At 38.5% G+C, this 239,773-nt stretch overlaps 6 protein-coding genes and 16 non-coding genes across 24 annotated transcripts; 9 read left to right on the top strand and 13 right to left on the bottom strand.

Annotated features, from left to right (window-relative positions):
- The first annotated feature begins 5,867 nt into the window (after positions 1 to 5,867).
- On the top strand, positions 5,868 to 34,170 carry LOC117291594. The gene is made up of 12 exons (XM_033773409.1): positions 5,868 to 6,211; positions 8,357 to 8,602; positions 14,063 to 14,117; positions 25,481 to 25,563; positions 26,201 to 26,341; positions 27,028 to 27,125; positions 27,848 to 27,989; positions 30,235 to 30,302; positions 30,757 to 30,788; positions 31,688 to 31,732; positions 32,820 to 32,930; positions 33,791 to 34,170. The coding sequence occupies exons 2-12, from the start codon at positions 8,460 to 8,462 to the stop codon at positions 33,971 to 33,973; spliced, it is 1,101 nt and encodes a 366-aa protein (XP_033629300.1). The 5' UTR covers positions 5,868 to 6,211; positions 8,357 to 8,459; the 3' UTR covers positions 33,974 to 34,170.
- A 5,427-nt stretch (positions 34,171 to 39,597) lies between these two features.
- On the top strand, positions 39,598 to 79,991 carry LOC117291203 (cilia- and flagella-associated protein 65-like). The gene is made up of 34 exons (XM_033772801.1): positions 39,598 to 39,709; positions 43,667 to 43,934; positions 44,393 to 44,531; positions 45,448 to 45,578; positions 46,689 to 46,888; positions 47,908 to 48,053; positions 48,675 to 48,788; positions 49,758 to 49,866; positions 50,915 to 51,030; positions 52,563 to 52,712; positions 53,542 to 53,670; positions 54,891 to 55,049; positions 56,334 to 56,552; positions 57,851 to 57,904; positions 58,457 to 58,594; positions 59,650 to 59,753; positions 60,668 to 60,863; positions 63,465 to 63,635; positions 64,970 to 65,055; positions 65,905 to 65,971; positions 66,845 to 67,010; positions 67,836 to 68,124; positions 69,510 to 69,707; positions 70,214 to 70,298; positions 70,658 to 70,816; positions 71,220 to 71,408; positions 72,177 to 72,290; positions 73,300 to 73,556; positions 74,141 to 74,300; positions 74,897 to 75,010; positions 76,489 to 76,778; positions 77,708 to 77,836; positions 78,425 to 78,793; positions 79,329 to 79,991. The coding sequence occupies exons 2-34, from the start codon at positions 43,717 to 43,719 to the stop codon at positions 79,594 to 79,596; spliced, it is 5,433 nt and encodes a 1,810-aa protein (XP_033628692.1). The 5' UTR covers positions 39,598 to 39,709; positions 43,667 to 43,716; the 3' UTR covers positions 79,597 to 79,991.
- A 2,949-nt stretch (positions 79,992 to 82,940) lies between these two features.
- Positions 82,941 to 83,060, top strand: LOC117291977. Its single transcript, XR_004519243.1, has one exon. It is a non-coding gene; the product is annotated as a U5 spliceosomal RNA (small nuclear RNA).
- A 974-nt stretch (positions 83,061 to 84,034) lies between these two features.
- On the top strand, positions 84,035 to 84,154 carry LOC117291965. The gene has a single exon (XR_004519232.1). It is a non-coding gene; the product is annotated as a U5 spliceosomal RNA (small nuclear RNA).
- A 976-nt stretch (positions 84,155 to 85,130) lies between these two features.
- Positions 85,131 to 85,250, top strand: LOC117291972. Its single transcript, XR_004519238.1, has one exon. It is a non-coding gene; the product is annotated as a U5 spliceosomal RNA (small nuclear RNA).
- Positions 85,251 to 86,352: 1,102 nt separating this feature from the next.
- Positions 86,353 to 86,472, top strand: LOC117291976. Its single transcript, XR_004519242.1, has one exon. It is a non-coding gene; the product is annotated as a U5 spliceosomal RNA (small nuclear RNA).
- A 973-nt stretch (positions 86,473 to 87,445) lies between these two features.
- Positions 87,446 to 87,565, top strand: LOC117291978. The gene has a single exon (XR_004519244.1). It is a non-coding gene; the product is annotated as a U5 spliceosomal RNA (small nuclear RNA).
- Positions 87,566 to 88,535: 970 nt separating this feature from the next.
- Positions 88,536 to 88,654, top strand: LOC117291981. Its single transcript, XR_004519247.1, has one exon. It is a non-coding gene; the product is annotated as a U5 spliceosomal RNA (small nuclear RNA).
- A 6,032-nt stretch (positions 88,655 to 94,686) lies between these two features.
- On the bottom strand, positions 94,687 to 113,242 carry LOC117291678. The gene is made up of 6 exons (XM_033773526.1): positions 113,067 to 113,242; positions 112,818 to 112,981; positions 99,602 to 99,721; positions 97,959 to 98,228; positions 95,411 to 95,664; positions 94,687 to 94,935 (listed from the first exon to the last, which is right to left on the bottom strand). Exons 2-5 carry the CDS (start codon positions 112,876 to 112,878, stop codon positions 95,417 to 95,419), a joined length of 699 nt encoding a protein of 232 aa, XP_033629417.1. The 5' UTR covers positions 112,879 to 112,981; positions 113,067 to 113,242; the 3' UTR covers positions 94,687 to 94,935; positions 95,411 to 95,416.
- Positions 113,243 to 114,182: 940 nt separating this feature from the next.
- On the bottom strand, positions 114,183 to 114,302 carry LOC117291982. Its single transcript, XR_004519248.1, has one exon. It is a non-coding gene; the product is annotated as a U5 spliceosomal RNA (small nuclear RNA).
- A 3,952-nt stretch (positions 114,303 to 118,254) lies between these two features.
- LOC117291975 lies at positions 118,255 to 118,374 on the bottom strand. Its single transcript, XR_004519241.1, has one exon. It is a non-coding gene; the product is annotated as a U5 spliceosomal RNA (small nuclear RNA).
- Positions 118,375 to 119,738: 1,364 nt separating this feature from the next.
- On the bottom strand, positions 119,739 to 119,856 carry LOC117291979. The gene has a single exon (XR_004519245.1). It is a non-coding gene; the product is annotated as a U5 spliceosomal RNA (small nuclear RNA).
- A 1,067-nt stretch (positions 119,857 to 120,923) lies between these two features.
- On the bottom strand, positions 120,924 to 121,043 carry LOC117291967. Its single transcript, XR_004519234.1, has one exon. It is a non-coding gene; the product is annotated as a U5 spliceosomal RNA (small nuclear RNA).
- A 1,110-nt stretch (positions 121,044 to 122,153) lies between these two features.
- Positions 122,154 to 122,273, bottom strand: LOC117291971. Its single transcript, XR_004519237.1, has one exon. It is a non-coding gene; the product is annotated as a U5 spliceosomal RNA (small nuclear RNA).
- A 1,065-nt stretch (positions 122,274 to 123,338) lies between these two features.
- Positions 123,339 to 123,458, bottom strand: LOC117291970. Its single transcript, XR_004519236.1, has one exon. It is a non-coding gene; the product is annotated as a U5 spliceosomal RNA (small nuclear RNA).
- Positions 123,459 to 124,526: 1,068 nt separating this feature from the next.
- On the bottom strand, positions 124,527 to 124,646 carry LOC117291966. Its single transcript, XR_004519233.1, has one exon. It is a non-coding gene; the product is annotated as a U5 spliceosomal RNA (small nuclear RNA).
- A 1,066-nt stretch (positions 124,647 to 125,712) lies between these two features.
- On the bottom strand, positions 125,713 to 125,832 carry LOC117291968. The gene has a single exon (XR_004519235.1). It is a non-coding gene; the product is annotated as a U5 spliceosomal RNA (small nuclear RNA).
- A 1,066-nt stretch (positions 125,833 to 126,898) lies between these two features.
- LOC117291974 lies at positions 126,899 to 127,018 on the bottom strand. The gene has a single exon (XR_004519240.1). It is a non-coding gene; the product is annotated as a U5 spliceosomal RNA (small nuclear RNA).
- Positions 127,019 to 128,087: 1,069 nt separating this feature from the next.
- Positions 128,088 to 128,204, bottom strand: LOC117291980. The gene has a single exon (XR_004519246.1). It is a non-coding gene; the product is annotated as a U5 spliceosomal RNA (small nuclear RNA).
- Positions 128,205 to 129,344: 1,140 nt separating this feature from the next.
- LOC117291767 (cell division control protein 6 homolog) lies at positions 129,345 to 150,947 on the top strand. The gene is made up of 12 exons (XM_033773669.1): positions 129,345 to 129,477; positions 131,106 to 131,435; positions 132,904 to 133,194; positions 133,695 to 133,894; positions 134,856 to 135,028; positions 135,556 to 135,662; positions 136,143 to 136,282; positions 138,615 to 138,718; positions 140,189 to 140,253; positions 145,255 to 145,463; positions 146,879 to 147,019; positions 148,927 to 150,947. The coding sequence occupies exons 2-12, from the start codon at positions 131,117 to 131,119 to the stop codon at positions 149,023 to 149,025; spliced, it is 1,848 nt and encodes a 615-aa protein (XP_033629560.1). The 5' UTR covers positions 129,345 to 129,477; positions 131,106 to 131,116; the 3' UTR covers positions 149,026 to 150,947.
- Positions 150,948 to 154,439: 3,492 nt separating this feature from the next.
- Positions 154,440 to 192,251, bottom strand: LOC117291553 (nucleolar pre-ribosomal-associated protein 1-like). Of its 2 annotated transcripts, none has more exons than XM_033773352.1 (29): positions 192,116 to 192,251; positions 187,661 to 187,864; positions 185,675 to 185,962; positions 184,420 to 184,516; positions 183,788 to 183,981; positions 182,840 to 182,979; positions 181,675 to 181,870; positions 181,166 to 181,303; positions 180,215 to 180,376; positions 179,032 to 179,176; positions 178,652 to 178,884; positions 173,609 to 173,695; positions 172,021 to 172,234; positions 171,064 to 171,255; positions 170,271 to 170,476; positions 169,911 to 170,105; positions 168,686 to 169,540; positions 165,271 to 165,439; positions 163,697 to 163,910; positions 162,728 to 162,932; positions 161,922 to 162,216; positions 161,141 to 161,315; positions 159,629 to 159,791; positions 159,200 to 159,290; positions 158,271 to 158,431; positions 157,712 to 157,930; positions 156,091 to 156,234; positions 155,311 to 155,417; positions 154,440 to 154,690 (listed from the first exon to the last, which is right to left on the bottom strand). In XM_033773352.1, exons 1-29 carry the CDS (start codon positions 192,122 to 192,124, stop codon positions 154,564 to 154,566), a joined length of 5,625 nt encoding a protein of 1,874 aa, XP_033629243.1. In that variant the 5' UTR covers positions 192,125 to 192,251; the 3' UTR covers positions 154,440 to 154,563. The 2 variants fall into 2 exon arrangements, with proteins under 2 accessions (XP_033629243.1, XP_033629244.1); XM_033773353.1 differs by having other exon boundaries at positions 169,911 to 170,102.
- Positions 192,252 to 215,737: 23,486 nt separating this feature from the next.
- Positions 215,738 to 235,248, bottom strand: LOC117291428. 2 transcript variants are annotated; one of them, XM_033773096.1, is made up of 6 exons: positions 235,069 to 235,248; positions 233,044 to 233,099; positions 222,034 to 222,219; positions 220,893 to 221,033; positions 220,213 to 220,307; positions 215,738 to 217,787 (listed from the first exon to the last, which is right to left on the bottom strand). In XM_033773096.1, exons 3-6 carry the CDS (start codon positions 222,197 to 222,199, stop codon positions 217,455 to 217,457), a joined length of 735 nt encoding a protein of 244 aa, XP_033628987.1. In that variant the 5' UTR covers positions 222,200 to 222,219; positions 233,044 to 233,099; positions 235,069 to 235,248; the 3' UTR covers positions 215,738 to 217,454. The 2 variants fall into 2 exon arrangements, with proteins under 2 accessions (XP_033628987.1, XP_033628986.1); XM_033773095.1 differs by lacking the exon at positions 233,044 to 233,099.
- Between the last annotated feature and the right edge of the window lie 4,525 nt (positions 235,249 to 239,773).

Here is a 239,773-nt window from a genome sequence, read left to right as displayed (position 1 = left end):
CGCTATTCCTATTGGTGGAGAACGCGTCACGTGGGGTGTTTAAACCGTTGATAATGACCAGTGTTAAACCACTAGTTGAAAACCTCTTCGCCACACATTGATTCCCTTATTATAATCGTGGAGGGATAATATAACCCTCCATGTTATAATAGGCCTATTTCAAGTGGAATAACAATACACAAACATTTCATCATAAATAATAACGTCCGTCAGCAGTTATGTTCTTTAAATTATACTATAAACCTACTTTGAAAATGATGTGCTAAGCATTGTTCTAATAAAGGCATTTAAATCGTGTCCCGTGTTCGGATTTAGTATTCTTGTGTTCATGTCACCATAGCACAAAGTATTCGGAAAAGTTACGATTCAGTGGGCTGAACCATCCAAACCATGGTCAAATTCTCTTAATTTATACGGTACCGCACCTAATACGGGTTGCAAACCCCTATTGAACACGTTGCCATGATGAAATGAATATCTTGTTGCCACGGGGATAAAGAATAAAACATACGTCAGAAAGTTTATGGCTTATGCCTACCACTGAGATGGGACTCCGTTTGAATTTACCTTGATCAGACCAAAGGGGATTATTAAAGGTAGTGGACACTATTGGTAATTACTCAAAATAATTATTATCATAAAACCTCACTTGGTAACGAGTATGGGGAGATGTTGATAGTATAAAACATTGTGATAAACGGTTCCCTCTGAAGTGACGTAGTTTTCTAGAAAGAAGTAATTTTCCACGAGTTGATTTCGAGACCTCAGACTTAGAATTTGAGGTCTCGAAATCAAGCTTCTGAAAGCGGACAACTTCGTGTGACATGGGTGTTTTTTTCTTTCATAATTATCTCGCACCTTTTCGACGACCAATTTTCACAGGTTTGTTATTATTTTATGCATAAAAGTTGAGATACACCAAGTGAGAAGACTGGTCTTTGACAGTTACCAATAGTGTCCAGTCTCTTTAAACAAAGATTTCTTTCGAGAAGAAGTAAACGGAAAAAGCACAATCCCTTGTAAGCCTTGTGAGTATGCTGAGTGTGGTTTATGCTGTAGTGATAAACAAACTTCAAAAGGCAAGGAGTTTCTGTTTAGTCTTTTGAAATATTGATTGTCATGTTTGTCATCGATTAACAAGGGTCTTCGCTGACTAGCCGTCTGAACGGCAAATGCCGTAGTTAAGCAGGGTGTCCTTGGTCTTAGGAACACAACGTTGTTTAATCCACATCGTGTGAAAGGTACCTCTGCTTAAATAGGCACGGGTCCCTGGTCTTTTTAAGACCAAGGTCCAGACCTCCGTCTTGAAAACACAACGTTGTGAAAATTATACCACGATCGCCCGTGTGTGCTGTGTGAATGAACATTGCTTGCGTAACGAAGGACCCTGGTGTGGCTGGAGCTACCACGCATGCGCGCAAGAAGAAACACATAGTGCAAGAAAATCGAGATGTTCGACCCCGTTGTGCGATAAAACCTTTGAGCATGTTTATGAGAACGTGTGTGCACGACTCCTTCAAGAGAGCAAGTTTTCAATGTTTAGCATGAGATCGTTGAGACATGTTTTAAAAAGTTCACTCTCGAAAATCAATTTGATTTTCCCTGAAATTTCATCATAGTTCTAGGAGTAGGCCTACGTAGCATTCGTTCGATAAGTTTCATGATCGAGCATAGAACGACATATTTATATAAAAAAACTTCAGTGTGCAACAAAATGCGTGCCAGATTTATGACAACATTCATCGGTAAGAATCTGCACTCCCCAGTTTATAATCGATTGTTTACCTTTTCTGTTTGGAATTGGTGGTCGGAGCATGAGTGAATGGTTCGAGCAACTCAACTACACGTTCATTCTTCGTCCAAAACAAAAATCTTTTTTAGGGGCCGCCGATTCACGACAGTGCAGAAAAATGATTGGTACATACGTTGGCGATGCGGATATCAGTGAAATGGACAATGAACAATGTTGACCTTTAGCACCACAAAAGACGAATGTTCTGAAACACGGGACGTTGGTTTCTGCGCCGTGTGAAAGGTCCTGTTTGAGTTTGACCAACGTCCTTGGTCATGACAACTGGCACCGGGGACCAAGGACCCTAGTTTGACTTTGTCGTGTGAAAAGGGCTTCCATGGAGGTTTTACCATCCTGGTCAGTAATGGCATCAATCGGGCAACGTCATTAGTCTTGATTGGCGGCTCTGTTTTATAATATTATTTTTATCAGTCATGCCTCGAAATTGCGTGGTTTTTCCTTTTATTTTGCTAACTATAACACGAAGGGCCATTCAAAAATTTGACTCCACAGAATGGCGTGCCGTGTTAGTTCACGACGTAAGGAAAACCACTTAATGTCGAGGCATTATTAGAGAGGTTTGCAAGCGTGCGGATACAAATAGAGATACAGATACGGATATTATTTTCTTCCATCATGATAACCGTAACCGTTCACGTCAGCCGCGTGTTGGATTGTTTCGCAAAATATAGGTATGTGTCGCGCTCGCATTCATCAGTGTTTTTTCTCGACAAGCATGACCTAATAGATCATTGCATTTTCTCACCGTTTTGCTTGCAAATGACTAACAATTTTCTATCCATATCAAGAACGATAGTGAAAGCCAGGTGAAAGCGATTCCGTGGGAAATGTTTTTGATCTGGGACAAAAAGACAGCTAAAAGGCTGCAAATAGTGAACAATATTTGTATAGCGCATTCATCACAATCACAGATGCGCTTTGAGATAAAAACAAAAGAGAAGTAACAGTTAATAGAGATGTGAAGTAATTACAAAAGCAAAATTTAGTTGATACAGAAAGAAGTACTGAAGGGTAATGCAAAAATAAATGTGTTTTAGACTTTTATTGCAAAACAGTATCCGTTTTTCTACGACGTATTTATGTGCTCCTGTATCCGTAGCTAATGTGTGTGCAAAATACGGTAGTCGCGGATACGCGTCACGTGAACACACAAAGTGTCGACGTAGGGCCTACTGTATGTGTATCCGTAGACTTCTTGCGAAACCTCTCTAAATGTGATTGATCATTGTACTCTACTTTTAAAACACCTTTCCAACCAAATGAATTTTATAACAAACGGTTTTCAAACGCTTTTCATAGACCAACTCGCCCGATCCAAGGCAACGTGTCCCTACACATAAAGTACCCAAGCACATGTCCAATAGAGCATAGGACCCTGCTGTCAACAAGCGGTTCAACTTTACTTCGTGCCCAACTCCAAAAAAATGATTCCCTAAATGATTTCATGTCGACGAACCCATGCACGAACTATGTACTAACTTCGCCCTTTTTGTAATCATCATTCATCGGGGGACATTCTCCTGCGGACAGATTCCCCGGGACACCTGCTCTGAGCGGGCGGACTGTATGTGCTGGGCTGTCCTGCTGGAAATCTGTCCCGAAGATGTGGGATGCATGATTCAAAAGAGGGCGCCATCAGAAGAAGTTTGAACACAATTCGCCGGGGAGGGGGGGGGGGGGCAGAATCTCAGGGGGGACCTTAGAATATCACGTTTATAGGCGATGTGACATCACATGTTTACAAAAGAGCCACAGAGCCTGGACTTCCTGCAGGCACGATTTGTACACAGCTCAATGGAAGAAAACATCAAATCTTATATTTTATGGAGATTGCACTGTCTAATTCTTATCAACTTTTGATATGATGAAAGGGGGCTCATCTCAAAACTTGTCCAGCTTTTACTTTCATATCTTTTGGTTTTGTGTGGAAATTATGACACAAAATGTCAACTTTCCCATAGGACCAGTGTAATATCTTGCCTGCCAGAATACTCAAAGAATGTACAAGGTCTCACTTATTGTAAACAAAGTTCACATGGTATATACAAAGATAATATTCATAGCAAACTGTATGGATAGTGTTACAGTACATAAAGTTGGGTCATTACCGGCCCCGACAGAAATTTTTCAGGCGGCCACTCAGGGCGCTATTGCAAAAGTTTGTCTGGCATTGATGGCATCAAGTTTACGGTTTGAACAGTGTATAGATACTACGGTACTTTAAAAGTATATTATTTTTGAGTTCGGCTCCTCATCTTAATGTGGGAGTCTGTCTAAGCACTCGAGTGGCATCCGTCCGTTTTTAAAATTAGTTTATATAAAAACAAAACAATTTCCACTGTCATCAAATATCAGTTTGTCAAGGTCCTTTATATTTGCAAATAATTGAATTCTTTTAACTTCAGCATTTGTCCTTCTTCTTTCTAGATAGATAAAATGTGACTGACGTTACGACAGGACCTTACACCATCCCAGCTCGACTAAATTACTCGACTTTATGAGATACGTACATTTCTCCCCAACAGTGCTTTAAACCGGCCTGGTTATCCGAAGACAAATTTCGGGTTATTTTCTGTGCAAAAAGAATGTTACGTCTGTCACATGAGCTCATACTTTGGTGCGCACGGAGATTGGCACACTTGCACGACAGCCCATAAAATGCACACAAAGTCCATGGAACCGTGGGGCAGAAAATTACTCAGACCGAGGTACTGATTTTAGTTGTGAAGCTGGAGAAATGGACCCTCACAATAAAATGATTACACTGTCAGACGTCACTTTAACCCTGCTCTATGCTTTAGTGCATAGCACGACAACATGGTCTAAACATTGGTAAAACCATGGAGGTATAAACAAACCAAGGGGGGCCATCCATCATAGTCAATTTTAAACAATTTCGATCCTTTTCGATTTTTTGTGGGTGGGTGGATCAATAGAAATAACTGAAAATCGAAATGCTTTTTGTTTATAGACCGATTCAGGCACGCAAGTGCTTGGCGCCGCCATGCGCTGCGCGCCACTGCTGGGGTGTCTTTGTGCCTCGTTTTGTGCACAAAGACATGAGGAAATCATGTTTCTTTTCACTCTTTATGGAAATTAAATGTTTTCCTGAACTACTTACACAATTTCCTTGCCAGGACATCATGATATACTAATGAAGATCACTGTCCACAAATATTTGCAACAAAATATAAGTCGAATCATCTCAAAAAAGGTGCTTGTCTTAGGCGAGTAAGGGGTCAAAGACGCGGAAACTGCATAATAGTCGCTAAAATCCAAGGTATTTTGTTCGAATTTCAGTATTTTACTTTCTGCTTAATTTAAAAAATTGATCAAGAATGTAGTACGTGGTTATATCAAGCAGCCATATCAAGGAAATTTCATAGATTGTCAAGGAACACATTCAATTACAAAGTTTAATGTGCTTGCCAATTCCATTTCCGATACTAAGCTAGGAACATCTATTGAGACTACTGATTTAACCCTTGACCTAAAATATCGCATCATTATTGAGGTATTAATTTGTTCTTCATGTGTAACCTACACCACTGTGTAGGATACGTATGCCAACTGTGTAGGCCTATCGAACTTTGGGGGTGATTCTGTGTGCATGGGGTCAAAACAATTTTGAATTGTTTTTACTACGAATTGGCCGCTATTATTATGTTTTTCCCCTCAATCTCCTTTCCTAGAAGTTTTGAGTTGAACAAAATGAAACCTGGAATATGAGGGGGTTTCCACCCGGCATTACAACGCATGCTATTTCCCAGTTCTAATTTCCTGCAAAACAATGTTATTGACACGTGACTGAATGTTTTCCTCCTATCCTAGCCTGAAGACGACGCAAAACGTTATGTTCCAGCTATAGAATCTGTCCAACTACAGTCAGACTAGACCAACTGTGGTTGCCCTACGATAAAACCACCGATTGGGCTTATTGGAGTATAGTTGGGCATAAAACTACAGTTGGGCTAATGAAATGAAACGCCTACATTTTTTTGCACACGTCGTACAACAACACACGACGACATGTACAAATAGGGGGGATATACACATACACGATCAAAACATGCGTGACGATGTTTTTCCAAACCTACATGTAGCTCAATTACATATTTATATAGGGCAAATAACAACAAAACAGAGCATAACAACCTAGCTACACGAAGGTAGCCTACATTGGTTTCTGCACCTCCGTGGTTTAGACGACTTTCTCTGTTCAATCTGGTTCAAGAAACGTCGTTGCCAGAAGAATTCGATGATTTCACTCATCGCGCGCAGTGCAGTGGAAAGGCCCTCCTGCAACCCCATCTTGCTACTGCTGCTCGAGCTGAATGCTGACTGTGTTTTGTGCACCATTGTCTGATTGTGAGAGTGGGTCTGTGTGCTGATTTTTAGGTAGGAACTATACTTCTGTTATAAAAACTATTAATATTATAATAAACCTCATAGTTTCTAGAGAGTAGGAACTGTTCCTACTCTACATGAGGTAATATTGACTATTGTTACCGTCTCGTTTTTGTTTGTTTTTTTGTTGACATTTTACATTCATCTGTTCATATTGTTGATTGGGTGCACTCTACTCTACTCTATCCCTACTCCTAGAACTATGAGGTTCGTTCAGCTATCGTCTCCGCGAACCTCATAGGTTGACATGTCTCACAACACAAACGGGGTGGTTTTGGCATTTCGAAATTAGGTCAAATCTCTCTTCTTTTTTTCCAAATTTGGCCAAAATTAGGCTCTACGTGTTCATTGAACTCTCATTGACCTAGGAGTTGGTCCAGAAAATCCACTCCGCAATTTCAAAAATTGTTAAAAATTAAATTCTTACCGTAATTCAGTCCCCATTTATTCCGTTTTACCACAACCAGAATACTGATTGTCCCCAAACTGCCGAACGCGTCGCGAAGTCAGGACACGTGACGATCGTGCGCATAATTATTATTTTTTCCCAGGACGAACGTGGAAAATTATCTGTACACGTTCGTCCTGGAAAGAAAAAATACCCGATCCGTGCTACAAAACATGTCCACGCGTCGGGGAACCACTTAGATCTAGAGTGTACACATACTGGTACCCTGTGCGAGCTGCCTCTTGGTTCCCAGGACGAACGTGTGCAGGTAATTTTCCAAGTTCGTCCTGGGGAAACAAAAATATGCGCACAATCGTCCGGCAGTTCGGGGACAATACAGTGTAGTGTGGTAAAACGGAATAGATGGGGACTGAATTACTGTAAGAGCTTAATTTTTAGATTGCGGAGTGGATTTTCTGGACCAACTCCTAGGTCAATGAGAGTTGAAAGAACACGTAGAGCCTAATTATGGTGAAATTTGATTAAAAAAAAGAGTTACTAGGAGTACTCTAGCCCTAGCCTAGTTAGCTGCGATGATCGTAACCCGGCCTCCATCCTTGAGAGGATAGCGGTTTACGATTATTCATGTAGTTCGAGGTCTTGGACTAGAGTAGGAGTACAGCCCACATTCTTGTTGTCTACAAAACACATGATGTTTTTGTTTGTTTGTCTGTCTTGACTTGCTCTTGGTAGGTATGGACACTGCGTACTTCTAGAAATAGTTTCCCCCTGTGAGCCTTTTATATAATCTTTGAGTCAAACATTCTGATCCTCCGAAACGCTATTTCTAAATTTCATTTTCTGGTCATTGTTAACTTTGGTTTCCTTTTTCAATGCATAACAAACCATTCCATAAAAGGGACTTTGTTACAAAATACCTCATCACAAATCACAGCCCTCAAAAGGATCCAGTCTGGTTAAAATATTATTACAACCAGGGTTCCACACACGATTTCTGACATGTATCACGTGTCCTTTTAATTTTCTTGAATTTACATTTACTAAGTGTAATTGTTTCATCCATTGTAAAAGTTGCCATTTGCAACCGTTGAAACCTAAAAGTTGCTGGAAATTATCACTTTTCATGAACCGATTGTTGTTGTATTATGCATTTTTATTTTATTTATTTTTATTTAGGCCTAAAGGATTCGGGTACTTTTTCAAAATGTTCACAGATTTACATTAAACTTGTTCAAAATGTCCACAGATTTACATTAAACTTACAGGGTTTGAAGATAATGATAGTGGAAAGCTTCCCTTCAAATATTACTAGCTGAGGTTGTGTAGTTTTTGAGAAATGAGTAAAACAAGTCACAAAACAATTTTCGTCTCATGAGACGAAAATTATTTTAGCATGTAAAATCCCATTAACCAGTTATGATACTATACCAAAACCATAGCATAGGCCTAACTGGTTACTACGTTTTTACATGCTAAAACTGAGACGAAAATTGTTTGTTTTACTCATTTCGTAAAAACTACAGCACCTCAGTTAGTAAAGTTTCAAGGGAAGCTTTCTACTATCATAATCTTCGAACTGTGTAAGTTTAATGTAAATCTGTGGACTTTGTGTTTTTTGTTAGGAAAAAGTACATAGACCCTTTAAACACTGTTTTTGCTTCATTTTCACTCGCCTGCAAGCTTCTATTTTATTTCTGTTTCTTTATTTAAACATTCTTGTTTTACAGATCACATCTAAACCAACCCTTGTACATCTATCATTGCCCAAGAGAAGGTATAAAGTGCCCAATATTGCATGTCTTCAACAATGTGAAGACATCTATCTAAATTATGGCCTGGTCCACCATAGTGCCTGTTGAGGTAGTGCCTGATGTACTGGTGCCTGCCCAACCAGGTAACTCCACCAGCATGCCAGACATCGACATTGTCCGCCAGGGTTGTTTCTGTGACTTTGATGTTGTTGCGTGTACCAGGTAATGCTTATCCCCTTAAAAGGGGCTGTGTCTCACATCATCCAAAGCAGGACTGTAATACATTGAATTGTAAACTCTCACCCAGTTACTGCTTGCACACACTCTCCATTGATTTTCATACGCTCACATGCATTTACTGCTCACATGCATTCATTAGTAAGAGTTCATAATTCCATGTACAGACAGGCTGCTTTGATAATGACAACACAGCCCCTGTAATCACAACATTTTGTTTAAAATGTTAATTTAAATGTACACCTTACACAGTTATTTTACATAAAGGCCTACACTATACAATGTGTACTGTAAGTCCATAAATGGACTGCATTTAATTTACTTGGTGTAAACATTATACTTTGTCCATATCTGCCAATTACAGGATTTCCCGTACTATACTTAAAATGCTTTTAAAGGCACTGGACACCTGGTAATTGTCAAAGACCCGTCTTCCCACTCGGTGTATCTCAACATATAATATGTATAAAATAGTAAACCTGTGGAAAATGGTACTCAATTGTACGTCGAAGTTGGAGAGGATAAAGAAAGAAAAAGTTGTGTGCTTTCAGATGCCTAGAATTCGTGACCTCAGCTGAGGTCTCTTATTCAATTCAAATATTTTTGTTAGAAACTACTTCTTTCTCAAAAACTATGTTAATTCAGTTCACAACAATCAGGCCCTGTACACGACAAGTTCAAACAAATTGTGGCCCTTGCACTACATACATGTTCTGATGACCTAACCTGCGATCTATTTCTTGAAGATTCGGGACATTTAAGAAAATTGCTGTAAAAAACCTTTGAAAGCAGGACTTAATTTCTTAAGAACAGCCATCCAGGAATTCAACTCTTGGGTCAACCATTGATTGACAGTAGTTTGGGTTTTGTTTGTAGCAGGCATGGCGATCCTAGGGTCCAGAGTCCGAAGACGAAAGTCATGCATTTGTAATGTGTGCAGGCAGGATCAGCATTTTTTCCCTGCAACACATGTTGTATCGCACAGAATAGCAGCGAGTTGGTTCGGATGGGACAGCTAATTTGGTTGCATGGAGATCTTTTGAGCAATCATAATCACCCATCTGGACATTCTAGAATAATGGAACAATCCTGTACAATGAAGCTTTGCATGCTCAACTCACTATCTCCATGTTGCCTTGATGCTCTTGCTGCTGTATTTGCTTTGTCTTAATAGTTTGTTTAGTCTCACCAGAAAGCATTTAAAAGCGAGGTTAACGGTGGTTGCCATTTTGTTAACAAATACTTGTTTACATAAATTTGAAATTATAGAAATTTCTTTATCTTCTTTGGTATATCATTGCATCAAAAGAGTTGCTTAATGCAATGACATAAATGTCAAGTCTACATGTATGTCCCAGGTTAGATAGAATTTTTGGCAGTGGGCATTCATATACTCCACTCTACAAGGCATTCTTTGTTTATAGCACTATGCACAGAAACTCTGCTGTTACAGACACTTAATATTGGTATGCATGTTTATTTTTACAAATTGTTACAACAGTTAGCGGGGAATTGTGATAGTAATTTTTAAAGCAGAGCCATCAAACTGGGCCACGAATTGTTGATTGTATAATGTAGTTAAGAAAAAAAGCACAATGCATTCCACTATATACAGTTAAGAACAGGACCAGCTGGTTGACAGTGTTGATAATCAGTGAGGCATAGTGGATTCACCTTCAACTTGCCAACTCTTCTGTGTTGTTACAATTTCATTATTACACTGAATAGAGAAGGTCAATCTGATGAACTGGGTATGGCTTCTTTTTGGATACGAATGAGTGATTTTAAGTTACACAGAAGTGTAAGTTACAAGTGCAGAATGATTAATGACAAAATGCACTGTCATAAGAGAAACTTGCATAAATTTAAAGTCAAAAAGCCCTTGAGAACTGAACTTTAGTGCAAAGTTAGTCTTGCTGAAGGGAGTGAATTTACGTTTCAAAAATGTTGGTACTTGTTGCATGTTTTATATCTACATGTAAGCAGATTTATGGATTGAGTTGTTTACAAAACAGCTTTCTTGATTAGGTGAGAATTTACTTATTTTTAACATGGTTTATCCTTGAGACCAGATATTGGTTCAGATAAACCATGTGATCTTCGTATGTACAAATGTAGTTAGTTTTAACTATTTGTACATATTTTGTACAATTAATCAGGAATATTTGACAAAAAAGACTTTATTCAAATTATGGACAAAAGTTGTAAATAATTATGAAAAGTCAAATGTAAGATTTTATTTCAGAGAGTTTGAGAAACCATATTGAGGTGCGTAGAGTGGAACAGAGTAAATAAGTCTATTTTATTCCCTCGTAATACTTTTTTCCTACTTGTTTCCTATTAGATCATTTTGTTTCCCAAATTACAGTTTTGTTACCTTGAAATACACCTTTGTTTCCTTGAAATACACCTTTGTTCTTCCGAAGTCTTCCATTTTCTCTTCTTTTTGTCACTTCACACCAAAAAAGCAATGGTAGCCTACCAGCTTAAACCCTTCACTTAGGCAATTGAATACATAAAGAATTGGGCCTGTAATTATTGTTAATACCCGGTTCACTCATAGACGCCGCTTCTACTACGATGGAAAAATGCCCAAGAGCGTGGCCAATCGCGGACCAATCATGGGCCAAACGTGGGAGGATCTCCATGAGCGTTGGAAGCTGCAAGCTCTCCCCACGCTCATTTTGAACACGTTCAAAATAAGCGTAGTCAGGTCGTAGCCAACAATGAGTGGGGCAAAGTCATAGTGGGAACGCCATTATCGTACTCTTATTGTCTCGCTCTGTCACATTTGGTTTAACATACTGGATAACACTGTTAAAGCAGTGTTCATAAAGCCCTGCAAAAATGCAATCCTTGATTGTACTAAGGTTGGTGATTGCATGGATTTAAAGGGTTGTTTGGGGTTAATTGTATTGTATTTTATTCCGAAACTGCAACAAACCCCATAACCCAGGGGAGGGTACATGTAACAACAGTATAACAATATAAACAACAATGAGTGAATAAGTTGTACGGAAAGCTGTGAGTGGTAAATTAGAACAAAAGCATAAATTGTAACATGTGTAAAGGGTAACATGTTTGCCTGGCTTAGTGATTTATGCATATTTGGGCCCATAAGTCAAGACAGTCCTAATTCTACCAAAATCAGGCAATTTCCAAGAACAGGACTTAGCAAGATTTGGGAGTTTTAAGAGACATTTTGATTTAAGGATGTTATTTTATGATTGATACAATACACACGTGTCAACAGCCAATTACAGGATTTCAAAGAGATGATGAAAACATTTTCAGTTTTGGATGTGGGAGGGAAACTCCAATGGGGGAAACCCCAAAATAATGGAGTTACCCCTGGAATCTAGTAGGGACTCACTGAAACCTCAATCCACAATGTAAGGCTACAGTCGGAGGTGGGATTTAAAGTAGGGTCCAAAGAATTGAAAACCAACCTGATCCCACCTTATTCAGTTTCTAAAGCAACTTATTTTCTTGCTCTTAATGGGTACAGTGAGCGAAAATGTTGAATCTTTATTTTCTATCGTGTTACCTTTGATCTATTGATCAATAGCTCTGTTCATGTTGTTTCAGTTTCGGAGTGCTTCTTGAAACTACATGTACAAGGACTGAAAAAACACTGAACAAAATATCTGATGGCATATTTTAGGAAAATGTTGAATCTTTATTTTCCATCGCGTTACCTTTGATCTATTGTTCAATAGCTCTGTTCATCTTGTTTCAGTTTCGGAGTGCTTCTTGAAAACTACATGTACAGGGACTGAAAAAACACTGAACAAAATATCTGATGGCATATTTTAGCTTTTGAAAGGAAACATTGGAATGTCATTAATGTTTTGGTGTCTCATAACAATACGTTAGTGTTACTCGATCACATTAGTTAGGCCTATATAATGGCTGGAGATGAAATTAATCAGGGTTTTCCTTTGGGCATTGGGAATTACCATTTGTGATCTTGGGTAAATCTAAATGATTGGACAAGTTTAAATCTGAAGTAAGAGTCACCTGAAGTTTGAGAGAATTAACAAAAAGGAAACCTTTTAAAGGCAGTGGACACTATTGGTAATTACTCAAAATAATTATTAGCATAAAACCTTACTTGATAACAAGTAATGGGGAGAGATTGATAGTATAAAACATTGTGAGAAACGGCTCCCTCTGAAGTGACAAAGTTTTCGAGAAGGAAGTAATTTTCCACGGATTTGATTTCGACACCTCAGATTTAGAACGTGAGGTCTCGAAATCAAGCATCTAAAAGCACACAACTACATGTACATGTGACTAGGGTGTTTTTTCTTTCATTCTCACAACTTCGACAACCAATCGAGCTCAAACTTTCACAGGTTTGTTATTTTATGCATATGTTGAGATGTACACCAAGTGAGAAGACTGGTCTTTGACAATTACCAATAGTGTCCACTGTCTTTAATGCTGAGAGAAAACAAAACATTAATAAAGAATATCTGATGATCAAATTCCACTGCCAAAAATGTATGGAGCCATGGGCAGCCATGGATTGGAATTTTAACCTGGTGAGATTAGTAGCTTTAATTATAGATCTCTAAAACCTTTCTGGAGAAACAAACCCTCATACCTCAAATATGAAAGTGAAAGGCCTCCAGAGCTATCTTCAAACTGTATTTGAACTGTTCTTGCTTCCTGTTTAACAGTCATGTTAGCCACCAAGACAAAGGGGAAGTCAACTTTGAATATTTATTGCTTTAGTGTCACTTTTACTCGTGTTCATTTGTTTTAAAGGCAGTGGACCCTATTGGTAATTACTCAAAATAATTATTAGCATAAAACTATACTTGGTAACGAGTAATGGAGAGCTTTTGATAGTAAACAACATTGTGAGAAACAGCTCCATCTGAAGTAACATAGTTTTTGAGAAAGAAGTAATTTTCCACAAATTTGATTTCAAGACCTGAGATTCACACAACTTCATGTGATAAGGGTGTTTTTACTTTCATTATTATCTCGCAACTTCAACGACCAATTGAGCTAAATTTTTCACAGGTCTGTTATTTTAAGCATACGAATTTGATTTTGAGACCTCAGATTTAGAATTTGAGGTCTCGAAATCAAGCATCTGAAAGCACACACCTTCGAGTGACAAAAGTGTTTTTTCTTTTATTATTATCTCGCAACTTCGACGACCAATTGAACTCAAATTTTCACAGGTTTGTTATTTTATGCATATGTTGAGATACACCAAACGAGAAGACTGATCTCTGACAACTACCAATAGTGTCCAGTGTCTTTAAGGTATAGTTTTCAGGGTTTTACATCTACACAATTACATGTGAGCTAAATATTCTAGAAAACTTACTTGTTTCTTTTAAGTTGAACAAACAACCTGTGGAACTAACTGCATGATTGATTTTAAAAGCAAAAGCCCAATTTCACTTGTTGTCTTTTTTGTTGCAGAAATGGCATCCTATCTGTGTTTGCTGGGATGCTGACCATTATGTGTATATACAGGGTAAAGTATTATTCTTAACTACAACTCTTAAGATCATGATCCTGGTGGACAGAGCTTGGGCTGGATTGGGGAAAACTGCCATAATTTGGCATCTTGCATTTAAGGTTATGAGCAGTTTGCCAAACAGTGAAATCAGACAGGCTTTTGGGTGATGGTAGGTGCCAGCAGACATATTAGGTAATTCTCTAATTTTTGCAAGTTTCTGAGAAAGTGGCTACTTATGAGAAAAATGGATGTACCTGGTAATTCTGCTGCCACTATTTGTAGAGTCCCCAAAAGTCTCCCATTTGTAAGATTTATCAAGTATTATAAAGCTCATTTTAGACGTTTATCAGTTTGAGTTTGAAATTTAGGGGAAGGGGTACAAAAAGAAAATGTATCCAACATATAATGGAATAATATGTGTTTTCCCAGCTACAATGTATACACATAAATAAAGGCCATTCATTCACTGGTTTATTCAATGTAATGACAATGAATAAGTTGCAGCAGAAATGGATTTGGGCATAATTTATGTAGTAACACACCTCTTGCTTGTTCTGTATTCTGGTTGGCTGAAACACCGTCCCTCTTCTGGTCACTCAAAGTCCCTTGGGGGAATAGACGTACACTAGTTACCTCATTGCCAGTCAATATGTGTATAATAGCCCATAATAGTCTTGCATGTCAAACCAGGCAACTTGCAAGCACAAGTTCTGAGAAAACATCAAGAAGAAAAGTTTGTCTCTTTTCATTGTTGATGTGCATGTCTTTGAGTTACCTATAAAGGTAGTATACAATTAGATTGTCAACGACATGGAATTTCATACTGCGTAATTCTTATTTGGAAAAGCCAGCTTTCCGCGTCTTCTCTCCATTAAGGTTCTTCGCTCGTACGGTGATTACATGTTAGTTCACTCCATTAAGGTTCTTCACTCGTACAGTGATTACATGTTAGTTCACTCCATTAAGGTTCTTGGCTCGTACGGTGATTACATGTTAGTTCACTCCATTAAGGTTCTTCACTCGTACGGTGATTACATGTTAGTTCACTCCATTAAGGTTCTTCGCTCGTACGGTGATTACATGTTAGTTCACTCCATTAAGGTTCTTCGCTCGTATGGTGATTACATGTTAGTTCACTCCATTAAGGTTCTTCACTCGTACGGTGATTACATGTTAGTTCACTCCATTAAGGTTCTTGGCTCGTACGGTGATTACATGTTAGTTCACTCCATTAAGGTTCTTCGCTCGTACGGTGATTACATGTTAGTTCACTCCATTAAGGTTCTTCACTCGTACGGTGATTACATGTTAGTTCACTCCATTAAGGTTCTTCGCTCATACGGTGATTACATGTTAGTTCTCTCCATTAAGGTTCTTCGCTCGTATGGTGATTACATGTTAGTTCACTCCATTAAGGTTCTTCGCTCGTACGGTGATTACATGTTAGTTCACTCCATTAAGGTTCTTGGCTCGTACGGTGATTACATGTTAGTTCACTCCATTAAGGTTCTTCGCTCATACGGTGATTACATGTTAGTTCACTCCATTAAGGTTCTTCGTACGGTGATTAAATGTTAGTTCTCTCCATTAAGGTTCTTCGCTCGTACGGTGATTACATGTTAGTTCACTCCATTAAGGTTCTTCGCTCATACGGTGATTACATGTTAGTTCACTCCATTAAGGTTCTTGGCTCGTACGGTGATTACATGTTAGTTCACTCCATTAAGGTTCTTCGCTCATACGGTGATTACATGTTAGTTCACTCCATTAAGGTTCTTCGTACGGTGATTAAATGTTAGTTCTCTCCATTAAGGTTCTTCGCTCGTACGGTGATTACATGTTAGTTCACTCCATTAAGGTTCTTCGCTCATACGGTGATTACATGTTAGTTCACTCCATTAAGGTTCTTGGCTCGTACGGTGATTACATGTTAGTTCACTCCATTAAGGTTCTTCGCTCGTACGGTGATTACATGTTAGTTCTCTCCATTAAGGTTCTTCGCTCGTACGGTGATTACATGTTAGTTCACTCCATTAAGGTTCTTCGCTCATACGGTGATTACATGTTAGTTCACTCCATTAAGGTTCTTCACTCGTACGGTGATTACATGTTAGTTCACTCCATTAAGGTTCTTGGCTCGTACGGTGATTACATGTTAGTTCTCTCCATTAAGGTTCTTCACTCGTACGGTGATTACATGTTAGTTCACTCCATTAAGGTTCTTCGCTCATACGGTGATTACATGTTAGTTCACTCCATTAAGGTTCTTCGCTCGTACGGTGATTACATGTTAGTTCACTCCATTAAGGTTCTTCGTACGGTGATTAAATGTTAGTTCTCTCCATTAAGGTTCTTCGCTCGTACGGTGATTACATGTTAGTTCACTCCATTAAGGTTCTTCACTCGTACGGTGATTACATGTTAGTTCACTCCATTAAGGTTCTTCGTACGGTGATTACATGTTAGTTCACTCCATTAAGGTTCTTCGCTCGTACGGTGATTACATGTTAGTTCACTCCATTAAGGTTCTTCGTACGGTGATTACATGTTAGTTCACTCCATTAAGGTTCTTCGCTCGTACGGTGATTACATGTTAGTTCTTTCCATTAAGGTTCTTCAGTCGTACGGTGATTACATGTTAGTTCTTTCCATTAAGGTTCTTCACTCGTACGGTGATTACATGTTAGTTCACTCCATTAAGGTTCTTCACTCGTACGGTGATTACATGTTAGTTCACTCCATTAAGGTTCTTCGCTCATACGGTGATTACATGTTAGTTCACTCCATTAAGGTTCTTCACTCGTACGGTGATTACATGTTAGTTCACTCCATTAAGGTTCTTGGCTCGTACGGTGATTACATGTTAGTTCACTCCATTAAGGTTCTTCGCTCGTACGGTGATTACATGTTAGTTCACTCCATTAAGGTTCTTCACTCGTACGGTGATTACATGTTAGTTCACTCCATTAAGGTTCTTCGCTCATACGGTGATTACATGTTAGTTCTCTCCATTAAGGTTCTTCGCTCGTATGGTGATTACATGTTAGTTCACTCCATTAAGGTTCTTCGCTCGTACGGTGATTACATGTTAGTTCACTCCATTAAGGTTCTTGGCTCGTACGGTGATTACATGTTAGTTCACTCCATTAAGGTTCTTCGCTCATACGGTGATTACATGTTAGTTCACTCCATTAAGGTTCTTCGTACGGTGATTAAATGTTAGTTCTCTCCATTAAGGTTCTTCGCTCGTACGGTGATTACATGTTAGTTCACTCCATTAAGGTTCTTCGCTCATACGGTGATTACATGTTAGTTCACTCCATTAAGGTTCTTGGCTCGTACGGTGATTACATGTTAGTTCACTCCATTAAGGTTCTTCGCTCATACGGTGATTACATGTTAGTTCACTCCATTAAGGTTCTTCGTACGGTGATTAAATGTTAGTTCTCTCCATTAAGGTTCTTCGCTCGTACGGTGATTACATGTTAGTTCACTCCATTAAGGTTCTTCGCTCATACGGTGATTACATGTTAGTTCACTCCATTAAGGTTCTTGGCTCGTACGGTGATTACATGTTAGTTCACTCCATTAAGGTTCTTCGCTCGTACGGTGATTACATGTTAGTTCTCTCCATTAAGGTTCTTCGCTCGTACGGTGATTACATGTTAGTTCACTCCATTAAGGTTCTTCGCTCATACGGTGATTACATGTTAGTTCACTCCATTAAGGTTCTTCACTCGTACGGTGATTACATGTTAGTTCACTCCATTAAGGTTCTTGACTCGTACGGTGATTACATGTTAGTTCTCTCCATTAAGGTTCTTCACTCGTACGGTGATTACATGTTAGTTCACTCCATTAAGGTTCTTCGCTCATACGGTGATTACATGTTAGTTCACTCCATTAAGGTTCTTCGCTCGTACGGTGATTACATGTTAGTTCACTCCATTAAGGTTCTTCGTACGGTGATTAAATGTTAGTTCTCTCCATTAAGGTTCTTCGCTCGTACGGTGATTACATGTTAGTTCACTCCATTAAGGTTCTTCACTCGTACGGTGATTACATGTTAGTTCACTCCATTAAGGTTCTTCGTACGGTGATTACATGTTAGTTCACTCCATTAAGGTTCTTCGCTCGTACGGTGATTACATGTTAGTTCACTCCATTAAGGTTCTTCGTACGGTGATTACATGTTAGTTCACTCCATTAAGGTTCTTCGCTCGTACGGTGATTACATGTTAGTTCTTTCCATTAAGGTTCTTCAGTCGTACGGTGATTACATGTTAGTTCTTTCCATTAAGGTTCTTCACTCGTACGGTGATTACATGTTAGTTCACTCCATTAAGGTTCTTCACTCGTACGGTGATTACATGTTAGTTCACTCCATTAAGGTTCTTCGCTCGTACGGTGATTACATGTTAGTTCACTCCATTAAGGTTCTTCACTCGTACGGTGATTACATGTTAGTTCTCTCCATTAAGGTTCTTCGCTCGTACGGTGATTACATGTTAGTTCACTCCATTAAGGTTCTTCGCTCGTACGGTGATTACATGTTAGTTCACTCCATTAAGGTTCTTCGCTCATACGGTGATTACATGTTAGTTCACTCCATTAAGGTTCTTCGTACGGTGATTACATGTTAGTTCTCTCCATTAAGGTTCTTCGCTCGTACGGTGATTACATGTTAGTTCACTCCATTAAGGTTCTTCGCTCATACGGTGATTACATGTTAGTTCACTCCATTAAGGTTCTTCACTCGTACGGTGATTACATGTTAGTTCACTCCATTAAGGTTCTTGGCTCGTACGGTGATTACATGTTAGTTCTCTCCATTAAGGTTCTTCACTCGTACGGTGATTACATGTTAGTTCACTCCATTAAGGTTCTTCGCTCATACGGTGATTACATGTTAGTTCACTCCATTAAGGTTCTTCGCTCGTACGGTGATTACATGTTAGTTCTTTCCATTAAGGTTCTTCGCTCGTACGGTGATTACATGTTAGTTTTTTCCATTAAGGTTCTTCACTCGTACGGTGATTACATGTTAGTTCACTCCATTAAGGTTCTTCACTCGTACGGTGATTACATGTTAGTTCACTCCATTAAGGTTCTTCACTCGTACAGTGATTACATGTTAGTTCTCTCCATTAAGGTTCTTCGCTCGTACGGTGATTACATGTTAGTTCACTCCATTAAGGTTCTTCGCTCATACGGTGATTACATGTTAGTTCACTCCATTAAGGTTCTTCACTCGTACGGTGATTACATGTTAGTTCACTCCATTAAGGTTCTTGGCTCGTACGGTGATTACATGTTAGTTCTCTCCATTAAGGTTCTTCACTCGTACGGTGATTACATGTTAGTTCACTCCATTAAGGTTCTTCGCTCATACGGTGATTACATGTTAGTTCACTCCATTAAGGTTCTTCGCTCGTACGGTGATTACATGTTAGTTCACTCCATTAAGGTTCTTCGTACGGTGATTAAATGTTAGTTCTCTCCATTAAGGTTCTTCGCTCGTACGGTGATTACATGTTAGTTCACTCCATTAAGGTTCTTCACTCGTACGGTGATTACATGTTAGTTCACTCCATTAAGGTTCTTCGTACGGTGATTACATGTTAGTTCACTCCATTAAGGTTCTTCGCTCGTACGGTGATTACATGTTAGTTCTTTCCATTAAGGTTCTTCAGTCGTACGGTGATTACATGTTAGTTCTTTCCATTAAGGTTCTTCACTTGACGGTGATTACATGTTAGTTCACTCCATTAAGGTTCTTCGCTCGTACGGTGATTACATGTTAGTTCACTCCATTAAGGTTCTTCGTACGGTGATTACATGTTAGTTCTCTCCATTAAGGTTCTTCGCTCATACGGTGATTACATGTTAGTTCACTCCATTAAGGTTCTTCGCTCGTACGGTGATTACATGTTAGTTCACTCCATTAAGGTTCTTCACTCGTACGGTGATTACATGTTAGTTCACTCCATTAAGGTTCTTCGTACGGTGATTACATGTTAGTTCACTCCATTAAGGTTCTTCGTACGGTGATTACATGTTAGTTCACTCCATTAAGGTTCTTCGCTCGTACGGTGATTACATGTTAGTTCACTCCATTAAGGTTCTTCGTACGGTGATTACATGTTAGTTCACTCCATTAAGGTTCTTCACTCGTACGGTGATTACATGTTAGTTCACTCCATTAAGGTTCTTCGTACGGTGATTACATGTTAGTTCACTCCATTAAGGTTCTTCGCTCGTACGGTGATTACATGTTAGTTCACTCCATTAAGGTTCTTCGTATGGTGATTACATGTTAGTTCACTCCATTAAGGTTCTTCGCTCGTATGGTGATTACATGTTAGTTCACTCCATTAAGGTTCTTGGCTCGTATGGTGATTACATGTTAGTTCTCTCTATTAAGGTTCTTCGTACGGTGATTACATGTTAGTTCACTCCATTAAGGTTCTTCGCTCGTACGGTGATTACATGTTAGTTCACTCCATTAAGGTTCTTCGCTCGTACGGTGATTACATGTTAGTTCTCTCCATTAAGGTTCTTCGTACGGTGATTACATGTTAGTTCACTCCATTAAGGTTCTTGGCTCGTACGGTGATTACATGTTAGTTCTCTCCATTAAGGTTCTTCGTACGTGATTACATGTTAGTTCACTCCATTAAGGTTCTTCGCTCGTACGGTGATTACATGTTAGTTCTCTCCATTAAGGTTCTTCGTACGGTGATTACATGTTAGTTCACTCCATTAAGGTTCTTAACTCGTACGGTGATTACATGTTAGTTCACTCCATTAAGGTTCTTCGCTCGTACGGTGATTACATGTTAGTTCACTCCATTAAGGTTCTTCACTCGTACGGTGATTACATGTTAGTTCACTCCATTAAGGTTCTTCGCTCATACGGTGATTACATGTTAGTTCTCTCCATTAAGGTTCTTCGCTCGTATGGTGATTACATGTTAGTTCACTCCATTAAGGTTCTTCGCTCGTACGGTGATTACATGTTAGTTCACTCCATTAAGGTTCTTGGCTCGTACGGTGATTACATGTTAGTTCACTCCATTAAGGTTCTTCGCTCATACGGTGATTACATGTTAGTTCACTCCATTAAGGTTCTTCGTACGGTGATTAAATGTTAGTTCTCTCCATTAAGGTTCTTGGCTCGTACGGTGATTACATGTTAGTTCACTCCATTAAGGTTCTTCGCTCGTACGGTGATTACATGTTAGTTCTCTCCATTAAGGTTCTTCGCTCGTACGGTGATTACATGTTAGTTCACTCCATTAAGGTTCTTCGCTCATACGGTGATTACATGTTAGTTCACTCCATTAAGGTTCTTCACTCGTACGGTGATTACATGTTAGTTCACTCCATTAAGGTTCTTCGCTCATACGGTGATTACATGTTAGTTCACTCCATTAAGGTTCTTCGCTCGTACGGTGATTACATGTTAGTTCACTCCATTAAGGTTCTTCGTACGGTGATTAAATGTTAGTTCTCTCCATTAAGGTTCTTCGCTCGTACGGTGATTACATGTTAGTTCACTCCATTAAGGTTCTTCACTCGTACGGTGATTACATGTTAGTTCACTCCATTAAGGTTCTTCGTACGGTGATTACATGTTAGTTCACTCCATTAAGGTTCTTCGCTCGTACGGTGATTACATGTTAGTTCACTCCATTAAGGTTCTTCGTACGGTGATTACATGTTAGTTCACTCCCTTAAGGTTCTTCGCTCGTACGGTGATTACATGTTAGTTCTTTCCATTAAGGTTCTTCAGTCGTACGGTGATTACATGTTAGTTCTTTCCATTAAGGTTCTTCACTCGTACGGTGATTACATGTTAGTTCACTCCATTAAGGTTCTTCACTCGTACGGTGATTACATGTTAGTTCACTCCATTAAGGTTCTTCGCTCATACGGTGATTACATGTTAGTTCACTCCATTAAGGTTCTTCACTCGTACGGTGATTACATGTTAGTTCTCTCCATTAAGGTTCTTCGCTCGTACGGTGATTACATGTTAGTTCACTCCATTAAGGTTCTTCGCTCGTACGGTGATTACATGTTAGTTCACTCCATTAAGGTTCTTCGCTCATACGGTGATTACATGTTAGTTCACTCCATTAAGGTTCTTCGTACGGTGATTACATGTTAGTTCTCTCCATTAAGGTTCTTCGCTCGTACGGTGATTACATGTTAGTTCACTCCATTAAGGTTCTTCGCTCATACGGTGATTACATGTTAGTTCACTCCATTAAGGTTCTTCACTCGTACGGTGATTACATGTTAGTTCACTCCATTAAGGTTCTTGGCTCGTACGGTGATTACATGTTAGTTCTCTCCATTAAGGTTCTTCACTCGTACGGTGATTACATGTTAGTTCACTCCATTAAGGTTCTTCGCTCATACGGTGATTACATGTTAGTTCACTCCATTAAGGTTCTTCGCTCGTACGGTGATTACATGTTAGTTCTTTCCATTAAGGTTCTTCGCTCGTACGGTGATTACATGTTAGTTTTTTCCATTAAGGTTCTTCACTCGTACGGTGATTACATGTTAGTTCACTCCATTAAGGTTCTTCACTCGTACGGTGATTACATGTTAGTTCACTCCATTAAGGTTCTTCACTCGTACAGTGATTACATGTTAGTTCTCTCCATTAAGGTTCTTCGCTCGTACGGTGATTACATGTTAGTTCACTCCATTAAGGTTCTTCGCTCATACGGTGATTACATGTTAGTTCACTCCATTAAGGTTCTTCACTCGTACGGTGATTACATGTTAGTTCACTCCATTAAGGTTCTTGGCTCGTACGGTGATTACATGTTAGTTCTCTCCATTAAGGTTCTTCACTCGTACGGTGATTACATGTTAGTTCACTCCATTAAGGTTCTTCGCTCATACGGTGATTACATGTTAGTTCACTCCATTAAGGTTCTTCGCTCGTACGGTGATTACATGTTAGTTCACTCCATTAAGGTTCTTCGTACGGTGATTAAATGTTAGTTCTCTCCATTAAGGTTCTTCGCTCGTACGGTGATTACATGTTAGTTCACTCCATTAAGGTTCTTCACTCGTACGGTGATTACATGTTAGTTCACTCCATTAAGGTTCTTCGTACGGTGATTACATGTTAGTTCACTCCATTAAGGTTCTTCGCTCGTACGGTGATTACATGTTAGTTCTTTCCATTAAGGTTCTTCAGTCGTACGGTGATTACATGTTAGTTCTTTCCATTAAGGTTCTTCACTTGACGGTGATTACATGTTAGTTCACTCCATTAAGGTTCTTCGCTCGTACGGTGATTACATGTTAGTTCACTCCATTAAGGTTCTTCGTACGGTGATTACATGTTAGTTCTCTCCATTAAGGTTCTTCGCTCATACGGTGATTACATGTTAGTTCACTCCATTAAGGTTCTTCGCTCGTACGGTGATTACATGTTAGTTCACTCCATTAAGGTTCTTCACTCGTACGGTGATTACATGTTAGTTCACTCCATTAAGGTTCTTCGTACGGTGATTACATGTTAGTTCACTCCATTAAGGTTCTTCGTACGGTGATTACATGTTTGTTCACTCCATTAAGGTTCTTCGCTCGTACGGTGATTACATGTTAGTTCACTCCATTAAGGTTCTTCGTACGGTGATTACATGTTAGTTCACTCCATTAAGGTTCTTCGCTCGTACGGTGATTACATGTTAGTTCACTCCATTAAGGTTCTTCGTACGGTGATTACATGTTAGTTCACTCCATTAAGGTTCTTCGCTCGTACGGTGATTACATGTTAGTTCACTCCATTAAGGTTCTTCGTATGGTGATTACATGTTAGTTCACTCCATTAAGGTTCTTCGCTCGTATGGTGATTACATGTTAGTTCACTCCATTAAGGTTCTTGGCTCGTATGGTGATTACATGTTAGTTCTCTCTATTAAGGTTCTTCGTACGGTGATTACATGTTAGTTCACTCCATTAAGGTTCTTCGCTCGTACGGTGATTACATGTTAGTTCACTCCATTAAGGTTCTTCGCTCGTACGGTGATTACATGTTAGTTCTCTCCATTAAGGTTCTTCGTACGGTGATTACATGTTAGTTCACTCCATTAAGGTTCTTGGCTCGTACGGTGATTACATGTTAGTTCTCTCCATTAAGGTTCTTCGTACGTGATTACATGTTAGTTCACTCCATTAAGGTTCTTCGCTCGTACGGTGATTACATGTTAGTTCTCTCCATTAAGGTTCTTCGTACGGTGATTACATGTTAGTTCACTCCATTAAGGTTCTTAACTCGTACGGTGATTACATGTTAGTTCACTCCATTAAGGTTCTTGGCTCGTACGGTGATTACATGTTAGTTCTTTCCATTAAGGTTCTTCAGTCGTATGGTGATTACATGTTAGTTCACTCCATTAAGGTTCTTCGCTCGTATGGTGATTACATGTTAGTTCTCTCCATTAAGGTTCTTCGTACGGTGATTACATGTTAGTTCACTCCATTAAGGTTCTTGGCTCGTACGGTGATTACATGTTAGTTCTCTCCATTAAGGTTCTTCGTACGTGATTACATGTTAGTTCACTCCATTAAGGTTCTTCGCTCGTACGGTGATTACATGTTAGTTCTCTCCATTAAGGTTCTTCGTACGGTGATTACATGTTAGTTCACTCCATTAAGGTTCTTAACTCGTACGGTGATTACATGTTAGTTCACTCCATTAAGGTTCTTGGCTCGTACGGTGATTACATGTTAGTTCTTTCCATTAAGGTTCTTCAGTCGTACGGTGATTACATGTTAGTTCACTCCATTAAGGTTCTTCACTCGTACGGTGATTACATGTTAGTTCACTCCATTAAGGTTCTTCGCTCGTACGGTGATTACATGTTAGTTCACTCCATTAAGGTTCTTCACTCGTACGGTGATTACATGTTAGTTCACTCCATTAAGGTTCTTCGCTCGTACGGTGATTACATGTTAGTTCACTCCATTAAGGTTCTTCGCTCGTACGATGATTACATGTTAGTTCTCTCCATTAAGGTTCTTCGTACGGTGATTACATGTTAGTTCACTCCATTAAGGTTCTTCGTACGGTGATTACATGTTAGTTCACTCCATTAAGGTTCTTCGTACGTGATTACATGTTAGTTCACTCCATTAAGGTTCTTCGCTTGTACGGTGATTACATGTTAGTTCACTCCATTAAGGTTCTTCGTACGGTGATTACATGTTAGTTCACTCCATTAAGGTTCTTCGTACGGTGATTACATGTTAGTTCACTTTCTGAGAGTCTTTGGCTTCACTACTAGAATTAAAAATAATCAAAATCACTTCACTTATTTCATTTCTTGTTTCTAATTTGACAACAGATTGTGCGACTTCATCAAGCACAGCAGCCAATGTACCATCAACTAATGGTGTTTTACTTTGCTACAGCAGAATGCCTTATTGTGTAAGCACACAACATTTCCCTTTATCTATAATTTAATTTGCAAATTCTAAAGTTAAACTGTTAAATGTTTGGGGGGGGGTAATGGTATTGTTTGGTGGTCCTCTCCAATCTATTTGTAAGTGGGTGTCTAGGAGGTTCTAATGTCTAAATGAAGTGTGACACATTTTTTAAACACAGAGAAGCTTCATGGGACTTTGTCATGAAGGGGAATCTTATTGAACTTTACCCTCTATACAGAGTGGAAGACCAAGGCACTCTGCCCCTAGTTTTAATGGACTACCCTGGCGGTTCAAATGGCTTCTCCCAGTGGGAGTCAAGGCAGTCTGGCCGTGTCACTGTTCAGCCGGCTTTTTCACTTCAAATAAGTTCAAAAGGAAAGGAACAAAAAAATGATTTTCAACTCTGAGCTAAGTAGGATTTGAAACTTTGCATGGTGGGAATACATACACCATGTATGATTATCTCTCAATAACTGGGGTGGTTCTAAAAAGAAAACTCTGGAGTTCTGAGCTAGCCAGTCTGACCACTTGGGTCAAACTTTTACTGTTCCTCACATTTATTGGCATTTTGCCAGTAGACCACTGTTATGGGAGAAAACTGAAATTGACATTTTTGTTTTCCCCCTATGACTTAACAGGATTGTTCATTGGGTTTATATACATGACCCACGACTAGAATTGGCAGCGGAGTACCTTAAAATGCTGCAGCTTCTTACTGTTTGTCACTTCTACCTGTCTCGATCCGTTAGACTACTCCGAAGAGATCATCTTAGTATGCAGTGAGTATGAGCAGTAGTTGACCAAGAGCCTCTTGTGAATCCTAACCCGCACTCCCGTGGTATTATAAAAATGTACCATGATTTGTCATAAAATGCGAGGCGACGTTATTTTCACTTTGTGATTTTACAAGTACACTATGTATAAATAAGGGAATAAAAGGGTAGCGACGAGTTCTTTAACGGCCGTTTAAAAACCGGCAACGATCCTGCAAGGTTGTAAACGGACGTTTAAGAACGAGTCACTAACTCTTTTATTCCCATTCATAAATGCCCTTTTGTTAAAAACATTTAAAAAAAAAAAAAAATTATAGACACTTTGACAATTGAAAACTCGAGGTTTGAAGTATTTTTTTCAAAAACTTTGTGAAGAATCTGTTTGATGCGCATGGGTTGTGTGTACCTGCGCGCCCTTAGAAATAGATTACAGGCGCGTGCTTAGAAATAGATTACGCACTGTTACTTATAGCTATGAATTGCGCGTTCCGCGTGATAATATTTGTGTACGCGCGTGCCCATAACGTTGAATCACTGCTAGAGCAGATGGCTTACCACTAGCACACTGAACTAGCCCGATGGCTAGAGACAGTATTCATGCCAGGCCTCATGCAAAGTATGCTTGTTACTGCCACTTTGCTGACTAATTCATGTAATTCTTTTTTTGGTGTTTTATTCTTGTACCTTAACAGATTAGTCTTGCCAGCCTTGATTCTGTTCCTGTCATACTTCAGTGTAGTAGCTACTATTGCTATTGTGTTAGTTAAAGACACTTTAATAGAATGCTTTGGTGAGTATAGAAATAGGGAAACAGAAGCTGTGTTTTATTGAAGATGTGACATTTGATTCCTTATCAATTACCCAATGCACCTGCTCTCCGTTTCTGGCAGTGGCTGCTGAATGCGCAGCAGCATCTTGTTAATCTTTATAAGTTGGTCTCAAACTTCAACTTTAATGTTTCTCTTTGGTCCAGTGCCTTGAGTACCTTATTGGTAGATATATGCGTTAGATAACACTCTGGTATTTTTGTTATTATGTAAATTGATATAAATTTGGTTTGCGGTAACACCATGTGTGGTAACACCATGTGTGTATCTACCTGCCAGGTAGAGTTCTTCAGAGAACTGTCTTGCTTTATTCTACTACCGCAGAGTAGATTTATCGGATTGTTCGGGAGACTTCTCAGTTCTGAAAAGAACTGTCCTGCTTTTACCTTAACGGAAGGTATAGAAAATTGGCTGGGACTACCACTTTAGCTTAAAGGATTGTTAGTAACTGCACTACTGTGGATTTAGTTCTTAAATTGGTCTTAACGTTTGGACTAGCTTGCTCTAGTCATTTTAGCGGTAGTAGAATATAGCAAGATAGTTCTCAAAAGAACAAACTACCTGGCAAGTAGATAGACACAAGGTGTTACTGCAAACCAAATATACATTAATATGTACCTCACCATGCAATGCCTCAAAACTTATATATGTAAATTGATGTTAGCCTTTACCTGTTGATCTACAGATCCATACTGGATAATGATGTCAGCTGCTGAATGCTTCTTGACGCAGCTATTCCTATTGGCTGGAATACTCATAACAAAGAAGATGAATGAGGTCACAACTATGGAGAGTGCAAGACGTCAACAAAAGCGAAACCTGTGGAGGTATGATATGATGGGCACCTGGGATGCCTGGTTGTTGGTGGAGTGACGGCGAGCCCTAGATTTCACCAAACTCTTCCTAACTTAGGATTAATCCTATTGTTTGTCAAAACGGCTGCAGGTTCACACAGCCTTTTAAAATAAACCAATCAAATTCTCAAGAGTAAAGAGTAATCTTGCTTGTCAATAAGCAGAATGCGAGCCAAAATGGGACGTAATGTCTTTTTCAGTCTGTGCCAAAATGTTGTATCGCAAAGAAAAACATAATTTACGTGAAATCAGCTATAATAATAAATATAATAATAATAAAAACAATGGAAACTATTAAAGCGCAGGTCTCCGCTGCACGCCGCACTCATGGCACTGCTTTACAGAAATTAACCAACAAGCAATGAAAGTAGCATTACATAGTTTAAAAACAGAGTTGTCAAAACATTTTTTTATGCAAAGAAAGTTTTTAAACTGTTCTTAAATTGGCCAAGTAAGCTTGAAAGTTTCACAGTTTTAGATAGAGAGGTCTGAAGCCTTGGTGGTGCGCAAAATGTAATTGTTATCCTGTTAAAGGCAGTGGACACTATTGGTAATCACTCAAAATAATTATTAGCATAAAACCTTTCTTGGTGACCCGTAATGGGGAGAGGTTGATGGTATAAAACATTGTGAGAAATGGCTCTCTCTGAAGTGCCATAGTTTTCGAGAGAAAAGTAATTTTCCACGAATTTGATTTCGAGACCTCAAGTTTAGAACTTGAGGTCTCGAAATCAACTATCTAAATGCACACAACTTCGTGTGACAAGGGTATTTGTTATTTCATTATTATCTCGGAAGTTCGATGACCGATTGAGCTCAAATTTTCACAGGTTTGTTATTTTATGTATAATGTTGAGATACACCAAGTGAGAAGACTGATCTTTGACAATTACCAATAGTGTCCACTGCCTTTATTAAACATTGCTTACTTGAAAAATTTTCCGCTTTTGATCCTGGTTTGAAAGTGTACACACAAAACCTTGTGCACCAATATTTAACATTGGTTTAAGGAGTGTCCCTTGTGCAATATGGCTGAATTGCTGTAAAGGCCTATTCTTTATGACTGTCACTGCAGCCAATAGCCATAACCATAGCCGAAGTCGCTTGATTTTGACATGGCATATTATGAAAATCACTGACACAAGTAGGTATTAGGGAGTGTTGATAATTCTGTTGTTGTCAGCATTTTTATTTAGTGCAAAAAATAAAGCAATCCAGTAGCGACAGCCAGCCCATAAGACGGACATAAATCTGTCACAGTAGACACAGTTCCCATACAAGGATTGACAAACAGAAGGAACCCATTTAATAATAATATTAAGACTTGTAATGCGCACATATCCACCCTGCTGGGTGTTCAAGGCTCAGTAACCATCCTAACCAATCCTAACTGGGAAGTTATGTTAGTTTGTGGCAGTCTATGATACCCGTGTATTGGGTTAAGCTTGAAACAATACAGTGAATGCGAGGCTGTGTATGAAGTGGTTGCTAAGGCTTTGGCTATGGGTGGACATGTCGTTATCATACATAGCGTTGAAGCATGTATACAAATATCCTGAGCAAGCCTTTATACCCCGTTCACTCAGCTCTGCGACCTTACGAAGTCCATGCCGATCACCCCGATCTAAAAAAGCTATCAAGCCGCCAAAATCAAGCATTTTGGCAAATTAACACAACTGTACTGCTTCTATGTCAAAAGGGTTGCTGACTCCCTCCCACTCTGATAACACCTATATCAAGCGATTGTTTCTACTTAACAATGGTTGCAGACGGTACTACGTTTTTATTACGACCACAGAATTCTCACCGCGATGCTACCATGTTGCTTGTACGACATTGTTGTTCCCTCTACGACTTTGCCCCGCTTATAGTTGCTACGGCCCGCTACGATTATTTTGAACGTGCTCAAAATACTCTTGGGGAGAGAATGCTGCTTCCTGGCCTAGGAGATCCCATCCCGACCAATCCACGCCCATGGAGATCCTCCCACGTTTGGCGCACGATTGGCTCTGTTCTTGGCCACTTTTCCATCGCAGTAGAAGTGGCGTCTATTTGTGAACAGGGTATTCTGTCAATTCAGATATGATATAAAGTTCATTTCTTGTGACTAGTCATGCTGAATTCCAGGTACATTTTGGAATTTGTATTGAGACGTCACTTTTTATTTGTTGTTATTATCCATATGTAAATTAATTGTCTCTTTTCTTTGTTCTCGTAGTATCATCGTAGCGTTTGAATTATCGTCCCTGACAACAATGCTGTTTGATAGCGTCATGTTGGGGCTGAGTAAGTCTTCTTTAAATTTAATCTGTAAGCATTAATTTCAACACTGAGCTGAGAAATTCAAAAGCAAAAACTCACAGGGATCACCCAAGGTTTTTTTGTCAAAACTGGAGCATTCTGGGCCCAAAGTTTGCAAGTTTATCCGAGGCACACTGAATGCCTCTTAACGGGTTTTTTCCTGCCTTCTTTTTTGTTTTACATTTCGGCACATAATATTGTTCTACAATATGTGCATATTTACCCCTTACACTAGCTTGTGCATTGGTTGAATACTAAGTCAATTTAAATAGCTCTGTTACTAAACATGCAGGGAAAACAACACTGAAATTCAGGCAAATGGAGCGTGGTTAATGCTTCAAATTGTTTCCAGTAATTTTAGGGCCATGATTCTAAAATCATAAGATGATTATACATGTTATAGTGAAAACATTATATTTCTTGTTTTCTCTTACACTAGATGCAGTAAACGACAGCTGTGGAGATATATATGTAAGCTTTAAATTGATGTTCTGTTCTTGTTTGTGGGTGTTGGACTTACATGTACCTCAAGCAGTTTCATCCCTTCTTTTTTTTTTTTTTCTTTTTACTTGGCATGGTACAGATGAAATCTAGTATGGTCTGCGGTAACACCATTGGAACATTGCATGGTACAATGAGAAAAAAACTATTATGTGCCTATGGCTCAATGTCTTTGTGATGTGGCATAGTAGCTGTAATTCCAATTAACCCTGGCCCAATTTCATGACTGCTTATTATGAAATGTTGTGCCTATGATGCCATGTAAAGCACAAATTCTATGGGCTGTAAACAAAGAATTCAATGGTTAGCAGAGCCATGAAATTGGGCCCATGTGGTTGTGGGATGTTTCATTCTAACGCTTTAATAAACACATACTTTATTTATTTAATTTTTAATGTCTGGTTTTTATCAGCAACATGATCTCACTGTTGTTGCCTGTTGATCCGTTCAGCTGTACCTTTGTTCACACCTTGTGTTTGAATCCCTTTGTTCACAGCCATATCAGCAATTGTACAGTCATTCATGTTACCTTGAACACAGACAACCACAATCTCATCTCCTATTTAAATTTTTGATGACTTTACATTTCAAGATATTTACTTTTGTATCAACTAAGAGCCACCAACCTAGTTTCATTTTGGAATTTCCTGCTATCTCATTTCATAGTCTGTCAATTTTCAATTAAAAAGAAATTTCTAGAGTCACCCTTCTGGGTTGTGAATATCTCAGCTCTCTTTTCCTCTAAGCTTTGCTTAGTCATGTCCTTCAGTTGTGTCTTTCCTTTAATGTAGAGAGTGATATTTAGGCTGTAAGATTGCCCAAGATTGCCAATTTGTTTTCACATTTCCTTTCTGTTTTGCTTTCAACAGAACCGAAATCAAGTTGTGTACAGCTGTATCTACTTTCTGTTGATGGTATGTACAAGTGATCCACTATGTGCCTAAATAACTTTGACTTGTTGATGGTTACATGTATTTTGGAACGGTGACCTCTCTTAATAGTGGTCTGCTGGCATGATGCAAGTTAGAACCCCTTTAAAACGGTTTTCCAAGTGATCTCTAACATGGTCTTTGATGAGATCAGCTTTGTAACAAGCCGGCTGACAGTTCAGCAAACCAAGATTAGTCGTAGATTCGTTGTTAGGGGCCTGGTGAGGCTGATAGCACACGGCAGTAGAAGATCTTACTTTCTGCTTACCAGTATGCATCCCCTGTGAACATTACTCCACTTGCCGATTCCATTGCATTTATAGGATTTAAATGCATCCATTGCCAGTGTCAATTGATGGGGAGACATTTTAACTCTGATTTCTTTTAGTTTGCGGCTGATGCTGCAGTGGGTAATGCATGGTTGGCCTAGGAGAACAGTGTACACATGTTCTATGAGCAATGGAATGTTCCCAAAGGCATATTCCTGCAATCCAGTGGACCACCAGAATGTACTGCTGAACCCTAGAGTTGTGACAAACAAGGGGAATATTTCTACACTAGAGAACATGTGCATTATCATTTTGAACATTCTAATGGAATGTTCTGGTGGTCTAACGGACCGGTCCATGTCTCATCATCATCATTTAGTGGTCGCAACTGAGGTTCCATGCACAACGTCACGCCAGAGGTGTTTATCCCTCATCATGTTTGAAAGGTCCACGATTTCAGCCTCCTTATCTCTACCGATCACGTCAATATAGTTGAGTGGTCTACGTCCTCTATTAGGGCACAACAGTCTCCATTATAACGATGCCAGCTGGAATACTTCACTTAGCTATTTTTAACTTTCCAAGAAGCTCCCTAAAGCACATATCTTACCATTAGACCATTGAGCATTGTCAAGAAGCCAGTTTGAATCAGGTTATTGGCAGAGCTGGTACAGCAACAATTTAATAGCTGTAATCATTGCATCAGGGGATAAAGAGAATTTCGTTTTTACCCTTTGAATGTTCTATGATAAGAACCGTATACTGAGTGATTAATAATCCTACCAATTCTTTTCATTGCTTAGATATTCAAGATAGTAGTACCCATCGTCACCCTCCTCGCTGTCTTTGATCCGGTCTCAAGACTCAACGATACTGGCCAGGAAGATTTCTTTCACAGTGACACACATTATGGGGTGAGTTAATGTCAAACTGTAGGCCTACCCCACAAACTCAGAGTAATGTGCTATTAAAGACAGTCAAGAAATTTAAGATGTTTTAGAGGAGAGTAAATAAAATGAAGTTGTACCCAAGCCCACGAACAAATTTCCAGAAGTCAACAGAGAATTTAGTCTTTGCCCTAACAGGCTCAAATAAGGCCATGTCCAAATTGGTTGCTACAGCTACAGCTACTGCTACATGTAGGGCTGGATCACCATGTCATCATGCATTGATGTATATGCTGGACATCCTTAACAACAGTCGTAGCCAGAGCTGTAGCCATCAAATCGGATACAGCCTAACTTTTCTCGCATCTTGCTGGTCTTCAAAGCACCGCACTGGCTTCTTGTTCAGCAGTGTATTTTTTATTTTACTTTCAATCCTAACAAAAGCCGACCAGTCTATCAACAAAACCTCACCTCAATACATACACCAACTCGTATCACCCTTAAAGCCATTGACAATGTGTCAACTTCATTATAGTGATACCCCATTGCCTGTTTCATCTGCAAGGCATACAGTGATAGAAGCTTGTCAATAACTGCCCCAGCATGTAACTGCTGCCTTACAAGCACTTATCCAATATTACGTGTTCCATCGAGCTCATCAATACTGTCCCTATGCTCCAGTGAAGTGAATAGTAGTTTTTTTCTTGACACTTTGCCTTGTCGTTATTGTTCAAGACACTGGACAGCTTTGGTAATTGTCAAAGACCAGTCTTCTCACTTGGTGTGTCTCATCATATGAACAAAATAACAAAGCTGTGAAAATTTGAACTCAATTGGTCGTTGAAGTTGCGAGAAAATAATGGAAGAAATTATTGTGTCCCACATAGGCATTTCAAGACAGATCAAATAGCTATCGCCGCCTGTACCCACCCGGCTCAGAGGACCATGGTGTATGGATACCCCCCTCAGAGTATGCCAGCCCTACACGACGGACACAGTCTTTCCCTAAGATGCCCATCATAACAGAGGAGCATGAGCCCATCAGTGCATCTCTACCAGTCACTGCATAAAGATGAGAAGTGGTCAAATGGCCAATCCAATGACTACGTTAATGGGGTGTTGTGGGCTGGGGTGTTTTACAGACAGAAATGCTACAAATGCACCAGATTATAAAAAAGTGTTTGGGTTCAATCCACATAATAATAATATAATAATATCAAAGTCTTATATAGCGCATGTATCTACCAACAAGGTACTCAAGGTGCTTAGTATATATTATTTATACAGAAAGAGAGGTTATTGAAGTTATGAATTGTGAGACCCAATTATGTAGCACCTTATAAGGGTTGACAAGGTGCTACGGCACATTTAGCAGCCACATCCAGGAACACCGGGGCGAACCCCTTCTCTTTTCGATTAGTGCACTGGGTTCTTTTTACATGCGTTACACAACACATGGGACCAACGGCTTTACGTCCGACGAAGCAATGGTTAAGTGTCTTGCTTAAGATCACAATTGTCATGGCTGGGGATTCGAACCCACACTGTACAGAAACACCAGAGTTTGAATTTGGTGCTCTTAACTGCTCTGTCCTGACACTTCCATAACATTACTGGAGACCCATTACAGAGAGCTTCCCATATCGTACATATATGAACCACAAGGCGCGTTAATCCGGAGGTTGTTGGTTCGAATCTCAACCCCAAAAATCATTTTATTGTTTAAATATTTGTTTTTAAGCATTTAACCCAACTGTACCAGTACAAGCAAACGCCCTTTGGATTTGTCCCTATACATTGTACTCATGTCAGCTTCTAAGTATGAGCACAATACTTATCATGTGTTATTTATAGCGTTGTATCTCACCTTCAGGCTTGTTCAGTACAGGAAAGTCAAGATCGGAGGAAGGTTCTATGATTATTTTAATTATGCCACTGTGTAATAGTAATAAGTCTTGTACATACATCTACAAAATACTTATTTAACAATAGTTTTTGTTTTAGGAGAAATTATGAGTTTTATAGGACAAGTCTTTTCAGTGTTTTAATTAAATGTGGCAGCTTGTGATGTGGATAAAGGTACTTCTTGAACGCCTTAAGATATGATATAAATATTTGTAAATTTGGGATTAATTTTATTGGAGAAATGCCTTGATAAGTTTAGAGGATACGCCTTTAAAAACACAATCAATTATTTTAGGAAAAAATAGTAGTGTGTAGAAGTTAAATAACCGGATACGTTTTTAGCAACACAGGGTTTGAAGTCAGTATTGACAGGGTGTGGAAAGCCTCAGGATGTAACAACGCAGGGTTTGAAGTCAGTATTGACAGGGTGTGGAAAGCCTCGGGTGTGGAAAGCCTCGGGTGTGGAAAGCCTCGGGTGTGGAAAGCCTCGGGTGTGGAAAGCCTCAGGTGTGGAAAGCCTCAGGTGTGGAAAGCCTCAGGTGTGGAAAGCCTCAGGTGTGGAAAGCCTCAGGATGTAACAACGCTTTCAGGTCTTGTGGAAAGTCGCTCCGTTTTCAGAAAATTGAACTTTGACCCTGATGGTTGGTATCTTGTACCGAATCACTTGTGACAGCATAATCTGACCAATAATATCCATTTAAGAGGATGGCCCGATGCTGTCTCTATGTACGTTCTGTTTGTTTCTGGATTAGGGATATCTTGATCGGGAGAAGATCATTACAATTGCTGTAACGATCCAAATGTAGAAATAGATATAGAAATTGATTGTATGTATCTCTGGTATGAACCATGTCACATTGTTTACTAAAAGAGTGTCTCTTGGAGTTTTTCCAGGTCATTTCCTGGCAGGCAAGTGGTTACGTTGTACAATAATCTCTGCATATAATATCAAATGTGGTTGAAATAGCAGCTGACAGCCGAGTGAGTTTGGAGTTTTGGACCCTTTCTTCATATCAATAGCTGATGACAAAATAACACCCTACAGTCTTCATTAAAGGTATGATGGGTTTTTTGCGCACTGAGCAAGAATGTACAATTTGTGACTGCAGGAAGTCCTGACTTCGTTGCGCTTAGATAAACATGTGATGATATTTTCAATTGTCAATTTGTATCATAGTGTACTATCAAAATGCAAAGTGTCTTCCAAATCGGTGTCAATTATTGTAAATACAACATAGTTAGTGTCATCTTGTTGCCACGGCAGCATAGCAGACAGTTACCCTGGGAGGATGCGCTGTCATTTACCAGTCTACTCAAGTACCAGTTGCATAATTTTCATGGATGATAGAGGAACATAATGGTAAGCTGTGTCAAAGAATGAGTCCCCAATTGGGCATGACAACAAGTGATGTGAAGTAAAGATGTAATTCTCATGGTGTTACCTATGGAACGGTGTTCTATTCGTTGTATAATTTCAGCAAAAAAAATGCTGTTCCTTTTATTTGTTTTATCCTTACATGTATAGTTTTTAAAAGTTTATATAGTTTTTTTTATACCAATTGTTTCCAACATAATGTAAAGTTTACTAAGTAATCAAAGTACTTTATTATATTAAAAACTCTTCGTACTGTTCGTTAAAAAAAATGATGCATATTTTTATTTAAAAAAAAAATCTGAAAAAAATCCTTTTTATTATGTATGTTTGAAAATCTTATTAGTTCGTAAAAATGAAAAGTTATAATTACTTGGTAAACTGTTGCTGTATGATCTTGTAAATTGATGTGCTGGGTGTCTTAAAAGGCTGTGTTCGAAGGCGTTGAGGATTTGGCAATGACTTGAGTATTACCGTTGCTTTTGCAGTCAGAGGCCATAGCCAAAGTTATTCCGTTCCAACACTTCGTGAACACAAAAATATAAATTGAATTCTCTCAATTTCTTGTTGACACAAAGATAATTGCGGATTCCAGTTACACAGAGAAAACTAGATAAGCTTTTTATAATGCATGTAAAAAGCCAAAGTTATTATAATTATATACAAATACAGGTATCTTAATTAAGTTGGGATGGTAGACTTGGTTTTCAATCCAAACTAAGGCCATATCTGAGTTGACACCTACAGCTATGGCTAGAATTGACTGTTGCTAATGGTATTTCTAAGGATGCCCTACTTCAAGGCATGATGACACAATAATAATAATACAATATTGAAGTCTAATACAGTGCACGTATCTACCAAACGAGGTACTCAAGACGCTGGGTTTATACAAACTTTCAGAAAGCTAGGTTATTGCAGTGATGAATTCTGAGACCCAATTATGTAGCACCTTATAATGTAATAGAAGGTGCTACGCCACAGCCAAGAACACCGGGGCGAACCCCTTCTCTTTTCGATAAATCTTTTACATGGGTTACACAACACATAGGACCAACAGCTTTATGTCCCATCAGAAGGACGAAGCAATGGTTAAGTGTCTTGCTTAAGGACACAAGTGTCAAGGCTGGGGATGATCGATCCAGCCATTATGATAGCTATAGCTGTTGCTACCAATTCCGAATTGGCTTTAACCATCATCAGAGGCGCCTCAATAGTATCTCCTTCATCCAATGGATTCAAAGACAAAGAAAGTTACAGATAACTGTTTAGTTGTAATAACGACTGTCTTGTACCGATTGTAAATTTGCCAGTACAAGATTCATAAATTTAAAGATTTTAAAGTTGAAACTGCATAATATATGTAAAAAGTGTGATCAACATAAAAAATCTGGAAAGCATAAAGCAATGAATTACATCGGAGAGCCATAGTGGTTTTACATAATCATACATCACACCATGAGGATATATAGAAATAGTTTGAGAATATTCTGAGCTGAGCTGAAGAATATTTCTAGGGAATCCGTGCTTTTTCAACCTGTGTCCATAAAAAGAAAAAACAAAGTGGTATTTTTGTGAAAAAAACTATATACCATTATAATTGTTCTGTTCTAGATTTTAAAAGAGTAGATGTTGGATAGGATTTTGCCAGTGTTATTTTGTAATAATATTACAATCCACGCCATTAGCAATTTTTTTTGCCAAAATGTCCAAAGCTGTACCAGTCTTGATTCTAAGAGAATAAGGATACTGGAAGAAGTAATTTTGAAAACATTAGCATTATTGTACCTCATCTTGACTCTTGAGAGCCAATGAACTATTAGCAGCTGTATTGCTTAATTAAATAACCAGTGCTGTACCTTATCTTGATTCAAGGGAGGTAGCATGGTTTTACCAACAATGTACCAGTGCTTTGCCTTAACTTTGATTGCTGTACCTTATCTTGATTCAAGGGAGGTAGCATGGTTTTACCAACAATGTACCAGTGCTTTGCCTTAACTTTGATTGCTGTACCTTATCTTGATTCAAGGGAGGTAGCATGGTTTTTTACCAACAATGTACCAGTGCTTTGCCTTTAATCCTGTTAAGTGTGTATAATTTTATGTGTGGCACTTTTGATACAATTCATTCTCACACAGCTGGCTTCGGGTGTTTTACTGCTTTCGTTTGTTTGGGTTTCTAAGGATAGACGAGATATATTATTTATAACAACTTAGCTTTTATCAGAATTTACAAAATTGTATAGGTCTGTTTATTTGGTCAGACTAATTTTGTATCTCTCTAAAAATGTTTATGTTATTGCTTCAATTTTATTTCTCATGTTTATGAAGTTGGGTTGGTACTATGTCACAATTTAAGCATTTTCAGTATTCTTAACAAGTAGTGTATAACAAGTAGGACCAAACTCCACTGGAGGGATGTACTGAATGGAAGATGGATAGATAGATCACAATGAGTTGATATAATATAATTACATTGTCCCTGCTGGTCCAGAAGCTTTGCCCCAAACATCTTTAAGGCATATGTCTGGTCATGTTCATCTGCAAATTCTTTTGTTTCTGATTTGGGATGTAATTATTATTTATAGTTTGTAAATAGAGAGAGAGAAAGGTTTGTCACACATGTCATCAGCAACTCCAAAATAAAACCTGTTTGGATGTCCATCACCACTGTAGTAGTGTGTCTCCACGTTGTTTCATTTGGGCTGTTATAAAGACTTTTAAATTGGAATAATTGTTGTGCATAACCTAAAATAAAAGCAGTAACTTTCTCAATATTGTCAAAAAACTGCGCGGGCAAAACCTAGCAAGCTTCAGTTTAAAAAACATCTGATTCTAGTAATCCTACCTCGGCCAGGTGTGCAGCCAGCTTATTTAGTATTGTTGTTTTGTTTGTTTTTTTTTGGGGGGGGTGGTTTCCATCATCGGCGCTTATAGCGCTGCCTGGGGTAATTAGCAAAAATTCCGAACGGATGATGATCACCTGCCAGAAATTTACAAGAAATGAGATAAGAATTAAGAGAGGGATATACAATTATTTTCCGATTGCATGTTTTTCAAGAGGCTCATAGACTTAGTTTTTTTTTATAGAATGTTTGAATATAAGCATTTAGCATGAATTTATAAGCATTTAGCAAGGTGGTAACTTTCGGAATTTATTTAGTGTCGGACGAGAACGGGACTTGAATCAAGTCTAGCTGAACCGTGGCCGCCGCACGGGTAGACTTGATTCAAGTTCCATTCTCGTGTGAGAGGTCCCTAAGCTATCACTCAAACTACTATGAAACAGTAGTTTCCTGGGGATGGCACGGGATTGGGACTTGAGTCAAGTCTACCGCGCGGGGGGGGGGGGGGGGGGGGGGCGCAGCGCCATTTCAGCGCATGCTCATTATGCGCATGCCGCCTAGCAACACTGACGGACAGCAAGTTGAACAACAAGATGGCGGTGACTGAACTTTAGCTTTTGAGACGAACACAACACAGATATCAAAACAGAATTTCCAGTTGAAACATCAAATCGTTAGAAAAATGTAAGTTTAAATATAAATAATGTATCTATTTTACTCGTGAGAACACTACCACCGTCCCACGAACGAACACATTTTCTAAAAAGGCCTAGGCTAGCTGACACATCAATTAATCTTTCTAAGTTTCTGACTTGTTGAAAATGAACACTACACTGTTGTGTTAAATTGATGGATAAGTTTCCGTGGGACACTCGGCGGCCGAATCGGCCACCACAAACCCAGCACCTAGTCAATAAGCCAACATCCAAAGCCTGAATTAAGACTGTTGTTGTGATGCACCAAATTCAATAAATAAAGTATCATAGCGTCATACGTTATCGACCCTCATCATATCATACATAGTCAGCTGGTCAGTCATATGTTTTCGAACCCCAACTTTGATTCCCGTTTACCGCGAGATTGTGCAAGCTGCACCGGTGACAGAAGGGAAGCTATGCAGTTTACTCACAGTCTGTATTTTGGAAAAGTTTCCGTATGGCGCCACCACTTTTTCATTCGATATGAACTAATATAGTATCTTATTTACCTCAATTAGATAACCCTTTTTGTAAAAATTTGTGAAAAAGTGGTGGCGTCATACGGAAAGTTATCCTGTATTTTCATCAGGCTTAATCATGCAGAGAATAAAGTTTCCTGTCATTGGTTATGCCCAAACATTTATAAAATGATTGATTTTTGGTACAAATTACTAGTGTAGTGCATTATTATGCCAAAATTCAAAAGAGTCAAAGAAACATCACCAAACCTCGAAAGTTCAAAACAAAATTACTATCTGCTAGATTGAGTTTCATTCTGCTTTAGTCACTTGATGGATCACGTGAGGTGGTTACTATTTGGGATGCTATGGTGTGCCAAATATGGGGAAAAATTAAAATATTTTAAAGACAGTGGACACTATTGGTAATTGGGTCTGTCCGAAAGATAACTTTTTGGACTGTGACTGGGAGGGTACACAAAATCCAACATTTTTCCCTGTATTTTGTTTTGTACAATTCTCTGCTGATAGTGAGTGTGCTTACCAAACAGTATAACAAATGTCTTATTATTTAAGAAGTTACGCAGTTTTCTTTAAGACACAATTGTTTGTAACGAGGACAGACATTTTGTATTGGAATTGACTAGAAATGGATGACACAAATATTTAATTAATTGATTTACTCAAAGGTTAATTAAGTTAGACCCGTTGCCCAAATTTTTATGGTTATCTGTAAAAACCAAGAGTACCTTGATGTTTTTCAGCTGGTATGAATGTTTGTTTTTAACATGGACAGACATACTGTGACAAATATCTGTCCATGTTACAAACCTAATATCTTCAAGATAATTCTCTGTAGTTTCTTGAGTACCCACGCAGATGTCTTGGTTTTGCCTGGAAACATTCTTTGCAGGGACAGCATTGTAGGGGACAACATTTTTGGCAATCTTTTTATATTATTATGCCTTTCTCACCATTTATGTACGAAATGTCTGTCCAACATTCCCCTGTTACAAACACAATCATCTTGAAGATGATCCCCAGTTATTGCTAAGATACAGATAAATGTGTCTTGCTCTTTGCAAACAAAAACCTTGAAGTGATTTGGAATGTGCATGGGAAACAAGCTTGACAAAATTCTTCTTGTTTATTTTTGTCACCCATTTATAAAAAAAAAGTCACATCAAATGGTCCCATTAGTGTGGACAGACCCAATTGTCAAAGACTAGTCTTCACAGTTGGTGTATCTCAACATATGCATAAAATAACAAACCTGTGAAAATTTGAGCTCAATCGGTTGTCGAATTTGCGAGATAATAATGAAAGAAAAATAACCCTTGTCACACAAAGTGGTGTGCTTTCTGATGCTTGATTTCGAGACCTCAAATTCTAAACTTGAGGTCTCAAAATCATATTCGTGGAAAATTACTTCTTTCTCGAAAACTACGTCACTTCAGAGGTAGCTGTTTCTCACAATGTTTTATACCATCAACCTCTCCCCATTACTTGTCAAGAAAGGTTTTATGATGATAATTATTTTGAGTAATTACCAATAGTGTCCACTGCCTTTAAGTAAAAATGACAACAACAACAAATTTTTGATTAACTGCATACTGTAGTAAATTCTAATAAATATTAAGTCTACATTTAAGAGAAAATATCATAGATTGGTTTCTTATCTCCTGAAACCAAACCTTACTGGTCTGAATTGGGGGAAAACGAATTGTTATGAAGTGTGTGTGTTTCAAGGGGGGTGGGGTGTTTTACTTTCATGCCTTAAAATTATATTTCTGGATTATAATATAGTAGCCAACATGCCTTAGGACAAAAATGTAATTAAATTTGTTTAATTAATTGAATAATATTTTTGATTTATTTTGCACGCCATACTAGCTTCTGAATATTCAATAAAATACCAACCAATGAAAGGTGTGAAAACATATGACGTTGCTCCAATGTCGTGCATGCATAAGCACTGTTAATGGTCGACTGTCTCTCGCAACGTAAAACCAAAACTTTAAAAATGTCAACACACCATGAAGTGTAAGTGTTTTTGTTAAAAAATTGGATAGATGATTTGAAAAAAAAACATGTATTTCAGTTTTTGATTGTAAACAATTTTCCTGTTGTCCTACTGAAAACACATGACACCAGGATAGATTGTTAGGCAGTTTCACGCTTCTCAATCAAGCACAACAAATCCCGACGAGTGATTTTTTGACTGAGTTTCAAGACACAGAATCAAATGTTGAGTTCAGAAACTTCTGACAATATTCATTATTACTCTCTAATTATTGAATAAAAAACCCATAGCAGTGTTAAAAATTTACCACGCAGTGTTTTCATTTTTTTTACATTTCGTATTTATAATTTTGTGCATAGGCCCTAGGTGCCTATTTCATGTTTTTTTTAGTTTACAGTTGCCTGCATCATTTGGAATTTGATAGACCCTTGCTCTATTAAATGACTGTCAAATTATGTAAAATGGTGTTGTGTAACACTCTTTTCTATGAGTGTATCATGGCAAATTTGCTATGATTATGAATTGTCAGTAGGCCTACTACAAAAAGTTTATAAACTGAATATTTCTTTTTCAAAAATAATGTCACTCAACAAGGTTCAAGGAATCAAGTTAACAATTCTTAATAATTTTAATAGTAATACGTAGGATAGCAGTCTGGGAATTCTGGACACAAGGAACATTGTGAACGAATTTTCAGCTTCCTTTATTTAGTATATAAATATAATGGCAGACCTTAATACCCGTACTCTGTTGCATTGTATGCAACAGAGGAGTCCAACCTGAGCTAGTTCTGCATGTAGTCCTACCGAAGTAGACCTTAGGTCGATTTCACATGAAGCATTAGGACTAGTCCTGGAGATATGAAAAACGCATGGCTAGTCCTAAGTTAGGTAGTCCTAAGTTAGGACTAGTAACTCGTCCTAACTCGAGATAAGACTAGTCTTAACTCTTTGTGAAATCAACCCAAGTCACTTAAGTTCGTTCTGCCATCGTTTCAACAAACCTCATTATAGGTTATATGTATGTTTAAATTTAGAACTTTTTGCTTTTCATATATACACATTTACAATTCTTTTTGAAACAGGATCTTGCCAAAATTAGGCTTGCTCTGTTCTGGTTCTAGTGAATTACTGCACAATCTCCACATATCGGGACTTTATGCTTTGTATTCCCAGTGAGCTTGTGGTTGTTCAAGAAAATTCACTGTGCGAAAACAAATGTTTTGCCAAAATTGATGAACTCTCACTCGACACCGCATTCAGAATCCTCAATTGGCATTGCATGTTGACATAGGTGCAAGCCTGTACATGTATACTGGTAACTGTTTTGAAGCATTTGCTCTCAATTGTTTTTGTCATCCAATAGCCATCATGTGCATTCTTACTTTTCATCTGGTAACTTCTGCTGTTGCCTGAAAAAATGTGAACCTTAGTATCAAATGTTCTTTCTTTTTATTTAATAGGTTGTATTCTTAGATCTCCAAAGACATTAGTTGGAAGTGTAGTTGTCACCATGCCAGTCGCTGTTTGCAACCACTCCAGTCATGGACTGGCTTCAGGCCATCGTAGTGCGGCTGTTCATCAACAAAAATTGAACAAACACAAAATGAAACATTGTGGAATTGAGGTAGTCAAAGGACTAACATGGAAAGGTTGGGAACCTGGTGGGGAGTACACAAAAAATGTTGTGCTGAAAAATGTCAATGTCAAGACACAGAAGCTGAAATTTAGGTAACTATAAAGTATTAACCAGTTAATTCGCTTTAAGTTAAACAATAAAACAAACAAATCTAGCTATTAATTTTGTTGATGTCTATGAAACTCAAAGACATGCTGTCATTGACCTTTGCTAGTGCCTTCTCATATTATTTTCTCAAAAATCATAAAATCCTGGGGAAAAGATTGTGTTGGCAAGTGTTTTAAAAGGAAGCTCTGAACAATAATACTGCCGATGGGCACGGAAAATCTCTCAGAATACCAACCCAAAATGGTTAATAGGAAGTTTACAGGGTGCTGTGGCGCAATTTTCTGCCAATCCAGCCACGAAGACCGGGGCGAACCACTTCTCTTTTTGATAAGTGCACTGGGTTCTTTTACCTGCGTACACAATACAAAGAACTATCCCCAGCTATTTTCACATTCTGTTATTGTAGTATTGAATGTATGTCATTGTTTTATTTCTTTGCCAGTTCTCCTTGCACACGATTCTTCTCCACCTTGTATCCTGAACCTATTGTTCTAAGTGCTGGAACCAGCTACAGTCTACCAATCACTTTCCGTCCATTGGAAAAGAGTCTCTACGAAGACAAAATTGAGTTCCAGACAAAAGTAAGATACATATTTAGATTTTTAGTCACAAAGAGAGAAATTTGCTGAGTTTGCAAATTTATCAGTAATAACAGTTTTGTGACGTATGGGTATACAGTGGGGTGGGAGGCATAGGCTTTGTTTGCCCAATTATCATTTTTGTCCGTAACTTTTTATTGTTACATAATTTATGATCTTCTCCAAATATTCAAAACGATTATCTCATGCCAAGTCACTACTTATTCCAGCTTCAAATCCCATTTGAAAATTTATTTTTTAGCTTAACCAGCTCATTGAAATCTTGATTCTGCATCTCTCCTGCGCCAGGAGTGTCTTTTAGACAGATATGGCGCATTATAAATTGCCACTATTATAATTGTATTGTAAACAAGCCGGTTGTTATTAGGGTTCAGCTGTTACCATGACAACTGTTTGACCGTTTTAACAGATGCTTGATTTCGGGACCTCAAAATCTAATTATGAGGTTTTGAAATCAAATTCAAATAGTTTAGTGGAAAATTACTTCTTTCTCAAAAACTACACTACTTCAAAGGGAGCCGTTTCTCAAAATGTTTTTATACTATCAACAGTTCTCCATTGCTTGCTACCAAGTAAGTTTTATGCTAATAATTATTTTGAGTAATAACCAATAGTGTCCAGTGCCTTTAAAGCAATTTAAGCATTCTTGAGCCTGGCCCATGGTGACCATATTTTTTTACCCGGCACTTTTAAAGTAATAGCTTTGCGTCATATAGGCCTAGTTATAATAGTAATAATAATATATTTGATTTATATAGCGCCTAACATCAGATTTTTAAGTTTATATTTTGTCTCTGATTGGAGACCAGTGGTTGCCATTGGGCCACCCCGTTCACAAAAGAAAGGAAAAAGTGAAATAAATAAATAAATAAAAACAAGTATTATTGTTATGTTTTAGGATGGTGTGTTTGACATCCCAATACGTGCTGTATTGCCTCAACATGATCTCTCATTGCCACAACACCTTGATTTTGGGATGTGTACATCAATGTTCAATGTCCAAATGACATTTGAACTTATTAACACAAGGTAAGTTTTATCCACACAGAATAATTAATGCTTAACAAATAAAAAATGAATGGCCCCCATAGGCATACTTTAAAATTTATTTCTCACACATTTTCGTTCATAATTTCCCCCTGAAATTGTGTTCAATTTGGGCAGCATTATTCCAATTTAATCTTTAACTGTTAGTTTTATTTTAATGATTTATATAGAAATTGCTTAGATTTAAACTTTTACCCTTCCATTTAAATTGTTTTTTTTCTCTGTCAAAATGTGTTTTAGGTTTTTGTGCTTAATTTGTTTTGACAACAGTTTATGTCTTGGTAGTATGTTCAACAGCTCTTCCACAACAAATATTTGTCATTTAGCCTTCGAGAAAGACTCTGCTAGGGTCGAAACGTCAGGCCACTATTACTATTTTTTGCACAAATGTTTCTTCTTAAAGGCAGTGGACACTGTTGGTAATTACTCAAAATAATTATTAGCATAAAACTTTACTTGGTAATGAGTAATGGGGAGAGGTTGATGGTATAAAACATTGTGAGAAAAGGCTCTCTCTGAAGTGCCATAGTTTTCGAGAAAGAAGTATTTTTCCACGAATTTGATTTCGAGACCTCAAGTTTTAGAATTTGAGGTTTCGAAATCAACCATCTAAAAGCAAACAACTTCGTGTGACAAGGGTGTTTTTTCTTTCATTATTATCTCGCAACTGCGACGATCGATTGAGCTCCAATTTTCACAGGTTTGTTATTTTATGCATGTTGAGCTACACCAAGTGATAAGACTGGTCTTTGATAATTACCAATAGTGTCCACTGTCTTTAAGTACTTTTTTCCCAACTGTATACAGACTAATCCTGGTAAAAAATATTCAAATTCTCCTTGATAATTCTCACTTACCGCTTGGTCTATTAACTCAATTCACCGGCTGACATTATCGCTCATGGAATCTTGGTTTGGCCATTTTGCTACCAGATTTTGGTAATCAGATTTCCTGCGTGTTTTTGTGATGTGTGTATCTTAGGCAAGGCATGGTGGTGAGATGTGCACCAAATCTGTACACATGCAATGTTACTCTCAGAGAACATGGACAGACTGTGACATTAATACATTTTAATTTGTTTTCTTTATTCAGTGAATTGGAAACTCGCTTTATGTGGTTAGTGTCCCATCCGTTTGTACTTGAACCACCAGCAGGAACTCTGTCTCCAAAATCTAAGTGCAGTATCTTAGCTACTTTTAAACCAACTGCTGCTAGGGTATATGAAATGGTGGGAGAGTGTCACTTTGGTGAGGATTTAACACACAAGAAATCACTGCGATTGGAGGGTATTGGTAAGTGCATGTGCTTTACTATTAAAGGCACTAGACAATATTGGTTGTTACTCAAAACAATTATTAGCATAAAAACTTACTTGGTAACAAGCAATGGAGAGCTGTTGATAGTATAAAACTATAGGAAGTACCGTAGTTTTCGGGAAAGAAGTAATTTTCCACAAATTTGGTTTCGAGACCTCAGAATTAGATTTTGAGGTCACGAAATCAAGCATCTGAAAGCACACAACTTTGTGCAACAAGGGTGTTTTTTCTTCCATTGTTATCTCGCAACTTTAATAATAATAATAATAATAATAATTGTGGCTTCTTATAAAGCGCACTTTAACAACCAATTGAGTTCAAATTTTCATGTTTTTTTTTGTGTGTGCATATGTTGAGATACACCAAGTGAGAAGACTGGTCTTTGACAATTACCAATAGTGTCCATTGTCTTTAAGCACTTTAAAATAACTTGACCATCAACAACTTTGGATATTTAAAATGGAAGTACAGCTTCTTTCAAACTATCCTTGCTCCCAAATAGATGTCATGGTTATTTATTGGAAACATTGCCAAGCCTTCCAGCAAGATGTGGCTTGGTCATTGAGCCATTGACTACAATGCTACCTACAGAAAAATACGAGAACAATCCGCTTTAATGTGATTTATTGAAAAAACATGTTTAAAAATCAATATTTTATTCACCTTTGCGACCTTCGACCCCTCGCATTGGCTTTTATTTGTTTTTTTAAAGTAATTTCATTAGACATCCAGCAACGCATTTATCACAAATAATAGATGAATAGGAGATGACTAAGAAATGTTCAGTTTTAGATGTGGTAGGAAAACCCAAATTGGAAGAAACCATGCAATCAGGTAGGGAATGAAAACCCAATCCGGGCTTCGGTCTGAGTTGGGATTCGAGCCGGGGTCTTATTTGCAAATTTTGGGCCCTCTTATGTAAGCAGCTAAACAATGAGAATTCAATGTAATTTCAAGCTGATTAAATTGCAAGCCTTTGAATGATCTATTTGTAGGTAAATATCCTCATTTGTTGGTGAGTGCAGCAGGTTCTATTCCTCAAGCCAGTGATAGTCTTTCTATGGAGAGTGTCATATCATTTGGTGCTACTCCAATTGGTTCAACTGTGCAGAGAGTGCTACAACTCTATAATCTATCACCTGTAAGTATGTCAACATTGCATGCATGCAATGTTTTCTTCAATGGTGCACTTTAAAGGCACTGGACACTGTTAAATACTCAAAAATAATTGTTTAAAAAAACTTACTTGTTTACGATCAATGGAGAGATGTTGATGGTATGAAACGTTGTGAGAAACAGCTCTTTCTGAAGTAATGTAGTTTCTGGGAAAGAAGTAATTTTCCACTAGCTATTTGAATTTGATTTCAAGACCTCAGAATAAGATTTTGTGGTCTCGAAATCAAGCATCTGAAAGCACTCAACTTCATGTGACAAGGGTGTTTTTCTCTCCCAGTTTTATCTTGCAACTTCAACGACCAATTGAGCTCAAATTTTCAGAGGTTTGTTATTTTATGCATATGTTGAGATACAACAAGTGAGAAGACTGGTCTTTGACAATTACCAAAGGTGTCCAGTGTCTTTCACAGTTTTGGTTTTAAAGTCTTCATAATTTCTGCTTTACAATAAAGTCTGGTTTGTAAATGGCTTTGCTGTTGTAGGCGCTGATCTGTATGCAAGTTGTGTTAGATATTATACAACTGTTTGAACAAAAAATTGTTTTACTGTCTCCACCAAATTACCTAAAATTGTGATATATTTTCAGGTGATAACACCCTTCACAATTGAGCATCCTACATCGGAAACACGCATTGATACTGTTTTCAGTTGCAGTGAGATGAGTGGAAGTGCTGGACCAGAAAGTCTTCTACAGATTCCAGTAAGTTGTGGTTTGTACCGTCTGTGACATAATGTAGTGTCTACACTTGTGCGTGCAATATTTTTCTTTGTTTATTTGTTTTTTTCATTACCAACCGTTAGAGATGCAACTGTTTCAAAATCCATCAGTGACATAAATTGTTTCATATGAACATCAAAATAAATCAACCAATCTATAGTCCAACAACCCTCAAACTAATCAGACCAATAGTTCCGTATCTAGGTTACAAAATAACCCAGTTGGATGTCAACAATCCCAGGGCACATTTTTTGCTCCATGATGATCTTTCACTTAAAACAATCTAGTGTACTGTACATTTGCTCATTGTCATTGCCATCCTGTTACATGGTTCACACACAGAGCGTTGTTTTCGATTAGCAAAACACCAATAAAAAAATTTAAAAAACGCATAAAAAACATCTCCTTTCACAGTCTGAATGATAGAGGGCGTTATAAGTAGAAATGCTCCATGATGATCTTACACTTATTTAATTTATCCTCATAGAGGCTTTCTTTGTAAATTCTGAAAAGTGGATTGGAGAGAGTAGAACATGTTGGGTTTATACTTCACTATTTCATCTAATACATTCTTCATCAGACTGGATTGATAGATAAGTTGCAGTAGACGCCATCTTTGCGAGCAAATTGCATTTTGGCTTGCAAGCGCTTCAAGCGCTCAGTTTATAAACGCAACCACGCTGTTTACTAACCAATCAGGCAACGAGTCTTGTGGAATTTGCACGTGCTGCATGCCGTTCTCGCGCAAAACGCATGGCTACAGTATGTGTTCCAAATTGCCCGTAAAATTGGCCGATTTACATCATGTGGGAATTTTCTATTCAAATTGCAACGAAGTTAAACAATAACGCAATCTCTATTCGTCACTTCTTCAAATCTTCTTCATTCTTATCTAAGTACAACTTATCCACTCTTCCTGAAAATAACTGTTTCTTTGTTTTGATTATTCAGGTAACTTTTCAACCACAAACTGTTAATGAAGAAAGTGTTGATTACCTTCATGTGCATCCTGTGGGAAAGGTCAGCAAAATGGTGGTTAAGCTTGTAGGCAAGTGTACAGGTAAGTACGCGTTTTTATTGTTGATTGTCACAATAATTATTACCTTTCTTTAAGAGTGGCTTTTGGGTTTAAAAACTTTTTTTTATGAACTATGCTTAAAAGTTTAAATAAGATGGCGATTAGCTTTTGACAACACATGCCTAACCGAACACTCAACCATCAGAACACTCTCATCTGCCGACAACCGGACTTTCTCCTGTGTTGCTCCCCGAATTTGGAACAACCTCCCTGTACGCATCAGAAATTGTAACTCTCAAAACTCATCCAAACTTATTTGTATCTGATGTAATAAGTTGTAGTTTTGTTCCTTTGGGTTTGCTCTTTTCAGCGCTTTGATCTTGATGTAAAGGCGCTTTACAAATATTGTATTGTATTGTACAATACATGTAAATGGCAGAAACAATTTTGGAGAAAAAAGGGATACAAATTGTTTAAAATCTAAGACTTTTGTCTCTAAACTTGACAGTCATTGTTTTTGAGGGGACTTGTTGTAATGTTTAGTTGCAGCTAAAGAAAACCTCTCAAATTATGTATATATATACATGTACAGACAGCGCAGTATAGCTCAAGTGTTTTAAAATGCCGTATAGATTGATTTTAAACTGGCGGTGTAGTTAGTGAAAGTAGACAAATGCTAATTAAAATATTGTTCAAGGTTATTAATTAGCGATTCATAGCTTTTCTAGACTCCTCCCTGGGGTTGGTTATAGTGCAGATATAATGTCAAACTCTGGATACTTTATGATATTACACATGATTGAACTTTCCATACATTTTTTCGAACAACCCTGAACAAAGATATTGACAAAATAGGGACACCGCCAATATAGGGCTAGATAGCTCAGTTGGTGAACGCCGGCATGTTAATCCGAAGGTCATTTCGAATCCCACTCTAGTCAATTCTTTGTAAAAGCCCCCAAATAATTTTTTAATTCAATATGTTTATCGTCCCTTTCTTTTGATGTTGGTTGTTAGTTTAAAAATTACTAGCTCAAATATTTCAACAAACCATACATTGTTGTTTGACTGGTGAATGTTGATATTACAGGTCCTGAGGTGACCCTTGGTAGCAAAGTTTTAAATTATGGCTTGATTACTGCCGGCCAATCAGCCACAAGGACTGTAGAGATCATAAACAAGTCCAATGTAGCAGCAGTGTTTAAGGTAAGCAGGGTCACTCTTCATCAGTGTCCAATTATTATGGTATTAATAACTCCCTCCAGGGCAGTGAAGTTAACAACAAGAAGTCCCCTTAAAGGTAGTGGACACTATTAGTAATTACTCAAAATAATTATTATCATAAAACCTTTTTTGAATACGAGTAATGGGGAGAAGTTGATAGTATAACACATTGTGAGAAACAGCTCCCTCTGAAGTGACGTAGTTTTTCAAGAAAGAAGTAATTTTGCACAAATTTAATTTCAAGACCTCAGATTTAGAATTTGAGGTCTCGAAATCAAGCATCTGAAAGCACACAACATCCTGTGACCATGGTGCGACAAGGGTGTTTTTTTCTTTCATTAATATCTCGCAACTTCGACGGCCGATTGGCTCAAATTTTCTTAGGTTTGTAATTTTATGCATATGTTGAGCTACACAAACTGTGAAGAGTAGTCTTTGACAATTACCAATAGTGTCCAGTGTCTTAATCCATTAAAGACCTGCTTGAACGAATGTGTTAAGTCGTAAACTTTGCTGAAATTCACTTAAAATGCTTTCAAAGAATAGGGAAATCGAGTCATATGACTATAAAAAGATTTCAATTGTGTAAAAAAAACAATCATTTTGAATGCCCTTATATAGGGCTTTTTTGAGAGATTTGCGAAAAGCCCTGTTACGTAATCACTCTCAAAACGTCATCTCTGGGAGCTCCAATTTGTAAAGCCGCTTTGTTGCAGCGTAGAGGCATAACAAAGCAAGCTCCCAGAGATGACGTCAGCGGCATTGTCCTTTGACGCGCGCTCTCAACGGCAGTGTTTTTAGTTTTTCAAAACCATTCGGTTGGGGCCTGATTTTTTAATAGATAATTACGAAAAATTCAGAAGTGTACACATATCAAAATTACATTAAAATGGTGAACAAGGGCATTATAAACAAGTTAAAATACCATTTTTGTTGAAAACATTCCGCTCAGGTAGCTGTTTAAGTAAAAAATAGTAGTCCTGGCTGGTTTGATACTCCCCCCCCCCAGGTAGTACAAAATAAGCAGCATTTTTTAGAACTAAGAAGTCTCCCAATTTCCAAAATCTAGTCTATGACAGTGAAATCAATAGTAAGTCAAGAAGAAATCTACATAGCAAAGTAGATATATGTATGTAACCACAAACTAAATATATATTCATAGTACTGTTTGGAGAAAGGAGACAAATACCTTGTTAGAATTTTAAACCTTCCTATTTCCACAGCAAAGTAGATATATGTATGTAACCACAAACTAAATATATATTCATAGTACTGTTTGGAGAAAGGAGACAAATACCTTGTATGTACCTTATATATGTATGTAACCGCAAACTAAATATATATTCATAGTACTGTTTGGAGAAAGGAGACAAATACCTTGTTAGAATTTTAAACCTTCCTATTTCCACCATTTTGTGTGTTTTCTCCTTCCATTGTAGAACTGTATAAACTGACAGTTTAACTGCAAGTGTTGCAGCCGAGTTATTACTTGTCAATTGTTGTTTGTTTCTTAGTTTATGACTGATAGCAGTGAGAGTATATTTAAGTTTGGAGTTGAGAGCTGCAAGTTGGAACCCAATACCACCCAGACCATCATTGTACTCTTCACGCCAACCGTTCCCATAAACTACTACCGCAGAGTCACATGTGTTGTTCAAAACCAGGTCAGTTCATTGTTTTTTACCCTGTTTCCAATTAAAATTCATTTTACGTAGACAGCAAGCTACAATGACCTACAGAATTTAAATCAAATAATTGTTTTCAGGGATGGCTTATTTTAACCTCAAAGCAAAAGGTCTTAAATTTGTAATCATACACATGTAATAAAGTATCAAAATCAAACAGACGGCCAAGTTGCTTGTAAACATGTGAGTTATCTTTAAAGGGACACGTTGCCTTGTGTCGGGGGAGTTGGTAAATGAAAAGAGTAAATCTTAATTAAAGTCAAACAGTGTTGGAGTGTCACTGAATGGGACAGCGCCGTCACTTTTCAATCATTTTAATCAGCTCAGTTGGTAGGACACCGACACGTTAATTGGTTTTTGGTCCCACTCTAGTCACGTTTTCTTTGTTCAACCCCAAAAATCATTCTTATTGTTGGTTACTTTTACCTGTCATCTTCAATTTGATGTTAACCAACTTCACATAATTTACATAGGTCTGTTATGTGAAACTTCTGCCACTTTTCATTGAGTGTGACTGATTGATGTATATGTTATTATTGTATCAGGGATTTCAGCTTGTCCCTTTAAGTCCACTGTACAGTGATTTTCACCAACTATTTTGTCTTGCCTCATTTCTTCAACGCCTCATCTCTTCAAACAGATATCTTAAAAGAAAGCTAAAAGCAACAAGTTTTGATAGTAGTATGACTGATGCAGACACTTTCGAATGTTTATGCGGCTGTTTTTTGAGGAGTCGGTAGTAAACTAAAAAGATGTCGTCTGTAAAAATGATGTTGTGAAATTGTTTGCATTATTACTGTTTATGCAGGATCCCCTGTTTGTAGACCTGATTGGAACCTGTCATACAGAACTCATCAAGCCAGCTGTTTTACAACCCAAGCATTTAGAGAAGTACAATGAACATGAGGCTAGAGGGTTCTCAGTATTCCCACCTGAGGTTAGTACTCACTTTATCCAAGTCATACATGTTGGGTGCGTTCCATTAGCTTCCCGGGGTCATTCCTGATCTACCCCCGGTACAATCAAATAGCTTTGACGTCATTCCAGGGGCTCACCCGGTCAGCCCTCAGTGCCCTGCTTGTGGAACAGGTCACTTTGGGGCTGGTCCCAGGTGCACAGAGGAGACGTCACCACGAGAGGGGGCGAGTGATCTATTGATTAGCTCTTGTCAGGGCATCACCCGAATGAGCACCGCGGGGTTGACACATGGAAGCTAATCGAATCTAAAGTGTGCATGTGTAACATTCCAATTTTTTGTGCGTTATCACAGTGAGTTTTCCAACGGCATGTGAAGTAATTTCCTCAACAGTAATGGATTTAAACCTTATAAAAAGATGGAAAGTATTGAACCTCATGCAATGTCTGATGTTAAGTTTCAGCAGATTGAACGATTCTGATCTTCAAGCATTTATTGAGACACACCTGGCCCAATTTCATTGAGCTGCTAAGCACAAAAATTTGCTTAGCATGAAATTTTTGCCTTCATAAAAACGGGATTACCAACCAAATTTCCACGTGATTTTCAGGATAAGCAAACGACAGCTGAATACCAGTAACAAGCAATATGCAACAAATGGAAATTTGGTTGGTAGTCCTGTTTTTTTCAAGGAAGAAATTTCATGCTAAGCAAATTTTTGTGCTAAGCACCTCTATGAAATTGGGCCCTGTACTCCATTGTTGACCGGTCCAATTATAATGGAGAATTCATCATACTGAGTGCGCACTTTACAAAATTCCCCAATAATATTTTATTGGGTTTTGTTGTCCTTATTTAGACGGCATACATTATTTATTTTTTAAGTGAAAAAAACTGTTCTTCCAAGGTCAATTTTTGTTAGAAAGAGAAAAAGGTATTTTTTAGGACAGAACAATAATTAAGGTAAAAATAACAAAATGATAAGATGGTACTTTTGACAGACTACAAAAATGGCCATGCAGGAAAAGAGCTTTATTATTATAAATATTAAAATTTTAAAAGCATCCGAATTTGTTCTTTCCCTGACTCACTGTGTAAAAGTCGTTGATTGAGCCCTGTTCTGGGGCTACAACTATTCTTTACCTCAATCATTGGTTGAGTTCTACTCATACCCTGATGATTTCGTTTTGATGATGGTTTTAATAGAATTGTTCATGTTTATAACTTTGCTTGTTTCTTAGCAACTGAACGAGATGTTAAAGGAAGGCAAACTACAGTTAGATGAGGCAGGATACTTGGTTCACAAACAGGCTGAGTCCATGGAGAGATATCTAAAGCCACAGTCTTCACAACTACCAATGGCTCAATATTTCAATGATGGATATTATGGTCTCACTGATGTAAGTTGGTTCCAATCCCACTCTAGTCAATTTTTCTTTGTTCTACACCCAAAATCATTTACCCAGTCAGTTTCCCTTGTGGTTTATATTGATATCTGAAACAAAAAGTTGCATCCCCTTAAGGTGATCCCCTGGCTGCCGCTTCCCAGGTTGTATCTTAATTTGGGTGTGATTTCTGGCTACACGGCAGTTAGCGGTTGTATGGCTTCTGACTGGCACCCCCGAACAAAGATATTGACAAAATAGGCACACCGCCAACATAGGGCTAGATAGCTCAGTTGGTAGAGCACCGGGACGTTAATCCGGAGGTCGTTGGTTCTTGTCAATTTTCTTTGTTCAACCCCAAAAATGAAGTAAGTTTAATAACACTCTTACTAATCACAGAATAATCTCTCTGTCAAGTCTCTTTAATTTTAAAAAGGAACATACTGTTTTGTCAAAGGAAAACATTAAAGTCAGGAAAAGACAATTGAAACAACATGATTTAGGAATGATTGATAAAGGTTGTTTAGTAATCTTTGACAAAAAGACCTACATTTCTTGATGAACTCATTACAGATTATCTGAAAAGGTTAATATGTATTGTTATAACTGCCAATGCTAAATCATGTCCAGAAATCTGTTATGAAACTGTACTGTTTGCCACAATGCATACTATTGTTTCTTTGTGATAGGCAATTGTGGATGATGGGTCTCATAGGTGCTGACACATTTGTATGTTTGTTTATCTACAAAAATATGACACAACAAAAGCATTTGGATTGGAAAGTAATTTTATGGGTAATGACAAGTTTTTGTTTCAACCCAAAGGGTCTGGGTACTTTTTTTCTAACACAAAACACAAGGTCCTTATGTTTACATTAAACTTATGTAGTTTGAAGATAATGATAGTAGAAAGCTTCCCTTGAAATATTACTTGCTGAGGTGCTGTAGTTTTTGAGAATTGAGTAAAACAATGTCACGCAAATAATTTTCGTCTCAGTTTTAGCATGTAAAAACGTATTTCAGTTATGGTATGTTATGGTATAAAAACCATAACTGGTTAATACAGTTTTACATGGTAAAATAATTTTTGTCTCACTGACACGAAAATTATTTTGTGACTTGTTTTACTCATTTTTTAAAAACTACAGCAGCTCAGTAAGTATCATTTTTAAGAGAAGCTTTCTACTATCATTATCTTCAAACCGTTAAGTTTAATGTAAATCTGTGGACATTTTGTTTTGTGTTCCAAAAAGTACCCAAATCCTTTAAGCAGCTTGTATTTCTCTTCCCCTTTTCCAGAAAACCCAGCATGTCAGTATTGATACTATCGAGGTTGACTTTGGTTGTTGTGTCAATTTGAAGCACATTGAGACTAAGACAGTCAATGTAACCAACCATACCAAGGGTAAAATAACAGTCACATGGATGACTGATGAAAGTCATGTGTACTCTATCACACCAGTGACATGTGACATCCCACCTCTTAAGATGACATCATTCAGAGTCACATTCAAACCGGTAAGGAATGTTGTTAAGATTGACTTCAAGACACTGGACACCTTTGGTAACTGTCAAAGACCAGTCTTCTCACTTGGTCATGTTGGTATACCTCAACATATGCATCAAATAACAAACCTGTGAACATTTGAACTCAATTCGTCGTCCAAGTTGCGAGATAATAGTGGAAGAAAAAACACCCTTGTCACTCGAAGTTGTGTGCTTTCAGATGCTTGATTTTGGGACCTCAAAATCTAATTCTGAGGTCTCTAAATCAAATTCAAATGTTTTAGTGGAAAATTACTTCTTTCTCGAATACTACATGTAAGTTACTTCAGATGGAGCTGTTTCTCGCAATATTTTATACTATCAACACCTCTCCATTGCTTGTTACCAACTAAGTTTACCAATTATGTTGAGTAATTACCAATATAATAGTGTTACAGTCTTTGTATTTAAGTTTTACTCATAAGGTATATGTAAACTCAATTAGATAAGTATGCAAGTTATGTAGTTAGAAATTTAGTTCATCAATTCAAAGACTACTACGAGAGTTGAACATGTTTATGACTAGAGTTGCCATCAAGTATAGATTTCCTGTTTTATTGGCTATTCTTATGAAATAAATAGTTGTTTCCAGTACAATCTTGACAATCAGCAAGCCATATTGAAAGACACGCCATGAGCCTTTTTGAGGTATGGCGGACGTGATAGGAGTGTACTGTTTGGTTTGGGTGTATACACACAGCTTTACCCAAACCTTATAGTGTTGTAGCATTGTGTCTGCCATATCTCAAAAACGCTTATGAGCATTATAGTTCGTGATTTGCATCAATCTAAAATGAAAAGCTAGTTGAATGACTTTCCTATGAGATCAGATACCTGTAGGAGCCATTGTTTAGGATGGAATAGGTTGTGCAAGTTTCATGCATGTTCAAACCTCTGGGACCAAGTTATTCCCAATCGTGTTGAGTTTTACGTGGTCACAATTTTGTTTCTAAAAATACTTGAGTTTGACGTAGGTCATGGCTAGAAAACTTATATCATATTAATGGCTAAGACAAATTTAGCCATGAAATATATGAAAGTAAAAAGTTGTAACAAATCAACAAAGAAAACCTGGGAGTAGGAATTGACATCTGGTTTCGAGTTACTTGTAAAAAACAATTGTGTACAAAACCAACGGACGCTGTTTCCAAGAGTCCAAATCAATAGGGACAACATGAGGTACCTGATTACAGGTGTTTACACACTGTGACCCTGCATTTTCTATACTTGACTTCAGTTGTGTATTGTTAACTATGTCTTGTTCTTTGCAGGGAGTTCCAAATCAGTTTTTTGCTGCTGAACTTGAAGGATTTGCATTCTACAAGGTAATCCTTAGCATGGTCTTGTTTTTAAAGATTTTAAACATCTAATGTTTGGATGGTAGGATGTTGATATTTTGTATTTATTTGAACAGCTAAAATTCAATTCAAAAGATAAAAATTTAAAAATTTACATGTCTAAACATTGAAGAAAGCTCTAAAACGGAACACTAACCTAGATTTACTAATACAATTTTCAGATATTGGGATACCCAATCTGTCTCAGATTCAAACTTGGGAGAATAAAAACATATGTCTTTTTACATAATCACTTTTAATTTAAAGTGAAATGTTTCTCCAAACGGTTAATATTATTAAAAGCTGCTGTAGGCTTCTTTTCAAAGGTTTTTATTGCCTGTTATTTTAAGAGTGAACGCTATACCTTCCCTTTTAGTGAAAGATATTTGACATAGTACTATTAACTTGTCCTATTATTGCCTTATAACAGTATGGTTTTTAATAAAACTTTTTTTTTAAAGACCACTTTGTTTTCCTAGCAGAGTTTATTGCCTGTGTTGCTTATTAATCTACTGAATTGTTGTGTATGTTTTTGAATAGAGTATGCGTGATTATAGATTAGTACAAGATGAGACCTTTAGCCCACCATGGTGCTTGACTGTATCTACTGTTGGACATACCTTCCAGCCAGGAAATCAAACCTTCCTACCTAAGATGTCCTTTGATACCAACAGAGTGGTAAGACATCATTTCTTATTGACACCTTCAACATGGTCAAAGACATACCATGTAATGTTTAGAATTTTAAAGGATAGCTGTAGGTAATACTATAAGTTATCACTCAAGCGAAGTGGAATACATAAAGATATAGTGCTTCTGCGTCCCATATCCAACGAGGCCGAAGGCTATATTTTTCCATATTCCATGAGCGGGCGTGTTATAACGAATGTATCTTCCAGTCTCACGTGCAACGCGCAAAGTTTAAAATTTCAGAATCTTATTTCGCGATAAACAGCATGCACGTACAAAAATTAAAATGTACTTTTTGTATTACTGCGTACTGGCAGATAAAAACAAAAGTTTGTCAAACAGGAGAACATTTTCATTACCATTAACAGCATTTAATAGGTTGCTAAAGCTTTTTTTAATGCACTTTGTTGGACAACTTTCATGGATCAATTGTGAGTTACATGTATATATGGATCAAAGGTTGAGCTTTGAGATCAATCCTGTCCTGGGTAACACCAGACCTGATATAAGTTACTGATCATCATGTCTTCATTACCCACTCAACAAAATTAACATTCTCAGTATGTTTTGTCAAAATAAAAGATGTTACACAAACATTGAAAAAAAGGACATTTTACTCAAGTATAAACACCCAGATTTGATCCAATCCCATTGTCAGAAAAGTCACAAAAATAAATGGTAGAACTCAGTATAACATGTTGTTTCTGGATTGGCTATAGTGAGTTGAAACCAACAGTTCTGTTCAGAACCACCCCAACTCATTTAGAGATTATCATTACATGGTGTTACCGCAAACCTTTGTATAGCGTATTTCCACCATGCAAAGTTTCAGATCCTACTTATAAATATAACGTCTTGTCATGTAATCCAAACTGAAGATATGATGTACCCATCTGCAAAATGGTAAAACTTGTTTGTAAATAATTATATGTAATACGCATTGTTTATGTTCATATATTAATATCCTGTGGATGCATAGAGTCATTTGTGTTCAACTGTATACTGAAGTAAACATTGATATGGATTTGTCTTTTCATGACTAGATTTTGCCAGCTGTTGATACAGGTGACTCCATTTACAAGACCATAGTGTTGACCAATGAAGGGTCTACACCAATCCACTATGCATTACAAGATGACCCATCTGGGTAAGTTTTCATTCATTTCTGTTCACAAAAAAAACAGTCTAAGCCATCCATCATAAACTAACTGTGAAAGTCTTCATTTAGCCACAAGTTAAACCCATATTGATGAGCTGTTTTCACCTGGGTCAGCGAGGAGTATCACAGTATCGCAAATGTCCCCAATGGTCTCTTTGTAATGTGAGTTGTATTCAATCATCAATACAATAATGTCCCCAATGGTCTCTTTGTAATGCAAGTTGTATTCAATCATCAATACAATAATGTCCCCAATGGTCTCTTTGTAATGCAAGTTGTATTCAATCATCAATACAATAATGTCCCCAATGGTCTCTTTGTAATGCAAGTTGTATTCAATCATCAATACAATAATATGCTTTAACAATTTCGAAAAAGAAACCAAGACTTATGATATTGCTAACCCGTCAGTGACCAAAGACTATCTTAAACCTAGTCTCCTCCAAATAGATCGATCCATTAAGCTCCGCCCCATTGCGTATTGACCAATCACAACCCATTGCGCCACCAAAAGTCCAACAAAATAAACATAACATGCATGCGCGTATGCTTGGCGCGCATGGCAGTGTTGTGCAGAATGGCATTGGAGAGGCTCACATGTTCTTGCTTACACGTGCACAGTGGGCAGAGCCTAATGTATCGGTCTATTGCTATCCGTCTACTGTATGGTTTAAGACTTGTTATCGCAATATCTCCTTGAGAACCCAAAATAAGTTTTACTAACAAAGTAATGTTAAATGTTTTACTTCTAACCTGTCTTTTTTAACTGCTTTTGTTTGTGACCAATAACTTCATGAGCTGACAAACTCCTTGTTAGTGTAAATCAATTGGATGCTAATCAAAATTCTATTAAGTATTCAGACATTGTTTAAGCAACTCAATGTGTTTGTTTTTCTTGGCAGCACATTTCAAGTGAAACCACATAAAGGCCTTGTTGGAGATAAGTATGAACTGTTTGTAGTCAGGCTGACTCCAAAGACTGACAATATCCGGTTAAGACATGAACTTCGCTGTAGGTTTAACGATGACAGCAAACATGATAAAAACATTGAGCTTCTTGGGTCATCAGAACAACCTAATATACTTCTGGATTCAGAGGTTAGTATCAACTCATAACTGTTGTATTCACATAACAAGTTGGAGTCATTTAACTAGTTCAAAAATTGAAAAAGGGGGCCTTGTTTTTTTGATCAAATTTAAGCCAAATTGCATCGCAGAAAATTTCAAACTTACGACCAACAAATAACCCCCAAAATCATTTCAAAATTTACCCAGTTAGTTTCCTTTGTGGTTTATATGGACAACAAATAACTAAACGCATAATAAACAAAATAATATGAATGATCAAATTAGTGATTTTGTTGAGTTGAAAGTAGTACCTTTTGCTTAATTTCGACTCATTGTCTCTGCTTGTCTGTTTTTAAGGCGGGGCCAGATGCGACGGCGCGAGCAGGCACCCATTAGAAATTGACGTAGACTGTGCGTGTATACAACGTATACAAAGACACGGCGCAGTCAGGATTCCAACCAACAATAAAGGGGTCATTCAAAAAAATGGCCCAGACAATTAAAAACTTTCAGCAACGCTCTGGAATAACTCTGGAACAAAAAATGCTAGGGAGATGCAGTTTGTACCTTAGTCATCCTGGCATGTTCCTGCATCCATATTTTAAAGGTTTAGGGCGACTTGCACACTTCTTGATAGAAAAAAGCTCAAGTAGGCGGGGTTGCTCAGAAACGATTTCAACAACCTCCAATATGGGAGTTTTGTGCACAGAGCTGTCGGAGAGAAAAACAAAATGTACAACGGGTAGTTTCGATTCCAGTATCATGCTGAATCTTCAAAATTTTACCACCACAGGATTGCCATGTTCAAGGGCTTTCCTCTCGTACAAAACTTAATGCTCTGACGATTTTTAAGGCGGGGCCAGATGCGACGGCGCGAGCAGGCACCCATTAGAAATTGACGTAGACTGTGCGTGTATACAACGTATACAAAGACACAGCGCAGTCAGGATTCCAACCAACAATAAAGGGGTCATTCAAAAATAGGCCCGGACAATTAAAAACTTTTGTTTTCTTTTTTTTCTTTCGATTGGAGTTATTCTACTCCGTTTATTCTACAAACGACAACATACATCACTTAATCCACATTAATAAAGAAGCATACTAAATACTGCTATTAAATAGCAAAAACGAACATTAAATAAATATTCTAGTATATACACCGAAACAAATATATAAAAAGCACTTTAGCGTGACATTTTCACGAAATAAGGAAAACAAGGGAATTAATTAAATTAAAAACAAAACAAAACAAAACAAAACAATCTCAAAAGGAAATCCCCAAAATGATAGCCATTAGGTAAAGCGAAAATTTAAACTTAAAGATAAGTCTGTCATCTTGAAAAAAACACAGAAATTTGTAAAGTTGATTAAATCTAGATGTTTTTAGTCGGTCACTTTCCATTACCAAGAAGTTTTTCAGCGCTTGTTTAAAACTTTGAACAATATTAGCTTTGGTGTACGTTTTGTCTTCATTAAAAACAAGATCGCATCTACATCTCCAAATTACCCTAATCATCATTGCAACAATAATCATCGACACAAACGACAGATTGGTGCTACAAATTATAGAACAATCAGTTAAACAAAAGAAACTACAACCAACTTGTTTTCTAATTAAATGTTCAACGTATAACCAGGGTTCAATCGCTGTTTTGCAGTATAAAAACAAGTGCTCAGTAGTTTCAGTAGCAGATTTACAGAGAGGACACTCAACTTTATCAGTTATTCCCATATGAACAAGTTTGTCCCGGGTTGGAAGTATCCTGTGACAAAGTCTAAAAATCACATCTTTATCTTTAAGAAATAATCTATTGTATGAAAGTATAAGGTTCTTAGAAGAACCAAAGACTTTTTAAATAGTAATAATTTGAACAGAGTAAACATAAGTTGCTCAATTCCAACTAGTTTTTCTCTGAACCAGAATCTTGTTATTTGGCTGGCCAACTGTGTATATCTTCGCAATTTGTAAAAGCAAGTCAAGGCTGCCTTAAAGGTAGTGGACACTTTTGGTAATTACTCAAAATAATTGTTGCCATAAAAACTTACTTAGTAACAAGCAATGGGGAGCTGTTGATAGTATAAAACATTGTGAGAAACGGCTCCCTCTGAAGTAAGGTAGTTTTCGAGAAAGAAGTAATTTTTCACGAATTTGATATCGAGACCTCAGAATTAGATTTTGAGCTCCCGAAATCAAGCATCTGAAAGCACACAACTTCGTGTGACAAGGGTGTTTTTTCTTCCATTATTATCTCGCAACTTCGACCAATTGAGCTCAAATTTTTCACAGGTTTGTTATTTGGTGCATATGTTGAGATTCACCAATTGAGGAGACTGGTCTTTGACAATTACCAATGGTGTCCAGCCGTCGATTTCACCAAACTCTTCCTAACTTAGGATTAATCTTAGGACTTGGGATGGGTTCAGTTCCGTATCCAAATACGTAGGACGCATTGAAGTCATCCTAAGTTAGGACGGGTTACTCGTCCTAACTCGAGATAGGATGATCCTAGCGTTTCGTGAAATCGGCTGCAGTGTCTTTAAGAGAAAAATTCATAAGGAGGTTTATGTTTTTGTGTTGATTTAGAAAATGTTATCTTAGTAACATCAAACTGCAAATGACTTTGTTTATAGGGAGTACTGTACTTCAAACCTACCTGCATCGGGACTTCATCTCAACATAGCTACAAGATCAGGAATATTTCACGTATTCCACTCAAATATACCTGGAAAATACCTGGGGATGGGAAGTCGGTCATCAATGTTGAACCAGCAAGTGGTGTAATACTACCTAATGAACAACAGGTAAGGTATACTAGACTAGACATAAGGGTTATGGAATAAGAGTCAAAGGGGCTTTTATTAACAAATATTAAACAAATAATGAATGTTTATGAGTGCAGTGGTGTGAGTATTTTCATGAGTTGTAAGATGGAATGTTCTTTTCAATAAAGTGGAGTCGAGTTGAATGGCACATTGCATCTTTCAACAAATGAAAAAGTACACACTGTTGCACAAATGAGAAACATTCATTATTTGTTGTTTATAACATCCAAGTAGATCTTTGTCATTGTCAATTAAATGGCAAGAAACTGCTTGGGTGTTTTATAAGTAACATATCTTTGTTTGGAAAGTCAGTTAAAGTTTTTGCTGTAAGCGATCTCACATTTTCTCTTTAAAACTGTTGGTTTACGCTGACATATAACAAATAATGAATGTTTATGAGTGCAGTGGTGCGAATATTTTCATGAGTTGAAAGATGTTGGTTTACGCTGACATAAAACGCTGACATAAAACGATGCCGTGTAAAGCATACTGGTGATATTATATTACTTTTTCTGTGAATACTTCGCTTGTTCAAAGAATTCATTGCAATGTGAAACTAATTTAAAGAGGGAATCAATTATTGCTTTTTGTTACATTTTAATGGCATATCAGATTTCATGGATCCCAAAAAATAGCTTTATGTTGCTGTACACCCCACTTACTAGAAGATTACCTATCCAAATTGCGACATTCTGTGAAGCGTTTTCAATAAGAGCCTAACTCAATAAGAGCAATAGCTGTTTATGCAAACGATGCACATGACCCCAAAATGTGCACAACCAATGCCGGACTCTCTGCACCACAAAGATGTCCACTTTGCCACCCCCCCCCCTCCACAAACACTTCATCTGGTCCTGAACAATCACCTGTCCAACTTGAAGAGTCCAACGAATTTCTAGAAAAAAAGTTGAATCTTCCGACATGACACTATTTTCTTTCAAATTTTATCCTCAAATTCCATCACATCAAAGTTTACATGCAACATGTTATACATTGGATGTTAACACATACTAGAAACCTGTGCAAGTTTAAAACTTGCATGTCCAATTTTTTAAAACAAGCACAGGCAGGATTTTAACTTCAGCAGATGTCAAAGTACTCCATGGCATGCAGTGATGTACATGTATTTACAGTGAGCTACGACTGTTTTATGACGTCACAGGTTCATTGGACAAAACATAAACCACTGTTCAGTGTTTTACAGAAAATGTGAGCACCTTATTTGATGACATTTAGAAGGTTTATAGTATAACTCAATTTAGAGAATTTGAACAGCAAATAAGATGTTTCACCTTTATATTTTGTTTTTAAAGGCTCATGTATGGACATTTTCACCGCAAGAGGACAAAAAGTTTGTTCTGAAACCCTATGTGTATGTGGAAGACATCAAACATGAAGGGTAAGTTACATTGACTCATCACATGTCAAATCAGTTCCTAGGCAGGAACTTACATCGTTTGGTCAGCATTGACTATTAATTTATGAATAACGCCAGAATTTGTTTGTACTATTCTATTTGTTCTACTTAATTTCCATCTGGTTTCTTGAGATATTTTACATAAGTTCATGGCTGCTGCAAACATACAATTTAATTTGATATGTCTGAATGTTTATCATACTTTCCATTTTAAATTTGTTAACTTGCTTAATTGAAAAGAAACATACAACATGTTTTATTTGTTATTCAATTAAATCTTATTTTTCAGTTTGTTTTAGCCACTCAAATAACAGAATGTAGAGAGAAAAACAACTTTGCAAGATTTTCAACTCTGAGTGAGGTCCTTTCCTTAAAGGCAGTGGACACTATTGGTAGTTACTCAAAACAATTATTAGCATAAAACATTACTTGGTGACGAGTAATGGGGAGAGGTTGCTAGTATAAAACATTGTGAGAAACGGCTCCCTCTGAAGTGCCATAGTTTTCGAGAAAGAAGTAATTTTCCACGAATTTGATTTCAAGACTTAGAATTTGAGGTCTCGAAATCAACCATCTAAAAGCACACAACTTCGTGTGACAAGGGTGTTTTTTCTTTCATTATTATCTCGCAACTTCGACGACCAATTGAGCTCAAATTTTCACAGGTTTGTTATTTTATGCATATGTTGAGATACAGCAAGTGAGAAGACTGGTCTTTGGCAATTACCAATTGTGTCCAGTGTCTTTAATTAGCGCAAAAATGTTGTTATAAGAAAAGCTCATCACGACAAATCAATTATGAAGTTAATTGTGCTCCTTTTGTTTAAATAGTGATTTGAAGCGAAGACAGCACTTTAACCTGAGAGTTATTGGAGAAGGAGCAACTGGAGAAATTAAGGTTTGTGTTTCTGAACAGGAATTTTTCTCTTCCAGGGGCGGGAAGGAAAGTGAAGGAAGGGACTGGAAAACAAAGAAAGGGTCAAACTTTTGAAGGTTTATGGAATGTTTGCAAACCTAAATGCTTTTGTTCACCTTGGCCTGTTTGAATCATACATGCATTAAGCTTTGAATGTGTTAGTATTATTTAGTTCATAGCAAATGAGTTTGTTATACCTCGGTAACAAATTGTGAAGTTTGATTGGATGTGAAACAAATACGCATGTACCATGGCTGCCCAGTGTCAAGTTTTGTTAACCGGTGTACATTACCTTGATCATTCCCACCGTTGGTCCATTTCCAATGCTTAGTACAAAACAGGCGCGGGTTTGAGGGAACAGAGAAGAACTATTTCTTAATTGAGCAACTGTTCGTCTGCTTAATAAATTATGCATACTCCGTCATAATTAACATTTTAAGATGACAACATAACTTTGAGTAGAGGAATAATCATGTTACCAAGGTATAAAAAAAATTGTTGCACGCTGCGATTGGGGTCCATGGTTTTTTGTACACCCTTGGGGGAAAATGACACCCGAGGTGATGATGTACAAAACGCCATGGATTCCGTCACAGCGTGCAACAATTGTATAATAGTCAATTAGAATTGATTATGCTGGGTCCACAGGGAGTTTTTATGAAGTGTCAATTAAGTTACTTATTCACCTTTCCTATATAAAAACTAAAGGATACATGTAGCATTATCAGCTTTGTATGAACATCCTTTTCTGTAATAAATTGACTTTCGGTTGTCCTGTATTTTTCATCAGTTTTATGGGGAGAAAACAAATCAAAAAGTTAATACAAATTTGATTTATTTGTTTATGGTTGTTAGGCTGAAGTTCCCTCCTTTGACCTGTCAGATGTTGTTGTTGGTACAGCAGTCAGTCATGATATTGTTATCTACAATAACAGTAACTGTAGTCTCCACTACAAGCTGCTTATAGATCAACAATTACAGGGGAGTTATGCAGAGGAGGCTAGCAAGGAAGACAAACTGGGTAATTTCAACTCTCTTATTTGTAAACTATCTTGAGGATTTATCATGAAACTATTAAAGCCATTGGACACTTTCGGTAAACAGTATTGTCCAAAGGCCCACACTTCGTGTATCACAACTTATATATAAAATAACAAACCTGGGAAAATTTAGGTCGTCAGAGTCGGGAGAAAATAACGGGGAAAACCCTACCTTGTTTTTGCACGTTTCGCCGTGTCATGACATGTGTTTACTATAAATCCGTAATTCTCGTAGTCGAGAATTGATAATTGTTTTAATGTTTTCTCAAAAAGTAAAGCATTTCATGAAATAACATTTCAAGAGAAGTCTTTTACCATTACCTTCTGTAAACCCTGTAAGTTATTTGTAAATCTGTTTCCTGTTCCGAAAGTGTATAATGGGTTTAAGTAGTAACTTTGGCATGTAAAGCTTTTCTCTGAAGCTTATAACAACATCTTTGCATACTCCTACCAATGGCAAACTCATACTCATTTTTGCAATGATACAATTGAACTTGCCTATTAATACCAACTGGGCCCAGTTTCATACCACTGCTTAACGGTAAGCAAATTTTTGTGCTTATTGTTGCAGAGAAAAAAATGCTAAGATGCAAGCGTACTTCTCAGGTCACCACCACTTTACACAAATTTTTCAGCGTAGATTCCAATTTTAAATATTCTTAACTAATTGTTAATATCTGTTTTTGTTTTTAATATTGTAATGCGCATCTGTACATATGTTTTATGAAACTTGTGCATAATAAACGAATTAATAATTATTATCATTAAATTGTAATCAAAAGTTTTTCTCCGATTGAAACTTGCAGCACTTGAGTTAGATATGTGTGATGATACTGTGCCAGCTTTTTCCCGTCGGATCATTCATGCTACTGTCCGTCCATCGCGTCGTCTTTCCTACACGTTTGACATTTCCTATCAGCTGTGGACTCCAACAACTGAAGACATTGGTCATCCTCTTTCTGAAGAGAAACACAAGTTGACTACTCTGACTGCAGTGGGTGTATATCCTACGCTGAAGGTGACTGATGCTAGATGTTATGGCAGTGCTAGTGGCATCAGTAAGGCTAGTTTGTGGAACTTGTTTTCATTGGACAAGTGAGTCATGACTACTTTTTGTTGTTTTATTTTTTTAAATTTTTTTTAAAGGGTTAATTTCATAAAAACATTACAAAGGAATGAACAGAATGACAACCGATATGGATGAATTGCACTAGAACATGTACAATTTTTTTTATGAACAACAGCAATATCTACAGTGTACATGAACTTATAGAATTTTACCAAAATGCAAAATAAAATGCAAAATGCAAAATATTATGACAGAAGTTGAGATTAGTCCACTGGTTAAGTTGTTGCCTGTTTCAGCCCCCAAGATATCATTTGGAAAACAATCTTACATAACAAGTACCCTATTGCATCAATAGTAAATTAAAATTGATCATTCTACTTCCCCTAAACATAGAAACCCAACAGAATCTGGTAGAAAAAGAGGGGAATAAGTGCAGATAAATAGCATTAAACAAGTTTAGCATTGATTGGGATAATCTTGTTAATTTATCGTAACAGGTTATCGTGGCATGTTTAGTATATGGCAGTGTTCATTTTATTCATATTTTTCTGAGTTTGAGGTTTATTTAAAGATGCTATACCACCACAATAGACCGATTGCAGGACCAATGTTTACATGTGACCTGAGATGGGTATAGAAAAACACGGCTACACTCGTACCGATGGAGTATAATCGGCTGTATTTCCAATCAATGGCATTTTAAACTCAAAACGAAGCCCTTGTAATAAAGTTGAAAGTTTTGACATTGATTTAATTCTCATTTGCTGTTTGATAAATCCAGTATTCTACTACAAAAGAAATTTCTTTTGAGAGTATGGTGGACTAGGTAAATTACCGACGTTTGAGCGAGCTCACACGCCTTGAGTTTTGTGTTGCGCTTGGCGTGAAGTTGGGCTGTACCAAGGGAGGCTGGAATGGAAGTTGTTTGACTCTAGCTGACAGCTACCCCTTTTAATCAAATAATTTTAGGGTGAAAAAAGGAATTTGCAGCTTCTTCAGTAAATATTTATTGAAAATACTGGCAGCCAAATCATTACAATGAGGGCAATGAAAAACCACACTCTCCGTGCGCGTAACACATGACATCGTGTGAACATTCTCGTAGAATTTCCTAGTTGGTGGAACTGTGTTTACCCATTACTGGCATTGTTCAGCCATCGGTAAGGTTTCTGATACAAATTCCAGAATATTCTTTAGTGATTGGGAGAAAGAAAAGTCTTGATTAAACAAACAAATGCAACAATAATCATATCTTTTTAACGCACGTTGGTATGCAGTATGTTGTGTTTGTTGGTGTTTAATACCCATCTCAGGTCAAGTGACTTGGTCGTGCAATCAGTCTATTGTGATGTAATTTGCCTCTGACACTATTGCATGTGCTGATAATTAATTCCTGTTGTTGGTTTTGCAGTCTGAATGTATGTTTGGAGTCAAACCCATCCCCAGAAGAGCTCACATATACAACACCAACACGCCATAGTACAACACGTAAAGCAGATGTCCACACTCGTGCTATAATGGACTTCAACTTCAGTGGGGCTCCTCAGGGCAGTGCCCCATGTGTTGTTCATCTTATGCTGGAAAATACAGGAACTGTACCGACAGAATGGTAAACATAGATAATAACATGTATAAATAAAAACAATTAAAGACATTGGACACCTTTGGTAATTGTCAAAGACCAGTTTTCTCACTTGGTGTATCTCAACATATGCATGAAATAACAAACATGTGAAAATTTGAACTCAATTGGTCGTCGAAGTTGCAAGATAAGTTGTGTGCTTTCAGATACTTGTTTTCGGGACCTCAAAATGTAATTCTGAGGTCTTTAAATCGAATTCAAATGTTTTAGTGGAAAATTACCTCTTTCTCGAAAACTACGTTACTTCAGAGGGAGTCGTTTCTCACAATGTTTTATACTATCAACAGTTTTCCATTGCTTGTTACCAAGTCAGTGTTTATGCTTACAATTATTTTGAGCAACTACCAATAGTATCCAGTGCCTTTAAAGGGTCATAACTACTGTAATTGGTAGCAATAATTGTACATAAGCCTACGCTTTGAAACTCTTTTTTGTAATGACATCCAATGATGGTAATACTGCTTTCTTTACAGGTGTTTTTTGTATCCAACTGATCTGCAACTGGAGCTGGAATACTGGGCAGAAACTGGTGATTATGATGTGGATGAATTACACGAGGTATATTCAACACAATGGATTGATCAAATCAAATTTTCCTTTTAAAAATTTCCTTTTTCATTGTGGAAAGTTCCTGTTACCTGTTACCTATCCTGGAGTCGTCTGACCGTGGGGGCACCCCATGAATACTTGTCAATCAGTTTCCTCTATCCCTCTTGATCCTCGGACTTTCTCAGGGAGTCTTTCAGTGTCAGGCCCGTCCACTCCATGATGTTGTCCTCCCACCTTTTTAAATGTCTATTAAATTGGGCTTAAAATGCATGTTCATGAATACTAGAAAGCGTTTACCTAGTTCCTTAAATTTGTTTAAATTGCATAAATGGAAAATAATTATTGTGATTGATCCTTTCTTATTACAGATGAGGATTATGGACAATAAGTTGTTCAATATAGAGCCAAGTCGAGGCAAGCTTAGACCAGGTCAAAGTCAGACCATCACCTTCACCTATAACCATGACTTCGCTGGTACAGATCGTTTGCCTGTTCTGTTTAAACTGACAAGAGGCAGAGAAATACTGGTAAGTAATTTTATTTGTCATTCTGATGTACAATAGATGTTCCTCATCTTACATTGGGTGCGTTCGATTGGCTTCCCCAGGTCGACCCCTTCGAATTGCTTTAAAGTCATTCCAGGGGCTCACCCGGGTCAGCCCCGAGTGCCCTGCTTGTGGAACGGGTCACTTGACATCACCGCGAGAGGGTGAGTGATCGTTCGATTAGCTCTTGTTAGGGGCTTGCCTGAATGAGCACCGCGGGGACGACACAGGGAAGCTAATCGAACACACCTATTACAAAGATAAAAAAGCAAAACATGGTTTAGTATCCTCATTTAAACAAGCACTATTCAGCTGTCAGATTAACAAAATAATTGAAAACAAATTTGTGCATTTAGAGAATGATAACTATGGTTTCTTTTTACAGTTAAACTTTGTAGGTGTGACTGTGGATCCAGAGTGCAAGTATGTGCACTTTCCAAGTAACAATCACATGTTTGCCCCAGTGCCAGTTGGTGTAGCCAGCCACCCTAAGCAGGTGTATGAGTTGTACAACGGTGGCGCTGTTCCTGTTATGTACCAACTAGATCTTACAGCTTTGGAATATATATTGCAGGTACCTGATAATTATAATAATAACAATTTCTTATATAGCACATTTCAGAATAACTGTATCATTGCGCTTTGCATTAGTGCCCCTGCCATAGGGCCAATAACATCCCTTTAATCTTTCTCAGCTCCCTAGGGAGTATACAGCCCAAGCTGCCGTGGCGCTCTGAAGGCTTTTTCATACACAATATTAACCTTTACCCTCGCAGGTACCCATTTATAACCCTGGGTGAAGAGAAGCAATTATAGTAAAGTATCTTGCTCAAGGACACAAGTGTCAGGACTGGGATTCGAACCCACACTCCGGTGATTTAGCACCACAACTTGAATTCGATGCTCTTAACCACTCGGCCATGACACTGTAATGATAATTATGTGATGATCCATCAACTTGTTCATACATCAAAATGTTGCTCTACTCATTCTGGTTTATAAATGTGCATGAAGTTGGCCAATGTTCAACTGTCTACCAGAGTGAAACAAATACCAGGTCTTTTTTTTCCCAAGAATCTTGGTTCTGGACCAGAACACAATTACTTTTAGTTTAAGTCTGATCTGATGTTTTTGTTGACTCGTTTTTCCCTCCGTTTCCTCCCTACCTGTAAATCGTTTTACAACAGTTCTATGACAAATTTTTCTATTTTCTACCAGGCATATAACATATTCTCATCAAAGATGTATAATTTGTATTTAAAAAAGGGAAAAGAGGGTGCCTTTTAGTTGTAGTTTTCATGGCACAATAAGCCTTACAATTTAACAACTACTTTATTTCCAGGAGAACTACAATCATAAGATATTTGAATGCCTGAACCCAAGTGGTGAGATTGCTGCAGGTAGAACTGCCAATGTTGAATGGGTGTTTTCTCCGCTTGAAGCAAAGCAGTACAAGGTAGGCACATTCAATTGCAAACAAACCATCAACAAAAATTGTGACCGTGTTTAAAGAATTTTGTAAATGATTGTAATAAGTTTGCAAATTGTAATTTAATAAACCTTGAGAGAATAGATGACAGGTTAAGAGGTAATTTCACTAATGTCTAAATAGTCTACAACTGGTTCAAATGCTTGAGCCTCCTTTACATATGACTGTTAGCTACTAGCAAAATGCACTCATAACTTAAACTTAATATACATTTGATACAAGTTGAAATTGCAGGTGCAGTGATTGTAAGATTATAAAAAGGAGACGATGTTGTTAGGAAATGGCTATATTTGATGATATTATTAATAATAATCATAATAGATGTTAAATTTGCATCGGGGATAATCATAATAATAGTTAGTTTTATATAGCACTTTTTACGTCTGAAGGGCGCCCAAAGCGCTTCACATTATTATCGCTGGTCACTGGGCCTTAATTCACTCCTTAAACCATATCAGCTCCCTGGTGGGGAGTATACAGCCTGTGCAACAAATATGCGCTACTCTGCTACATCAATCATAAGAACCATCTGTGCCCTAACAGGTACCCATTTACCCCTGGTTGGAGAGAAGCAATTATAGTGAAGTGTGTTGCTCTGGGACACAAGTGTCACGACCCGGTCAAACCCACATCAAGTCTTACTTACAGCATGCACTCTGCAAAATGTAAGCCTGTGGGATTTTGAACTTAAAATAACAGTCAGCATCCAAAGCAGATCAAGCCTGTGTGACTATATACGTAAATTGTTTTTGCTAACACACAGTCTAACTACTGCCAACAAATAGAAAATAGATGAGTATAGATGTGTGTGTGACCAGTCTGTAAGCATGGTAAGGGGACATTTTACACAATTACATCAAACATTTAGGTAACAAAAAAAACATGAACTTTTAGCATCTCTTTTAATCGTTACCAAGTGCTTCATGGTATGACACATTATCTGGTTAACTGTGAAAAGACTCGTTTTTCCAATTAGGTGGACGTGCCGATCCATATAATTGGTGGAGATACTGCCCTAATCACCTTCTCAGGGGTTGGTTATGACAAGAGGATCATGGGACAGACAATGCCAATGACAGACGGTACTGAAGTTAGTCAAGTCCCAACTGTACAAAGCATTCCCGTTCAAGGACAGCTCCTGTATCTGAGTGAAGAGCGTATTGCTTTTGGCAATATGCCACTATTTTGTCAATCACGCCGGGTCATTAAGATGACCAACCAATCTAGTCACAGGTAAGTCATTATTATTTAGAATGTGCTTTGGAATGACACTCAATCACGCCGGGTCATTAAGATGACTAACCAATCTAGTCACAGGTAAGTCATTATTATTTAGAATGTGCTTAGGAATTACACTGTATTGAGAAACAGAAAGTGTGAGCACTTTACCTAGAAATCTTTCCTGCCGATAGTAATATGCCTGTTAAAAAATTTTTTCACAAGAAGACTCTGAAAAGTTATGTACAGTGCCTAACACATATTGGGTTATGAGTAAAAACCAAATAAAAGTTCAGTCTTATGGATAGACAATCCAGTGGATTTCAGTAGCTTTTACTTATAAATAGTTTTTGAGTTGTGTTTTTACTAAAGTTTTCAAACTTAGCGCTGTATACATTTGTGATCTGTGAGTATAAAGTCTGCGTCATAATAGTGGAAACCAAGTCTTTTGCCAATGTGATTCAAGTGGGACTCGAGTGTTATGACTCGTTAAGTCTGACAAGACTGATTCTCTAAATAATAACAATGGTTAACTTGTTAACCCAACAGTGTTTACATGTGTTGTAAATAAATTGCTTTGATAATCATTATTTTTACAGCACATCTTTTGAGTGGTTTGTAACAAGTGATAGTGCCAGCCAAGTCATTGATATTCAACCTGTTACTGGTGTATTACAACCTGGAGAAAGCTGCATGTGTAAAGGCACATTTATTGCAAATGGGGAACCTTCGTTCTATGATCTAGACATTGTTTGTGAGGTAACCATTGATTCTCTATCTTGAATGTCAAACTATGTCCATTCTTAATAACCTCATTACACTATCATTGTTGCAACTACTAGAGGGAAACTAAGCACTGTCGCCAGTCTCATTATGATTTACACAATAAAAACAGTTAAGTCAAGAACATCAATCTTAATCCCCTTCTCGTGCAGCCCTTTTCGTCCGTTGGTCGGTTTTGTTTACAAAACTTGAACTTTGGGATTGCACCTCAACGACTTATAATAATACTGACGCCCCCTTGCCTGCTGATGTCACAGGGTGTAATGAATATTTTACCGACAGGGCAGCGCTTCCAAGCTCCCATTGCTTTTGTACATCTCCCCATTTGGGGAGATTTTCCAATAATAACGTGCAGAGTAAGAAACTACCCCGTCAAGTCCCATTCTCGGGACCACAACAGCTACATTTTGACGGCAGGTATCCTTAGGGACCTCTCGCAATGGAACAGGACCTGAATTAAGTCTCCTGTGCCCGGGGTCCCCAGTGATCCAATGTACCTTGCCCACGCTACCCGACCAGATGGAAAGTAAGAATGACCCTAAGATGTTCGAATCTGTTTTGTTTATTTCTAGGTGACTGATGAGACTGAGATGGCAGAACATAAAGAGAAGCTTTCGGACTGGGAGAAAGAAAAGGAAAGGCAGAAATATGAGTTTACAATCACAGAGAGTGACACTCTTAAAGAGGTATGTTAACTCTAGTTTCTATGGTTTTGCTTACTTTCATGAAGAATATCAGCAGCCGATTTCTCGAAATTTTACGCAACTGCAGAAGTCCACTTGCGCAATGATTATGGCGCATGTAAACGTTGCACAAGTGGACCTAAGCAGTTAGGTAAAGTTTTGTGAAATCGGCTGCTGATCAAAAAAAATATGTACAGTTGACTCTCACTAATAGGAGGTCTGCTGGGTAGCCCATTTTCCTTGTTATATCCGGAGCTTGTAATATTCGATTGCGATAATATGGATGCCCTATGCACAGAGTGCATAACATAATGGCTGCAGGTGTACACAGATAGGCTGCTGCAATACAGTGGAGTGGATAACTGTGTTCATAGTGTGTGCATGTATCGCACAAACAAGCATAGCATTATATAGGCTGAAAAAAACCTGTTTGAATTGAGTTAGTTCATTTAAAAGTCAATTTATAAAACACAGTTTACATTTTACATGCTTGAGAGACAAATACTGAGATTTTAACTTACTTGTTAAGCGAAGTTTTGATTGTAGCCGCAGTCAACAATGAGCATATTGGTTTTCATTGGTAACCACTCCACTGTATTGCAGCAGCCTATCTGTGTGCACCTGTGGCCATTATGCTATGCACTCTGATGCTAGATGGTTCATTGTCAACGCGGGATACCAGGGAAATCTTGCTGTTGCAATAAAGATATTTTAGCCTGTGCAGTTGCAATGGGTTTTTGAGGGCTGAATAGGCACATCATGATAAAAGCACTCATGAAACTCACAGGATCAGTATCTTTTCTGAAGATTTCTGATGAGTTGATAAATGCTGACTCAGAATGGAATCTGTTCCCTTGAACCATGCAAGCCTCCTAATCCCACCATTGTTTGGTGTTTGGAGCTAACAACCTTGCTCACTGACTGGTGACACCAGTTTCCAATTAGTTTTGCTAGCGATAGCATCTAGTTAACACCTCTATTGATTGTCTTACAATTCATAGATAAAGAGTTTCAGGCTGTTCTGGTTTTTTATTTTTCTCATAACAAAAGGCAAAACGGTTGAAAACAATGATTACCTTGTAAGGGTTTGTCCAAATACCTCATTCTTTAGCCATGTTCTTAATTGCTACTATAGTGCTCAGACAACCCATATGTAAATGCATTGAAACATGCATGGGCTGGTAAAAACCTTGTATTAACTAGAACCTCATAATACGCAAGCTGGATTGTAAGACAATCAACAGAGGTGCTAACTGTTAGTTGACTGCATATTAAGTGGACAAATTAACAATCATAGTTGTCTGAACTTGGTTTGATTCTTAAACACAAACTAATTCCACTTTTTTGTTTAATGGATACAAAGTTGGACTAGCAGTCAACACTCTTTTTGACAAAAAGCAAATTGTTGTTATGTGTACTTGTTGTGGAAAGACACTAAGCATATTTCTTCTTTTTCCACCTGATCTATTTAAATTCAATAGCCACCTAAATCAAGCACCAAACTATGCCGCACCGTAAGCTCCAAGCGTACAGAGAGCCCAGACTTTCAGCATTATCAGACTCTGCCACCAATCAAAAATGTCAAATCTAGCAAGGAGATGGAGGAAAGTGAAATACGCAAAGGTCTATCCGAGACAGGGACACCACTTTGGAGTAAGCCTCAACCTCCTCCAAAGTTCCTTTTACACTTGGGGGCTACTGGAAGAACACACACCATCGCAGAATTCCAGACTAACTTCCCAAATGAAGTTCAACGCTTCTTCATTGATAGGTAAGCATTTATTAATCAGTCTTATTCTGGAACAGTACTTGTTTCTGCAGTGGCCAGTACTGCAAACCTGTAATTATTTTTAACTAGAAACTGTCCTCTACTTATAGTAAACGACATGTAAAAGCAGTGAATTCAAACTCTGGTGTTTCTGATCAGCAGAGTGTGGGTTTGAATCCCCAGCTGTGACACTTGTGTCCTTTAAGCAAGACACTTAACCAATGCTTGGTCCTTTCAGATGGGATGTAAAGCCGTTGGTCCAATGTAAAATGTAAAAGAATCCAGTGCATGCATTTATCGAAAAGAGAAGGGGTTCGCCCCGGTGTTCCTGGCTGTGGCTGCTGAATACGCCACAGCACCTGTTAACCATTACATGGTGTGCTAATGATTATGTCTCTTGTATCCTTTGGTAAAGGCGCATTATAAATACTATTATTATCATCCTACATTTAGTTTGTTTGTTGAAACACATGTGTAGTGACTGTTGATGTTCGTGCATACTTTGAAATCTGTGTTTCACACACACCCCCTTTTCTGTTGGAAATTTAATCCGTACTTTGATTTGAAAATTCATGCGGAAATGAAATTAAAATAATGTATATTGACTTTCTTGATCGCTAGCATCTTTGACTGAGATAAAATGTTACAACTTCATTTAAAGGCAGTGGACACTTTGTGTGACAAGGATGTTTTTTCTTTCATAGTTATCTCGCAACTTCGACGACCAATTTAGCTCAAATTTTCACAGGTTTGTTATGTTATGCATATGTTGAAATACACCAAGTGAGAAGACTTGTCTTTGACAGTTACCAATAGTGTCCAGTGTCTTTAACTTTTGTAATCATTAGAAGTTCCCTCTCCCTTGGAAACTGGACTCTAAAAATAGTTGAATAAAGTTAAAACTAACTATGACTGTTAATTTGATTTGACAGGAGCATGAGTGACAGATTAAACCTGCCGGGAAGTAATCAGCAAGTAGACAAGACAAGAAGAGAGATGTCTTTAAGAGCTACTGAAGAAGAACGAGAACTAGTATCTGGTATCACTGCAAATATCATTAGGTAGGTCGTCAGGACATTCTATTGCTAGACTGAATATAACAAGGAATTTTTCTATATTGCAATTTGGGAATTTTTATATATTGCAATTTAAAAATGTATATATATTGCAATTTATAATGACTAGGGTTGATGGCCTTAGTGTTGGTTCCAAACTGGACCTTCTTCAGAGACGCTTTATATATTAACACTCTGCTGGGGTCGAAATATGAGGCCATTAAAAATTGTGTGCATATTTTTATTCCTTCAGAATACAATTCCCATTTTTATTTGGAGCTTTATGAATGTCGTTGTCAGCAACAGTAAGAGCTTCATTACTCATACATGAAAGTATTATGTACTCATATAGATTTGATCGGTCCTGAAGTATTTGTTGAATAACAATGTTTTTTTTTTTAACCCAACGTTGAATATTTGTGTGTGTGATTTTTGTTTTTTGAATGTGTCAAAAATAAATAAATGCTACACTACATTTCTATTTATGCAGGTTTTGCTAAAGTATTTGACAAATGCAATTTATTACTGAGTAATAAGATATATACCCAGTGATTAGAATGGTTTGTTGATTCTATTGTTTCTCTCTCTCTAAAGGGCTCTACTGGATGATCATGATTTCCATGAGGCATTAAAGGATATCTCCAATGAACCAATACCTTACTTCACCCAGTTTGGTGATCGTCCACAGACACTTGGACAGCAATCTCCTGCATTCATCGTCAACTCTAACGATATCCCTAGTGCCATTGTTTCAGACTCTCGTCCTTCTTCTGGCAAGTCAGATACCTTTGCTGCAACAGCCATTGACAATGCTGTGGAGATATCAGCTGATACCCCTTCTGGAGTAGATTTAGTTCTAAATCGATCACAGACACAGTCATCTGGAATCCTTCACACTGAAGCAGATTATCAGCAGAGTTTGAGAGAAGAGCGCAAGAGAATTGAGCAACAGATTCTAAAGAGGTAAGAGGTTTGAGGGAGATGGAGGCTGAATGATAGAAAAGAAGTGAACAAATTGAAGCATATATTTATCTACTTGCCAGGTAGAGTTTGTTTTTAAGAGAAGTGTCTTTCTTTACTCTACTACCACAGAGTAGATTTATCAGATGTTCGAGAGACTTCTGGGAAAAGAACTGTCCTGCTTTTTAACTACTACCCGGGCAGAAGGTATAGAAAATTTGCTGGGACTACTCTATACTTAAGCTTATAGGGTCGTAATTAACTGCACTATCGCGGAGTCAGTTCTTGAATTGGTCTCAACGTTTCGACTAGCTTGCTCGAGTCATTGTCAACACATATGGTGTTACAAAATATATATTGATACCTCACCATGCAATGCCTCAAATCCTTTATAGCATTTATAATGTTTGCAAAACTGCTGCTGTAGTCACTTTGAATATTAGTATTAAGCAATGTAAGCTTTTACAAACCATGTTAAAAATTAAAACATTCCCTATTAAGTTGATGCCTCTTTAATAAGTTGTTGTTTATCTACCAGGTTGCCTGAGTTTGGTACTGTTTTGGAATCCATTCTGGAGAATACGATTTTCAACATTACAACTGAAGCAAGTAGTGGTGGTATCAATCTAACTGCTCGTCCTCGCCTGATAGCTTTACCACCAAGTAGTACGATGCTAGTACAACCTCCACATTCTGTACCTGGTGTTGGAGTTGGTAACAAGAGAAGCAATGGCACAACATCAGGATCATTGAAGAGTGTTGCACATGATATTGAACCTCGTAGTCTCAGTCAGGTATCACGATAGGATCATACAGCTGTAATGGAGGGAGGGAGATGTGGCAATTTAAACTGCAGCATGATCAAACATTTGTCTTGATACTTGAAACAGGTGGATCAAAGTTAGTGTGTAGATATTCGGAGGGTCGTGTAAATGCTCACTAGAGGAATAATTTGGATTAAAATGGTTGGTTGTTTTGAATTGTTACTATTATTTGCACAAGAAAGGTTACCTTTTTCTCCCTGTTTCATACATTTGTGCTGTTTTATCTTCCCTTTAGTACCAATGGTAAAATACATAATCTACACCCAAAACAGCTTCCTCTTGAGTTCCTTTGTTTCATAAAACCTATTATATAACACCCAAGCAGATCCTTGCCATTTGATTTGAGGATTGTCCGTCACGTGTTAGCAAATAAAAGTACTATTGCACGCTACGTCACTCAGCGTGCATTTTTCATTTCATCCGAAAAGTACTATTGCTCGCTGAGCAAAAAACATCACTGCGTGCGCGTGTCTTTGGTAACGCAGCAGTGTTACTACAAGGCACATACTAGCATTCGGCAACTGGGTGTTTCAAAACAGCTGTACAGAACGCACATTGTCAAACAGGCCGATCCAAAAAAAAACGGGTGTAATTTCACAATTAGAAATTGTATGCCTACGCTTTGTTTTATTTTGAAAGTTGTATCCTTCAATCAAAATGACAAAGATCTACCTGGATGTTATATAAAACAAATAATGAATGTTTTTCATTCGTGCAATAGTGCAAATATGTTCATTCATTGAAAGATGAAATGTTCCATTCAACTCGGCTCTGCCTCATCTTTCAACTCATGAACATATTCGCACCATTGCACTCATAAACATTCGTTATTTGTATACTATTCTTCAATCAAATAATTATTTTACATTTTCATGATCGCAAAGTAGACAGAAGTGAAAAGTTTGTGTATCAAATTCTTTTGTTTTGTCAAAGTTGAGGTCTGAGTTCCTTTCAAAGTTTAATGTTTGCATCATATTTAGCAAAATAACCGTAGGCATTCATCTATATTTTGATGTTGTATAGATTGTTATGTAAATAAGATTTGCCTTAAAGAGTGTTTTAATTATTGTATTGGTGTTGTTTTGTACATGTATAACTGGTTTCAAAACAACTTTATGTGGGAAAGTTTATGGAAATTTATCAAATTTGTCAGCATAGGAGCAAAAAGAAGTTTGTAATAACAAAATTAGTGTATACATTTCCATGATTTGATTAAAAGTAACAAATATAGTTGATTGTTAACTGTTGGTATAACACTGACAACCAAATTGTTTGTTGATGGTTGAACGTCAAAATAAAGTGTGTTAGGCTTTTGAGTCTGTGCTTAGCATCAAGAGAAATAAAAGTTAGCAAGCATGAGTAATGTGTGTGTACACACTCAGACAGAGAACATCACTAATGTCATATTGCTGTTGTAATCAGCTGTCTAATGTTTCTACCTGAATCAGTTCTAGTTTGGAAATCGATGACCAGTTTGTTGGCCTGAATTCATACATAAATCATACTGTCTCTTGATGAGTCCACTGGAAAGAGAAAATATATTTTTAAGTAATTTTGTAGTATATACAATTACAATAAATTCTAGTTTGTAAATAAATTCCTTTAAAAGTTTGAGTTGCCTGTGAAAACACAGAAAGTATATCCTTATTTCGTCCATGTTTATGTAAGACATGTAACGGATCTTTTGTAAATTATACTGCCAGCTTGTACATTGTGTTAACATTCCAATTTGAATTGTGTTTTTCTTAATAAATAACGAGGGAGTCGTTTTGCACTGACAGTGTATTCAGATATTTTCATATCTTTAGTTCCTGAGCAATCTGCGGCTATTATTCGTGTGACAAGGGTGTTTTTTTCTTGTATGGTTATCTCGCAACTCGGACGACCAGTCCAGCTCAAATTTTCACACGTTTGTTATTTTATGCATATGTTGAGATACACCAAGTGAGAAGACTGGTCTTTGACATTTACCAATAGTGACCACAGGCTGCAATAATGCTTGCAACTGCCTAGGCACTAGTCATGGAAGCCGCAGAACGGCAATGGCAGACAGAGGCATTGCATCACACAGCAACTACAAGAGAACTATAAACTTATTATAAGTTAGACACACCAGTTAACAACCCCCCCCCCCCCCCCCTCCCCCACTCGACTCCCAGATTGATGCCAATGACGGGTGACATTGTTAGGTCTTCACAGTGCAAAATTTTAGCCGCCTGATGATAAAGGTTAACAAAAACGTGGAGGGACATTTGATATTTTCCCCTCAAAAAGTGGGGGACGTGTCCCCGCCCCTTAATGTATTATATCGATGCCTATACGGGACATAGGGTTTAGTCATACACAATGCAATATTTGTGTTTCATGGTAAAGATGGTCATATCAGACCCAGATGCCCTGTGCTGCAATCTCAGGCCAATTTTCATTGGGGGGGGGGGGGGGGCATTTGATATAGTACCCCTCACCCTTCAAAAGTTGGGGGGCCTGGCCCCTGCTCGCCCCCCCCCCCCGTTTGATGTCCATGTCATGAATAAGTTCAATATTCCCGCTAATATATTCAAACTACTTTAATTATAACTCTTGTGATAGTTTCTTCTAATCTTGGTGATACAATTCCACTTTAAATATAATTTGTGGATTTAGAAAAAAAAACACCTTGCAATAGACAAACAATTATATGCACGTATGAATGCTTGTTCAAGAGTTTTTTAATTCAAATCCGAAGTTTTAGCAGAACCGCACTATTCGATAAACGTTAAATTTGCATCGGGATAAAAAAAAAATGTATAATTTTGTTTTTCCCGTTTACCGATTTGTATTATAAGCACTGTGTACTCAGTACTTTTCCGAGTTCCTTAGGGGGAAAACAAAGACAGGAATATTACACGGTTGGGATTCGAACCAATTACCTTTACAAACTAGACCTTCGAGATTGTCATGTAGAGAGGCAGTTTGAATCTTATGTTTTAGCAGCGGGTACCACGACGATTAAAAAGACGTTAATTTTGCATCGGGGATAAAGAATCTAAAATTTGGTCCAGGCTCCGACTACTTGACCACATTCTCATGAATATTCAATATTCTCGGTAATATATTCACACCTAATTTAATAATAACTCTTTTGATAGTTTCTTCTAATCTACTTGATATAATTCCACTTTAAACAACTTGTTTGATTGAGAGAGAAAAAACAGCCCTTGCAATAGATTGAAATTTATAGACATGTTTGAATAATTTGTTCAAAAGTTTTGTTTACTGATATCAATTAACGCCATGAAGTTTGTTACACATGTAAAGAAAGACTACCATGGTGAAACACTTAATATGCACTCTGGTTTCACTGCATTCGCATAAATCTTTCGCCTTTTACTAAAGATTTCCGTGCCGAGGAACAAATTAATGAGTCTATAGACTAATTTTTCGCTGCCCTGTCGAAAGATTGGGCTAATAAATAAATAAAAGATAGAACATGAACTAAAATAACGTTTCAATATACAGCTATCTTTTGGGAGACAGCCAATGAAGGTCTGTATAGCTCAGTTGGTAGAGCGCCGATACGTTAATCCGGAGGTCGTTGGTTAAAATTCCGGAGGAGTAAATTTCCTCTGTTCAGCCATTTAAAAAACAAATTTCCCAGTCGGTTTCCCTTGTGGTTTGTTATTTGATTTTAAAAAAAAAAAGTCAGGTGTTTTTTGAGCAGTTATAAATACATTTCTATCGGGGGATAAAGAATAAAGAGTTTGGTTAACCGTTACACCGATGTGTGTAAAGCACTGTGTACTTCGTATTTTCCCAAGTGCTGTAAAAACAGCCGGGGTAATATACTCGGGTTAGATTCTAACCCACGACCTTTGTAACTCTTATAAGCAGTGTCTCACCATATAGACCACTGAGATTGACCGGTACAGCTATAGCTAGAGGCAATTCAAATCCGAAGTTTTAGCAGCGGGTACCACACTATTTGATAAACGTTAAATTTGCATCGGGGATAAAAAAATGTATAATTTGGGTTTACCCGTTTATCGATTTGTATTATAAGCACTGTGTACTCATCTTATGTTTTAGCAGCGGGTACCACGACGATTAAAAAGACGTTAATTTTGCATCGGGGATAAAGAATCTAAAATTTGGTCCAGGCTCCGACTACTTGACCATATTCTCATGAATATTCAACATTCTCGGTAATATATTCACACCTACTTTAATAATAACTCTTTTGATAGTTTCTTCTAATCTACTTGATATAATTCCACTTTAAACAACTTGTTTGATTGAGAGAGAAAAACAACCCTTACAATAGATTGAAATTTATATACATGTTTGATTAATTTGTTCACAAGTTTTGTTTACTGATTTCAATTAACGCCATGAAGTTTGTTACACATGTAAAGAAAGACTACCATGGTGAAACACTCAATTAACACTCTGGTTTCACTGCATTCGCATAAATCTTTCGCCTTTTACTAAAGATTTCCGTGCAGAGGAACAAATTAATGAGTCTATAGACTAATTTTTCGCTGCCCTGTCGAAAGATTGGGCTAATAAATAAATAAAAGATAGAACATGAACTAAAATAACGTTTCAATATACAGCTATGTTTTGGGAGACAGCCAATGAAGGTCTGTATAGCTCAGTTGGTAGAGCGCCGATACGTTAATCCGGAGGTCGTTGGTTAAAATCCCGCAGGAGTACATTTCCTCTGTTCAGCCATTTAAAAAACAAATTTCCCAGTTGGTTTCCCTTGTGGTTTGTTATTTGATATTTAAAAAAAAAAGTCAGGTATTTTTTGAGCAGTTATAAATACATTTCTATCGGGGGATAAAGAATAAAGAGTTTGGTTAACCGTTACACCGATGTGTGTAAAGCACTGTGTACTTCGTATTTTCCCAAGTGCTGTAAAAACAGCCGGGGTAATACTCGGGTTAGATTCTAACCCACGACCTTTGTAACTCTTAAGCGTTGTCTCACCATATAGACCACTGAGATTGACCGGTACAGCTATAGCTAGAGGCAATTCAAATCCGAAGTTTTAGCAGCGGGTACCACACTATTTGATAAACGTTAAATTTGCATCGGGGATAAAAAAATGTATAATTTGGGTTTACCCGTTTATCGATTTGTATTATAAGCACTGTGTACTCATCTTATGTTTTAGCAGCGGGTACCATGCACGACGATTAAAAAGACGTTAATTTTGCATCGGGGGATAAAGAATCTAAAATTTGGTCCAGGCTCCGACTACTTGACCACATTCTCATGAATATTCAATATTCTCGGTAATATATTCACACCTAATTTAATAATAACTCTTTTGATAGTTTCTTCTAATCTACTTGATATAATCCCACTTTAAACAACTTGTTTGATTGAGAGAGAAAAAACAACCCTTGCAATAGATTGAAATTTATAGACATGTTTGAATAATTTGTTCAAAAGTTTTGTTTACTGATATCAATTAACGCCATGAAGTTTGTTACACATGTAAAGAAAGACTACCATGGTGAAACACTCAATATGCACTCTGGTTTCACTGCATTCGCATAAATCTTTCGCCTTTTACTAAAGATTTCCGTGCAGAGGAACAAATTAATGAGTCTATAGACTAATTTTTCGCTGCCCTGTCGAAAGATTGGGCTAATAAATAAATAAAGATAGAACATGAATTAAAAAAACGTTTCAATATACAGCTATGTTTTGGGAGACAGCCAATGAAGGTCTGTATAGCTCAGTTGGTAGAGCGCCGATACGTTAATCCGGAGATCGTTGGTTAAAATCCCGCCGTAGTAAATTGTCTCCGTTCAGTCGATTTAAAAACAAATTACCCAGTCAGTTTCCCTTGTGGTTTGTTGTTTGATATTTGAAAAAAGAGTCAGGTATTTTTGGAGCAGTTATTAATAAATTTCTATCGGAGGATAAAGAATAACAAGTTTGGTTTAACCGTTACACCGATGTGTGTTAGCACTGTGTACTTCGTATTTTCCCAAGTGCTGTAAAAACAGCCGGGGTAATACTCGGGTTGGATTCTAACCCACGACCTTTGTAACTCTTAAGCAGTGTCTCACCATATAGACCACTGAGATTGACCGGTACAGCTATAGCTAGAGGCAATTCAAATCCGAAGTTTTAGCAGAACCGCACTATTCGATAAACGTTAAATTTGCATCGGGATAAAAAAAAATTGTATAATTTTGTTTTTCCCGTTTACCGATTTGTATTATAAGCACTGTGTACTCAGTACTTTTCCGAGTTCCTTAGGGGGAAAACAAGACAGGAATATTACATGGTTGGGATTCGAACCAATTACCTTTGCAATTCTAGAGCAGTCTTACAAACTAGACCTTCGAGATTGTCATAGAGAGGCAGTTTGAATCTTATGTTTTAGCAGCGGGTACCACGACGATTAAAAAGACGTTAATTTTGCATCGGGGATAAAGAATCTAAAATTTGGTCCAGGCTCCGACTACTTGACCACATTCTCATGAATATTCAATATTCTCGGTAATATATTCACACCTAATTTAATAATAACTCTTTTGATAGTTTCTTCTAATCTACTTGATATAATTCCACTTTAAACAACTTGTTTGATTGAGAGAGAAAAAACAACCCTTGCAATAGATTGAAATTTATAGACATGTTTGAATAATTTGTTCAAAAGTTTTGTTTACTGATATCAATTAACGCCATGAAGTTTGTTACACATGTAAAGAAAGACTACCATGGTGAAACACTTAATATGCACTCTGGTTTCACTGCATTCGCATAAATCTTTCGCCTTTTACTAAAGATTTCCGTGCCGAGGAACAAATTAATGAGTCTATAGACTAATTTTTCGCTGCCCTGTCGAAAGATTGGGCTAATAAATAAATAAAAGATAGAACATGAACTAAAATAACGTTTCAATATACAGCTATGTTTTGGGAGACAGCCAATGAAGGTCTGTATAGCTCAGTTGGTAGAGCGCCGATACGTTAATCCGGAGGTCGTTGGTTAAAATTCCGGAGGAGTAAATTTCCACTGTTCAGCCATTTAAAAAACAAATTTCCCAGTCGGTTTCCCTTGTGGTTTGTTATTTGATCTTTAAAAAAAAAGTCAGGTATTTTTTGAGCAGTTATAAATACATTTCTATCGGGGGATAAAGAATAAAGAGTTTGGTTAACCGTTACACCGATGTGTGTAAAGCACTGTGTACTTCGTATTTTCCCAAGTGCTGTAAAAACAGCCGGGGTAATATACTCGGGTTAGATTCTAACCCACGACCTTTGTAACTCTTATAAGCAGTGTCTCACCATATAGACCACTGAGATTGACCGGTACAGTTATAGCTAGAGGCAATTCAAATCCGAAGTTTTAGCAGCGGGTAACACACTATTTGATAAACGTTAAATTTGCAACGGGGATAAAAAAATGTATAATTTGGGTTTACCCGTTTATCGATTTGTATTATAAGCACTGTGTACTCATCTTATGTTTTAGCAGCGGGTACCACGACGATTAAAAAGACGTTAATTTTGCATCGGGGATAAAGAATCTAAAATTTGGTCCAGGCTCCGACTACTTGACCACATTCTCATGAATATTCAATATTCTTGGTAATATATTCACACCTAATTTAATAATAACTCTTTTGATAGTTTCTTCTAATCTACTTGATATAATTCCACTTTAAACAACTTGTTTGATTGAGAGAGAAAAACAACCCTTACAATAGATTGAAATTTATATACATGTTTGATTAATTTGTTCACAAGTTTTGTTTACTGATTTCAATTAACGCCATGAAGTTTGTTACACATGTAAAGAAAGACTTCCATGGTGAAACACTCAATAAGCACCCTGGTTTCACTGCATTCGCATAAATCTTTCGCCTTTTACTAAAGATTTCCGTGCAGAGGAACAAATTAATGAGTCTATAGACTAATTTTTCGCTGCCCTGTCGAAAGATTGGGCTAATAAATAAATAAAAGATAGAACATGAACTAAAATAACGTTTCAATATACAGCTATGTTTTGGGAGACAGCCAATGAAGGTCTGTATAGCTCAGTTGGTAGAGCGCCGATACGTTAATCCGGAGGTCGTTGGTTAAAATCCCGCAGGAGTACATTTCCTCTGTTCAGCCATTTAAAAAACAAATTTCCCAGTTGGTTTCCCTTGTGGTTTGTTATTTGATATTTAAAAAAAAAAGTCAGGTATTTTTTGAGCAGTTATAAATACATTTCTATCGGGGGATAAAGAATAAAGAGTTTGGTTAACCGTTACACCGATGTGTGTAAAGCACTGTGTACTTCGTATTTTCCCAAGTGCTGTAAAAACAGCCGGGGTAATACTCGGGTTAGATTCTAACCCACGACCTTTGTAACTCTTAAGCGTTGTCTCACCATATAGACCACTGAGATTGACCGGTACAGCTATAGCTAGAGGCAATTCAAATCCGAAGTTTTAGCAGCGGGTACCGCACTATTTGATAAACGTTAAATTTGCATCGGGGATAAAAAAATGTATAATTTGGGTTTACCCGTTTATCGATTTGTATTATAAGCACTGTGTACTCATCTTATGTTTTAGCAGCGGGTACCACGACGATTAAAAAGACGTTAATTTTGCATCGGGGATAAAGAATCTAAAATTTGGTCCAGGCTCCGACTACTTGACCACATTCTCATGAATATTCAATATTCTTGGTAATATATTCACACCTACTTTAATAATAACTCTTTTGATAGTTTCTTCTAATCTACTTGATATAATTCCACTTTAAACAACTTGTTTGATTGAGAGAGAAAAACAACCCGTACAATAGATTGAAATTTATATACATGTTTGATTAATTTGTTCACAAGTTTTGTTTACTGATTTCAATTAACGCCATGAAGTTTGTTACACATGTAAAGAAAGACTTCCATGGTGAAACACTCAATAAGCACTCTGGTTCACTGCATTCGCATAAATCTTTCGCCTTTTACTAAAGATTTCCGTGCAGAGGAACAAATTAATGAGTCTATAGACTAATTTTTCGCTGCCCTGTCGAAAGATTGGGCTAATAAATAAATAAAAGATACAACATGAACTAAAATAACGTTTCAATATACAGCTATGTTTTGGGAGACAGCCAATGAATGTCTGTATAGCTCAGTTGGTAGAGCGCCGATACGTTAATCCGGAGGTCGTTGGTTAAAATCCCGCAGGAGTACATTTCCTCTGTTCAGCCATTTAAAAAACAAATTTCCCAGTTGGTTTCCCTTGTGGTTTGTTATTTGATATTTAAAAAAAAAAGTCAGGTATTTTTTGAGCAGTTATAAATACATTTCTATCGGGGGATAAAGAATAAAGAGTTTGGTTAACCGTTACACCGATGTGTGTAAAGCACTGTGTACTTCGTATTTTCCCAAGTGCTGTAAAAACAGCCGGGGTAATACTCGGGTTAGATTCTAACCCACGACCTTTGTAACTCTTAAGCGTTGTCTCACCATATAGACCACTGAGATTGACCGGTACAGCTATAGCTAGAGGCAATTCAAATCCGAAGTTTTAGCAGTACCGCACTATTCAATAAACGTTAAATTTGCATCGGGGATAAAAAAATGTATAATTTGGGTTTACCCGTTTATCGATTTGTATTATAAGCACTGTGTACTCATCTTATGTTTTAGCAGCGGGTACCACGACGATTAAAAAGACGTTAACTTTCTCTATGGATGTTGCAGTGGACCTGTATGGAGAACGTTCAACATCTTGAGGATCATGCTTAGGGCTTTAAACCCCTACAACTCGAGTGAGAACCGATAGTGCAAACGAGTTCAAGATGCAGAGAAATCACAGCGTTGAACTTTTGCTAAACGAAAGAGCCACCTATGACAAGATATGCGACTTGGTAGAGACCACCCTGACCGATGATGTGCAGTGTGTACAGCAGGTGGCCGATAAGAAATGGATCGTTACCACAAAGACCGCAGAAGGAACAGAGACACTAATGACAACGGAGCTGAAGATCGGGGAAAACACCGTACACACAGCACCTGCCGGCAAGAACTTGCATTACGTAACAGTAATGTATGCACCTTTTGAGATGAAAGACACCAGCGTCGCTGCCGTCATGTCCTCGTACGGAGAGGTTCACGCCATCCGTCGAGGACACTGGCAGCAACATCGGAATTGGGAAAACGGCAACCGGCACCTACGTATGGAGATAGACAGAAAGATACCATCGTACATCACGGTGAACGGGTTTCAACTGGTTGTCAAGTACACAGGACAGAAAGAAACGTGTAGAAAGTGCTCAGAAGAGGGGCACAAGGCCGCCACCTGCCCCAACATCAGGTGTAATTCATGCCAACAATATGGACACATGAGAAAGAACTGCCGGCAGCCATCCGATTGCACGAACTGCAAATCAACTGAACACACGACGCAACTATGCCCGCACACCTACGCTAACCGAGTCAAGAAGTCACCATTACTTTCTGAACAATCTTCAGGGGAAGACGAAGAAGAAAAACAGACACAACCGGAACCGCCACAACCACCGAGACTCAAGAGAAAGAAACGACGTAACGAAAGGGAGAACAAACTTGACGCACCCTCCAGTACAAAAGAACCACTACAACCTCAGCCTGGACCTTCAAAACAACAAGAACAAACACAAGCAATGGACAGCACATACAGAGAAACCCGGGAACCAGTGAACTCCGACTCAATCAGCGGAGACGAAACGGACAACCCAGAGGAGAGAAAGAGACTGAAGAAATACTTCGAAAGACACATCCCCGCAGAATCGTATCGAGAAGTCTGCACTTGGAGTAACATGGAGATGAAACGACGGATAAGCAGGTTAGGAGTATGGGATAACTACCAGTTATTCTTTGAAATGGGCTGCAAAACCCCATGAACAATGAACTGTTGGTGATGAGATTCGACTGTCGAATTGAGAACTCATAATGGTGAAGGGAATGATTTTGATTAATGTTGTGAACTCACGAACAAAGAACTTTTTGGTGAAGGGTTATTGACTACTGTTTTATAGTGCTTTCGATTAATTTTGTTGAATTGAGTTGTTTTCTGATCAATGTTATGTTTACTGTTCGTTTTGTAGAATGTTAGGGTTACCCTAAGTTTCTCAAAAGTTGTCAGTGTTTATGTTTTTATTTATTTTGTACAAAGTTTCTGTAAATTACTGCATAAAATGTATGTATCATTGCCGTATGGCTTTATTCGGACGAATAAACCATTTTAAAAACACTAAAGATTTCCGTGCAGAGTAACAAATTAAGAGTCTATAGACTAATTTTTCACCGCCCTGTCGAAAGATTGGGCTAATAAATAAATAAAAGATAGAACATGAATGATGACAACGTTTCAATCAATATTCAGCTATGTTTTTGGAGACAGCCAATGAAGGTCTGTATAGCTCAGTTGGTAGAGCGCCGATACGTTAATCCGGAGGTCGTTGGTTAAAATCCCGCTGGAGTAAATTTTCTCTGTTCAGCCGAACAAATTACCCAGTCGGTTTTCCTTGTGGTTTGTAATTTGATATTTGAAAAAAAAGTCGGGTATTTTTGAAGCAGTTATTAATAAATTTCTATCGGAGGATAAAGAATAACAAGTTTGGTTTAACCGTTACACCGATGTGTGTTAGCACTGTGTACTTCGTATTTTCCCAAGTGCTGTAAAAAAAAGCCGAGTAATATACTCGGGTTGGACTCTAACCCACGACCTTTGTATCTCTTAAGCAGTGTCTTACCAACTACACCACCGAGATTGACCGGTACAGCTAGAGGCAATTCAAATCCGAAATTTTAGCAGCGGGTACCGCACTTTTTGATAAACGTTAAATTTGCATCGGGGATAAAAAAAATATGTATAATTTGGTTTTACCCGTTTACCGATTTGTATTATAAGCACTGTGTACTCAGTACTTTTCCGAGTTCCTTAGGGGGAAAACAAAGACAGGAATATTACACGGTTGGGATTCGAACCAATTACCTTTGCAATTCTAGAGCAGTCTTACAAACTAGACCTTCGAGATTGTCATGTAGAGAGGCAGTTTGAATCTTATGTTTTAGCAGCGGGTACCGCAACGATTAAAAAGACGTTAATTTTGCATCGGGGGATAAAGAATCTAAAATTTGGTCCAGGCTCCGACTACTTGACCACATTCTCATGAATATTCAATATTCTCGGTAATGTATTCACACCTACTTTAATAATAACTCTTTTGATAGTTTCTTCTAATCTACTTGATATAATTCCACTTTAAACAACTTGTTTGATTGAGGAAAAAACAACCCTTGTAATAGACTGATATTTATATACATGTTTGAATAATTATTTGTTCAAAGGTTTTGTTTACTGATTTCAATTAACGCCATGAAGTTACCATGCGTAGTTTGACCTTGACTTGGCCCACTGTGCGCCGGTACGTTAATCCGGAGGTCGTTGCTTCAAATCCCGCTGGAGTAATTTTTCTCGATTGTTTTCCTTTAATTTACTCAGTTGGTTTCCCTTGCGGTTCATAACTTGATGTTTGAAATAAAAAATGTCATGAGATAGTTAAACATGGTGTAGAGATAGTTAAACAATTCCCAAAATACATGAAATACCACGCTTGCCTGCAGAGTATTAACAAAGACGTAGATGTAAATTTATTCCAAGGCTTAGTCCCCACACTAAAGGCACTGTCAATGCAAATCCATGGGGAAATCCCCATAGACCTTGGACCAGTGCAAGTTGAATTGGATGTAGCAGATAAACCAAAAAAGCTAGACCACTCAAATTCTCAATTATTTTTCTCAATCGTTTAAGGAGGAAGTCAAGAAAAAAGGCTTTCTACTTTATTCATAAGAGAAGTAATTACCAAAAAATTCTAATTGTGCCATGAAAAGCATGGCTTTCTCACTAAATGCAGAACACCAAAATTGTGCAAGCTGTGTGAACACTATCTATTGTGCCTTCATTAATCACCTCTCAGTCCAATACATCCTTACTGGTGCACAACATGGTTCCGCAAACATCGATCCTGCTGCGATAGTCAACTGCTAGCAACCATCGAAGAACAGCACAGACTCATATGACGTCCGCCATAGCATTTGACTGCGTATCTATGTGAAATGAATGTAGGTCAAAGGTGAACATACACGCCGGCAAGAGGTCTCTGGCGTTATACACGAGCCTGGAAGTGTCAGGCTCGTGTGTTGTGATAGCCTAAACCTCTGACGTCACTCTTCGAGGCTCGTTAATAACGCCTGAGACCTGCCTCCAAACCGGCGTGTATGTTCACCTTTGACCTACATTCATTTCACATAGGGATATATGCATTCAAATTCTATGTCAGACGTGATAGGAGTGTACTGCTTGGGCATCTATGAGCAAGTTCGAGTGAGGCACTATATAGGCGGCCATTGGTTGATTTTTCCTGGTTACCTATGCATTCAATACATCCTAGGTACCAGGCAAAATCAACCAATGGTCGACTATAGTGCCTCACTCGAACTTGCTCTATGGAAAGCTCATGTCACCGTGCCGTTTATCCAATATCATTGTATCCAATTGGATCACTGGATCTAACTAGCAGCCTAGCAGGTACGTCTTAATCCTTGCTGCGGATAAAGACAGGGGCCCTCTCTAGTGTTGTGAGAGCGGTTCGTGGATGATAGCGCCGTCTCATGGGGAAATTGTGAGAAGTCGACAGGAGAAGGTCTTCCACCAAGACTAATGTTGCAACGTAAGCGGAGATAATTATCTTTGGTGATATTATGTTTTACCATGCACCCAAATAATAGTAACGAGAATGGACCAATAAAGAAACACACCAATTTTATTGTACATAAATCATGCGAGTTTTCTCGCAGGTTGCCTTTTAAGGCATATTTATAAGTTAAAAAGAACGGGAACAACATTTTCCTCAGATCGGCCTAATATTAAACACATGAATTAATACACACGTTACCCACTGTAAAAAATATCCGTAATAATGTGGTGCTTTACCTGGCAGCTATGGGTGCCAGGTAAAGTGCCGTAAATCTCACGGTGGAAGTTTTGCAAACGGCCCCTTCATAAAAGGCAAAATTTACAAAACTTCAACCGTGAAATAAATTTCACGGTTGAAGTTTTGCACTAAAGCACCGTATTGCAGATATCTTTTTACAGTTTCGTTGAAACCACACATTGGGCCTAGCCTACAATTCTTCAAAACATACAAAGTAGCAAAATTCCAAACGGGACCATTAAATTATTAATCCGATGAGTACACCATTAATAACGAGCGAAAGTGACATTGGTTGTTTTAAATCTCAGATTGTTTAAAGGCTATGTTAATACATCTATCTGGTTTTCAGATGCAGGTTGCAGTAGCAAGCGTCTGATTCTATACATTTACAACGACAAACTACAGTCCATATTCCAAGTAGTATACATCTTTTGCATTAGTTACTGTGCAGTTAAACCCAATCACGCAGCCATCGCATCACACTTCCATGGCCATCACGTGTACGTGTGAGTCCACTCTTGACATAGCATGGATGCCCCCTATGGGTGTAGTTACATATCCAATCTCGTCTCACACAACCCTTAAATTCACCCCTTCCCACACACACACCCACACCCACACCCTCAGCTTTAGGCATTTTTATTTCCCAAAGGGGGCACAGGGTCATTTCCACACTGTCACTTTTTGCTAACACCCCCTCCAATTAATGCAATACCCGGTGTTGGTGTTCACGTAATATACCCCCCCCCCCCGCAGTTTTTGTTTTCCCGCTTGATTTAAACTTGCGCGCCCCTTTCCCCCATACCTAGGTATAGGTATAGGATGGAAAGTCTGGCACCAGCTCTCACAATCCATCCAACGATGACCCTCCTGACGATAACTCGAGCAAGCTAGCCGAAACATTGAGACCAAATCAAGAACTGACTCCGCGGTAGTGCAGTTATACGATCATTTACAGCTACAGTAGTAATCCCAGCCAATTTTCTATACCTTCCGCCCGAGTAATAGTTATAAAAAGCAGGACAGTTCTTTTCAAAACCGAGAAGTCTCCCGAACATCCGATAAATCTACTCCGCGGTATTACAACAAAGAAAGACAGTTCTCAAAGAACAAACTCTACCTGGCAAGTAGATTCACACATGGTGTTACCGCAAACCAAATAGATTGAGACCTCACCATTTGCCTGAAATCCTGTGGACTCTCTTCTCGTAGTGGAGTTTGTGAGACTCTAAATCATGTATACGTTTGTTTTACAGGGTGCTGGACGGATAAGCGTGTCTTTTAATCTCTACTTTGCGAACGATGTCACACCAAGTCCACTCCAGTTACTACCAATTATCTAAATAGATACAAAGGTGCACAGAATATTAGTTAAATAACAGGTTGGAGCCACTTCGGTCAGGAAGATCAGGAAGCCGTATGTAGTCTACGGTTCGGGTAAGCCCCACCAATGGGAGCTGTTGCCAAAAAAATACAGAACAACCTGCCGTGTTTTTGTAGAGATTATCTCTGTTCCGGAAATTAAAGTCTTCCTCGATTGACGTCACAAAAGGGGTAGGCGGAGTCATCCCCCACACAACTTTATTTATTTTTTTAAACATATAAATCGTTAAAAACAATTACTCAAACAAATATTTTATTGTTCAGAAACATATACTCTACTGTTTGAAGAAGAAAAAATTATATTTCCAGGTGACTTTAAAGTTATTAAACGTTAACTTTGTACGTCCGAAAAAGATATATTATTAGAAGAGATACCTCTATCTTGGATTAAATATTGTCAAGGATTTGCGATATTATTATTAGGTCCTCACCGTCCATCAACAAAGCAATCTAGTAAGGACTGTTGTCAGAAGAAGCAAAGATTGGTGCAGCGATGTAAACACAATAGGCCTTACAGCTGCATCTGTAGTTTCCAACATGCAACTGTTATCCAGACAGCAAGTTACACAGTAACCAGGATCTACAGCTGGAATGTTACACTGAGCAGTGTATTGGAAAATATTACCAACGAGAATGTTGTTCTGTGAAGCACATTGTTTGTTGATTTGAATACGGCGAGATTCGTCTGAAATTAAAGAAAGAGTATATATTTACATTTGAACAATGTTTTTTGAAACATGTATGAACAAAAACGAAAACAGTCTGGAAAAGATCCGTGAAATTGAGGAAGATTTTGAAATTTGCGTTCATCAATGGGGTATCATGGCCATGCTCAGAGAAGCTGGGATTTGTTTTTAAAAGACTACCACAGGAACAAGAAACAGTATACACCGTAAAGGGAAACGCTACCGTGTGAAGGAGAAACACTACCGCGTGAAAGAGAAACACTACCACATGAAAGAAAAACACTACCACGTGAAAAAGAAACACTGCCACGTGAAAGAGAAACACAACCACGTGAAAGAGAAACACAACCACGTGAAAAAGAAACACTACCACGTAAAGGAGAAACACTACCGCGTGAAAGAGAAACACTGCCACGTGAACCAGAAACACTACCACGTGAAAGATAAACACCATGTAAGAGAGAAACACAACCATGTGAAAGAGAAATACAACCACGTGAAAAAGAAACACTACCGCGTGAAAGAGAAACACTACCACGTGAAAGAGAAACAATACCACATGAAAGAGAAACACAACCACGTGAAAGAGAAACACTACGGGAGAAACACTACCACGTGAAAGAGAAACACTACCATCCGAAAGAGAAACACTACAATGTGAAAGAGAAACACTACCACGTGAAAGAGAAACACTACCACGTGAAAGAGAAACACTACCACGTGAAAGAGAAACACTACCACGTGAAAGAGAAACAATACCACGTGAAAGAGAACACACTACCACGTGAAAGATTGTCACTACCACGTGAACAGGAAACACTACCACGTGAACAGGAAACACTACCGTGTGAAAGGGAAACACTTTAGCTACCACGTGAACAAGAAACACTACCATGTGAAAGAGAAACACAACTACGTGAAAGGAAAACACTACCACGTGAACAAGAAACACTACAATGTGAAAGAGAAACACAACCACGTGAAAGGGAAACACTACCCCGTGAACAAGAAACACTACAATGTGAAAGAGAAACACAACCACGTGAAAGGGAAACACTACAACGTGAACAAGAAAATGTGAAAGAGAAACACCACCACGTGAAAGAGAAACACTACCACGTGAAAGAAAACACTATACCAGTTAAAGATAAACACAACCATGTGAACGAGTAACACTACCATGTGACAGGGAAACACAACGACGTGAACAAGAAACACTACCACGTGAAGAAGAAACACTACAATGTGAACCAGAAACACTACCACATGAAAGAGAAACACTACAATGTGAACCAGAAACAGTATACCAGTTAAAGAGAAACACCACCACGTGAAAGAGAAACACTATACAAGTTTAAGAGAAACACAACCACGTGAAGGAGAAACACAACCACGTGAAAGAGAAACACAACCACGTGAAAGAGAAACACCACCACGTGAAAGAGAATCACTATACCAGTTTAAGAGAAACACAACCACGTGAAGGAGAAACACTACCACGTGAAAGAGAAACACCACCACGTGAAAGAGAAACAATATACCAGTTAAAGAGAAACACTACCACGTGAAAGAAAAACACTACCACGTGAAAGAGAAACACTATACCAATTAAAGAGAAACACTACCACGTGAAAGCGAAACACTACACCAATTAAAGAGAAACACTACCACGTGAAAGAAAAACACTACCACGTGAAAGAGAAACACTCCCACGTGAAAGAAAAACACTACCACGTGAAAGAGAAACACTATACCAATTAAAGAGAAACACTACCACGTGAAAGCGAAACACCACACCAATTAAAGAGAAACACTACCACGTGAAAGAAAAACACTACCACGTGAAAGAGAAACACTACCACGTGAAAGAGAAACACCACCACGTGAAAGAGAAATACTACCACGTGAAAGAGAAACACTACACCAGTTAAAGAGAAACACTATACCAGTTAAAGAGAAACACTATACCAGTTAAAGAGAAACACTACCACGTGAAAGAAAAACACTACTACCACGTGAAAGAGAAACAACACCATGTGAAAAAGAAACAACACCATATGAACGAGAAACCTGTCATCAACGTCATTGATGTTTCTGCACACAAAGAAAACCAAAACTAAAAATCAGGAATGTTTTTCCGAACAAAGGTACAGAATTAAAAAAAAAAATACAAAAGAAATTAAGAACCTCTTCTGGGCCTCTGCCTTTACCGTTACCGGGACACTGTTTTAGAAAGTTAATTTGGGGTAAAGAATGCAGGAAAATGTTTAGTACTTGCATCAACTTGACCTACCTGACCAAGTTAAGGTTGTTTGGCAATTATCCTTCGTTGTTCCACAGCCACTGGTTAGTCGCCTTACTAGGGGGTCTGGTATGGGTGGATATGGAGGGGGTCTCGGTACGTTACCGTTGGCACCACTGTTACACAAATTGTCCTTGCAGCATAAAGTACACGACCAGCCTGCCTCATACGGTTGGCACGAAGAAGTTGTGTGGCTGCTACCTGGACATTCGGACGATACACCGCAAGATTTGACCAAGTTCATGTCATTATAAAGATCACCTGTATCAGACAATGACGGTGGGTGAAACGAAATGCGTTAAGTCCTAAAGTGGTTCTCTTACCTATTGGAAAAGAAGTGAGACACTGTAAGAACATAATAAGTTGTTGTTTCTAATGACTGCTGTTCGATACTTTTTGACAGTTAAGCCGGTTTAACTACCTTTAGTTGAAGATGTACATCATTGAAAAGACTTTCTTGCTTATTAGGTTCACCAATAAAATTTTCTTTTTACAATAGGCAAAACACAAACATGTTTAAAATAGTGAGCAAAATAGTTTCTAGTGAAACAAACGGGTTATTTCGAGTCCGCAAATACCATTTTAAACTAATTTATTTTGAGTGATTGAAAGAATTTTGTGATAATGAAATGATTCTGAGTACACGAAATGAATACTTCAAATTAGTTTGTAGGTTTTCCCTCATAGATCCCTGTAGGTCCCTTTTAGCCTCGTTGCTATTTGACAAGATCATTTTCTATATCGAAGCATTGTTTGCTCTAAAAAACATACCATTACCTTCATAAACAGAAATATCAACTTTGATTTATAAAACTACCATTTGAAAATTGAAATGAACAATTAACTGGTGACATCAGTGTTAACAAAAACAAGTGGGTCTCCAAATGGCGTCACATTTGCTGACTAGAGATAATACTGTACTTTGAAATTTGCCCGAGATTCAGCTCATGCTAGACAGGCTCTTTTGGTTGTTTAGACTAACGCTGGCTTGGCGGTCGGGGCACCATTCCCACGATGTCATCGTCAGCCAACCGTGCAAGAAAACCATGCTGTCTAATGGTGTTTTTTCGAAACGGGAGTTTTAGAGTACCGGTTGAAATCGCTGTATCCTGACTGGACTAGCTACGATCCGGTCCCGCTTTTAACATTTCCAGGTAGAATATGAAATTATCTATCCATGTATACTATTTGGGGACTGTTGGTGACATTCATAACGGGACAATCAGCCTTGTTTTTGTGACTTGTTTTTTTCTTCTTTTTGAAGCATCCGTTTACGTAAAAAAAGTCTCTTTCCTAAAAGGCACCGGGTTTTTTTTTTCATACAAAACGACATATATGCTCTTCGTTTTAATTTCTTTTGTACATTACTTTTTTTGAGACTTTTCAGAAAAGGCCGAAAAAGACTAAATTCCAGAAGCCCTTTTGATTAATTAAAAAATTCATACCAAGTTCACACACGAAAACCCATGAATATTTTGCAGATAAAAGAACGGATTTTGTGTGTGCTGCGGATAGTTTGGTTTATTATTTTAGACCTTTAAATTTTGTTGTTGTGGTTGTGTTGTTTTTGTTTTTTGCAGATTTGTTTACAATTAATTTGTTCCTTTATTGCAGATCTCTCATAATTAACCTACCTCTCCATGTTGTTTGTATGGTGCAAACATCTTGACCTGGTTGACACATTTCATCAGATGTTTGAAGACAATCACTTTGACTTTCGTCACTTTGGCAAATATGACATTTAAGGGTAGTCCCTGTAAAAGATTATAAAGTGAATAATGGTAAAGATCAGTATATGTTTGTTTATCATCTCAATATTCTGAAGGACTCGATTTCACACCAAGATTTATGTGAGGATGCGTGTCGTCGATATCACCATTACGTCTCATATATTTGCCGCATATGGGGAACCAATATGGGTCTCATATGGGTTAACCCATATGGGTCTCGTATGGGATAACCAATATGGGCCTCATATGTGGTAACCAATATGGGCCTCATTGGTTATCCCATATGAGGCCCATGTTATCACAATGAGGCCCAATATGGGCCCCATACGGGATAACCAATATGGGCCCCATATGGGGTAACCAAGTGGGCCCACTGGATCCTGCACCCAAGATTCATATGGGCCTCATGGTTTGGCCCAGATAACCCATTATACATCTGGGGTTCATCTGGGGAACAAACACTAGGTTGTCCTCGTTGGCTTCGTATTAGGGACTTTTCGTTTTCGACGACGGATGGTTCTGGGACGGTTGTTCAGCTAAACGTTGTCGTTTTCAGCACAACAAAGATTCATCCCAAGTACTGTCGTAGAAATTGAGGGACGACCGTCCTCAAAGCCGACGCATGCGCAGATGACGCCAAATGTCATCTTTACCGTCGCAGAACCATCCGTCGTCGAAAACGAAAAGTCCCTATTGGCAATCTGGGATAATAATATGAGGGGGCCATGAATGTGGGTGGTGCACATAAGGGGGGCCCATAAGGGCTAGCCCATATAGCGTTATAACTATTATAATTAAATCAAGTAAATATTTCATGCTAATGAGAAGTCTAAATATATGAACAATTACATGTAAACTGATATTTCAAGTCTCGGTTAACAGTTTTGTAATACAAAAAATCAGTACTTAGAAAGCGTCTTATTGTAAAGTTTATATTGTTTTCTTATAGATAACTTGAAAAACTTGAAAGTTATGGAATATCAGAGGCTCCGTCACCGCTCATTTATTTCGAGGTAACGAAATACTATTTCCTTCCCACGTAAAACCAATGCAACCACAGTTTCAAACTCGTGAATCTCATTATTTAACCAATATGACATAACCCTTGTTTATATCAAGTCAGTGTGATCACAAGTTCAGATATGCGTGTGACCATGACGTTTACAGGCAGTACAAGCACAAATTCTTGGCGTTCCACACAGTTCAATGAGTGTCCTGCCAGCTGACAGTCCATTCGTAATGAAGAGTGTTTACATGCGTTATAAATACCACAATGCAAGCCGTCATAATAAAAAGGCAGAAAGCACACACGTTGTGGTAGAAAGAGAAGGTCACATCAGAATGGAGGAATGTTGTCTTAAACCGTGGGCCGATGTGTCCATGTTATCTTTCTTAATGGTGAGAGGATTAAGAAGTATGCAACAAAGATACCATCGTGTCGGATAGCAAAGACGGGACGAGAAGGAATTAAGATGGTTACTTGAAAAAGGCTGTGATGAAAAGGGAAAAATTAACTCTCATGGCAAGAAAGTGAATTGCAGTAATGATTGTAATGAGATGGCAAGAAAGCGAATTGCAGTAATGATTGTAATGAGATGGCAAGAAAGTGACTTGCAGTAATAATTGTAATGAGATGGCAAGAAAGTGAATTGCAGTAATGATTGTAATGAGCTCTGATGGCAAGAAAGTGAATTGCAGTAATGATTGTAATGAGATGGCAAGAAAGTGAATTGCAGGAATGATTGTAATGAGATGGCAAGAAAGTGAATTGCAGTAATGATTGTAATGAGATGGCAAGAAAGTGAATTGCAGTAATGATTGTAATGAGATGGCAAGAAAGTGAATTGCAGTAATGATTGTAATGAGATGGCAAGAAAGTGAATTGCAGTAATGATTGTAATGAGATGGCAAGAAAGTGAATTGCAGTAATGATTGTAATGAGATGGCAAGAAAGTGAATTGCAGTAATGATTGTAATGAGCTCTTATGGCAAGAAAGTGAATTGCAGTAATGATTGTAATGAGATGGCAAGAAAGTAAATTGCAGTAATGATTGTAATGAGATGGCAAGAAAGTAAATTGCAGTAATGATTGTAATGAGATGGCAAGAAAGTGAATTGCAGTAATGATTGTAATGAGATGGCAAGAAAGTGACTTGCAGTAATGATTGTAATGAGATGGCAAGAAAGTGAATTGCAGTAATGATTGTAATGAGATGGCAAGAAAGTGAATTGCAGTAATGATTGTAATGAGATGGCAAGAAAGTGAATTGCAGTAATGATTGTAATGAGATGGCAAGAAAGTGAATTGCAGTAATGATTGTAATGAGATGGCAAGAAAGTGAATTGCAGTAATGATTGTAATGAGATGGCAAGAAAGTAAATTGCAGTAATGATTGTAATGAGCGTTTTTTGTTCTTTTCATGGAATGATACGGATCTGCCCGCCTCATGAAACCGCACTTGTATAGTTTGATGTGCATTGAAGCTTTTCTCATTTCAGCATATAGATTCGCATGAGACATATTATTTGAAAAACATGCATGGGCATTGCAAGTTCAATCGTCCCTTTCGTCAAAACTTCAAATGCCCAAACGAATCAGATCGAATATAAATGTGCCACATAAAATCCTTGATAGGCCTTACTTTACTATGGATGGAAAGATATTTTTAAAAGTAGAATATAATGATCCACATAAACACACATTGGAATTTGGGTCAATACTTTTATTTCGTGAACCAACTCTGTCCTTACCATTGTAAAACCATTTGTTCCACAACTGGTGGACCGTGTTAATAGTTCACAAAGTATATACAGGAAAACCACATATCAAAAACATTCACTGTCAGTTTAAAATCACTTGAGGCACGTGCAGTCGCTACCAGACGTGCCTTATAGTAATTAAAATCAATTAATTTCGTTTAAATAATGCTTTCAACAGTGTAGACAGATAATGGTCTAATATTACCAATGGAGTTAAAAAGAACAAGGGCGCCCGCTAGTTTATCCCAAAAAAATTTGGTTGGTGTTAGTGACAAGTTTTACGAAAATGGGTTTACAATCGGTAGACATTGTAATTGTCATTCGGACGACACATGTGTGAAGTTTCAGATTGATGACATTTTCAGGCGGAGAGTTGATGTAAAGACCTTTTCATTTGAACATTCCCCAAAATCAACCGTTACAGATATAACCTGTTTTTTACTTGAATAATTTAAAAACTGAAATCCGGTCTGAGAATTCACTTTGTCTCATTGCCATCACGAGTTAATACTTGACCTACGCATTACACATTTGTTCTAACCATTCGGTCACTGGAAATGTCGCACTACGTCAAAGCATGACGCGAAAGCGAGAGGGCGCCGTAGATAGTATTATTTATATTGTTCTTACCAAATTCATATTCTTTGTACTATTCTAAGCAGCATTAACTTTATTTCTAGGACTCATGTCCTAATGAAAGTTGTCACTTAAATGGGCGTTACACCAAAGTGTATCCATAACAAACGTAACGTCACGATAATGATTATTATCATATATTTTATATTAACTATACATATGTACACAAAAAGCGGATCATAGTGGCACGCCATAATTATGATCTGCTTTTTCTCTCCTGTGTCCTATGTTGACGTCAGCAATGTTCATTGCACATAGGAAAGAATATTTAAAAACTGTAGTTTTATGTTGGCATCACCGTATACTTAGTGCACTATGAAGTGGTTTAAATGTTTACATGTAACACACTACATCTTTTCGTGCATTTTTCCACTGAGATGTTGATCTTAAGGTACTTATACCAAGTGACTCATGATGATGTTCTGTTGTGTGAGTTAAAAATATTCTACTTATAAGACATTAAAGAAACATGTTGCCTTGGATCGGTCGAGTTGGTCTTTGAAAAGCGTTTGAAACCGTTTTTAATAAAATGCATATGGGTAGAAAGATGTTTTAAAAGTAGAATACAATGATCCACACAAACATGCCTCGAATTGCACGGTTTTCCTTTTACCTCGTCGACTAATACGGTCGGCCATTTATGGGAGTCAAATTTTTGACTCCCATAAATGGCCGACCGTGTTAGTTTGCACAGTAAAAGGAAAACCACGCAATTTCGAAGCAAACTTGTGTGGATCATTGTATTCTACTTTTAAAACATCTTTCCAACCATATGCATTCTATAACAAACGGTTACAAACGCTTTTTATAGACCAACTCGTCCGATCCAAGGCAACGTGTTCCTTTAATAAAGGTTGCAGCTTGATCGCGTATTTGTTTCAGTAGACATGGGTCTTGTAAAACTGCATATAATTTCAGGTGATTTGATGTGACTGTAACCCCTATACAAGCAAGGTGATTTTGAACCTGCATGACCCTGACTCTTACCATTACTCTTACACGGAATCTACCCCCATGTCTAACATTTGCCATCATCTTGACCCTTACCCTTCATTGATCCTAAATAACTGTCCATCTCTAAACCTGTACATAGTGGCCTAACCTCAAGCTTGAAGCCAGACCCTGTTGTTCAAACGGCAAGATACTTATTTATTACAAAGATGCTGATGTCTGGAAAATGGTAAAACTTTCAAAGAGAATCTGTTTTGAAATAGACAAAGAAATAATGTATAACATAGGATCTTGGTCCCGTGTATGTTCTTTGTGTGCACTGTGCTGTGTTACAGAACCCTGGAACTATTCATTTCAAGGCCACAAACTGCTTTGTCGAGGGCACGAAATATTAAGTCAAGGGAATGAAATGTGTTCGTGGACACGACATATTATTTAGAAGACAAGAAATACTTTGAAAAATACTTCTTCTTGAGGGCACGAAATATCAGTTTGAGTGAACAAACATTATTTAGAGGACACAAACCATTATTTTGAGGGAGCGAAATATATTTCACTCAGGAGCAGAGCTCGTCTTTGGGAGTACGAAATATTTTTTTGCGGGCAACACAAACTTTGAACAAATATACCTTTTCTAAAAATGCAAATAGTATTCTAACTTATAATGCATTTTCATTTCTCTGCGATGTTTGAAAATATGATCAGTAATTTGCAATAACGTTTAAACAACATCCCAGAATGTTTTAATATAAATAAGTGTTTGTAGCTTTGTTCACGAATAAAAATAACCAAGTCTTCAAAATACTCTGCACACAGCGTCATGCGATCAGAAAAAACGTCACACAGGGCGCCAGCACATTTCCCATTTCATCATCAGTCGCGGCGCCACTGTCCTAAATCAGGATCTTTATGGTGTATCCTCCCATGTGTAGTTGCAGACAGTGCCCAGCGAGTTGCCGCCGTCCTCCTGCTGGATTGGGGAGATCGCCATCTAAACTGTAATTGGTTACTTTCAGTGTCTAGCTGACATGGGAGGCTAGCTGGAACATCCGAATGTAGCAGCCATCAAGAGACTTGGTTTTAAAGAGGATTGTCTCGATTGATGAATGACGATTCTCTTGTCGGTTCCATTAGGGTAAACGTGTTCTTTACATGAATGGTGTCAGATGCTTGATTGAGCAGACCATCTTGTGTCGTGTGCAAGTGGTACTAGGATAAACCAAACTCTCTTGCAATCGGATTCTATCCTTGAAGTAGGGACGTCTGCTATTTTATCAAAGACACGTCGTCGGCCAAGTCCAAATCGAATGCTTACCGGAGACAGAGTCTAGAACCAACATCTGTATGGTTCAACTCTGTATGATCCCAACATCATTATAGCTCTGGTATGATACCGGTATATGTTGGTGTAGGCCTCGATTGCTGGAATGATTACGATGCAGGATTCCGAAGGCCTTTAAGATCTTGACAAATACTGTCTGAATCAACCATTTCTGTAAGCTCCTCAATGAAGTTCTCCACACCCGCTATAATTTGTGTGACAGTGTCGTGGCCGAGCGGTTAAGGGCACCAAATTCAAGATCTGGTGTTTTTGATCATATCAGCAGAGTGTGGCTTCGCTTCCCAGTCGTGGTCCTTATGCAAGACACGTGACCATTGCTTCGTCCTTCGGATGGGACGCAAATCCGTTGGTCCTGTGTGATGCGCAACGCACGCAAAAGAACCGAGTGCACCTTTCGAATACAGAAGGGGTTCGCCCCGGTATTACTGGTTCTGGCTGCTGAATGCGCTGTAGCACCTTACAAACCCTTATAAGGTGCTAACATAATTGGGTCTCAGAATTCATAACTTCAATAACCTATCTTTCTGTAAAAATGTATATACCAAGCGCCTTGAGTACCTTGTTGGTATAGATACATGCGCTATATAAGACTTTGATATTATTATGATTGTATGACTGGAGTTGTGGAAATAGTACACCATGGCATTGCTGGCCGGGGTTCCGTCAAATTCGGTTATACAAGTACGCAATCACTGTTTTACACTCCACGTTGCCTTTATCGGCTTCGTGTCCAACATCAATCCTCTTTTGCGGAGTTGTGTTGCTTCATCCAGACTAATGACGCAATGATGACGCAATGATGTGGGTTCTCATCATTTCCAAGAACAGACTATACTCTACTTCGGGATAAGCGTGTCGGTGTGGCTGGATTCCCAGCATAGTCTGATGCTACTTAATCTCTACTGATGCCAACTCGGCCATCTCTCAGTGGATCATGGTGATAGTCAAATTGTGTTTTCGTTGATGTTTGGCAGTGTCGTCGTCTTTGAACAAACGCACTACAATGGGGACGCAGTGTGATTCTTAATGACGTCAGACGAGCCTTCGCCGTACGCCTGTCGTTGACGAGACCAAGACTTTGAACGACTGTTGAGTCCATGCGGACACCCACTGCGATGGAAGCATTGTATTTGTGTAATGTTTTCTATCATAATGTCTTTCCAGGCTAATAAACCCCGGCCTGAATTCATAGCCCTGTTTATAGCGGCCGATTTGTGTGCTTACTATGCGAGTCTGCTAACCGTAAGCACACGAAAAGGCGTCCGCATCTTTCAGTGCTTACTGCACGGACATTAACAACGTCACACAATGTAAATCAACGGTGAACGCGCAAGCTGACCGCATAGGTTTCTTGCTCTGTGAAATACGTTAACGCCTAAGCGAACTTTTCTGCTAGAGAAAGCACGGTAATTTGCCTACCGTTGGAAGCAATGCTATCAATTTGACCATGGGATCGACGCTCGTCTCATCAATGCTGTGACCGTTGTTAAAGAAAAACAAGGATCAGTACGTCAAGTGAAATTGCCACCAAACTTGTCAGAAAAAGCGATATCTGATTATTGTCTCAATTATTAAACCCTAACAAATATTCAAAATTTTTGAAGCAATGAAAAGTAAACACAAATGTTTTGGCTTCTTTAAAAGAGTGCGCACATATTCGTTTCAATTGAGGTTCATTGAGACACGAGTAGGCTACTTATTAGCTGTGGTTATTTAACAACTGGTGTCCCCTCAAACCTCATCTTCCTCCTTGCAGTACTTGAAATATAAAAAACACGTCAAATCGAGACAATTTAGACGATCTGTTATTAAATACAGCGGTATTAAAACAGAGCTTAAAATACGACAACAAATCCTGCAAACTCACAGTGATGTTTAGCTACAACCATAGATGAACGTAATGTCACGAATAAGTATCACCATGGTATCACTCTGCTCCATCAAATCACTTCTGCCAGCTTCAATGACACTTTCACATTTCTAAGCTGTCTGATAATTTTAATAACTAACTCTACGGGAGAATAACGAAGCAAATTGCTGCCTGATTAGTGAAGCAAGTCTAGAGGGCATCAGGTAACGGGCAGTCCGGGGAGTCTATGACGTAGTTATAGCAACCCCTGCTGACAAATCGCTTGCAGATTACAGGGGGTGATGTGACAAGGCTAAGTCAGCTCATGTGACGAGTGCTCCTCCAGATATACGAGCCAACATATCTCAAACAGAACCCTTTTCCGTAGAGATAGTTTACATATTCTATATATAATAATGACGATTGGTGTTTGCTTGTGACTTTTGTGTTGTTCTTTTTGAAAATGATATTTATTTATTTATTGGCCCACATGTCTTCTTGCCATAAACATATTTAATTTACTTTCCATAGCAAGCACTTTTCCGAATGCTTACAAAATTGTATTTAATTAAAAGAGCAAGATGTGTTCGTTCTTAAGCAAATAGCTTATATTAAAGTTTGTATTCAAATTAAGGTATTGCACAGTCCAAAATGCTACTAAAATGTTCTCAATGTTTTCGATGAATCATAACATGACTGCAACGCAAATGAACATTATTCGATATTTTATAGAAATTTGAGTATTAAAACAAACTTCTCGCAAACGCTAACAAATAATGTCGGTTAATCGTTTAAAACAGTTCACAGCAGAACAAATATGTAATCGGAATAATTTTTAATTACATTCCATAACGGTAAAAAAACCAATACACTGTAAAATATAGGCATTCGCATAGCTTAGTCCTAGTATACCTTAGTCCTAGTATTGAACCCGACCACGATTGGAATAATGATAAATTGAAGCACTTTCACATGAATATAATCGATGGACATTAATTTTTAATGATGTTGAGTACCTTCCTATTTAACCACATCGAAAGGCCTTACCAGGGGTGTGTCCATGGATGAACTGATTTGTGTTAACAACACAGTGATGGGCGCTTGGGTACGCACATCCGACGGAGTTTATGGCGAGGTTGAGTTCCTCGTTTTGAGCAATGCGTATCAAAGCAATGCTTCAAGTATAGTCAATTAAAGTTTGTGTGTACCGTTCCGAGGAAAGCTCAAAGACCAGTCACTTGCATTGGCCATCGTTTACGTCTACCAATAAAACCATGTACGCCTGTGCACAACTCTCAGCCAATGCGGGGGGTGGGGGGGTGGGGATTTCATTGACCTTAGTAAGGGAGCTGTTTGGGGCGTGACGCCATATGCAAGGGGTTGACATACACCTTTTCTCCTAACGCGCATGGGTAACGCTCGCGTTAAGGCCGGTTCATACTCGCTGCGTATTCACTGCGTACGCAGCGCGCGGACCCGTTTTTTAAAGTCCGCAGTGCGTAAAAGGAAACGCAGTGCGTAATCGTTTTTCGCAAATGCGTATGAATTTTTCAAAATTACAAATTAGGTCGTACACACTAATCGGATGCGTAGTCGGACGTATTGAAATATTTCAACATTTTGTCGGATGCGTAGACGTAATTTCAGTGAATAATGGCAAGAACCTGATACGAAAGATAAAAACTAAAAACACAAGCTTGAAAGAACACCGAGATGTATAAAGGACAGTGATTTCATTCAAAGAAATTGGGGAAATTTGCGATAAAGATTTGGACTGAAGGCATTTTAGTTAATGAAAAACCCTTGAACCGAACGAATGTATGAACACAAGTTGATGCGTTCGTTTCCGCGCGCGAATGCTAACTTAATGCGTATCTATTTATTTGTTTTGATGAAGTATAAACGTTAAATCCAAACTCGAAATGTCGGGTGCGTGAACGCAGTCGCAGCGAGTATGAACCGCCCTTATTAACATTACGTCATGCATACGTATATCGTCGTAAACGTGCTTTTTGGCTGCTCGCATATAACTCCTTTATTACCCAATTTACCTAAAAAGAAAGTCATCAATAATTGGTTGCACCCGGCTGTGGATGTTGCTATGGGTGTTAACTGTAGCCACCATTTCGCACATGGCCGTAATATAGCGTAGTGATCATCTTAGGCGACGGGACCTTTACACGCTGACCGTACTTTGTACACAAGTGTGTAAATTGAGTCCCAAAATGGCGATCGTGGCGGATATGTAATATGGTGCAAGGGGTCAATACGTTCAAATTGATGAATGGGAATAAGAAGGCAATGTTATTTAAAAAGTTTGTATGTGAGGGAATGTTTTACAGTGGTTCTTGTTCATCTGGTCCTCCCTGCCAAAGGCCATTTGTTTGATATGTCAGGAGCGTTTCAAATAACAAGTTAACAAATGTTTCAAAGGAAACAAAAGCTTACACTTATAAGCAGTCGGTCGAAAATTCAAAAACCAATTAATGTTATTCTCGAATGTTTCAATTAGTCTCCTTCTTCACTGCTTTGTACCGACCTCGGGCAGCCATCTTTTTAGTCGAAATCGCTAGGCCCTTACTTGGCAGAAACTAAATGTAGAAATAAGTTTTCCGTCAAAGTATCTGCCTTTACGAATCAGAAAGCACATAACATATCATTTGAATTTGAATGCAAACATTTGAAAATGTTGGCTCATACATTGAATTGAATGGTTGACCAGGTCTTCTTGCTGGCTTTTATGAATGATCTAAGTTGACCAGTGAATACTAACCTAGTGAAATTGGATTACTCCTTTTGACTGCTGATTCAACGGAGCACTCGTTTTCAAACGAAATTGAATGACCCGGAACCTTAAAAATTAAGGATTTTTTGTTGAAACTGACCGGGAAAACCTAAATTATGAATTTTAACATGCTGACGTAATTATAGATATCTAGACAATAATGGTTTTTTTTCTTATCACCGCGAAGGAGGTTTCGAAAGTGGTCTTTAAGTTTTAAGCGACTCTTTTGTCATAATATTATGATCATTGAAATTTTCAACTTATAAAGAAACTTTATCCTTGTGGCCGAGTAGCACTGCCACCAAATTAAACGTTTTTTGTATGTAGACGGATTTACATTCCATCGTTGCCACGTTGACACATTATAAGTGGTTTATTTTTAGGTGCTAAAGATTTAGAGAACCAGGTTTTTATAAAAAAGAATGACAACTTTTTTATTTGTTGTTATATTATTGTAAACTTTATGTACTTATAGACAGGATGTGCCCATTTTAAGGGGCACTGCTTATACTATAGAATCAGGCACTTATGAAGCTCCTTAACGCACATAATTCTATTAGCCGCAATCACAGAATTACTTGATAATCTACGTCAAGAAATTGGCCCGTGGTCAGATGAGTGAAATAAGACTGGACACATTTCCCCTGCTTGATTGAAAAGCAGCACGTAAATCTTTCCAAACTTAAGTTTACATAAATTAAAAGATGTCAACGCAATATATATTAAATACTTTCCTATGCTTCAGGGTTTTGTTTTTTTATAATAGCAAACCATGGTGGTTGTTTCCGAGAAATGTCATTGTTTTCCTTATCATCATAATGTCAATTAACCCATAATATGAAGAACAAGTGCGACAGCTCTCATGAAGTATGAAACCGAAGGATGAAATAATTCCACATGTTGACGTTTTTCTCGAAATATTCTTTACTGTTGATGGGTCCAGGTTTGTACATCTGAGGTATTTTAGATTAAGTATCGTGTTGTCCTCAGCCCATCTTAACTATCCCCTTTAAAGACTACTCAAGGTACATATCGGCACAAGAAAAACGTGTCAAAGTAAACGCATATTGCCTATCTGACTGAATTATAAATTCGAGCTCGCATGATTATGAAGTGTTCACGAGTCGATATCCATCAGCAAGGGACGCGTGCAACCTAATTCAATTAATACACGAGGTAGACTGTAACTAAATCGATGTGGCCATAAAGTTCGCTCTCGGGGCTAATACAATACTTCATTATATTTAAAGGAGCGTTGTGCACATTTTATTACTAAAAGACACATCCCTATATTTTAATATAAAAGTAGCGCCCTGCCAAGCTGACGGATGCAAAAATATTTGTTTGTTTTTATTGGAAGAATAAGTAAACAGTTTTCCCTGCGCATATTGAGAGATAGAGATAGAGGAAAAAACAAACTCCGCTAGCCGTCTCTATTTCACGGCAGAGATAAAACAAAATAGCCTACTCAGTTATAAAACACATATGTAAAACGTATATGCTAAGTTGTTAAATGCATTAGGAAATTGGGACGAAATGAGCAGGTACATTTGAATGGAGAGACCTGGTCACACACACGTGGAGTTTAGGACGAAAGTAAAAGCTGCTGACGAGATAACCGTCTGACTCCTCGATGATGCATAGAGCGTAAAATCAATTATACTGCTTTGACATTTTCAGTTGTCCCGCAAAAATACAGTTCAATAACTACCTTATACATGTATGTTTTTAAATATGTTTTCATTTGTTTCTTCTATTGTTGAGGCTAGTAAGGCAAGCGTATGGTTAAGCGGGACAAATATTTGATATCATAATCTTGTATCCAAATTTCTTTTCTGGTGAATGGTAATATTCATTATCAATGACAGTCATTCTTAAATTGATAATTGAATTATTAAGGCACTGTATACTCAGATATTTCCCGAGTCATGTGGAAACATTCCACATAACACCCGGTGGGATTCGAATACATGTTAAAACATGTCTTTCCACAAGACTAGCAAGCTAATCCAGTGGCTAGGGACAGTTCAAATCCCACGTTATACGAGTGACATGCCTGTGTAATTTTTTTCACTTCTTAGCAGAACTCGAAAAAGTACTGAGATCCAATACTGTCAATGTTGTGTTTTACTAACATTAATTCCTCGTGAGAATAAAACTCCACGTACATTGGCTCAATGAATATTCTTAAAGGCAGTGGACACTATTGGTAATTACTCAAAATAATGATTAGCATAAAACCTTACATGGTAACGAGCAATGGAGAGTTGTTGATAGTATAAAACATTGTGAGAAACGGTTCCCGCTGAAGTAACGTAATTTTCGAGAAAGAATTAAATTTCCACGAATTTGATTTTGATACCTCAGATTTAGATTTTTAGGTCTCGAAATCAAGCATCTAAAAGCACATTTTAACTTCGTGTTACAAGGGTGTTTTTACTTTCATTATTATCTCGCAACTTCGACGACCAATTGAGCTCAAATTTCCACAGGTTTTTTATTTTATGCGTATGTTGAGATACACCAAGTGTGAATTCTGGTCTTTGACAATTACCAATAGTGTCCATGTCTTTAAGCTAGTTCCGATCCTACCAAATGCATTCAGTTCACAGTTCACCGGATAAAATAATTTTGAAATTGACATTTAAGGCATAAGGTTTCCTTATAGATAATTACTTTGGACCCTAATGGTACGTGGATTGGTTCATTCAGCATTCTTTGGCCATTTGTAATTTATTTTGTTGATTGCATTGTTTTCTATTTGCAGTGTGGGTCAGAGCCTCTACCCATCACTTACCTTGAAGTATGCAAAATCCCCAAAACAGCAAAACAACAGCATGACATCTATATGGAGGCATGGTTCCAGCAGTCAGACGCTACTCGTCTCATTCGGGATTCATGTGATCTCTTACGTTGTACATCAAGTTGTCCCCAGAGTCAGTATAGTGTAGTTCATTCCGCCTGTTGGTTTGAAGAGGAGCCGCATCAAAATGTAACTCACATTCAATTTGAGCTTAGATTGGTGCTACAGAAACGTGTGTCTTACCTCATGGTCTCGCTGTGTTATTGTTGATTATCAATCGAAATTGTATTCAGCATTCAATTATGCTTCCAGTTCATTCCATAGTAAACTACCGGCAAATACAATCGACTGCCCTCTCGTCGCATTGATCGGCTACGTTGCAGCGTAGTCATTGGAGTTGAAGTGGCATACTATTAGCGTCTTCTGCTTGACAACACGACTCCCTAACTAGTAATGAATTACTCTATACATAGTCATTATCACAGCGTCTGGCAAACGAGAAATGCACTTCGTTGGTAGATTTGAAATACATCAGAGGTGAAGGATAATGGGGATTTGTTTTTATATTTTGTATTCAAGATACAGTGTAAAAGTGATTTAAACCCAGTCTTCTGCCCTATTGTACGGCTGATAGGGCACCATTAACGGCCCTGCTGATGTGTGTGAGTTGTTATTAGTTCGTGACGTCATGTTTGATATAAGTTGGATTCGCTAGCGGTTCGGAGTTCTCAGGGTCTGGGATTTGTTTTAACATGTTCACAACTTTGAGCGTGTGACACTGTGTAGTAATCGCTATAGGATACGGTCATATTCGACATTTGAACGTTTTGCACGTTGGGTGATGATTGGTAGACTGACTAGACTGACGAGAAGCTGTGACGTAACTCTCGAGTTGACCCTATCGATCATTTCTGCTAAAACGTAAGATTCAAACTGCCTCTCTACCTGGCAATATCGATGGTCTAGTTTGTAAGACTGCTCTAGAATTGCAAAGGTAGTTGGTTCGAATCCCAACCGTGTAATATTCCTGTGATTGTTTTCCCCCTAATGACTCGGAAAAGTACTGAGTACACAGTGCTTATAATACAAATCGGTAAACGGGAAAAACAAAATTATACAAATCGTTGTAAGGGTAAAACCAATTATTTATTTATATATCCCGGACGCAAATTTTACGTTTATCCAAAAGTGCGGTACCCGCTGCTAAAACTTCGGATTTGAATTGCCTCTAGCTGCACCGGGCGATCTCGGTGGTTTAGTTGATAAGACACTGCTTAAGTGTAACAAAGGCTGTCTCCAAAAATTAGCTGAATATTGAAACGTTATTTACATTCATGTTCTATCTTTTATTTATTTATTAGCCCAATCTTTCGACAGGGCAGCGAAAACTTAGTCTATAGACTCATTAATTTGTTCCTCTGCACGGAAATCTTTAGTAAAAGGCGAAATATTTATGCGAATGCAGTGAAACCAGAGTGCATATTGAGTGTTTCACCATGGTAGTCTTTCTGTACATGTGCAATTAACTTCATGGCGCTTGGTAGTTGGTTCGAATCCCCAACCGTGTGATATTCCTGTGATTGTTTTCCCCCTAAGGAACTAAGCAGCTTGTAGTGGAGACTACAGTTACTGTTATTGTAGATAACAATATCATGACTGACTGCTGTACCAACAACAACATCTGACAGGTCAAAGGAGGGAACTTCAGCCTAACAACCATAAACAAATAAATCAAATTTGTATTAACTTTTTGACAAAACTAATGCGGTTTGGATTGGTAGCAACAAAGGGCGTAAGAAAGGGATTTGTGAGCACATCAAAGTTAACTGGGTTTTGGCTGAAAACCCTTTCAGAGCCCTTGGTATAGACTTTAACACTAATCTTGCTAGTATGGTGAATTTGAACTACACCAAGGTCATTTCTGCTATTAAAAGTTTAATTGAGCAGTGGTCTAAACGTAACCTAACGGTGCTGGGGAGAGTTACTGTAACAAAGTCGCTCCTTTTATCTAAGCTTACTTTTCTTATTTTAACTCTCCCCAACCCGCCTAGGAATGTTATCAAAGAATTAGACTGTATGTTCTATAACTTTATATGGAAAGGGAATGACCGTGTGTCCAGGAACCAGATGATTCAAGGCTATTGTCATGGAGGAGTTAAAATGATTGACATGCATTCGTATATAAAAGCCCTTAAGGTCACCTGGATCCGCAGATTTCTAAATTCGAATAACTTGGGTTGGGTCACTCTTTTTTGAAGATTTCGAACATTTATGATCCTCTAGCACTCGAGGGAGGCCACCAGGCATTGCTGATCTATTTAAAAGGGGCCGCAAATCAAAACCATTTTTGGATTGATGTTCTTAATGCTTGGTGCAGCTTTGTTAAGTGTCATGTACCTGCCAGTCAAATTGACGCTTTGAAAAATGTGTTGTGGCATAATCAGAATATTATGGTCGGTAACAAACACATTAACTATAAACACTGGGCCAAAAAGGGTGTGAACTTCGTGTGTGACATTTTTGACTCGCAAGGTGTGGCTCTTTCTCTTGTGGCATTTCAAAGGAAATTCAGGGCTAGAACAAATTTTTTAGAGTACGGGGGTGTGGTCAATGCAATCAAACATTCCTTCCGTAATGTACTGAATGGAGAAACCTCAGAAATTGCTCGCCCTTTTTTACCATTCAATTTTGAGACTTTGTTGATGGATATAAAGGGCTCCACCCGTCTGTACAGTGTTTTCACCTCCAGCAAAAAAGTTGTGCACAAGTTTATTGTTAAATGGGAAGAAAAAATTGGCGTGAGTTTTCCGATTCCTCAATGGCACATTTTCTGTGGTTTACCCTTCAACTGTACATGTGACACCAAGTTACGTTGGTTCCAGTTTAGATTGGTGCATAGAATTCTGGGTGTAAATTCCTTTCTTTCTAAAATTGGTCGGAAGAATTCTAATCTGTGTACTTTTTTTAAATTGAAGAAGAGACACTAGTCCACTTGTTTTGTAATTGCAAGGTGTCTCTGTACTTTTGGCGTCAGATAAAACACTGGTTGACTAATACACTGAACATTGATATTAATTTTGACAACACGACCACGCTGTTTGGTGTCCTTAATAGAAAATGGTCTGCTCTCAATTTAATTCTCATTCTTTGCCGTTTTCATATTTATCGGATGAAGATGAACGACAGAAAGCCCTCATTTGTTCTTATCAAAAAGGAAATAAATCATTATTTTGTAATGGAAAAAATGATCTTTGTTAAGAATAACAACTTGGATAAGTTCAATACCAAATGGGAGTCTTTTGTATTGCTATGTACCAACTAAATGCCTTGTATAATCATCAAACTTCCTGTTTTTGCAATTTGCCATTTATCTCTTAGTATCGTTCTATAAGTAGTTGGTTTTACCAGTAGTTTGTGTAACTTTGTACATTGAAGAAACTTGAATAAATTTCCCCTCCAGGGCAAAAAAAAAAAAAAAAAAACTTTTTGATTTGTTTTCTCCCCATAAAACTGATGAAAAATACAGGACAACAGAAAGTCAATTTTATTACAGAAAAGGATGTTCATACAAAGCTGATAATGCTACATGTATCCTTTAGTTTTCATATAGGAAAGGTGAATAAGTAACTTAATTGACACTTCATAAAAACTCCCTGTGGACCCAGCATAATCAATTCTAATTGACTATTATACAATTGTTGCACGCTGTGACGGAATCCATGGCGTTTTGTACATCATCACCTCGGGTGTCATTTTCCCCCAAGGGTGTACACAAAACCATGGACCCCAATCGCAGCGTGCAACAATTGTTTTTTTATACCTTGGTAACATGATTATTCCTCTACTCAAAGTTATGTTGTCATCTTCAAATATTAATTATGACGGAGTATGCATAATTTATTAAGCAGACGAACAGTTGCTCAATTAAGAAATAGTTCTTCTCTGTTCCCTCAAACCCGCGCCTGTTTTGTACTAAGCATTGGAAATGGACCAATGGTGGGAATGATCAAGGTAATGTACACCGGTTAACAAAACTTGACACTGGGCAGCCATGGTACATGCGTTTTTGTTTCACATCCAATCAAACTTCACAATTTGTTACCGAGGTATAACAAACTCATTTGCTATGAACTAAATAATACTAACACATTCAAAGCTTAATGCATGTATGATTCAAACAGGCCAAGGTGAACAAAAGCATTTAGGTTTGCAAACATTCCATAAACCTTCAAAAGTTTGACCCTTTCTTTGTTTTCCAGTCCCTTCCTTCACTTCCCTTCCCCGCCCCTGGAAGAGAAAAATTCCTGTTCAGAAACACAAACCTTAATTTCTCCAGTTGCTCCTTCTCCAGTAACTCTCAGGTTAAAGTGCTGTCTTCGCTTCAAATCACTATTTAAACAAAAGGAGCACAATTAACTTCATAATTGATTTGTCGTGATGAGCTTTTCTTATAACAAAATTTTTGCGCTAATTAAAGACACTGGACACAATTGCTAATTGCCAAAGACCAGTCTTCTCTATTGTTAAAATATCAAATAACAAACCACAAGGGAAACCGACTGGGTAATTTGTTTTTTAATCGGCTGAACAAATAAAATTTACTCCTGCGGGATTTTAACCAACGACCTCCGGATTAACGTATCGGCGCTCTACCAACTGAGCTATACAGACCTTCATTTGATGACTCCAAAAACATAGCTGTATATTGAAAAGTTATTTAAGTTTATGTTCTATCTTTTATTTATTTATTAGCCCAATCTTTCAACAGGGCAGCGAAAAATTAGTCTATAGACTCATTAATTTGTTCCTCTCCTCTAAGGAACTCGGAAAAGTACTGAGTACACAGTGCTTATAATACAAATCGGTAAACGGGAAAAACAAAATTATAAATTTTTTTTTATCCCCGATGCAAATTTAACGTTTATCGAATAGTGCGGTACTACTAAAACTTCGGATTTGAATTGCCTCTAGCTATAGCTGTACCGGTCAATCTCAGTGGTCTATATGGTGAGACAACGCTTAAGAGTTACAAAGGTCGTGGGTTAGAATCCAACCCGAGTATTACCCCGGCTGTTTTTACAGCACTTGGGAAAATACGAAGTACACAGTGCTTTACACACATCGGTGTAACGGTTAACCAAACTCTTTATTCTTTATCCTCCGATAGAAATTTATTTATAACTGCTCAAAAAATACCTGACTTTTTTTAAATATCAAATAACAAACCACAAGGGAAACTGACTGGGTAATTTGTTTTTTAATCGGCTGAACAAATAAACTTTACTCCTGCGGGATTTTAACCAACGCCCTCCTGATTAGCGTATCGGCGCTCTACCAACTGAGCTATACAGACCTTCATTGGCCGTCTCCAAAAACATAGCTGAAACTGAAACGTTTTTTTAATTCATGTTCTATCTTTTATTTATTTATTAGCCCAATCTTTCAACAGGGCAGCGAAAAAGTAGTCTATAGACTCATTAATTTGTTCCTCTGCACGGAAATCTTTAGTAAAAGGCGAAAGATTTATGCGAATGCAGTGAAACCAGAGTGCATATTGAGTGTTTCACCATGGTAGTCTTTCTTTACATGTATAACAAACTTCATGGCGTTAATTGATATCAGTAAACAAAACTTTTGAACAAATTATTCAAACATGTGTATAAGTTTCAATCTATTGCAAGGGTTGTTTTTTCTCTCTCAATCAAACAAGTTGTTTAAAGTGGAATTATATCAAGTAGATTAGAAGAAACTATCAAAAGAGTTATTATTAAAGTAGGTGTGAATATATTACCGAGAATATTGAATATTCATGAGAATGTGGTCAAGTAGTCGGAGCCTGGACCAAATTTTTGATTCCTTATCCCCCGATGCAAAATGAACGTCTTTTTAATCGTCGTGGTACCCGCTGCTAAAACATAATATTCAAACTGCCTCTCTACATGACAATCTCGAAGGTCTAGTTTGTAAGACTGCTCTAGAATTGCAAAGGTAATTGGTTCGAATCCCAACCGTGTAATATTCCTGTCTTTGTTTTCCCCCTAAGGAACTCGGAAAAGTACTGAGTACACAGTGCTTACAATACAAATCGGTAAACGGGAAAAACAAAATTATACAATTTTTGTTTATCCCCGATGCAAATTTAACGTTTATCGAATAGTGCGGTTCTGCTAAAACTTCGGATTTGAATTGCCTCTAGCTATAGCTGTACCGGTCAATCTCAGTGGTCTATATGGTGAGACACTGCTTAAGAGTTACAAAGGTCGTGGGTTAGAATCCAACCCGAGTATTACCCCGGCTGTTTTTACAGCACTTGGGAAAATACGAAGTACACAGTGCTTTACACACATCGGTGTAACGGTTAACCAAACTCTTTATTCTTTATCCTCCGATAGAAATGTATTTATAACTGCTCAAAAAATACCTGACCTTTTTTTTTTAAATATCAAATAACAAACCACAAGGGAAACCGACTGGGAAATTTGTTTTTTAAATGGCTGAACAGAGGAAATTTACTCCTGCGGGATTTTAACCAACGACCTCCGGATTAACGTATCGGCGCTCTACCAACTGAGCTATACAGACCTTCATTGGCTGTCTCCCAAAACATAGCTGTATATTGAAACGTTATTTTAGTTCATGTTCTATCTTTTATTTATTTATTAGCCCAATCTTTCGACAGGGCAGCGAAAAATTAGTCTATAGACTCATTAATTTGTTCCTCTGCACGGAAATTTGTTTTTTAATCGGCTGAACAAATAAAGTTTACTCCTGCAGGATTTTAACCAACGCCCTCCTGATTAGCGTATCGGCGCTCTACCAACTTAGCTATACAGACCTTCATTTGCTGACTCCAAAAACATAGCTGAAAATTGAAACGTTTTTTTAATTCATGTTCTATCTTTTATTTATTTATTAGTCCAATCTTTCGACAGGGCAGCGAAAATTAGTCTATAGACTCATTAATTTGTTCCTCTGCACGGAAATCTTTAGTAAAAGGCGAAAGATTTATGCGAATGCAGTGAAACCAGAGTGCATATTGAGTGTTTCACCATGGTAGTCTTTCTTTACATGTGTAACAAACTTCATGGCGTTAATTGAAATCAGTAAACAAAACTTGTGAACAAATTAATCAAACATGTATATAAACTCCAGTCTATTGCAAGGGTAGTTTTTATCAATCAAACAAGTTGTTTAAAGTGGAATAATATCAATTAGGTTAGAAGAAACTATCAAAAGAGTTTTTATTAAAGTAGGTATGAATATATTACCGAGAATATTGAATATTCATGAGAATGTGGTCAAGTAGTCGGAGCCTGGACCAACATTTAGATTCTTTATCCCCCGATGCAAAATTAACGTCTTTTTAATCGTTGCGGTACCCGCTGCTAAAACATAAGATTCAAACTGCCTCTCTATATTGCAAAGGTAGTTGGTTGGTTCGAATCCCAACCAGTGTTATATTCCTGTGATTTGTTTTCCCCCTAAGGAACTCGGAAAAGTACTGAGTACACAGTGCTTATAATACAAATCGCAAACGGGTAAACCCAAATTATACATATTTTATCCCCGATGCAAATTTAACGTTTATCAAATAGTGCGGTACCCGCTGCTTAAACTTCGGATTTGAATTGCCTCTAGCTATAGCTGTACCGGTCAATCTCAGTGGTCTATATGGTGAGACAATGCTTAAGAGTTACAAAGGTCGTGGGTTAGAATCCAACCCGAATATTACCCCGGCTGTTTTTACAGCACTTGGGAAAATACGAAGTACACAGTGCTTTACACACATCGGTGTAACGGTTAACCAAACTCTTTATTCTTTATCCTCCGATAGAAATGTATTTATAACTGCTCAAAAAATACCTGACTTTTTTTTAAATATCAAATAACAAACCACAAGGGAAACTGACTGGGTAATTTGTTTTTTAATCGGCTGAACAAATAAACTTTACTCCTGCGGGATTTTAACCAACGACCTCCTGATTAGCGTATCGGCGATCTACTAACTGAGCTATACAGACCTTCATTTGCTGACTCCAAAAACATAGCTGAAAATTGAAACGTTTTTTTAATTCATGTTCTATCTTTTATTTATTTATTAGCCCAATCTTTCAACAGGGCAGCGAAAAATTAGTCTATAGACTCATTAATTTGTTCCTCTGCACGGAAATCTTTAGTAAAAGGCGAAAGATTTATGCGAATGCAGTGAAACCAGAGTGCATATTGAGTGTTTCACCATGGTAGGCTTTCTTTACATGTATAACAAACTTCATGGCGTTAATTGATATCAGTAAACAAAACTTTTGAACAAATTATTCAAACATGTATATAAGTTTCAATCTATTGCAAGGGTTTTTTTTTCTCTCTCAATCAAACAAGTTGTTTAAAGTGGAATTATATCAAGTAGATTAGAAGAAACTATCAAAAGAGTTATTTTTAAAGTAGGTGTGAATATATTACCGAGAATATTGAATATTCATGAGAATGTGGTCAAGTAGTCGGAGCCTGGACCAAATTTTTGATTCCTTATCCCCCGATGCAAAATGAACGTCTTTTTAATCGTCGTGGTACCCGCTGCTAAAACATAATATTTAAACTGCCTCTCTACATGACAATCTCGAAGGTCTAGTTTGTAAGACTGCTCTAGAATTGCAAAAGTAATTGGTTCGAATCCCAACCGTGTAATATTCCTGTCTTTGTTTTCCCCCTAAGGAACTCGGAAAAGTACTGAGTACACAGTGCTTACAATACAAATCGGTAAACGGGAAAAACAAAATTATACAATTTTTGTTTATCCCCGATGCAAATTTAACGTTTATCGAATAGTGCGGTTCTGCTAAAACTTCGGATTTGAATTGCCTCTAGCTATAGCTGTACCGGTCAATCTCAGTGGTCTATATGGTGAGACACTGCTTAAGAGTTACAAAGGTCGAGGGTTAGAATCCAACCCGAGTATTACCCCGGCTGTTTTTACAGCACTTGGGAAAATACGAAGTACACAGTGCTTTACACACATCGGTGTAACGGTTAACCAAACTCTTTATTCTTTATCCTCCGATAGAAATGTATTTATAACTGCTCAAAAAATACCTGACTTTTTTTTTTTAAATATCAAATAACAAACCACAAGGGAAACCGACTGAGAAATTTGTTTTTTAAATGGCTGAACAGAGAAAATTTACTCCTGCGGGATTTTAAACAACGACCTCCGGATTAACGTATCGGCGCTCTACCAACTGAGCTATACAGACCTTCATTGGCTGTCTCCCAAAACATAGCTGTACATTGAAACGTTATTTTAGTTCATGTTCTATCTTTTATTTATTTATTAGCCCAATCTTTCGACAGGGCAGCGAAAAATTAGTCTATAGACTCATTAATTTGTTCCTCTGCACGGAAATCTTTAGTAAAAGGCGAAAGATTTATGCGAATGCAGTGAAACCAGAGTGCTTATTGAGTGTTTCACCATGGTAGTCTTTCTTTACATGTGTAACAAACTTCATGGCGTTAATTGAAATCAGTAAACAAAACTTGTGAACAGATTAATCAAACATGTATATAAATTTCAATCTATTGCAAGGGTTGTTTTTCTCTCTCAATCAAACAAGTTGTTTAAAGTGGAATTATATCAAGTAGATTAGAAGAAACTATCAAAAGAGTTATTATTAAAGTAGGTGTGAATATATTACCGAGAATATTGAATACTCATGAGAATGTGGTCAAGTAGTCGGAGCCTGGACCAAATTTTAGATTCCTTTTCCCCCGATGCAAAATTAACGTCTTTTTAATCGTTGCGGTACCCGCTGCTAAAACATAAGATTCAAACTGCCTCTCTATATTGCAAAGGTAGTTGGTTCGAATCCCAACCATGTTATATTCCTGTGATTGTTTTCCCCCTAAGGAACTCGGAAAAGTACTGAGTACACAGTGCTTATAATACAAATCGCAAACGGGTAAACCCAAATTATACATATTTTATCCCCGATGCAAATTTAACGTTTATCAAATAGTGCGGTACCCGCTGCTTAAACTTCGGATTTGAATTGCCTCTAGCTATAGCTGTACCGGTCAATCTCAGTGGTCTATATGGTGAGACAATGCTTAAGAGTTACAAAGGTCGTGGGTTAGAATCCAACCCGAATATTACCACGGCTGTTTTTACAGCACTTGGGAAAATACGAAGTACACAGTGCTTTACACACATCGGTGTAACGGTTAACCAAACTCTTTATTCTTTATCCTCCGATAGAAATGTATTTATAACTGCTCAAAAAATACCTGACTTTTTTTTAAATATCAAATAACAAACCACAAGGGAAACTGACTGGGTAATTTGTTTTTTAATCGGCTGAACAAATAAACTTTACTCCTGCGGGATTTTAAACAACGACCTCCGGATTAACGTATCGGCGCTCTACCAACTGAGCTATACAGACCTTCATTGGCTTTCTCCCAAAACATAGCTGTACATTGAAACGTTATTTTAGTTCATGTTCTATCTTTTATTTATTTATTAGCCCAATCTTTCGACAGGGCAGCGAAAAATTAGTCTATAGACTCATTAATTTGTTCCTCTGCACGGAAATCTTTAGTAAAAGGCGAAAGATTTATGCGAATGCAGTGAAACCAGAGTGCATATTAAGTGTTTCACCATGGTAGTCTTTCTTTACATGTGTAACAAACTTCATGGCGTTAATTGATATCAGTAAACAAAACTTTTGAACAAATTATTCAAACATGTATATAAATTTCAATCTATGCAAGGGTTGTTTTTTCTCTCTCAATCAAACAAGTTGTTTAAAGTGGAATTATATCAATTAGATTAGAAGAAACTATCAAAAGAGTTATTATTAAAGTAGGTGTGAATATATTACCGAGAATATTGAATATTCATGAGAATGTGGTCAAGTAGTCGGAGCCTGGACCAAATTTTAGATTCCTTATCCCCCGATGCAAAATGAACGTCTTTTTAATCGTTGCGGTACCCGCTGCTAAAACACAAGATTCAAACTGCCTCTCTATATTGCAAAGGTAATTGGTTCGAATCCCAACCGTGTAATATTCCTGTCTTTGTTTTCCCCCTAAGGAACTCGGAAAAGTACTGAGTACACAGTGCTTATAATACAAATCGGTAAACGGGAAAAACAAAATTATACATTTTTTTTTATCCCCGATGCAAATTTAACGTTTATCAAATAGTGTGGTACCCGCTGCTAAAACTTCGGATTTGAATTGCCTCTAGCTATAGCTGTACCGGTCAATCTCAGTGGTCTATATGGTGAGACACTGCTTAAGAGTTACAAAGGTCGAGGGTTAGAATCCAACCCGAGTATTACCCCGGCTGTTTTTACAGCACTTGGGAAAATACGAAGTACACAGTGCTTTACACACATCGGTGTAACGGTTAACCAAACTCTTTATTCTTTATCCTCCGATAGAAATGTATTTATAACTGCTCAAAAAATACCTGACTTTTTTTTTTTAAATATCAAATAACAAACCACAAGGGAAACCGACTGGGAAATTTGTTTTTTAAATGGCTGAACAGAGAAAATTTACTCCTGCGGGATTTTAACCAACGACCTCCGGATTAACGTATCGGCGCTCTACCAACTGAGCTATACAGACCTTCATTGGCTGTTTTCCAGAACATAGCTGTATATTGAAACGTTATTTTAGTTCATGTTCTATCTTTTATTTATTTGCCCAATCTTTCGACAGGGCAGCGAAAAATTAGTCTATAGACTCATTAATTTGTTCCTCTGCACGGAAATCTTTAGTAAAAGGCGAAAGATTTATGCGAATGCAGTGAAACCAGAGTGCTTATTGAGTGTTTCACCATGGTAGTCTTTCTTTACATGTGTAACAAACTTCATGGCGTTAATTGAAATCAGTAAACAAAACTTGTGAACAAATTAATCAAACATGTATATAAATTTCAATCTATTGCAAGGGTTTTTTTTCTCTCTCAATCAAACAAGTTGTTTAAAGTGGAGTTATATCAATTAGATTAGAAGAAACTATCAAAAGAGTTATTATTAAAGTAGGTGTGAATATATTACCGAGAATATTGAATATTCATGAGAATGTGGTCAAGTAGTCGGAGCCTGGACCAAAATTTAGATTCCTTTTCCCCGATGCAAAAATTAACGTCTTTTTAATCGTTGCGGTACCCGCTGCTAAAACATAAGATTCAAACTGCCTCTCTATATTGCAAAGGTAGTTGGTTCGAATCCCAACCATGTAATATTCCTGTGATTGTTTTCCCCCTAAGGAACTCGGAAAAGTACTGAGTACACAGTGCTTATAATACAAATCGATAAACGGGTAAACCCAAATTATACATTTTTTTATCCCCGATGCAAATTTAACGTTTATCGAATAGTGCGGTACTGCTAAAACTTCGGATTTGAATTGCCTCTAGCTATAGCTGTACCGGTCAATCTCAGTGGTCTATATGGTGAGACAACGCTTAAGAGTTACAAAGGTCGTGGGTTAGAATCTAACCCGAGTATATTACCCCGGCTGTTTTTACAGCACTTGGGAAAATACGAAGTACACAGTGCTTTACACACATCGGTGTAACGGTTAACCAAACTCTTTATTCTTTATCCTCCGATAGAAATGTATTTATAACTGCTCAAAAAATACCTGACTTTTTTTTTAAATATCAAATAACAAATCACAAGGGAAACCGACTGGGTAATTTGTTTTTTAATCGGCTGAACAAATAAACTTTACTCCTGCGGGATTTTAACCAACGCCCTCCGGATTAGCGTATCGGCGCTCTACCAACTGAGCTATACAGACCTTCATTTGCTGACTCCAAAAACATAGCTGAATATTGAAACGTTATTTTAGTTCATGTTCTATCTTTTATTTATTTATTAGCCCAATCTTTCGACAGGGCAGCGAAAAATTAGTCTATAGACTCATTAATTTGTTCCTCTGCACGGAAATCTTTAGTAAAAGGCGAAAGATTTATGCGAATGCAGTGAAACCAGAGTGCATATTGAGTGTTTCACCATGGTAGGCTTTCTTTACATGTATAACAAACTTCATGGCGTTTATTGATATCAGTAAACAAAACTTTTGAACAAATTATTCAAACATGTATATAAGTTTCAATCTATTGCAAGGGTTGTTTTTTCTCTCTCAATCAAACAAGTTGTTTAAAGTGGAATTATATCAATTAGATTAGAAGAAACTATCAAAAGAGTTATTATTAAATTAGGTGTGAATATATTACCGAGAATATTGAATATTCATGAGAATGTGGTCAAGTAGTCGGAGCCTGGACCAAATTTTAGATTCTCTATCCCCCGATGCAAAATTAACGTCTTGTTAATCGTTGCGGTACCCGCTGCTAAAACATAAGATTCAAACTGCCTCTCTATATTGCAAAGGTAGTTGGTTCGAATCCCAACCATGTAATATTCCTGTGATTGTTTTCCCCCTAAGGAACTCGGAAAAGTACTGAGTACACAGTGCTTATAATACAAATCGATAAACGTGTAAACCCAAATTATACATTTTTTTTATCCCCGATGCAAATTTAACGTTTATCGAATAGTGCGGTACTGCTAAAACTTCGGATTTTAATTGCCTCTAGCTATAGCTGTACCGGTCAATCTCAGTGGTCTATATGGTGAGACAATGCTTAAGAGTTACAAAGGTCGTGGGTTAGAATCCAACCCGAGTATTACCCCGGCTGTTTTTACAGCACTTGGGAAAATACGAAGTACACAGTGCTTTACACACATCGGTGTAACGGTTAACCAAACTCTTTATTCTTTATCCTCCGATAGAAATTTATTTATAACTGCTCAAAAAATACCTGACTTTTTTTTTAAATATCAAATAACAAATCACAAGGGAAACCGACTGGGTAATTTGTTTTTTAATCGGCTGAACAAATAAACTTTACTCCTGCGGGATTTTAACCAATGCCCTCCTGATTAGCGTATCGGCGCTCTACCAACTGAGCTATACAGACCTTCATTTGCTGACTCCAAAAACATAGCTGAATATTTAAACGTTATTTTAGTTCATGTTCTATCTTTTATTTATTTATTAGCCCAATCTTTCGACAGGGCAGCGAAAAATTAGTCTGTAGACTCATTAATTTGTTCCTCTGCACGGAAATCTTTAGTAAAAGGCGAAAGATTTATGCGAATGCAGTGAAACCAGAGTGCATATTGAGTGTTTCACCATGGTAGTCTTTCTTTACATGTGTAACAAACTTCATGGCGTTAAGTGATATCAGTAAACAAAACTTTTGAACAAATTATTCAAACATGTATATAAATTTCAATCTATTGCAAGGGTTGTTTTTTCTCTCTCAATCAAACAAGTTGTTTAAAGTGGAATTATATCAAGTAGATTAGAAGAAACTATCAAAAGAGTTATTATTAAATTAGGTGTGAATATATTACCGAGAATATTGAATATTCATGAGAATGTGGTCAAGTAGTCGGAGCCTGGACCAAATTTTAGATTCTTTATCCCCGATGCAAAATTAACGTCTTTTTAATCGTCGTGGTGCCCGCTGCTAAAACATAAGATTCAAACTGCCTCTCTATATTGCAAAGGTAGTTGGTTCGAATCCCAACCATGTTATATTCCTGTGATTGTTTTCCCCCTAAGGAACTCGGAAAAGTACTGAGTACACAGTGCTTATAATACAAATCGTAAACGGGTAAAACAAAATTATACATTTTGTTTATCCCCGATGCAAATTTAACGTTTATCAAATAGTGCGATACCCGCTGCTAAAACTTCGGATTTGAATTGCCCCTAGCTAGCTGTACCGGTCAATCTCAGTGGTCTATATGGTGAGACAATGCTTAAGAGTTACAAATCCAACCCGAGTATATTACCCGGCTTTTTTTTTTTTTTACAGCACTTAGGAAAATACGAAGTACACAGTGCTAACACACATCGGTGTAACGGTTAAACCAAACTTGTTTTTATTATCCTCCGATAAAAAAATAATTATAACTGTTTAGAAAATACCTGACTCTTTTTTTCAAATATCAAGTAACAAACCACAAGGGAAACTGGGTAATAAAAAAATATATAAAAAAATCGGATGAACATAGACAATTAACTCCAGCGGGATTTTAACCAACGACCTCCGGATTAACGTATCGGTGCTCTACCAACTGATCTATACAGACCTTCATTGGCTGTCTCCAAGTCATAGCTGAATATTGAAACGTTGTTTACATTCATGTTCTATCTTTTATTTATTTATGAGCCCAGTCTTTCGACTGTGGGGAAGTAAAACAAGTAGTCTATAGACTCATTCAGTTGTTCCTCTGCACGGAAATCTTTAGTAAAAGGCGAAAGATTTATGCGAATGCAGTGAAACCAGAGTGCAGAATAAGCGTTTCACCATGGTAGTATTTCTGTACATGTGTAATTTACTTCAATGCGTTAATTAAAATCAGTTAACAAGACTCTTGAACAAATTATTCGTATAACGTGTATAAACTTCAATCTATTGCAAGGGTTGTATTTTTCTCGGTAAAAAAAAAAATATGTTTGAAGTGGATTTACATCAATTAGATTAGGAGAAACTTTCAAAAGATGTATTATAGTAGCATTCAATTTTGCGCGAAATGATAGAATAGCTTGGTGGTTAAATTGGCTGCTCATTTGCCAAAAAAACCTGTTAAAGTAGGTTTGAATAATATAGTGAGAACATTGAATATTCGTTAGAATGTGGTCAAGTAGTCGGATCCTGGACTTTTTTAAAATCTATAATGTGCCCTCATGAGATCCTCGAACAAGAGCTAGAATACAAATTGACTAAACTGACTGATGTAAAATCATATAAGAGATGGAAATGATAAAATAACGCATTTAAATGTTCTGTAAGTGTGGCCGAGTCACACAGCAGCGATAACAAAAAACGATAACGATCACGAAACAAAGAGAACGCATTCTATTGGTTGAATTGCTCCACGCAGAATACATCCACGCTTATTCAACCAATCGAGGCCTCTGTAGTGTAGAATCATTGAGACAACGACGTTGCCATCCTGTGTGCGGACCACTGGAGGGACACCATATAGAACAGGAAGGACACGATGAAGAAGATTGAGACAACGAATGAACACCGTTTGCAGGATGTCTTTTCACATCGCTTAAAATAATCCATTATGCAGACCTTGCTGTAGACAAACGCAATAATATTTTCCACTTTTTTTCAGACTGAGACTTTTTTTTTACGCACTTGTCCAAATATTGAATGTTCTTTAAACACTAGTCATAGCGCCCTCTATTCATGACAAACGTGGACTGTTTGCTGTGGTTTATAATGGAAAATGCATGATGTACAAATATATTATTGTGTGTGAATGTTGGTTGTAAACGCACAACAAAACTAAAACAGTCGTCGTCAGAGATGCGCAGTATTTTCCCGCGAAAAGTAGACGCAAGCTGCCTGGTACCTAGACTCATTACAGTCTACTCAAACATGTAAAAACAGCTCTGGTCGTGAGTGGGTCCTGACCATTTCTAACACAAACACCACACGAACACCATCGCGACATCGCGAGCTCGATTGTTGTTGAATGTCTACGAAACTTCTTCCGTTCCTGGACCCAAACCTTCAATAATTGACTCAAAATCGAGACAAACGAGGACAGTAAGTAGAACTAGAACATCATCTCCATGGTAGAGTAGAGTCTTTACACTTAAGTAACACTTGCAATATTTTGAGAGAAATTGCGTGTAAGCAAGGCTGGCAAGGGGCAGGATTGGCTGCCTTTTAAACATAATGTTGACTATTGATTGATAGTGAAAAAGGATAAGCTTTCAACCTGATAAAGAAGTTCAGGCATGAAACTTTAGTATTAAAATTCAGGTATGAAACAAGGCAAGGGTCTCGTTACTTGGGTCCTAGATATATTTCGGTTTCGTCCGGCTATCGTCTCCCGTAAGTAACCTCACACTCATAAAAAAATAGGTTAGCCCACCTTGTTAAGCTGTTAATGGCTAACATCGGTCTCATCACTGTCACCTGTAATGGTGACAGTGATGAGACCGATGACAGTGATGAGACCGATGTTAAAAGCGGAGCCATTAACAGCTCAACAAGGTGGGCTAAGATAGGTTTATAATTATCTCTCACGCATTAAACGATGATGGTTCAATCATGGTTCAATTAATCTTGGAATCACAAATCTCTCTTTTTTTTCGTTTTAAGTTTTTTTTTATCTCCCCAAAATCAGACGTCTGGTTCCCAGACGCGTGTCCATATGTTTTTTTACACAAAGCACGGACCGAGTGTTTTTTTAATTCTAGGACGAACGTGTGCTAATAATTCTCCATGTTTGTCCTAGAAAAAAAAATATACGCACGCTCGTCACGTGTCGTGACTTTGCGATGCGTTCGGCAGAGTTCGGGGACAATCAGCATTTGTAGTGTAGTGGTAAAGCGGAGTAGTTGGGGACTGAATAACGGTAAGAATTTATAATTTTTAACAATTTTTGAGACTGCGGAGTGGATTCTCTGGTCGTCCCCTCGGACATTGAGATATCAAAGGACACATAGAGCCTAATTTTGGCAAGATTAAAATTTTTAAAAAGAGAGATTTGTGAGCCCAAGATTCATTGAACCATGATTGAACCATCATCGTTTAACGCGTGAGAGATATAAACCTATGAGGTTACGGGAGACGATAGCCAGACGAAACCGAAATAGTTCTAGGAGTAGGGTCTCGTCTGATTGTATTCGTACGTAGGACTAGTAATAGTATGTAATACTACTAGTACAAGGACCATGGACAGTACAGAATGTACAGCAGAGTCTAGCTCGTCATGCCCGTATTTTTTTTCCAATCAATTCTCGCCAAAATTAGGCTCTATGTGTCCTTAGAACTCTCATTGACCTTGAAGATGGTCCAGAAAATGCATTCCGCAATCTCAAAATTGTTCAATTTCAGCTCCATCTCGTTGGTAAGGTAAATTCTTCCCGTAATTCAGCCCCATCCACACCGATTTACTGTTTAAATGTTGATTTGCACTACCCGGTGGCCCCATGTCACATGATGATCTGTTTATGTACAAAACATGTCCATGCGACAGGGAACAGACTGGTAGCCTGTGCGAAGACAAGGGGGCATTGAGGAAATCGCATTGTTGCTTTCGTGTGACGTATCAGGCCTGAGCTTAACTAAGAGATCGAGCTGAAATTGAATAAATTGTCATGAACATACTTAATGGTAAACTGATATGAGGTGACTATTTGCTCATTATTCCCCATGTCTTTCAGAATTGATCACAATGCCTGTAGCAACAAGAAGGCAAACTGTACAAACGCCAATTAATTTTCGGTGTCGGAAAACTCGAAACAGCACTAAGTCAATGAAGACAAGCTCCTCCCCAATTGATGGTAAAGCGTTGAATGATACACATTGGAAAAACAAAGATGCTGAAGGAGTTAAAGAACTTGTGCATGGTTTGACAACCCCGGAAAAATGTGTCTCCCAGTCCACTAAAAGGAAAGAGAGGCGACTGTGTAAGAGTGTGCCAGCAAAATGTGTTGGGACTTCAAGTCTGATGACATCAGCTTCATCACCAAGAAAGAGAATCTTACTGAAAGGTAAACTTTTTGTTTTAAGGAAGCTGTCGGCTTTTGAAATAATTAGATTTCGTTTTTGTTATAAAATATTAATTATTGAATCAAGTTTGAAATGCTCGTCCACTTTATTTTAAGCGGGGTGTTCCTCCGTCCTCCCCCCCCCCCCCTAATCAGCAGTGTTCTCTAAGCCTGGGCGACTAGTGTTCTCTAAGCCTAGGCGACTAGTGTTCTCTAAGCCTGGGCGACTAGTGTTCTTCAAGCCTGGGCGACTAGTGTTCTCTTAGCCTGGGCGACTAGTGTTCTCTAAGCCTGGGCGACTAGTGTTCTCTAAGCCTGGGCGACTAGTGTTCTCTAAGCCTGGGCGACTAGTGTTCTCTAAGCCTGGGCGACTAGTGTTCTCTAAGCCTGGGCGACTAGTGTTCTCTAAGCCTGGGCGACTAGTGTTCTCTAAGCCTGGGCGACTAGTGTTCTCTAAGCCTGGGCGACTAGTGTTCTCTAAGCCTGGGCGACTAGTGTTCTCTAAGCCTGGGCGACTAGTGTTCTCTAAGCCTGGGCGACTAGTGTTCTCTAAGCCTGGACGACTAAGCCTGGGCGACTAGTGACATTTACTGCTCTACTAGTCACTCCTCAAACAGTTGCGCCTTCAACACTAGTTGAGACTTCGACATAAACCTACAAATGCCTGCAGCCCACTCTTTCTTTCTGCACAAAATCATAACTAATTCAAATAATTCTTGTAAGCTTGTGTAGCGTATTGTCAAATAATATAAGATGCTATATACAAATTTTCTTTATAATTTAAGATTACTTATTGAAATAGATGGAGCTTTGACATGTTTGAGTCTGATTTGTTGTATTATATAAGACCAATCTCCTTTAGAGACACTGGACACTATTGGTAATTGACAAAGACTAGTCTTCTCATTTGCTGTGTCTCAACATATGCATAAAATAACTAACCTGTGAAAATTTTAGCTCAATCGGTCATCGAAGTTGTGAGATCGATAGAAAAAAAGTTGTGTGCTTTCAGTATGCTTGACTTCAGATGTCGAATGCTAAATCCGAGGTCTCAAAATCAAATTGAGAGAAAATTACTTTTCTCGGACACTACATCATTTCCGAGGGAGCGGTTTTTTACAATTTTTACTATCAACAGCTCCCCATTACTCGTTGCCAAGTAAGGTTTTATGCTAATAATTAATTTGAGTAATTACCAATAGTGTCCACTGCCTTTAAAGGTCTGATACAAGGCCTCTATGCCCCCTTGAAATCAAATGTTCAGTACTTCCCTTAGAGGTGATTTTTACTGAAGAAAATTTGTTAGAACGCATATCACCAAGGTCTGTCAACCACTCTCAAAACCAATAAATTAATGGAAAAAACTTCAATAAAGTACACTGCTTATGAAGTTTTATGTTTTCCGCTCTTTGAATTTATTTAGTTACACTCAAGTAATAATGATAAATGTTTTTTCTTGTGACACTCTCAGAGATGACATCAAATGATCACCATCCAGTGACCTCGCCCTGTAGTCCAAGAAAGATGAAGAAGGAAAATGTCCCCATCAAAACAGAACTTACAGGCGATGATCCGTCACAGTTTCAGCCCAGCGCAAAGGCGAGGCTCACCCCTAAAATCAATCGTATCAGAATGTCTGCGTTGGATTCAGCAGACAATACTACAACATCACCTCAGAAGACTAGAGTATCATTGGGTATTTCCCCAACTAAAAGGTCACCAATCAAGGCAGTTGCATCTCTAAAACTTGAAAGAGCCCAAGGTTGGTTCTCAATCTCATGGTATTTTTTACTTTGTAAATTGTTTCTAAGTCAAAGATTTATCATAAATAGAATAATTTCAACTGGTTTCTATAGAATGTAAAGTGCTGCAACAGTAATCCATTAGTTTTCAACTGGTTATTTTTAAAACGCATGGACTTATTTTGTCTGTTGTGGTTTCTTGTAAAATTTGTTTCTTCTTACCTCGAGGCATTGGTTCTGACAACAAACCTGCCAACCTGAGTGTACCGTCATGTACTCATTTTGAGAGTTTGCTGGTACGCGGTATTGTGCTAAAGGCCTTAGAGTTTGTTTTCATTTTCAACAAAATATGTTTTCACTGTTAATTGCAAACCTTGGCCGATAATCTGCCATGGTGTGCTGGAATCTTGGCCAACTTAGACTTGTACAATGTAAGCCACATTTGTATTATCACAAGTTTTCGATGCGGTATTTCACAATAACATTCTTTTCTAATTGAATTTTGGATTTGTATGATCAGGAGATTGTTACAAGAATACCAAGCAGGCACTGCACACTACTCTGCCTGACCGTCTTCTATGCAGAGATAAGGAGCTCAATACCATCACTTCATTCTTGAAGACACATCTTACATTGGAGAAACCTGGAAGTCTTTACATCTCAGGTGCACCTGGCACTGGCAAGACAGCCTGTTTATCACAGGTCTTAAAGAAACAACAGGTATTTAGAATTTAACTTGATCAAAGTTACTGTTAAACATTGTTTACATGTAGGTAACTTTCACTTTTGCTGAAGGTTGCAAGCATGTGCGCCCAGAATGAAGCTGTAAAGCTATAGACTGTTCCATTTATCCTCTTCTGCGCAGGTGGCTGTTTCGCTGCCGGTGGCTGTGCCCCATCGCTGGGTAACAGCGTGATGTTTTGTACAAGAATACATGTATGTGAATTAGGTGTTTTTCTCAACCATTTGCACAATTTCTGTGACAGGACAGCATGACATAGAGATGTAAAGAACACTGACCAGAAATATTGACTGCTAACAGACTAAGCGGAAGTTGAACCCTGAAAACTGAGCAGACAAAAGTTCTATAGATGCAGACACTGAATGGTAGGGTCTAATAAAATGTGTTAGTTCGGCAATGTTTTTCAACCTAATTTCAGTATTTCTTTTCCGTTTAGTGTCAAACTATTTAATAACTATAATCAACATAGTTTTGTTATAATTTATACTGTCCTGTAAGGGACAGTGTGTAAATCATTGAGGAAGACACTTAGTTCACATAAAAAGACAGCGATTGGGCCATGCCCTCATGTACAAAGCATTGCGCTGCCGCGACCCAGTATTGGCAGCGTAGCCACAGGCAGCATGCAGCACTTGGGCGCTTGTCCTATCCTAATCAGTCGGATGGAATTAACCCAAACAGGATCCCATGTGACAGCAGAACTAGAATTTGTTAGAAGTAAACTTGACCTGGTTAAATAATGCTAATCACATATAATCCCATTGAATCGTTGCCATTGTTTTATTTTATTGCTAAACTCTTGCTGGGCTTGATGTTGTATCAAAAGCTTCTTTGCTGTGACCTCCTTTATTTCCTGGGCATTGTATTCATCAGAACCGTTCTTAAAACTCTCTCAACTTCACAGAACTTTTTAACAAAACTTTACTTTTTCTTTTGCAGAAACTAACAAGCAAAGCTAAAGTGGTCTTCGTTAATTGTATGTCTGTCAGACAAAGCCAGGGAATCTATACAAAGATTTTAACCGAGGTGACTGGAAGAGACCAGGGAAAGCTGAGTGCCAAGGAAGCTGCAAGAAAGCTTCAGAAACTGTTAACAACGTCTGGACCCATGGTGTAAGATTCATTGCTAAAAATTATTCAATGTGTTATAGAAAATGTTTATGTACATGTATTGTCATCGGTCTCACTGAGCATAGTGTGACGTGGTGAAGGCCAAGTTTACACATGGCAGTGGGGTTGGTCTGGCAGCATGGTTGCAGAGTTGTAATGTAGCCCACACTAGACATAATATCAACATAATATTTTTCACTCAAGAATTTATGAAGTATCAACAGTTTAGGGAGTTCAAATCATGCAAGAGCCTTTGTCTAGACTGACTTAAATCTGTGATAGATGGATTAGCATTTTTAGGGGTAGTCTTGTCAAGCTTTACTTGTGAAGTTTTACAGCTTGCCCCCACTCCTTAGTTGAAACAAATACTGCTATTATCAGATTTCCTCTACCCTTGGTTGGCACTAGGCAGTGGTTTGACATAACAATGAATAATAAGGCCCTATGTGATGCACATTAGGAGTTTAACTACCAAGAGATAAAACAAACTTGGATATTTATAATATTTTCTGTTTTGAATTGTATTTCAGAGTATTAGTTTTGGATGAGATTGACCATCTAGACAGTAAGGGACAGGAGGTGTTGTATACAATGTTTGAGTGGCCTTCCTTAGCCATGTCAAGACTCATTCTAATAGGTAGGTTAACAGTCTTAAGACTGTTTGATAATACGTATAAGACGCAGTTCTAACAATAATTATGTAAAGTTTGAAGTTTATACATTGAAAGTGTTTGAAGGTTTTTCTTTGTTGCCAAATAGAAGAAATCTGGAGCTATATGTTCGGGAACACATGCTCTTGCATAAAAGCAATTGGATTGATAACAGCATGGACTTGTCTAAACAATGTATATTTAAATAAGCAACTTACTGAAGGAAATCCAACAATCTGAAAGATACTATCTTAAAGACAGTTAAAATGATACCATAATGGCTAGTAAAAAAGAAAACAATTTATAAGCAACTTTCAGGAGAAATGCTCTGTTTGTGTTTATATTTGTCAATGAGAAAATTGATCCTGCCTTACTCGATATTAAATTGCAAGTATATGGTACTGTATCAGTGAATGCCATATTCTGATTACTTGTGTTTTTATGATTGCATTTGTTTAATTGTACAGGTATTGCCAATGCACTTGACTTGACTGACCGTATTTTGCCAAGACTTCAAGCTAGACCTAAATGTAGACCTGAGTTACTTCATTTCTGCCCCTATTCCAAGGATCAGATTGCAACTATTCTGGTTGATCGAGTGAATCATGTAAGTCGTGCATGTTTGTTATTCATTTATCTAAGCATTATCTTTGTAATCAACTGTAAACTAACATCCGCTTCAGAAAGTCTCACAATTCAGAAACGGTTTTCATCCAAAAAATACAGTATAAATCCTTGCCAACCAGTGCTCTTTGTCATAGCTGGCTGGAATAGGGTTGTGTGTAAAAAGGAAGAACAGCAACTAGCAACCGTGTAAACTTTGGTTAATTTTCAATGCCTGTCTCCACATGTCATCATATCTGCAGCACATTGTTTTCATTTGTATAAATTCAGACTAGTTCTGGTGAACTTTGGTACCATAGGTTTAGTGTTATTTGATTTGTTTTTTGTTTGATTGTACTGTCATGAAATGTTCGCTCGTCCCTAGCACCTTGCCTTAATTATTAACCCAATGCACTGCGATGGGCAAATGTATCGAGCACACTCATTGGTCCATCCAAAAAATGCTCAGTCCCATCATGCATCACACTCACACTGCACCATAGAAATAGCACTGCACACATGACGTTGTTCCTGAACAAGAATCTGTGCACTCTGATTAGCCCATCCCAGCGGTCTTGATAGCCTGGCCGCTGGGGCTGAGGGAACATGAATCTGTGCACTCTGATTAGCCCATCCCAGCGGTCTTGATAGCCTGGCCACTGGGGCTGAGGGAACATGAATCTGTGCACTCTGATTAGCCCATCCCAGCGGTCTTGATAGCCTGGCCACTGGGGCTGAGGGAACAAGAATCTGTGCACTCTGATTAGCCCATCCCAGCGGTCTTGATAGCCTGGCCACTGGGGCTGAGGGAACAAGAATCTGTGCACTCTGATTAGCCCATCCCAGCGGTCTTGATAGCCTGGCCACTGGGGCTGAGGGAACATGAATCTGTGCACTCTGATTAGCCCATCCCAGCGGTCTTGATAGCCTGGCCGCTGGGGCTGAGGGAACAAGAATCTGTGCACTCTGATTAGCCCATCCCAGCGGTCTTGATAGCCTGGCCGCTGGGGCTGAGGGAACATGAATCTGTGCACTCTGATTAGCCCATCCCAGCGGTCTTGATAGCCTGGCCACTGGGGCTGAGGGAACATGAATCTGTGCACTCTGATTAGCCCATCCCAGCGGTCTTGATAGCCTGGCCACTGGGGCTGAGGCTGATTAGCCCATCCCAGCGGTCTTGATAGCCTGGCCACTGGGGCTGAGGGAACATGAATCTGTGCACTCTGATTAGCCCATCCCAGCGGTCTTGATAGCCTGGCCACTGGGGCTGAGGGAACAAGAATCTGTGCACTCTGATTAGCCCATCCCAGCGGTCTTGATAGCCTGGCCACTGGGGCTGAGGCTGATTAGCCCATCCCAGCGGTCTTGATAGCCTGGCCGCTGGGGCTGAGGGAACATGAATCTGTGCACTCTGATTAGCCCATCCCAGCGGTCTTGATAGCCTGGCCACTGGGGCTGAGGGAACATGAATCTGTGCACTCTGATTAGCCCATCCCAGCGGTCTTGATAGCCTGGCCGCTGGGGCTGAGGGAACATGAATCTGTGCACTCTGATTAGCCCATCCCAGCGGTCTTGATAGCCTGGCCACTGGGGCTGAGGGAACATGAATCTGTGCACTCTGATTAGCCCATCCCAGCGGTCTTGATAGCCTGGCCGCTGGGGCTGAGGGAACATGAATCTGTGCACTCTGATTAGCCCATCCCAGCGGTCTTGATAGCCTGGCCGCTGGGGCTGAGGGAACAAGAATCTGTGCACTCTGATTAGCCCATCCCAGCGGTCTTGATAGCCTGGCCACTGGGGCTGAGGGAACATGAATCTGTGCACTCTGATTAGCCCATCCCAGCGGTCTTGATAGCCTGGCCGCTGGGGCTGAGGGAACATGAATCTGTGCACTCTGATTAGCCCATCCCAGTGGTCTTGATAGCCTGGCCACTGGGGCTGAGGGAACATGAAGTGCTGCTTTAATGGGGTTGTCTTATTACTCATTAAAGGCAGTGAACACTATTGGTAAGTGCCAAAGACTAGCCTTCACAGTTGGTTTATCTCAACAATGCATAAAATAACAAACCTGTGAAAATTTGAGCTCAATCGGTCATTGAAGTTGCGAGATAATAATGAAAGAAAAATAACCCTTGTCACACGAAGTTGTGTGCATTTAGATGGTTGATTTCGAGACCTCAAGTTCTAAACTTGAAGTCGTCGTCTAGTAAAACTAAGACATATCATGTGACGCGCTCTAAACCAATGAAAAGGCAGAATATTGGTAAGGGGTGTTATAATTACCAATAGTGTACACTGCCTTTAACAGTCGTGATTAATTTATATTGATTGCACAGGGTTGTGAGAATGGAAGTGTGGTTGAGCCAGTTGCATTGCAGTTGTGTGCCAGGAAGGTAGCAGCTGTAGCAGGGGATATCAGAAAAGCTCTGGATGTATGTCGGTAGGTCAAAGGTCAAACAGTCATGCACATAATATCCATGTAAATTGTTTATTATTTGCTTCTGGAACTTTTTTCAATTATGCTTCGATTCATCAACAGGGTTTGCATGTTAACCATTGTGAACCGTTGCTATGGAAACATTTAAAAAACTAAATAGTAAACTCCAACTCCATGATAACCACAAGATAAATGGTGTACTCAATATCCAATGTGTTTGATTGTTTGTAAATGCTCGCTATGTTATAGTCAGGTTGAACCAATGTGTGATTAGGATCTAAACTTGGAACCTAAATATCAAGTGTCACAAACGAAGTAGTTAAAATACTATTCTTTAAAATATTTGTCTGATTGACAAAACACTAAAGCTACCACCATTGGCAGAGATACCAACATACACGATTTGGGCGTAGCAAATACGATTTCGAGCCGTGACTACGACGCTACGATAATACTCAATAAAACACGCTAAACAAGCCGCCCAATATAATTTTATTAAATCGTACAATACATGCAAACAACGAATGAACTATTAAGTGGATATAAAAATTAAGAAAAATATCCAAATAATTGTAACAGAAAAGAAAAAACACTTTTAATTTTAGAACGCAGTGTTGAATAATAGCGGCGAATTCACTCGAACATGGTCGTTGCGTGCCCTCTGATCCCCCACTGGCTGGCCGGATGAGTATTTTTACGCTAGTGCATTGCTGCAAGTTCGTACCCATTGATCTCTATTACACGATGGGGAATAGTGCACACGTGCGTGGGGAATGAGGTTGTGTGTGAGCTAACGTGTCACAGTAACCTCATTCCTCACGTATCCACTATTATTGTGCCCACGCTGTCTGTACATGTACTTCATCCATGGAGGAATAAATTAGCGAAGCTTGGCACAAAAAGTATGAAATAATGGCGACAAAAAAGGAGACCTTCTGAACAAAAATACCTTCAACTGAGTGGCCTGTGAGATCTAAGCTAGACAGTTTCCATGTTTTCTTAATAGTAATTGTAGCGCCGATGTCCAGACAATGCCCAAAATACGGACACGTATATTTTTTGCATTTTTCCATTTTTTTTCCCTTCTCTCTACCAATAGTTTGTTGTTGCATTTCTGATCATTAAAACAAAAACATTTAAGTAAGGCTACCCTTTGTTATGTTACATTTATTTTTGAAACAAAGTCAGAAGATGAGGGATTTTTTTCTTCTTTTTTTTTCACTGGCCATTATAAAGATTTGTAGCTGTTCTGTTAGTGTATACAGAGGTAATTGTTATTTCACAACCATGCCTGAAAATGAGCTAATTAGCATTGTAGAGAGTAATAGAAAGATCGGTTTAGGGAGCCCAAGCTGCGCTCGCCCTTAACTTTTGGGAGATGCTACTCTTTTTTACAATTCAATGTTGGCATCTCTGCATTGGTCAAACGAGAGAGAAAGTGATTAATTTTTTGCTTTCCTTGTTCATGTCCAGGCGTGCTGTTGAGATTGTAGAGTGTGATGTGAAAAGTCAACTATTGTTCAGTAGTCGATCACCAGGTAAGATCGCCATGTTTAATTGATGCAGGCATACATGTGACATGTACATGTGTATGGTAAACCTCACAATGAAAATCGTTATGTACTTTTTCCTAACACAAAACACAATGTCCACAGATTTCAGTCAACTTACACAGTTTGAAGACAATGATGGTAGAAAGCTTCCCTTGAAATTTAACCTACTGAGGTGCTGTAGTTTTTGAGAAATGAGTACCGTAATTTTCGGATTATAAACCGCGCGGCGTATAAACCGCACTTCCTCAAAATATACAAAAAATATTTAGATGTCGGCGTATATGCCGCGCGGCGTATAAACCGCGATCAAAATAAAAAAAAGACATGAAAAAACTAACCTCAAAACACGGAAGTGAAGTACGCAAACCTGCCGCGTTACGGGTGATTTTTTATCTCACACTATCAGTCCTGAGTTATATTTTGTTTCCATCAACAACCCTTTTCAAGAATTTGCGATTTGATGATCGGTTGTGTTGACCATATGTTTTGTGAACTTCTTTGGCAACAATCTCCGTGAATCAAAGATCGGTCTACAACGCACACCGAGAAATAGTTGAACTTTGCCCTGCATCGCATCGCCCTCTGTTGACAAAAGTTGTTCACGTTTGATTAGACTGGGCCCCGAGCCTCAAAGCGTGGGTCAGACGTTCAAGCTCCCCGTTGTACAATGGGCAGCCGCTCTACTCGATCCGTCCGAAGTCTAGCCAAGATTTTATGAATGGAACTATCACCGGCCAATCAACAACGGCCAATCATCAAACGGCCAATCACCGCATGCGTGAACACATAGGGGCCGTGCTTGTTTGCGGTCCCCGTGTGGCGATGTGCAGTGACAGGCGGGCGGCACATCACTCAGTCTTGTATAGTTGGCCGCAATGTGGAGTTGCGTCGTAATTAAAGTGGAAATGTATTAAAGTTTACACTATTGATCGTAATTGAAATGATCTATTATAGGATAGCATTCTTTTGGGGTTTTTTTTTTTTTGGTTGGCCGGTGTTTCTCCCTCCCTTTTATTGTAGTCCCACAACGAGGATCCACACAACAGATTATTGCAACGACGGACGGGCGGACGGACGTAGCGTGTGTGTATGCAGTAATGTATCATGCAGCGTGCACATTAAGCACATGTACATGTACATCTGTTAATTGCGCTGCTCAATCTCAAGATTGCACAACAGATGTTGGCTGCACCGTACTGAGCGATGTTCGCTGACGGGTTGCGCTACGCCCTCGCATTTGCGCCGCCTGGAAATAAAATTCCCAATGTTACTGGACTCAACAATCAGGGCAGGTTGGAAACGTTTTGTTTGATCCCCCGGAGCGGCATAGCTCTTTGCGTACGTCCATTCACCATTCTGCTGTTGCGGTGTGCGTGGTTGAGCTGAAGAAACCGCTGGCTGACACGAGTGTAGCCGATGTCTGACGTCAGTATATAAAGATCGTGGGAAAAATAGACAGGGGACGAGTCTATTTCGCCGAGACACGAGTATAGCTTGAATGTCTGACGCCAGCATGTAGAGATCGCTAGGATAAATAGACGGGCACCAGTCTAGTCTAACCCGAGTTGCGCTGAGCGGGGGGAGCTAGCTAGCTGAGGGCGGCTGTTAAACGTTTTACAAAGGAAACATGGAATACAATTGTGGTGGGATTTTCAACAGGTTTTTGTCATCACACAGGCAGGTTTTTGTTCTCGTTTAAGAAAAAAAAAACATTATTTAGAATATTTTACAAACGATCTTTCTTTTTAAAAATGCCGTTTTTCTCTTAAATATTTATACGTCGGCTTACAAGCCGCCCGGAGAATAAACCGCAGGAGTTCAAAAAAATGTCAAAATCAACATATAAACCGCGGTTTATAATCCGAAAATTACGGTAAAACAAATAATCTCTGTCTCAGTTTTAGCATGTAAAAACGTATTAACCAGTTATGCTATGTTTATGGTATGATATCATAACTGGTTAATGGATTTTTACATGCTAAAAATTTGTTGTCTCAGTAGGGATGTACCAGAACGTAAACGAAAGGACGTACGGAAACCTACAAATTTCGTCCATGAGTGTGCAGTAGGCCGCATCTGATAAGCCTGTAGGTGTCACATGGTTACCTAATTATTTCATTTGGCGTACGCCCAGTTCTGAATAATGAGCAATGAACAGTGCACTGGATAATATAATTCACTCGCAGAACTACACATACCGCCCATTTGGGTAAATTGGGGGGGGGGCTGCGCTATGTGGTTTTCTTTCTAAATAATAACCTAATCCCGGTGGTATAGCTCCATGGACGCGTTAACAAATGGCAAAGGGAAATATGTTCCCCCACTTAGCCATGTGTCTTTGTTTCGTGCATGTGGCCTCTTAATAGTGACCCTTGTTTTGTTTTCTCGGGGAAGTAATGTTTAAATTTCAACTTCAAATATTCAATTTCGAGGAGATTTTACATCCGAGTTTGGTTTCTAAAACAGCCCTTGACTCCCCTGAGAAAATCGGAATGTGCATTCAGCTCCTTAGATACTTGAGTGGGGGTTGGGTGTATGTGGGGTTAAGCTTGGGCGATGTCACGATATTATCGAATGTCGCGATATTAATTTGGAAACGATTTCGATATCGGATGGATTTGGTTTTAATCGAAATATAGCGATATATCGCGATATATCGTGATAATATCGATTAAACATCGCGATGTATTTGCTAGCTTAGACATCTTGCACCCCATAGGTTTGGAGTAAAACCAGAAGAATAGGTCATTAGAACACCTCTCTTATGCTATGACTGTCTCTTCTACAACTTTCACTTGGAGTTTGAAGACTGATGATGTCAAATTTAATTATTCGCGATTATATCGAATATCGCGATATATTGTCGGCGATATATCGTGAATAAAATAAATTGATATCGCCCAAGCTTATGTGGGGTATACATTAATTTACTCGAGGGACACACATGAAGAAATTAATGTAACAATAAATTAACACAAAACTAAAAAATTCACACAAAGCATAAAAGATGGGGGGGGGGGGCTACAGAATTCTACCCTAAATAGTTAAAGGCATTGAACACGTTTGGTAATTTGTCAATGACCAGTATTCTCACTTGGTGTATCCCAACATATGCATAAAATAACAAGCCTGTGTGAACATTTTGACTCGATTGGTCATTGATGACAAGAAAAAGCTGAAAGAAAAAACACCCTTGTTGTACATTAGTGTGCTTTCAGATAGTAATAAAAGGTTTCTGGTCAGAAGTCTTTGCAAATTTTAGTAAGAATTTACCTCTTTCTCAAAAACCGTGTTACTTCAGCGGTAATCATCTCTCGCAATGTTTTATACTATCAACAGCTCTCCTTTGCTCGTTACCAAGTAAATTTATATGCTAATTTATATTTTGATTATTTACTAAACGTGTACAGTGTCTTTAACAAGCTCACCAACAATACATAAATAAACAAATAAAACAGGGCGAAATGGACCAAAATGGCTTAAAATTGCCCCCCCCCCCCCTTTTAGCATTGCAGGCGATTGGCGGCACTAATTTTTCAGAAACTCCCGGGAAAATCCCTGGAGTTTTTAACCCCACCGTCACCACAGCAACCGTTCTCACTATCCCAAATTATATAGGTAACTTCCGGGAGTACTATTTCAAAGGAATATGCACGGCCGTTTCACACTTACGATCAACCCCAAGGAAATACTTATGGTGTGAAAAGGGCTTTTCTTAGTAGTTTAAAAAGATCGACCAAAGGTTCCCGGGAATTTCCTGGGAATAACTATAGAGTGAAAACGACTCATGAGATTCCACACTTCACTCAATAAATGAAATTGGGGTTGAACAACTTCATGCGGTTACATGTGCCGGGGCTCTAAGCTGTCTCTATCTCTTCTGTCAGGAGGTATGCCCATCCTTTCTGTGCCACAATTGGACAATAGGGCTACAGATTAATCTGGGCATGGTCATGGTGCGCCCTTCAGACCGCCTCTCGGACCATAAAGATTTGCATACGTTCCAGTAATGAGGGGACAGGCAGTGCTGCTGGTGCAAGAGTATCGATTGACCAATCAAAATTCTGGTTACACGCCCGAGCATTTACCATACGTCCTATTTAGGTTTCCGTACGTCCTTTCGTTAACGTTCTGGTACACTCCTACTGAGACAAAAATAATTTTGTTACTTGTCTTACTCATTTCTCAAAAACTACAGCATCTCAGTAAGTAATATTTGAAGGGAAGCTTTCTACTATCATTATCTTCAAACCCTGTAAGTTTAATGTAAATCTGTGGACATTTTGAAAAAGTACCCAAATTCTTGAAGTAGATTTTTACATTTTGTTACTGACGCAATCAAGTTCTTGCAGAAAAAGGGCACTAAGTCGTATAAAGAACAACAAAGGAGTGCTACATTGCAATGTCGTTCATTGCAATGCTGTTCTCCATGATGTTTAAGTGGGATTTATTTTTGTGACGGTAGAGATATTCTTGAGGGGAAAAAAATGCATTACTCTTAAAAGAACATATCACCTACAGGCAATCCAGGCATGCTGATGATTTATATCTCTTGGACGGGATAGTAACTCTTTTTGGGGGGATTAGATTTTGAATTTAACAAACAAAATTAAAAGAAGTTTAGAAGTGATGAAAGCAAATGGACTGGACATACAGTGTACCGGGCAAGATTTGTGACCATCTCTTTGTCTATCATGTAATATTATTCATATAATTCTTGGTGACTAAATTATGACCCTTGTTCTCCAGCATGTTCTATTTCAGAATACTCTAAGACAGTACATGTAAGACACATTATAATAATTCCAAATATGTGCATGATATGGCATTTACTTTTGTATTTCACCATCAATTTGAGAAAACTATAACAATGAAGAAACCGTAGGGAAACCACCAACATGAGACAAATTTGTTTGAATGATTTTGGTTCACGACAAGGTAACATTTCTAATTCTGTTATTGAAAGTATGATCTTTCTATTGACAGTGAAATCTCATGGGGTAGAAACTAATCTGCCGACGGTGAAGAAAGTTGGAATAAAGCAGGTATCCAGTGTGATATCTGAGGTTTATGGATCCCGCCTAGTAACCAGTGCCAGCCAAGCACCAACCTTTCCTCTTCAGCAGAAGTTAATGATATGCACTGTACTTCTTATGGTCCGAGGTGGACGGCTCAAGGAGATAACACTAGGCAAGGTAAGGTCAACAACCCTCCCTGACCCTCAAACCTTGTGTGTATTGCTTTAATAATAATAATAATAACAAATTCTTATATAGCGCATTTCGCAATAACCCTATCAATGCTCTTTACATTAGTGCCCTGCCGTCGATTTCACAAAACTCTTCCTAACTTAAGATTAATCTTAGGACTTAGGACGAGTCCCAACCCTGCACTGTAGCATGCAGACCTTAAGATTAATCCTAAGTTAGGACGAGTTACTCATCCTAACTCGAGATAAGACGAGTCCTAACTCTTTGTGAAATCGACGGCTGGTCATAGGGCCAATAACATCCCTGTAATGTTTCTCAGCTCCTTGGGAGTATACAGCCCTGAGCTGCCTGTAAGGCGAGGCGCTTCTGGCTTTTTCATACACAATATCAACCTCTACCCTCGCAGGTACCCATTTATACCCCTGGGTGAAGAGAAGCAATTATAGTAAAGTATCTTGCTCAAGGACACAAGTGTCACGACCAGGGTTCGAACCCCACTCCGGTGACTTAATAGCACCAGAACTTGAATTCGATGCTCTTAACCATTCCGCCATGACACTCTACCAAACTCATCAGGGTATTTTAGAATGGCAAGAAACCTCATCTCAATCACATTCAAGCTTTCAGCGATGTCAGGGCTCTGCTGACATATTAAAGTCACAAATTTGAACTTAACTTGTATTTCACTGGAGTATTTTCTTGTGTCTGTACTCTGTTGTAAAACTCTTGAGTTGTACTCAAGTCCAACTCGGTAACAATTTTGCTGACTTGGACTCTGGCTCAAGTCACAAATGTCAATGACATCAGGGGTCGACCTCACAAAGAGTTAGCCTAGGAGATATACAAATTGCATTGATAGTCCTAAGTTAGGACGAGTAACTGGTCCTAACTCGAGATTAGACTAGTCCTAACTCTTTGTGAAATCCACCCCTGGTCTCACTGGTCTCAGCTCTCTGGACTTGAAAATGTTAATCATATTGAAATTGTGAATCAATGATTTACTAACACAGATACTGCAACAGATTAAGTGCATTTTGTGGTTATGAAAATAGGCCCACATTTGCAATAATACATTTGTTCCGGGGGAAGATTGTGCACAATACACAATACAAAATTCATACTCTTTCTTGGGGATAGCATTTGTTTTCCTGTTCTAACCAGGTCCTCTGGTTAGGCATACAAAGTAAACCATTTATTTCCTAGAGAATGGCATAGAACAGTTCCTGTGATCATTGAAGGAAAAATGCATATCCGGCTGGCTTTATTTAGTGTATATTTATTCAACAGCTGAATATTCAAAAATAAGCAAAAGCCCCAACTGTGAGTACAGAAATATTGTAGCAATTGTTAGAAGCTGATCATGATGGATGTAAGAGTAACGGTGGTTTGTTTAATCGTAGTGTCATGAGAAGTACAGCAAACTATGCAGGGATCGACAGATGCCAGCTGTAGAGCAGTCTGAGTTCCTTTCATTATGTCAACTGGTTGAGAGTAGAGGACTCATTGGGCTCAAGACCTCCAAGGAGACAAGACAGTCAAAGGTATGTTCACAAGTATTGAAGGTTCAAGACAATTGTGTTCGGTTTTTATTCCATGTATTAAAGACACGGGACACTATTGGTAGTTGTCAAAGACCAGTCTTCTCACTTGGTGTATCTCAACATATGCATAAAATAACAAACCTGTGAAAATTGAGCCCAATTGGTCGTCGAAGTTGCGAGATAGATTGAAAGAAAAAACACCCTTGACACACGAAGTTGTGTGCTTTCAGATCAGATACTTGATTTTGAGACTTCTAAATCTGAGGTCTCAAAATCAAATTCGTGAAAAAATACTTCTTTCTTGAAAACTACGTCACTTCAGAAAGAGCCATTGCAGAGATACCAACATACACGATTTGGGCGTAGCAAATACGATTTCGAGCCGTGACTACGACGCTACGATAATACTCAATAAAACACGCTAAACAAGCCGCCCAATATAATTTTATTAAATCGTACAATACATGCAAGCAACGAATGAACTATTAAGTGGAAATAAAAATTAAGAAAAATATCAAAACAATTGTAACAGAAAAGAAAAAAACACTTTTTATTTTAGAACGCAGTGTTGAATAATAGCGGCGAATTCACTCGAACAATGTACGTGTCTCGATGTATTGATTAATGCGTGCCCTCCCCGCTGGCTGGCCGGCTGAGTGTGCATTTTTTACGCTAGTGATTGCTGCAAGATCGTACCCATTGATCTCTATTACACGATGGGGAATAGTGCACACGTGCGTGGGGAATGAGGTTGTGTGTGAGCTAAACGTGTCACAGTAACCTCATTCCTCATGTATCCACTATTATTGTGCCCACGCTGTCTGTACATGTACTTCATCGAAGCTTGGCAAAAAAAGTACGAAATAATGGCGACAAAAAAAGGAGACCTTCTGAACAAAAATACCTTCAACCGAGTGGCCTGTGAGGTCTAAGCTAGACAGTTTCCATGTTTTCCTACCAGTAATTGTAGCGCCGATGTCCAGACAATGCCCAAAATACGGACACGTATTTTTTGCCCAAAATCCGGACACGTTTTTTTTTTCTTTTTCTCTCTCTCTCAATAGCTTGTTGTGGCGTTTCTGATCATTAAAACAAAAACATTTAAGTAAGGCCACCCTTTTTTATGTTACATTTAAGTAAGGCCACCCTTTTTTATGTCACATTTATTTTTGAAACATAGTCAGAAGATGAGGGAAATCAGGTTTTTTTTTCAAGTTTTTTTTCACTGGCCATTATAAACATTTGTAGCTGTTCTGTTGATGCATACAGGGAATTGTTATTTCACAACAATGCCTGAAAATGAGCTAATTAGCATTGTAGAGAGTAAAAGAAAGATCGGTTTAGGGAGCCCAAGCTGCGCTCGCCCTTAACATTTGGGAGATGCTACTCTTTTTTAAAATTCAATGTTGGCATCTCTGCCATTGCTCACAATGTTTTGTTCTATCAACAGCTCTCCATTGCTTGTTGCCAAGTAAGGTTTTATGCTAATAATTATTTTGAGTAATTACCAATAGTATCCAGACCTTTAAGTGTGAGTTGTTAGAAAGCACAATTGACTGTCACAAAGTCATCTCAATGTTCCCAATAGTCGAAAGGCACAGGATTGATCTCCATTGTGTGCTGAATCAATTGAGAAAACACTTCATCTTGCCAGGGGGAAAAACACAAACTTGCATCAAACTGACATCCTTGTTCAAAATCCTTTTGTCAAGGACTCAAATGTTGCCTTGCAACATCGTTTGTGTATTACTAAGCCTATCCTCAAGTAAATTTCCTGCTCCAAAAATGAATGAGGCATTATTAATGGGAAAAGAGATAAATCCACTAACTTTACTGTAAGATTGCATGGTAATTAGCTTTGAAAATGATGGCACAATTGTTAAGGATTGTTGTATGCTTTCTTACAGATTTGTCTAAAGTTGAACGAGAAGGAGGTTGAACAGGCTCTGCAAGATAAAGTCTTACTGTCTTCAATTCTTCAAAGCCACATCTCCAAAAATAAATAACACTCTGTCTTTAGAAATAGATTTTTTCTCAACATTTAACAAAAATCCTGAGCGAAAAATGTAATTGAAGGTGTGAAACTGGAACTGTATTAGACGGATGAAAATTTTATTTGAATTTAGACATTGTTATGCCTGCCTGGTGAAAAACAGACTGATTTCTTTTCTGAAGATCTATATAATATGTAAGGAAGCCATGCTGGTTACTGTTTCAAAAAGCTTGAACCCTTTCAGACCTTCTTACGTCATTGACTCTCAATCCTGCATTTATACATTGTAAAACTTGGATGACTTTCCAAATAAAATTGCATAATAATCTCACATCAGTAAATTTGAATTTATTAAACACTTTCATGAAAATGTTACAGTTGCCTTCAGCCTACCTATATTTTTGCAGTTAAAAACCGCTCTTCTTACAATTTTTCTCACAAAATGTCAATGTGTGTACTATTTTTATGTATTTTTATTTTAAATAAAACTTAAGAATGTCAATTATAATTTCTTCAATTTTTAATATGTAATTTTAAATAAACAATTCATTGAATGAACAAATTGGTGTTTAAATACTTATTATCTTTTGACGTTAAACAAACTATTGGGATTACATGTATGTGCAGATCTTTCCAAGCAATAAGAAAACAATAGTTAGGTTTTGATGAGGATCAGAGTATACTGAAAGAAACATTGAGCATGGGCGTGAATCCGTCTTGAAAGATCCGGGCCCACATCAGGGCCTGGGAAAATTTTGCATTTTAGATGCTCTGTGGTGCCATCTAAGGCCAATAAGTGTCATGAAAAATGAAACGGAACATTAAGCCTTTAAAATGTGAGCAGCAGTAAAACCTTTTGGGTTAACAGCATCTTCAGTTGCAGATCTATGACACCAGTTTTAGGGGGCAAATCTGTCAAAGAGTGAGCATGCGAGTGTGAAGCCTTTACGGCATGGGTCCGGGCCCGCTGAAGGGCCCTGGCAAATTTTGCATTTTAGATGCTCTGTGGTGCAATCTTAGGCCAATAAGAGTCATGAAAAATGAAACGGAACATAAAGCCTTTAAAATGTGAGCAGCAGTTAGGACCTTGGTGGTTAATAGCATCTTCAGGTGCGGATCTATGACACAAGTTTTAGGGGGCAAATCTGTCAAAGAGTGAGCATGCGAGTGTGAAACCTTTACGGCATGGGTCTGGGCCTGGGACATTTTGCATGCTAGATGCTCTGTGGTGCAATCTCAGGCCATGTAGAGGTTTAATGACGGACGAAAACAATACAGTAAGCCTTAAAATTTTGAGCAGTAGAATTTGGGCCCTTTGGATTTAGGAAATACTTGAACTTTCATAAAAACAAATGAACAAAAAAAGGGTATGTATAGTTGATTGTTTGCAATAATTGCACGCAAGGTTTCTGGAAAAAGAAAACAATCTCAGAAACACCTCAATGAAAATGGTGTCAAATGGAGTTTAAAAACAGCCTTAGGTGCGAAGTTACCTGGGTGAAACATGACCCATTTGGCTCGACTAGCCAAAGAGGCCGCAGAACAACAATGACGGACAGAGACGGCGCGTCACCGTAAAGTAAACATACAGTAACTACAAGAGAACTTAAAAGTATGGACATGACACCCACATAGGTGCCCTTATACGACACACGAGTTAACCAAAACTGGGGGTACATTGTACCCCCCTCCCTCCCCCTTGGATTGATTGCAACAACAGGACACGGGGTTTGGTCTTACACAGTGCAAAACTTGAGCCTCATGAACATGGAGGGATATTTGATGTCCCCCCCTCAAAAAGTCAGGGCTGTGTCCGTCACCCCCTTTACTATAGATTGATGCTCATAACGGGACAGAGGGTATGGTCTTACACAGTGCAATACTTGAGGTTCATGATAAAGGTGGTCAAAGATACAGGGGACATTTGATGTGGTTTCCCCACCCTTAAAAAATGGGGGGATGGGTGACACGTCCCTCTCACTCTTTTAAGGGGGGGGGGGGTTGCAAATCTCATTGATGGAGCATTCGGTTGAGAAGCCTTCTCGGCCTGGGGTCCAGGTCTGCTTAAGGGCCCAGGAAAATTTTGCATTTTAGATGCTGTGGTGCAATCTTAGGCCAATTTTGAGGGGGGTGGGGGGAAAAGTGGTTCATCCGTTGCCACAGGATTAATGCCCACGGCGGGACACAGGGTTTGAGTGAAATACTTGGGCTTCATGATAAAGGAGGTCAAAAACATGGTGGGGGCTACTTCATATTGTGTACCCCACCCTTCAAAAGTTACGGGGGGGACATGTCCCCCTGATTACAAGAACTATCCGTCAAATATTAACCAGCGCCCCCAACTTTTCCTTTCATCGCTTACTTTCAGATACTTAAGATATGGTGTAGCACGAGTTACCGAAACATACATTTTTTATAATATTTTATTAAAAATGGTGGCACTTTAATCCGTTAAAAACTAGTTACCACAATTCACTTTCCCCTCAACCAGCAGGAGGATTCAGTTAGATTTACCGAGTATTACTTGGCAACAACTGAGACTGAGTGTTACATGCCTGGGGTATATGGTAGGCAGTGGCAAGCATGTGAATAAAACCTTTTTGCTGTTTGTAGAGGGAAGAGTGAAATCATGCATGTAGCCAAGTGCAAGCAAAACCACACAATCTTTTTTTGATGGTTTTTAATGTACATACAGTCCAATGCAAATAATAGGGCCTGAAAACACTCAAAATGTTAGAAAAAGCTTTAGCGTTGTAATTTATGAAGCTTCTCCGTGTCGAGTGTGAATCATTGGAAGGCACTCTTTTAAAAACATTGGAGGTGTCAAGTGCAGTTATAGACCGTATTGAATAACCCCTTTGCTGCTATGAAAGTCGCCATCTTGTAGGTCAAACCGTATGCACGTCTCAACACGTACATCAAAGAAACACGCAGCACGCAGCATTCCAGGTTTGATTTCTATGGCACAAGCACGCACACACATTGCACACGCTTGCAGACGCCATCTTGTAGGGCAGATATTTGAACATGACATCATATTCAATACGGTCTATTGATAGAAAGGGGGGGGGGTTGTCAACCAAAAAGAGCAGAGTGTGTTGGGGTGGGGTTGGAGTTGGGGCAGCATAGGTAGGAGGGAGGGTGTGTGAAAGAAGAAGACTGGAGTGCCTAGGCACTGTTTTTCCCCATGATTCTACCAGTACGCTACTAGATAAATTAATACTGAGATTTTTGATGGTCGATGGTTTGTGGTTGATTATGAAGCCTTATGAAGGAGACCACTTTCCTGTAAAATTACAGTACAGCGTTGTTGGTATCATGCACAGAGTCAGATTTATTCATTTCAATACTGGAAGTGGCCTTAAAAAGGATGATAAAACATTCCGAAAAATCAAATGAACAAAATTGTGAAAGAACCTAAACACCTAAAAACTGTGGTCTGAACTTCTAGAATAGATTTAAGTTACTTGACCCTGTAAGAACTTTTCTTTTATCTTCCCAGAATCAATAATAGAAAGTTGAAATCAACCATGGAGCAATTGCTCCATTCAACTGATCAAAGCAGTAAATACACTGTTTTTGTGGTGTTTATAAAGTGTTTATTTGGACTTAAAAAAGATAAATTTTATCATTTTACAAGTTGCTGAGTACTTCTATTAAAGAAATTTTGACATTTTGTGAAATAACAGCAATTAGTTGTAATGGCCGGACAAACTATAGCACAAGTTGCTGTAGCATGAGTACGCTGCTTATTGCATGTCAATGTGAAACTAAGACAGGCACATACTTTTATTACCATAATAAACTTAGGCATCATAGTTACTTCTCATATAATCAGTTAGACTTTATTGATTTTTGTTTCAGGACAGGATCAAAATAATGATTATTTTTTAGCTTGTCCTCTGCACGTAGCACGAGTTACCGATATTCACAGCAGTTCAATGTATACAACTATTTAATTTTTCTCATCAAATTACTATGAGGATCTAGCCTTGGATGTTGGCTTTCAAATTACAAAACATTATAAAGATTCAAATCAAATATGTTTAATAACTGGAGCCTGAAGTATGTAAAAGGACACCATAAAGTGTAGCGACGAGTTACCGTGGAATTGCCCACAAGTGGAATTTGCAACTATGCATGGTTGGAGTATAATCACGCGAGGTTTGCTGCAGCATGTGTACATCTCATCACTACTAAAAACACATGGTGCTACTGCAAACCTAGCCTGATTTAGGAGGTTTTATTTAAACAAAAAATATGCACAAAATATGCATCTGTTTTTTTTAGGGACAACTCAGGGACTCCGCCAATATAAGGCTAGATAGATAGCTCAGTTGGTAGAGTGCCGGCACATTAATCCGGAGGTTGTTGGTTCGAATCCCACTCTAGTCAATTCTTTGTTTAACCCCAAAATCTGTTTTTTTATTTTGTGTAGAACAAGGTAAGAACAGGGAATGCATACATTGGTTAGAAGTCTTTGTTGAATGTGGCCATTGCAATATTGCAATAAGGTCCCAGATCATATGATTCATCATTTGAATCAACTTACTATGCCTGGATTATTTCACTCCCATTAAAGAGCTCTCTTTATGAGCTGTAGTCAAAGCCTTAGTACTTGCCACTAAGTCAAAGCCTTAGTACTTGCCACTAAGTTAAAGCCTTAGTACTTGCCACTAAGTCAAAGCCTTAGTACTTGCCACTAAGTCAAAGCCTTAGTACTTGCCACTAAGTTAAAGCCTTAGTACTTGCCACTAAGTTAAAGCCTTAGTACTTGCCACTAAGTTAAAGCCTTAGTACTTGCCACTAAGTTAAAGCCTTAGTACTTGCCACTAAGTCAAAGCCTTAGTACTTGCCACTAAGTCAAAGCCTTAGTACTTGCCACTAAGTCAAAGCCTTAGTACTTGCCACTAAGTTAAAGCCTTAGTACTTGCCACTAAGTTGCCAAATAAAAATACACATATTATTGTACATTGGATATAAAAAAAGCTTGACAGTAATTCTATAAGCATTTTATTCTCATGAAGACCCATTTAGTTGTTGAACTAACGACTTATACCCTTTTAAGGGTCTGGGTACTTTTTACACAGTGTCCACAGATTTACACTAAACTTAAACAGTTTGAAGATAATGACAGTAGAAAGCTACCCTTCAAATATTACTTGCTGAGGTGCTGTAGTTTTTGAGAAATGGGTATAAACAATGTCACAAAAATTCAATTATACATGTAAAAACGTATTAACCAGTTGTGGTATTTTACCATAATATACCATAACTGGTTTATACGTTTTTAAAAAACATGCAAAATAATTTTCGTCTAAGTGAGAGTGAGACGAAATTATTTTTGTGACTTCTTTTGTTTCTCATTTGACAAAAAATACAGCAACTCAGCAAGTAATATTTTAAGGGAAGCTTTCTACTATCATTATCTTCAAACTGAGTAAGTTTAATGTTTAAATCTGTGGACATTTTGAAAAAGGTACCCAAATCCTTTAAATTACCTGGCATAACTTTCTACTCATTTATCAATCCTATAAAAAGCTGATTAAGTTTATGATGAGCCGAGTTTAAACTTGATGATACTGCTGATAGATTGGGAGTCTTGTAGCGTTGTATTGACAGGGTTCATCTTCTTCAATAGGTTCACAATAGATGGGTGTGACTGCTGAGATTCACTCCTATTACTAAACAGACAATGATACACACTGTAAACTGCTATACATCATGTACTCAATCTCATACCATCACAGAGAAGTGTGGATACAGTTAAACTTGGTAAGTTTTTGATTGACAGAATTGATCCTTGTGGATTTGGAGATACTTGTGTAGCATTAAAGGGACATATTGCCTTGGATCGGTCGAGTAGGTCAATAACAAGCGTTTGAAACCTTTTGTTATAAAATGCATATGGGTAGAAAGATATTATAAAAGTAGAATATAATGTTCTGCACAAATATGCCTCGAAATTGCATGGTTTTCCTTAAACATCGTTAACTAACACGGCATGCCATTTTGTGAAGTCAATTTTTTTACTCCATAAAATGGCCGACCATGTTAGTTCACAAAGTTGAAGGAAAACAATGCAGCTTTCGAGGCATATTTGTGTGGATCCTGTATTCTACTTTTAAAACATCTTTTTTAACTATATCGATCCAAACGCTTTTTATTGACCAACTCAACCAATCCAAGGCAACGTGTTCCTTTAATCTATGCAAGGAACAATTTTTACCAAAAATGCAAAGTAAGGCCTGTTTCAAACATGGCACTATTGCCATTATTATTTGAAGTTGTACCATACCTTGTGTTTGTGATCATTGGTAGCACAGATGGCATTAACAGCTTGGTCAGACCGTGTCTTGAGTCCTGTATGTCCAAAGCTCTGTCTAACAGCTGCAAAATCCCATCCTATCAAAAGTAAGCAGGAATAAACAATAAATAACAATATCTTAGTAAATAATAATTTAATAATAATTTGGGGGCTAATCATCCTTACTCGCAGCTGTGAGCTGAATTGCGAAGGACACGGCTACAGCGTGTTCGAGAAGCAGGCATGTTTGATTTTTCCTGAGGGAGGAAAACTGGATGGTCTGGAAAACCCTTGTGGCACAGCAGAGAGCCAACGCACAACTCAACTCACATATGGCCATGGTCGGGAATTGAACCCGAGTTGATAATTTATGCAGCTCCTTCAGATGAAGAGCAATAAGAGACTCTCAAGCCTTTGTCAGCACTTGAGGCTTGCTATGTTGTTTGAACTATCATAAATTCAGAACATCAACACAATGTGTTGCAATTAATATATGAATCTAGTGTCATACTTCTCATGTGACGACTGTTTTATCTGTCAAGCAGATAATGGTGCTCAGCAAATTCATTAATGAGCACTATAAAACCAATGATGAAACTTGGCTAAAACATACTTAACAAATGCTTTACACGTTTCTGTATACTGTAGTTGTGGTAATAAATTGTTCTTATTGTTAGTTGTGGTAATAAATTGTTCTTATTGTTGTCGAACAAAGCCATGAAACACACAAGTCAATGATTGAGTTCTTGACATTTCCTTTTTAAGCCATACCTTGATTTGTTTTGTAGCTAGTTTCGACTGATAGAAAGCCATGAGTGTTGTGAACACAGAGTTCCTTTGATAGAAAGTCACATCCACTGAATCCTGGAGCCCATCGGTCAGTAAGGACACCATCCAGCTACATTCCTCCCCATGCTATTAGAGAAGAACAAGTGATAGGTCAAAGGGATTAGTTGTCATGTGTGTAAATGGAAATTCATTTCAAATGATTAAGGGAATAAAAGGGTAGCGACAAGTTCTTACACGGCCGTTTAAAGCAGGCAGGGCCGAATTGCCGTGTGATAAAGGCCCGAGCCGAAGGCAAACCTTTAGCGCATGGCAACGACCCAAGGTTTTAAACAGACGTTTAAGAACGAGTCACTACTCATAAATGCCCTTTTGTTTTAAAAACGTTAAAAATATACAATGACAGACACTTTGACAATTGAAAATTTGAAGTTTGAAATATATTGTGTGTACGCGCGCATGCTTAGAAATAGATTACGCGCGCACTTGGAAATAGATTGCACGCGCTCGCTTAGAAATAGATTATGCGCTGTTACTACTAGCTATGAATTGCGTCCCGTGTGATAATCTTGCGCGCCTGACATGCAGAAGTCAGCCGGTCATTAACACTGTTCATTATCAACCGTTTAAACACCCCCACGTGACGAGCTCTCCACCAATAGGAGTAGAGAAACTGTCTGGGGTATTTATGAATTGGGGTTAAACAAACAAAGTATTACAGTAATATTTGGCTTATAAGCCGCGGGGCGTGTAATGCCCAACAAAATAAAAAATAAGATTTAGGTGTCAGCGTACAAGCCACCCGGCATATATCAACTGCAGTCGTGAATTATTTTAAATTCGCAGTCGGATTTCCTTAAAAAATTATAGAGGGACTTTTTGTGACCCATTCATCTAGGAATAAAAACGAGCTGATGAGGTAAGGCCTTAAAACAGCGGACAAGGTTGGTGGAGCCGTCCACATTGCATAAAATTGTGGTTTTTTTTAGAATTTTCAGAGTCAGTTTGGTGGTGTATGTTTTTTCCAGTCTGTTTTATATTTGCGTTTAGATTACTTTACAATCGATCTTTCTTAAAGGAATGTACGCTGGTTTTTTTTCTTTAATATTAATATGTCGGCATACAAGTCGCCTGGCGCATTAACCACAGGAGTTAAAAAAAGGGCCAAAAATCAATGTATAAACTGTGGCTTATAAGCCAACAATTCTGGTAACTAGACTGGAACTTGAACCAGCAACCTCGGGATCACTGTGTCAGTACTCTACCAACTGAGCTATCTAGTCCTATGCCTAGTCTTAGTGGTCTCCCTATTTTGGCAATAAGTATGTTCGGTGTAAGTCAGAAGCAATTCATCCTGCAACTATCATTCAGCAAGGGATCACAACCAAGTTTATGATCTGACCTGGGAAGCGGCATGAAGCACTAGCATGTTAATCCAAAGGTGGCAAGTGGTCCTTTTTGGTCGGTAAGCAGTTTGCATAAAGTTTATTCTATTATGTCTCACTTTATTTGAAATCCACAACTTCAATACCAAGTTAAATGTTTTCAAAAGTTTTCACAAAAAATGTTGAAACACTGTAAAATCAGAAAATAATTCCGCAATTACCTTGAAGCTACTACTATATACGAGTCTAGAGAATAGAGGAACAGAAGTGATCTGCAGCTGAGGTTTAATCAAGAGATATTGCAGAATGACTGGATAGAGGAAGTGTTCTGGCGTTAGCATCAGTAGTGCTGCTCTAGCAACGAACACACCCAACACACACGGTACTCTCATGTTAGGCTCAGTTATGGAGTTTTTGAGGCAGTGCATCAGGTAGTAAACCTATCAACAACGGAAAATGTTAAACACTGTATGAAGGGTTAAGCATGTAAACATCAGAATATGGAAACAAACTAGAATTGAAAAGAAGAAGGGAAAAAACACATTAAACCAGATAAATTTAAAGTAAGAAGTATCTAGACAAAGTACCACCATGGCAATAAAATTGCACCAACAAGTTTGTGCATCCACAAACTGATTGGGAAAGATACAAATAATTACAATTGTTGATTGTTTAAACAACCTCAGCTGTTTGTTTTCTCCAACACACAGAACCCAATGCATTGAGCATAATGAGAGATTTCAAGTTATCAGTTTGTTCACTTGACATCTGATTGCTTACCTCTCTTCGACCACGAAATCTTGCTCCTTCTAAGTGACCAAGATAAAACGTCATGATGTGGTAAGCCGCTTGCCTCATATCCGAGTCGTAACTACTCAGACCAGCTAAGGTCAGTGCCAAGGCACGACTCTCAATAAACTGTTGGCAGTCTACTAAACACTCTGCAAACAAATAATAATGAATAACTTAATGTGTGTTTGTAATACATAGCTATTTCTTATTACCTATTTTAAAATGTCTAAAGACAAATGTTACCCAGCCACTAAGTTTCAGACCTTCCCTTGTACCTTTTTTAATTCAAATTTATTAACATAATGATAGCGTCACACAAACGACTCTAGTTTGTTCATATGTGAACATGTTTTGTCAAATTACCTGCTCTATTCATATACATGTATATTGAAGTATATCAAGAATGCCAACTGCTTCAGCTCACTGAAGAAATTTTGAACAGACAGCAGGACTTGACTCTACCAGAGCAATTGAGTCTCCAATAACTTGTGAAGGATTTCAGCCACTTCTACCAGGGACAACACTGATAAGCTTTGCTCAAACTTGGAAGCTACCCAGGCTAGTCTTAGACATCATAAATATAAATCTTTCAGTTGTTGTTTAGCAAAGGCTTTGAATTATGATGGTTTCTCATGCACGCACCAGCTCAAAAAAATACAAATAATGATGCACAAGAAAAAAAGGTTATATGATAGTTTCCGCACAATAAGCACAGTGTGCATACAGATCTTTTACACAGCATTATTGGTGTTTAGGAACCATTTATTCACTAGACCACAGGATCTGTCTTTATATGAGTTCAACTAGCAGACATACATGTAACTGCTATCCCAGTTTGGGTGGCAAACATCTATCTGAAACCATCAATCTATGATAAGAGAGAGAGAGAGAAATAGTAGCGGTGGTTATTTACTGACCTGGTGCAAGTAGATGACTGAAGAGAGGAAACAGAAAGCACGGATCATACCGGTGAGACCAAATGTCAGGTGTACAACTATCATAGGCAATCTACATATAGGGCAAACAAACAGAATTATTTAGTTTAATAATCAGAATATTAGGACAAATCCACTTCTTATCAGCAAAAAAACTTCAATGCATCTATACATGGTGAAAGCCTGATACTCTGTAAACTAGAGCAATGTTGGGGCCAATTTAGCCAGACGAGCCCCTGAACGATCCAGCCTCATAGAATGTGCAAACACTTCGTTTCCCTGGTTGTGCACTTAATGTTGTGAATGCACAGAACTGCAAACACCAGTGAAACGTACATACGTTAGCCCTATGTACATTGGTTTATGAAAAGTGAAACTAGTTACCATCCAGTGGTTAATCACATGATCTACCTGTAACTTCCGATGAAGAGGAAAGTGGGTAGAAGAGTCTTGCAGCGTGTCTGGCTCTAGCTGTTGTAGTATTTCTTTCATGGTTGACTGTTGCCATAGTGATTTTCCAAGTGCCTTCTGGGATTGATGTTTTGATATCGCAACTTGGCCCCATGAAGTTGGCCTGGAACAAAAGAAACATAATGTTAGTGTGTGGTGCCAGCTAGATGTTACTATTGGTCAAATATATCTGAAACTGGAACATATAAACAGCAATCATTTACCAGCAGCAACTGAAACTTCTTGTTCATATGATGTTATAGATACATTTTTGTCAGAAATCAGAATTATACCAACAACTCCCGTATTTTTGGGTAAAACATTTATATCAAAAAATATACAGAAATAAAATAAGCGAAAACAATTTTAAAATGGGGAGGAGGAAAGTAAAAACCCTAATATTTATATTTAATTACAAAGTTACTTTCAAAAACCTTTGTAAACATTGGTTGTTTAGCCATTTACTTACTCTTCATAATAATTTCTTGTGTGATCCTCCTCGTTTGAACCAGACAGAACGTTCAAATACGACTGGTCCAAGGAAAAACTAACATATCACAATGGCCATTTCCAACAATATTATGCCAAGATTTTGAATTTATCGAAATGCGACCTAATAAAATCAAACTTAGTGTTTGTAAAATGAACCGTGATCTGGTGATACCTCATGGTGACCTAACTTATTTTGTTGAAGAAGTTAGTCGTTAGCAACAATGTTTATCAATGATTTCCAGAGGACATTCAGCTCTTTCTGTTCAATTCTTTTAGGACTAATTGTTGATTTGGGTGTTGCTTGGCAGTAGTTCACAGCTAAGAGGCACTCACCAGTTACTCGTTTACTCTTTTGACAAAACAGCAGAGAATTATATTTTCTTTGGCAACTGCATTGCCCCTTATTTTGTATTTAAAAAAAAGGGCAAAAAGCAAAATTTTCATCAGATTTTTACTATGTTCAATTCATGGTATGTTCAATTCATTTAAAGGGAAGGTACACGATTGGTAATTGTCAAAGACCAGTGTCCTCACTTGGTGTATCCCATCATAAGCATAAAATAACAAGCCTGTGAAGATTTGAGCTCAATTGGTCATCGTAGTTGCGAGAAAATGATGAAAGAAAAAAACCTTGTTGGATGCATTTGTGTGCTTTCAAATAGGAATAAAAGACTTCTAGCTAGAAGTCTTTTATTATTTTAGTGAGAATTTACCTCTTTCTCAAAAACTACATTACTTCAGAGGGAGTCATTTCCCACAATGTTTTATACTACCAACAGCTGTCCAATGCTCGTTACCAAGTCAGTTTTAGTTAATATTTGTTTTGAGTAATTACCAGTGGTGTAGCTTCCCTTTAAAGCCAAGAACATGCTACTTAAAAACAAAAGCCATTCACTTTTGAGGTCAAAGCCCCTAAAAGCCATTCACTTTTGAGGTCAAAGCCCCTAAAAAAAGTGGAGTTAAGAAATAATTTTGAATTACCTGTCTTCAAATGAGCTTGCTTGATTCATCTCATATTGTCGTAGAATCATGAGAAGTGCAGCATTTGCTGTGCTGAGGGTAGGATCATAGGCTCCAATCAGTACAGGGTAATGAGCTTTATGACAGCACAGTGGTTCTAGACGTACCATGGTCAACATCAATAACACCAAGGATTCTGTTATCAAACAAATACAAACTTGGAGTTTATTACTTGTCTTGGTAACCATGACAATTGATGGACAATGCAAGACACTTAATCAGTAAACTATCCACTAGCCGAGTACACACTGGAACCACATGACAATCAATTCACAGCATTCTTAACTCCACCATGAAGTCAGTTGAAGAAGTGTAACAAATAACATGCATACAACAATTATTACAGATGATGCAAGATTCAATTCACAACAGCTGTGGTTCTCAAGATATAAGTTTTGAAATAGCAAGCTTTGATGGAGTGTAAATTGGCAACTTCACCATGACGTTACAGCTAAATTAATTTTACATATTAGCAAAGTTTCAAACTATTCTGATGATGTAGACAGTACTTTAATGGTTTGACAACCTATAGGGCTCATTTGTGATTCCATGAACAGAAACCATGTCTGCATTCCAGTTCGTTGTCTGCAGACCTCAACAAGAGACCTGTAAATATTTGTTCATATCACTCTCCAGTTAGGGCCAAAATAAAAGGTTGAAAAGAGATCAGAAGATTTTAATTTGTAAACCTTTTAACCTTTCAATTATTTTTAACCGACATGTGGAAAGGAAATGATTTGACCTTTGGTTGTAGCAATTTCAGCATCCGTTGAATCCTCCAAAAGAGTAGGCAAGAACTTTGAATGGCTGAGTACTATCTGGTACAACAATGGTAGCGGCAGGATTGTGGAAGCCTGTTTTAGTGGTATCTCATCATTTGGGGCACACTTTCTGGGTTGGTACATCAGCTCAACTAGGCTTGACAATAACTGTATCATCTTATTGGACTGGTAGCAGTGCTTCAGACCATTCCTGACAAAGGATTTCCACACTTGGTTTAGGGCAGGCGTTCCAGATAGCCAATCCTTTTTTATATACTGTAGAAGAAATCATATTACATTTACATGATAAGAATATTAAATTAATCTTAGGCTGAACAAAGAAATATTTACCAGAGCAGGAATTGAACACCCCTTAAGATCTTAAAAAATATTCCCCCTCAGTTTCCCTTGTGGTTTATTACTTCCTTCTTTTTTTATTCCTGGTTTATTCAAATCGGCTTGTCGCAGCCAACAGGCTGAATTAAAATACAGATTTACAATAAAAATACAAAAGTACAGCAAAATATTTAACCAATAGAAACATTAAGAATATGAATTAATTTGTTAATGTTAAATATCAAATTTAAAAAAAATCACAGATAAGTTTAAATGATATGCGGAATCTACCAGCTCTTGGAAATTGAAATCAATCACCCTGGCATTTTCACAGATAAACGCAGAGTCAAAATTCCAAAAACATGTTTCATTTTTATTGTTGTCAAAATTCAGTAAAATGGGAGTTATTATTAAGTCAATCTGAGTAAGAGTATTTGTTAATGCAATATACCTCAACGACTGCAGCTGTAGATTCAAGATGAAGATCAAGTTGTGAGGATGGTTGAGATTGACTGCCTTTGATGATTCTTACAAGGCTCTGTAAGCAAGCAACCATTACCTCTTGTAGTATACCTTGCTCCTTCTTGGTACATGACTCCGATCCCCTTAAACACACTAACCTCTCTACTGAAAGCTGCAAAACCTGTAACTGAAACCTGTGGCATAATGTTTTACCTTTATTATGTTAAGGGTTAGGCGTCAAGTGTAACTTCTTACTACAAGCAAGTTAAATGTTAAATGGGATATCTTGTTATTGACTTTAACTGTACTATTCATGAGCAATATCTTTACTTTTTATTTTAAGAACACGATGAAATGTGAAAACTCTTTCAAATGACCAATGGAAATTATTTAGACACTTCTGGCCAATTACCACATAGTTGTGTTTGTTTTCAGTGTTATACCTTCGAATATACTATGTTCTTTGTAATATTGTTGGTTATCCAGTTTTATTTTTGTCGATATACATTTTGGTTCTTAAAACTGGGACATTTTTTTCATTCTTCATGATTTAGAGTTTTCAGGTATTCAATATTGAAACAAATAAGTAAAAAATAAATGCAATGGATTTAGCAGTCTTCAAATCACAGAGAAAATTGTTCCGTAATAGTAAAATAATTTAAAAATTAATCACTTAATGAATGAATTAAAAAATAAGTAAAACAAATTAATCAAAACAAAAATAATAAAAAAATAACAAGTGAATAAATGATTCAATAAAAAATGAAAAAAAAAAAAAATGAAAAAAATTAACAAGTGAATAAATGAATCAATAAAAAATGAATAAATACTGCTATCAATTTCAGTCTTTGGTTACTTACACTTTTCCTACCAAACTGTTATCCCAATAAGTACAATAATTGTAACTACCAACCTAGAATCTGTGGCACATGTATTACAATGAGACAAACTGTAATACCTGTGATATGTGACTTGATGTTCTTGTATTTTAGTGGTGAGGGTGCGTAGAAGGTTATTGGTCACATCTTTGCTTGAGTGCATCAGTAAGTGTGTGAGTAAGTCCATCTTAGACTGATCACTGGGCTCCAATTCATGCTGCATGTTCAGTATCAACAACCAGTCTTGCAACCAGCGCCAGTAGACAGAGTGCAACATGCTGATCATAGGACTTTCTGAAATTTGACAAATTACAGAATATCAAGATAGTTATCTACAAGAAAGCATAAACTATGAAGTTGTGACAGGATTTTAATAAAATAATAACGAAGATATAAACTATCATCATAACACACATTTAATTTTTTACATTTAATTTATTTTAAAAGTATACACGTACCACTTCATCTCTCAGGACGAACAAAACCACTTTTACACGATCGCCCCCCAAAAAAATTCGAGTTTCAGACTTACGTCCGGGTATTTTTCGATCTCATACCACGTAAACTTGATTTCAAGTCTGAGAGTGCGGTAATTTCTTTTCAACAACGTAGAATTCCCCGTAGATTTGCTACCACGCTCTAATGACAGATGTTAACTCACGAGAGGGCGCTGTTTCAACCAATAATATAGCCGCACGATATAATAACTTAACCGCACGATTCACAGACTTGGAACCAAGTCTAAATACCACGCTGTTGTCAAATGGTAGTCAGGATGCCCTGCGACACAGAGAAAAATGCACGCGTAATGCCGTTACGAAATAGCCGAGATCTGGTTACCAGTCTTTGCACACTATTATTATATACAAAAAGGTAAGTGATATAGCGCATCGAATGGTGGTTTGAGTTCGTCGTGAAGTGTTTTTCAATTTGTTTTGTCCAGGCGCACAACGATTTTGTCCGGGCGCAGCATTTTTGTCCGGGCGCATTTGGTATTTTCATAATTTTGCTCGGCGCAGCGCCCGGACAAAATCGCATGTGGAGAACCCTGGACTACTACTTAAGCTTTATACATGTAGTGTTGTTATTAACTGCACTACCACGGAGTGAGTTCTTGTTCTCAACGCTTTGACTAGCTTGGTCTAGTCATCGTCAAGAACAAACTCTACCTGGCAAGTAGATTTACACACATGGTGTTGCCGCAAACCAAATATATATTAATCCCTCACCATGCAATGCCTCAAATCATAGATAATATTGTAAGACTGACTTACACATAGCAGGTCATTTCCACAAAGAATATTTACATTGGATATAAAATGACACCATTTTGTAAACTTCATATCATATGGCCGTACTCATTCTGCGTGAACAATTTGATGATTGGGCCATAAATTAAGAATTCTACACAACCACAGAATGTCTAAGAACCACATTCAACTCAGTCCAATAAGAGTAGAAAGCCCCAAACTAGGCATTACCATAGAGTGGTTGAGACCAAATACACACACCAATAAAGAAGCTACATGTAAGATGCATTTGAATTCTATTTGCAGTGTTTGTTTACCCACAACCCCCCCCCCTCCGCTCCCCTCCCCTACTTGATAGTACCATCTTGAGCAATCAACAATCTTGGATTTGGTAGTCTGCTTACCTGCATTAAGTGAGTTACATGAGTGAGTGCAGTAACTCACAACCACGGGAAGCAGTACGTCTTTGGTAAGAAGCAGTTGCTGTCGAGAGCTCTGAGCAAACCATTCTTCAAACCAATGGCGATGTTTCTTGCTGTACTTAAGTAGCAGGCTAACAACTTCACTTGTTAACTGCAATGGAAAATAACATCCGACATTTAACTGGTTTTACCAAGGCATTTTGAAACTACCTGAAATCATTATACATGTACTCCTACATAAGTCGTTCTAAAAGCCATGTTTTACAACCAATGAGAAGAGTAAAAGGACTTGCAATGCCAAATAAATAATTGTTTTCATTGTGGTATTACAACTTCCAGCCATTGTCACCTAATGGATTCTTTTCCAAGGTGGTTTAAATAAGGAACCATAAATTTGCTTTGGGTAAACACAATCCCTTCACAAATAATATAAACAGATGGAAATAAGTCCTCTAACAGTGTACAGAGAGAGCCAATGCATCCTATTTGTACACTTATGTCCAAACCACAACCAGGTCACCCACACTGACAGAGCCAATGCATCCTATTTGTACACTTATGTCCAAACCACAACCAGGTCACCCACACTGACAGAGCCAATGCATCCTATTTGTACACTTATGTCCAAACCACAACCAGGTCACCCACACTGACAGAGCCAATGCATCCTATTTGTACACATACATGTATGTCCAAACCACAACCAGGTCACCCACACTGACAGAGCCAATGCATCCTATTTGTACAGGTATGTCCAAACCACAACCAGGGGCCGATTTCACAAAGCAATAAAATTCATCGCAAGACAAATTTTCAGTATCACCATAGAGATTTGTATTGTGACATCACACTTTACTTAGCAACTACGATTGATTTGTAGTTACGATCAATTTGAGACCTTTGTGAAATCGGCCCCAGGTCACCCACACTGACAGAGCCAATGCATCCTATTTGTACACATATGTCCAAACCACAACCAGGTCACCCACACTGACAGAGCCAATGCATCCTATTTGTACACATATGTCCAAACCACAACCGGGTCACCCACACTGACAGAGCCAATGCATCCTATTTGTACACATATGTCCAAACCACAACCAGGTCACCCACACTGACAGAGCCAATGCATCCTATTTGTACACATATGTCCAAACCACAACCGGGTCACCCACACTGACAGAGCCAATGCATCCTATTTGTACACATATGTCCAAACCACAACCACCTCACCCACACTGACAGAGCCAATGCATCCTATTTGTACATGTATGTCCAAACCACAACCAGGTCACCCACACTCAATGCATCCTATTTGTACACTTATGTCCAAACCACAACCAGGTCACCCACACTCAATGCATCCTATTTGTACATGTATGTCCAAACCACAAACAGGTCACCCACACTCAATGCATCCTATTTGTACATGTATGTCCAAACCACAACCAGGTCACCCACACTGAAAACTGTTATCCATGCATGTACCTTGTCCTTGTGAATGTGATAAGAGCACCATGCATGTACATGTACCTAAAGACCTTTGCAGCTGAGTTAATTATCGCCATAGAGAATTATTTAAGTCTTGTTGTTTGGTGTCAAGTTATGGACAATGTATCAACCCACCATAGTACAGCACTAGTCCTGCTAGACTTGAGTGCTGCTTTTGACACTGTTGATCATAACATCCTTCTCTCTCGGCTCCAGAATCACCTTGGCATAGAGGACACAGCCCTAGTATGGTGCAAATCGTATCTCCACAATAGAACTCAGCATGTATGTATTGGCACTGCGATATCCGACCCTGTTGTTTTGAACTACTCTGTGCCACAGGGGTCGGTACTCGGCCCGCAGTGGTTTACGCTGTACACTTTACCGATTCGTGACATCATCCTCGAATTTAATCTGAATTACCCTGTGTACGCAGACGACACTCGGCTATACATCACGCTTAAATCTTCTCAAGAAAACGCCAATGCATCTATTGCAAGACTTGAGAAATGCATCCAAGAGATTCGACGTTGGACACAACAAAACTTCCTGAAGTTAAATGATGATAAGACAGAGTTCCTTTTATTTGGGTCACGTCAACAGTTAACTAAGGTTTCAGTGCCATACATCTCCATCGGTGATGCTCGGATAGCTCCCTCGCTGAAAGCTCGGAACTTGGGGGTTATTTTTGATTCATCGATGACACTTCAGCCACACATCAACAATATTGTTCGTTTATCATCATATCACATCAGGAATATAGGTAAGATTCGCAAGTACTTGGACAAAAGTGCCACTGAAAAGGTCATTCACGCATTTGTTACTTCTCGTCTTGACAACGGCAATGCTCTTCTCTACAGTCTTCCTAACAACCAGATTTCCCGACTTCAATGGCTCCAAAATACTGCTGCCCGCATTGTGACACTGTCTAGAAAATCCTGTTCTACATGTATCACCCCCATTCTGAAACAACTACACTGGCTCCCTATCTCTCAACGAATCATCTTCAAGCTGATGCTCATTGTCCACAAAGCTCTAAATGGCAAGGCTCCCCACTATATTTCTGAACTGCTTCAAGTTTACACTCCATCAAGGAATCTTCGATCAAGTTCCATGCTTCTCCTCATTGAACCCAAGTCTTGACACTCATGGGGTGACAGGTCCTTTTCTTCAGCCGCGCCACGCATCTGGAACTCTCTACCACTTAATCTTCGATCTTGTGTTTGTACCGCAAAATTCAAGTCTCTTCTCAAAACTTATCTTATGTCACAGGTTTTCAATGACTAATTTTGTTGTGTCTGTTTTTTCTTGTTTTTGGTTTTACTGCGCCTTGAACACCCCGCAGGGTGGATATGTGCGCATTACAAATCTTATTATTATTATTGTTATTAGTAGGCTTTTACCAGGCTGTTTGGTTTTGGATTTTGTACACTTTTGATGAAAAACATGTTGGAGTAAATCAGTTTTGTTTACAAACCAACGTTAACGCACAATCACAACTTTTTCTTTCTTTTTTAGCCATCGAGAATGACCTTGGCAGAGTCTAAATAACAGACCATGTACAATTATTTGCAATTATAACCTCAGTCCTTTTGGTTGGCAAGTTGTTTGCAACAGCTAATTCTATTTTCTCAATCCCAACTTTAACGTACAAAAAGCAAACAAAATCTGGAAAAACTTGCAATGAAAATAGTCACAATAGGTTAATGCACTGGGCACAATACGCACCATGCAAAACTGTTAGTATCATCTGGCCACTTATCATGCCTACGAAAAATATTCATTTCAACATATTGGAAGCTTTAAGAAGGTTCCCGTGTTTTCGATAATTATGCAGGTTCCTTTCAAGTCTGTTCATGAGATACAATGTTAAAAGTTATAGAGAACATGTAGTTATCAAACTCACCTGTGATGGTTCATCCAGCCATGTACTTACTAAGGAGCTGGTAAAAGCTGCTGTCAACTTAGAATCTTCATTCAGAATCTTAAGAAGCACTTTGTCCAATTTACCATTGCCAAACTTCTGCGCTATCTTCACTAGTGTAGCAACACAATAGGTAGGTATCATGTCATCTTCTTTGAGACTTCCAGATGACATTGAAGGGTTACATTCAATGATGAGCAATAACTGGCACAGTACATCAAGGAGACATACATGCCATTCATCATCTGTACTAGTCATTGATACATCCTTGCTTTCTAATGTCTGAATTAATGCTCCAATTATCTCATTTATCTCAGTTGCTTCCCCATATAAACATATCTTCTTAAATAACTCCACAGTGTAGCCTTTGGATGCTTGTGATGATTTCTTTTCAGTTTTCTTCTTCTTTGTAGTGACCAAGTGTAAGAAGCTATGAAATGAAGCTTCGATGAATGGTTTGAGCAAGGGTTCAAGTTTTTGAGTTGGAAGTTGTTGTTTGAACACTTGTATGCACTTCAGGAAGGAATCCATCAAAGTTGTACTCCATACTTGTTTGTCACTTTTCAATTGACGAGGGAGAGGTATAGGGTAAGCACCTGTTAAGTGAACTAGGCAAGCTTTGAAAAGCGTATGCTGCAGTACTAGACAGGCCATATCAATCCACCACTCCTCATCCTGAGACTCTGCATATACTGGGATTGAGTTTAAGGTACTAGTAACTGCACTTGTGTCTTCAATGGTCTGCATGGCTTGTTGATTCTGCTTTGTATGTGACTGAGCATTCTTTAATATATCCTGAAGCAGATTAAAGTAACTCCGAGAAATTGCAGATACATTCTGAAACCAAACATTAACAAAACATTTTCATATAATTTGTTTATAAAATTTATAGTCCTTAACAAAAATAGATTTACTCATAAATAAAATATACACACCTTATGCGTCAGTTAAAAAACAACTTTTGTAAATGAATATTCCATCCATATCTAAAAGGAGTGGTAGTGCATGATGTCAGCAGTGTTTGCACTACATGAATCATGAATCATAGTCTAATAGAATAAATAACAGAAAAATGCACATTTCCAAATTGATGACCAGTAATCAAAACAGATTCATCAGTATTTAGGTTTGAACACTCCACCGGTGTCTATCCCATGAATTGGAAATTAACAACATGACATAAAGCTTTTAGTCAATAAATACGCACCTTGGTCTGCTTCTCTTGCAGTGTATTAACATACATCAGCAACTGCCTTGTCATGAGTAATACTTCAGGTTTGTCACACTGTAAAAGTATCTTGAAGTCACCGGGTCCAAGTTCAGCACCTTGTACGATGGAATCACGTAAACAACTTCTCCAATCCTTTGATTTATCTTCTGAAGTCTCATCTGAAGAACACTTCTAGTGCAAATCAGTAATAAAGAAAATATTCTTACACACAAGAATGAAAAGTAAGCTCAACAACTTCTTACATATTTGAACTGAGAAAATTATTGTGAAAAATGTAGAAAATAAGAAGTTTAAAAAAATGGTAGCTTTCTAGTTAATTCTTTGTAGTGTACTTACCTGATCTACATGTAAGTCATCCAGGTAGTGCTGGGAAGGCAACCACAGTGAGCAGTATTGTAGGACTTGTTGCCAACATACCTGCGCCTTGATATTACTACCTTCAGCCTCAGTGTATTGATGCAGTAGATAACAAACTGACTCGGGAGACTCTTGCCAGTCTATGATACTCAGGATTACTTGGGATATGTATTGACTGAATAATCCTGCAAGAGTAATGTTTATAAAAATTCTTGTTCAATCCAATGCATCAAATTTATCAAGGGGAAAACTGTAAAATTAAACCTTTTGAGTGAACGAAGAGAAATTTACTAGAACATAATATGAACCTGCAACCTCCAGATGTATGTGCTGGTGCTTAACCAACTGAGCTAACACTAATGTTGGCGACCTCCCTTTTTGTTTTCATTATCTTTGGCCAGGGGTGCCAGTCAGAAGCAATTCAACATTAAACTTTCCATGTAGCCAGGGATCACACCCATGTTTAAGATACAACCCAGGAAGCAGCAGCCAGGGGATCACCTTAAGGGGATGCAATTGTTTATATCAGATATCAAACAATAAACCACAAGGGAAACTTACAGGGTAAGTTTTAAATGATGTGGGGTTTGATTCTGTGTCCGAGAGTATGCAATAGTGATTTGTGTTGAGTACTCCGTCCACTACTACATTGTACATGTATATGCATTTTGTAATGATGTTTTAAGTTTTTACAGTATATGGAAATAAATGTGAATTGAATTGAATTGAATTGAGTAGTCACCTACTTCCATAATGTAAACAATTTACTTACTTTGGTCTTGCCCTTTCAACTGAGTGAAAACCTCAAGGGCTGAGGGTAAAACAGCACTGCATGGTTGTGGTTTGACAGGTAATTCTTCACTCAAATGCTCATCCTTAACGAACCACTTATCATCAAAAGTGCAAGACATTGCTTGGATTAAAACATTGGGCTGTGCAGACAGATGGTGGCTCACAGATTTATCTATAAGGTAAAAAACAAATAATAAATAAATTCTTACCAAGTAACAAAAATAATGAATAGATTGTCCTTCCTTCTAGCACTAAGAGAGGTCCCATACAGACATATACGATCTTTCAAGCACTCAGTTGTGGGGACTGACCATTGTTGGTCTATAATTCACCTTTCTGAAGAACTTGTGGGGACTGAGTTGAACATAGAAAATCATTGTGGGAAACTTTGCTTCATTGTGCAAATAACTCCACAGCTGTGGTCCCCTGTTTGATTGTGTTTATACCTACCCACACACACCCAAGTTTGTACACGCCTGCAACCGTGGACTTCCTATTGTCCCTCTTTTGTTTATACTCTAACTCTTTTCCAACAGCTCCCATTGGTTGTGTATACGTTTTCCAAACTGTGGACCCTATTGTCCGTTTTTCTTATAGGTTCATGGTTTGAATGTGTATACCTACTCACACACACACACACAACAATAGGTACCATATAGCAAATTATAAAAAAGATTATGACTTTAACTTCTGCCATTTAACAACTTAAATGTGACGATTTCTAGAGGCTCACGCCAAGTCACACTGCAGCGAAAATGAAAACGATCACAACGCAAAGAGAACACATACTACTGGTTGAATGCGCGTGTGCGTATTCTGCGTGGAGCAATTCAACCAATAGAATGTGTTCTCATTGCGATGTGATCGTTATCTATTTGTTATTGCTGCAGTGCGACTCGGCCTTAACTCCTCTATGATGAAGTGCTGGTTTACTAACCTGTGGTGTCCTTCTGAACTAGTGTGTGAGCCCAGTTCATAGCCTCAATCACCTTGTCATTGAATGGGTGAGGGTTTCTGATGACCTGTGTCAGTGATTTGTAAAATATGCCGACGATGTGCGCACTCTCATTCTGCTCTAGTGTAGCTAGCTTATCAAGCCACAAAGTAATTTCCCATTCAGCCTGATCAAACAACCCCGTCTCCTTGATAAACTGGGGGGAAATGACAAAAAGTTCAACTACACCTGAAAATATTCCATTCAAACTCGATTTGTTTTCATGTTTGTGGCAATACTAATGGTACAGCATAATGGTAAATTACTTGAGCGGAATTTGAACCAGCGACCTCTGAATTCACTCAACCAACTGCACTATCTAACCCTATGTTGGCGATCACTTTGTTACGATGATCCAGGGTTCGAAATTAGCGGTCACCCGGTTGCCAAATGCGAGTGAAAATAGCGGCGGGCGAGTGAAAACACTTTCTCACTAGCCCGCCGGGCGAGTCAAATAATTATTTCTTTTCACATATAAATGAGTGTTCAGTGGCAAAATCCCACAGAAAACTTTTACTAAAGCTTTTAAACTAGTAAGTTTGATAATTCTAGATACTTGCTAGATTTAATTTTGCAGTGATCGGGACCGGAATTGCTGTCGTTCGTTTCAGAAAACACGTACAATCAATTGAAAACACGTACAATCAATTGAAAACACGATGCACAAACCACATTGTGCCGAGTATCCTTACAGTACACGGTCACCAACTTGTCCATGCAGTATGCACAGCACATACACAACACACACAGTCGTCCAAAGTGCATTCTGACCAACACTCTGCACGCTGTGATTGGCCGTTGATGGCTGTTGATAATTCCAATTTTTTTGTGGGGTTTTTTTTTTTGCTTTGAAAATTTTGGGCGATCGAGAATTTTGGTTGACTCGCCTGACGGGCGATTGAAAAAAAAGTTAAGGGAAACCCCTGTATCCCTTTGCTGCCCCTTCCCAGGTTGGTATCGTAAACTTGGGTGTTATCCCTGTCTGCATGACAGCCAACAGTTATACATGGCTTCTGACTGTCACACAAACAAAGATATTGATCAAAGAGGGAGACGGTTCATTGGTTCAAATCATACTTTAATTCAACCCCAAAATATCAAAAATTTACACATTCAGTTTCCCTGTGAAAATATATAGTCAATTTACAATAAACCTGAACAATTTGGGCATCATTGATTCCTCTTTTCTAAACAGAGTGATAAAAAAAACATTGATTATAAAATGAGCTGAATATTTGGGGTGACCTGCCCATTTACTAGAGATGTTAAATCTACATCAGCAGCCAATGTGTGTTTTAAAATGTACCCCTGCCCCCCCCCCCCAAGTCCTTAAGGCTGTACAATTGGGTGGTATTCAAACGCACGACCTTTGCCATTCTAAAGGAAAAGTCTTACCACTTGACCACCATAAGCCAGACAGTTTGAATCCTCTACAACATTTTTAGTTGGGCAATAACAGTTCCAATATCTCTAGTAAACAGTGCTTAACCCACATCAGCCTTTGGCTAAAACACAAACGGATCAAACATACCTTGTTTAGCAGTTTAACTTTGAGTGCTGGCGTTGATGTTAACTGCTTCAGCAACAGCATAACTGTTGATCCACTCTCACCTTTGACCTACAAGAAAGTGTGGACACATACATGTGAGGCTGTATCAAAGATCAATTATTAGACTAAATAAATACTTCTATCTCTCTTCTAGGCAATCGGGCTGGCATCCCACATCGAGGAAACAATGTGGATTGGGATCACACTGGTTTTCCTCCCACAGCTTAAACTGAAACTTTGTTCCTCATCTCCTTGGGGATCTTGGCTAGTATATTGTTTAAGTTCACTTCACTGAGAGTTATTGCTGTACAACTAGAGTTAGTCAAAATAAATCAATATAATACATCTCTACATACATGAAACTGGAACCAACAGCTACAACTAGATTTCACACAAAAAATAGGCTTAATCAATAAAGACAATCAGTTGTGCATAATAATAACAATAATAAGACTTGTAATGCGCACATATCCACCCTGCTGGGTGTTCAAGGCGCAGTAAAACCAAAAACAAAACAAAAAAACAAAAACACAACACAAAGAAAAACAGAAACAACAAAATTAGTCATTGAAAACCTGTGACATAAGATAAGTTTTGAGAAGAGACTTGAACTTTGCGGTACAAACACAAGATCGAAGATTAAGTGGTAGAGAGTTCCAGATGCGTTGCGCGGCTGAAGAAAAGGACCTGTCACCCCATGAGTGTCAAGACTTGGGTTCAATGAGGAGAAGCATGGAACTTGATCGAAGATTCCTTGATGGAGTGTAAACTTGAAGCAATTCAGAAATATAGTGGGGAGCCTTGCCATTAAGAGCTTTGTGGACAATGAGCATCAGCTTGAAGATGATTCGTTGAGCGATAGGGAGCCAGTGTAGTTGTTTCAGAATGGGGGTGATAGCACAGGATTTTCTAGACAGTGTCACAATGCGGGCAGCAGTATTTTGGAGCCGTTGAAGTCGGGAAATCTGGTTGTTAGGAAGACTGTAGAGAAGAGCATTGCCGTTGTCAAGACGAGAAGTAACAAATGCGTGAATGACCTTTTCACTTTTGTCCAAGTACTTGCGAATCTTACCTATATTCCTGATGTGATATGATGGTAAACGAACAATGTTGTTGATGTGTATGAATAAAAAATAACCCCTAAGTTCCGAGCTTTCAGCGAGGGAGCTATCCGAGCATCACCGATGGAGATGTATGGTACTGAAACCTTAGTTAACTGTTGACGTGACCCAAATAAAAGGAACTCTGTCTTATCATCATTTAACTTCAGGAAGTTTTGTTGTGTCCAACATCGAATCTCTTGGATGCATTTCTCAAGTCTTGCAATAGATGCATTGGCGTTTTCTTGAGAAGATTTAAACGTGATGTATAGCTGAGTGTCGTCTGCGTACACATGGTAATTCAGATTAAATTTAAGGATGATGTCACGAATCGGTAAAGTGTACAGCGTAAACCACTGCGGGCCGAGTACCGACCCCTGTGGCACAGAGTAGTTCAAAACAACAGGGTCGGATATCGCAGTGCCAATACATACATGCTGAGTTCTATTGTGGAGATACGATTTGCACCATGCTAGGGCTGTGTCCTCTATGCCAAGGTGATTCTGGAGCCGAGAGAGAAGGATGTTATGATCAACAGTGTCAAAAGCAGCACTCAAGTCTAGCAGGACTAGTGCTGTAAGGTTACCATTGTCCATAGAAGAGAGAATATCGTTGCTCACATGGACTAGTGCAGCCTCGGTCCCATGGAAAGGCTTGTATGCTGACTGGAACACGTCGGACAGGTTGAAAGTATGAATGCGATCAGAAATACGTGATGACACTACTCGTTCGATGACTTTTCCAAGTTTGCAACCGGTCTGTAGTTTTTGAATATCTCCTTGTCCAGGTTTGGTTTCTTGATGAGCGGCCTGATGTAGGAAACTTTGAGGCTTTCGGGGAAACAACCGGAACTGAGAGATTCATTTACAAGCTTAGTGATGTAGGGTACAAATATATCAATGTTTTGCTTTATCATGGATGTTGATACTGGATCCAGCTCACAGGATTTTGAAGGATATTTCATAATAACCCTTTGAATTTCAGCAACAGTGGCAGGCTCAAACACAGATAGTCTACACTCTGGTTGAAGATGTGGCAATGTCTGCGGCACGTTGTAAGGGACTGATGAAAATGATGAGCGGATGTCTGAAATCTTGGTGACAAAGAATTTCTGGAACTCATTTGCTAAGTCCTGGTCATTGTAGGTGGATGGAAGGACAGGGATTTTGGGTTTGAGCAACAACTTACCAATTATCTTGAAGAGCTTCTTTTGATCTCCTGAGGATTCTTGTACTTGAGATGAATAATGGATGATCTTTGCCTGGTTGATCAAATTCCTAACTACTTTACATTGGTTGCGATGTTCTTGTCGTTGTATTGCCAATTTGCCATTCTCCGCCACTTCCGCTCCAGTTGACGACAGATCTTTCTCGCTGTACGAATATCGTCATTGAACCAGGAGACTTCAGTTCGGACCTTGACTGATCTCGTTTTCCAAGGTGCGTATTTATCCAAGATTTCACTGACTGTACTCTCATATTGGCTGACATAGGAATCCAAGCAGTCATGATCAACTTCTAGATTTGCTAAATGAGTGCCTATGTCGCGGAACACTTCGGGAGGATTCACATGTTTCCATTGTCGGCTCTTTATAGTGACGGTTGGGACTTTGGGCTTGCACAGACTCAAGTTACACATGACTGCATAATGGTCAGATAATCCAGGTAGAATAACAAAGTTTGAGACAATTGGTGGGGAGATTTCACGAGTTATGACAAGGTCCAGGCAATGACCGAGACGATGAGTTGGCTCCTTGATATGCTGGGTAAGACCAAAAGCTTGAAGTAGATGCTTAAACTGGTTTGCATTGGTGTTGTGGACGTCATCAACATGAATGTTAAAATCACCGGTGATGATGATTTCCGATGGATGAAGCAGATATTCCAAAATAAAATTCTCAAACTCCCTTAGAAAACTTGAGAAAGTCACATGTTGGCCGTTTGAATCCCTTTCAGGTCTGTATACAATGACAAGGCGAACAGATTTAGAGTTTCCGGAAACATCAGCATGAAGAGATTCAAAAGTTGTGTACTTGCGGCATTACTTTTCACAGAGACAGATAGAGTAGATCTGTACAGTATTGCAACTCCTCCACCAGTCTTGTGAGGTCTTGGGATGTGATGAAAGTAGTAGCCAGCAGGGGTACACTGACGACATGTTAAGTTGTCGTCTGGTCTCAGCCATGTTTCTGAAACGGCAACAAGGTCCAGATCTTTTTGCAGAACAAAATCAGCAAAATCGTCATACTTGTTACAGATGGACTGTGTGTTTAGAGCACAAAGGCTGAGTTGAGATTTGGCTGTAGTCACTGGTACTGGAACAGAAGGGAGTGTAACTTCGGGTACAGGGGGTTTATGAACAGTTCTATGGCGACCAGCTTTTTTACCACGATGTGTAGGTCGGTAAACAGTGCTGGGATTTACAAAAAGGCCAAGGTTCTGTAATGATAATATACAGGAAGGCAGCAGAGTTGTAGCACGTGTGGATGGGGCATAGCGGAGACTGAGAAGCTTGTTCCGTGAGTAGGAATTTGCATCTGTGTATCAAAATGTATGGGGATAAAAATGTTCTATAACATGACAGTGCACTATTCATGATTAAGCATAGGCGATATCGATTTATTTTATTCACGATATATCGCCGACAATATATCGCCGACAATATATCGCGATATTCGATATAATCGCGATTAATGAAATTTGACATCATCAGTCTTAAAACTCCAAGTGAAAGTTGTAGAAGAGACAGTCCTAGCATAAGAGAGGTGTTCTAATGACCTATTCTTCTGGTTTTACTCCAAACCTATGGGGTGCAAGATGTCTCAGCTAGCAAATACATCGCAATATTTAATTGATATATCGCGATATATCGCGATATATCGCGATATATCGATATTTCGATTAAAACCAAATCCATCCGATATCGAAATCGTGTCCAAATTAATACCGCGATATTCGATAATATCGTGATATCGCCCAAGCTTATTCATGATTAGTTGATTTTTTGAAGAGGGGGTCGATTTCACAGAAGGCTGGCTTAATTGTGTATCACTCCTTATTACTATCAAAGTGTAATTTCAAAATACAAATCAATGAGTAGTCAATATTTCCATAGTGATTGTATTTTTTGACATCACATTTTGCTTACCAATTAAATTATGGTGCAAAGTAAAGATCAATCTTAACTCTTTGTGAAACTGGCCCTGGGGTTGATTTCACAAAGAGGTAAGACTAGTCTTATCTCGAGTTAGGACCAGTTACTCATCTCAACTTAGGACATAGCCTTCTAGTCCTATGTTAGGTCTATCCTTGTGAAATCAACCCAAGGTCTCAAAGATTAATACCAATACAGTAGGCAGAATATATTGATGAGTCAGTGCAAAAACTTATAAATCTTTAACAAGTAAAATAGGTCGTAACTCACATAAAACAGGATGGATGTACATGTATACACATAACATGTATGGAAAGAGATACAACAATTTTTCACAGAGAGGTTCTGTGTGAGATTTGACATTCTTACACTGTTGTACATGGGAAGTTATGATACAAATTATGACTCCCTTGATGATCCCTTGAGCGTTCTATTGGAGCTGCTGGAAGTACCTAGGTCATCATATCATACCTTTAGCACTCAACGCAGTCAATATTTAGATTTAGTTTCTCAAAAAATAATTTTAAAAAACTAAAAACTACAAATCATATCAAGATGTTTGTTTGACATGTTCCACTCATGGAGGTATACATGTACTTTAAAAAGGAAAAATTAACATAATACTGTTACATAAATGTACACAGTACACAGTACAAGGTACAAGGTACGTGTTACATTGTAAAAATGAGTTAGCGTAAATCACTTGTGTGTGATATGAGCACATAAGATGCTACAAAAAAACAGAAAAGCAGATTAATATCAAACAATGTACCTCTTTAAAGCCCCTGAGTTTTCCTTCAGGAAAGCCAAGTAACATCTTGATGGCTCTCTCCTCAATATCTGGCTGTAAAGTTGCCTCAGTATGTTTGAGTATGTGTGGTAAGTGGCTGAAATCATATGAAGTCTGAGCAAAGGAGGATGGGATAGTCTGCTGATACGCACTTAAGATATCAAACAGTAGTAACAAAACGTTGTCTCTCTTTGGTAGTTGTGGTAAATCACTGGCTGGATAGTGAGAAATACAAAAAACATCATGGATCAAAGCAAATATATATTTTACTATATACATGTATTAACAAATCCGCTTTCAACATTGTATTAACAAATCCGCTTTCAACATTGATAAATAATGATGTGCAGAGAGAAGTTTACCTGCAACAGACTGCTTAGCCTCCTTTCCAGACAGTGCTTCTTCACTGTCCTGTTTCTTCACGTTGTTGTCACTTCCATCTCCATCTACTGGATGATCCAACAGCTTGTTCAGCAGGCCAATATAAGTATCCACCTCTGGCAAGGCCTAGATTGGACAATTTGGTAATTTAAAACAAAAACAATCTTAGAATGTGTACGGTAAGGATTATGTAGTCTAGATTCACAGACTTTTTATCAACGAAACTCATAATATGTGATGTCAGTAAATGACACACAAACAAAGTTATTACACACCTTTTTAAAGACTTACATGTACAGTACATCTTCACAATTTGGCAGAAACATCTGCAAAAATCTGTTCAACCCAAAACTATGTCACATATAGGGATTATACTCAGAAGCAATTTGCTACAGACACCATTACTGAGATTTCAGTCAAAGCTTAAAGCTGGGTTTATTGTCAGTCAAAAAGATTCATAAAACATATTATTTGGCAAGGAGCCGGATGCCAAACACAGGGCAAACCGACTAAACATACACACAACCACCTGCACGTGGACAAACAAAACATACATAAAATACAACTTTTCACATTTAAAATGGACGCCTTCACCCATCCAACCAACACAAATTGTCTGAGTGTAATAGCCTTCAAACAGCATTTACATTGTAAATAGCGCCTACCTATAATGTAAAGAATTATGCATTGTACAAAATGTTCAAGACAGTCAATATTCAATTTGGTTTTACCCATATACATGGACACAGATGTGTGTTAGCACTGTATTACTGAGTACTTTCCTAAGTTCTATGACAAATATCACAGGCATATACACTCAGGTGGGATTCAAACCCACGACTATTACAAGATTGCCCAGTAGGTAGAGGCAGTTTGAATCCTGTGTTTTTGCAGCAGGTACTGCAAACAATTGAATAGATGCTAAATTTGCATCGGGATAAAGAATATTTAATTTTAAAATCAACTTGATATATGTAACAAGGGTTGGGTTGTCTTCACCTTGAATGACATTTCACTTTGTCAAAGAAAGGCTCGATTTTGTCGTGGGGTGTTCCAAATCGCCATCAAAATAAAACATCAAATTGACCATTACCATGTACATGTGAAAAGTTCTACTTTTGAACGTTGACCAAAAAGTGTTGTTAATTAGACAGTAACTGGTACCTTCATGAGAGCCTGTTGATATTGTGTAATCACACTTTGGATAGGTTCCACTGTTTCTGCAGACATCTTGGATTCCCTTAACCACTGTATAACACCCTGACCTCTTGTCAGTATTAACCTGATGACTTGAAGAATGTGGTAGCTGACTGATAGGTTGCTATGCTGCAAATATCCAATGGTTTCAATGGAAAGATAAACCTTAAGTTAAATTGACAATGCAGGCAAGAATTAATGTTCTCACAAAGGTTAAATATAAGAGCAACAAAGACCAAGGAAACAAATACCCTTAACAACCAAATGTTTTTTTTTAAAACAAGATAGACGCAAGGAGTTTGGGGTATTAACGTTTGAGATCTGTATGATGTCATGTTGACTACATGTATGTGACTAGGTCAAGTATATATTTTTAAAAGTCATACCTGAAGAACCACAATAATGATGACTTACAAGTGCATGTATAAGTCAGTAGTGACCCCATTTCCCTAATACTTCCAGCCCAAACTGGAATTTGGGATTCATGTTTAAAAAAAATGTTATCTTCAAGGATCAGCAAGAGCATTCTAGACAAGCTTGGAAAGGCAATAATCTTAACAAGTTATAAGACAAAAAAACACTATGGGTTTGGTAAATCCAGGGATTCCAGAGATTTTCAGTATTTTGTATTTATATAAAAAATATAAAAAATATTATTACCTTTATTCAGGTATGTAATTTTCTTGTTTTTTCCTGTTACTGTATATCATTATGGCAGCTACAAAATGGGACAAATTTCACATAAAAATACAGAGATTTTTGTTACCTTTCCAGCGGTACAATACAAAGTATTTCTGTCAATGATTACATTTATTTTATTAATTATTCCAGATGTGCGAATAAACAATAAGTGTATATGCAGGCGCTTAGGCACCTAAATAAACTTTTAGGTGGATATGGGTTAATAATAGCACATACTTTGACAGCCTGTGAAAGTAGCACCGGTGTGAGGACAGTTGGTACTGTGTTGACCATTGCTATGAGTACTGTATAGCTGGTACATAACATATTGGCTTGCTGCAAGGCAGTAGAAATAACGACCTGGCCAGAAAGAATCTGAAAGTGAACAAAAACAAAAACAATTAACTTATGACTTCATTTCAAAATAATTTCCATGCCCAACATTTGCCAAAGGCCAGTCCAGAAACATTTGGCATGTATAAATGTCAGAGTTGATTTGAAACAAAAGGTATTGAAAAAAAAAGCGTTGCGTCTAAAAGGGATCTTTGATTTGAAACAAAAGTATTGCACAAACCTTGGCATTAAAGCGGATCTTTACTTTGAAACAGTAAGTAGGCCTATGCACAAAAATTGGCAATAGAAAAAGTGTTCTACAAAACCTTGGCAACTTAAATGTATCTTTGATTAGAAACAAAAAGTATTGCAGAAAACCTTTGGCAACTCAAAATGATCTTTGATTTGATTACCTTTTCCAGGAGGTTGATATTTGCAAACCAAGATGGAAGTGGCATGGGCTGGAATGAGTACTTGCATGAGGTCAAATACGGGTTCAATAGGTCAGGGCAGGTTCGGAGAATGTTCACAACCAAATCCTGAATTAGCATATCTTCATTAGCACGATGTAAACTTAACAGAAACTTGAGGAGGATTGGGTTGCAGTTTCTGCAAAAGAAAAGATTGAGACAAAATAAATAAATATTATCTTCCAGTACGCGCTAATCCACCAATCAGATAAAAAGCTATAGCCTACTCTGTGAGTGTCAATGCGTCACGCGCCACATACGGATAGTGCATGTTGTTCGTAGTGAAATAAATTTCTGAAATGTTCCACTTTGCACGTTGCAAGTGTGATGCTCGTCATAATTTTTTTATTACAGCCAACTCTTTGATTGGCAAATTGGCACCCTAAGCATTGCTAAGAAACATAATGCTCCTTTTATCTGTAAACGCTTAGCAAGTCATTCTTAGGAAAAAATTTAAGACAAAAACGAGTCAAGCCAATGACTATAAATATAATACAAAAATTCCAGAATTGCTAATGAAGTTTTTGTTCAAGTTTAGTTGTTTCTTTGTTTCTTTGTTTCTTTACAAATGAGGTTGACTTAAAAATGAGAGTGGAAGATAAATTTGTTATTACACGCACACTCATGGAATACGGAAAAAAAAGCATGTCTGCATCCAAAAACCAACTTGGCCTTTAGCCTCGTTGGTTATGGGACAGGCAAAAGCCCTACACACGTACCCGCATTTTTCCTTATTTCACTCGTGCTTGGGTGATTTATTATAATAAAAGATTTAATAGATGTTAAATTTGCATCAGGGATAAAGAATATTAATTTTTGTTTTTACCCATGCACACCGATGTATATTAGCACTGTATACTCAGTAATCACAGGCATATTACTCGGGTGAGATTTGAACCCATGACCCTTGCAATTCTAAAACAATGTCATACCAACTAGACCGCAGAGATTTTCCCGGTGGCTAGGGGCAGTTTGAATCCTTTGTTTTTGAAGCGGGTACTGCAAATGATATAATTCACTGCTAAACTTGAAAAAGAAAAACACCTTACTTTGAGAATATATGTCTCGAGTCACCCCCAAAAACTTTTTCTAGAGAGTGATTACTTACTTTCCAGAGAGCCCAAGGGTGCCATCATAAAAGTTGATGCCATGTTTAAGATCACATGTGACTTTCATTAGAAATTGGTGACAGAGTTGGCGTACTTCAGGAAACTGGAGAGCTTCTGATGACTGAACCTCAGTATCAAGCTATAAATAGTAAACAACAAAAAACTGATCAGACCCACTAAGTTCTTAGTTAGTATTTTAAATAACTTAAAATTGAAAATTGCACAACAGCCTGTGATCATACTGTCATCTCTTGTGATGAATTCCTGTCAAATAGGTTGCTACAATGTATGGTGATGATTGTACTCAAATTCAGAGAATTCCTGTCAAATAGGTTGCTACAATGTATGGTGATGATTGTACTCAAATTCAGAGAATTCCTGTCAAATAGGTTGCTACAATGTATGGTGATGATTGTACTCAAATTCAGAGAATTCCTGTCAAATAGGTTGCTACAATGTATGGTGATGATTGTACTCAAATTCAGAGAATTCCTGTCAAATAGGTTGCTACAATGTATGGTGATGATTGTACTCAAATTCAGAGAATTCCTGTCAAATAGGTTGCTACAATGTATGGTGATGATTGTACTCAAATTCAGAGAATTCCTGTCAAATAGGTTGCTGCAATGTATGGTGATGATTGTACTCAAATTCAGAGAATTCCTGTCAAATAGGTTGCTACAATGTATGGTGATGATTGTACTCAAATTCAGAGAATTCCTGTCAAATAGGTTGCTACAATGTATGGTGATGATTGTACTCAAATTCAGAGAATTCCTGTCAAATAGGTTGCTGCAATGTATGGTGATGATTGTACTCAAATTCAGAGAATTTAACAACTCTATTTCTTTTATCAGACTTATAAGACAAAAATATGGTTAACTTTTCCTTTCCAAAGACCCAACAACAATCAACTTTTGTAGGGAGCGGTAAAATGAAGCTTATACCTCAGCACCTGTTGGACCTTGCCATCTGTACAGTGCAGCAAACTGCAATAGTGTGTAGTCATTCAGAAGATGAATTTTCTCGGTTTTGCTCACAGTTGGATTGCACACAACATACTGAGATAATGTGATCAAAAGCAGTTGTATGTTGGACACTCGATCAAGTTCCAGTTTTCGGAAGAAGCTCTTGAGAAAATCTACGGAATGAAATGAGACAACTTGTATTATACACACGTGACACTATAAAGATGGTGAAGGTAGTTTTCATCTCCTCCAAGTTAAGTAGAAGTGAAACAATGCTTCAACTATGATGCAGGTTGTATTGAAGTGACACTGCTGTCGATTTCACAAAACCTTCCTAACTTAGACTTATCTTAGGACTTAGGACGAGTCCAAACCCTGCACTGTAGCATGCAGACCTTAAGATTAATCCTAAATTAGATAAGACGAGTCCCAACTCTTTGTGAAATCAACCCCTGGTACCATGGTTATTGCATCTATACCTTCCTATAGAACGTGTCAGATTCTTAAATAACCCCTTTGATATAAGGTCCAATATTTGGTGACATATCAGTTTAACAAACGTGTTATATTGCTTAGTTCCAATGTCTTGGACCATTGCAAAAACTACTGACCTTTATTTGTCAACACTTGCTTTATGACCTTGTTGTCTGCACTGATGAAAAAAGCCATTGCAAAACGAATGCAGCATCCACGAATATCTTCCTGTTCCTGAAAGTAGGAAAGAAATGCCCCAAAACACAATAACACAGTGAAACATTAATTAATCATTTTATTTCGGATTTAGCAAACTGGTGTTTGTTACATGTAATTGAAATAGCATTAAAATTAACTGTTAAATTAAGGTAAAAAAAAGGTTGCAACTTAATTCATTGTACACGAGCCTGTGAATCCGCAGGAACACCATCTACATAGTGTATTATGTCCAAATCTTTATTGTCAAATCTTTTGAGACCGCCAACATAGGGCTAGATAGCTCAGAGCACCAGCACATCTGGAGGAAATTGGTTCAAATCACGCTCTAGTAAACTTGTCTTTCTTCAAAGCAAAAATATTTACAATTTATCCAGTCATGTTTCCCCTGTAATTGTTGCATGCTGTCACAGGGGTCCATGGGTTTTGTACATGAAGGCCTACTACCAAAGTACATGTACATTGTATGTAGGCTTATGTATGTGTATGAAGGAACATATGTATATAGGCCCATGTCAATGTTTTTAGGCCTATGTACTGATGAACATGTATGTAGGCCTATTTCTTCTGTTGACAAGTGTACTCAAAACACTATGCTGGAAGTTGGAAGTTCTCCAGCTGTCGACGAGCTATGGGCTACCACATGAATACTGGGCCCAATTTCATAGCCCTGGGCCCAATTTCATAGAGCAAAAAATTCATTGCTTAGTAAAATCAGATTACTGGCCAAGACTCCACTCAATTGTAATGCTAAGTAAACAACAGCTTAATACTAGTCTTAAGCAATGTATATGGCAGGAAATTTTGGCCAGTAACATGTGTAATATAAGCGAGCTATTTTCGTGCTTCAGCAAATTTTTTGCTTAAGCAGCTCTATGAAATTGGCCCCTGCTCATACCGTAAGCACAGAATTGGCGCTTACGGAAGCAGGGAATTCTGTGCTTGTGGCAAGCGTAATTTACGGGTTAGCGGATAACTTTTGCTTCTGCACGTGCATACTCCACGTTACTAGGCATTCTAAGCTAACAAGGCTAGCGCAGAAATTCAGCGCTTGCACGTTAGCCGAGAATGGTGATCGTAAGCGCAGAATTCGGTGGTAAGCAAAGCCATGAAATTGGGCCCTGATGCATTATATGAGTCTAACCAGTAGCAACGAAAAGAGCAGTTTCAACCAACCTTTGGATTTCTTCTGTTGACAAGTGTCCTCAACACACCATGCTGGAGGTTGAACGATGTTAAAACCTCTCGAGCTGTTGACTGGCTATGGGCTACCATTGCAATCAGGAGATTGAGAGCTGCCATAATGACTGTACTTGGATTACCACCTTGGAGTGCACGATACACTTGACCAATGTACACATTTAAGATCTTTTGTATAACATCCAGAACTGTGGGAATGGCTTCTGGAAGACTCTCTGGAATATACTGTAAAATCTCTGTCAAGGTTTCAAATGACACTCGGATCTGTTCAAGGGTCAAAAACAAATGTTTTGAAATAAGATTAATGTTGTGAAACAAATATTTTGTTAAAATCTAGGAATGTGCAATACATATTAGAGATTGGCTTTCCAGGGTAGCTAAAGCTGTACAGGTAGCTTGTGGTTAATGCTGGGCGAATAGTATTCAGTTAACCGCTGGCCAACTATTTGAAATTAACCGGATATTTGAATATTTTTCCCCGCCACTAGAGGGCGCTATTTATTATTTATTTTTTGCCCCTAGAGGACGCTGTTAATTTGTGGTTGTTCGTTTGTGAATGAGATCTTATTGGCGGATTGATATTAGTTTGAGACAGTGCCGCTCGACTCATTCAAAAAAATTAACCGGATCTAATTTAAAGATGGCAATTTGCTTTTTATTTTGATATTGTTATTGACTCTACGTGAAGGAAAACTTTCATAATCTTTGAACAAAATACGTCAGAAATGGCATTGTTTCAACTCTTTATGGAGGTGATCATAGTTAAATACTTATTTTATGCTGTGTTATGCTGTCTTAATAGAAGTTTCATAAAGGATTCAGACAAAACATTCATATCAGTCGCGGATAACAGGAATCCGGTTTCTTGGTTGTAATTAGAGGACTATAAAGGTATCCCCGCCCCTTGTGGATTTCCGGTTAGGTCAAAAACAGTATTCGCAATTACGGTTAGAAAAAAATATTCGCCATTAACCGGATATAAGTGTTCCTTTTCACATATAAAAGAGGGTACAGTGGCAAAATCCCAAAGAAATCTTTTACTAAAGCTTTTAAAATAGTTGGGTGCAATCAGGATCTGAATAGCTGTCCTTCATTTCGGAAAACACGTACAATCAATTGAAAAACTGATGCACAAACCACATGGTGCAGAGTATCCACACACAGTGGCCCACTAGTCCACGCAGCATGCAGAGCACATGTAACACACATGGTCGACCAAAGTCCATTCTAACCACCATTCTGCACGAACGGAGTAAAAAATTGCTGCACGTTGTGCATTACACCTGCAGATTGTGCACAATGCACAGCCTTGGAGGAATTATAATAATTTAGACAATATTTGCCAACAGAGGGCAGTGCGGGGCAAAGTTCATTGAATTATTTCTTAATGACCGATCGTTGATTTACAAAGATTTTGTGGCAAACAGAGTTCAAAACGTGTTCAAAACAACCAATCCTCAAAACACGAACTCATTAAAATGGTTTTAATTTAGGGCATAAATTAAGAGATAAAATCGTCCAAAAAAGGCAATTCTAAGGACCTCACTTCCATGATTTTTTTTTTTTTTACGTTTCAAAAGTTTGTGTATCAATACATTGGGGCTAGTGAAAAAGCCTGCGGGCGATCGAGAATTCTGGGTGACCCGCTTGCGGGTCTTTGGTAATGCAGCAGCAAGGCACATATTTCGGCGTCTGCGTGTCTCAAAACAGACGCTTTGTTTGTTTCAAAATTTGTATCCTCCAATCAAAATGGAAAAAAGATCTACTTGGATGTTATATAAAACAATAACAAATGTTTTTCATTTGTGCAATAGTGCAAATATTTTCATTCGTTGAAAGATAAATATTCCATTCAACTCGGCTCCGCCTCGTTGAATAGAACATTCCATCTTTCAACCCATGAACATATTCGCACCATTGTACCCATAAACATTCAATATTTGTATAATAACCAATACGCACATCCTTTAGCGAGGTTTCTTCCTGACATAGCAATTCCAGAATCTGTGGCCATTTCTGTACTAGCTTAAGACATCTCTCCATCATATCGACTTCCTCCGGTACATGGTGTTCCTCCCAACTTGGTTCCTCCCCATCTAAATCATTTTCCTCAGAATTCTTGCCAGCATGATTTGGTGATAATGATGTTTCCATCAGGATAGGAGCCTTGTACAGAAAAGATACAACATCATGGTTTTAAAAGGGCATTACAAAGTACGATTGCAATAACATCACATGACAATACTGTCCATGACTAAACTGTAAGTTTAGAATCACTTGTCATGAGTCACTTGTTTAAATCACTAATACAGTAATTAGAATACTTAAACCAGGTCACTAAGATGGCAGAATCACAAATTGATTAAACCAAATGCTGTAAATAAGTGTTGGAAATGACAAAAAAATAAATTTAGTTTAAAATGTTCTGTATAATAAGTGTAATTGTGCAGTTTTAAAAAAAATGTTGGATTACTGCTGATTTTGGTTTTATCATCAGTTCTGTTTTTTCTTTTTCTTTTTTGTGCACACCTTTATTCCGATAAAATTCAGAGCTGTTTCAGTCATTCTACTAATTCCAAGACTATACTTTCGTGACTTCAGTTGTAGCATTTGATTGATGTTCAGACAACTCGTCCATCGGACAACTTGACCGTTTGGATAGCTTGACGGTTGAGACAGCTCGACCGTTCGGACAACTCGACAGACGTTTTTATCAACTGTCAGACAACTTGACTTAGGACCAAGACAAGTCGCCGGATGGCCGTGGCGGGGGCGCCTCAGCACGTGGAGGGCACAGGGCCGGGAAGGGGGGTGGTAGGGTAGGGTTAGGGTTAGGTTAAGGTTGGGATTAGGGTTAGGGTGTGGATTTATAGGAAATTTGTGTAAACATGACGGTAACGGAGGTCCGTTCAACCATGGACTTGTCTTGGCCATCCGTCAAGTTGTCTCAAATTCAAGTTGTCTGAACTGTCGAGTTGTCCGACGGACGAGTTGTCTGACATCCATTTGATCGTACCATTAATTATTTGTGGATAAGGGAACCAGACTAATAATGAGACCATGTGTGCAACAAATACGCATGTACCATGGCTGCACAGCACGGCGGATAACATGAGTGATGTTAACCGGTGTACAACTTGATCGATCCCACCGTCGGTCGATTTCCAGCTTTTAGTACGAAACAGCCACGGGTTTGAGGGATCAGTGAAGAATGGTTTCTTTTTGGACTGTTCATCTACTTATTAAACTATGCACACTCTGTTGTTAAAATGTTTGAGGATGATAGTAGGACAGGGCCATCCATGCCATATGTGAGCTGAGTTGTGCAATGGTTCTCTGCTGTGCCACGAGGGTTTTCCAGACCTTCCAGTTTTCCTCCCTCAGGAAAAATCAAACACTTTCGATCTTTGGCTGTGTTCCGTGGTCATATTATTATGGGTTGATGTGGCTGGCAGCCAAGGGCGCCCTTGCATGCCTGCTTCTCGAACACGTTGTAGCCGCGTCCTTCGCAATTCAGCTCTCAGCTGCGAGCATGGACTCCATGCTCATGGTCTCCATGGAGGTAGTATGATTAGCCCCCAAATTATTGTTATTAATAAGGGAATAAAAGGGTAGCGACAAGTTCTTACACGACCGTTTAAAGCCGGCAGGGTCGAGTTGCCATGTGATAAAGGTCGTAGCCAAAGGCGAGGGCCTTTATCCATGATAGCGTACGGCAACGACCCTGCAAGGTTTTAAACGGACGTTTAAGAAAGAGTCACTACTCTTTAATTCCCATTCATAAATGCCCTATATTGTTAAAAAACATTACAATAATACAATTGCAGACACTTTGAAAATTCGAGGTTTTAAATATTTTTTTCAAAAACTTTGTGAAGGAAGAGTCTGTTTCGCGTGGGTTGTGTGTACGCACGCGCGCTTAGAAATAGATTATGCGCGCGCTTAGAAGTAGGTTACGCGCTGTTACTAAAAGCTATGAATTGCGTTCCGCGTGATTCTGATAAACACTAGTCATTATCAACCATTTATAAACACCCCCACTTGATGCGCTCTCCACCAATAGGAGTAGAGAAACTGTCTGGAGTATTTATTAATAATTATTATAAAATTGTAACCAGCTGACCTCAAGCTGCGGTCATTGATTACTTACTTGGAAGTATTTTAAGTTGTTTGTTAATGCCACTCCCGTAAATTAAATACTAGGCTAAGTTGCGGTGAGTGTAGAAATTGAATGTGTTGGATAAGTGTAGAAATGGAATGTGTTGGATAATAAATCCACTGGGAGAACATTCTTCTAATTGGAAAAGTAAATTCCTGAGCACGAGAACCTAATAGACACAAACATTTGGAAATGACTTGACGTCATAGCTGAAATACCAGCAGACGATTAACAATTTGTGTACTCCCTTTTCTGGAATTTGAGATTCATTCCTGCATTTGCCGTCAAGACGAGAGGTCGACTGTAGGGAACAGTTATGTTTCCGTTTCCTTAGTTTGTTAAGTTAGCCATGTGCGTTTTATGAGTTGCGACTTCTGGGGACTGAGTTTAAATAAATGCACCTACCACCTGTAACAGTATGGTGTTCAAGCGATAAATTGGTGAGTTAAAGTGTAGAAAATAATTATTGTAACAAACCTTCAGAAACGCTGCAATGAAAATACAACGTGTAATGTTCAATTGCCGTAAATTTGTTAATATTAGAATTTCCAAATAGTGGAAATGCTAGAGAAATACGGCATTATTTGTTTCACATGTTTAAGATTGCATCTAGTTAGCACTGAACATATTCTTTTGTGCATTTATTAAGTAAATTCAAATTCATGACCCGCTTGTAGGATTTGTATCGAATACCAGTCAAGCTATTTCCAGTTACAAATGATGTAGGCCATACCTGTAATTTCTAGAACATTAGAAGACTTCAGATAAATATTTATTCGGCAAATCACTATTTTCCATGTTCCACATTTTCCACAAACTTCACAATATTATCAGAATGTTTGGCATATATTTTTGTCTTCAGTTAAAATGCCGACCACCGTGACGTGAAGCTCATATAGACAAGGTTATTCCACCAACGTTACGACACTGTTATTTATTGAAGGTACGGAATATTTAACTATCAGTATGTGGAGAGTTTTATGTAAACTATAAGTTATAATGAGGCAACTTGTGGTCCTAGAAATCCTCGTGCATGTACTAGATTTATGATGTTTGGAATTGCAGTTAATACTTCCGTACACGTATTGGTTTGCTAAGAAATAGTTGACTCCCATTTAAAGTATCTATAGGCCCTAGTTGTACGGATTATAACTGTTTGATTGTAATGCAGTGATCTTCGTGGTCAAAAGATCGTTAATATTAGACAAAGACGAAGATTTAATATTCCGCTGAACCAGTTGTAGTTAAGGTTTTTGTTATTAATCAGTAATAATGTTTTCTCTATAATTATTGTGTTTTACAGACTGCCCCTATTATCTGGTAGCCTTAAGAATCAGGTTTAAACTATACATGAGTCAAATTAGTGTAACAAAATGTTATTTGTTGTTCTAAGAAATAAAACAATATTTGATCATAATAGATGTTAAATTTGCATCGGGGATAAAGAATATTAATTTTGGTTTTTACCCATACACCGATGTGTGTTAGCACTGTATACTCAGGTGGGATTCGAACCCACGACCCTTGCAATTCTAGAGCAGTGTCTTACCAACTAGACTACCGAGGTTGCCCGGCAGCTAGAGGCAGTTCGAATCCTATGTTTTGGCAGCGGGTACCGCAACGATATAATAGATGTTAAATTTGCATCGGGGATAAAGAATATTAATTTTGGTTTTTACCCATACACCGATGTGTGTTAGCACTGTATATTTGATCAGACCTGCATAAAATTGTTCCAAGGCCTTTCCTTAAACTCTCCCTGGTTACACATGGCGTAGTCGGCAGGGTCTGATCATTAAAAAAATAAAATAAAAAAAAAACAAGTACAATATAAACCTAACTAAATAAGGCTACCTACAACTAGGGTCACAGATGGGCCTGGTGGGATAACTTTCCGTATGGCGCCACCACTTTTTCACTCATTTTTACAAAAAGGTAAATATCAATCAGGTAAATTAGATACTATATTATTTTATTGCGAATGAAAAAGTGGTGGCGCCATACGGAAACTTTTCCGGCATGGTGGGCTAGGGCCCTTGTGCCTTACGCCTTATAGGCTTAGGGGAGGTAGGGGTAGGGCCAAGAAAGAATACGGAGTGGATTGGACCTGAGCTGAGTGATTGGTATTGACATTGTCATTGAGTGACAATAATAATATTGTGTGTGGAGGTAGAAATAGACAAACCACGAACAATTTACGTTATGAAGAGAACAATTATATAGATAGAACCAATAATTGAACCAATAGTCATACGTACCTCCAACATGTCAAAGAACAACCGACGTTTGTACGTGCGAAATGTAAATAATCATCGGTGCAACCCTCGTGTTGTGTGTAACTACTACTTGTGCATGTGGTCCAACTAGCAGAGTTGTCCATGCATTTTTCGACGAAGCGCGCCCTCAAAAGGTGAACTTTTAGACTGGGTAGACTTCAGACTACACATCTGACGTCACACTCGAGGTATCCTTGCGGATAAAGAGGGGACCAGTTGGTTCAAGTCGGGTTTCGTGCTAAACTAAGGCCGTGTCCGAAACGGCGACTTCGGCTACAGCTACGGCTAGATCGCGCGCGTCTGCCTATTCTTCAACACTGGCAGACGCGCTGATCTAGACGTAGCTGTAGCCGAAGTCGCCGTTTCGGACACGGCCTATGTCAATGGCAGTACTAGTCTTGGTGCAATACGTTCTAAAAACCATACACCCAACACTACACACGTCACGACTATTCCGCCATGAGAGGGCGTCCTCTGGAAGCCGCGAAATCCGTCAGCAAAACAGCGATGTGTTAAGTTTCTTTCTATGTAAGTATGCACAGTGAACGGCGGAGCGGGGCGTTCGTGATACTCTTCCTTGCTCTATGGTATAACGATCAACAACGTTTTGCACTAAGACTGTGGCAGTAGCTTTTCGAGTGCGCCTTTTGTCAAGTAATTGCCAATTAGTCGGGGAGCTTTTGACCAAAAATTAAGTCCCGTAGAAAATAAATGATTAGAACATGCCACCTAGAGTGCGTTTTGGCGACCCCAACCAAAAACTGTTTCGGTTGTTGGTCGTTGGTTCTGCTGTTCGGAATGAACGATAATCGAGTTGTGAGCTCGGTTACCGTATTGGTTATGACGTCAGAAACAGTATTTGGTTGGGGTCATTACCAAAACGCACTCCTAGCTAGATACCTAAATAAGGCTCGCAGGAACAAGAAAAACCATGTCGGCAACCTGTCAGATGTGGCAGAGGGCGGCCATCTTTGATTTAAAAATGGACGCCATTTAAAGTTGAGAAAATAGAATTAGCTGTTGCAAACAACTTACCAACCAAATGGACCGAGAGTATAAATGCAAAAAATAGTTAATGGCCTGACGTTTCGACCCTAGCAGAGTCTTTCTCGAAGGCTAAATGACAACACAACAAACATGAACAGGTAACTAAGTGAAACATAAGCAGTGAAGTGGAAATACATGAATGGGGTTAGAAAGCATACATAAAAAAGCAGGGGGTAAACAATGAATAGGGGGACAAAAAAGGGGGGGTGAAGGGAAGGGGCTGGCTTGACCACAAGCAAGAATATGGAAACACAAAGGACAACATCAAGGGTGGTGAGGTTGGGTAAAAAGTAATTTATATTAGTGAATGAGGCTCACTTGAATAGTGAATGTTGTCACTTTCCGCCCCTCACTTCCTCCCATTCGTAAAATAACCAGTTCTAACCATCATATTCTTCACACATCAGATCGACTTCAACGTGCTGTGCAGGAAGAACCCATAGTTGCCTACAGACGCCCACCAAGTCTCAGGGATCTCATTGTCCGAGCAGAAGTCCCTCCCATTAATGATGATGTTAATCCCCCTCTACCACAGGGAACTTTTAGGTGTTCCAACATCTCCAAATGCATCGTCTGTAGACAACACATCAGGGAATCGGACTCCTTCACCAGTAACACCGGCGGTACCACCCATAAGACAAGGGGTCATGTCACCTGCACCACCACTAATCTCATTTATCTCATATCTTGCAGAGTCTGTGGTGTTCAATATATAGGTGAAACAAGAACTACACTCAAGAGGCGTTTCTACGGCCACAGATCTACAGTCAAGACCCAAAAGCTAGATACACCTGTAGGTCATCACTTCAATCTTCCTAATCACTCCATTTCTGACATGATCTTACAGGGCATAGAGGCACTAGGCAACCACAGAGAGACTGTGCGTTTGAGTAGGGAGAAACTCTGGATTAGACGCCTCCAGACCATTCAACCCCATGGTCTGAACATCCAAGAAGGAAACGACTAATAAACCTTTTGTTTTGCCGTCTCCTTTTTGTCCCCATAGCCTTTTAGCCTGAGCCTCATTCACTAATATAAATTACTTGTTACCCAACCTCACCACCCTTGATGTTGTCCTTTGTGTTTCCATATTCTTGCTTGTGGTCAAGCCAGCCCCCTTCCCTTCACCCCCCCCCCTTTTTTGTCCCCCTATTCATTGTTTACCTCCTGCTTTTTTCTGTATGCTTTCTAACCCCATTCATGTATTTCCACTTCACTGCTTATGTTTCACTTAGTTACCTAGGTGCGGATAGGAGTAATAGTGAATGTCACGTGAAGTAAGTTAACTTAGTTACCTTTTCATGTTTGTTGTGTTGTCATTTAGCCTTCGAGAAAGACTCTGCTAGGGTCGAAACGTCAGGCCATTAACTACTTTTTGCCATTTAAAGTTATATTTTTTTTAAACTTTGGCTGTGAATGTCGTCAGATCATGAACTTTGTTGCTAAAAATACATTAGCAATGTTAAAACTAAAGCAATAAAGGGTACAACTGAAGTGTTTCAGATGGTGGCCATCTTGAAAATTCAAAATGGCCCCCTTTTTATTATGTTTTTCTTCAAATTTGGTAATGATTGTAAAATCCTGTTTTTGGTGACTAAAGTAAAAACATTCGCAATGACTTTAAGGCTATACAAGCTAGCATTAATATAATTAATATATATATATGAGTTAAACAATCATCTGGTTAAGGCGGCCATCAGAAACCTTGGTGTTGGTTTCTATACAAATGTCTGCAGGTTCAATGAACCCATTAAGAACAATATATTGGATCATTTGGTTTAGCTGCCAATTTAAATGTGCTTGTTTGACAATATCTGACACAATGTGGCCAGACCTGGTACAGGTTTGACATCAAGATTTAATGACCTGGCCTACCTTGGCCCAGATGTAATATTAATTGACCCTGTATGGGCAGACCTGGTACAGATCCTTGTCATTTGATTGGTGGAACTTACTTCACGTGACATTCACTATTACTCCTATCCGCACCTGCGATCAAAAAGACCTTGTCGCCCATGGGGAATAGCATTTCCCATTCAACAGTTAGGATCATCCTTGTTCCCAATGTTTTTGAGCCGCTGCTAAAACAAAGGAGCACCTGTGCAAAAGGTTGTGATCCGATTTGTGCATTGTTGCCGCTACGCGGCGCTATGGTTTTTGGTTGTCAGTAATTTGTGTGACTTTTCATAATGTCATCCTTTAAAACACATCAAATGACAAGGATCTATATGGCAGTTATATAAAACAAATATTGAGTGGCTTTAATTAATTCGTGGAACAGTCCGAATTTTACGATATTATTCCTCCCATTCCACTCTGAGCCACTCAATATTTGTATACTATTGGTCTTATATATACATTAGTTATATCAATGCTAGCTTGTATAGCTTGATAAATGTTAATTTACTCACCAATAAAACATGATTGTACAACAACTGCCAAAGTTATGGAAACAAATACATAAAAAGGCGGCAATTTTGAACTCCAAGATGACCGCCATCGGAAATATGTTTTTATGACATTCACAGCCAAAGTTGAAGGAAAAATATAACTTAAATGGTGGCCATTTTGAAATCCAAGATGGCCGCCATCTGCCAGACTTGTTCTGGTTTTGTAGGACCCAAGAAGATATCTAGGTGGCATCTTCTAATCATTTATTTTCTACGGATCACCAAGAGCTCCTGGACTAAATCCAGAGAGTTAAATTGGTCTTTCGAACTTGGCCCGTTTCGAAACCATGCCTTTGAATTGAATCGAATCGAATCGAATTGAATCAAATCGATCGAAATTAATTGAGTGGGATCGGATCGAATCGAATAGAATAGAATAGAATGGAATGGAATGGAATGGAATCGAATCGAATCGTATCGAAATGAATTGAGTTGAAATGAAATGAGATGAAATGTAGGATGTAGGTGAAATGTGATTATATGGACGGAAATTTACCATGGAGGTAGAATTAGATTATAATTCTACCTCCATGCCCTTACCAACTTAAAGGCGCTGGGATGGGCATACGTATCATGCAAGCACGCTCATTGGTTAATGCTCAGTCCCATCATGAATAACACTCACCATCACGTACACTTCACGCATGACCTATACTTCCTAGAATCTACCCAAGGTCCTGGGTGGCCGCTGAGGGTGAGTCGAGCGAACATTGCTCGTAGCCTGCACATCTGACGTCACACTTATAGGGTGTCAACTACAATGGGTCGACAGTATCACCAGGCGCCTAATTCGCACAACAAACAACGAAGATACAACAGAGCAAAGAAATCTGGTAATAAACACGACTAGGTTTTAAATGTTTCAGAAGCTTCGGCGCGCATTGACAGAACGATTCGCATAAATTAATTTTCGTCATTACATTCATTTGCGGCTACTTGGAGTCAAACAACAACAAAAACATGTTGGACATTCATCAAAGCAAAAAAACATGCTTTCGGGACTGCTGTAAACAGTGTTGATGGGGGAAAAGTCTTGGGCTCGAATCCCACTGAAGTAATAGTGTCTGTGATTTTTTTCCAAACAGAACTCAGGGTAAATACAGTGGTAACACACATCGGTGTACATGGCTAAAACCAACATGAATTATTCAATTTAGTTGTTCAGTTGATGAAAGCCCGAACACACTAATAGCGACCAAGGTCCAGTGCACAAAAAATCTAAATTTATATTGGTTATTATGGTGCTGTTGGATGGTGTATAGGCTACTTCACTGGAGCCATGCACTTTGTTTCAATGAAACAGCGTTAAGTTGTTACAATCGTTAGGTCATTTTGTGAAATGATCGATTTCTTGAGACGGCATCTGCGTTTTAATTAAAAAAGAAGAAGACCTCATTAACAGACTAACAGAAGGACTCAAAACATACTTACAAAAGCGGCCTGCGTTAAAAACTGGATGACGTAATCTTAATTGCTGCGGCTTTTTCAACGATTTATTTGAGCTCAGTTCAGAACGAAAGAAACAGGCAGGTTGCTTTACAGGCAGAAAGCTCGTTGAGTTAGCGGCATATCGGTAAGCATTTTCTTGAATTATGTGTTTTATACCTGTGACTAAATATAGCGACCACTCTCTTGGGCCAACGGTATGTTTCGCAAGCAAACACAATTGATAACTGTCACCAATTGAGTATAATTTTCCGCAACAATGATAGTAAGGGGTGTGTCATGGCTTGGCGGACTCAAGCTCTGGGCCCAATTTCATAGAGCTGCTTAAGCAAAAAATTTGCTTAAGCATGAAAATAGCTTGCTTATTTTAAACAAGTTACTGGCCAAAATTTCATTCCATTTTTACTAAACATGAATTTGTTCTGCTTAAGTCGCCGGGAAATAGAATTTTTATTTTGTCAAACTTAGGCCTATGGTTAGTACCAATAAAATAATTGTTTTATGAATTGTTTGTCACGATTTATATGTTTAAAAAACAGTTAAAGTTGTTTGGGTTTGACTCCGCCTACCCCTTTTGTGACGTCAATCGAGGCAGACTTTGCCTTGATGTGTAGAGTTAACACACGTGCAAAGTACATACGCGTCCAAGTCATTGAGTTTGTTACGTTTCGAAAAAGTTGTTTTCTTGCATCTGTATTGCTGCTAGATGCAGCAAAACAACTAAAGATGGGGTCAGTCTGCATGGCTGGTCAGACTCACAAGAGCAATAGTGCCTAGTGGTTCGGTCCAACGTCTTTTTCAGCACTGTGCAGCATTTTCTCTTCAAATATCGCGCCTCGATTGACGTCACGAACAGCGCCCTCTCGGGTCGGGCTTATTTTCAAATTTGTCAACAACATGGAAACTATTTTTTTTTAATCTTAGTTTATTGTTTGTTCATATTCCACTCATCAAAACACATATTTAAGTGACCAAGGTCCAGTGCACAAAAAATCTAAATTTATATTGGTTATTATGGTGCTGTGTGATGGTGTATAGGCTACTTCACTGGAGCCATGCATTTTGTTTCAATGAAACAGCGTTAAGTTGTTACAATCGTTAGGTCATTTTGTGAAATGATCGATTTCTTGAGACGGCATCTGCGTTTTAATTAAAAAAGAAGAAGACCTCATTAACAGACTAACAGAAGGACTCAAAACATACTTACAAAAGCGGCCTGCGTTAAAAACTGGATGACGTAATCTTAATTGCTGCGGCTTTTTCAACGATTCATTTGAGCTCAGTTCAGAACGAAAGAAACAGGCAGGTTGCTTTACAGGCAGAAAGCTCGTTGAGTTAGCAGCATATCGGTAAGCATTTTCTTGATTATGTGTTTCATACCTGTGACTAAATATAGCGACCACTCTCTTGGGCCAACGGTATGTTTAGCAAGCAAACACAATTGATAACTATCACCAATTGAGTATAATTTTTCGCAACAATGAAAGTAAGGGGTGTGTCATGGCTTGGCGGACTCAAGCTCTGGGCCCAATTTCATAGAGCTGCTTAAGCAAAAAATTTGCTTAAGCATGAAAATAGCTTGCTTATTTTACACAAGTTACTGGCCAAAATTTCATTCCATTTTTAATAAGCATGAATTTGTTCTGCTTAAGTCGCCGGGAAATAGAATTTTTATTTTGTCAAACTTAGGCCTATGGTTAGTACCAATAAAATAATTGTTTTATGAATTGTTTGTCACGATTTATATGTTTAAAAAACAGTTAAAGTTGTTTGGGTTTGACTCCGCCTACCCCTTTTGTGACGTCAATCGAGGCAGACTTTGCCTTGATGTGTAGAGTTAACACACGTGCAAAGTACATGCGCGTCCAAGTCATTGAGTTTGTTACGTTTCGAAAAAGTTGTTTTCTTGCATCTGTATTGCTGCTGGATGCAGCAAAACAACTAAAGATGGGGTCAGTCTGCATGGCTGGTCAGACTCACAAGAGCAATAGTGCCTAGTGGTTCGGTCCGACGTCTTTTTTAGCGCTGTGCAGCATTTTCTCTTCAAATATCGCGCCTCGATTGACGTCACGAACAGCGCCCTCTCGGGTCGGGCTTATTTTCAAATTTGTCAATAACATGGAAACTATTTTTTTTTAATCTTAGTTTATTGTTTGTTCATATTCCACTCATCAAAGCACATATTTAAGTGACAAAAGCTTTATTTTGACAAAAATACCACTTCCAGGTGACATTTTAAGCAAAATTGTGTGCTTGTAAAGCAGCTCTATGAAATTGGGGCCTGGTGTTTCTGATCAGCAGAGTGTGGATTCGAGTTCCAGCCGTTACTATTGTAACCTTAAAGAATACACTTTTGTTAAAGGCAGTGGACACTATTGGTAATTACTCAAAATAATTATTTGCATAAAACCTTACTTGGTGATGAGTAATGGGGAGAGGTTGGTAATACAAAACATTGTGAGAAACGGCTCCCTCTGAAGTGGAGTAGTTTTCGAGAAAGAAGAAATTTTCCACGAATTTGATTTCGAGACCTCAAGTTTAGAATTTGAGGTCTCTGAAAGCACACAAATTCGTGTGACAAGGGTGCTTTTTCTTTCATTATTATCTCGCAACTTTGACGACCGATTGAGCTCAAATTTTCACAGGTTTGTTATTTTATGCATATTTTGAGATATACTAAGTGAGAAGACTGGTCTTTGACAATTACCAATAGTGTCCACTGTCTTTAAGCATATAGTTCATGCTATTCGGGCCGAACACGGCTCGAGACGTTGTGACCATGGGTTTGTCCGAAATTCTTCTCTGCCATCCAGGCCGATCCTGGGCAGCTTGAACAGCTCGATCGTGTTGTAGGTCGATGGCGTTTGTAAGCGGTGATATGTAGGTGCAGCGGAAGCTTCCACCCTGTCGAAAGGGTTCAGATGGCTGGTTTTGTGGATTTAAGAAGGTAGCGAGAGGCACCTCAGGTCTCCGAAGAGCATGGCCGATCAAACGAAGACGACTTCTTAACAGGGTTGTTGTGGCAGGTGTTATAGTGCGAGGCGAGGGACGAAGCATGATGCTTCGTCCCTCGGATGGGACGTGAAGCCAATGGTCTTATGTGTTTTGTAACGCCTGTTAAAGAACCCCGGTGCACTTGTCGTATAAAAAGGAGGGGCTCGCCTTGGTGTTCATGGTTGGATTGGCTGCATATTGCGCCACAGCACCTTGAAAAAACAACACATGGTGCTGTGTTAAGGAGGTCTCATAAAGACAAATATAAACAAGAATAGTCCTTGCAGGAAAGCTGCAGGTGTTAAAGTGCCTTGGGCGTCACATGGTGACGGAGATGAGCGTTGCACCACCTCCTATATACTTGTTACGATTACACGGTGAGCTGATGAGGTAAAAGGGACCGATTTCACTAAAATCTTGCGGTCACCGAAATTGATCGCAGTGACAAAGATTTCACTCAGTCTTTGCGACGATTTTTCCTCATCGCTAAAACATTAAAGGCGATGAGAACTTTGTTATGAGTAGGCCTATAGTTCAGCACTTTGCAAATTTATGACAAGAAAAAAGATATTTTGTGTTTGTATTTTATTTAAAGGAACGTGTATTTAAAGGAACGTTACAGAAGAAACATAAACCTTCCCTTGAAATATTTCAGTCTGAAATCTTTCAGTCTGAAATGTCATATTTGATGAGAAATATATAATCTAACTTCGCGTTTGGAGTTTATTGCTCTGTGAGCGTTTTATTCATTTTCATTTTGGCGTCTTAGTATATGCTGACGACACACAGCTTTGCGTCAAAGCAGAGTGAGCACATCCCACCGGAGTCCATGAAGCAGCTATCAGACTGTGTTGCTGATATTAAAGCCAGTGGACACTATTGGTAATTGTCAAAGACCAGTCTTCTCACTTGCTGTATCACAACACATGCAAAAAATAACAAACCTGTGAAAATTTGAGCTTGATTGGTCGTCGAAGTTGAGAGATAACTATGAAAGGAAAAAACACCCTTGTCACACGAAGTTGTGTGCTTTTAGATGCTTGATTTCGCACCTCAAATTCTAAACTTGAGGTCTCGAAATCAAATTGGTGGAAAATTACTTCTTTCTCGAAAACTACTCCACTTTAGAGGGAGCCGTTTCTCACAATGTTTTATATAATACTGCCAACCTCTCCCCATTACTCATTACCAAGTAAGGTTTTATGCTAATAATTATTTTGAGTAATTACCAATAGTGTCCACTGCCTTTAAGACATGGTCAAGCCAGAACGGTCTGCAGCTAAACTCATCTAAGACTGAAGTACTCCATGTCACCACACAGTTCCGAACACCACAACCTATTGTACACATCTCTGCTGTCCACGACAACATCACCCAATCAAAGACGGTTAGAGATGTTGGAGTCACCCTTGACCACCAATTAACCCTACAACAACACGTCAAGAACACCGTGTGGTTCCGCTGCCTTTGGAGTCAACATCGGAAAACTTAGACGCTACTTGGACCAAAGTACCACTGAACGACTGGTTCATGCTTTCACCACATCCCACCTCGATTACTGCAAAAGTCTCTACACCAACCTTCCTCGATCCCACATTTCTCCCCTCCAACGAATACAGAACTCGGCAGCTCGTCTAGTTACTTGCACAAAGAAATCAGATCACATCACTCCTGTTCTGCACTCCTTACACTGGCTCCCTGTGTCTCAAAGGATCAAATTTAAAGTTCTTACTCTTGCCTACAAAGTTAAACATGGTCTATATAGCCCCTAAATATATCTCAGAACTACTTATTCCCAAAAGCAACCTACAACTCGTGTTCTCCGATCATCATCTACCGCCCACCTAGAATTCAACACTGGTCCTATCCCCGCACTCGCTATGGAAACCGCTCCTTCTCTATCTTTGGAACAATCTGCCCGTTCACATCTGTGCATCCACTAAATATATCTCAGAACTACTTATTCCCAAAAAGTAACCTACAACTCGTGTTCTCCGATCATCATCTACCGCGCACCTAGAATTCAACACTGGTCCTATCCCCCGCACTCGCTATGGAAACCGCTCCTTCTCTATTTTTGGAACAATCTGCCCGTTCACATCTGTGCATCCACTAAACTGGACTCATTTAAAACCGCTCTAAAAACACACTTATTTAAATCCATCTGAGGAGATCTTCAGTTTCTGCTATTTCATCCCTTTTTTTAATTGTCATTTTTTACTATCAATACACTTCTTGTTCAGCGCTAAGAAACCTGGTGTTAAGCGCTATATAAATGCATGTCATTTTATACTATTTAGAAATTCATTATTTTGGTAAATTATGCCTAATGATTGTCCTTTTTGAGGAGGAACGTATAACAATGATATCTTAGTTCGTTCCCGCGAAGTCATACGAAACTAAATGATATCGAGGGGACACATTTCGAAGGAACGAAAAGATTTCGAAGAGAATGAATTCAGAAATGGCAAAAGGGGAACTTATTTTATTTCATCTGTAGTGCACCAGATTTTCTGCTTGTTTTTTCTCCCCATACATTGTTTGCCGATATATCGAACAATGAGCCATTCTATTATTGAACTTCTTTCCTGTTGCACGATTCCCTCAACCCTTTACCCTAGACTGTTTTAAACGATATCGATGGGTTGTTTTTTCAGAGTTTTCTGTTTGTAGCTCCTTTCCAAAAGTGACCTTTAGCCTTGTTTTTTCTTTGTTTATTGTCCTATAAGCAAACTAATGTGAATCGTGCGACCGGGGCCCAACTTCATGGCTCTGCTTACCGCTTAATTTTGCGCTTACGATCACGATCCCCCGCTTACGTGCAAGCGCCGAATTTCTGCGATCTGCCTTGTAGAATGCCTAGTACACGGAGTACGCACGCCCAGAAGCCAAAATTCGCCGCTAACCAGTGAAATACGCTTGCCGTAGGCACATAATTCCCTGCTTCCGTAAGCGCAGATTCTATGTTTACGGTAAGCAGAGCCATGAAATTGGACCCTGTATTGCCGTAAGTGTTTGCTTGTGGTATGAGGCTTTCCAATCAGTCTGTGAACTCATGTAACCCAATCATGACAATTTGATATATCTCGCGCGTTTCCTGCAACATGTCCCCAACCCAAAACTATCACCTCAACAATACAATTTTATTCAAAGCTAAAAGTTTCAACGGTAAACAATAGCCCTTTTCCACAAGATACGTCACATGAAAAGGCTTGAACAAAGTTGCAATAACATAAACCCAACTTGACCTTGTCTTCAGGTAGAAACAGATAATGTAGGTGTACAAAAATTAATTTCTATCCAAAAGCTTAAATATTATAAACTTGGGTTTTTTTTTTTTTTTTTTTTATTCTATATACCCATACAGATTTGTGAAGTCCTTGAGTCATCCTGATGTCGTGCAAAACAAGGACAAAGATGTTACTCATGGTAAATAATATAAATAAAACCATAAATAAGGCAAGCAGTGGACACTATTGGTAGTTACTCAAAATAATTATTAGCATAAAACCTTACTTGGTAACGAGTAATGGGGAGAGGTTGATTGATAGTATAAAACATTGTGAGAAACGGCTCCCTCTAAAGTGACGTAGTTTTTGAGAAAGAAGTAATTTTCCACGAATTTGATTTCGAGACCTCAGAGTTAGATTTTGAGGTCTCGAAATCATGCATCTGAAAGCACACAACTTCGTGTGACAAGGGTGTTTTTTCTTTCATTATTATCTCGCAACTCCGACGACCGATTGAGCTCAAATTTTCACAGGTTTGTTATGTTATGCAAATGTTGAGATACACCAAGTGAGAAGACCGGTCTTTGCCAATTACCAATAGTGTTCAGTGTCTTTAAGTCTCTTTTGTTTGGTGTGGGATAGCTTCATTGTGTTGCTTGTGTACTGTGGTGTTAGAGAAGAACAAAGCCAATTTCTCGTCATTCTATTCTAAATTTCAATTGATCTTCCTTTCCTTTTTTCGTTCAAACGTCTTTTAATTTTTGGTCACGATATTTTAATTAACAAGAACCTCAACAAACATTAATCCTGTTAATTGACTGCAAAGCGCAGTGTAGAAAACAAAATTCAATGATATTTCTTTTTATCAGACGATGAACTCTTTTTGCTATTTTGTATAGCATCATTGTGCATTTACTGTTTTGGTCGTCTAAACGAGACATATCGTCGTATAAGAAGACATTACTAGGTTCTTAGTGTCCAAGGGGTGTCCTTTTCACTTTGCTTAGGAAGTTGATTTTAAAGGGCTGGATACGTTTGGTAATCACTCGTAAAATAAATGGCAATAAAAACCGTTGGTTAACAAAATATGGCGGCGTTTTATATCAAGCATTCTGAGAAGCATTTCACTCCGAAGTATGTGTTTGTAAAAAGATCAGTTGAATCTGAGAATCGTGTTATGCTTCTCAAATTGTGTATTCCTATATGCATTATTCTTCCTATGTGAGTAGTATTCGCCCCGGAATTTCGAAGAATTTTTTTGTCATGCATGATTTTCATTTCACATGTTTGATTTATTCATTGTTTCATCCTTTTGTTTATTCGTTTATTATTATTTATTCATTGTAATTGTTTTATTTGTTGATGTATGACATTTGTTATCTATTTATATTGCTGTTCTTGTCGTTAGAATTACCCTTAAAGTTTGTTTAAATTATTCGCTATGTGTTTGTGTCTTTTTGCTGGCCAAATACTGTATACATACGAGTTAGTTTCGTATGGAGGACAAGAGTGTTTGTCTGAAACGGTCTGCATTAAACTTTAATTTTATGAAGTTTACATGAATTGATTCTGGGTTTAACATAATATTGTTTCTGTTTTTTTCCTTCTAACCAGGTGTTTATTGTGTGTAACAGCATGATGAAATTAAATGGTAAGTGTCGTTTTCTGTATTATGAGTATATCGAATTTGTTATAACCCGCTTGTTGTTTTTGTTTTCTCCCTTGCAGCACGTTTGTGTTCTGAATATAGAACAACGAGATTGCGGCCTATATTTCACAAAGCATGGGGCTCAGACAAAAATGACAGACATACACGAAGAGATGAAACACAGGACAATTTCTACCTCCATGGTCAGACAGAAATTAGGCCGTTGTTATTCCCACACCATGTAGGAGTGTTGAGAATTAGTATCAGGAACTCATCTTGGTCATAAAACTGGCGGGTTTGTCGGTCTGGCTTTTGGACTCTGCCAGTTCTACAATCTCTGCTCCTGGCATATGGAAAGTGTCCGCCATTTCTGCTTGACAGCGTCGTAAGGCAGGTGAAGGGGTCCGATGTGTTTCCGAAACACCCCCAAACCGCAGGTTAAAACTTCGGGAGTGCAGCCCAGGTTGACGTTTATAACGTCCTCCAGTTGCTTGATTTTTGTTTCTGGTGCACTAAGTTGCGTCTTCAAAACAGAAAACCCATCTGACAAGATCTTATTTTTGACGTGGATTTCTTCAATGGATGTTGACGAGAACTGAAGAGACTCCTCTGGTGTTTCCAGTGCTGTTATTCTGGGGAGAATGCCCTCTTGGTAAGAGCACCTTGTCCGGCTTTCTTGTTTGATCGTGTGATATCTTGTGAGGAGCTCCCGACGCAAGCTAGTCATTTTGTTCCCTGGGGTGGATTTCACAAAGGTAGTCCTAAAAACTCAGGACTAGTCCTATCTCTTAGCATTGCCTAGGACTAGTCCTAAGTTAGGACTATACCTTTGTGAAATCTGGACGCAGTGTGATGGAGCCAGGTTGGTCACCTGATTCGACTGGTGGGACCGTTGCCATTGATAAGACTGAAGCTGGTCCTTTCTTGCTGCTTTTTGGAAGCACGTTGTAGCTTTAAGCTTGGACAAAAGGCAGATATGAATAGCAAATATGATTCCTGGTGGTAAATACTCACACGGAGAGTTGTTTGGTGAAGATGGAGGAAATTATTTTACTGTGTTTGATAATTCTCATGGAGCACTGTTTAATGAAGTCATCGCGTCTCTTTCTTTAAAAATAAAAAGGCCACGTGAGCGGAATTATTTTTGCAAATTGATCGCATTATCAAAATGACCTATCTAAGCTAATGGTTTTGGATCACAAGCAGGGGGTACACTCTCAACAAAGACAACAGGGAATACTCAATTAGTCTACTAAACCAGCCCACAACGCATCTATGACGACCGCAAAGGGTATAAAAGACAGTGAGCATGCCAGTCAAACAAAGCTCTAATAGCTTAGAAACATGTTTGGTTAATGGTGTCAATGGTAAGCAGTGCATTACTAACTAAAAGTAATTAATTTATACAGTTTCTACATATTTCCATTCTGGCCAAATTCATTAATCCGTTGACAAGTGTGATTTCATAACCCTATTATGAATGGTGTTCTTTATTAAAATTCTAAAGTCTTAGGCCTATATAAGTTTTTGATGGTATTCTCTAAAATGTTTTGTGATAACTTAAACCATCGACGTAGGATCCAACAGGTTACAACCATACATTGTCATTAACTAAATTTGTATGAACACTCTTTTTGAACAGCAATCAACTGCTATGTATGCGACGTGCATAATTGCGAGCCTGGCACTGAATCCGTGTGTGGATTGAATCAGGTACGACTATTAAAACCTTTAACAACCAATTGACTCTGCACGATTTGCCCCGTGTCCATTGGGTGCTTGCCTGGGACAATGTCAGGTACAACAATGTGTTGTGTGTGCTTGAAACCGAGGAAACAATGACACACAATGTATGTAATACCCATCATTCTGGATATAAAACTATGTAAGCTCTTTACCAGTTTCAGAATGCACAAAATCACAAAAGCAACTGAAAATAATATCGAAACTATGTGTTCGCCTACAGTTGGCAATCAATAAATATCGCCATGTAACTTTCGTTTGTAATTCTAACACAACAGGTTTGCATGAACGAAGTCAGAGATGAAAATAGTTTATTCACAGTCAGAAAACAATGTAAGGAAGTCGACAGTTGCACTTCACTCGAAGCTCAAAATCCCTCTCAATGTCATCGAAATAGCGAGACAAACTCGCTTTGTCATTACTGTTGTGATACTGATCTGTGCAACAACGGTGATTATATTGATTCGACTACTGAGGCTCAACCTGTAAGACTAACCGTAACAAAGACATCAACCCTGGCACAGACAACGGAACCAACAACCAATAAGACACAACCCAGTGCAGAGGCATCGACAACAGTCGACATTCTCCCTTCAAGTTCAAACCAAAATACCACGTCTTGTGATTCAGGTACGTGCATTGCATTGTGTCAATGTGGCTGACGAATTAGTGTTCGAGCTCTTGCAATAATTTTAGTCTGAGTGCACAAAAAAAACTATTTGGAGAAGCTTAAACCAATTTCGCATCAAAGTTTTGCAATAAATGATTTGGGATTATCTTTAAAATACACTATTAGCTTTCAAAAAATTCCGAACGAAATGATTTTGAGAGCACAATAATTTATTTCGAGCTGTTGCAATGACTGATTTAAAGCTTTCGAAATGATTTCGAGTGAAATTATTTAAAAGTCATTATACACTTTCGGTACAGAAAAGGGAAAAAAGGTTCACAGATTTACAAATAACTTACAGGGTTTACAGAGGTAATGGTGAAAGACTTCTCTCGAAATATTATTCCATGAAATGCTTTACTTTTTGAGAAAACATTAAAACAATATCAATTCTCGATAGCGAGAATTACGGATTTATTTTAAACACATGTCATGACACGGCGAAACGTGCGGAAACAAGAGTGGGTTTTACTCCGATGACCGATTGAGCCTAAATTTTCACAGGTTTGTTATTTTTTATATTAGTTATGATACACGAAGTGTGGGACTTGGACAATACTGTTTACCGAAAGTGTATAATGGCTTTAAGAGCACGAAATAATTTTTCAACAGTTTATTTCAAATTGAGTAGTTTAAGTTTTGACTCACTTGCTCTGAAGCTGAACCAGTTCTTTAAGAACTCTTCCGGCAGTGCATGAGGTTGGAAGACGACGTGGATGGTAGTCGCCTCGGGAAAATAGAACGCTCCGGGGATCACCTCGGGAGTCGTAGTTTTAACTAGTCTGGTTCCCAGACCCAAAAATCTCCGACTAGGCTCTGTCGAATGAGGGTCCGGTATCACCCAAAATCACGTGACCAAAAAGGAGGAATTCCTCCTTTTTCGAAGTTATCCGAAATGTTCCGACTGTGTTGTCGTCAACATTCGGACAGTATCGTTGATGGTCGGTATGGAATCATAATGTCAGTCCTGTCGGCCGTAGATCCAGGAGTTTTTATGCCAGCTATTGTTATTTAAAGCCAATGCAGGCGCTGTGCAAAGCGTTTGCAAAGCGATGCGACAAGTTCAAAATATATAAACCTGGGAAATCGCTCCGGGATCTGGTAAGTTTTTGTCCTTTTTCTTCAAAAATATTTTCTCAAGGTGTTTTGACTTGAGTGTTCATTAGACATTGATTGAGGATTAAGTGTCATGATTTTTGAAAGTGGTAAAAATGGGGCAAATCTGGTGACTAGCTGTCGAAATTATACGTGTTGAACCAGATTGTCATTTGCCGATCAACATAATATCGTACCCTCCGGCCTGGCGGCCGTCGGGAGGAGGGTTACGTTATCGCAACTAGTGCAGACATGGTTTCCCTGGAGATGACCCCCGACCCTGACAAGTTGCGTCATGCTATATTTTTAACCGTGGGTGATACCTGACCTAAGATTTTTAACAAGAGACGTCGATGAATCTTTGGTCAGGGGACCAGACTAAGTTTTAACCACAGCACTCGAAGCAGTCAATATTTGTTTTATAACACCCCAACAGACTATTTATCATCTTCTTCAGGTGCCGTCGTACGCGCGTTTCAGATACACAGATGCACAACTGACTGGGTTCGAGGTGGGCAAAAAGACGTCTGGGTACTGCACGCCATGTGATAGTCGTCGTACTATCACACGGCAAACGATGCACTATCACACGACCGCCATATGTGAGGCGCTCTAAACCAATGAAAAGGCAGAATATTTGTATAAGGGGTGTTATAAAGGGCGTTATGGAGTGAGAGGACGAGGGTGATGGCACGAAATATACGTCAGACAGGGTCTATCTCGCTGGTGCCATGCAGGTGGCTGGTCTAATGATAGAAAGAGTTCATCTATGGAGATTTGTAGTTCACATTGGCTGAAATTACTGAAACTGTCAACAGTTATCTAAACTCCAAACAACATGTGTCTTGATCTTAATATTTTGTCTGTCAGCACAACATAATGAAATGTAATGGAAAACATAACAAGACAAAACAAGCAATTCATAGCTGGATATCCGGGACGTGTGTCTCTCACCCAAGAAACTGCACAATTTACAAAAGACTTAAAGGCACCGAACACTATTGGTAATTACTCAAAATAATTAGTCATGTTAATTGTGACATATGTTGACGATTGTATGTCATAATTATGACCCCTTTTCTTTCTTTAAGTGCTTCCGTATAATATTGCTGTGTCATATTCACGCGTTTTTTGTTTATCTTTCTTTAGCTTGGAAACCAATGGGTTCCTACTTCACCTTAACAGAGAGGGACTCCACAGTTCAGGAAGATTATCTTCTGGCAACGATGTCGACCTCCAATCCTTTGTTGTGCGCCTTATTCTGCCTTCGAGATAATGGATGTGGATTATTTGCCTTCAATCAAATGAACCACAAATGTTGCACAGGCAGTGGAGTTTATGAGTTGTCTAAATTGGCGAATTTGGAAGGCTCTTTTGTGTACAAGAAAGACTAACTTCATTGGGGTGTCGTACTTTGTCCAGGTCACAATCGACACCTGTATGCACATGTGTTCTAGTTTAACAGCAACTTCCTTCTTGGCAGCTCTGGTTTGTTATCAAATGCTCGTGATAGAATATCATTGTATTGTTCAACTTTGTGCAGATAAATTGTGAGCTTTTTCAGCATTGACAGTACCTTTTTGTGAGTCTTTACTATAGTCACACAATTTAGCGAGTTGGATATTCAATATTACGAGAAGGTCGTGGCTTTAAAGTCACCTGGAAGTGGTATTTTTTCAAAATAAAGCTTTTGTCACTAATATATGTGTTTTGATGAGTGGAATGTGAATAAACAGTTAACTAAGGTTTTAAAAAATCAGTTGTTATGTTATTTACAAATTTAAGAGTAGACCCCGACCCGAGAGGGCGCTGTTCGTGACGTCAATCGAGGCAGACTTTGCCTGTAATGCGTAGAGTAAACACAATATTGCAAAGTACATGTACGGACCAAGTCGTGAGTTTGTACGTTTCAAAAAAAGATTTTTTTTTTTCCGGCAATGCCGACCAGGTGTATTGCTGCTGAATGCAGAAAAACACTTTTTGAAACGTACCAACTCACGACTTGGACGTACATGTACTTTGCACGTGTGTTTACTATACGCATTGCAGGCAAAGTCTGCCTCGATTGACGTCACAAAAGGGGTAGGCGGAGTCAGCCCCCAGCCCCCAAACAACTTTATATATTTTTTAAACATATAAACCGTGACAAACAATTACTAAAAAAATTGTTTTATTATTCGTAAGCATATACTCTTATGTTTGAAAGAATTTTTTTTTATTTCCAGGTGACTTTAAGTGAAGCTTAGCAGACTGTGATAGAAAAATGATGTGAAACTACATCAACTATGTTAAGATCACACCACATATACATGAACCCAGGTCGGTATAATCTTGTGATGAAAATGTCTAAAGTATGTCCTTTCCTGTAAGTGGCGGTGCTGTTGGAGGCCACGTACCTGCTGGACAGAACCTCCTATAGCAATATCATCTCCGTCGTTTTCATTATCAAATTGTACATTGATTATGCAGTCGCTGCAATGATTAATTAGTTGTATTGGTAAAATATTTTACCTAACGATGTTATGACGAACTGTTGAGGGGGGGGGGGGCTTACTTTTGCTGATGTGTTTAATTGGCCTTGAGTTTAACACAGCACAATCAACCAATATAGTGAGAATTCCTCTAAATGACATTGGGCCGTATATAAATACTTACTTAGCTGCTTAGGACCGGGTGTCCCTTGGCCTCCTTGGAAAACCTTCCCCATTCAGGTCTATTTCTAGCTAAATGCTCTGCCTCATAAAGTGGAATGATGGCATCATCCTGAATTTGCACCTTCCAGCGCAATGGTGGGCGCATACATAAAAACTATCAACTGTTTTACTAGCCTTTTACTTAAACCCCTATAAATAAAAGTAAGCATTTACTTGCTATGGTCGAACTAGTAAGTAAAATGCATGACAGTAGTTTGATCATTAGGCTGGGAATGGTTTTTGAAAATGCTGTTTTGTATGGTAAGACTGATAGTGCGTGGGAAATGTTGCACGAAATTTGAAACTAAAAAACAGAAACCCTCAAGCTCAAAATATATCAATGATAATCGTCTGCACTAGTCGTATTGGAGCTGAGAAACTATAGGCCTATTCTTATTCATGGCAAAACAAATTATTTTAAGTGTGTGTTTTCTTCCTTGAGATTGAAGTGGAAACTGCCACCTTGGTTTAAATTACTCGCTTTTGATCTGATTATATACCCCACCACTGTGCTATCCTCCGACCATTAACTTATCAAGTAATTATTATTATTATTATTATTATTATTATTATTATTATTATTATTATTATTATTATTATTATTATTATTATTATTATTATTATTATTATTATTATTATTATTATTATTATTATTATTATTATTATTATTATTATTATTATTATTATTATTATTATTATTATTATTATTATTATTATTATTATTATTATTATTATTATTATTATTATTATTATTATTATTATTATTATTATTATTATTTCATTTTATCACAGCATGCAAAAGAAAGATCTCATTTTCCTTTGTGCCGGTAACTCCTCGAGCCGGGCTACGTCCCGTAGCCTTAGATCTCACGGGTCTTTCTCAGGATCCTCGCTGTTCCCAAAAGCGCTGCCTTCTGTAATAGATCTACCCTTACATTTGTCCCTATTTCATCTAGATGTTTCCCCAGTGCTTTGGGAATGGTGCCAAGTGCTCCAACCACCACGGGGACTACTTTTACCTTTACCTGCCAAATCTTACGAAGTTCCCTGGCCAGGTCCTGGTACTTCTCGATCTTTTCCATCTCCTTCGAAGCTACCCTTATATCACCTGGCACCGCTATGTCAATGAGATGACACATCTTCTTCGTCTTATCTAATAGCACAACATCCGGACGCCTATGTTGTATAACATGATCGGTCTGAATGTTAAAGTCCCATAGGATCTTGACCTGGTCGTTCTCTACAACTTTCTCCGGAACATGGTCGTACCATTTCGCAAGTACTTTGACACCATACTTCTTACACAGATCCCAGTGAATCACCTTGGCCAGCTTGTCATGTCTTCCTTTGTACTCCGTCTGGGCCATCTTACTGCATTCGCTAACAATATGAAATACAGTCTCCTCTGCTTTATTGCACATTCTACACATAGGAGAGACGTTTGCTTTCTCTATCCTTGCCTTCATTACATTTGTCCTTAGAGACTGGTCTTGCGCCGCAGTAATCAAGCCCTCTGTTTCCTTCTTTAGTTCTCCACTCTTTAACCAATTCCACGACTTGCTGCTGGCCACTTCCTCAGTACACCTCAAGAACCGGCCATGAAGTGGTTTGTTCCTCCAATCTTGATGTCTTTCCTCCTTCCTTTCCCTCTTGTACTCTTTCGGCCCAACTTCGTCTGCCCTCGTGTACCTTTGTGCAACTTTCAACAAGCTCTCCTCGGTCCTCCTGACATGACAATGCAAGCTTCTGCGCTCGATGTTAACACTGTCCGCCACGCTAAGCAACCCCCTTCCGCCCTCTGACCTCGGAAAGTAGAGTCTACTAACATTTGACCGCGGGTGTAGCATGCCATGCATGGTCATTAGTTTTCTTGTCCTCCTGTCAGTGACATCTAGATCTTCCTTAGTCCACTCGACAATACCCGCACTGTACCTCATCAAAGACACGGCCCATGTGTTAATCGCCTTAAACATTCAAACATTTCTTTACACGCCTGATGTATTCTGCCTTCAGCCTTACCTTTGATTCCTTGTGAAGGACATGGTCCGATTCAAGTACACCAAGATACCGATAACTCTCCTCCTCACCCAAAGCCCTCAACTGTGCACCATCTGGCAGAGCAATGCCATCGGAATGTACCCTCTTCCCCCTCTTCATGGTCATTGAAGCACATTTCTCCAGACCGAACTGCATCCCAATGTCATCACTGAAAATCCTGACGGTCTGCACCAAAGAGTCGATCTCGGCCTCATTCTTCGCAAACAACTTCAAATCGTCCATAAAAAGCAGATGGTTGATCTTACATCCGTCCTTCTTCATTACATAACCTGCACTCACCTTCCTTAGAATCATCGACAGGGGCATCATCGCAAGAACAAACAGCAGCGGAGACAGAGAGTCACCTTGGAAAATACCTCTTCTTATGCATACCTTGCCCAGATTATCATCGTTGGCTGTCAGATTTGTTCGCCACGTCTTCATGCTCTCACCTAAAAGACGTTTTACTGCATCAGCCACTCCAACCATATCCAGACATTCCATTATCCATGTGTGCGATACCATGTCATACGCCTTCTTGTAGTCAATCCACGCCATTGCCAAATTAGTCTTTCTGCTCCTGCAGTCCTTCAGTACAGCCTTATCGATGATAAGTTGATCCTTCGTACCTCTGGACCGCTTCTTACAGCCTTTCTGCTCCTCTGGAAACAACTGCTGGTCATCCATATGGCGATATAGGTCTTCTGCAATCATACTGGTCAAGAGTTTATACATCACAGGTAAGCACGTGATTGGTCTATAATTACTGGCAATGTTACCTTTCTTGACATCCTTCATGATCAGCACTGTTTTTGCCTCAGTCATCCAAGATGGGACCTTACCCTGTACAAGACAGTCTTGCAATTGTAGGGCCATTCGCTCATGCAAACTACGGAAGTTCTTCAACCAGTACCCATGCACATGGTCCATACCCGGGGCTTTCCAATTTGGCACCTTCTTTATCTGTCTCTTAACCTTGTCCACGTCAATCTGGAACCCTTCTTGCTGTTGTACCCCTCTCAATTCATCTTTCACATCTGTTAGCCATTCCGCTTGTCGGTTGTGTTTTACTGGTTTGTCCCAAATACCACCCCAGAAAGTTTTTGCCTCTGTTGGTCTCGGAACCGCTTGCGTGCTGTCAGCCTTCCCATCCAATTCCTTAAACAACTGACGCTGATTGGTGTTAAATAATCTATTCTGGTGAAATTGTCTAACCCTGTCGTCATACCTCTTCACTTTTGCAGCCTTATTATTATTATTATTATTATTATTATTATTATTATTATTATTATTATTATTATTATTATTATTATTATTATTATTATTATTATTATTATTATTATTATTATTATTATTATTATTATTATTATTATTATTATTATTATTATTATTATTATTATTATTATTATTATTATTATTATTATTATTATTATTATTATTATTATTATTATTATTATTATTATTATTATTATTATTATTATGTTTTTGTGGTTTAAACCCGCCGAGGCCTGATTCTTGATAATTTACCTCGACTTCGTCTCGGTAAAATTATCAAGAACCAGGCCACTTGTTGAAAACCTCTTCACCACACATTGATTCCCTTATTTATGGAGATTTGTTTTTGCCCTGCTCTTGTTGAAAATATTAACCTCTTGTTGCATAAAATTACTTACTTTTTTTTTTGCTTTGAGTATACGGATTATATAATTAAAAAAAAAAATGTCCCCCCCCCATTGGTATAATGTTATTTTATGCTTATGATGGGATAGACCAAATGAGAAGACTGGTCTTTGACAATTCCCAAACGTGTACCTTCCCTTTAATGGCCAAATAAAGAACAAGAATAGGACAGAATAAAACAGGTATACAAAATCATCATCTTACTTTTCATCATTTCAACAGCAAAACTAGGCAGTAAAAGTTGTTCCATCTGATTGTGAAATCAAACAGTATGTTCTTATGACGAGAGAAATAACAGTTGCAAACCTGGTGAACATTGCTAAATGTTTCAGAGCAAACAAAAGTGGCAGCAGCTAGAACAGCGCCGAGAAAACGTTACAAATGTAATGCTTATGTTACTGTTGAAAGCACAACTTCTGACTGGACATCAACCAACGCTGTTGTTATTTTCACGTTTTCTTCAATTGTTGTGTGATTTTATTTTTATTTTTAATTGTGTCTACACATTTATTAGTATTTGTTATTATTAACATTTTACGCATAGGCCATATACATTTTTTGCCTGTACACAATTTAGGATTAACGATAATCATAATTATTGGTTATTCTTTTGGTTTCATATAACATATAGTTTATCTTATCTTTTACTATAGAATAGATGTATATAATGTACATCAGTAGCGCACATTTTAGTTGCATCAAACCTCGAGGCTCTAAGAATTACTTATGTTACAGTTAAACGAAACATTTAAGAACATTGAAGATTTCATTACATGTTTTGTGAGACGTGTTGATTATGACACCAGGTTAACTGGAAAATAACAGTATCTCATTGGACATTGTTCTCTTTTGAAATGCCGTTACTTTCACAAGAGACAATGCCTAAGGGTGGATAACAACATTCCTTATTTAGAGACAATGCCTAAGGGTGGATAACAACATTCCTTATTTAGAGACAATGCCTAAGGGTGGATAACAACATTCCTTATTTAGAGACAATGCCTAAGGGTGGATAACAACATTCCTTATTTAGAGACAATGCCTAAGGGTGGATAACAACATTCCTTATTTAGAGACAATGCCTAAGGGTGGATAACAACATTCCTTATTTAGAGACAATGCCTAAGGGTGGATAACACCATTCCTTATTTAGAGACAATGCCTAAGGGTGGATAACAACATTCCTTATTTAGAAAGATCTAATATTACACGGATAGCTAGCCTTTTGTCAAGTCCTTTAGGCTTGGACAGCTTTGCAAACGAGTCGAGTGGCGAGGCAACAAGGGACTCTATATACGGGGCGCCGTTTGTCTACTAATGTTTAGCGTTTTTTTGACTGAAGCGTTCAAAAAGTCATGGTTTATAAACCATAAAATCTAATTATGGCTTTGATTAAACCTCCTTCCAAGCGCTCTTGACAATAGCCGTGTAATCCAAGGAGCTGTGGATTTATTAAACAACATTCATAAATACCTCATCAGACAGTTTCGCTATCCGAAAAGTGTCTCATAAAAATGCACCACACTTAAAAAGCTCAAGGACTTCGGAAAACAGTTTCCTACTTTATTACGGCTTTTTACCAAAATGGCATTTATGAAAATTAATAAAAGTGTAGTGACTCGTTCCGAATCGGCCATTCAAAACCTTGCAGGGTCGAGGCGATAAAGACCCTCGCCTTCGGGTTGGGCCTTGAGCGCTCGGCCACGACCCTGCCGGTTTTAAACGGCCGATTAAAAGAACTCGTCGCTAACCTTTTATTCCCTTATAAAGACCGGAGTTTAATACTTCAAGCTCGCTGCAAAAGTGTATTTGGCACACACCGGGCGAGATTTCTTCGTTATACAAGGCAGACGGTTAAGCGGCTATCGTCAAAAATGCTTAAGGAGGTTGAATGAAACCCAGGCATGTTCAGTTTGTATTGACTATAAACCATGATTTGTATGAACGCACAGTTTTTATGTGTGTTGTAACCCATGATGTGTTAACAAACGGGTTTTTTGGTTTATAAACGTGTACAAAGCACTGCTGCTCGACTCGTCTCTTTCTTGCCTCGTTCTCACCATATTACACCTGTATTAATGCATTTGCATTGGCTCCCAGTTAAGTTTCGTACAGTTACCAAAATTCTTCTGTTAACTTTCAAGGCTCAAACATGTCAATCTCCCGCTTATTTATCTGAACGTGTTCCCCTATGTTTTGAAGATGCTCCAATGTTCATGGTTTATAAACCATGTTGTACGACGCTTCAGATTTTATATTTTATAACCGTGGTTTATAAACCAACAACATTGACAGAACTTTGCAAACAATTGTACAAATTTTTTTTTTTACGCTAAACATAAGTTGACAGTTGGCGCCCCGTGGGAACATTTGTAACCTATAGTCGTGTACTGATCTGCCTTTAAGTGTTTAGAAGTGAAAGTTTCTTGAAAAGTTTGTCTTTAATTAATTCCCTAATAAAACTAGGTAATGTAATAATTAGCTCATAAGGTTAAACAATCTGACCAAATATTGTTTTACGTACAGCTAATAAACAAAAAAGTCGTTTGGTCACTTTCTCTATCCTAACTACAACATAATGTCACTATCTATTTAGCAGACAAGCTAATGAGATCCTTGTCAAGGCAGTAAAGGGAGCTATCAACCAATTCCAACTTTTCTGGTGTTTTTTGATTACGGATGGTACTCAACAAATCCAAGCTGGCAGTTTTATCGGCATCCAAACCTTTGATCTCGCATCTAACCGTGTATGTAACTGCCTTGAACGGTCCATCTGGTGTGAATCGCTTGTACAACCCAGCTTCACCTAACGACACACCTGATGGGACTGCAGCCTTAAGGGCTTCTATGCCTGCCCAGTTAAGCCAGTCTTTCTCCAAATCACCGATGTTATTGTTGAACTCATTGTCAGAGACGATTGTCTAGAGGGGAAAAAAAGATTCATAATTTGAGCTTGAACATAATGTATACATATAACCACACACACACACGACACATGGTAAATCATGTTTCCCTCGGAAGATGTTTGCCTTTAGGTTGCAACAAAAAAGGTGACAACTGGTTGACTAGTATTACTCATACACGAACACATGTTTCTGAAACCCGTAAGTAAGCAAACTATGGTGGCCTCGAGTGGGCATCATGGATGGCAAATTTCATATATTGACAAATCACCACTTGGGCGTCACAAGCATGGGCGACAATCGGGGGAGGGGGGGCATGGGGACACCCCCATCTTTTGTAGGGTGCGGGGCACAATATCAAATGTCCCCCATCTTTTTGACCACCTTAATCATGAAGCCCAATTATTGCACTGTGTAAGACCAAACCACGTAGTGCCTTTAAACACTACCCGTAGTTATACGCGCCAAAATTAAGGACGCGATAGCCGTCTTGCACAATGTCCACCGATTTACATTAAACTTATACAGCTTGAAGATAATGATAGCAGAAAGCGTACCTTAAAATATTAGTTGCTGGGGTGCTGTAGGTTTTAAATAAAAGAGTAAAACAATGTCATGAAAATACGTTTTTACATGCTCACTGAGACGAACATTATTTTCATGACATTGTTTTACTCATTTCTTAAAGGCAGTGGACACTATTGGTAATTACTCAAAATAATTATTGCCATAAAACCTTTCTTGGTGACGAGTAATGGGGAGAGGTTGATTGTGAGAAACGGCTGCCTCTAAAGTGCCATAGTTTTCGAGAAAGAAGTAAGTTTCCACGAATTTGATTTCGAGACCTCAGATTTACAACTTGAGGTCTCGAAATCAACAATCTAAATGCACACAACTTCGTGTGACAAGGGTTATTTTTCTTTCATTATTATCTCGCAACTTCGATGGCCGATTGAGCTCAAATTTTCACAGGTTTGTTATTTTATGCATATGTTGAGATACACCAAGTGTGAAGGCTAGTCTTTGACAATTACCAACAGTGTCCACTGCCTTTAAAAAGTACAGCACCACGGCAAATAATATTTTCAGGGAAGCTTTCTACTATCATTATCTTCAAACTGTGTAAGTTTCATGTAAATCTGTGGACAATGTGTTTTTTTTTGTCCTACAATAAGTACATAGACCCTTTAAAGGGAAGGTACACGTTTGGTAATTACTCAAGACAAATATTAACTTAAAAACTGACTTGGTAACGAGCATTGGAGAGCTGTTGATAGTATAAAACATTGTGGGAAATGACTCCCTCTGAAGTAGCATAGATTTTGAAATAGAGGTAATTTCTCACTAAATAATAATAGACTTCTATAGCTAGAAGTCTTTTATTCTTATCTGAAAGCACACAAATTCGTCCAACAAGGGTGTTTTTTCTTTCATCATTATTTTCTCCCAACTCCGATGACCAATTGAGCTCAAATTTTCACAGGTTTGTTGATGTATGCATATGTTGAGATACACCAAGGGAGAAGACTTGTCCTTGACAATTACCAATAGTGTACCTACCCTTTAAGGCAATTTAACGAGAAAAGTTTATTTCCAGTCTAAGGAGCAGTGATGATATAAACTAAAGGATTTCCTCAATGAAGCAGTCATTAATTATGCTAACATTATTAGGGACATCTCTAAATAGATACTAAACCATTATACATACAAGTCAACCAAATATCCACCAACAAAGTCAACAACACTCTAAACAAAATGAGAACTAAAGATATACCAAGCATCACTAAACTCCAACAAACTAGCAAACAAATAACCTTACAAACAATAAATCCAAAGAAAAAGATTCCGTTTCCGATTGGGGCCTACGTGCCATTTAAAATAGGGACGGTAAGTCGGATTTTGTTTTCTTCAGTTTATTCATATTTTGATACAACATTTAACATTCACAAATACCTCGGACAGTTTCGCTATTCCTATTGGTGGAGAGCGCGTCACGTGGGTGTGTATACATCTTTGTTTATGACCGGTAAAAAGTGTTCATACATGGGCGTGACACTTGCGCTTATAAGACACTTTCTTCATTCCTATTGGTCGCGCGACGTGCTGATGTTTTTGACCGAAAAGGTATTTATGAATGGGAATCAAAGTGTATTGAATCGGTTTTCAACTAGTGGTTTAAACCCGCCGAGGCCTGGTTCTTGATAATTTACCTCGACCTCGCCTCGGTAAAATTATCAAGAACCAGGCCTCGTTGGGATTAAACCACTAGTTGAAAACCTCTTCACCACACATTGATTCCCTTAATCAAAAACAGCGAGTGACAAAAAAGTGTTCCAAAATGTATTAAAGACCTCTTCCTCTTCTCGCAGCGTAAAGTTAGGGTCGGTCGGGTAACCGGAAACAGAACCTTTTTTGTTTTGTTTTTCCTAAACAATTGATTTACCCTGTAGCCGCTAATGATAAATTTGGATTCAAGCTTTGCAGGTAAGTCGGGAATGATCTGCTTTCCACTCAATGTTGAAATTTCCTCATAGCCACCTGGAATTATTACAAAACGAACAAAGAAATTAACAGTGACTTATCACATCTTAAAATTTACAGAAATGCAACATCTTGTGTGAAATATGCCGAGTATTATTTATAAGTGAGAGTTCATTTTACTGGTTGGGAAATGACGATTGAGGACTTTGACTTCAATGCGTATACATTTCTCAACAGGAATGGGTAATTGTTGGTAAAAGGGATGCACGGAGTTCTGGAAGTGCCATTCAACTTATATTAGGATCCTAAGATTGTTTTGGCACGATGACGATACCTTGAAATAGGACATCGTCTTACCAAATACCTCGGAGTGTCGTCTTCCTAGGGAAATGGCGTATTATGTCGTGCAATCCATCTAAGCGTGACGATATTCATATCATACATTTGTTTCTGGATGACGACACCCCAAAAGAACAATTTCGTGTTCCTAATTGTTCCTGAATACAAAATCTTAATTTTCGGTTTTCGTCATTCGAGAAAATGTATCATGTTTTGATAGTTTCGCAATGTCGTCAAGCTGAGATGGATTCATAAAGGAAGATGGTATATTGAGCAGAATGTGGATCGCCTTTGAAATAATACCTGGGTGGTTGATCTGAATTCCCGGCATTCCATGCCCCTCAACGACAGCTTTAATCAGATCCGGGCTGGGTTCCATAAAGTCCTTTATAATCCGCTCAGTAGTGCCAGTAAAAGTGGAGAAATTAACATATGGAAATAAACCTAGTATAGAAACAAAACAATAACAGATTGGAAGTCAGGGAACATATTACTATTTAAACATTGACATCAAAATCGTCCTATGAAAATTCCTTTTCTTATGGCCTTTTGATGGTATTTGGACCCAAATTGGCAATTTTGTTAAGTTAGGCATAATGAGCCACTTTAGGCCCACTTTTGAGTTCATACGGGAAAACCTTTTTGAGTCGGTGCCGAGAAATTTCTTTCCACGTGTATATCCTCGTTAGACCAATACAGCGAACAACGAAATCGAAACGTAAAAAGATAATACAGAAGACAAAAATGAGTGTTCATTCCCCTAGTCTTGTGCAAGCATGTAAGAAAGGCGTTATTTAAAAAAAATGTAATTGAAAGAAAATCGTAACCTCTAAATACTATGTTGGTACCACAAAATGTCTGTAGTGTTACCACGTAATGTTATTTCGTTACCTAGAATAACCATTTCCTTCCATTCTTTTATTTTAATTTTAATTTAATAATATTTTGAGCGAACAAAATGAAATATTTATTTACTTTCTTCATGTTTGTGTTCTTTCATGTTCTTTCTTCTTTTTCTGTAAACCTTTTAAGGGTCTCTGTTTGGTCCCATGCTTTGTGTAAAGGAACCCAGTGCACTTATCGAAAAGAGAAGGGATTCGCCCGGTGTTCCTGGCTGTGGCTGCTGTATGCGCCGTAGCACCTTGTAAACCCTCGTAAGGTGCTACATAATTGGGTTTCAGAATTCATCACTTCAATAACCAACCTTTCTGAAAGTTTGTATACACTCAGCGCCTCGAGTACCTTGTTGAATCGTGTTTAATATTTAAACAAACACTACATAACCCCAATTTGACTGATCAAAACCAGGAAATGAAGGAACAAAATACTCAAAGCCCACGAGCATCATCAGCAAAGAACTCTAGTTTTACAAAATGAGGTAAGCGCTGTGACCGAAGGGTATAGGGCCTATTTATATGATCATTTATGGAGACATCACACTCACCTTGTTCGTCCAAGTTTCGGTGAAGCTGAGCAGCCACATAGTGATCAAGGGTTTCAACATAACTGCCCAACGTCTTCCAGCCTGCGGTAAATGTTGGGTAGTTTGGTGGTGGAGTAATCGTCTCGTAAAAGTTAAACACGGCGAAGAGTTGTTTCTGAGATGTCATGACGTCAAGTGGTTATCTATCTACAAGCAATCGTGTTATATTTACTGATTTTAAAACGTTTTAAATATAGGAAATAAACTTGTATGTCAGTGATAAACGTTGTGCTCTCTGGATTTCTTATTCAAGAGGCGAAACCATTTAAATAACTTGGGGTTCACGTTCAGGACAATCAGATTTGGGATGAGCTTTATTTAATAACGTCAAGGACTATCAATACGCTTGGTTTTATGCGCCATATTATGGGTGATTAATGTAGCACTAACAGCCAAGTCACAGTGCAGTGAACGGAAACGATAACGATCACGTAACAAAGACAACGTATTCTATTGGCTGAGTTGCTCCACGCAGAACACGCCCAATCGTAATATTTAACCAATCGAGGGCGCGCATTTTCGTTCTCGTTATCGGGGCCTGTGTGACCGGGCTGTTTACTCTGTATACATCAATTATTATGCATATCAATGATTTCTCCGATCTGGAGTGTGTACAGAGCTTTTGCACATCGATCAACTCGAGAAAGTCCAAAGGTTTGCCTCGCGCCTTACTTTACATCTTAAAGATCCAACCCTTTTCACTATACACTGAGTGCCTGACGGGAGTACTTGCTCGTGAATGTTGTCTGTAGCAGCTCTTTTATAGGGTTATTTCCAACGTCCTTTGCCTGATCAAACATGCATTCATATTTAATGTTATTTTGTTCGCACGGAAACATTTAAATACTAAATGCCAAGTCTTTTTATCAGGAACTGGAGTTCTTATCATGTTTAGCATTAGATAGGGTTGCATGTGCCCCGATGTCTATTTTTTCAGTGAAGTTAAAACTCATCTTTATAACTTAAAATGAATTTGCTTTATCCATAATTTACTTTGTGTTTGTCTGATTCGGTGCTTGTCTGCGTGTGTTGTTGTTGTGGTTGCCGTTATCGTTGTTTTGGGGTTGGAGTAACACGATAGCGTTTCATTTCACCCTTTGTTTTCTCTAAAAGCAGCCCATCTTTTGTTTTGTGTGTTTCCCCTTGGTTTGTTGTCCAATTTTCGGTTATCATATTTTGTTGTACTAAATGTATTTTATCTGTATGTTATGTCATGCCTGAATTAATGAATTATTCTGTTTTAAACATGGCCGACGTCCTTTTGTACTAAACTGCCTTGTTTCGAAGACCCCATAGAATGGCGATTAAATGGCACTGCAGTGAGGTAAGACTTTTTTCGCCATGATGTTAGTACTCTTCAATATGCACGTCTCAACGCACCATGTCAGTGCAAATGCTGTCCCTATAACAGCCATGGATCAAATTCTTATAGATTCAATGGAGAACAGTCCAAATGGAGGACCCAGTCTTAAAGGAACAGTGAAACATATTCGAGTTGGTAGAAAGCCAGTTTCTCTCACCGACTTTCCGGGGGAGGCAAAACTCATCCTCACTGAATTGACACCTTGCGGCTGATGGGTGACACCTTGTTCCGATGTGTGACTTACTCATTGGGTGAAAAGTTCATTCAAGCCCCCCCCCCCCCCAATTCCGTAGGCAAGCCAAGCAATTTGGTGATCTCACAATGAACTTGATCATCTAAGGTGCTTGAGCGGACAGTCGCACTGAATAACATCGAAGTCTTATTATAGTACACGTATAAATTACAAGGTACATCGTCTCTACTGGTCTCGAATGGCCACAGAGCAATAACTGGATTCGACACCGTCTCAATGTGTTGCAAAGACAAATTGATGTTGCGGTTGTGAGACATAATCAAGGGGTTCAGAGATGTCAGTTATATAGCATTTTGTCACGGCATTCGTCTCCCAATGTAATATAAATCTCGACTTTATTTGTAGCAATTCTTCCTCCTTATGGTCAAACCAATCACAGAGAAGCGACGGAGGGGGTGGGGTGGGGGTCAGCGGGTCAGCATTTATACAATTAATTTACGCACGCTGGCTGGGCCGGAAAACAGCATCCATCCAAGGATTGTTTTTTATAAAACGTTTAGGGGACAATTCGCGTTTTGATGGGTTAATCGTTCAGCATTTTGCATACAAGTTATGCACTTTTTATATTCTATGAATAATATTAATTAAAAACACAAACAGGTTTGAAAAGGCCCCTGTCGCTTTTTGCAGCTCGCCTCTCGCGAAAGATTTCCCCCTCAAATCACTTGGATCGCGGTTCAACGAAGATCCATGCCACGTCCTTGCAGAATAATGCTTCCTTTCTGTTCGTACATTTATTAGGTCTTTTGAAAAGGCCCCTGTGGCGTCGACTCGCGCGAAAGATTTTCCTCTCCAATCGCCATGTGGGTCGCAGTGGTTCAACGAAGCTATCCAATGCCACGCACGTCCTTGCAGTTACGACGCTACCTAATAGGCCTTTATTTTTTTTTTTTTTTATTTTTTTTTTTTTTATATAATCCCAGGGATTCTCATTTATTTTCCACTGTCACTTGTCTCAATATTCGTACAAACAGTTCTTACATGACGAATACAATATACAATACCATTAACAATAAAAGCAAGTTAACCTTGGCCTAAGATCAAAAATGAGTCCCATTTCTGATAAAACTTGAAGTTTACTCCATTAGTAAAAAAACATAAATTTTTCCATTGAATAGTACTTTTTCACCTCTCGTCTTAAAACTAAAAGTGATGGGCGTTTCCCGATCATTTTCATTGTATACACATGAAATCTACATATCAACAGGATCAAGTTAACCACATTGCTATTTTTGGTATTACCAAAAAGAAAGACTTCGTTATCCATTGCAAGGGAGAAAATAGTCTGTTCTTTTATCCATGAAAACACTGAGGACCAAAAAGAAATAGTATGGGTGCAGGAACAGAAAAGATGGAAAATGGTCTCTTCTTCTTTTTTGCAGAATGTACAGAGATTAGTGTCGGTCTTATTTGATTTTAAACAAAAATGAATTAGTGCCCAGGATCCGATGGATTAATCTAAATTGAAACCATCTTAGTTTAGTGTCCACAGTACATGAGTAGGGAATGTTAAAAATCAAAGACCGCTTCGAAGAATCGAGATTGGTATTAAGTTTGACGTTCCACTTGTGAACAAATTTCCTTTTGACCTGTTTAGATAGGACTAAAACATGATAGATTCTTTGTTACCCCTTTTTGTCCTTTAAAAGGACTTCAAGGTTGAAAGGTAAAAAAGGAAAATTAAGCTGCGAGTGTTCTATCAAGATGTCCTTAAAGGACGACTTAATAGCTCTTAACACCCCACTATACTCCAGGAAGTTAGTGTGGACACTAAATGTGTTCTTGAAATCTTCAAGAGGGAGAAAATCCCCATTCTCGTCAATAAGATCACAAATAAACTTAACTCCTTTGCTTTCCCAATGTTTATAATAAATACACTTCCCACCAACTTTAATTTTATCATTAAACCAAAGCGTGCTCTTTAGTACCTCCACTGTAGTTGTGGGTAAGTGGACCCGAGTAAAATTAGACCACGATTTGAACACATCGAGCCAAAAATTATTATAAATTCTTTGCGTAACCACACATTTTGCTGAGCCACCTTCCAATAATAACAAACGAGTAATGCCAAAAATATTATTACATAAAGTGGACCAGTCTGACGACTGGTTAGCCTTGTAAAGTCTACGTAACCAGGTGATTTTTAAAGCGTCTATATAAGCACGGACATCAACCATCCGCAACCCACCCAGACCATAATCTTGGAGCATTTGGTTTCTAGCAACACGGTCGTGTCCTTTCCAAATGAAATTAAAGAACATAGTGTTTAATTCTTTGATCATATTACAGGGTGGGTCGGGGATGGTTAACACAAGGTAAGTAAGTTTAGACAAAAGTAAAGATTTGACAACGGCAATTCTCCCTAGAACGGTTAAGTGTCTCTTAGACCAGTTGAAGATTTGTCCACGAATGGAACAAATAACTCTATTGTAATTTAACAAAACCATGGAATTTAGGTCAGTAGAAAACTCAATACCAAGAATTTTAAAAATGTGCTCATCCTCAACCCAGTTCACCTTAATCTCTTCACAAAGCTTTTCACCACAACCTTCTTAGAACCAACCCAAATGGCGTTCGTTTTCTCAATGTTAACTTTCAATCCAGACATACTTGCGAATAGGTCAAGAATTTTAAACGCTGCTTGCAAAGACTTCTCGGTGCCATTCAAAAACAATACCGTTTCATCCGCATACTGGGATATTCGAAATTCTGTACCCTCAACCTTAATACCTTCAAGAATTTTGTCATTGCATACCAACATGGATAAACCTTCTGCACACAAAAGGAACAAGTAAGGCCTTAATCCGTCTCCTTGCCTACAACCTCTCCCGATCTGGAATGATTCTGAAAGGAACCCATTAACTAAAACTGAAGACGAGGCTTGGTTGTAAAGTACCCGGATCCATTTTGTAACTGAGGGACCGAAATTAAATTTATCGAGCACTTTAAAAATAAAATCGTGAGAAATGGAATCGAATGCTTTTTCAAAGTCAATATAAAGAAGTAAACCCGGAATACTATTATTATCAGTGAGGTTCAGTAAATCATACATCAACCTAATATTTTCTACAATAAAACGGTCTGCCATGAATCCTTTCTGACTTTCATGAATGATAAAGGGAAGACAGGATTTCACTCTCTCTGCAATACATGCCGAGGCAATTTTGTAAGATGTGTTCAGCAGCGAAATGGGGCGAAATGGGGTGCCGAGGTTTGTTCCCTTTTGGCAGGAGAGTAATAATCCCGTATTTCTGAGTGACCGAAAGTTGACCTGAAACATAGGCACCATTTAATGAACGTAAAAGGTACCATGAAAGGTCGGGAGCAAAAAAATTATAAAATTCAAAACTAAAACCGTCTGAGCCTTGGGACTTCCCCCCTTTCGCCCTTTTTAACACTCGCATTAGTTCTTCATGGGACAGGGGCCCCTCAATGCTATCACGCATGCTGTCAGAAAGAATACTCTTGTCAGCCGCAGCAAAAATAGAGTTTAAATCAATATTATCATCAACTCTCCGAGTAGAATAAAGTTTTTGGTAGAAATTCCTAGCCTCCTGTAAAATGTCATTGGAACTAGTAAGTTTACAATTAGCGTCATTAATAACACATTTCATCGCTTTGTTGACGAAATTACGCTTCTCCAAATTTAAAAAGTACTTTGAGGGTTTTTCACCACCCTCCATCCAACGAGTCTTAGACCTAATTAGAACACCCTCCATCTTAGCTTTACGGAGAGCAACAAGATCGGTCTGCTTAGCATTTAAAAGATCAACCGACTCAAGATCACCCTCCGAAACTTTAACAGAAAAAACACTAATCTCTTTCTCAAGCATGGACTCTGCTTTTCTGGTTTCTTTCGTCTTCCAAGCGGAGTAGGAGATCGTCTTGGATCTAATTTTCATCAATAACATTTCAAAAAGAACTTGATCATTAATAACAAAGTGAATGTCACGAGGATGCATTTTTCTTAGGCTGGAGCGTAAATAAGGGCAAGCGGCATATTCATCTACCAACTCCCCGAAAGTGTCTTTAACTAAATCGGAGTAAGTATTATCAGTCAAAAGTGAATTATTAAATTTCCAATACCTTTTACCACGTTCCATGTCGCTAAGATCCAATTTAATATCAACCAAAGAGTGATCAGTTCTGTACCCTGGCTTAATATCACTACTAATAATTTTAGAGTTAAGCTCCGAGGAAATTAAATAATAATCCAACCTGGATTGTTTCAGAGTTTGGTGTTGTCTCCAAGTGTATCTACGAAAATCTGGATTGTGAACTCGCCAAACATCTATTAAATCAAAGTCGTTACATAAACTAAGCACTCTGTTTCTAGCCAGAGGATTATTCAAATTAATGTAATTAACACAATCAAGGAAATCATTTAATATCAAGTTCCAGTCCCCACATAAAATAGCATGAGCATTATCCAAATCATTCAGGACAGTACATATATCATCATAAAAGCCAGGGTCATCATTATTTGGCCCATACAGGTTAATCAGGGAGATATTGTACTCTCCAATTTCCAAATCCAAAATTAAAAAGTTACCATTGTCGTCATTTTTGACACGCTTGACTTTATACTCGAAATTGTTATTAAAAAGGATAGCAACTCCCCTGGAATTACTCCTAAAAGAACTAAAAAAACACTCAAAACCCCATTCATTCCGGACAAGATTTTCCATGCCCTTATCAAAATGAACATCTTGTAAACAATAAACAGAATATTTTTTACTTTTAAGAAAATGAAAAACATCTCTTCTCTTGGCTAAGTTTCCCAACCCTCGGCAGTTCATCGAGGCTATCGAAAACTGACTATTTTCCATCGCAGTTGTATTTACGTGAGGAAAAAAGGAGTGTATTGGCAATCATTATAAACTTACTTTTCATGTGCATACTAACAATTCTTTAATTAAAGAAACGAAATACAAGATAGAAATATCACAGTGAATTAACGATATGAAAAGAATATATGCTACCCTGGATTTTTGCATTGACCCCACCCACTCTCCAAACCCCTTGCATCCCACAAGACACAAAAACCCTTCCCGCAAACAGAGGATGAAAAAAAATCCTCCCTCCAAACCCCCCCTGAAAAAAAATCTTCTAGGTCGACGAATGACCCGCAAAAGATGGATCATTGGGATGGAACCTACTAATACACAAGAGCTCCTTTCCAAAAAGCATAAAACGAACATTAAAATCGCCCCGAATGGCAGTACTGAGGAAAAAATTGTACTCAACTAAAGTCACAGTTTTCTTTATGAAGAAAAACCCCACCAAAGTGGAGAACATAGACTGGTTTTTCATCTCGAAAGGTGAAAGGCCTCACCGTTACTCGATCGCCATTTACCAGCGAAAAATCGCAGCTTTATACCTTTATCGTAAAGAGCCTTGACCTCGGTTTTCCATGGTTTCTTTTCTTGCCAATCCTGCAATGTGAGGTCGTCCAGGATGTGTAGCTGTGTACTCGATCGCCATTTACCAGCGAAAAATCGCAGCTTTATACCTTTATCGTAAAGAGCCTTGACCTCGGTTTTCCATGGTTTCTTTTCTTGCCAGTCCTGCAATGTGAGGTCTTCCAGGATGTGTAGCTGTTACCCCTCCAGAGCTCGTCGCCATTCCTTCATTACTCTCACTTTATCTTGGTACGAAAGCAGCTTAACCAGTATATGGGGTGGTCGACCGTTGTTGTCCCGTCCGTCCCGGTGGGCACGCTCGATTCGCGGGGGGTTTGAGTCCCAGTCGAACTTAGTAGTGAAGATGTTGGAAATCTTTTCTGCACAGTTTTCGCTCTCCGACCTGGTCACTCCCACCACACGAAAGTTGTTTCGTCTTGCAAACCTCTCCTGCTTGTTGATTTCCTCTCCCTGTTTGGACAGACGGTCCTTCACCTCAGAAAGTTCCCCTTCGAGGGCGCTGACGGACATCTCGAGGCCCATTTTAGCCTTCTCTAGAACAACGATTCTCTCGCTATTAAACTCTATTGACGCAGCCAGTCGAGCCTCGAGTTGCTGCTGGCCCTCCACTAATTTGGAGAGGGTAGACCTCACAAAGTTTTCAAACTCCAGGTGGTCGTCGTTGTTATCACCGACAGTGTCGCTGTCCTCGCCTTCGTTCCGAGGCTAGTGGAAGCTTGGCGGCAGGGCTTGCTACACGGCCGGTCCTCTTTCCCCCTCGTAGTTTAGGCGGCATGGCTATTACTAGTGTGAGTACTCAGTGAGCACGGTTGGGCGATTATATTCAATAGACGCGGAGCTCTTTTAGTGCACGTCCTTTCCCTACGGCGTCATTAGTCCACCTGATAGGCCTTTCTATATGGAACGCCAAAGAGGCATTTAATCATCGGTGATGGTCTTTTGCAACCGGTGATCAAATTTGTCATCGGTGGTGGTCCTATGCGATCGGTGATCAACTTTAGCGAGCGGTGATAAAACACGATCGGTGGTCCATTTTAGCGATCGGTCATGCATATTCATGATCGGTGATGGTATATAGCGATCGGTCATGCATATTCACGACCGTTGATGGCTTTTTGCAATCGGTGGTCAACTTTAATGATCGGTGGTGGCTTTTTGCAATCGGTCAACTTTAGTGATCGGTGGTGGCTTTTTGCAATCGGTCAACGTTAGGGATCGGTGGTGGCTTTTTGCAGTTGGTCAACTTTAGGGATCGGTGATGGCTTTTTGCAATCGGTCAACTTCAGGGATCGGTGGTGGCTTTTTGCATGCGGTCAACTTTAGTGATCGGTGGTGGCTTTTTGCAATCGGTCAACTTTAGTGATCGGTGGTGGCTTTTTGCAATCGGTCAACTTTAGGGATCGGTGATGGCTTTTTGCAACCGGTCAACTTAAGGGATCGGTGGTGGCTTTTTGCAATCAGTCAACTTTAGGGATCGGTGGTGGCTTTTTGCAATCGGTCAACTTTTGCAACCGGTGATGGGATTTTGGGATATCCGAATTTTGCGTCCGGTCGGTGCAGGCCTACTTCAAAACCTATGATTGTGTAGATTGTGAATATTAGTTGTTGTTATTTTCTAGTTCACACCACCATGGAGGAATAAATTACACTCACCAGCGGGTTTACTGACATGCCAAACATTTTTAGAAGAGTACCATTTTATAACTATGTAAGGGGGAACGCAACAAACATCAAATTAATCAGCTCTTTCTAAAAAGATAATAATAATAATAACAAAGGGGTAGGAGAGGGTGTGCAAGCGGATCTATGTCCCACAATTGGGTGTCGTCTTCCGGAAATGGTGTATGCCGGGGAAATACAAATTTTTATATTCAGTGAAGGGAAATGTTTTTGAACAAGAGTCTTTACCGATAGTTTTGTGTGTAAGGGGAAATCTGAAATCATACAAGTAGCCCCGTGTAAACAGACCTGTAAACAGACCTTTTTGACCACACAAAAACCGTTTTTGATGGAAAAAAACATAATGTTTATGTGCATCATATGAGTGTTTTGGGGGACAACTTGAGTGACTGGTCTCACTTCATTGATCATCTTCTAGAATTTGGAAATCTCCAGTTCAAATACTCATACAAAAACTAGTGATTTCCTTCTCCAAACTCAATCTGTAAATCTACCGTATCTAAAGTTTCAACTTCTCCTCTGAACAAAGCTAACTTTTCCTTTGAACAAAGGGGCAAAATTTCAGTCCCTGAACTATATGCACACAAAGACACACCAACCAAGAAGTATGGCCAAACAAAAGCGAATATGTGAGAAATCTGAGTAGGGTCACTTGAATGAGAGTATTTTGTCATAATTTCATAGAGCAATCATGAAATTCAGAAAAGTTATCGGTACAGACTCGTATTAGTTGTTCAAAAAACATTTTAAAATATTTGTATTCCCACACCATTTCTGGAAGACGGCAACCAATTGGGACATGGATCCCCTTCCGCACCCTCTCCTACCCCGTTGTTATTTTACTTTTTAGAAAGAGCTAGCTAATTTGATGTTTGTTGCGTCCCCCTGACATAGTTATACAATGGGACTCTTCTATGAATGTATGGCAAGTCAGTCAAACAGACTGGTGAGTGGCGTAATCTGCAAGCATAGGTTTTGAAATAGGCTTGCACCGGACGCAAAATATCATCACCGATTATTATTTGCCTCTTTGGCGTGGCGCCAACGCCAAAGAGGCAAATAATCATCGGTGATACTTGGCGTAAAATGTGTCACTGACCTCATTACTATAATAAGGGAAGAGTTCCCACGGTCAACTCATTACCATATTGCCCGCGAAAGACGAGACATGTTTACATCACACCACCACCACGGACGCTCAGTGAGCATGATAGGGTCCAAAGGTTGTGATAAGAGAAGTGCGTGATTGGACGTCAAAATTAATTATTTATTTGCTTCACATCCTGTGTTGTCTGATAGGTCTGACGAAAGATATACATATTCATGAGCTGCATACTAGCATATCAGAGAGCCCCCCCCCCCCCATTTTTTCCAATGTTGGAATTTTTTTTCATGAAACACATTAAACCCGGAAGTTACAGACCCGACAAGGCTGTCGGCCAGACGGCCTCCGCATGCGGTTAGTGGTACGAGTGTGTAATAGACCAACTAATTCCAGCTAAATTGCAAGCTTCAACCGAAGAAAACACAATCAACAAAATGGAAGCACAGAACTTGCAAATCCTGCTTGACCTATCAACAGAAACTAGAGTTGGGTACACAAAACTAAAACTAAACCAGTGCTTGGATCTAGATGAGACTACGAATACCAATAACAAACGAAAAATACCTGTCTTGCTGGATCCTCTTTGTCCAAATGAACCAGTCTCTCCTTGTTGCAAAACTTTCATCAGCAAAAAAAATGGTGACTGATGAAGTGCAGCTTATATAAAGCACTGAAAATTATGTTCTTGAGCCATCCATTAAAGGTATTTAATGGCTCGACATTATTATCACCGGATAAAAGTTCTTTTAAGTGATTTTTTAAACCTCTTCCAGACTCCCATTCTCCTATTCCAGGCCCCCACTCTTTTTTCAGTGTAGATGCATTTAAAATCAAGGTCTGTTCTAATTTTCTAACCATTGCTTTGTCTATTTGGAAAACCACAAATCAACATACAGTCAGATACCACACCGATTATAACATGTGTTTTCCTTTTCAAAACCCCTCCACCCGCCTGACAACGGATTTAGAATTTCTCGCTCCTGTATTATTTCCGCTTAAGTACTTTATAACACCTGTTCCGCTTGCGCGCCCCCCCCCCCCCTAAATTAAGAACTTTATACAGCACGTTTTTCGCTTTGGCTTAAATTAATACATGCCTCGATCTCCGTTTATTAAAAGGAAATATTTGTATAATACTTTACCTTACCTTTTATGAAACGTGTTGAGTGCGTCCCGGTTTTACTATATCTGTACGTGCTTGTTCTAAAAAAAAAAAAAATCATGATGCACATAATGTTTTTGCCATCAAAAACGGTTTTTGTGTGGTCATAATGTTCTCACATCCGGGTCTGTTTACACAGGGCTATACTTGTATGATTTCAGATTTTCCCTTACACACAAAACTATCGGTAAAGACTCTTGTTCAAAAACATTTCTTCACTGAATATAAATATTTGTATTTCCCCGGCATACACCATTTCCGGAAGACGACAACATTTTGGGACATAGATACCCTTCCACAACCTCTCCTACCCATTTGTTATTATTATTATTTTTTTAGAAAGAGCTAATTAATTTGATGTTTGTTGCGTTCCCCCTTACATAGTTATAAAATGGTACTCTTCTAAAAATGTTTGGCAAGTCAGTCAACCCGCTGGTGAGTGTAATTTATTCCTCCATGGTGGTGTGAACTAGAAAATAACAACAACTAATATCCACAATCTACACAATCATAGGTTTTGAAGTAGGCCTGCACCGACCGGAAGCAAAATTCGAATATCACAAAATTCCATCACCGGTTGCTAAAATTGACCGATTGCAAAAAGCCATCACCGATCCCTAAAGTTGACCGATTGCAAAAAGCCATCACCGATCCCTAAAGTTGACCGATTGCAAAAAGCCACCACCGATCACTAAAGTTGACCGATTGCAAAAAGCCATCACCGATCAGTAAAGTTGACCGATTGCAAAAAGCAATCACCGATCCCTAAAGTTGACCGATTGCAAAAAGTCATCACCGATCACTAAAGTTGACCACCGATTGCAAAAAGCCATCACCGGTCGTGAATATGCATGACCGATCGCTAATACCATCACCGATCATGAATATGCATGACCGATCGCTAAAATGGACCACCGATCGTGTTTTATCACCGATTGCTAAAGTTGATCACCGATCGCATAGGACCACCACCGATGACAAATTTGATCACCGGTTGCAAACGACCATCACCGATGATTAAATGCCTCTTTGGCGTTCCATACCTTTCATGCATGTTGTGCCGTTCTTTAGAGAAAACAAGATTTGTTGGTATTCTACAAAATAAATATGATCAAATCGACGTATCATTTAAAACTAAACGTATTGTTTCTTTCAGGCACGACGGCTTTCCTGTGCTGTAACCATAGAAGGAAAAGAACAAGGACTCCTTGCCCTATGCTTTACATCAGCAGATTCGAATCACTGTGACTCATATAAAGACTGAGTCATCGATGTACTGTGTGAGAACAGCGTAATATACAATAAGTAAAGGACTGTCCTTCGGATCCAAGACAGGATGATCTGAGGCTTATCCATAGGCTATGTGTGGATATTGTGTAAATCTCTTATTGGGCACCCCGCTGAATAAACTCTAACGATTTCAGTGTAAAATGCTACTTCTCAAAATATTGGAAGTCTCAGCTGTTTACAGTAAAGGGAGAATTATCCGCTCCTCAGTGTGATACTGGAAGTAATTAACAAGGCCTGCCGAGTAATTCAATCTCCCTCAAAATAAAAAGTAGAATATTTTGAATGCCACTAAATATTGATGAGACCGTTCTCTATTTCTCTCTATTCATTTAGCAGAGTGCATCCTAGAAGCACGAAGGATAGTAATACTATTATTTCACGCACACATTGTATTCTGAACGGAGGATGCGTCACGTATACAAACATAACAGTGTGTAATATGGTAGGGACCAATACTCTACAGTACTGAGTATCATGTTCTATCGTTAGAGTTTGCGCATCGAAATCGTTGTAACCCATTTCTAGAATCCGCGAGTGCTTTGGAGTCGACCAATATCATATTGTGAAACAGAGATAGGCCCTATCCCTGAAAAGGGAAGGTTTTTATTATATAAGTGGAGGTTTTGATTGAACCTGCTGAGTAAGGTTTGTTCGCTGCAAAGCATATGCCTAGAAAGTAAAAACAATTATACAACAAAACAATTCTAGCCACAAACTCACCGGTTAAAATGTCACTTCAAGTTTTTTTCCTGTGTGGAAATCGAGCCAATATTCAACGGTTGACACAGCAAGACGGCCTTCAAAAGCTTGAATAAATGGATGGTCTCTCGTGTTTTGCAGGACAGTGCGCAGACAATGCGTGAATAGAAACGACTACTCCTTCGTATTTCGCTGTAGGCCTGCTGGGACGACACCATGACGACGCACATGCAAAACTGGGTGCACCACACGAATACACACAACTAGGCGGATCCCCATTAATATATGTAAATCAAGGATTTGAAGGGTATAACTATATGAATTGTTAAAAATTTGTCAATAATATTATGCACCTTGGTTTTTCCCTTTCCATCCTGGAGCATAAGGGTTACACCTTGCACTCTAAAAGATTGTACGAACCAATCATGCCGCTGAACTTAATATTAGCGGCACTTAATTTGTTAATAAACTATTAATCCGTTATAACTAATTAACTTGTTCCCATAGATAGTGGCCCGATTGGGGTGTTCTACTCTCACACTGTGGATATAATATGCTAGCGAATGTGCTACAAACGGAAACATTTAGCAATCGCTCAAATTTCGCAACATTCGCCGTGTCTTCGTAAGCGTTGGTAACAAATTCGGAACGTTCACAAATTCTTCCCCACCTCCCGACGAAGATCGGTCAATTATGCTACTCTCACACTTGGGCGAATATCTTGCGAATACGAACGTTTTAAATTCGCGATGAATTCGCCCAAAAGTTGCGATTTGATAGTGAATATGTCCTCTGTCGTCCTTAAAGGCTGTAGACACTATTGGTCTGTTGTCAAAGACTAGCCTTCACAGTTGGTGTATCTCAACATAAGCATCAAATAACAAACCTGTAAAAACTTGAGCTCAATCGGTCATCAAACTTGCGAGATAATAATGAAAGAACAAATACCCTTGTTTAGATGGTTGATTTCGAGACCTCAAGTTCTAAATCTGAGGTCTTGAAATCAAATTGCTGGAAAATTACTTATTTCTCGAAAACTATGGCACTTCAGAGGGAGCCGTTTCTCACAATGTTTTATATCATCAACCTCTCCCCATTACTCGTCACCAAGAAATGTTTTATGCTAATAATTATTTTGAGTATTTTACCAATAGTGTCCACTGCCTTTAAACCTCTCCTTACCAATATCTTACGCATAAAACGTACGCTTTACCAACAGTACAAATGGCTTACTAAATGCTTACCGGATCGATGGCGAATTACCGTCTTCACAACATTCGCTGAATGTACGGAAGCGCTTCGTATTGCCCCTCTGACAGAGTGGCGAATGTTCTTGCGAACATGAATATTTGAACTGCGCGTAGAATTCGTCCAAAATGGCGGTTGGATAGTGAATATTTTCATCTCGGTCTCACCCCTCGATCGTCTTCGGTCGGCCCTCTCCTTACTAATAGCTTGCGAATATATTACGAATGCTTACCAACGCTTGCCAATGCATTTACGAACGTTGCAAACGCTTACGCACGCTTTACAAACGTTACAAATGCTTACGAAAATCACGCCGAATGACCGTCTTTGCAACATTCGCTGAAATTAACAAACCGAGTTGTAAATTGAGCGATCTTCGTAAGGAGGTGGGGAATAATTTGTGAACGTTCCGAATTTGTTACCAACGCTTACGAAGACACGGCAAATGCTGCGAAGTTTGAGCGATTGTCAAATATGTCCTTCCGATAGCATAATCGCTATAGCATATTCGCCGTGTGAGAGCAGCATAAAGTGACAGATCTTCGTAAGGACGTGGCGAATGACTTGTGAACGTGGTGAAGTTTGAGCGATTGTTAAATATTTCCGTTCGTAAGCACATTCGCTAGCATATTCTCCCCAGTGTGAGAGTAGCATTAAGAAACCGCTTTCTAAGTTTCAGCGAATGTTGCGAAGTCGGTCATGCGCCGTCGATTTTCGTAAGCATTGGTAAAGCGTGCGTGGGTTGGCAGCGTTCGTGTAACAGCGGCGGTCCCAACCCGCCGTACGTGCAAGTGCGTGCTGTCTACTTGCAAAAACGTGGGCAAGATTGTGGGATCCGTACGTGGTGAGTACCGCCTCAGTACGGGCTTGGGAGCACGCAGACACGACGTGGCACTTTTAGTGTGAGGAACTTCTCTGCGTCACCCGTACGGATTCACCCCCAGTACAGCCAATGTGCGCACAACGGAATGACTCCGTGAGTCTTTTTAAGCGACACACCGGCCGAATTGGGCTATTTGGGCTTCAAAATAGACTAAGAAATGAATTCAACGGTCTTCCAGGAATGAAGAAGAACAGTCCTTAAAAAAAATCATCAAATTTTGCCGTTTTTGAGCATTTTAAAACAAAAACGAAGGTCGCGTGATTGTTCTAACCAAAAAGTGGTACAAACAATCACGTGACCTTCCGGGCTAGTTTTACTTCCAGCGGTCTAAAAGTAACTTACCAAACCAAATTTAAATCTTTTTTTTACAAAATTATTAACGAGTAATTGACGAAAAAGATCATGTATTCAAATTATAGCTACAAAATGTTAATAATGGTGAAAAATCTAACGTAAGATTCGCATTCAAAGAGTCCGTGTAACGGAAGCCAGAGTCTCGCCAAAGTCTCTGCATGGTCTCCCCCTCAAAAATAATCTAATAGCAGAGGAGATATCCGACTAAAAAGGCTTGTATGAAAGTAGTACCCTCTTTTAAGACAAACTCATAATCACAGCAACTAATTAATAGCCGGCAGAGTTATCTGACTGAAAAGGAAGAATTTCTGGTAAACAGATTTTTTTTTAAACGACAAAGTCAATTTATATTGAAAATAAATACATTTAATGATTGGTTGCTATATGTTGAATGTTGTTTCCAATAACGTTTAAACGATTTTAGAATCTTAGGCCCCATTCATCGTGATTTATCGAGCGTACGTCCAACGACGTATACAAAGTTGTCGGAGCACCAAATAAAGCGAGTTTTCGGAACATGCTGTGCAACAGATCCCAATCTACTGTTTTTACCACCGCTTTTGGGAAGTAACAGAGCGTCGGCCTAATTAATTTTTAGTTTATTCTCATATCAATTAATTGTCATTGTAAACTTTCTGGCCAACATCCGCCCAGCGTGAAGTTCCCTGATAGAACATCCCGTTTTATATGTTATCATATCTCTGGAACCCTATACAAACTAAATAGAAACGGTAATTTTATTGGTCTTTATTAACTGCTCCTACATCCTCTCACTTTTTTCACTTTTATAAAACAGTTGCCTTGTTATTTTGAGGGTTTGACGTCCAAATTGTTGGTTTTTTTTGTATAGGTAAGATTCGCAAGTACTTGGACAAAAGTGCCACTGAAAAGGTCATTCACGCATTTGTTACTTCTCGTCTTGACAACGGCAATGCTCTTCTCTACAGTCTTCCTAACAACCAGATTTCCAGACTTCAACGGCTCCAAAATACTGCTGCCCGCATTGTGACACTGTCTAGAAAATCCTGTTCTATCACCCCCATTCTGAAACAACTACACTGGCTCCCTATCTCTCAACGAATCATCTTCAAGCTGATGCTCATTGTCCACAAAGCTCTTAATGGCAAGGCTCCCCACTATATTTCTGAACTGCTTCAAGTTTACACTCCATCAAGGAATCTTCGATCAAGTTCTATGCTTCTCCTCATTGAACCCAAGTCTCGACACTCATGGGGTGACAGGTCTTTTTCTTCAGCCGCGCCACGCATCTGGAACTCTCTACCACTTAATCTTCGATCTTGTCTTTGTACTGTAAAATTCAAGTCTCTTCTCAAAACTTATCTTATGTCACAGGTTTTCAATGACTAATTTTGTTGTGTCTGTTTTTCTTTGTGTTATGTTTTGTTTTGTTTTTGTTTTGTTTTTGGTTTTACTGCGCCTTGAACACCCAGCAGGGTGGATATGTGCGCATTACAAGTCTTATTATTATTATATTATATTATTATATAAGGAAAAGCTCTTAAAAACGTACCCGATTCAGCCGCACTGTTAACAAAACCCGACGGCCGATTGCTTAGTACAAAAATGATTTGGCAAATGTACATCATGAGTCCTGACCAAACTGCTTTAAGTTTTGAACTGCTCAGAACTTTGACCAATGGAATGTCCGTTTACTGCTCCAAAACAGCCGTTGATGTTTCACAAAGTTCGTAACTCTGAAAACATACTATTCTTAAACGGTAATTTCATGTACTCTTATATGAAAAGAATCAGTAATGTTTCTTCTTGTGGACAATTTTTTTGTTCTATATAAGATAAGTGTCGCATAGTTTACAAATATCAAGATACGTTTTGCATCATTGTTGAAAATGTTGCAATTTCTGCGTGTATACGTTCTGCAGTGTGTGTGGGGATGACATGTACTGTACCAACAATGGAACAGGGTTAAATGGAACAAATAAAGTTATTAGCAACAGTTGGTTGCTGTTTGATGCGTTTAAAAAATGCTGGAAAGTTAGGTAGGCCTACATGAGTGACTTATTTTGAATAAACACGTCTGTAACAAACGCATGTATTTTTGTTTCTCGTAAAGCCTTAATATTTTTTATTTAACGTGCGAATTTACCCCCCCCCCTCCCCCTTTACAAAATGGTATAACCACGGTCTGTACCATTTAGAGGTGCATGCACCCACGGAGCAATAAACTGCACCTTGCAAAACATCGGGTGGGTTCGTTTAGCT

Source organism: Asterias rubens, chromosome 6 (genome assembly GCF_902459465.1).
Source record: "Asterias rubens chromosome 6, eAstRub1.3, whole genome shotgun sequence".
NCBI classification, from domain to species: domain Eukaryota; kingdom Metazoa; phylum Echinodermata; class Asteroidea; order Forcipulatida; family Asteriidae; genus Asterias; species Asterias rubens.
Note: the sequence above shows the minus strand (reverse complement) of the source record. Positions and strands in the feature narration are given on the sequence as shown.

Coding starts and splice junctions, on each gene's coding strand:
- LOC117291594 (XM_033773409.1), top strand. CDS start 8,460: ATGGCCTGGTCCACCATAGTGCCTGTTGAGGTAGTGCCTGATGTACTG. Junction 25,564..26,200: donor ACAGCAGAATGCCTTATTGT/GTAAGCACACAA, acceptor ATGACTTAACAG/GATTGTTCATTGGGTTTATA. Junction 31,733..32,819: donor GTATCTACTTTCTGTTGATG/GTATGTACAAGT, acceptor TTCATTGCTTAG/ATATTCAAGATAGTAGTACC.
- LOC117291203 (XM_033772801.1), top strand. CDS start 43,717: ATGCCAGTCGCTGTTTGCAACCACTCCAGTCATGGACTGGCTTCAGGC. Junction 70,299..70,657: donor ATGTGGATGAATTACACGAG/GTATATTCAACA, acceptor TTCTTATTACAG/ATGAGGATTATGGACAATAA. Junction 70,817..71,219: donor CAAGAGGCAGAGAAATACTG/GTAAGTAATTTT, acceptor TTCTTTTTACAG/TTAAACTTTGTAGGTGTGAC.
- LOC117291678 (XM_033773526.1), bottom strand. CDS start 112,878: ATGCCTCCATATAGATGTCATGCTGTTGTTTTGCTGTTTTGGGGATTT. Junction 99,722..112,817: donor GGGATTTTGCATACTTCAAG/GTAAGTGATGGG, acceptor AATCTTTTACAG/GGACTACCCTTAAATGTCAT. Junction 95,665..97,958: donor AACAACCTTAACTTGGTCAG/GTAGGTCAAGTT, acceptor CTTTAATTTCAG/ACGAATCTCGCCGTATTCAA.
- LOC117291767 (XM_033773669.1), top strand. CDS start 131,117: ATGCCTGTAGCAACAAGAAGGCAAACTGTACAAACGCCAATTAATTTT. Junction 135,029..135,555: donor ACAACGTCTGGACCCATGGT/GTAAGATTCATT, acceptor ATTGTATTTCAG/AGTATTAGTTTTGGATGAGA. Junction 138,719..140,188: donor AAAGCTCTGGATGTATGTCG/GTAGGTCAAAGG, acceptor GTTCATGTCCAG/GCGTGCTGTTGAGATTGTAG.
- LOC117291553 (XM_033773352.1), bottom strand. Junction 182,980..183,787: donor AAGGTCCAACAGGTGCTGAG/GTATAAGCTTCA, acceptor TACTATTTATAG/CTTGATACTGAGGTTCAGTC. Junction 161,316..161,921: donor TGAAATTGCTACAACCAAAG/GTCAAATCATTT, acceptor GTTTGATAACAG/AATCCTTGGTGTTATTGATG.
- LOC117291428 (XM_033773096.1), bottom strand. CDS start 222,199: ATGACATCTCAGAAACAACTCTTCGCCGTGTTTAACTTTTACGAGACG. Junction 221,034..222,033: donor CCGAAACTTGGACGAACAAG/GTGAGTGTGATG, acceptor TTTCTATACTAG/GTTTATTTCCATATGTTAAT. Junction 217,788..220,212: donor TTATCATTAGCGGCTACAGG/GTAAATCAATTG, acceptor TTTCCCCTCTAG/ACAATCGTCTCTGACAATGA.